General features: G+C 46.8%; 3 protein-coding genes across 12 annotated transcripts; 2 read left to right on the forward strand and 1 right to left on the reverse strand.

Annotated features, from left to right (window-relative positions):
* Window positions 1-8,638: 8,638 nt before the first annotated feature.
* On the forward strand, window positions 8,639-130,418 carry LOC102454880 (mitogen-activated protein kinase kinase kinase 3-like). 8 transcript variants are annotated; one of them, XM_006120565.5, is made up of 17 exons: window positions 8,648-8,998; window positions 38,830-38,909; window positions 66,674-66,783; window positions 84,104-84,144; window positions 85,184-85,283; window positions 93,295-93,408; window positions 95,353-95,461; window positions 108,852-108,985; window positions 111,480-111,553; window positions 112,470-112,537; window positions 114,584-114,676; window positions 115,243-115,437; window positions 116,531-116,679; window positions 117,412-117,543; window positions 119,856-119,985; window positions 120,448-120,625; window positions 123,322-130,418. In XM_006120565.5, the coding sequence occupies exons 2-17, from the start codon at window positions 38,906-38,908 to the stop codon at window positions 123,548-123,550; spliced, it is 1,860 nt and encodes a 619-aa protein (XP_006120627.1). In that variant the 5' UTR covers window positions 8,648-8,998; window positions 38,830-38,905; the 3' UTR covers window positions 123,551-130,418. The 8 variants fall into 8 exon arrangements, with proteins under 8 accessions (XP_089632929.1, XP_075778982.1, XP_075778980.1 ...); XM_006120564.5 differs by having other exon boundaries at window positions 8,651-8,998; window positions 84,101-84,144; XM_089776803.1 differs by lacking the exon at window positions 93,295-93,408 and having other exon boundaries at window positions 8,639-8,998; window positions 84,101-84,144.
* Window positions 130,419-134,757: 4,339 nt separating this feature from the next.
* Window positions 134,758-158,132, forward strand: ACAA1 (acetyl-CoA acyltransferase 1). The gene is made up of 12 exons (XM_075922868.2): window positions 134,758-134,987; window positions 139,629-139,722; window positions 140,027-140,084; window positions 144,591-144,670; window positions 146,320-146,362; window positions 149,565-149,663; window positions 150,299-150,379; window positions 151,516-151,706; window positions 151,862-152,041; window positions 152,467-152,522; window positions 155,098-155,243; window positions 155,999-158,132. Exons 1-12 carry the CDS (start codon window positions 134,817-134,819, stop codon window positions 156,072-156,074), a joined length of 1,275 nt encoding a protein of 424 aa, XP_075778983.2. The 5' UTR covers window positions 134,758-134,816; the 3' UTR covers window positions 156,075-158,132.
* A 2,218-nt stretch (window positions 158,133-160,350) lies between these two features.
* DLEC1 (DLEC1 cilia and flagella associated protein) lies at window positions 160,351-226,104 on the reverse strand. Of its 3 annotated transcripts, XM_075922860.2 has the most exons (38): window positions 225,955-226,104; window positions 223,725-223,865; window positions 221,972-222,128; window positions 218,125-218,235; window positions 215,682-215,878; window positions 215,179-215,399; window positions 214,525-214,606; window positions 211,853-211,940; window positions 208,907-209,080; window positions 207,545-207,681; window positions 207,097-207,189; window positions 203,884-203,974; window positions 202,210-202,372; window positions 200,707-200,899; window positions 199,375-199,433; window positions 198,272-198,443; window positions 196,976-197,069; window positions 195,113-195,243; window positions 193,152-193,310; window positions 191,119-191,258; window positions 189,773-189,926; window positions 188,026-188,136; window positions 185,154-185,284; window positions 184,301-184,489; window positions 182,148-182,215; window positions 180,683-180,834; window positions 180,014-180,129; window positions 178,874-178,944; window positions 176,429-176,646; window positions 173,264-173,416; window positions 172,575-172,697; window positions 170,764-170,858; window positions 170,579-170,663; window positions 169,806-169,988; window positions 167,692-167,853; window positions 162,290-162,443; window positions 161,303-161,423; window positions 160,351-160,698 (listed from the first exon to the last, which is right to left on the reverse strand). In XM_075922860.2, the coding sequence occupies exons 1-38, from the start codon at window positions 226,027-226,029 to the stop codon at window positions 160,575-160,577; spliced, it is 5,088 nt and encodes a 1,695-aa protein (XP_075778975.2). In that variant the 5' UTR covers window positions 226,030-226,104; the 3' UTR covers window positions 160,351-160,574. The 3 variants fall into 3 exon arrangements, 1 of the variants encoding a protein (XP_075778975.2); XR_012902132.2 differs by lacking the exon at window positions 160,351-160,698 and having other exon boundaries at window positions 162,169-162,443; XR_012902133.2 differs by lacking the exons at window positions 160,351-160,698; window positions 161,303-161,423; window positions 162,290-162,443 and having other exon boundaries at window positions 167,716-167,853; window positions 169,806-169,936.
* Between the last annotated feature and the right edge of the window lie 23,031 nt (window positions 226,105-249,135).

Below are 249,135 nucleotides of genomic sequence, written 5' to 3' on the forward strand. Positions count from 1 at the left end.
CAGGGCTTGGACCCAGGTCACAGTGGGACTCTTGGCCAGCAGGATAGGGGAATAATGAAGACTATTTAATTGCAGACAGTATCAGGGGAGCAAACCGCCAGGAGGCACCCAAACAAAAGTGGCCACGCTACAACAGGGTCTTAGCACCTGGGTCCTAAGTGCTTGCTGACCTCCGCCCCCGCCTGCTTGGTATGTGCGGAGAGCGGGGGAGGCCTGGGTCCGAACGCAAGCCGATCCAGATTTAGCTTGCAGTGTAGGCATGGGTGGGAGGGGCTCCACTTTCGCTGCCCCCTCCTGACTCCAGGGACTCGGGGAAAGGCGGAACCAGGCAGCAGCTGCCTGAGCCCTACTGGCTGGGGCCGCCTGGTGTCACCGCTTCTGCCCCCGCCTGCCGTGGGGCAACAACTGGCAGCAAAGTTTCCTTGCCTGTGCGGCTCCTGCAGCAGCCTCCGCCCTCGGGGCTCGCAGCCGGGGCGGCCCTGATGCTGGGACTTGGGTTCTGCCGAGGAGTAGGCGCTGGACCGGGGCAGAGGCATGATCTGACCAGGAGCCGGGGCGCTGCGCTGGGTGCGTTCCGCCTGCCCCGCTTGCTGGTGCAGCAGAAGGTGCCACTATGGAGCGGCAGGTGTGAAGGCAGCGTTGGAAGAGTAAGGCAGGCAGCCCCCTGCTCCCGCCCCTTCAGGTCCTCTGCCCAGGCCTGCAGCTGGGTCTCCTCTCCCCCTGTTCCCAGCGCACAGAGCGCGCCTGCTGCAGCCCCAACGGAGTCCTGTTAGGGTCTGGGATGCAGCCCCAAGTTGGTCTCGGGCAGTAAGTTTGTGTCCTGCCTCCCTGCTCCCTGGCAAAACCCCGTTCTTCCCCAGCCACAGGTTTCCCGTTGTGTGTTAAAAGTTGGAGTGTTATTAACCCCCCCACACACACACTCGCAGAAACAAAAATCAGGCCTACGTAGCACTTTAAAGACTAACAAGATGGTTTATTAGGTGATGAGCTTTCATGGGCCAGACCCACTTCCTCAGATCAAATAGTGAAAGAAAATTGGCACAACCATATATACCAAAGGATACATACTCGCAGAGTGCTTCTTCCTCCCCACCCGTGGAGTTTCTGTTCACGTATCATTATACAAAGTTGTAGTGTTACAACCCCCCAGCACACACACACTTTGATTGCAGGCTTCCTGCATTTACGGGTCCCTGGGGAGCTGGTTGCATGAATAATTTAAGTGCCAGGAAAAGCAGCTGCTGTTGGGAGGCCTGGCATGTGAGAGGAAACCCTGCTGGCGCTTGTTCGGCCCCGATTCACAGCGTTCTTCATGGGAGCGCTGAGAAATCAATACCGGAGTGTCCTGCTCAGCAGCCCACCCGAGTTAAACGGGGAGGGGCAGGATGGTTCCTCTGCTGGGGCTCTGCAGAGCACTTCAGGGGAAGGTCTCCATGTGGCAGGAGTCACAGGTTTGGATGATGAGACATGGCTTTAGCTTTTCCAGGCTTGGTAGCAAGGCCATTGTACATTTTCCCCTAGAAATAACCTGGATCTAACAACAAGTAGAACAAAGTTAGTGCTAACAAAACAATGCATCTGACTGTTTTTTTACTCACAAAACTCAATAAATCGGTTGGTCTGTGATGTACCACAGGACGCCTTGTTGTTTTTGCTGATACGGACGAACACAGCTATCTCGCTGAAACTTAGATCTAACAGATTAAAATACATATTGAGCTGAGAACTCACGTGAACTCTCAAACAGTCCAAAGTCTAGTGGGAGTGGATAAAGATCACAGAAATACTCATGTGAAATTTGCATTCTTTCTGTGTACCAGCCTGGTTGGTCAGGCCGCTACAATGTAGGGACACTGTTTTTGTTTTGTATTTGTGCAGTGCCTAGTACTACTTGTTCCTGATCCATAATTGAGGCTTCTAGATGCTACTGAAATTCCAATAATAATTCATGGACCATTGACCAATTAATCAATTGTATCCAACAATAGGCTTGCCCTAGAGGTACGTACAGAGTGGAGTTACAGGAATATGTAACATTTGTTGGGTCACATGCAATCCCAATTTAACTAAATTATCCTTTGCACTCATTTGGTCCCTGATGATTTGTAATCGTAAGTCTACAAGTCCCTGTGTGGAGCATGTAAACAAGCAGAGCTTCCTGCTCTAAACACCTGTCAATGGAAAGGTCGGATTCCTTTTATCTGTTGTGTGTGTGATGTCTATTAACATCCATGCAGAGATGGACAAGTGTTATGTGACTACAGATGAATCCCAGAAGAAGCTCTGGGGTACAGTCAATGAGAGGGGACGGTGCAGGAGGATTTGTATCAGGCGGAGGTTTGAAGGAGGGATTTGCAGGAAGACAGAGGGTGTTTGGCACAAGGAAGATTGTTCCGAGTGTGGGGGTGTGGCATGAGCAATAGGCCATTACAAGCCAGTGGAGCTGAGAAATATGGCACAGACTTCCCTCTCCACCCAGCTATTTTTGAGCAGATTGCAACATAGAATCACTTGCATCTTGAGCTGTGCAGGTTGATGTTGCAGGGGAGTTGATTTTGCTAGCACCAAACTTCAGACAGACGGGACTGGACTAAGAGCTGACGTGTAAGGGGCTAGAAGTTCATGCCAGTACGTAGGCGTGAGCCCGAGGGAATCTGAAATTGGTGTATCACGTAAATAGAAAAAAGTGTCTCTCTCACCAGCTAGCTATGCTTCTGAATTTGCCTCACTGCCACTGAATTTTCTGATGCCATCCTTTCCCTCTTTATGCGACGGGATGTCGCTTTGCAGATAGACCTGATTTAGTTCATTGCAGGGCAGAGGTTGCCTGCAGGAGGAGTTTTTGCCTGAGTAAGAGCTGAAAATCAAATGCTCCCTTCCCCTTTTGTAAGTGCAGAGCAGAGGATGTGGTTGAGGACTGTGGAGTTCTGTGCAGTCATAGAAGGAAGCAGGGCCCTGGAAGCATTGTAGAGGAAGAAGACTTGGTTTCCAGTGGAGTTTCTAGACTAGTTTGTGCTGATTTGGGATTATCCAAGGGGTTTATCTGGATTAAACCACCTGCCTGTTCCATGGAGGGCACAAGGGGGAACATCCTGGCAGAGAGGGCGGTAACTTGTTGATTTTTCTAGTCCCCCTGGGTACCGGTTGTCAAGCTTTAGGGAAAGAGACGTGTAGAACTGATTCCCGAGAATGCAGAAATGTTTCCAAGTTCTGCAGGAGCTGAACTCTCTAGGGGTGTGTCTAGACTATAGGGTTTTGTTGACAAAAGTGGACTACACTACTGCCGAGTTCTGACAACAGTAAGTCGACAGAACACGGCAGTTTTGTCGACGGCGGTAAACCTCATTCTATGAGGAATAATGCCTTTGTTGACAGAATTCTGTTGACAAAAGGTCAACAGGGACGCAGGGAAGAATTTATGTCAACATTAACGGCCTCCATGAAGAAGCCCTGGTGGACACTCCTGCCACATCTTTCAACTCTATTGTTCTGGCCTGCAGCCATCTTTAAAAGGCACAGGCACCCAGGATTAGCATTCTGGCAGCAAGCCAGCTACTGCCAGGACCCTGAGACCACGCAGCTCTGTCCAGTCAGGCAGCTCGGAGCCATGTCCCAGGGACAAGCCTCCCAAGACCCCCGGCCCTTCCAGGGACACATCCCCGCAGGAAGCCAGGGGCACCAAACGCCAGGCGCCCGCCTGGTCTGGGCCCGAGATAAAAGCCCTCTTGGAGCTCTGGTCTGAGGAGGAGGCTCTTCTGCTCGCACAGTCGAGGCGCAGGAACGTGGCCATCTAAGCCAGAATGGCTGATGGCCTGGCAAGGAAACGCCACTACCCCCGCACCGTACCCCAGCTCAGAGCCAAGGTGAAGGAGCTGCGGCCGGGGTACGTCAGGGCCTGTGAGTGCAGCTCCCACTCTGGGGAAGCAGCACACTACTGTGCCTCCTACAAGGACTTGGACAGGATCCTGGGGACAGGGGAACCCCTGCCTCCTGAGAGGCTTGTGGAGTCTGGCTTAGATATCCCTGTGCAGCAGCAGCCGCAACTCTAGGCAGACGACCAGAAGCCCCAAGAGGAGGAGGAAGACAGCACCAGGAGCACCCAGGAGCCAGACGCCTTCGCTCAGGAGGCCTCCCAGACAGCTTCGGACACCGGGGTGGGAACATCAGGTGAGTGCTGTGAGGGTCCAACACTCACAGGGCAGGGCAGGCGGGAGCAAAGTGGATGGTGCAGTGCTGTGACGTCATGCTGATCATAGCCAGAGGGGGGGCACACCTATGGCCACCTACAGGGAGGGCCGTCCTACCCCTGCACCCGCATGGCTGCGAGGCACCACCTGCTCCTGCAGGCAGTGATACCAGGTGCGAGCATGGGTTGGGGACCCTGGGGTTGCCACACAGTTTCAGCCCTCTCAGCACTCTGCGGGAACCCCAACCGTGACCTAACACTTGTCTGTGCTGGTTGGCCATGGGGTGTGGGGGGGGGGGGGCAGGATGGTGGCCTGCACACCTTCTGGGCTCCAGGGAGGCCGTGGCTGCTGGCCAGGCCACACCATGCCTTACTGAGACGCACAGGAGCATCCTCTGACCCTAGGGCAGGCACTGCCTGCTGAGAAGAAGGAGGGCGAGCCCTCTGAGGGGAAGTGTGAGCATGCATGACTGACGACTTTTCCCTCTTGTCCTCCACAGCTGGACCAGCTGACCAGGAGGGGGCGCCACACCTGCCCCACCACCCAGAGGCTGCAGGGAACCCGTCGTCACTGGCACACGTATTTGGACCTGGTGCACCAGCACATCTCGATCCTGCAAGGGATGCAGAAGACATTTAACCGGACAATGGAGGCAGAGGCAGAGTGGCGCAGGCTCTTGTTGGAGGAATTTGCCCAGCAGCGCACTGAGATCTACACTGCTATCCAGGAGGTCATGGCCTTCTCCGGTTCTGTGCCTGGTCCTGCTCAGCTTGCCCCCCCCCCCCTCAGCCCCTGCTCCCCTCTCAGCCCCTGCCATCCCAGATCCAGGTACAGCCCCACCTGCCCAGCCCCCTCCTGTCCCAGCCCGCATGTGCGGCCGTGTGTGAGAAGGCCTCCGCAGCCATAGTGCCAGGGGCTCTTCATCAAGGCACCACCTTCAGCCCTGAGCCTCCCTCCCCCCTTCCAGGCTGACATTCCCCCTTCCCACCTGTGAGAGTCACTGAGGGAAGCACTTTACTTGGTTTACAAACCCTTTATTTTTCTGAACAAAAGAGTATTTTCATTTTTTAAAAAACCAACAGTGAAATAAGCTGTGAACATTTTTTCACCCACACCCGTCTCTGTTCTCAGTGTGTGATGAATGAGTACAATGTGTGAATGTGGGGCTAGAAGGGGATTTGGGAAGGAAGGCACTGGGGGCATAGGGCCATCCCACATTTGGAAGGGCCCGAGGAAAATCATCGGCCTCCTTGGAAGAATTGCTTCCTCGGGACTTCTCGAATGCGCAAGCCCAGCTGGATGGCAGCTGTCCGGGGCTGCTCAAAGTGCCTCCCCTCCACATCAGCCTGTGTCCCCCATGCTGGGAGGAAGGCCTCCCCTTTCTTCTCCACTAGGTTGTGCAGCGCACAGCATGCTGCAACCACATCGGGGATGTTGTGTTCCGAGTGAGCAGGCATCTAAATCTGCCCTTCAGACGGTCAAAGGCGCACTCCACCTGGAAGCGAGCCCGATTCAGGTGAGAGTTGAACAGTTCCCTGCTCGCGTCCAAGTGGCTGGTGTAGAGCTTCATGAGCCAGGGCATTAGGGGGTACGCTGCATCGGCCACGATGCACGGAGGCATCTGCACATCCCTGACTACATAGTTCCTCTTTGGGAAATATGCCCCAGCTTGCAGACTGAAGTACAGGTTGGAGTTCCGGAATATGCAGGTATCGTGTGCCTGGCCTGACCACCCGACACAAATATCTGTGAATTGTCCCTGATGGTCGACCAGGGCCAGCAGCATCATGGAAAAGTAGCCCTTTCTATTAATATACTGTGCTGCTCGATGGGGTGGTGCGCAGATCGGGATGCGAGTCCCGTCGAGTGCTCCACTGCAGTTTGGAAAGCCCAGCCCTGCAAATCCGGCCAAGATGGTAGGCAGGTCTCCGAGGCAGACATTCCTGTGAAGCAGGTCCAAATTGATGGCTCTCACCACCTGCAGAAAGGGACAAATACAAACACACAGAACAGGACATTAGAGGAGTTGCATGACCTGATGAGAGGTGCTCCCCCACCCTTCCCTCCCAGACCCCGAGAGCCCCCCCTCACGCAACCCCCCTGTGACCCCCGCACCACCGCAGGATGAGGCCAGGCAGGCTTCTATCACTCCCACCCCATCCCCTATTCCCTATGCCCGGTCCTGACCATTCCTCTTATCCGCCCACCCCTGCCTCCATGGACTGTCCCCCGAGAGTGACTTACCTCCATCTAGACGGCTCTGACAGTAGACCTCCCCACACCGAACTGATGTCCCACGGAGCGGTAGCTGTTGGGGGTGGCCAGCTTCCACAGAGCAATAGTGACGCGTTTCCCCAGGGAGGTGGCGGCCTGCAAGCGGGTGTCTTGGCATTGCAGGGCAGGGGCAAACCAGGCACAGAGCTCCTGGAAGATGGACTTCTGCATCCGGAAGTTTCGGAGCCACTGGTCGTTGTCCCACTGCTGCATGACAAGCCGGTCCCACCAGTCGGAACTGGTGGCCAGCCTCCAAACTCGCCTTTCCAGGAATAAGGTAAGGGGAAAGGACAGTAGGGCTGCAGCCTGAGTGAGGGGCTCAAATCTGGGCTGTGAATCCAGCTCTGCTGCAAACGTCATGATGCTCTCATGAAGCTGCAGCAGAACTTCCATCATCACAGTGTGGGGCCATTACCTGCCCATGGGCAGCTGAAGCTCGATGGCCAAAAACACAGTGCAAAGCAAAAAACCAAACCTGAAAATAAACTGCTGTGGTGTCTGAGGAAACAGGGCAACCAAAGCAAGAACTGCAGTAGCTTTGCTTTCCCTCTAGGAGGTAGGCAAGCCAGAAGCAGGATTTGAGCAACAGCTGTCCAGGAGCATCCCTTTACGCACGCTCTGCAAAGAGCATGCAGCAGTGCCTGGACTTTACGGCTGCCCCGTGACCTGCCAGAAGTACTTCCAGGTGCCTTCTTTTGTCGACAGAGGATCTGCCAGTCTGCACGTCTTTGTCAACAAAGTGGATCGATTTATCGATCCACGTAATGCAGTCTAGACGCTCTTTGTCGACAGAGGCTTTGTCGACAGTATCTGTCGACAAAGCCGCTGTTGACAAAAGCCTGTAGTCTAGATGTACCCTAGCTGTGCAGCGGCTGTACTCATGAGGAATTTAGGACCAAGGAGTTTTATATTGGTTTCAGGCCTGCCAGGAGCCGTGTGCAGAGTTCATCTGTACAGAACTGCATCTGCACAGTTCTGCAGTCTGTTGCATTTAGGGGGGTGATAGCGTCTAAGAGAACCTCTGTGGGTGCCAGAATGCACGGCTGAGTGTTTGACAGTCTTTTTAAAGACTCTTTTATATGTTCCTTCTCTAAAATGGTTTCAGTGCCTTACGTTTTTTCCATAGGAGGGTTTGAGGCTTTTTTCCTTTGAGGCAGTGAGAGGAGGTGCAGCCACCAAACGGATACAAATTGGGACCTGGACTGGAGGAATTGCCAATAGGGCGAGAGGGGTACTTGGCTAGTAGCCAGTAGGCTTAGGTTAAAGCCTCTGGAATGTGCCACCTCATTTTGTCTGCTGATGACTGGCATTATTATACTGTTTGACAGGCTTGAAATAACTCCCAAATCTACACTCCATACCAATGAGATAGGGAGGGTTATTCTTCCTTTCTGAGTGTGGCCAAATCTTTGCATGCTGAGGCTGGGGACCAAAGAAGACACACTCACCTCTCCTTCCCTCTCTTGCTCAGGGACCAAGCAGGAAAGGGTTAAGGGCTTTGCTTTCCAGCTGACTTGCCCCTCCACCTCTGACACATGGCAGGCTCTTAACCATTTCCTGCCCAGTGTTTGAAACCTGCTGCAAACCCTGGAGAGGGGAAGGGCTTTAGAGTCACTCTTCTCCAATGACTTCAGCACCCCCTTTTGACATAGACTCCTTGCAGGGGGGTTTCAGTGGATCTAGGACTTGGCTGTAATGTTATCAAGCCTTCTCTTGATTTTTTTTTTTGCCCTACCTCTCAGATATTGATTAAATTACAAACGTAGAACAAAAAAAATTACAGAATGTCTGCTGAGTAGCACACAGATGGAAACATGATTTCTAGACGGATGAAGAGGGGAAATATGGAATTCAGTGTGGTTATTTTTTTATTACTGTGGGACCTCAGACACTCTTCGGGCTTCCCGGAAAGGTCTATCTGGCCCACCAATCCTGAGACTAGCAGTGCATGGACTTGCCGTGAACCCCGCTTGTTTGGTTTTCGTTTAAAGCAACGCAAGATGAAATGGCAGAGCCTGCTGTCTCTGTGAATCCCTTCAGGAAGGCATCAAAGGAATAATCCGGCTTGCAGCTGCAAGGACTGAGTTACCCGTTGTGGCAGAGCAGTGAGCTGGCTGCATAGAGTCATACCTGCTGCGCAGCAGAACTTGCCAGCCGAGCTTGTGTTTCCCTTGTTGCAATCATCTGTCTTGAACAAGTGTCTGTTTTCAGAGCACTCCGCAGCTGCCTGGGCCCCATTGGCCGGGGCCGCCTGGCGTCACCGCTTCCGCCCCCGCCTGCCGCAGGGCAACAACTGGCTGCAAAGTTTCCTCGCTCGCTCGGCTCCTGCAGCAGCCTCTGCCCTCGGGGCTCGCAGCCGGGGCGGCCCCGACGCTGGGACCCGGGTTCTGCCGTGGAGTAGGCGCTGGACCGGGGCAGGGGCATGATCTGACCAGGAGCCGGGGCGCTGCGCTGGGTGCGTTCCGCCTGCCCCGCTCGCTGGTGCAGCAGAAGGTGCCCGCGATGGAGCAGCAGGTGTGAAGGCAGCGTTGGAAGAGGTAAGGCAGGGAACCCCCTACGCCCGCCCCTTCAGGTCCTCTGCCCAAGCCTGCAGCTGGGTCTCCTCTCCCCCTGTTCCCAGCGCACAGAGCGCGCCTCCTGCAGCCCTGTTGAGGTCCGGGATGCAGCCCCAAGTTGGTCCTGGGCGGTAAGTTTGCGTCCTTGCTCCCTAGTAAACACCCCTTCCTCCCCAGCCACAGGTTTCCCCTTCCGTTCCTGGGTTAAAACTTGGAGTGCTCTTAAACCACTCTCCCCCCCCACTGGCAGAGCGCCCCTTCCTCCCCACCCGCGGGGTTTCTGTTCACGTCTCGTTACTCAAAGTTGTAGTGTTACAACCCCCCAGCACACACACGCGTTGATTGCAGGCTTCCTGCATTTCCGGGTCTCCAGGGAGCTGGTTGCATGAATAATTTAAGTGCCAGGAAAAGCAGCTGCTGTTGGGAGGCCTGGCATGGGAGAGGAAACCCTGCTGGCGCTTGTTCGGCCCCGATTCACAGCGTTCTTCATGGGAGCGCTGAGACATCCATACCGGGGTGTCCTGCTCAGCAGCCCACCCCAGTTAAACGGGGAGGGGCAGGATAGTTCCCCTGCTGGGGCTCTGCAGAGCACTTCAGGGGAAGGTCTCCATGTCTGGAGACACAATTCTAAATAGGCAGACGTTCCCCACTCACTTCCTCACCAGAGCAGCTCAGGTTTGGATGATGAGACATGGCTTTAGCTTTTCCAGACTTGGTAGCGAGGCCATTGTACATTTTCCCCTAGAAATAACCTGGATCTAACAACAAAGGAGGACGAAGTTAGTGCTAAGAAAAACAATGCATCTGATAGAGTGTATTTCCCCACAAAGCTTAGGTCCAAATAATCGTGTGGTCTGTGATGTGCCACAGGACGCCTTGTTGTTTTTTGCTGATATGGACTAACACAACTATTTTGCTGAGACTTAGATCTAATAGATTAAAAAATATTTTGAGCTGAGATATGTACGGAGTGGAGTTACAGGAATATGTAACATTTGTTGGGTCACATGCAATCCCAATTTAACTAAATTACCCTTTGCACTCATTTGGTCCCTGATGATTTGTAATCGTAAGTGTACAAGTCCCTGTGTGGAGCATGCAAACAAGCAGAGCTTCCTGCTCTAAACACCTGTCAATGGAAAGCTCTGATTCCTCTTATCTGTTGTGTGTGTTATATCCTGACATCAGAGGGAGCTCCCCATGCAGAGTTGGACAAGTGCTATGTGACTACAGATGAGTCCCAGAAGAAGCTCTGGGGTACAGTCAATGAAAGGGGACGGTGCAGGAGGATTTGCATCAAGCGGAGGTTTGAAGGAGGGATTGGCAGGAAGACAGAGGGTGTTTGGCACAAGGAAGATTGTTCCGAGTGTGGGGGTGTGGCATGAGCAATAGGCCATTACAAGCCAGTGGAGCTGAGAAATATGGCACAGACTTCCCTCTCCGCCCAGTTATTTTTGAGCAGATTGCAACATAGAATCACTTGCATCTTGAGCCGTGCAGGTTGATGTTGCAGGGGAGTTGATTTTGCTAGCACCAAACTTCAGACAGACGGGACTGGACTAAGAGCTGACGTGTAAGAGGTTAGAAGTTCATGCCAATACGTAGGTGTGAGGGAATCTGAAATTGGTGTATCATGTAAATAGAAAAAAGTGTCTCTCTTACCGGCTAGCTATGCTTCTGAATTTGCCTCACTGCCACTGAATTTTCTGATGTCATTCTTTCCTTCTTTATGTGTTACAAGGGATGTCGCTTTGCAGATAGACCTGATTTAGTTCATTGCAGGGCAGAGGTTGCCTGCAGGAGGAGTTTTTGCCTGAGTAAGAGCTGAAAATCAAATGCTCCCTTCCCCTTTTGTAAGTGCAGAGCAGAGGATGTGGTTGAGGACTGTGGAGTTCTGTGCAGTCATAGAAGGAAGCAGGCCCCTGGAAGCATTGTAGAGGAAGAAGACTTGGTTTCCAGTGGAGTTTCTAGACTAGTTTGTGCTGATTTGGGATTATCCAAGGGGTTTATCTGGATTAAACCACCTGCCTGTTCCATGGAGGGCACAAGGGGGAACATCCTGGCAGAGAGGGCGGTAACTTGTTGATTTTTCCAGTCCCCTTAGGTACCGGTTGTGGCTTAGGGACTTTAGAACCAAGGAGTATTATACTGGTTTCAGGCCTGCCAGGAGCCGTGTGCAGAGTTCATCTGTACAGAACTGCATCTGCACAGTTCTGCAGTCTGTTGCATTTAGGGGGTTGATAGCGTCTAAGAGAACCTTTGTGGGTGCCAAAATGCACAGTTGAGTGGGGCTGAGTGTTTGACGGTCTTTTTAAAGACACTTTTATATGTTCTTTGTCTAAAATTGTTTCAGTGCCTTTACGTTTTTTCCATGGGAGGGTTTGAGGTTTTTCCTTTTGAGGCAGTGAGAGGAGGTGCAGCCACCAAACGGATACAAATTAGAACCAGGCAGGACTGGAGGAATTGCCTAGCCAGTAGGTTTAGGTTAAAGCCTCTGGAATATGCTACCTCATGTTGTCTGCTGATGACTGGCATTATTGTACTGTTTGACAGGCTTGAAATAACTCCCAAATCTACACTCCGCACTAATGAGATAGGGAGGGTTATTCTTCCTTTCTGAGTGTGGCCAAAACTTTGCATGCTGAGGCTGGGGACCAAAGAAGACACACTCGCCCCTCCTTCCCTCTCTTGCTTAGGGACCAAGCAGGAAAGGGTTAAGGGCTTTGCTTTCCAGCTGACTTGCTCCTCCACCTCTGACACATGGCAGGTTCTTAACCATTTCTTGCCCAGTGCTTGAAATCTGCTGCAAACCCTGGAGAGGGGAAGGCCTTTAGTCACTCTTCTCCAGTGACTTCAGCACTCCAGTGACTTTTGACCTAGACTCTATGCAGGGGAGTTTCAGTGGAGCTGTAATATTATCAAGTCTCCATATAAGTATCTCAGCTTGATTTCTTCTTTTTTGCCCTGCCTCCCAGATACTGATTAAATTACAAACATAGAACAAAAATTGTACACAATGTCTGCTGGGTAGCACACAGATGGAAACATGATTTCTAGACGGATGAAGAGGGGAAATATGGAATTCAGTGTGGTTATTTTTTTATTACTGTGGGACCTCAGACACTCTTCGGGCTTCCCGGAAAGGTCTATCAGGCCCACCAATCCTGAGACTAGCAGTGCATGGACTTTCCGTGAACCCCGCTTGTTTGGTTTTCGTTTAAAGCAACGCAAGATGAAATGGCAGATCCTGCTGTCTCTGTGAATCCCTTCAGGAAAGCATCAAAGGAATAATCCGGCTTGCAGCTGCAAGGACTGAGTTACCCGTTGTGGCAGAGCAGTGAGTTGGCTGCATAGCTTCACACCTGCTGCGCAGCAGAACTTGCCAGCCGAGCTTGTGTTTCCCTTGTTGCAATCATCTGTCTTGAACAAGTGCCTGTTTTCAGATCTCTCCACGTGAATGAAGCGCGGCCATAAAAAATAAGGTGGTGGAGAGCGCTGTGGTCCTGCTGCCCACCCCCGCTGCACTTTACAGATGTTGGGCTGGCACCTAATATTACTAGTGTTGGTGAGCCAATGGGATTGTTCGATAGGCTGACTTTCACTAGCGGAAGTGTAAGGAGTGGGAGTCCGGAGGACTGGCTTCTATACTTGTGTGCCATTTGGTGGCTGCCTGATTTGGGGCAAGTCTCATTTTTTGTAGTGTTGTTTCCCTCTCTTTAAAAGAGTATTGATGATACTTATCACTGGGGGTACTGTGAAGCTCAGCTCATTAATGTTGCAAAGCGCTTTGAGATCTGCAAAGACTGCATCAGAGTGTGAAATTTTATCTCAGTCCAATAGAGTAAAATCTGTTCTATTTGTCTGTTCATGAGTCTGAATGCTGTATGGAATTCATCACAGTACAGCATCCATACCAAACTGAAGTTTTATCAGAGCTGTGTTTTATCACCACTATTATGTGGATCAGAATGCTGGCGGATGACAGAGTACGACCTCGATAAATAGACGACTTTTCACACCAGAAGTCTTCGGTGGATCCTCTGTATTTTTTGGCCAAGAGTCATTTCAAATCAGGAACTGCTTGTGCGGTGCAAACAAGATGACATGGCTACCATCATTATGAAAAGACACTGGAGATGGATTGGGCATGTGCGCAGGAAAGATGGAAGCTTCATCACAAAGATTACTGTGCACTGGACCCCTGAAGAAGTGGAAACGAGGCCGACCCAAGACAGCATGGCACTGTACTGTTGAAGTAGAAGTGAAGAGCAGCAATCACACTTGGGGCACTATTGAGAGGCTGGCCAGAGACAGACAGAAGTGGAGGACCTTTGTTGCCGCCCGATATGCCAGTGGGTGTGATGGTGGTGATCTATTTGTCATTTGGTGTAGTGCCCATGCATGTGGAATCAGTTTGCCTTTGAGAGATGTCTAAAGCAATGTGACTCACAGATGTTCTGTGTGGTTCAGTCTCCATTCCTTTCCCTAGAAAGGGAAAGAAAAGTCCTCTTCTGTTTGGATGGGACATTGTCTGTGTGTGTTTAGGTTGAATGTTTTTTTTTTTCATCTTTGCCTCTTCCTACGGTTCTCTTGAAGTCTAACATTGCAGCTGATCAAAACCAACGAGGAGTCCTGTGGCACCTTAAAAACTGACCAATTTATTTGGGCATAAGCTTTTGTGGGCAAAATTTTACGCATGCAAGTTATTCCCAAATAAATCAGTTAGTCTTTAAGGTGCCCCAAGACGACTCAGTGTGTTTTTGCAGATACAGACAAACACGGCTACTCCTCTGATTGCTGTTGATGATTATTAAAATCCTGCTGTTTTGTCCAAGCACCAAATAACCGTGATCCAATTCTGATCTTTAATAATAAAAGGACTTTAGCTATTTAAAAAGTTTCAAATAGTTACCTGGTTCCAATAGTTGTGTTGGACTCAGTGACAAATTGCCCATTGCAGAAGTGCGTCCCATGAGATTGGGAGGGGGTCGGCAGGCTTTGTAATAGCAATAGAAGATATCAGCTGGAGAATGAGCAGTTGGTGGGGGACATACAACTTCACCCCCTGTTAGCTGCATCTCTGTCTCACTGATTCCAGTAGGATTGGACCCTAGGAATGCAGCATGCAGAAACCCCCATTTTATAATAAGACTGGCTGAACTGTGTCTTATTTCACAGCCCTCTTGCTCAGGGAGCCCCTTTCCTGGGGGGGATACAGACAATTCTCATGTGTAGCACAGCTTGTGACGCTAAGGGCCAGTTGGGTGAACAGCTCTTGGTGCAAGGAGTCCCACTGAAGTCATTTGGAGTGAGAGTGTGAAGCAGTGTTTTTCAACCAGTGGTACGAGTACCCTCAGGTGTACTTGTGTTGACGTATCCTCCAGACTTCTCTCAACTGAAATGTGAAGAAAACTGAATTTTTGTGTTAAGTTTTACAGCGCTTTATTATTTTTGTACTTTTTACACCCCAAAATTTCATCGCCCACCTGGCTACGATTAAGTTGTTTAAGCAAATGTGTTGCCATGGTAGAAAAAAAATGTGTGTCTGAAACCTGTAGGTACTGGGGAGATATATATTGAAAAAGGGGTTATTTTCTTTAATGAAAAAGGGGTACTTTATATTAAAAAAAGGTTGAGGAAACACTGGTGTGAAAGGATTGCCCCACAGGTCAATTAAGGGCGTCACAATCTGGTCTTAAAACTTGCCACTGCTGCTCCTACTGGCTCACCTCTGCCACGAGCAGCGGTGGCAGGATCACAAACGTAGACAAAGCATTTTAGGCTCCTTCACAGACATGTTCTAAATAGCTGAACGACACGGTTCTGGGAGTCTAGTGTGCAGTAGGGCTTCTGCTGCGATTACCACTGGGGCCACTGTGGCGGTGCGTTGGGGACCCCCTGATCCTGCATCCTGTCTACAGCAAGATGAGACTCCGCCAGCCAGTAAATCAAGAGGATTTATTGCTTCTGCGAGGTACAGCACAGCCCGGGGCCAGGTAGCCTCCAACCCCTTGGGCCCCTGACCTCTCAGTTCTCAGCTTAGTCTCTTCACTTCATCCCAGCCAATAAACTGCTCATCTCTGAGGCCCTGCTCTCCAGCCAGGTGGCCGTCTCCGCCTCCCTTCCTGTGTCTCTCTCCCCCTGCAACTAGCCTTGTTATCTGCTCAGGCTGGGACTAGGTGTCTGGGCCAATATGCATGTGGGGGAGTCAGTGGGAATCGCACATCACAGCGTAGGGGAACCCCAGGATACAGAGCAGACAGCACCCCCACTACGTCACAGCCACAAAAACAGAGACCCAAGAGTGGGAAACTTGGGGCAAAAAAAATCTGATGGCTTCATCCAGTTCTTATGGGGCAGGTCTCTTTGGAGAAGTCCAGATGAGTGAGGATTCTACCCTGGGCCTGCGCTAGTTAGAACGAGGAGAAGTTTGTCCCTGGAATTAGAGCCTCCCTGTTCTACATGCTGTGGACTGGGAGGTAATTTAGTGGTAGCCCAAGGAGGAGAAGCAGCAGCAACAGCAGTTAGGAGGGAGGGTGGAGCTCAGCTGGAGCTGGACTCTTGGACTTCGCCCCGCACAGCTCCCAAGGCTCCAAGTGGTCACGTGTGCAGTGGCTGGGATCCTGGCTAGGGTGGAGCTATGGCACGAAGCAGCAGGCATGACACCCAGGAATAAGCACATGCAGATGAGGCCTTAAGAAGGGATGGACAGATCTACCCAGTCCCGGGAGGGGATGGAAGGCCAAGTGATTCTGGCCGGGGCAAAGAGCCTGGAGTGTTTTCTAGCTAGTGGGACATGGCAGCTGGGTAGGGAGGTGTGTTCATTGACTAGCATGGTAGCTGGTAGGGTGGCATGTTGCCAGTTTTTAGGAAAGGGATGTCCTATGAAGCTGGAGCTACCTGCTCTGGGAAAGGGGTCAGTGCGCTGTTAAATCCTTTTGCAAAACCTCACATCATCCCGGAACTGACAACACGTAGGCCTGACCGCTGCCGAGAGGGAAGCCTGTGGAGTATGCAGAGATGAGTAGGTTCTAGGATGGGTAGTGGCTGTGCAGATCCACACCGGCCCTTAACCCTGCCCTGGAGGGACTGCTGCGTGAAGGAAATAGGGATGTAAAATCCAGATTAATCAGTTAACTGGTTAAACATTAGGTTAATCTAACATTTAATCGACTAAGTGGGCTCTTGGGCAGGGGGCTGCTCCATCCTGTGGGGCTCCCACCCCGAGCTGCATGTGGTGCTGGCTGTTGACTCCTGGCCCCAGGCACCAGCCATGTGGGGTGGGCTGGGGGCTCTTCATGGTGGCCTGACGGGGCTAGAGCAGCCCTCCGCCCGCAGGGACTGCTTGCTCCCAGGAACCAGTTAACGATTATGTGTCACCCAGTAGGGGTGATGCTTACCAGGTAACTGGTTAACTAGTTACCTGTTCACATCCCTAGAAGGTGAGTTGAACTGCCACTCCCCAGTCTTTGCACTTGGACTAACTAGCACTCTTAGCTACTAGTTAGTCCCAGCTGGGGAAGGTCTGCTGAGGTCACTTGTTCATTGGGATATTTTTTGGGCTCTATCAGACTCAGAGTACATGGGTGCCACTAAACAGTGAGTTGTATTGATACTGCTAGGTGTGTTGCTTACATATTGCCAGAGAAGTGCATGGCACTTGGTATGTCCTGGGTCAGCTAGTTGGATGGTGTAAATCTTTTGACTTACCCAGGGACTTAGTGAGGATCTGACTACAGACCGATTCCCTGCCCAGAGCAGTTTACAGTGGAAGTTAAGACTAGAACGTCCATAGGATCTGATAATGCGGAGATGTGACATTGCCTATGCTACAGGGACCTACTTTTTAACATCCAGTGAACTGAGGCCTCGTTACCTTGGAGACCAACTCTCTCCTCCAGTGACCAGAAGAGGTGTTTGAGCAAACAGCTGTGTTCAAAAGAGAAGTGGCTGCTAGAAGAGAGTTCTTGATTCTGGAATTTGCCCTGGTAACCTTGATGGCCTATTACAAAGTTTTATTCCTCATGCACGCACACGCTTCTGTGCTGGAGGTGAGATAAGCGATACCCTGTAGTTTGGCCACATTTAGGAGCTTATTGGCACTATCCCCAATCTGGGAATGTCGTTGTCATTGGAGTGGCTTGTGTGGGCTGCTCAGATGGAGCACAAGCCTTAGATAAGATACAGACTCCTCAGGGAAAGGCCTGTTGAATATAAACCATTGCACAGCTAGATAGAATCTGGGTGACGTATGATGGTGATTGGTCTTGCTGAATGTGCCCAACCCCTGTTCTGTTCTATTCCTGTTTCTGTGAGGGTTCTTACAGCACACACACATTTCAGTATTTTGCAGCTATGCGTTATCTGTCCTGTGTGTGTTCTCTCCTCTGCCACCCTGGGGGAGAAGTATGTGCAGAGGTGCCATGTGGCTTGCGGTTTTTAAATCTGTTTGCCAAGAAGCAGCGGAGTTTCCTATCCAACCAGTGTTGTTAGAAACCATTGCCTGTGCTTTTACGGATGCCCATTTCCCAACACACATGCGTTCAAAGGCAGCGGTTGTGGCCAGATCTGCAGAGAGCTAGCAGAAGCCCACCTTTCTGGACTTGGCTCAGCGGCGTAAGTTGTGTCATTAGACACCCCTCCCATCCTCTCTTGGCTGGTTTCAGATGTCATAGGCAAGCTATGAAGGTGTTCCTCTCTGCAGCTCCTGTCCTTCAGAGATGCGGACTCGGAGGATTCACGCACAGACAGCTTGAGAGCCTGCTGCTCGCTTCCCTGCACATGTGAGGCACCAGCAAAACATCTACGTATCTCTACTGTTTATCTTTAGATGGAGGCTTGAAAGCGTCAGTAGATGAAACTTAATTGTTTCTAGTCCACGGTGTGGGAAGCTTACATCCCTTATGGATGTAATATTGTAGTCAATTAACTGATTAGTATTAACCTATAAGCTTTTGCTTTAGACCAGTGTTTTGCAACTTTTTTTATAAAGTACCCCCTTAAAAAAAAAAAAAAGTACCTCCAGTACCTACAGTTTTCATATACATAATTTTTTTTCCCTACCATTGCAACACGTTTGTTTAAACAACTTAATCGTAGCCGGGCAGGCAATGAAATTTTTGGGTGTAAAAAGTACAAAAATAATAAAGAGCCGTAAAACTTAAATTCAGTTTTCTCCAAATTTCAGTTGTGCTGACGTAACCCCCCCAGACTTCTCACAAGTAACCCTAAGGGTACTCGTACCACTGGTTGAGAAACACTGCTATAGACTCACACATTTCTCTGCCTCCCCTTCCTCCTGCCAGTAAACTTTTTAGCAGGTTTGCTAGCAGCGTGTCTCGTTTTTGACTTGTGACAGATCTGGGACCTACCCCTGCTACAGCTCTGTATTTAAAGTGTTATTAGGAAGTAGGCAGGCAGGCAGCCTGGTTCAGTTCTGGCTCGCGCCGGATCCAGGAGATAAGACACCCACCTGGACAGGCGCTGCTGCCACCCCTGTATCAGAGGCAGCAGCGGGGGGGGGGGGGGGGGGGGAGGGTGACAGGCAGATGGTCTGCAAGGAGAAGCTGTATGGAGTGGCAGGTGACCTCCCCCCCCCCCCCCCGCCCAGGCATGGGGCTGGAGCGTACTCGCTTCCAGCCTCAATTCCAGGGACTATAGAATAGTCGAGTAACCAATAAGAATTCATAAGGCTACTCAACTATTTAACCGATATTTAACATCCATTCGCCACAACACTGCAGGGCTTGACAAACGTAGTAGGCGGTTGCTAGTCAGAAGAAGATATGTGCTCTCCAGAGAATGAGTTAAAAAATAACATGTGAGGGTTGGGGGTGCACCAGTGAAGTTCGTGGGTTTCAACAAGTTAGTTTCAACATCAACTGCTGAGGGGAAGGTGCTGAGAGTCCTACATAGCAGATGCCTCTCTGGTCTTTGAATCTGCCTCAGGCTCGCAGTTGCCTGATAATGTGAAGCAGTCCTCTTTGGTTTGTGGAGTAGGATAGGGCTTGTCTCTCTTCTCCTCCACATCCGTAGTCTCCTGTCTATTGATATTCTGGGTTCCTCTAGCCCCCTGCACTCTTGGCAGCTGTGCAGGGTGATATTTGGATCTAGTTTGGACTTGAGTTTTGTGCTCAGCTTTGAGGGCAAATAGAGGTTAGCGTTTAGGTCTGGCTATTCAAGGGAGGCTTGAATCAGCATCAGGAAATGACACTATTTGCTCTTTGGGGTCTGTCCTGGAGCCAGAACTCATGAGGGCAGGAGTGGCTCCAGGATTCCAGGGTGTTTGGGCCAAAATTCTGATTTGGTTTCTCATCATTGGGCCTAATGTGCTGCTTTAAAATAGAGGAGAGGAGAGCAAGAGAGAGAGACATTGCTTAAATGGCAAAAGTAAGGAGATGCTGTTTTCCATGACTCATGAAATGCACTCTAGGCTTTCCTACGAATGGGTGAGCTCATTATTTTGACTGGGACTTGGCATCTCACTTCCTCAGCAATCTTGGGGGAAGGGAACTTGTAGGAAGGATGGAGTTGCAGGAGGGGGATTTCCAAGCTTGTTTGTTTGAACATATGATGTGAACTCTTGGATTTAGTTAGTGTAAAATAGAAAGTTTTATGCACTGCCAACTTTATGGCAAGTTGTGTAGGTTTCATAATATCCCATTCATTTTCTCGGGAATTTTCTCCCCTAAAATGCTGTACCAGCACCCCTATAGTCCTTCAGTACTGACAACTGGAAGAGATTTTGCTGTTGGCATAGGTAATCCACATCTGTGAGAGGTGGTAGCTAGATTGAGAGGAGATCTCCTCTATCCGTGTAGCGCTATCTGCACAGGGGGTTAGGTGAAAAATCTGTACCCCGAGAGACCTAGCTGTACCAATGTAAATTCCTAGACCAATATATATTATTTATTCATGCTTTGTCTTACGGGGTGGGAGGAGAGGGAAATACTGAATAACATGATGGAACTGGATCCAGTATGTTCCAAGCAGGTGTTGATCTAGTCAATGAAGTGAAGAAAAGTAGAGAAGCAATTTTTATTTATTTATTTGGCAAATCTACTGATGTATTTTTGGCCTGGATTCTGCAGAAACAAGCAATTAGGGAAACTAGGGATGTAAACGACTAGTCGACTACCTGATAAGTCTAGGCTTATTAGGCAGTCGAGACACTACTCAACTAGTCAGAGGCAGCAAGTGAGGGAGCAGGCACCAGTGTTGAGGGCAACTGGCTTAAAAGCCGGTTCCCCCCAGCACCATCTTCACGAGAGGCAGGGGTACAGCGAGGGAAATTGCACAAGCTGGGATTGAGCAGCCGGGTCCCAGACGCTGTGGCTCTGTTTTTTAAATGTAATAAGAGCTACCAGGTTCTTACTACATTAAAAAGCAGAGCTGCAGCGAACCCCTTTATCAACTAATCGAGTAGTCAATAGAAATTCCGGTGACTACTCGATTAGCTTCCCAACCACTATTTAACATCCCTAATCAGAACCACAACCGTATGGATTAATACAGAATGTTTGCTGAAATATGAGATGGCTGGGTTTAGCAGCCTGGAAGAGGAAGCTGCATCAGCACAGATTTATGGGAGACCATCTAAACAAGATTCAGTTTCTCTTCTGGAATGTTGGGCAAGTTTGTTTCTCAGATCCTGTGGGGGCATGAGGCCTGATTCTCTTTAGTGTAAACCAAAAGAAACATCATTGAGATAAGCAAGTTAAACTAGTGTAAGACTAGTGTGGGAGGAGATTCCAGGGTATAATACTCACAGATTATTGTGAAGAGTCCCAAAACTTTTTATGAACTCTTAACCTGTTTCTCTTCAGTGGCCACCGGAATGCAGCTACCTCTGGAATGGAAGGTTGTCTGGTTCACAGAGCCTAGCAACACATCTTAGAGTTGGAAGTGAGGCTAAAATAGGGACAGAACAAGTTAAAATTTTCTTAGACTGGTTAGATGTTTTCCTCAGGCAGTCCTGATGAAATACATCCTAATATTTAAAGGAGCTGATTGAGGAGATAACTGAGCGGTTATCTTTGAAAAGTCGTGAAAGATGGGAGAGATTCCGGAAGACTGGAAAAGGGCAAATGCCCATCTATAAAAGGGGAAATAAGGACAACCCAGGGAATTACAGACCAGTCAGAGGAGCTTCAGTACTTGGAAAGATAATGGAGCAAATAATTAAGCAATCAGTTTGCAAACACCTAGATGATAATGTTGATAAGTAACAGGCAGCATGGATTTGTCAATAACAATTCATGTTAAGCCATCCTAATAGCTTTCTTAGATAGGGTAAGAAGCCATATGGATGAGGCGTTGGAAGTGGTAGATGTGGTATAGCTTGAGTTAAATAAGGTTTTTGATCCTGTCTGCTCATAACCAAACTGGGGAAATACAACCTAGATGGAGCTACTACAAGGTGGGTGCGTAAGTGGTTGAAAACCTGTTCCCAGAGAATCTTTATCTGTGGTTCACAATCAAGCTGGAAGAGCATGATTCACAAGCATAAATGAGTCAACACTGTGAGACTGTTGCAAAAGAAAGAAAAAGCAAACATCATTTTGGGGTGTATTGGCAGGAGTGTTTGTAAGCATAGGTGTTGATTCCGTGGGACCTTCAGCCCTGGAACGCGCATAGAAACAATGGTGGGTGCTTAGAATCCACCGGCAAACCACCCCCCACACACAGTGACGCCTTCTGCCAGGGTCCCTGCCAGTCGGCACCTCTCCCCCAGTGCCTCCACCAGCTGTGGATCAGTTGTTTCATAGTGTGTAGGATGCACGGAGGGAGAAGAGTGGAGAGGTGGAAATGAAGCAGGGACAGGAAGAGGCAAGGTGGGATGATGGCTTGGGGGAAGAGGTACAGTGTTTGGAAGCATTCCCTGTCACATGAGAGAGCTGGCACAGTTGTCAGCAAGACACGTGCGGTAACTCTTCTAGTTCTCACCACACTGATTAGGTCTGAACTGAGGTATCTAGTTCTGGCTGCCACATTTCAGAAAGGATGTGACCAGATTGGAGAAGGTCCATAGAAGAGCTACAAAAATGATGAAAGGTCTGGCAATCATGATCCATGAGGAAAGATTGGGAGGGAAATTGATTTGTTTAGTTTGGAGAAGACTGAGAGGACATAACCACTTTTAAGTACCAAAAAGGCTGTTTCAGGAAGTCCCCGGGTTATGTACAAGATACGGACTGTAGGTTTGTTCTTAAGTTGAATTTGTATGTAAGTCGGAACTGGTACATATTGTAGGGGAAACTCTAGCCAAACATTTCTCCAGAGCTCAGTTTTATTCTCCCACACCTCACTTCCCTCAGTCCTTTATTCTCAAGCTGAGGTGTCTGCTGAGAAAAGCCACTCTGCATCTCCCTGGTCTGCTGGGGGGGGGGGAGAGCAGGGAGACGGGGAGCGGCTTTTCTCGCCGCAGAGGACGCGGGCGGCGGGACTGCGGCGCGTCTTGGCGGTCTGCTGGGGGGGGGATGTGCAGCTAGTGCGGGGTTGCCTCACCCCGTTTGTAAGTAGGGATCCGATGTAAGTCGGATCCATGTAACCCGGGGACTTGGGATTAGGGAGACAAATTGTTGTTGTTGGACTCTGAGGATAGGACAAGAAGCAATGGGCTTAAACTGCAGCAAGGGAGGTTTAGGTTGGACATTAGGAAAAACTTCCTAACAGTCAGGGTGGTTAAGCACTAGAATAAATTGCCCGTGGAGGTTGTGGAATCGCCATCACGGGACATCTTTAAGAGCAGGTTGGACAAGCACCTGTCAGATATGGTTAGGTCAGGGTGGGCAATCATTTTTGATGGAGGATCCCTCCAAGATTTTGATAAGGGCCACACTTTGCTATGGAGGGGTTCAGGGTCTGGGATGGAGGTTGGGTGCAGAAGAGAGCACACGGTAGGGAACTGGGGTGCAGGAGGGGGTGTGGAGTCTGAGAGGGAGTTTGGGTGAAGGAGGGGATTGGATTGCAGGGTCCAGGATGAGTGCAGGAGAGGATTCTGGCCTGGGGAGGTGTGTGGAAGGGGGTGCAGGCTCTTGGACGGTGTGTTGTGTCCTGGGGAAGGGGTTTGGGTGATGATCTGGGAGAGGGGAATAGGGTGTAAGGTTGGGGAGAGGGTATGAATACAAGAGAGGATTCTGGCCTGGGGGAAGAGAGTAGTGGGGGGGTTGGAGGGTGCCCAGGGAAAGGGAAGGGCTGGGCTGGGAGGCGCTTACCTGGGCAGTTCCCAGCTCTGCAGGACTCCAAGGCAGGCTCCATGGCGGCTGCAGTCCCAGGCTGTCAACAGCTAACTATTCCCTGTGGCTCTCTGCTCCTGGGCTTTGTGCCCAGCATGATCCCTTGGTTCCTATTGGCTGCTTTCTGGATTGTGCTGTGGGCAGGGGCGGCACATGAAGCCTCCTCTCCAGCTCCCGGAACAAGCCACAGGGAGCAGCCAGCCACTTAAAGTAGCATGGGGCTGCTTTGTGCCTTAGGGTCCTGGCAGGATGGCCCGTGGGCCAGATCTGGTGACTTGCTGGGCCGGAGCCAGCCTGTAGGTTTTGTCTTGTCCGCCCCTGTTCTAGGTAATATTTAACCATGCCTTGAGTGTGGACTAGTTGACCTTCTAGTCCTATCATCGTGTGATTATCTATGATTATAAAGAGGCCTTCCCATGGCAGTTCTAGGTAGGTAGAAAGCAATTGGGATGTATCCCAAACACTGGCTTTAGTGCTCCTGTCTCTTGCTGGAGATTGAAAAGCAGTGGCAGCATTTAAATCATACCTGATGTAGGGCCCATAAAGATCCGTGTATGTAGCAACACCAGCTGGCATTAACTAATCCGTTCGTGCTGATGGAAATCCTGTTCTGTGTATTTTTTTGTGTATGGCTAAACATCCCCAGTAGGGCTGGTAGAATCACGCTCAATGTGTTGGTGAAAATCTGGTTTTCCGTTGAGTCGAGGAGGTGGAACAGCACAATGCAGAAACTGAACTAACCAGCCAGCAGGCAAGGAGTTAAGTGAGGCAGTATTACAGAACAGGTCTTTATTTACTTCCTTGTGATCCTAAAGATGAGACCATTTCAAAGCCCGACAGCATTTGCCAACAAAGAACGAGGCTTCCTTTTCATGCTTATGTGCATATCCTGCAAGACAGGAACAGCTGACTTGCTCTCTCAGCCTAGGCAGCCAGTGGAAAGCAAAACTTTTATGCTTTAAAAACAGCCAGGGCCAGATTCTTAGCCTGTGTAAATTGGAGTAGTTCATTGAAGACTTATACTATTTTGACTTATGGCAGCTGGATCTGGTTCTGAAGGTCTTGCCTTAAAATAAGTGGTGGTCTTGAGCAGCATAAGAGCATAAAGCTGTCTCTTAAAATCCCCCAAATAGCTTTTTAAGTTGAGATTTTACATGTATTTGGGGGCAGCCATGAATTTGTGGCAAAACATAAGGATCTCGGTGATTTACAGATCCTGCTGAAGGATGCCTCGCAACAACCCAGTGAAACTTTCTTGCTTGTTGTTGGTTTATATTGCAGTAGCAGCCCCGGCCATGACCCAGAGTCCAATGTGCTAGATGCAGCACAAACACAGTATAGAAGGTCCCTGTCCCAAGGAATTACAGTCCAAGCTGTTCTTGTGTTCTTCCAGTCCTGGGAATATTTTCACCAGCTAGAAGCTTTTTCAGTGCTTTATTTGTCCTCTGAGCACTCCAACTGGCTTGTTTTTTTTAAAGCAGTGGAGTCTGATGCCACGTACACTGGTGTAAATATATAGGGTTACCAGGTAGACCCTGCCAAAAAAACAGACACACTTGATCTAAATATCCCCCGCGGTATTTGCATTTACATGGCTGCTGCTTTTTTCCGGCTCGGGGTTATGCCGGAGAAAAGCTCCAGTCTAGATGCGATTTTCCAGAAAATAAACCCTTTTCTGGAAGATCCCTTATTCCTACTTGAAAGCATGTCTAGACTGGCGCTTTTCTCCGGCATAACCCCGAGCCGGAAAAAAGCGGCAACCATGTAAATGCAAATGCCGCGGGGGATATTTAAATCCCCCGCGGATTTGCAATTCCGACGTGTCTCATTAGCATCCCTTTTCCGGAAAGAGGTGCCAATGTAGACGTAGCCCAGTGCTTCCTCATTGGTATTTCCACCTCTCACGTTAGTGAATGTAGTTGTGGGAACCTGAGCTTTGGATCTTCAGACTTACCCATATCTTAACTATACCTGGATGAGATTCATAAACTTCAGATCCAGAGGAATTTGTAAGTTTCGTGTTGATTCTTCTGAAAATGGATTTTGTGGAAAACTTGCAAACTGCAAGAGTATTCATTGGAAAATACATTGGAGCATTTTGGAATGATGCATTTGGCTGGCCTGTAACTTGCTGCCTGGCCAAGGTTGTATTAAAATCAGACTCCCTGTCACTTGGAGCATGAATAAGTGATGGTGAAAATTCACTATAAATGCTTCTTTCTTGGGGAGGAGCCCATATAGCATTGGAAAAAAATTTCAGACTCCTCCGTTTTTTGTCTCGTCACACCCTTCAGCTGCATGGAGCTGAGCTCCTGCATGTCCATCATGGGAAACTCGGGCTGGGTACTTGGTGAGGGGAGTGAGGGTTTTTTTTTTTTCTTCAGTGCCTTAGGTACATGGATAAGGTCTGTGTGCCTTGGATTTTACCAAAGGTGACAGCCTCTTGGCTGTAAGTTGTTCCTTGGACAGCTTAACTCTGTCATGGTTCATCTGTCTTATGAAGCTGTTTGTTTTGATACCGAAGTTTTGTACTGTTAGCATCACCGAGATAACGTCAGTGAAACTAAACCAAGTCAGAGAGTAACACTCTCCCAGAATCAGTGTCGAGGTGAAGCCGACACATTTAATTATAAAATGGGAGGTGTTCATGCACAAAAGTTAGTGAAAAGCGCCTGTTGCCTGCCAGTGTGGGATTGCCCATTAGCACTAAAAAAGATGATAGTATATGTATGATATATGAGGTGATTTGCAAGGAGTTCAGTGTTCTATGTTCCATATGAACATGTAGGAAGGTTTTCAAATGACACAGTGGAAAGCTGCAGGTGGGAAATTCTCTTGTTATGACAAATGACTTAGTGCTGGAATTCCACGCTGCAACGCTGAGACCATCAGCACGACCTCGTTTATTGCCTTCCGGAACCGTTGCAAGGCTTCACGTTTTAATTTCTTCTCCTCACCTTACAAAAAATATAAATTGTGATTCTCAGGGCTGAACTGGATGCCAAAAACCATCACTTCACACTGACTTCAATGGTGGCTGAGTGTGGTCAGTGCCACGCACGATTGAACTCATTAACATTTGTTCAGGAAGGGGCTGATTCTGGAAGGAATGTGTGCGTATGTCTAACTCCCACAATGGAACTTATGTGCATGCCTAAACTTAAGTATTTGCTTATGTGCATTCCTACATCAGGACTATCCTTTGGGTTTTGCACAAGTGTAGCTCCATTAGTTTAACTGGAGATGCACCTGGTTTACACTGGTGTAGGTGAGATCAAACTTGGACTTAAAAATGCCTTGCCTGCATTAACGCTAATAATCAGTGGTAGCAACAAGCAATTGTTTTATTGTGATTTTTCAGCCGCTGATAGCGTGTGCCCAAGTGGGTGATCTTGAACCAATCGAAAGGCCTATTTTGCGTTGCATGCTTTTTGAGGCACAATTTAGTCTTATCTGTGTCTGTTATATAACTTCTTGGAACCTTGAACATAGTATTGAGTAATGAAGATGTACAGTTCTAAGCAACATGCTGTACAAAGAGTAACTGATTAATTCTCACCTTACTCTAATATAAGTGACCTAGTTTTTCCGAGGTGCTAAGTATTTGCTGCTCCCATAGACTTGAATAATAGGACTTCTGGGCTCTGTTCAGCTCCCCTGAAAATCAAGGACTCTTTCTGTTGATTACATGGGGCTTTGGATCAATCTCTTACTGAGGTGTCCAAATATGTCCGACTTTAGGCAGCCTGAAAAAGTGTAGCCTTTGTATCTCATCAGTGTAGAGTGATGGCCCTTGTCGGGTGTGTATCGAAATACAAAACTCAGCATCCTTTGTCCTCAGAAAAAGTCTGTAAAGTGTTTGTGATGGGTTCCCCTCCCTGCCCACCCACCCGATTTTTCTGAGCTCTGTTCAGCTGTGTTGGCATTCCCGTCGCAGAGAAGCAGTCCGCCTGTAGCCAGCACATTGCAAAGCTTCCTGTGTTTGTGTAGGCAGCCTGCCAGAAAGCAAGGGCAGTCTCTTCTGGCACAGGAGCTGTCACTGGTGTTTCAGAAGAAAATGGAAACCTTGGTGCCATTCATCCCTGGGGTTAGTAAGACCCTTTCCGGAGTGTCTTGATTGTTTAATTCCCTTTCTTTGCTGCCAGGGCTGTAAATTGAGCCTTGGACAGAAGCCAGCCTTTGGAAAGCAGTTGCTCCACCATATATCCTAGGTGACTCAGTGCAAGACGCCAGCCCCCAGAGTGAAGCAGAAGGGATCTCCTTGGACCTCTTTTGTCTGCTGAAGGAAACATCTTCTCCCTTGCTGAACCCTATGCGGCCCAAGTACTTAGCCAACAAAGAGGGAGAGGGAGCATTCCGAGTGGTCAAAGCAAAAGACTGGGAGCCAGGCGATTGGTAGAGGATGGTTAGACTTGTAGTTAAGGCCCTTGGGATATTTAGCTGTGGGACATACATGGCTCCCATGCCTGTAGTATCTGAGCACTTCCTCAATATATTCATTCTCACCATACCCTTGTGAGGTAGGGCAGTGCTGTTATTCCCATCATATAGATAGGGACCTGAGGCACAGAATGGTTGTGACTTTCCTAGGTCACACAGGAAGTCTGTAGCAGAACAGGGAGTTGACCCTATGTTTCTTGAATCTGCTAACTACAAGACCATGCTTCCTTTACCGGACATGTAGGTTCTGTTCCCACCTCCAGTACAGATTTCCCCCATGGGTCCTGGAGCAAACCAGTTTTAATCTACCCTCTTCCTAAGTTGCCTGGCCATAGAATGGAGGTGATTGGAAAAAACTTCCATCACGGGGCTTCTCTGAGAATAAACCCCTGGAGCCTGAGGTAGAGCTTAGATATTCCCTCCGTAGATCTGGTTGTCCAGAGATACATGGTGAGTAGATGAGTGGGGCTCAGATTCTATTTGTGGCTGTACTATGGATTCACTGGCTGACATTGGGCAAGTCACATAATTGCTCCCTGCCTCAGTTTCCCCCATGTCCCTCAGCTGCTAGATGCAGGGGCAGCTTTGGGAGCTGTATGCACTCCCCACCCACCTCCCAAATGCTCACTCTGAAGCTCCCATTGGCCTGGAGCCACGGCCAGTGGGAGCTGCGGGGTGGTGCCTGCAGATGGAGGCAGAGCGCAGAGCCAGCTGGCTGCTAAGGATGTTAAGAACTGACTAATTGATTAATCGCATTTTGCATCGACTATTCGAATAGTTGATAGGGTGCCTCCGCCTTTGAAGGCGAAAGTTCCACATGGAGCCCAGGGGTCAGCTGGGGACTTTCTTGCTGATCCCAGGTTCCATGCGGCGCTGCCGCTTTGAAACATCATGAAGAGCCTGTGGCATTTCAAAGTGGCAACGCCGCAGGGAGCCTGGGATCAGTTGGAGAGTCCCCAGCTGATCCCAGGCTCCACGTGGTGCTGCTGCTTTGAAACATTGCATGCAGCCTGAGGACACCCCAGCTGGCCCCGGGCTGCACACAGTGTTTCAAAACTTGCCAGTCTAGACACAGCTGAGAAGTAGGAATGTAAAATTTCACTTAACTGGCCGACCAGTTAAGCATATTGTTTAACTGGTTAACTGATAGAAGGGGGGGTGAATGCCCCCACCTGCCTGTCTGTCACTGGGCTGGAGCTTTTCCTCCCCTCCCGCCACAGGCAAAGGATGCTCTGGCATACTGATCAGAGCAGCCCTGCTAGGGGTAGCCCTCTCCCCTCGGGGCAGGGGCAGCCCTCTCCCCTCGGGGCTGGAGCAGCCCCTCACCTGTGGCAGACAGGGAGCTGCTCCAGCCCCCAGCTGTTTAAGGTTAACCAGTAAGCCTTTCCCGTTAACCCCTGACATCCCTAATGAGAAGGATCATGCCTGTTCAGTAACTATCTGATGATCAGCATCTGTGTCATGAAGCATTTTTTTCCCCATTCTTGTTTTGCAAGGGGAAGGAAAAAAAAAAACCCTGCCCCATGGCAGCGGCGGCCTCTTTTTGAAGTGTGCTGAACAAGCTGCAGTCGCTAATAGTCTGACATGTTTGACCTTACCGATCGATTCGAAAGGTACATCACAATCGGCCCCGTGTGAGCACGCTGGGAGCTGGAGTGCACTAAAAAGCGTGCTGTGGTACGGCACACATGGGAGGGCATCAAGAGGGGCTATTGATCCGGGGGTGGAGGGTGTTGATGAAGGACGGCAGGGTTGAGAAAGGATGATGGCTGGCAAGAGAAACCGCTTGCAATATTTGAGCTTTTCTGCCAAGTGCTGTCAGCAAGATACTGAAGAGGATCAGAGAAAGTGGGTTAGTTTACAGACGGGCATCTTGAGAGAAAGCAAACAACTTGCAGCATCTGGTGCTAACTGAGAACAGCTACTGCTGAGGCCATATTGTTTTTTTTTTTTTTTCATTTGCTAAGTGCCTCTTGTCTTAAGTGAGGATTGTGACTCCCAGCTCTCTACCCTCAGTTCACAAACAGGTTTCAGGGAGTCACCACTACACCTTTTTTTCTACACCTCTAGATGCGGGGCGGGGTGTAAGCCTTGAACTTTTTGGATGAGTCTCAAAACTCTTCTGTGGTAACATAGGGTCACTGTATGGAAAAGGCTGAGACCCACGGACCAAAATTATAAGCTCTCCAGAGCAGAGACGGTGTGTGTACAGCATCTAGTGCAATGGGACCCTGATCCGTGATTGGAATTTCAGCTTGTGGAAATGGTTGCTGTCCACATTTGTAGCCTTTTGGATGTAATAAACTAAAAGACCAGGAACCAAGTTGTACATTAGAGAAGATATAGCACAAGCAAAAAGCCCAACTCGTGCCTAACTATGGCCTGAAACATCACTTATCTTAGTTTATTTGTGCCTTTTTGTTTTTTATTAGCCTTGACTTGATGGGTCTCTGGTGTTTCTCATGCCTAATGGATCTAGAGGAGGGGTTTGCCTCTTGTTACGTGTGGTTTGCATTTCCAGAGACTGCTGATCTTGATGGAACCACAAGACTTGTCTCATACACCAGAGTACTTACTGTGATTTAGTGTAATAGAGTTACACTTGTGTAAGGGGAAATTCAGGCTGAACATAACTCATTGGAACAGTTTCTCCTAGCTCTCTTAAAAATATGCAAGCAGGGGGTGGATTTTAAATCCTTTCCTTTTCCAAATCACTGGAAGGTGATAGAAAGTCCTTTTTTATTATTGTCTGTTAAAGTTCTCACTCTATGCCCGCAGTATGAAGTAGTCAGCAGGATGGTTTATATACGGAGTTTCCCTATCTGAATCACCGAAGCCATAGTTTTGATTCCTGGTAGGGTTGCGTCATTCTTTGGAGGTAGATGAAGTCCCAGGAAGTCGCAATGTGTGTGCCATTTGAAACATGTCATTTTCAAGTATCAGTCCATCCAAAGTAGAACTTTCGAAGTTTTGTCATGTGTACTTCCAGATAGCTAGGAGTTTGCATGGTTAAATACAAACCAGCAGGCTGCCCTAGTACAAGCAGAGGGCAGATATATTTGTAAGCGGCGGAATGGTTCTGGCTTCTATACTACCCCGGAGAAATGGACCAGCGAAAGGGTCTGAGTCCTGGCTCCCACTTCCTTTATCCAACCGCCTCCCTGACCCTGAGGGCTCCCCTTCCACTCTCCTGAGTAGCAGAGTCCTCAAAATCCCAACAAGGCTGGTCCCAGGTTTCCTAGGGCTTAATCCCCGACCTTGTAGTCACTTGGGGCAGGGGCTAGAGTGTCCCCATTCCGGGGTGCTCTCTTCACACTGGATGTTTTCTTGACCCAGTGATCATTACATACAGTTCAAAGCAAATACAATTTATTAAACATCAACTGATTGAAAAGAATAAGAACAAATGAGAGAGGTTAAATGAGAACACACAGTCCTGCTCTGTAGCACAGGGACTTCACAAACAGCAGTTTGCAGAGTGTAAGGACAGTTCGCAGTCTCTTCCTTATGGGTCCCAGGGCGCTCTCTCAGGCCCTGGCTGTGCTGCAAGGGGGCTGCAGGCTGGACACGCTTGCTCTGGCAGTGACCACATGGCCTCAGGCTCTAGGTGGCAGGACCTCTCTCCCAGTCTGGCCTGCAGGGCCTCTTGGCTGGTGATATCTCCCTGCCCAGAGCCTCTCCCCGCACTTTGCGGGTCCCAGCTGCTCACCACACCCAGCTGCAGGCTGTGCTGCTTTGCCAGTCTTCAGCTCCTAGTGTTGCTTCTCTGTCCCCTTTGGCTCTCTGATCACTGCCAGTCTGCTGCTCAACACAGGGTCTGCACTCCTTGGGCCGTGTGTGCCTGGCTCTGTTGCTGCAGGACTGCCTCTTAGCACAGGGTCTGGGCTCCTTGGGCTCTAGCACTGCAGGTTGGTCTCTCCACACAGCTTGCTCTTCTTAGCTCTCTCTGCTTTCTCTCAGAGAGACCCAGAAAATCCCAGTTCGCACGGAGGACAGGGCCTGGCCTCTTAATTTTCTCACTGGCCTGTCCAACCTGTCAATCAGGCTGAGCTGGAGTGTTGGCCTCTTTCCATTGTCTGTCTCAAGGCCCTGATTTCTCATGGACCCTTCCCCTTTTGGTACTGGGAGCGGGCCAATCAAAAACTCCCACTGAGTTTTAGTAAGGGGCTAACAGTCCCCTTACATATTGCTTAGTAGCTTGACCCGTGAACCCAAATAAAGTTTTACCTTCTAACCCTGAGTCATACAAGTAAGAATGATTTGTATGAGACATCCCACAGAGGTTAGAGGGTCTGTTTTGAGAGTTGGGCTTGGAAGACTAGACTTAGTTTGTTTGCAAATTTTCAAAATGTTCATTGCTAAAGAAAACATAGGCCTACAACTCCCCCCCCCCCCCCGCCCCCAATCTCATAACCATAACTCCATGCTTAAAGATACAGGTGTGTCATTTTGGGCTCACCCACCTGAAAACTGCTTTGGAAAACATGACCAGCATGTTCCATGAGTATAGTAACTTGCAGTCACCTCGGGGAGGGGGAAGGGACGGACATCAGCCAGGTACACAGCAGGTTGTGCTACACTGGGGGGAGAGAATACCTTTTGGCAAAGCTCCCTGGTGCATTTCCATTAGGCTGTGTATACTGTCATTTGTAGAACAAAACTAGAATGTTGTAGGTATCCGGCTGGACAGACTATATAAATTATTATTAACAGGGAAGGTAACGAATCACTAATAATTTACAAGGGTTGTGGGAGATTAACCATCGCTGGCAAGTTGAAAATCAAGGTGGGATGTATTTCTAAAAGATCTGCTCTAAGAAACTCTCAGGGAAGTTTTTTGGTCGGTGTTCTACAAGAGGTCAGATTAGATGACAGCCGTGGTCTCTTCAGACCTCTGAGTCTGTGCAACCTGCTGTATTGTTACACTCTTCAATGCTTCTGACTTTATACAACCTGCAAGATTGGCTTGAAAGAAACAAACGTGTTGTAGGATGTTCAAGTTAACACCATTTCTCTGTTCGTTGCTGCTGTTTTGAATGCTGCCCCAGTCCTGCCCCCCAAAGCTTGTGAAAATAACGTTTAGAATAATATTTTTAACAGTTCCGTAGTATACAAAACTCCAGCATCCTGGCAGGCTGCCTGGAAACTTGCTGAAAGTTAATGCTGTTGACTCTTTAGAAGGACAGATATATTTTTTTTTTCCACTTGACTCCCTTTGCTTGTTAAGCTCTGAAGGCCCAACATGCTACTCCCTGCTGCTTGGAAAACAAGGAAAGTTTCCGAATTTAGCTAGGGATGCAAAGGGTTAACTGGTGAAGTGGTTACCCAGTAAGTATGGACCTTACTGGCATGCTTATTAGGGGTAACTGGTTAACTGGGTGGAGGGAAGAGAGGGGGAGTGGAGCGGCCAGAGCAGCCTTCTCTCTTCCACCCCCTCCCTGCCCGCAGGATCACGGTTAACCAGTTAAAATAGTTAACCACTTAAAATGAATTTTATCTGGAATTTTACATCCCTAGTTTTAGCAAAGTGAGCTAGGGTGTCTTTTTAACTAAGACACATCTAAGGTAGATTGTCCAGCACTAGCTTAGAGTCTCTAGCTAAGTTTGAAGACCCTTCCCTCCCCTGCTCTACAATAAGCAATAATCCCGGTCCTGAAGAACAGATCTAAATACACAAGCCAATGGGCAAGTGGGGAAGGGCTGGTGAGAGAGGTGGAAGTGGCATGCTTTTGCAACATGCACCAGTTGGATGTTCAGCAAGGGCTTGATGCTTCATTATATAGAGTTCATTTTTACATGGGTCTGGGAGTTGAATAAGACCCTCATGCGTTGCATCAGAGATTAAAGGATAGTGGTTTATGACTACGATGTCACTGAAAAACTAACCTGAAGGAGACCAGCATTCTCCCAACTGTTGCTTTTATTGCTTGGCAGGAGGTATTCCTCTGAGGCTGGGCTGTGCGCCAGTACTTTGTCAGGTGTGCTATTAAAAAAGCTTGATTGTGCAGGCAGAATTCACGGGTCGTCAGGAGACCTGGGGTCTATTTCAAATTGTAACCTGCCAGCAATTGAAAGCGCTAACAAGGGATTCTGGTGCTAGCGGAATGCTGTTTCATTCCACTGAGATGCATTGGAATAGGAGAAATGTATAAAAGGATGCTGTAAAATAGCAATATTGTGCTTAAAAACAAGGATTGGGCCTTCCTCAGCTAGGAGAGCTAGTATGTATTGCTGGGTATCTGGCAAAACCAGCAGAATTTACAATCCAATTCTAAGGGCATCCGTTTTCCTAGTCACAAATGTTAAAATGGAAACCTGCATATATTTACTTCATTGTACATGGATGCTGGCTTGTTGTTGTAGGGTTGCTTATGGGAACTAAACGGTGGGAGCTCGATGACTTGTAATAGAGGAAAGACAATATGCATGTACTAATTTGAGGTGGAAGGTCATGTAGGATCAGGCTTTCAGGCATGCATCTATATGAGTTCCTTGTGTGAACAGTTATATACATTGCATATTTGCCTGGGCAAATGTAGAGATGTGTCTATTTGCCCATTCAGACAGATAACCTTGTTGTCATTGGTGTACTTGTGTGCACCAATTAGGCAGGGCTGTTCTTAGGATTTATGGGGTCCTACTCAGTACTGTTAAACTGGTGCCCCTATGTCTGAGGGCAGCCAAGAAGGGGACAATTTTGTGGAGATGTGATTTTTATATTCTTCAGCAACACACTAAACAGTTTTAAAGCAGATTTTAAACTAAACCCCTGACGACTAACACAGCACATTCAGAAACTGACAGTGTATATCTGGGGTTGGCACATGCCTGTTACATGGCTTCATTGCAACCTGACTGGCTCTGTCACAGGTTTAGCGTTCTGCAAATAGGTCTGGCAGGCTACTTCACTTTTTAAATTAACTAGATCCTCTCTGGAGGAAGTAGAGTCTCAGAACAGGAGTAGGAAGAGAGCGGTGGGTGAACATTAAGAGGCAGTGATGCCCCAAATTTTTGGATGCCTTACGCAGTTATGTGTTCTGCGTATTGGTAAGGATGGCCTGCGTATTGGTAAGGATGGCCTTGAAACGAGGCATACAACTTTATTTCTGAACGTCTGATGTGGACTTTGCAAACAGGTGGAAAAAAGAAGTAGGTTAGATTCTACCCTTTTCCAGCCAACAAGGAAATTCAAATCTCATTGAAATCAGTTTGAGGGCTAGCCATCTTAATCTGTTTCAGCAAAAACAACAAGGAGCCCGGTGGTACTTTAAAGACTAACACCCGTATTAGGGCATAAGCTTTCATGAGATACAACTCACTTCCTCAGATGTGGAAGGGAAAAGAAAACAGAAAAGGAAGGGATACAGAGATGGGAGTGTGACGTCTGTGCTAATTCAGTCAGAGTGAGAAGGTGAGAGCATCTGATGAAGAAATCAGCTGTTGTAATGGGAGAATCACTCCACCTGTCTATTTAAACCTTGTTTCAGGGTGTCAGATTTGCATAGGAATTCCAGCTCAGCAGTTTCTTCTTGCCAGTCTGGTTTTGAAGTTCTTTGCCTGAGAATGGCAACTTGTAAATCAAACTGTGTGTCCAGTAGGAATGTGAAGGGTTATACTTGCTGGTTAACCTTTAACTGGTGATGCTTACCTGTTCCAGGTAACCATTAGGGGCTGGAGCAGCTCCTTGCCCATCATGGGCAAAGGAGTTTCAGCCCTGCGGAGTCCTCAGCAGATGGGGGCTGCTCCAGGCTTTTGGAACAGTCCCTGTCTGTGGCAGACCCAGCATGTTGTAGATAAGGGCTCCTTCAGCTGGGCATCAGGAGCAGCCCCTGTCTGTGGCAGGCCCAGGGAGGGGAGGTGCAGGCAGGGGCTGCCTTGGACAGGTATCCAGAGCAGCCCCTACTTGCAACCGGGGACTGCTCCAACTCGGCTGTGGTGGTGGTGAGACAGACTGGAGCATTACTGGAGCAACTCCTCTTGACTGGTTAAACTTCATGTTTGACCAGTTAGCTATTTAAATGGGATTTTACATCCCTAGTTTCCAGGGAGGTTAAAGTGCTCCCCCACTAGCTTTGTAGGTTTCCATTCAGACCCATTTTTACTGAAATCCGTAACAGTTTTCCCATGGAATTTATTGGGCTTTGGATCAGGCCCGGAGGCAGGTCCATTTATCTGCGATCAGTGCATTCTTCCCTGGTAGAGATATTAAGCTTTTCCATGTCCCTCACTTTTGCCTTTGTCTTGAAAGGTTATAGAACATACAGTCCTCGGTGGCTTCATACTCTCAAGCTAAACAGTGCTGTTGCTCAGATAGGAAGCAACAACAGCAAAGGAATAACACACTTAGTGGCACATGTAAATTTCAGCGTATTGGCTGGTTTCTTATCTGTCTCCCTTCCTGCTTGTCTCTCTCAAAATAGGTTGGATAAATATGCTAGTGCTTGCCAGGACTAAAGACCAAAGTGTCAGATGTTTTCAAAAAATTAGTTTTAGGTCAGATCATGAAGTCGCTCTTGTATCTTCCCTGAGTCTTTTAGGAGTTGTTTTTATAGTTCTTTTTTAATCAGCTTGACACTCTGGGTGCTTTTGCTGCTTCATTATGTTACTGGTGAAGCATCTGTCCTAATAGATCCAAAGATCTGCACAAAGATCCAAAATAATTGCCTATTGCTTTGCACTCAGACCTCCTCTTGATTTCAGTAAGAGTTGTGTGTGCAAAGACAGACCCCTGGGTAAAAACAATTTGGTGTCTTAGCTACCTCAAGCAATATTCCTTCTAATCTTTTCCATCCATGGGCGGTGTTTTTCCAGCCATGTTCAGAATAAATTTTTATGTGCACCGAGGCACATGCGAATGTGCATGACGGACAAACACAACCTAGCTGTGGACGCTCTGATCAGCTGGGCAGCTTTTGAATTTCTCCTGAATGACCACATAAGCGCACAGCTTACAGGGACCACGGACTTCAAGTTAGGTCCCTAAATCCAACAGCTCCCAGTGAAGTTTGAGTACATATCAGTTGACTTCAGTGTGAGTTACCTGGATGCTCAGTGCATCTAAAAATCAGGTGTGTAAATGGCATCTATGGACTTAGGCTAGGGATGTAATAGCATAAAGGTTTAAACTAGAGATGTAAGCCACTAATCGACACACTAGTCGCTTCTTCTCCCCCCCCCCCCATCCCCAACTTGCCACCTCTATCACAGAGGTAACCGGGGGGGAGGGGGGAGGAAAGAGAGGGACTGCTGGAGGGAGCTGGCTTAAAAGCCGATTCCCCCCAGCTCTAGCTCCGTGGGAGGGGGTAGGGGCGCAGCAGGGGCCAACTTTGAAATGTACAAGAGTCCCCACTAGGGCTCTTGTACATTTCAAAGCTGGCACCCCCTGAGGAGCCTGGGGCCAGCAGGGAGTCCCCTGCTGACCCCAGGCTCCTGCTTTGAAATGCACAAGAGTCCCTACTGCGGCTTTTGTGCATTTCAAAGGCGGAATGCGGAAGTTCTTATCAACTAATCAAATAGTCGATGGATATCCCATTGACTATTCGATTAATTAATTAATCAAAATTTTACATCCCTAGTTTAAACCAGGGGTGTGGAACCTAAGGCCTGGGGGCTGGTTGCAGCCCCCTACTTGCCTGGATCCAACACCTGAGGCTCAGGACCCTTCCCCCCCAGCATCAGGGAGCCCACATTGGCGCTCCAGACTCTCCGCCACCTTACTGCAGGGCCAAAGCACACAAAATCTGCTATCCTGGGCACCCTGAGGTGGGATGAGATTTGGGGGGAGACTTTTTTCTCAGTCAAGGGCCTTGTCAGTGAGGGATTTTTTTTTTTTTTTGCTTCTCAACTGTGTGTGGCCCCTGACTGGTTCCCCCTCCCCCCCCGTAGGTCAGCAGCCCCCAAACCAAAAAAGTTCCCCACCATTAGTTTAACAGATAAACATGAACTTATCAGTTACCGTAACGATTACATGCCAGCTCCTGGCTCCCAGCCCTGCTCCTGGGGAGCAGCTGCCACCCTGCACTGCTGGTTCTCTGTCAGATATCTGCTATATCAGAGGCAATCATGCAGGGCGGCAGCCGGCTCCCAGGGAGCAGGACTGCAGGTGGGAGCTGCTGTGCACCAGCTCCCAGGGAGCGGGCTGTGATTGCGGGCTCTGCAGTATAAGCTTTATATTGCAAAGTCTGCAGTGTGTAACCACTAAGATTTTCAGCGGTTGCACAGTGACCTAGTTAACATCCCTACTTTAGGCACTTATGTACTGATCTGCCTCCACTTGGTCCGTAGGAAGTTTTGTCATTTCCGTAAACAGGAGTAGCATTTTGCCCTCTGGGTTTCAGACTTGTCTTTTGGACAATTTTCAGGGCTTACTTAACAGAGAGAGTCCTATGCATTTGTTCTAGAGTTGACCAAGTGCTACATGCTGGATTTAAAAAAAAATGGAGGTCTGTATCTATTTGAGAGAGAGAAGATTTGGAGACAACTGGAGATGGGTGAAGGGGAGAGGTATTGGGAGAGGGCATCTGGGATTGCTGTGGGAAGACAGCCTGCCTTTAAAAATGTAGTTGTTCTTTGGTACAGTTTCTCTCCATAGCTGCTGCTATCTTGGCTTCTCCTTAGGAGGAGGCAGCTGTACTAGGGGGAGAATGGTCCAATGGTTAAGCAATGAGGCTGGAACCTGAGAGACCTGGTCTGTTAGGCCCTCTGTCCTGCCCAGTCATTGTCTTGCTCAGATACATTGACCTCACAGGGACAGTGTGAGAAGAACTACATTCAATATGGCAAGGTGCTTTTACGCTGCACTAGGTGCAATCGATCGGTAGTCTGCACTTGGCGGAAGAAGGTCTCTGAAGCCTGTGGATGAAAAGTATGTCAAGAAGTGAGTAGGTGTCATTATCTCTGGTTAACAGATGGGAAAATGGAGGCACAGCAAGTGAGTAGCTAAAGGCTCTGTGCCAAGTGGAGACTGGACTTGTGGGGAGGGCAGAGGAGTCGAGACGCCTTGTTTAAATCCTGTCAGAATCTATGGGCTGCATAAAGAGGGCAAAAATGGAAACTGGGTTGATAAGAGTGAGCCAATCAAAGGTCTATGCTTATAGCTGCGTTGGTGTTTACCTGTAAATTCTGTCGTTATTGCAGGGTGGACACCTGTGAGTGGAGGACAAGGTGTGATTGTCCGTAACCCGTGGAATGGAGGCCTGATGTCAATGCAAACATGGGTAAGGAGTGGAATCCATTGGAGCAGTTGCATGTCTCACTGGTGGATACTATGGGTTTGTGGTCCTGACACAGAGCAGTAGATGCTGCAGAAGTAGCTTTGATCAGCATTTAATTGGCTTGCTCTCTTACCTTCCAGTCAAGAAGAGAGTCTCAACTAAAACACTGCCTTCGGGATTTTGTGATCTGATGGGCAAGTTACTTCAGCGGTTTCATGTTTATGCACAGAGGGGAGGCAGCTCTGCAGGAGCTGGCACGCACGCCGGGAGCTGGCTTTTAAGCCAGCTCCCCATGCATACTGGCTCCCATGAAGATGCCTTCCCTCCATGCATAAATGTGAAACCGCTGAAGTAACTTGCCCTCTCCTCCCCTCCTCCATTGGGGGCTTGATAGCAGCCTTCAGCTTCCTGAAGGAAGGTTCCAAAGAGGATGGAGAGAGGCTGTTCTCAGTGGTGGCAGATACAAGGAGCAATGGTCTCAAGTTGCAGTGGGGGAGGTCTAGGTTGGCTATTAGGAAAAACTATTTCACTAGGAGGGTGGTGAAGCACTGGAATGGGTTACCTAGGGAGGTGGTGGAATCTCCATCCCTAGAGGTTTTTATGTCCTGGCTTGACAATGCCCTGGCTGGGATGGTTTAGTTGGGGTTGGTCCTGCTTTGGGCAGGGGTCTGAACTCGATGACCGCCTGAGGTCTCTTTCAGCCCTAGGATTCTATGATATGTGCTGCTGTCCCTGTTTCAGAGGCAGCAGGGCTTGCAGGGAGCCTGCTTAAAAGCTGGCTCCCTGCCCCCGCACTGCTGGCTCTGAATCACATCCCTAGTATAAAGGGGAGGGAAATATCATCCACTGTCCCCTTTTTCTATCTTCCCATCTTAGCCTTTTGTTCCCATAGGAAAAATGGGATTGGGGAGAAGAGATTATTAGGATGGCTTTTTTGCTTTAGTAAAAGATGTTAGAAGAGCAGGATGGAATTGGGGCAAAAAAAATTCAAAGAAAAAATATCCTGGGACGATGGGGAAAGAAAAAATTCAAACAATGAAAATGTTCATTCTTGACTATGTTTAAAATGGAAGACCAAAACTGCTATAGCTGTTGTCTTCTGATGACTGCTGTGCAGTGAGTTGGTGGCTTCAATGCAGTGCTTAATTGGCCACCTATGTGGTGACTTCCCCTTTTATTGTGATCCTGGAGTAAAAGTGCTGAGCTAACTCTGGGATTAGATCCCTCTTTAGTGTGTGAGGTGTGGCTGGGTTCCGTTTGACCGTGCCTCTCAGCACTCAGGTGGATGTCCCATGCCTACAGCTGTTTCAGTCTCTCTGGGACGACGCGCCTCTTACATACGAACTGTATTATTCAACATAGGTGCACAGTCCATGTGCCAGGCTACAGTGGACAAGAACACAATGTGCGCATAACTCTGATCACACTGGCCCAGGTGTTTGGGTGCGGTGGGTACAAGGTGTACAGTATATATTGCTGACTGACCGAGATGTTACTTTCACTGATCCATTTACTTCTCCAGACTGGGAGTTTATCTGAGGGTGCACTGAAACTGCAGAAATATGAAGGGGAGATGAATGTTTAGTCTACAGTGAGTGGGAGTTTCATGGGTTTTTTTACTCTACAGCAGGCGGGGTTTTAAAGAATAACTAGAAAACACATTGCTTATTGTCCAGGTGTGAGCACTGGGATACCCCAGCAGCACTGCTTAACACAGTGTGTCTTCAAAATCCTAACTAGGATTTCCTTTAGATTTTAAAAGAAACAACCACCCCAGATCCTTCATACAGAAGATCATTAGCACAGATTTTCTTTGTGGAGGCATTTCTAAGAAGTAGCATGGCCCTATCCATAGAGCACAGGATGAGAAGTCAGAAGATCTGGTTTCGCTATACTTTGCCACATATGTACTGCGTGCCCTTGGGTGTGTTACTTAATGTTCATGTCCTATTTTGCTCCGTGCTAATGATATTGCTAAAGAATGGATGTTTCTGTAGGTGGCACAATAAAAATACCAAGTATCATTAGTTAGTAACCAATCAGAGGCATTTCCCAGAGGCAGCGTGGTCTAGCCCTTAGAACAGGGTTCAGTGGACTTGTGCTGAAGATACACTTGTGTGACTTGGGGCAGAACTTTCTATTTCTAGCTCTCTCCCTGGATGGGTAACTTAGGACCAGATTTATCATTGCCCTATAACCCCTCTGCACTAGACAGTATAACCCACAGATGTCTACTGTAGGCAGAAGCGGTTGGGAGGCACGTGGATTTTAGTTTGGTGCCTCTGAATAGGGCAGCTTTGGTTGAAGGCTCCAGAGAAGTCACAGAGACGGGGAGTGGTAGCTATTGGGCGTGCCGCATAGCTGTTTTGGAAGTGGAGGATAGGTTTCTGTGGAGGACAAGCAGTCTAGTGGGTTCCACACATGCACCACCCGAGCAGTCTGAGACAGGGAAGTTATAGATATGGGTATAGGAGTCAGCCCTGCGGGCACCGTGGGTGATCAGCAAACTTAGTCTTAGGGGTGGACCAGGGTGCCATGGTCAGAGGAGTGCGGTGGTTGCCGGGGGCGAGGTGTAGTACAGCAGTGCAGAGCTGCATGTTGCTGGCTGGCGGGGGTGTGCTGCAGATTTGTAGAGGTGATGCGGGGGGTTACCCAGATTTCTCCCTGCTTTTTTTTCTAGCAGAGGAATGGGGTGGGTGTGGTGAGCGGTGACACACAGAGTTTGCTCACTCCCCGTGGGCATTCTTCTGAACCCCCAGAAGGTGGGGGGGGGAGGGGAAGAGGAGGACCACCAAATGCTCCATGTATCTTGCTCACTTCCCCACTAGGGCTGTGTTTGTGAAGCGAGCTGCTGCTCTCCTACCTTCCCCTTGTGCAGCCCAACTGGGGAAAATAATTTGGATGCATGGAGACCTGATGTTGCCATTTGCTCCCCCCGGCATAGCATCCTTGAGGGTGCAGTGAAGCAGTGTTAGAGGTGGCAGTACCCTATGTGATCTGCTGCTGGCGGCATTGCTGCCTTCAGAGCTGGGCACTCAGCTAGCAGCCATCCTGCTTGATTTGATTTTAGCAAATATGGAGGAACTGGTTGAAAATTTCCAAGTGGATGGTAGCTTGGGTAAAAGTGATCATGAAACCATAGTGTGCATGAATCTAAGGAATGGTAGAAAGGAGAACAGCAAAAGAAAAATCAGGATTTCAGGAAGGCAGATTTTAGTAAACTCCAGAGAGCTGGTAGGTAAGGTTCCATGAGAAGCAAGACTAGAAGGAAAAACAATGGAAGGCAGTTGACAGTTTTTAAAGGGACGTTATTAAGGACCCAAAAGCAAATTATTCCACTGCATAGGAAAGATAGGAAGTTTGGCAAGAGATGACCGGGAGAACTGTATAGTGACTTGCTTGCCTGCTTGGTGCGTAGGTTGTGGATCTCACGAGACGTCTAAATAGACTTATGTGTAGTGCTTGGGAGGAGCCAGCAGTCATGGTACATGTAGGTATCGGTGACATAGGGAAGGGTAGGAGAGAGGTTCTGGCGGCCAACCTTAGGCTGCTAGGAAAGAGATTAAAATCCAGGACCTCTGTGGTAGCATTCTCTGAAATGCTTCCTGTTCCACGTGCAGGGCTAGGGTGGCAGGCAGAGCTTCAGAGTCTCAATGCATGGATGAGACGATGGTGTAGAGAGGAGGGGTTTCGATTTATTAATGATTGGGTAAACTTTTGGGAAAGGAGGAGCCTATACAGGTAGGATGGGCTCCACCTAAACCAAAATGAAACCAGATTGCTGGCATTTAACATTACAAAGTTTGTAGAACAGTTTTTAAACTAAGGGCTGGGGGGAAAGCCGACAGGCACAGAGGAGAACGTGGATCGGACAGAGACATCTCTTAAGGGAGCGTCTATTAATAGAGATTCTCTGTGTTCTAGTTAGGAGGACAGGATGGAAGATGATGGGTAAAATGAGAAATATGGATAAAATTAGAAGTAATCAAATGGAAAAGAGTCTAACACATCAGGAAATGGCAGACAGATACATAGTGGCAAATTTTTCAAGTGCTAATATGCAAATGCTAGACGACTAAATAAAAAAAATGGATGAACTATAGTGTTTTGTAAAATAATTGAGTCGGTTTAGTTTGGAAAAGAGTAGACTGAGAGGGGACATGATAGCTGTTTTCACGTAGTAAAAAGGTGTAGCAAGCAGGAGGAAGAAAAATGGTTCTCTTTGACCTCTGATGATAGGACAAGAAGCAATGGGCTTAAATTGCAGCAAGGAAGTTTTAGGTTGGATATTAGGAAAAACCTTCTAACTCAGGTTGGTTAAACACTAGAATAAATTGCCTAGGGAGGTTGTGGAATTTCCATCACTGGAGATATTTAAGAGCAGATTAGACAGACACCTGTCTATTAGGGATGATGTAGATCAGGGCTACTCAACTTTGGAAGCCCCGGGGGCCACAATGATACTCACAGCACATGCCAAGGGACGCAACTTAAGTATGGTTGCATAGACGTACAAATATATATGCAAACAGCTTCTTTCACACAATGCCTAGGTGCTCCTGGCACCTCCTCTCTGGGGGCTAGAAATGCTGACACCCTGTACCTGTCTGTTCCAGCCAGCCCGTCTGCTTGCATCTTTCAATGCTCATCCTGCCTTGGAGACACCTCACTGTTGTTCCCAGTGGAAGTCATGTTCAAAGGATCCCATCCGAGGGCTGTGTGCTGAGCCCCACGTAAACCCAAATTGCACCACGGGCCACAAACATGCCGCATGCAGCCCATGCGTTGAGTAGCCCTGATGTAGATGGTGCTTGGTCCTGCTGTGAAGGCAGGAGAATGGACTTGATGACCTCTCAAGGTCCCTTCCAGTTCCAGTATTCTGTGATTCCATGCTCCGGCTGCCCAGCCAATGCTTAATTTGTGTGGAGGCTCGCTGGGGCTGAATAGTGTCACCTCTTTCAATGCAAATTAAGCCCTGGGGGAAGTCACAGGGCTCTGGGTGGTGCTCATGGGAGCCAGCGGCACCAAAATACAAGGTTTTTCCAAAGCGCCATTTTCCCCTAAGGTCGTCCCTGATGATCAGCATAAAACCGAAAGGCATCTGGTGTGAGGGCTGCATCCCAATTCCTGTTTCGGTTTGAATGCAGGCAGCCATTTCCTCACTGGGAACCAAGGAGAGAGCGAGCGGGCCAGGGCGAGACATGTAGGGGAGGGAATGGGCAAGGTGCCGGCCAGTAGCAGGTGGGGAGAGTGGGAGCTGGTGCCCTCGCACTTCCCGGCAGGGGTGAGGGAGGTGGTCGAAGGTGTCCCCGCCACTTTGCTCTCCCAGCCGCATCACTCCAGGGCCCCTGGCAGGACTGCTCGCGCTCTCCAGCCTGAAGTGGAGTGTCGCAATGGCCAGGGGAGCAAAGCAGAGGGGCCGCCTTGCTCTGCTTACCCCACCACTGTCAGTAAGTTGGGGAAGCGTTGAGGGGGGGCAGAACCTTGCTGACCGCACCAGCTCCACTAGTCCCCAGGTCTGCTTCGGTTGAGGAAAGGGGCTAGGGGCCGGGAGAAGCAGAGCCTGGGATGGGGGGGGGGGGGCGGTTGTCCGGGCCTTCCCCTGGGCTGGGGGGGGAGGTCATGTGACTGGTGGGCTTCTGGTTTCCCTCCAGCCAATTGCCTCTGGAGTTGGAGAGAAGCTAGAAGGCCACCAGTCACGTGACCTCTCCAGGGGCTGTAATTGCAGCTGGCCACGAGGTTCTTTGGATTGTGTTCCTGCAGAGATTCTGAGGTTTTTGGGGGGTACTGAAAGGCTGCCATTCTCCTTAGTTTAAGACAATCCAGTGACACCTCCCCCTTTTTGGGAATCCTACCACATGCCTTCACAAAAAGGGGGAGGTGTCACTGGATTGTCTTTATTAATACGTTTCCAACTACAGTTTGCAAGGGTGTTTTTTGTTTACTAAGAAATTGTATTTCTGTGAAGCTGAATGGGACCAGTTAACACCTCCAGTCAGGGTTTTGCATATCCTAGCTCTGTGGCTGAACTCTGTGGGGTTCTGCCGTCTTGAAAAGGTGGAACGCTGGAGGGTAAGCTGAGATGTAGAAAAAGGGGAGTAAAAACCTCAAGGGGGAGCCATCTTAGTCTGTAACTTAAAAACCAAATGGTTTTGTAGCACCTTAGAGACTAACAAAAATATAAATATGTTATGAGCTTTCGTGGACACAGCCCACTTTGGATGAGTGAAGCAGAAAGGAAGCTGGCTGACGGTGTGGCTGATAGGGGTGGCAGTTGGGGCAGCTACTGGTGGATTTCATCCCCTTGCAAAACTCCCTAAGGACTGTATAAGCAGGGTGGAATCTGAGGGTTGCACCAGCACTTGCAGCAATGAATAGAGAAGGTGCTAAATACCTTCCCTTGTCCCTATATTAGAGCCCACAACAGCGCAGTGATGAATCTACCCCTTCATTTTTTCTGTGTTTGTTTCCCCATATTGTAAAATCAAGGCCAGGCCTACCTGTTTGTGGTTTGTTTGGTTTTTGTAAAAAACTTATTCTCTAGCTCCTGCTAGAGGAGTATCAAATGCAGCGGGTTCATAGTATTGTTCCACATTTCCCATAACCTTTCTTTCCCTGGTCACAAATTACGATATTTATTTGTGTTTATACAAGTGTTCATCCCTTCCAGATCCTGTGCTTCTGAGTCATCCCACATTCCTTATGCGCTCCTGACTCCAACGAGGAGTCTGGGGTACCCAAGCAGTGCGAGAGCAGCCCAGTAATGCTGTATTTGGGACACAGCAGCCATTGTCCTGGCAACAGATTATGAACTCTCCGGTCCAGGATTGTGGTTTCACTATAGCACTGAGCATGAGGGGAAGTGGGGCTGGGAGGGAGAAAGAGCCCTTTATGAGAGTGCAAATACCTTCAGTGGTATCAGAGGGAGCACAGGAAAAAAGCTCAGCCAGCTATCGTTCTGTGTAAACATTTTCTTCTTTCAAATTTGCTCCAGCATCACATTCCTTCCTTAAGGGCATGATCCTGCATCCCTTGCTCACAGAAGCCTGAGGGAGGGGGGTCTAACTTGAAGCAACAAAAGATAAAGACTGTTGCAAGCTTGCCTGTTAGGCCCTGATTCTGCAGGTTACATGAGTCGGGGTGTAAATTCTGTAGGATCCCTTAGGTTTTATAGAGTAACCCTGGGGAACCATTTAAAATCTCTTTCTGTGTTTCTACATATGCCTCCAATCTTCATGGCGTGGTCCTCTCTGTATGCGAGCTTTGTATGCCTCTGCATAGCATTAATAACTCGGTGCTGTTAATGTTTAACTGAGTTGAAGCCATGAAGGCTGGGTTCATTTTGATTTCAAGTTCCTTGGAACCTTCCCTCTGCACAGAGGGATTCCAGCTTGGGTTGCCCTGTGGTATAACAATTGCTTTTTCACACCAGGAGTCATTAATCTGTCTCTAAATTATTTTACAGATTTTTGAGGTGGGTGTGGGTGTATTGAAGTGGTGAATAGCTAATTATAAAAGAACTTCTGTAATCCTGGGCATTCATCTCTCTCAATACAAATACCTAGGTCTTTTCATCCATACATTTCAAAGTGCTTTACAAAGGAAGTCCAAGTTGCCAACTTTCTGACTGAACAAAACTGCACACCCTTGTCCTGCCCCTGATCTGGTGCACCATCATTTCTCCCTCCATCCCTCCCTCCATCATTTTCACAGTCTAGGGAGGGCCTCCTTTCGTCCAGGTGTTCAGTTAAAAATTGGACACCTGGCAATCCTTATTACTGATGAGGAAACTGAGGAATGGGGTGTGATGTGACGTGCCCACGGTCATCCAGCAGGCCAGTGGCAGAGCTGAAAATAAACCCGGTCTCAGTCCCTGTCTAGTGCCACTAAGCTATCCCCAGTAATTGTTGCTAATTAATACTAAGGATGTTACATTTTGATTAATCAGCTAATCGAGTAGTCCACCAATAAGTGAGGCTGCACTGCTGCCTTTGAAATGTAGCAAAAGCTGCAGGTTCCGACTGCTGTGCCTCTGCTTTGGAAATGTAGCAAGAACTGCAGGCGGCTCTTGCTACATTTCAAAGTCAGAGGTGCAGCGAGGATCCCAGTGCTAGTGGGGACGGAAGCTGCTGTGCCTCTGTCTCTGAAATGTAACGAGAGCCCCTCTCTCTGCCCCCACCCCCGCATCATAGAGACAGTGCTGAGGGGAACCAGCTTTTAAGCTCCAGCTCCTGCTCCCTCCCTCTTGTTGCCTCTGATGTAAATATATAATGATCGTGTTTTTAAAATGTGTAATAACTTCTCTTACAAGACACAACTTTGGAGGTCTCTGACTTAGGCATTTCTAAGACACCTGTCACCTTGTGCATTAAAGAGTAAATCTTCCCTCTCTTACACTGATGTAAATAGGAGTACTGTAATTCCATTGCCTCCTGTGGAGTTGTACTAGTTTTCTGTTTCTTCATCGGGGAATTCAAATGGGAGTTAAATTCCATACCAACCATCCTGTCTAATCGGACTGTCAAGATGGAAACTTGCAAATTATTCTCTCATACAAACTAATTGGGGACTGACTAACACGGCTACATTTCTATCACTATTCTAATTGGGGACTGACGTTCATAAAATGGAACATTTCACAATTACAGAAAGTCCAGTGCATTATTTGCGGCATGGTATACTGCATCACTTTCTTTTTTGGCCTTCAAACCACTGTAGAAGGATTTCCAATGCATAGGTCAGGCCTGTACTATATCCAGAAGGTCGGCTTAAGGTACACAATTTCCGCTTCTTAAATGACGTAGCTGGAGTTGACATATCTTAAGCCAAGTGTGACACCATCTTCACAGTGGGAGGTCAACAGGAGCTAATGCTCCAGTTGGTTTCTTTTACCCCTTGTGACTGTGAGTACCGGCTCCAACCAGGGGTGTCCTCAACATTCAATTTAGTGGTTTTTTTCCTAGACCTGCTAAATCAAGCACCAGAAGATCAATTTCCAGCATGGCAAGTGGCGATATGGCCATGGAAGGCATTAAAATGTGAACTGAAGTCAGTTTAATTGTGTTTTTTTGTTTTTGTTTTTTTGTTTTGTTTTTTTAAGTTTTGTTTTTGCTATAGTGGAAAAATGGTAAGCATAACCGGTTGCTTGTCAGATGGATCCTAAAATCAGAGCTCTGTCATATTAAGGTCCTCATCAAGCAAATGCTTCAGTGTTTGCATAACTTTATGTGCTAATTCCCTTGCAGCCAATGACTATTCATGGGCATAAGTGTTTATAGAAGTGTCGTCTTGTTCTCCCATACACTTAGATGTGGTGGTCAGAATATATTCTGAGCTACACTGCAGTTATTTAAGATAAAAATCCACTTAAATGAGTTGAAAGACGCTTTCTGTCTGAGGAAACAACTTTTAACCGTGAACATGTCCCTGGAGATGTGGCCTAAATGTCCTCCTGGTTGGTCACATTCCTGGATTAAGGTGAATATGTGTTCAAGAGCTTGTAGTATCTTAGGGTACATCTAGATACAGGCTTTTGTCGACAGAGGCTTTATCTACAAAGAGCTTCTGTTGACAGAGCATCTAGACTGCATCCAGTTCTGTCGACAAAGCGACATGACAGTATAGACGCAAAGGACAGCGTAGATGCAATAACGCCTTCTGTTGACAAAAGGCGTTATTCCTTGTAGAATGAGGTTTACCGCCGTTGACAAAACTGCCGAGTTCTGTCAACATTATGTCGACAAAACTAGGCGGTAGTGTAGACGTAGGTATAGTTTTGTCGACAAAAGTCCACTTTTGTCGACAAAACCCTGTAATCTAGACACACCCTTAGTGTTTTCCTGTACAGCAGGAGTGGGCAATCATTTTTGAAGGGGGGCCACTTCACAAATTTTGGGAGTGGTTGTGGACTGCCCTGGAAGGGGCAGGGCCTCATGAGGCCAGGATACTTCTCATGATCCCCAACCCACAGACCCTGATTAGCCTGGGGGGGAGGGAGTGTTCAAATTCTCTCACCCTCCGCCCTCCTAGGGGTGCATGGTGCCTAGAGGGAACTGGTTTGGCAGGCCAAATCTGTCCCGCGGACACTGTCTTGCCCACCCTTGTTGTACAGTGATCCCAAGTTGCTTAGAGCATCAATGAACAAACTTTCAAAAAGAGTTCACAAATCCTGCATCACAATAAGGTCTCTCATTACCTGATCGCATTCCAGTGGTACATGCGACGTTCTGATCTACGTTCTCCCACAGTTACCCCATTGTAACCCCATTGACCCTTCTGATGAGGTTGCATGAAGGTGAATGGTATCATTGCTTATGACATGAGTCACATTCTGTTTTCAAAGAAGTGTGCTTTGTTGGTAACCATAGTTTCAGCACAATATGCAGCAGTCTCATAATGACTGGGGTTTTTTTAAGCTGAAATTTAATATTGCTTCTCCAGTGTGACTTGGTAAATGATTAATTTTGCACTGCTGGCTTATGTTTAAATTGAGGTGTCTCCTATTCATCTAATACTAGATGGACATTTATAATATTCTCTGTTGCTGAAGGCAAGAGGACCTTTTGCTAGAAAGAATAGGAAGAAGGCCAGAAAATCGCACCACAGGCAGAGGTAGGTCAGCTCCCTACTAAAGAGAATGGACAGTCCTGTCACCAGAGCTGATCCAGAGAACAGAAGTGTGTGCTTTCTGCTGGGAGCCAAGATATAGAATGTGGACCTGAGGCTGAAGCGGATCCTAGTGGGAGAGGGAAATGATACACTGATGGTTTGTAGTGTGGGAATAAATGATGCTGTTAGAGTCTCTCTGGAATGCATTCGGGCAGACTATGCTGGCCTGGGGAACACATTTAAAGAAATGGAGGCTCAGGTGAACTTTAGTGGAATTTATCCCTCCCTAAAGGAGAAAGGTGAAGACAATACAAGAATATGGTGATCAACAAGTGGCCTAAACAATGATGCTATGAAGAGGGCTTTGGGATGTTCGACTATGAGAGGGTGTTTATAGCTAGACAACTGTTCTCATGTGACACACTCCCATTCTGTTGGGAGTTGATTACAAGAGTTCTAATCTAGAAATTTGGGGGAAGCAGTTGGGAGATGCTCATGTAATCTCCATGCCCGATTCTAATACCGAGTGGGAGGAAAATCAAGCAAGGGATAGAGGTTGGGAGAATGAACTTCAAGAGGAAATTGCCTATGTCAGTGATGCTAACAGTCAGGTAGACAACACCGTAAGTAGAATGATTGTGCCTTTTGGGCGAGGAATTTGGGTGAAGCCTAACAGAAACAACTAAGATGTCTGTACATCAGTGGAATAGCCTGGATAAAGCAACAAAATGGAGAAACTAGAATTAGAGGTACAGGAAGTGAAACCAGATATTATAGAGATAACAGACATGGTGGAGTCTTGACAGGAATATGAGTATTGAATGTTGTGTGTGCTGTTCAGGAAAGGTGGAAGTAAAAGTGATGGCATAGCACTGCATATTAATGAGGTAAACTGCAAAAAAAAATGAGAAGCGTTAGAATGGATAAAATAGAATCTGTGTAGGTTAAAATCACTTGAGGAAGAAAGCTAACAGATGCTCTATTGGGATAGTGCTTAGATTGTGCTACAGAGCCCAAGTGTCCATTCTGGATATGGATAGAAACCTACTAGGGGAGATCCATAGACACTGATCTTGAGACCAGTTTCATTTAATATTTTCAGTAAAGACATTGGCACAAAAAGTGGGAGTGTGCTAATAAAATTTGCAGGTGACCCAAAGTTGGGAGGTATTGCCAGTATGGGAGAGGATTGGAATATCCTACAAGATCTTTACAATCCTGAAAAGTGGAGTCCTAGAAATGGATATTTAAAATGGGGATGTATCAGTTGGAAGTGCCCGAGGAGGAGAAACACAGGTTTTAGTTGATCACGTTTAGGAGTGTGAGTGTGATGTGACCATGAAAAAGGCTAATGCAGTCCTAGGATGCATTGGATGGGGTAGTACCAGCAGAGAGAAGGAAGTGTTTGTACTGGTGGGACCTCACCTGGAATACAGTGCACAATTCTGGTGTCTCATGTTTTAGGAAGATGAATTCAGACCAGGACAGGTGCAGAGGAGGACTGCTAGGATGATCAGAGGACTGGAGAACCTATCCTACAAGGAGAGATTTAACTCAAACAGCAGGTGTGAACAGAGTCCTTGTTTAGCCTAACCAAACAAACTGAGAGAGGCATGGCTGCTCTTTTTAAACACAACAGAGAGATAAATACAAGAGAGGGAAGGGGAGTTACTGAAGTGCCTAGGTTGAGACAAGATGGAATGACCATAAACAAGTTTAGGCTTGAAATGCAACATTGTCACCATGAGATGAGTGATGTCCAATGGGAGCGAAACACCCAACTGGCTTGAAGACTGAGCTTGGTAAGCTTATGGGGGATGGGATGGTGAGGTTGCCAACAATGGCATGTGACCCAGATGCGACTGCTAGTAGCAAATATCCCCAACAGCCAGTGATGGGACACTAAATGGGGAGGGCTGGGACTTATTCCAGAGAATTATTTCCCAGATGTCTGACTGGTTGGTCTTACCCACATGCTCTGGATCTAATTGTTCGCCAATTTGGGGTTGAGAAGGAATTTTCCCCAGGTCCGATTGGCAGAGATCCTGAGGGGGTTTTGCCTTCCTCTGTGGCACGGGTCACTTGCAGGTTTAAACTAGTGTAAATCTTGGATCCTCTGTAATCTGAAGTCTTTAAATCAGGGGTGGGGAAACTTTTTTGGTTCTGGGGCCGCTGACCCAAAGATAATTCATTTGGGGGCCATACACAAGTGAGAAGTGCAAAAAAACCAAACAAATCCTCCCTGTTGTGACTCACGGTTGGGAAGCATTAAATAATGATTTGAGGATGTCAGTAACTTAGCCAGAGGTAAGGGTCTATTACAGCAATGGGTGGGTGAGGTTTCTGTGGCGGGTGAGGGACAGGAGGTCGGACTAGATTGTCCATGTTCTTTTCTGGCCTTAGTCTGTGAGGTACCATTAACATATGTATAGTGCTCAACACATAGGAATGTTTATATAGCCTACTGGTGAGCGTGTAGTACATGACCCCTGTCCTCCTGTGCCTTGGCTCTTTAGCTCCAGCTGTAGCAGCTTACGCTTCTACTCCATCCCCTACTGTTGTGGCCAAGATGGCAGCCGTTGTAGTTCTTACCTGGGAACTCCCTTCTGATGTACATTCTTGGCGTCACTGTGGATTTTGCTGGTTTAAATGTTGCACTCCTAAGTGATGTTGCTGGCAAGCTTTCTAGACTTGGCCTCTGCCTTGGTTCCCCTTCTGCAAAATGGGTATAGGTCATTTCCTCCACCCTTTGTCTGTTTAGAGGGTAGGCCCTTGAGACCGTCGCTGAGGACATAAGTTCCCTGGTGCGGCCTCTAAGGCGCTACTGTCAGGTAAATGGTAAGTAGTGAATGAGCTGCAAAATGAACTGAACCCCTTGATCAGAAATGCCACATCTTATAAAGTAGGTCTGACAGAAACAAGGAGGGAAAGATGAAAGGTCACTTAGGGCAGCAGAGCTCAAGTTGTTTGGGTCTTGTAGCTCTGCATTGGCCTGTTTCCATATATTTGGGTTTCTTTTAACTATAATCTGATCTATAAAGCCTAGGCTTCAAATAATAGGTTTTGATAGATGACATGTTCTTTGTCAGGTGTTCTTAAATACTCCTCTGTTACCAATCTGCCCCATCAGCCTTCATGTGGCTTTCTCTGTCAGGGAATATACACAGGAGTTCGATCCCCACCGACGAGGTGGGGTGGAGCCAGTGAGAGGGCGTGTGGAATTTACACCACCACCATGCTCAGGCCAGGCTAACAACGCTACTCTTCGAGAAAGCACCGTGGGATATTTGATGACTGTACTTGGTCAGGTCTGTGGTTTTACGTTTTATCCAGATGTTGGCACCTCTGACAGCAGAGAGCCGCTTTGTGGCATGCTGAGGCATTGGTTGTTCAGGCTGGAGAGCGGTTACTATGGTGATCCCTGAGGAACTTCACTATTTGGGGTTGAGAGAGAAATTTCCCCTTGGTCAGACTGCCATATTTTTTTCACCCTTCCTCTGCAGTGGGCACAGGTCACTGGCAGGTTTAAACTAGTGTGAGTGGTGGATTTTCAGGTTTTTGAATCATGATCTGAAATTTTCAGTAACCAAGTCAAAGGTTTTGGGCCTGTGACAGATGGGAATGGGTGGGGTGCTGTATCCCACAATGCCCAGGGGGCCACACTAGATGAACATGGTTCCTTGTAGGCTTAAAGTTTAAATCTTTGGTTCAGTAATGACTCAGCAGCTGCTATTCTTCCCTTCTGTAGCACCCTGGGTTTTTCCTAGATCTCTGTCCCATCCTGTTTAGCTAGTGAGAGCTGATGAGATCATAGTCGGCATTGCACACAATTCTTCACAAGATCCTACTATTGCTGCCTCCTTGTCCTCACTCAGTGCAGCTGGTGCTTTTGTGCGTTGTTGATGGAAGCACATCCACGGATCTACCGTTAGCTGCCTCTTAGTAATGACTTCTTAGTGACGCCAACAATAACAGGACTGTCTAGACTCTAGGCCATCTGAAAGCTACTAAATTATTTCTTTGTCTCGTCTTCATGTTCTGTCTCTCTTCACAGCTGGATCATTTTGGGTGGTCTCTTATGACCTTTAGACTCTCAATTTCTGCTGTCATTTTTCTCACGCAGAAGCTTACTTTGCCACATCGAGACTAAAACTTAAAATCTCCGAAGCCCTCTGTCTGTTGCACACTGTAGAACAGTGTAGCAGGACTTTGAAGTATGCACCTGATGCAGGGAGATAGCCATCAAATTGCAGAAGCTTTAAATGGATTTCACTTGGTACCTGGTCTTTCAGAGTGCTGAGTCTCCTAAACTTCCCATGGTAATCAACAGCTACTGTGGGTACCCAGCATCTTGCAGGATTTGTTTGAGATCTTGCTGAAATGGATAGGAAGGGTTTCTTTAAGAATACTGCTCTGCCCACCTGCCACACCACAATTTTTGTAGAAAAAAGACCACAATAGATTTGGTAGCAAAAGTTATGAGAGAGGGGACACCACATACTCAGAGATGCTGAACACCTGTAGATTATATAGAGGCTGATCTGAAGTCAGTGGGTGTCTCTTTCCCTCCCCCCCTTCTTCCTCATTGCTTTTATAGGAACTTGGATCAGGCCCCCTGAGTTCATTTAGTGGTGTAGGCACTGAGCACTTCTGAAAGTCAGCCTCATTTCCTTTGAAATGATAGTAGGCCATGGCAGCCTGAAATAAGAAAATAATTGCCCCCTCCCTCTGATATGGTTTTAAATTCTCCAGTGTGTGTTGGTGATTCAGCAATCAAAAGGAAGAGGGCAGAGGGGACAGTACAACGAATTCACCAGAATTGCTTAAAAGCAGTTGATGATGAATATGATGCAAGTGTGGGGTGGAGGAAAAAGAGGGAACTGGAGACAAAGGCAACAGATAATACAAAATGAAATACAGGCAGTCCCCGAGTTACGCGGATCTGACTTATGTCGGATCCGCAGTTACGAACGGGGTTTGCTGCCCGTCTCCCTGGTCTGCTGGAGACCAGCAGACCAGGGAGACGGGAAGCAAAGCCTCTGAGGATGCCGGCAGCAGGACAGCCGCGGCGCGTCTGGGCTGTCCGCTGCCCGCGTGCTCCGCGGCTTTGCTCCACGTCTCCCCAGACCAGGGAGACGGGGAGCAAAGCCGGGGAGCACGCGGGCAGTGGACAGCTCAGACGCGCCACGGCTGTCCCGCTACCGGCGTCCTCAGAGGCTTTGCTTCCCGTCTCCCTGGTCTGCTGGTCTCCAGCAGACCAGGGAGACGGGGAGCAAAGCCGCGGAGCACGCGGGCAAGGGACGGCCCAGATGTGCCGCGGCTGTCCCGCTGCCCCCGTGCTCCGCGGCTTTGCTCCGGACGCCTGTGGTACAGCAGCTGGGGCGCTGCTGGTTGGTCCCGTAGCGCTGCTCTGGGCGCTACTGGACCAAGCCGGCAGCACCCCAGCTGCTCTGCCCCAGGCGTCCTGATTCAGCCGCTGCTGGTCAGTTTCAGCAGCGGCTGAATCAGGACGCCTGGGGCAGAGCAGCTTGGGTGCTGCTGGGTTGGTCCAGTAGCGCCGAGGAGCGGCGCTACTGGAGCAACCCAGCAGCACTCAAGCTGCTCTGCCCCAGGTGTCCCCAAGTCAGCCGCTGCTGAAACTGACCAGTGCTGACTACAGGAAGCCCGAGGCAGAGTTGCTCTGCCCCGGGCTTCCTGGAATCAGCCGCTGATCAGTTTCAGAAGCAGCAGCTGACTTGGGGATGCCTGGGGTTCTTAAGTTGAATCTGTATGTAAGAACTGGCATCCAGATTCAGCCTGTTGAAACTGATCAGCGGCTGATTCCAGGAACCCCGGGGCAGAGCACCTCTGCCTCAGGCTTCCTGTAGTCAGCCGCTGGTCAGTTTCAGCAGCGGCTGAATCTGGATGCCAGTTCCGACTTACATACAGATTCAACTTAAGAACAAACCTACAGTCCCTATCTTGTACGTAACCCGGGGACTGCCTGTATACTTAGGCCCAGATTCACAGTGGTGTTTAGGCTTCTAAATGTGATTAGAAGTTGGGAACCTAAATACCTTTATTCTTTTCCTGAGTTATTGTTGCTGTCACTATCACCTTCTCTGGTGCCTGCTCTAGTGAGAGCAGTGATGCCTACGTTACACATGCTCTGTGGAGAAACAGTGGACTCAGCTCCTCCGGGAATTCATTCTAGAGATTGTACCTCTCTGGGCTGGCACACTTGGTACCTGGCTGCTTCAGGAGGGAGTTTGCCGGACCACAAGAGTTCGGCCCCTCTGCTGATGGATTCCAGGTCTATCAGCAGATTGCAGGGCTCCCCGACTACTGGGCTTCTGGCTCCATAGCCCTCCCTGGTACTGCTGGGGTTTTATGGTCACAGATTATGCTGGACCAGAGAGTCCTGGATCAGAGAGGTTCAACCTGTAATACATTTCACCAGTGCTGAATTAACTGGTGTAGTGAACAAAAGGATTGAGGTGTAAGGGGATTGAGGGGACTAATTCCCCTCACCAACCATGTCGGGAAAGCCGGCTTTGAGGGGATCTGGGTTTTGCATAGTACTTCCTTTGCAATATGTAGCTTTCAGTTGTTTTGCTCTAGATCAGCGACAGAACGAGGAGTTTTTCGTGCTTGTTTATAAGGCTGCAGAGTATTACCAAAGAACTTGATCTTGCAAATCCCTCGTGTGTGGGTTTTCTGGTGTGATTTCTGCCCATGGGGGGCTCACCAGCGTGCACCCCCAATTTTTTTTAATGCAGCTACGTAAAGAACAGCAAAGGCTGATGCATCTTTAGCAGGAGACTCTTAGGAGTGGCATTTGGTTTTGATTAGCCAGCAGCTTCTACTCCTTGTTTGTCTCTTGATTGAACTAGCTGAGCTAGCTGCTCACGTCCATGAAACCAAGTTCCCCACCCTTCAGTCTGCTTGGGGATCCCAGGAGCTGCAATTAGGACAGACCAGAGGGTAAATCTGGGCAATGTCAGCCCTACACAAGAACTTTGTAAACAGGTCCGTGAAAGGACAGTTTTGCAACCGGTGATGTAAATTCTGCCTCTAGGCTAGATGCAGCTGAAATCCTGATGCTTGGAGTGTTTGCTGTTCAGCTGGATGATTGAGAATCTGTATTGATTTGTGTTTCAATCTTTGAAGCTACTCTTGATGCTGAGAATAGACAGGCTTTTCAAGGAGCTTAGAAAGGTGCTCCTGAAATACTTATGTTTCAGTGGAGAGAGAGGATTTTTCATGCTCCTTTATTTGGCTTTACTGGCTCATCTTGTAGCAGTAGTGACAACTGTGTCATGCTTGCATACCCTGTTCAGTGTAGCAAATACTCTGCAATTATTTATGGCTCTTCATCGAAGGATCTCAGCATGCTTCTGAACATGGGGCTTATTTACCCCCTTCAATAGACGGAGACACCAAGGAATAGAGAGTTTAAGGCCTCAGGATGTCATGTGTCCACTAATTTTGGTGTCTCCTTTTACAGGAACCCAACCTGAAACCACTAGGCTCTTACTTGTTCGATTGCTAAACATCTGCATTGCGTGTTGATTTTCAGGCAGAATTTGAGTGGGCATAAAATCAACTGATTCAAGTTAGACATCCCAAATTAGCAGATGTGTCTGGCATAAGTGACTTGACTAGCATCACAGAGCAAAGCATTAGCAGAGTCAGCATCAGAACCAGGATTTCCTGCTCAAGCCACTGAACAGTGCTTCTAGAGGAACTTTCCATTTGAGGAATGTTGTCTTGAAGTGAGCCATGTGCGGGTTAGTCTGGAACACAACTAGTGATGAGTTCTGTGCATGGTTGTGCTGTAGAGTTCTAGCGCTGCTGGAATTTCTGCTATCCATGTTGTGGTGTTGCAAAGGATAAGGTTCCATGCAGAACCTGTCAGGAGATTGGGAAATAGTGCAGAATTGCCTCAGGAGCTGTGTCGGGCAGGATTGTGAAACAGCAGTCACCGCTCACCTCTGTGATCACGGTGGGTCCAACCTATGCAGTGACACTTCAAGCAGGAACAGCAGAGGAAGCAGCCTGCTCTCGTACTGCTTTGAATTAGGTTTTAGGTTTAACGTAAAAGAAAATATTCTGGAGTGCATGACCTTACTGCTGCTCGTTTGGGAAGAGTCTGATCCTGGTGGAATCAAGCTACTGCCGTGATCTGATCTTGCCATCAATGGGCTTAGTGGAAAGGCAGCGTAGTAAAGCCACATTTTTGTGTATTTCTAGAAAGGGGCTCAAGATATGAGCTTTTCATGACTCCATTAGCCTAGGCAAAATCACAGCCTGGGGCAAGGAAACCCTCCCTTTCCCCCAATCGTTATTGTTGTCACTAAGATGTTAGCCAATAAAGTGGAGGAGTTTAGGGCTTCCCTCTTCATTATGGATAACAGTCTTCTCATCTCCTTGTCCCTGGACCTTTATACCACTATCATACATGTCCAATTGATGGTGCTCATTGGCTTGGTAATGCCTATTACCCTCCAGTTAGCAGAGTTGTGTTCTGATGTTGATTAGTTTAACTCATGTCTGGAGTTGCTGGCATGCCAGATTATATGCTATGGCTTGTGTCCAGAAACCTATGTGAGGTCAAGGGGACAGCAGTGCACGAGTTCACAGTTCAAGTGCATGCTAGAGATGTTTGGTTGTTTCTCAGCCTGTTTGCATTTTGCACGGCTGGTCAGCTCCAGTTTCCTTCTAGTGAATTGCCTTGCAAGTGTCTCTTGGTCTACTGTCCCTGGAGACAACTGAGATCAGTGCATGGAGATAGGGAGGATTCAAATTCAACTTAAAAGGTGAGGTGGGTTGCTGAGGGGTGCCCTTTCAGTACTACCTTATCAATGATGTTGACTCAGATTATGCTTTAATCCACATTTTTTTCCAAATCATTTTAATGTTGGATTCTTTATAACTTGAAGACTTTTAACCATGATTTGAGGGCTTGAGTATCTCAGCCGGAAGTTAGGGGTTCATAACAGGAGTGGGTGGGGAATTTCTGTGGCCAGTAATGTACAGGAGGTAAGACTAGATGATAATGGCTTTTTCTGTCTGAGTCTAAACATTACCACTTGGGAACAAAACTGAATCATTGATCCTGAAGACCTTTACAATAATATAGTTTTTGGATGAGGCATAAATCTGACATTCTGTTCCTTTGTGCTCTTTAAAGATCTCATGGTTTATTTTTGTGAGAAGATTGTTAACCTTGGTGTGTCTAGACTACAGGGTTTTGTCGACAAAAGTGCCCAGACCAACCCAGCAGCACTCCAGCTGCTCTGCCCTAGGCGTGTCCGATTCAGCCGCTGCTGGTCAGTTTCAATAGCGGCTGAATCTGGACGCCAGTTCTGACTTACATACAAATTCAACTTAAGAACAAACCTACGGTCCCTATCTTGTACGTAACCCGGGGACTGCCTGTACAGTATTATCCATGATTGACAGGTCAATGTCCATTATTGTTATCCACTTGTGGCTTCTGGTGACATGGAATGAATCAAGGCTGTCTCACAGACACACACACACACACACACACACACTTTTTTCTACCATTGCAACACATTTGTTTAAACAACTTAATTGTAGCTGGGCGGGGTATGTGAAATTTTTGGGTATAAAAAGTTAAAATAATAAAGCGCTGTAAAACTTAACACAAATTCAGTTTTCTCCAAACTTCAGTTTTGTTGACTAACATCTCTTGATTACCCCTAAGGGTACTCGTACCACTGGTTGAGAAACACTGCACTAGCTGTTCCATGGTTCAGATGTCTTCTCCATATTTGCATATTAGGGGGGTAGCCTACATTTTCCATTTGCATAGCAGGAGCTGGAATACCTGCATGAGTACACATGAAAGCTGCTGACATGAGCTCCTCAGAAGGAAGATGCTATAGAAATGCAATTACCGTATTTTCTGGCGTATAAGGCGACTGGGCGTATAAGACGACCCCCTAATTTTCTAGTTAAAAGATAGGTTTTCGTCTTATACTCGCCGTATAAGACTGCCCCCCCTTAAGAGGCCAACCGGCAGCGCCCCAGCGCCCCTCCGCCTCCCCAGCTTTGCTCCCGGTGTCCCTGGTCTGCTGGAGACGGTCCCCAGCAGACCAGGGGCACCGGGAGCAAAGCCGAAGTGGTGGCGGGGTGCCGCGCTTCTGAGGCTTTGCTCTGGCAAAGCCTCAGAGGCACGGGACCCCCACCACGGCTGCGGCTTTGCTCCCGGTGTCCCTGGGTGCTGGAGACGGTCCCCAGCAGACCAGAGGCACCAGGAGCAAAGCCGCAGCAGCGGCGGGGTCCCGCGCCTCTGAGGCTTTGCCAGAGCAAAGCCTCAGAAGCGCGGCACCCCGCCGCCGCTGCGGCTTTGCTCCTGGTGCCCCTGGTCTGCTGGGGACCATCTCCAGCAGACCAGGGACACCGGTAGCAAAGCCTCTGAGGACGCTGGCAGCGGGACAGCCGCGGCGCGCCTGGGCTGCCCCGCTGCCCGAGCCCCTCCGCGGCTTTGCTCCACGTCTTTCTGGTCTGCAGACCAGGGAGACGCAGAGCAGCTTTTCTCGCCCCGGAGTACACGGGCAGCGGGAACGCGAGGTCCCGCAGTCTGTGTCCTCCGGGGCGAGAAAAGCCCCGGCGTATAAGATGACCCCCGATTTTTGGGGGATGTTTTTTAGCATAAAAAGTCGTCTTATACGCCGGAAAATACGGTACTAATTTGAACCTCTGAAATGAAATAGCAATACATTTTCTGCTCAAGACTTTGGGTTTATTGTTTTCAGACTCTGTTTACCCCAGAAAGCAGTTTTCTTTGTGTGTAATCATGTCTTGGGAAAGATTCTTTCTTTGTATCCAACATGGATTTCAGAGCAACTGAACTAGAGATTGTTCTCAAAAGAAATTGTTTGATTTATACCAGGCAGATTCCCATTGGAAGATTATTTCCCCATGGGCACACTGGCACAAAAAGTGGAGGAGGGGCGGCTGTCATTATGCAGTTGTCCATCTAGAGTTGCAAGGCTTGATTCTGATCGGATTTATATTAATTTTACTCATGCTTTATTGATCAGTTACTCCTGACTTGCATCATTCTAAACGAGGTCTTAATTGGACCCAGAGCTAGTAGGAGCACCAAATTCTGATCCATCTAAGACTCTTCTGTGGCCCCCCATTTCTGTAGTATCTGAGTGTCTCATCATTTTCAAAACACTTTATCCTTGCAGCATTCCTCTGAGGTAGAGTGATGCTATTATCCTTATCATAGAATCATAGGGTTGGAAGAGACCTCAGGAAGTCATCAAGGCCAGACCCCTGCCCAAAGCAGGACCAATCCCAACTAAATCAACCCAGCCAGGGTTTTGTGAAGCCGAGATTTTAAAACCTCCAGGGATGGAGATTCCACCACCTCCCTAGGGAGCCCATTCCAGTGCTTCACCACCCTCATAGTGAAATAATTTTTCTTAATATTCAACCTAGACCTCCCCCACTGTAAATTGAGACCATTGCTCCTTGTTCTGCCATCTGCCACTACTGAGAACAGCCTCCCTCCATCCTCTTTGAAACCTCCCTTCAGGTAATTAAAGGCTGCTATCAAATCCCCCCTCACTCTTCTCTTCTGCAGACTAAATAAGCCCAAATCCCTCAGCCTCTCCTCATAAGTCATGCGCTCCAGCCCCCTGATCATTCTGGTTGCCCTCCGCTGGACCCTCTCCAATGCGTCCACATCTTTTCTGTAGTGGGGGGCCCAGAACTGGACGCAATGTTCCAGATGTGGCTTCTTCCATGCCAAATAAAGGGGAATAATCACTTCTCTAGATCTGCTGGAAATGCTCCTCCTAATGCTCTCTGATATGCCATTTGCCTTGACTACCAGGTCACACTGTTGACTTACGTTACCCTCTCTGTGTCTTGGTTCCTGATATGTAAGTGGCTTGGCCAAGATCCCACAGGAAGTCGGAGGTGGAGCAGGGACTTGATTCTAGGTACTAGGCTAACACCCTGGAATAGCCTTTCTCTAATTGGTTTTATGCTGCTTTTATTCCACAAACTTTGATAGAGTTCTGGGTGTACCTTGGTGTAGCTGATAACAGAACCAAGCCTTTTGTTGCAAGACACAAACTTCAGGCTTACTCCAATTTAGGAAACTGTAGTTGGGTTGCAGTGGGAGAGGGCAAAAAAAATGCAAAGTCTCTCTCAGATCCCTGCTGATTGCATTTGTGCACAGTCTCATGAAGAAAAATAGACTGCCTGAGGAGTAAAGGTTTTGGTACATTGCTGCTGTGATAATTGGTAGAGAAGGCTGCATGCAGGCACATGCATACAGTTTTTCTAAAAATATGGTGCCTTTTGGGTGGTCATGTTATTTAATTAGTGCTAAATATGGCTCTGATCTAGCCAAACACTTAAGCAAGTGAATAGTCCCCTGCGGGTAGATCTTCAGATGCTGTAAAATTATTGTAGTTCCATTGGAAGTCATAGATAAAGTTAAGCATGTGTCTAGGAGCTTTACTGGATTGACTTCAAATATTTGGAGTAAGCACTTTCTCCTTAGAGGAGCTGCGGCAGCCTGATGCAAAACCCATTGGACTTGATGGGAGTCTTTCCTTTGACATGTTTTGGTTGTGGCCCATACTCTATGCCGATCCTGGTAGCGCTCTTATTCCAAGTAAACACCACGGTCCAAGGCACATTTGGTCTGCTCCTTACCAGCTCACTGCACTGCTTAGCTCTTCATCTCTATGTTGCAAGAAACATTCTGAATTTTTTTTTGTTCCAAAATCCACTTGTTCCTCACATGAGGAAGAGCAATAAGGAAATGGCTTGCACATGGTAGCAGCGCAGCATTGCTTTTGGATTCTCCAGCTGCTAGCTGAGTCATTTCAGAAATTCTTTCATGTTTGGCTGTTCTTGGTGTATTTTGCACTGGGCCAAGTTTCCCTAAAACAGCCTTGCCAATGCACTTCAACATTGATCTGCAACAATGTCTTCCGGACTTTGTTGGAGCAGACATGGTTGATTGTGCTAGTGCTTCACAGTTGATAGTGGGTGATTTTGTTATGTGAACAAATGTCCTTTTGGAGGTTTGGAGGCGACAGATGTTCTCTTGGAATGACAGATGCATTTAGGGCAATATTTCCGTGGGTAGAAGCTTCATGGTACATTCTGTATTCTCTTAGGGTAACTCAATGGTGAGGGAGTCTCACAGGATTCAACTCTTTAGCCCATCCACAGAGGAGATGTCTTGGTTACAGCCCTCAGCTAGGCTATGTCTACACAGCAGTGTTGTTCTGAAATAACGTAGTGTACATCTACACAGCAAGTCCGTTATTTCAAATTTATTTTGAAATAACAGGCTTCTTACTCAGACTTCCGTAAACCTCATTTCATGAGAAGTAAGTGAAGTCGTGGGGGGGAGAGTCCTCTATTTCGAAATAACTGCTGTGTAGACTGCGTCAAAAGTCGAAATAAGCTATTTTCAAGTCGAAGTAGCTTATTTCAAGTTTAGCCCTGCTGTGTAGATGTACGCTGCTAGAGAGCTGTGACTCAAGTTTAGCTCATGCTTTTAGGTCTAGGGGACCCTAGTTCAGTCCCTGATGTGTCATCCAAGAGGGTAGCCACTATTGCACTAGCAGACATTGGTCTCCATTATTCCACATTGGAGACCCATTTATCTGTTGTGGTGTTTGTATTGGTGCCTGGTACACATTGGCAGAATCTTCCATGTTAATACCGATTGAAATATGTTGGGTTAAACTTCTTATTTTTCTTGAGGGGCAAAAGGCTTTTTATAGATTTTTGTGTGTGAAAAATACTTGGTATTTTTCCTTCATAATTTTCTGTTTATTTTTTCTAAATGAATCTGGAAAACAAGTAATCCTCTTCTTTTCACAAAAAAAAAAAAAAAAAAAAACCATGAAAAATTCAAAATCCTTTTTATTCTAAAAGTTTAGGAGAGAACAGTTTTTTTCCCCCCTAAGTTACTCAATTTTATTTTGGAAAAGTTCAGTATTCAATCCCCTACCACCTTTTTAATTCCTGCTACCACACCCTTCCTTATTTCAGTGGCAACACAGAAAAAGAAAAGGAGGTGCAATGGATTCTGAAACTTATTTTTTATACATTCCGAATAAATAAAATATTTCCCCTCTCAACCTACAGAATGAAAATCATTGAATTTTACTCCTCCGTTTGAGGAGGCATTGCCTACATAGATTATAAGGGTCAATGACTCATACTATGGCACCTCCTGCTAGTCACTCCAGGAATTAGGTGCTCAGAGGCTGGACTGAGCTCTTCTGGTGGTGTCTTGCGCATTGTTACCTGTCTCTTTTTGTCTGTTCTCCACCATTTGTCAGGACCCACATCCATCCCAAACTTCAGTGCCTTTCCCTTCAGGTACTGGCCTGTGACAGTGCCTACACCCTGACATCTTCCCCTCACGGGAATTGCAGTCCCTTCATAACAGTGGTTCCCAACCTTTTTTCATACTGGGGACCAGCAAACCTGTTCGCAAACTTGTGGCAGAGTGGCAACATTTGTGTATTTGCATATTCATTATGCAGATAAACCATTTCCTGGTTGCCAAAATATGTATCCTTGGCCCCTCATACACTCCAACCCTGACTCCTATAGCCCCCCAACTTTATTTTATTCAGTCTTGGTAGCCAGAGCAGCCGCCCATTGGATGGAACAGATCCTGGCCATCCGTCCGCCATGCAGCGGGTTCCACACCCCCCACCCCTGGCTTCCCCTGCCACGCAGCCACAAGCCTCCCTGTCAAGCTGCAGGGTCCAGCCTCCCTCCCCTCTTTCGAGCAGGCCCCACATGGCTCCAGCAGGCTCCTGCCCCTCTTTTGAGCAGGCCCCACATGGCTCCAGCAGGCTCCTGCCCCCCTGCTGGAGCAGGGCCCAGCCACCTACCATGCAGCCGTGGTGCAGGCCCTGGCCCCAGCTGCTCACCACATGGCTACGGTGAGGCTGTCCCAGTAGGAACAGCCTCACTGTGGCTCCAGCGCTGCCTGCCGTCCCACTCACCCTGCAGCTGCATGGTGAAGTGGGCAGAAGGGAATTCCCTTGTAGGTGGGGCTAATCAAAAGCTGAGAGTGTGGCCGGGCAATGTGCCACGGCCCAGCAGGCCGGGGTCTGCGGACCGGCGGCTGGGAACTGCTGCCCTATACCCACCTTGCCTCAGTGACCCACTGGCAGTCATCCTCTAGCTCCTGCCTCTGGGGCAAACTGCAGCCTGAAATACCTTATTGGCAAGGGGGGTTGGACCTGCGGCCTATTTCTGACTTGGCTGCTCCCCTGCAGCCTTAATAGCTCCCTAGGCCCCTGTTGCTGGGGCTCATCCTGGGGTTTATTCAGGCCTGAGATTCCCTGGCTCACCCAGCCTTCCCCCAACATTGTGTCCAAGATACTCTCTACTAGCACAGCCCTCCCTGTCCCTCCCGAGAGAGAGTGAGCGTGCTTCTTCTGGCCAGCCATCTTTTATTACAGCCCTGCTGGGCTCTGGCTCCCAGCCTCGGCCCCCTTCCAAGGCTGTTATAACCCTTTCCATTCCAGTGTGGGGCAACGGCTCCGTCGCACTGACATTAGGATGTACTGCATGTTTAGAGGAATCCCTTTCCCAAACTCTTCCTGTTGCAGGATTGCTCATCATAAAATCCAGCCCCAAACAGTGTTGGGGAGAGGAGCCAATGCTATTTTTGAGCTTAGGCTCCAAAGTCCACTGGATTTGAAAAGATTCCCAGGATCTTAGTAGCATTTGAATCAGCCACTACATGATTTCACACTATTTTCTGTGTGCGCCTGTTTGTTCGCTCTCTCTCTTCTCAAAAGTGCAGATAATGTCTCAGTATCTGTATTTTCTCATAGAATTTGCGTTTTGTGTGCTGGATCCTTCGCACCTACACAGTTGGGTGGGTTTCATAATACAGTTTCTTTCTTGGTTGCCGTGATTGAATCTTGGTGGGGGAGGTTGAGTGTTTGTTGGAGGCACTCGCTTATTTTAAACAGCTTTACAAGAACCAACACTGGACCAGTCTGTCTGGTTTTAATAGCTAGAATTTTTTGCCAGTGAAGGCACCTGAAGCTGGATTTGGAGGATGTACTAGTAAGTATAGGCACCTAAAAAAGAAGCAGGTTGATTTCAGACTGAGATCTGTCAAAATGCCTCTCTCTACCCAGTCATCCAGTTTATTCTCCTTGTGCCTAGTGGATTCTGTGCACTTTCCCTTCCAGCCTACATGGACAGAAGTCTGGTTGCCCCGTCTATAGTCCCCTCCCCTCCCCCAGCAGCCATCGGTCGCAGGATCTAAGGAATGCAGCCTTAAGTATCTTTGGGTATGTCTACACTAGCCGTCTAGTTTGAACTACGGAGGCTAATGTAGGCATTCGAACTTGCAAATGAAGCCTGGGATTTAAATATCCTGGGCTTTATTTGCATCTTCCCGTCCGGTCGCCATTTTTAAATGCCACTAGTCCGGACTAACTGTCCACGGCTACTTGCGGCAGTTAAACGGTAATTCGAACTAAGTCCTTAGTTCGAATTAACTGTTACACCTCATTCCAGGAGGAGTAACAGGTAATTCGAACTAAGGACTTAGTTCGAATTACCCTTTAACTGCCACGTGTAGCCGTGGGCAGTTTGTCCGGACTAGTGGCATTTAAAAATGGCGACCGGATGGGAAGATGCAAATAAAGCCCAGGATATTTAAATCCCAGGCTTCATTTGCAACTTTGAATGCCTACATTAGCCTGCCTAGTTCGAACGAGGGGGCTAGTGTAGACGTACCCTTTGAAAAGAAATGAGGATATAGATACGTGTATGATGGGGGACAATGAGAGCCTGATCCAAAATTCACCGATGCCAGCAGAAAGACTCCCATTTAACTCAGTGAGCTTTGGATCATGCTCGCAATGCTAATATTTTGAAGCAATGTGCCCCTTTCACAGATTTGAGTGGGAATACCCTAGGAAACATTGGGAAAAGGGAATCCTCCTCCTTGCTGGGGAGCTAAGGGAGGAAGCCTGTGCTGTATAACACATAGCTTGAAAATTGCATCTATGCTGCTGCGACCGCTTTGCGTTTTTATCCTCTGCTAGTACTGTGTGTTCAAGACAGTGCTTCCGGGTGGACGCTTCTCGGCACACTACACTCATCCTCTTCTTTTGCAGATGAAGAGGAAGCGCTTAACTCTATTATGAAGGATCTGGCAGCACTGGGCAAATGCAGAGGACTGCTGGATAGCAACAGGAACAAAAACAGCGTCCACTCCAGCAAACAGGTGAGCTACCCACAGAGTCGCATCTGCGACACTCCAGAACTCTTGGAAGTCTGGGCATGGAGACTTCAGTCACTGCATGGAGAAATGTGATAGAAATGTAGCCGTGTTAGTCTGGGGTAGCTGAAGCAAAATGCAGGACAATGTAGCACTTTAAAGACTAACAAGATGGTTTATTAGATGATGAGCTTTCGTGGGCCAGACCCACTTCCTCAGATCAAATAGTGGAAGAAAGTAGTCACAACCATATATACCAAAGGATACAATTAAAAAAAATGAACAAATATGAAAAGGACAAATCACATTGCAGAACAGGAGGGGGATGCGGGGGGGGGGGGGAAGGAAGGAAGGTAAGTGTCTGTGAATTGATGATATTAGAGGTAGGGAGAGTGGGATGTTTGTGAGTTAATGGTATTAGAGGTGATAATTGGGGAAACTATCTTGGTAATGGGTGAGATAGTTCAAGTGTTTGTTGAGTCCTTTTTGGAGGATTCCCTTTCAAGTGCAGAAGGACATCCTCTGAACTGTCATTCATGTTAAAATTCGACACTTTCCAAAAAGGACTCAACAAACATTTGAACTATCTCACCCATTACCAAGATAGTTTCCCCAATTATCACCTCTAATACCATTAACTCACAAACATCCCACTCTCCCTACCTCTAATATCATCAATTCACAGACACTTACCTTCCTTCCTTCCCCCCCCCCCCCGCATCCCCCTCCTGTTCTGCAATGTGATTTGTCCTTTTCATATTTGTTCATTTTTTTTAATTGTATCCTTTGGTATATATGGTTGTGACTACTTTCTTCCACTATTTGATCTGAGGAAGTGGGTCTGGCCCACGAAAGCTCATCATCTAATAAACCATCTTGTTAGTCTTTAAAGTGCTACATTGTCCTGCATTTTGCTTCTGCATGGAGAAATGTGATTGTTCCTTCAGATACCATAGGAGGGCCTGGCTCTCTATGGGCAGCTAAAGAGATAACAGGCTCTCCACTTCAGAATTTGTGTGGTCTAAGATGAGTGCCGGCCAACACCTACCAGAGCAGGAAGTGAAGAGTGGTGGGCCTGTTTCTCAGAGGTGCAGAGGACCTGCAACTCCACATACAGTTAATAGGACCTGTGGATGCTCAGTCGGTACCTCGGAAAATCAGATCACCTGACAGGGGTGCGACCAAGCAGTCGATGTATTAGATGTAAATCCAGTGATGTAGGTGCCTGGTGCCTCATAACACTGTGTGCTGATGAAAACGATAACTTGTCCCTGAGAAGTGGAGCACAGTTGAATTCAGTCTGCAGCTCTTAGGGGCCAAAATACTCCATCTTGTTAAAATCAGGCAGGGTTATTGCAATTCTGTATCAAAAGGAAAGTAAATGAGACCTAATTCTGAAGCTCCCATTGATTTCAAGGGCAGATGAGTTTTCCTTATTCGTAATAATTAATGTAGAGCCAAGGCTCCCTAGTCACAGACCAGGACCCGATAGTGCTAGGCATTGTACAAAGAGCAAAAAGGCAGTCGCTGCCCCACAAGCATCTCTCTTCCTATTTGTATCACAGTAATGTGGAGGGAGCCTGTGCTTTACAGACAGACGGTAGGAGTGAGGTTCCCTGCCCCAAGGAGCTCTCAGTTTAAATAGGTAAGCCCACCTAAGAGCAGGAGGAAGGACGAATTGTTCCCATTTTACAGAAATGGGAACTGAGGCCTAGAGATAGTGATTTTCTACTTTGCAAGACCGCTTTCACGTAACGTATCAAGCTAGAAATTGGGCCTAGATCTCATGTGTCCAAGCACAAGACCATCCTTCCAGCCCTTCATTAATATTGTAATCAAATGAATCTATTGCTTACCAGGCTATGGATGCTGTAATGCTTTAAAAAATGAACCAGTCACATAAACTGAGTTGCCAACTTTCCAGTTGCCAACTTTCCAGTCCGTGGAAACCTAACACCTCTGCGGTGTCCCTCCCCCGGGGGCCCAGTCCTGCCCTGATTTGCCTTGCCTCGCCTCATTCTCTGAGCCGCCAACCCCGTCCCTATTGTCTCTTCCACTCCATTGCTCACTGTCCACCTCTGCTCATGTCACTCACTCCCCCTCCCTTGGGACTCACCTGCCACCTGCAGTGTCAGACTGGGAAGAGCTGATGTGAAGCCTTCAACTGGGGCATAGTGACACATGGTGGGTAATTAGATTTCTTAGCTGTGCTGATTTGGTGCTGCCAGTTTCTCTTTTTGATTGGATGTTTCAGTTGAAAACCAGACACCTGGCAATCCTGTGTAGGATGTGGGCTACTGGTGCCTTTTGTTAGAGCTATGTTCTGCCTCTGATAGCATGGGACCACAGGTACTTGGCACACCTCTGTATGGGTGTCTGAATATGAATTTAGGTATCTAAGTTTAGGCTCCTAATTCTGAGAATTTTGGCCACATGATACACAGAGGATTCTGTCACTAAGAAGAAAAACCCTTACCCACTGGTTGGTAAGAAGTTCCATTGTCATCAATATAATGTCAAAGGTAGATGTGGTGTGCCATTTTATTTTGTATACAGTACAAAGTAGAGATTCCTTAAACAGCAATGTAGACAAAACAAAGAAATTTGCACACAGTTTATGTAATAGTCTCATAACAAGAAATGAAAAAAAATGAAAGAAATAATTCAACAAATCCACGTGGAAGTGTGTTTCTTCTAGTGCTATGGCTAAACAGTAGGTTGTAATTAATATCCCTGAGTGGCTATCAAGTAAGAAAAAAAAATAGTTTATAGTGTTCAGAGTTGTTTTCATGACGCTGGTACCTACACAAACATTTGCAAATGTGTTGGAGAAAAATCCTTTCCAGTAATTCCTCTAGAATTTGAAACAGACATATGCGTGTTCATCTCCCCAAGTGTGGCCTAGGAGTAACAGCTGTTTAAGTGTAATACATGCTGAACAACTGCAGTGATTGAGAGAATCCAAGATGTTTACAGAAGTGACCGGGAAACTCGGAGTTGGCGCTCTACAGCTGCAATAGAATCAGACGATCCAGCACAGATCTGGATGGCTTGCAGTTGAACACTTTATGCATGATGATGGGTGGAGAACATAGCAAACAGTGTTAGGACATTTTGAACTTAGATTCAGAGAACTTTTCTTAAGTATAAACAACAAGGAGTCTGGTAGCACTTTAAAAACTAATAGAATTATTAGATTATTGGATCATAAGCTTTTGTGAGCTCTTCTACAAAGGAATAAAATTCTTATTTGGAGACTGTGGCCATGCCCTGTATATACAATTATATAGTAGTATTTGTCTAGTTGAAGGCAAGGAGGATACCAGTATTCTGTGGGTAAATATTGAAAATGAAAGTTGTAAAACAGTGAGAATTTACAAGTGTGCTTGTATAAATGCATACTCACAACTTACCTTAATTTATAAAACAGTCTGTGTGTCATTCTCTGTGCTCTTGCCTTAAACATTATTATGGCAGGGAGCCATGTTTTCTCTGATTATGGCGTTAGTTCTTGGAAAAAAACTTTCTGGAAGCATTTGGACCAAACCACCATTTGCCTCCCTTGTGATTGTTAGCTGTAACGAGGAAAGGCCAGAGACACATGTTAAGTGGTATGGTCCTTTGGAACCGTGTACGGCGGGGTGGTCATATGGTCAGCACTTTCTGCTTCTTACGCACTGTGACTGTCAACTTGACCTAGCTGAGCTCAGTTCCCCAAGATGAAGGGTGTTGGAGTGCGCTGAATTATTGCTTCATTTATGGGTCTAGTTACAACACGTCAGGCTTCTGGTAAAACATAGTTTGTGAAGCAGGGAGTTGCAACCCTGGTGGGTGAGTTCTCGTTGAGGCTGACGGCCAAACATTTGAAAACAAACATGTTGGCTGAAAACCAAAGTATTTTCATTTGACTGCGCTGCTATAGGGCCTTATGTAGATCTGGTGCCTACTGTCCCTGTTTTCCTCTCTGGGCTAGACCAGGGGTGGACAATTTTTGATGGGATGCCAGTGGTCAGAGGCTGCTCTTTCTATATTAATAGAGAGGGTGCAGGGTCTGGGGTGGGGTTCGGGTGCAGGGAAGGAGCTCTGGGTTAGGGGTTTGAGATGCAGGTGGAGATATAGGTTCTGGGAGGGAGTTTGTGCGTAGGAAGGGGTTGTGATCACTGTTCCCTGTAAGCTGAGTGCTCGGATGGCTGCCTGGGGGAGAGTCAGATGCCACCTAGATGATTAGCAGAGTTCCCAGAGCTGCCCACAGTGAACGAGCAGTCGACTACCTGATAAGCAGGAGCTTAACAGGTAGCACTATCAACTACTCGGTCACGCACACCCCTCCTGATGCTGCTCTGCACTCTCAAAGGGACAGATGCTGACTCCAATCTCTGGTCCCCCACCAGGTTTCAGGACAAACCTCCCCCACATTGCGCCTCTGCATGCTGAAAGGGACAGATCAGTGGCAGCTGGTCCCATGGATCTCTCAGCACAATCCCCCTCCACCATTTTCCCCATTGCTACTCTGCACTCTTAAAGTGAGAGACACCCGCGAAACGGGCTGCCACTTCTCTGTCCCTTTAAGAGTGCAGAGTGGCAGCTGGGGAATTGGGGAGGCCTTGTGCTGAGATCTGGAAGTGAGCCTTTCCCTAATGACTAGTCAATGGAAATTCCGTCGACTACTCGACTAGCAAGTGAATCGCTACTTAACAACCCGTAGCTCACAGCCAGCAGCATGGATTTGTACTGGTGGTGTGCATCTGTGCCTGGCTTGGTGCACGTAACAAAATGTCTTCCATACATGGTTGAAAAAAAATTAAAGGAAACCTTGATTGTGACCTGGGGCAGGGTGCAGCGCGGAGCCATGGTCAGGGAGGGATTTTGGATGCAGGAGGGGTTGTGACCTGGGGCTAGGGGTGGGGATGCAGAAGAAGTTTCCAGGTGCAGGCTTTGGCCGGGAGGCACTTACTGTAAGCAGCTGGTGGCCCAGCAGGAAACTCAAGCAGGACCCTGCCTGCCACAACCCCACAAACCACTCAAAGCGGCTGGCTGCTGGGGCCAGCACGTGCGTCTCTGCGCAACACTCCCCTTGGGAGGCGAGGGGAGAAGTGGATCTCTCTGTCCTTCACCTGATCGCAAACACTGCCCTTGTAGCATCCAGTGGGAGGCTGTGAGGATGCTTCTAAGGGATGCAGTACACAGAGATCCCTTTCCCCTTAAGGGCAGGGCCGTGCAGAGATGCACATGCTGTTCCCAGCAACTGGACACTTTTTGAATGGCTTGTAGAGCCGCAGCAGGTAGCCTGCCTGAAGGTGCCACTGGACTGTCGTGGGCCAGAGCTAAATGTTTGGTGAGCTGCATTTTGCTCGCTCCTGGGCTACAGTCATTGCCAGACTACATCTCCCATAATGCCGTGTCTCTTCTCTCACCACAACTGAGATTGCATTTCCCGTGACACACCGTAATCTAGCCAGGGAGGCTGGATTATAGAGGAGGATGGGAACATGAGGCAACTGAACTACAACACCCCTGAGGCACTGTATAGTAGCACATCCAAAGACAAAGATTTCTGTTTGTGAGTGTTCATTTTTTTTTATTAAAATCAAATTTTCCATAGAAAGTCAACTTTTGGTTTTTTTAAAAATTTTGGTTGTTCAGCAGCACAGTTTCCCTTTGAAAAATGTAGATGAACATTTTTATCTTTCTGTTTTTCACAAGACAGGTGTGCTTTGTGTGGAATAAACATTACAGGAATATTTGAACAACACCTACAGCCCTTCCACAACGTTCACTTGTCACCTATCATCCCACTTTCTCTGGCATCAGCTACACTAATTTGCTGACATTAGCTTACTACAAGAATCAGCCTGATATAGCGACTATTAAGATTGTGCCGACATAGGAAGTTGCATGTGCCCTTTCACAGGGAGAAACTTTCTGAAGATGAAATGTTCATAGACTGATAAGTTTCCCAACTAGTCATGTGAAAATGTGCCTTAGTGCAGCACTACATTTTGAATAGGAAATGCTGTACTGATAGGATAAGCTGTAAAAGGCAATACATAATAAATATTAGTTCTTATCCTTTCCTGCGAGAGAGCTTATCCCCATTTTGAGAGAAGAAAACTAAGGAGGCAAGAGATAGGAAACATAATATTAAAAAAAAAAAATAAAGTCTTTGAAAAGATTATAGGCATTTATTGCTTCAGGGTATAACTTCAAATCTAACACATTGGGGATTTTGAGAGAAATTTCCCTGGGCACTGGTTTCTCTTTAATGCTTGCAGGTATGATACTGGACTGGCTGGACCACTGGTTTGATCCAGTCTGGTGACTCCTGTGTTCATATAACACAGGGAAAGAGACTGAGAGAAGGAAAAGAGTAAACCGTAATTGAAAATGTGGAGGAAGATGCACAGTGATATGTTAAAGGACTGCGGGGCGGGGTGGGGAATGGAGTAAAGCTGGAAGGGGGAAGAAGATTTAAAACAAAGCAAGGGGGAGAGAGAGAGTTATACATTTTTCATAAGCAATTGGTTGTGGATTCCCATTGTTACAGTTCAACAGCTAACACTCATAACAGTAACCTCTACAGTAGTACCTCAGAGTTACACACGTGCATCATTGAGTTCTGTCATTTGGAACAGGAAGTACATAATCAGACAGCAGTAGAGACACCCGCTACCCCAATAAAAGCAAATGTGGCACAATACTGTATTAAACTTAAACTACTGTACTAAAAAATGAGAGAGACACATTTAGTTCCAAAGCTGTGTTCAGTCACTGTTCAGCTGTAAACTTTTGAAAGAACAGCAATAATGTTTTGTTCAGAGTTATGAACAACCGCGGTTCCTGAGGTGTTTGTAACTCTGCAGTTCTACTGTACTACTTTCATCATGTTGTCAACAGTAGATCTCAAAGCATATTGCTCTGTTTGCTCCAATTTGTGTTTGGGGAAACTGAGGCACGTGGCAATGAAGTGAGAAGAACCCACTGCTCCAGTCACTAGTTGTCACTGACCCATGCACTGCACATTGTGCCTTCCTTTAAACTGCAGATCTGTGGGAGAGGTACATGAGAATCTTGCGCCCTGAGCTTGTGGGTGTGTGTAGTCCATGGGATAGGAAGTGTTGGGTATAATTTCTGAAACCCAGACCTTAGTGCTCTGTGCTATGTAAATCTAAAATACTGTGGAGAGGCTAACCTGGACCCAGGCAAAATACCCTCCGCGGGCAGGATCTGGCTGGTGAAGCTGACAGATCTGGTCCACAGATACAGCAGGGAGCATCAGGCAGACTCCCTGCCTGCCTTCCTCCCCACTGCTGAGAAAAGTGGCCATTACAGCATTGTGGGGCTCTGTTTGAATAGCTGTGAGCCCGGGGGAGGGGAAGAGGCTTCAGGCACTATACCTCCCCCCAGCACAATCCCATTGGCTGGAAACCAGCCAATGGGAGCTGCCTGTTATCATTAGGTAGCTTGCAAAGTGCCCTTTCCCTCTTTCCTCTGGCTTGTAGCTGTTCAAAAACCACCTGGCCCCTGCAGCCCGTGCTGGATGGGGGCAGACAGGGTGTCTGCTTGAGAAGGCTGCTGGGTGGGAGTTAAGCAGGTACATCTCCCCGCCAGAGCCTGCCTCTGACACCGAAACCCCCTGCACCCCAATCCCCTGCTCTAGGTCACAATCCAAACCCCTACGCCCCCTCCTGCATTCTAGTCCTCATCCACAGGTCATAGTCCCCTCTTGCCCAAAGTCAAACCCAAACACCTGCACTCTAGTCTCCTAACCTAGGTCATAACTGCCTCCTACGCCCAAACTCCCGGACCCCACACCCTCTCCTGCACCCCAGTCCCCTACCTCGAGCTCCCTTCTGCACCCAACTTCCATTCCAGACCTGCACCACCTCCATTAATATAGAGGAGTGCAACCCTTGACCACTTTCCAAATTCTTGGAATGCCCCTCCCCCCATCAAAAATTATTGCCCACCCCTAGGCTAACCTATTATCTGCCCTTCGCCAAGCAGGCCACTTCCACCTTACCATGGGCTTCTGAGCTAACCGCACATTGTGCCTTCCCCCATGAAGGGAAAGGGCTGAGATGAACAGGGAGAGATAAAAAACTGAATTGTTGAACCAATCTGGCAACTAGAAGTGTGGGGTATCCATGCAGATAATTCCTAATGCTGAGGATTAGTCATGTCCTATTGTGGTTTAGGGACATGGTCCAGATGTCTGGATTGTAATGTTTTGTTGCTAAAAACAGGGGAAAGTGTAGAAAAAATCCAAACAAAGTATAAGTGAATGAGTGAGTCGGGAAGCCCCCTTGTCTGTGTTGGAAGACTGAGTTCAGTTTGTTTGGGCTTCAGAGGTTTAGAAGGGAACCCATTGCTTCCTGGCCTCACAAAGTGTAGCTAGTACTGTACCAGTTGAATGCAGCAGTGCCCAGTGAATTTCAAAACTAGTGCGTGGAGAGAGAGGAAAACAATATGCCCTACACCCTACCAGGCAGTACATGAAGGAGCCACCTGTCAACAAATACAGAAACCACCCACAAGAGGAAAGGGACAGAAATCAGGCGGAAACTTTAGCAGAGCACTAACAGCTTCTAGAGCGGGTTTTTCATCTGGACATTTTAAGAGTTTTATAAACAAGGGTCAGTGCCATATCACCATTTTACAGAAGGGGAAACTGAGGCAGAGTGACCTATCCTAGGTCAAACATCAGGCCAGTGGCAGAACTGGAAATAGAATGTCTCCCAGGCCATTACACTAGTGCACAATAAGGGGAAGAGAATTCCAGAGTCCTGGGGCTTTAACAATGATGGTGACGGCTCTTATCTGAAATTTTTAACACCAGACTGTCAGCAGGTCCATACCCATCAATCTTGTTTGCTACAGAGGAACGTGAAGCAAGCAGCACTTCTACCTGTGGCCTAAATTATTGAAGGCATTAGGCCAAGATTGCCAAGTAACTCGTGATTTTGGGTGCCAACTGTTGATGCCTTTTAAGAGGTTCAGATATTCAGAGGCTGGGACACCCTGTAAGGTGCATTCCAGATCAGTAACTGCTTTTGTGAATAGTGGCTTTAAAAAAAATAACAGGACATGTCAGATCAGACCGAATACCCTGAGCTGTTCCAAATTTTGCAAAAGGCACTGTTAGAACGGGTTGGTCCAACGCCTTTGAATATGCCTTAAATGAGGGAAAAGGGAGGGGACATTCAGAAATCTTGCAAAATGAAGTCTCTATTGGCTGAACCAAACCCTCACATCTGAACATTCTTGAACTTCAGGATGTTTGAATGTCAACCCAGATCTACCTTAGCTCTGTTTCAAGCTTCCATTACTGTAGCATTTGACCACATCTTGACTTTCAGTGTGTTTATCCCATAGCACCCTGGGAGCCAGGAAAGTGCTAGAGCATGGAATTAAATCCAGGTCTCAGGACTCCTGGTCCAGTACCCAAACCACTGGGCCATTCTTCCTCCAAGCTTTGGGTCTTTCACCTGTCTCTGACTAAGGGCGAGACTTCAAATCGCAGTCACTGAACTATTTGAATACTACTTAGTAGAGTTATCTTTGTCTCTCTCCCAGGCTGCTGCAGGGGAATGCATTAGTCTGCAGTCTAATGCCGCCACCAGACTGTTCCACTCTTCATTACACATTGTACCTCCCAGCTTCTGGTCCAGTTTGGACATGCACCCCAACCCGATGTGTCTCCCAGCTCTGAGTGAGACCTCTCTAGCTGGGAGCTGAGAGTGCTCCCAGCAGGATCTGTAGTCTGTTCATTCTAAGCCATTTCCATTTGAGGCTTGACTGTGTGCTGCGGTGTGGGGTTTGTATGTCTTTTATTACAAAAGCAGACTGCTCTTTAGGGAACTCTGCATAAGATCATGACTCATCTCCTTTGGAAGCACTTTTTCCATTTCCCAACATTTCTCCTAATCTAACCCAGTGAGGGTGGCTGCTTTTCACAGGGAAAGACAGAGGAAGGCAACGTAGAGTTTGGCTCATCTCACCAGGGTGTGTGTTCTTTAGCTGGACGAGTTCTAGTTAGGAGAAGTTGATCCATTTACCCCTCGCTGGCCTACAGGAGTTGGTGTGGAAGAGACTTCACAGTCCCTGCCAATCATTCCCATTTGTATCTGACTTGCTGTGGGCTGCAGCTAGATTTGCTTCAACATTTTTTTTCTCAGAAACCAAGAGGTTTCAGCCCTCTCTTTAATTAGCATCTTTAAGGAAGAGGTCAACCAAAAACTGGAAAGTTTGTGACATGCTTGAGGTTGCCACAGTGACTTGTTAAATTTTTCCTTTTAAGGCAACCTAGGTCAGTGAGTGAGCTGCATGAGTGGCCCTCCTTCTCAGTGGGCCACAGGATATAAATTGGTCATGTGCATTAACTGGGGGCCCAAGGATAAGTTTAAATACATTAATTCATGACCTGCTGAATGTTTCAAAACAAGTAGAAATACTTTAATCCTTCATATAGTAATAGAACAGTTACCAGCTTCAAATACTAAAAAAGAAAACATTTACACTTGCATCAAATCCCTGCCCAGCCTCTTCTCCCAAGTGCGTCCTCTCCCTGTTCCTCCCTCTCCCTCACAGCGCTTCCGGAGCGCCATGAATCAGCTGATTCGTGGCACTCAAACTCTGAGAGGGAGGAGGAGGAGGAAGGAAGAGACACAAATCAGTTGATTCATGGAGCTTCGGATGTACTGGGAGGAAAAGGGAGGAGAGTAGGTAAAGGTGGAGCCCTCAGTGCATGAGAGGCGTGGGGCAAATGAGGAGTGCACAGACTGCACATGGAACCCTGATGGGCCACGTGCAGCCGTGTAGGCTACAGGTTGCCCATCACTGTTTTAAGGTGTTTGGAAGGTAGCAATTGAAATATCGGAAACATTTGTTATCTATGCAGGAGTGGCCTGAGGCCGGCTGTGGCAGCTGGCGCCCCAGGCGGAAGGCACGATCGGCGCCCCTGCCTGCATGACCGTCAATGGCTGTGACGTAATCATTGGGCGCCCGGGTGCCCAGTGACATCATCATTGGGTGCCCCAGGCTGGTGGCACCTTAGGCGACTGCCGAATCTGCCTAGGCTCATGGGCCGCCCCTGTATCTGTTACAGGGAAACACTAATAGCAATACCTTGGAGGAGAGTGGTCAGAAATCAAGAGAACTTGATATTTCCTGTCACTTTTATTTACGGATTTATTATTAATTGTATCTTAAAACGGAGGCCAGAGACTCCATCCAAGATCGGGTCCCCATTCTGTTAAGTGCTGTACCAACACTCACGAGGGAAGATCATCGCTGCAAATGGTGGATCTTCTGGCATTCGATTTAGCGGGTCTAGTAAAGATCTGCTAAATCAAATGCTGATGATGCCCCCGTTGGTGCTGGTACCCCTTGCTGTTGCAAGGAGTGGAGGAAGGCAATGAGAGCTTTTTTTCTCATCGATCTCCTGATGTGGGACCAGCGCCAAATTTCGGCTTAAGATGTATCGACACCAGCTACATTATTTATTTAAGCTGGAATTGTGCATTTTGAGCTGGCCTTCCCCCATTGTATAGACCTGGCCTTGGAGCCTGTTTATAGCAGGGTAAAAGGTGTCTTTTTAAAACTCTAGTGTAGATTCAAGTTTTTGCTACCACAGATTTTCCTGCATGACATCAGGCAGCTTATGCCTACATTGCCCTCAAGGGTGTGGTTGCAGTTCTCATAGGCACACCTCAGCTGGCTTTGTTCTAGCTAGCGTGGGTGCCAGCAGCAGCAAAAACTTGTCTCCTGTGCACAGCCCTGCCCAGGATTCTAAAGCAGCTGCCATAACTACGCTGTAAGTGTTCCTTAAGCTAGCTTTGATCTAGTTACCTGCCTCCTGACTGCAGCGTGGGCCTTCCCAATGTCTTTGGGCCTCAGTTCTCTCCTTCTGTAAATGGAAGTAACCGCACTGCCTGCCCTCGCAGGCTAAACACATTGGGAAGTGCTCCGATGCAGTGGTAATGCGGGCCATATAAATATCCTGTGCAAATGGGATTTGGGCAGTATAACCGGAGCTGTATTTTTATATGGGTATGCTTGTACTGATCACTATTATAAATCGTTCTAGTGGCAGTTCTCCTATGGACCATCTCTGACTAATGTCTTAGGTGTCATGCTAGAAGGTAGATTTTTGAGGCAAGGGGAAAGCTCTGTGATGCAGAGGACAACTTGTCCCATATCAGATTATCAGGGTCAGTTGTTTGGTGTATGTGTCCCTCCCGGATGCGTTCCCAGCTCTGTGCAGTCCCTGGCTTAGCAGACCTCGCTAATATGCCATGTGGTTAAGTGCTGGAGGCTAGAATGGAGGCTTCAGTAGCGTTGCAGCAGACTTTGATATTTCACATAAAGAAACTCCGTGACGGAGACACTCGGCCAGGTTGATTGCCACCTAGGCATAGTCTCCGCTCCATGGTTACAGGTAGACTGTTGCGAGTTCCTACTAGCAAGGAATAGGTCAGTCCTCAGTAGGAGTTTCTGTCGCTCTCCAGGCCGTGTCAAGAATTAAGGCAAAATACCCTGAATTTATAGGTATTAGTTTGTCTCCACCTAACTTACACACCAAGTACATATGATGAACTTCATATTTTCTGTCCATTACTTCTCCTTGTTCCTAATATTTTGAACAAAACATCCCTATTCATTATACTGTCAAGCCATCTTACCTTGCACTAGATTGGCATGTAGCTGTACTTGGTGACATCTGTCTAGTTCACTAGCAACAACTTTGCAAAATGTATATACTGGCCAGTGAATTTGTAAGCGTGGACTTGAACATGTGGTCTGACTTTGGTTCACTACATTTGGTTTAGGCCTGAGATCCAGCACCAGTCACTCTGTGTTGGGTGCATGTTTGTGGAACAAAGCCTCTCTAAAAATGTTTGTGCTACAAGAAGATATGAGACATATATGAGTGATCATTACAGGGCTTAGATTAAAGTCAACTGTCTGCTACCACAACAGACAGCTTAGTGTGAAAGAAAAGATAAGGTGATCTGCATTTTGTGCCACTGACCTGCTGTGTGACCTTAGGCCAGTCATTTGCCAGCTCTGTGCCTCAGTTTCCCTATTGTTAACATTTTGAGAACATAATACTAATAATATTGGCTGAAAAAAGGAGTATTGTTGTAAATAGTTGAGGGGTATTTTGGTCAAAGGAATTATTTGATAGGAAAAAAAACGAAATTTTGTTCAACTCTAATACCTGCCTATTAAAGTCCTTTGAACTCTGGGGAGGAAACACTCGAGATCCAAGTATTATTAGTTAGTAAGTCCCAGTATGGTTGCCCCTTGTTTTCCTAAATGTAGCATTTGCTTTTCTGCCACTTCATCTTTTCTTCTGCACTGCCCAATACCTCAGGTTGAATGGAAGAGAGTCAAGTGACATGGAATACCTGACACATGGCGCTCAATTCATTAGGAAATCTCAACTTTCCAAAGGAGGCAGTGTCGCATGGCAGAGGTGAACACGGTAGTGCAGCGTCATAGGAGAGTGCCGGGGTTCTTGTATAGCTTCTCAGCTACATGCAAAAGACTCGTGATCTACCTCTGAATATTTGCAGAGTGCATTGAGATCCTGGTATGAATGGTGCTATAATTGCCAGAGTTGTAAAAAAGTTGTTTAAAATGTAACCGTGTAATGGTTTTGCCCACAAAAGCTCATGGTACTATACGTATATTTCGTTAGTTTCTAAAGTGCCACAGGACTACTTGTTGTTTTTAAGTTAAAGACTAATAGGGCTACCCCCCTGTGGCCCATTATTTTATGTTTTAGTGGGGGTTTTTATAGATGTAGCTTCACATTCAAAGTGTTTTTCTCCAATGTACTCTGCTTGTTTATGTTTCTTTCTTCACAAGTAGAGCACAATTTATGTGGTGTGTTATTGTTGGCTGCTGTCTGCGGAAGATCAGCCTTGTTGTTGTTGTTAATGTGGAAGAAAAAGATGCAGCCAGGGTGTGTGTTTCTCTCTCTCGCCGTGCTTTTACAAGTGTGTGTTTGACATTTTCCAGCAGTGAGCTGTTTTTTAACTTACTGGTCTGAGAAACTCTTTTGGTCTGAGAAACTGTTTTGCTCAGCATAAATCTGTATTAGGCTCCAAATCAACACAGCATTCGAGCATGTGTTTGCTGAAGTGAGGCAGAAATTGCATGGACTTTACTCTCGTGTCTTCCACTGCACAAGTAGGGTGAAGCTTCTGACCCTGATTTGCTTCTCACATAGAGCGTAGCTCAGAGGTGGGCAACTTATGGCCCGAGAGCCACATGCGGCAGATTGGGGTTCTATGTGTGGCTCTTAAGACGTTTTGTTAACTGTTGCCCTTGTGCAACGTTGCCAGACTCTTCTGGTTTTTGTCTGTGTAGTTTTTTTTTCCCCTGCCTGTATTACTGAAGTGACACGCACCTAAAGCAAGGGCACGTGAACTGAGGCGCATGCTGATGATGCACCATATTGACAGCGAGTGCCATGTGATCCCTCTGCATCCAATCAAAGCACTGCTGTGGTTCAGTCAGCAAATTCTAGGTGCACAAGCCCAGTGAGCAAAACTGCCCTATCCCAGGAGGCCATCTTGGTCTTAAGAATCTTGTGGCCCACTGAGATGGAGGGCCCCTCATGCGGCCCACTCACTAGCCTAGGTTGCCCATCACTGGTGTGACTCCACTGATTTCCAGGGAGTGAATCCTGCTGTGAGAGAGAAGTGACTCAGCTAAGCCCTGTACATTGGTGTTTACCTATTGGGATGGGCCCTGGCCCAGCCGGCAGAGGGGTGCATAATCCAAGCTCTGGTCCATATTTTGCAGTTGGCTGCTGCCTCTAGAAAGGCTCTGAACCCAAACTCTTGAACCCGAAACAGTTTTACCTCCATCCTCTGAATGTTGGGATGTTTGAAACCCATTTGTTCCCCACTTAGAGCTGTCTCTCATTTGGGTGCTTTCGATACAGGCCACACTCTTAGTGTTGCAGAAGCTGGCTTGAGAGAGACAGTGATGGGTGAAATGTAAGTATCACACACCTGGAATTCTCATGGGAACTCACTGCTCAATGCATTCTTGGTGCTTTTCCTTCTAGTACTGGCTGTTCACTTACTGGGAGAAGAGGCCTTTCGGGGATATTTTAGCTTTTGAGGTTCCAAACTGGAAATAAACAATCCCCTCTTTTCCTGAAGCTTCACATATTGGTAGCGGGTGTTCTTGATGATTCTAAACTGGCTCACCTCTCCCTGTGCTGTGCGCTAGCTCTGCAAACATGGCTTTTAGGGGTACAGCCTCAGCTCAGCAATATTCCTGGATTTCCGTGTGTGTTGCGTTACTTGCGACCTCTCAGGAACTGGCCTTTTAAAAATAACCCTCCTGAGCAGCTAGCTCTGGGTTGGAGACAAACCCATTTTAGCTCTGCCTTCCTTCTGCAGGGTGAGAGAGTGGAAACTGTGCCTTCATGCTCTGGAAATGCAGAGTGAGCGATAAGAAGCATGCTTAGGAAGTGGTGCCACCCACCCATTCAGGAGTTATCCTTTTCAGGAGCTGGGAGTATGCAACTGATTCTTCATTGGTGCTCCACCCGCTCTCAGCCTGTGCTCGAGTGGAGGTGGGGCGTGCATTTGTTGCTAATTGAAAAAAAAATCATTAGTTGAACGTGTATCAGGGGAGGACAGGCTAGGACTAGAACTCCTCTGATTCATTGGCTCCCCTTTGAATCCCAGTATTTCCAAGTGCAGTGGGGTGAGAGGGGCAGGATGGCTATATGCGTAGTGCTCTGCACCAGAGCTGCAGCCATCTGGGCAGGAGCAGTAGAACATGCCTAAAAGTGTGAGGAGGGTAGGGGCCCACCAGCACTGGAACCGTGGCCCCTCCTCCTTATGCTGCCTTTTCTCCTGAGTCTCATTCGCTTCCTGTTGCTCACACTTATGGCTGATGATAAAGTGATGCGGCCATGCCCTCCCCCCGTTCTGGCACCCCTGATCTGGGGTCAGTTGCCTGTTCTGGTATAGACTCCCTGGGTAGTGTTGGCTAAGTCACTTATTCTCTGTGTGTTGGGGCCAAGTCAGAGATGGCTGGGTGTGGTGATTGCAACAGGAGTTGGAACAGGAGTTGGAGTTGCAACAGGAGTTGGAGTTAAGTCAGGTCAAGGGTCCGAGATGGAGTCAATCAGTTTGAGGGTTGGGATTGGAGCCGGAGTTAGAGAGCCACTGGCTGGAAGTAGGTTCAGAGACTAGAAGCAAGAATCAGGAACAGGTCAGGAAAGCAGGATCCAGGAGTCCAGCAAGAAAATGGAGCCCTGCATTAGAGCCAGGTAGTGTCCAGTTGTGCAGACTTCCCAAGCCCCTCTTTGGGTTTACATAGAGCGCCTGACCAATCGGCATTCACATGTTCCTCCCACCAAGCCTAGGGAATCTGGCCTGATGTAACTTCAGATTTCATGGTTTCTCCTGCTCAGTCAGTCAGCAGTAAACCTCTGGATAGAAGCAGAGCAGCAAATGATGACCAGGAAATCTGTTAGGACAGTTTGCCTGGCTTCCGCAGCAGTGGGGCAAGGGGAATACTCGCTCGGCTCCACCCTTTGTCTGCCTTGCTTATAAACTTATTAGGGTGGGGAGCCTCTCTGACTTCTAGCCTAATGGGTCCTTGATTTTCATCTCGATCCTAGGTGGAAGACAAGGGTGTGCGTGCGTGCGTGCGTGCGCGTACAATGCTCTGAGCATTGGGCCTGAGGTTTGGATTGGATTCTGTAGGTTATGCCATAACTCATCAAAGCTATCACCATCAGCTAGGGCTGGATGGATGTTACAAGCTAGTATCATATTCCTTATTCTTTATTCCTTATGCATTGCTGTGCTTTACCCTGCCGGTGGCTTTATTTCAGTAGATGAAGGGCTCTGAGAACTTTTGTTGAAAAGGACACTATGGGTAAAACTTTCCAAAGCACTTAAAAGCCTGAAGATCTGGCGTCCCCTTTACTTTCTGTCAGGCTTAAGTCACTTCTGAAAATGGGAGTGTATTGCCAAAGTTTTTGAAGGGCTTCTGCAAATGTCACCTTCCATAAATGTACCTTGTTAAACCAAGTTGATGAGTGGAGTAGCTTTGGAGGCGAGTCATGAACTGTTAATGGAGGTTCTGTTTGTTTACGCAGAAGTTTATCACATTGTGGGCCAAGTACAGTTTTCAGAGGTGAGCACAGAGCTCCCATTGATGTACTTGCCTTGTATTGATTTTTACACCCCGAAGGCAATGGTGGCTTGCAGTGGACTTTGATCACCTCTATTTCAATTAGCTCTCAAGATCCCGTGTGTCTAACTGATTTCCTCTCTTTCAGCAGCGGAATGCCAGGATCAAGTTTGAATATGATGGAGAGAAAAGGTGCGTTCCTGACCCATTCCCATGCTTCCCTTGGTGCCAGGGGGCAAAGGGCCTCTTGCTCACCCTCACCTGAAAGTGTGACTCCCTGTGAAAGCCGTGAGAGCTTGGCATGGGAGAGGCCTGTGAATTTAGCCATAAGTGTTTCCTGGGACTTGTCCACAGGCAGATTAGCTCCTAGCTGTGATTCATTAAATGCCACTCATCAGTAGCTTTAATCTCAGGCTCCAGTGAATATAACTGGACTTCAGGCCTCCCTGCATCAGTGTATCCTTCGATTAGCAGCCTGTCACACTCGCTTGGGAGAGCCAGATTCTGGGCACAGGTCCCACAATAACAGAGCAGGGATTTGAAGACTTCCTGCCCTCCCTGCCTGACGACGATGTGGAAGGCTCCCAGCCTGTGGGCGGGCCCGGAGACAACGGCAGAGCAGGAGACTTGGGAGAGTCAGGATCTCTCAGGCTGAGGTGCCAGATAACTAGTGCATTATGAACCAAGAGGATTAGCGAATACACCATAGTGCATCTCCGAGGGTAGGACTATCTGAAGTCAGTGGGCATTTGCATCCGAAGGTGGAATGGCCTAGGACTCACGGTATAACATCCGACCATCTACTGCAGTTCAGTACTGCTCACCCTCGCCACGGAGGTGACAGACCACAAAGAAAACTGGCCGGAGTGGCACCTCTGCTAAATGTAGGCAGTGGTGTGCTGCTGGGCTGGATCCTGCCTTGTGGAGGACCTATACACCATAGAGAGGGACTAGGCTGCAGCTCAGAGCCTCAGAAGGATCTTGGTAGGGTCGGCCTGGCTTCCTTGGGGTAGAAAGTTCCTTGGGTAGCACAGATAGCTACAACCACATTAGCAAAGAGCAGGATCTGTGCTCCCCAGCCATCTATAGCTGTTCGGAGGCAGGGGAGGAGGGGAAGTAGCTAATTAGCATGACAGCATAAGAATACAAGTCCTTGCTTCAGAAAGGTGACCGTTTAATCCAACTACCCACGTGACACTTGTGCTGTTGATTTTTCTGTATGTATGCACAGGATTCTCCAGTTTCCAAGGCCAATCAAATTCAAAGAAGTGCTACAGAAGGTCATGGATGCTTTTGGGCAGATGATGGATTTGCACTATGCGAACAATGAGGTACTAAGCTGTTTGTGTTTACACTCTGGCAGGGTCCCAGGTTCAGACTTCTAGAGAGTGGTTTATTCCTAATCCTCTAATGTGAGGACAGAACATAGCAATGGGAGGGAGGGCAGTCCTTCCTGGTGTTTTCTGGCCTGCTTAGTGCACCATTAGTGTCCTTAGTAGCGGCTCCGTGATAAGATTCTAACTGAACTGTGTCTAGACACCAGAAGAGGGGAGCGGTAGCTAACTTTGCTCTCTCAAAGCAACGTAAGCACAGGCTGGTGGAGGGTGGAGCCCCAAACCAAACAGTCCACCCCCTCAGATGAGGGAGGGTTCACAGAACCCATAACTTAACTGACAGACAGCTTTGGAGAATTAAATGCTCTGGTTACCTACAGGATGGGCAGCACAGTCAGCAGCCTTCTCCACCAATGCGCCTGGTCTGAGGGGGCAGCTGTAGGAGTGATTCACCACACCCCAAGGGTTGCTGCTGAGGGTGTCAGCAAACACTGTTTGTATGTAATGCAGTAGCTGAGGCTGCCAGTTAATACCCCGACGATGCAATGTGAGCACCTCATAGGATCATAGAATACTAGAACGGGAAGGAACCTCAAGAGGTCACTAAGTCCCATCCACTGGCCTCACGCTGCCCTTCTCACTAGGAACTAGGCTGCAGCCTTTAAATTAGTTTCATGTGCCCCATTGAGGAGGTGCCGGATGGGGTGGATTGGAGGTCACTGCTGAATCTGGGCTGACTTGAACCTGTGCCCCGACAGCAGAAGAGGTAAGGAGGCTTGTCCTTCCACCCCTTGTGGTGCGCTAGTTCAGCGAGTAAGTGTGCCCCATGGGCCAGCGCTGAATTCCCTTTCGAGGGAGCTTCCCAGCTCCCAGGCATGTTCAGGTAGCCGTTTTCATACGCTTCCCAGTGTGTGTTTCTGTGGCCGACACTGCAACCCAGTGCAAGCGTCAGCGCTACCATCATCCGCCACCAGTGTGTGGACTCATGCGTTTTAAGGCCCAAAGAATTGGACCCAGAACTTAATTTATAATGCAAGAGGTGCCGGGGATTAAGCGACTTTTTTACTTTCCTAACGGATGCAGCGAGCCACAGAGAGGCCAGGGCTATGAACTGCCAAGCAGGAAGGTGGTTGAGCCCTGGTACAAATTAAGCAGTGAGTGTACCCTAATTAGGGTCTGTGTTTATCACAGAGGTTGCAGTCACAGATTCCAGTGACTTTCCATAGTCTTTGTGACTTCAGTCCCCGGGCTGCCCAAGTAGCTGGCTCCGAGGCCAGCTACACACTGGCCACTTGTGGAGCAGCTCCACTGCCAGCTCGGGTGGCCCAGGGGACAACTACACTGACCACTACTCGAGCAGCAGTGGGTCGCAGGACCCAGAGACCACCCAAACTGGGGCAGCTGCAGCTGGCCCTGGGGACCACCCAAGCAGCAGTCTGTCATGGGGGATGGTCAGAGCAGCCATTGCTTGGAGACACCTGACCGCAGTCCTGGGGTGGTCAGAGCAGCTGGTACTCGGTGGCTCCCAGCAGCTGGAACCGCTGGATCTGCTGACCCCCACAGCAGCAGGTTCTGTGGGGCATGCCCCCCTTAGATTTAGGATTATTTATAGTATAAGTCATAAGCAGATCATGTGCCATGATTTTTTATTACCCGTGACCTGTCCGTGACTTCTAAGCAAAATACCCTTGACTAAATCATACCCTTAACCCTGACCATCTTATCCTCAATTAACGCATACCAGGGCATTACTTACTTAGCATCACATACCATGCTTTGCGAGGTCCCCATCAAAAGCTCAGAAGGGGCAGACTATGAGTTTCCTTCACGTCTGGTCCCCCTGTTAAAGAGAAGGTCAGCCCATGGGGGTTGTTCCTACAGTCACCCGGGCGCTCGTACTCTGTGCTTAAGGCGGGGAGGGCAAAAAGTTTTGAAGAGGGGCCACTTGAAAATTTTTGGAGGTTGTCGTGGGCCACCCTGGAAGAGGCGGGGCCTTGGGCAGAAGGGGTGGGGCATTTAAATAGCAGGAGTTGAAATGGCTCCCCTGTATCACGTTAGCGGAGGAAGGGGCGGAGCTGTGAGCCCTTTCAACTCCTGCTATTTCTAGGGCTCTCTGCTCCCGGCCTCACTGCTAGTCCATTGCCTGGGAGCTGGGACGCGAGAGCCCTTTCAACTGCTTCTATTTGAAGAGCTTGTGCCTTCCTATGGCTGTTGCCTGGCAGCTGCGGGGTCATGCAAGCCCTTTAAATAGAAGCTGTTGAAAGGGCTTGTGCGTCCTGGCTCCCAGGCAACACATTAGGGACGGGGCCAAGAACTGCCATGTGGGCCAGATAAAAGAGCTAGGTGGGCCGAATCTGGTCTGCCGAGAGACTCTTGCCCTCTCCTGGCTTAAGGCAAAATCTGCTTTGCTTGTGAAGCAGAGCTGGTCAAAATGTTTAATTCAGAACTTTATTTTGGTGAAAAATTGTGTGTTTAGTTAAAAAAAAAAATCTGTGGGAAGTAACCAATTTCAATGAAAATTTTCAGGATTCTCTTGGAGAACTTTGGGCATGTCCAGTTGTTTGACAGAACCCCAAAAACTTGTGAAGAAAAAGTTGACAAACCTTTTTTGTTTTCATGGAAACTTTCTGCAAGAAGAAAAACAACCACCAACTCTACTAGACTGTCTGATTCACATCCCATTGGCTTGAAATGGAAAGCAAAGAAACCCGCAGCCTGCCTGCTCATGTATAAAAGAGTCGTTAGGGGGCCCTAATTAAAGTACAAATGAAAAACACATTTCCTTTTTCCTTTGCAGAGTGAGATCAGACCAACAAATAGAAACTCTCACGTTTAGGGTCATGCCATTGAAGGGGTTTCTGCCAGGATTCCATTTGCATAAATACACGTTTACTTGCATAAATGACTTGCATATGTGATTGTGTGTGTGTGTGTGTGTGTGTGTGTGTGTGCTCTGAATCCATTTGAACATGCCTTGTCACCTGGTTTTTGCATGCACAAATTGTGCAAGTGATGCTGCTGCTCATGATAAATGTCTAACACTACAACAGAATTGGCCCTCTAGACTGTAGCTTTTAATATAGCCAGAAATGTAACACATTTTCTAATCTTGGGCATTCTTTGATAGTCCCTGCTGGAAAAAACCTGTATGGAATTCTCCAGCAGTGAGTCATTTCATTCCAGGTTTCTTTCCACTGAAAGACTTGCAACAGGACCAAACAGAAGTTTATGGAATAGACTGTACCCTTTCCTAGGGAATGCCTTCCTGGGTTTTTTGCAAAGCAAAACCAAGGGGCTGCTGCGACCTTTAGAACTAATAAATAATTGCAAGGATAAGAATGGGCTTAGATTTACAGACAGAAAAAGAAATAGTCTCTGTGTGAGAATTAGGGTTGTAAAAATGTGTTTGAAAATGTAACCATGTAACCGCTAAAAATCATAATGGTTACACAGTTACATGCCTTAGAGTTGAAAGGGCTCTCGCAGCAACCCATTAGCAGCGAGGCTCGGAGCTGGGAGCCCTCGAAATAACAGGAGTTGAAAGGGCTTACAGCTCCCCCCTGCTAATGTGCTGCAGGGGAGGCAGGAGGCGTTTCAATGCCTGCTATTTAAATGCCACACCCCTTCTGCCTGAGGTCCCACCTCTTCCGGGTCAGCCTGCAACCACTTCAGAAAATTTTGCATGTCCATGGCACACTGTGTCTGGGCTAAGAGCGTACTCTGGGCCAAATTCTGTTCTTGATTACAACAGCATAAAAAGTGGGTTGTGCCCAGGAGAAAACTCATGATGCTATTTATATATTTTTGTTAGTCTCTAAGGCAGTGGTTCCCAACGCGGCGCCCGCCGGGGCATTCGTGGGCGCCCGCCGACAACCTGGGCTGGTCCCACCCCAGGTGCACGGGAGGCGCCGGCGCTGGGTGCGTGGCGCTCGGGCGGCCTCAGCCCCGGGACACATGCGGGTGCTCGGGCGCGCGGTGCTCGAGCGGTGCCGGCCCCAGGCGCGTGGCTCGGGCGGCAGCACCGGACCCAGGCCCACGGCACAAGGCGCTCGGGCAGCCCCGGCCCTAGGGCACACGCCGGCGCCGGGTACGAGGGCATCCCAGTCCCCTGGCGTGTCCCTGGACGCATGGCCCCGCTCCCGGGCGCCCGGCACATGAGTGGCCCCCACCTCCCGGGCTCCCGGGAGCCTCTAAAGGTTGGGGACCACTGCTCTAAGGTACTGCAGGACCATTGGTTTTTTTTGTTTGTTTGTTTGTTTTGCAAATCTAGAGTAATTCCACTCCCTTGAGAGCAGCCTTTGGCCTTTTTTTCATGAACGCCCTTTATTACATTCTTGAAGATTTACCCAGCATTCCTTCCTTTTTGTTTCTCTTCATTTAAATCATTGTTCTGAAGTGGGACCAGGCTGAGGGTTTCAGTGTGCAGGCTGCCCTGGAAAGGGGACTACCCCAGCCCTCTCTCACTGCAGCAGCACGGGGCCAGGTGAGATGCCCCTGTCCATGACTGCTGCAGTGGGTGCAGCCAGGGGAGGGGTGCATGTGCTCCGGCTGGGACAGGTCCCTTGCACTCCCCTGCCAGAGTGAGGAATGGAGCAAACTGTGTGCTTTCCTCTCACTCCCTGATAAAGAGCAACATCCAGCAATTCCCCCACTCTTTAAATTGGGGCAAGAACTGTCTGTCCCCATATGCTTGTACTGCACCTTTCACAATAGGAGCCCAAAGGGCTACTGCAGTGTAAATAATAAGTGAACAGTCTCACTTCCTCACTTTTTTTTTTTTTTAGCTCTATGTAAAGTGCAGTGGATTGGAAACTTAGCTCCCGTAGTAGCAAATGAGACATGCCATTCATGAGTGTAGAAGGGAGCACCAGCAAGTTCGTAAGCAGCCTTCTGTAACGTTTCTCGCTCTTTCCTACCTGTCTTCGTAGTTACCCAGTTTATAGATAGAAAAAGCAAAGCCGCAGCCTTGCTGCTGAGTTTGTAATCTGCCAGTTAGTGCCTAGGCTGTGTGCATGCGCCCGTCTGTCTATATTTAGTGTCTATTGGAACCCCTGTTCCCAGAATCCATGAATACAGCAGCCTGGATGCTAAATGGAGCAAAATCCATTTGCCAGATGTGGGTGATCAGTAAAGCCAAGCTAAATACTGTATTCCCTCTGCTCCAGAGGAGGGCAATTTTGGCTTGATGCTTTTGGCATGCCTAGGCAGGCCTGTGAATGGATTAATGATGTGGTAGTAGAAGGAGACACCATGACCTACAGAACAGTTTGTTCAAAGCTGCGGCCGAGGGAATGCAGTTTGGAAAATATGAGAGGAGCTGGGTGAAGGGGAATACCTGATGGGTTGAGGGCCACATTCCTCTCTTGGAGGAAATCAGTAGGAGTGTAAGGATGCAGAGTTGCCCTGTGCATTTTGCAGTGAGGCAGCCTGAACCACTATAAAGCAGACATTTAAGTGCGAGGCTGATCCTGCTCCTAACTACACAGCTGCATTGAAGTCAATGAAACCTCCATGCGCACATCTGAAAGCAGGACTTGGCTTGACTCCAATCAGTATTTTGGGTTTACAAGAGACTGTGGGTAGCTTTTCTGCTTGATACACATGCAGCATTCCCATTGACCTCAGTGAGTTTGAGCACTGCCATCCAAGCTAGAATAGTAAGGAATGATGGTCCCGTGTTAGGGCCTGGGTCTGGCTTGTGGAAAGTCTGGGTTCAATTCCTTGCCCTATCATAAACTTCCTGTGTGACCTTGGGCAAGTCACTTAAGCTTAGATTTTGAATAGGAATTAGTTGCTTAAATTCCTCTAAATATCTGATTGTCTCTGTTTCCCATCTGTAAAATGGTTACTATGGTAATGGGGGCCCTATAGGTACCTAAGAGACAGACTTACATAGCAGAGCTGTGGTTCTTGGCCTCTTGTAGCAACTGTAGCAGTTTCCCAGACTGAGACAGCTGTACAAGGTCCCTCCAGTCCATAGCATAGTTGGAGCGGCTGTCCCAGGCCCTGCACTTCTGGAAGCCCTGTGGCAGCTGCCTAAACCGTCCCATGGATGGGAGGCACTCAAAGAAGTTACAAGGGCCTGGCGCAGGGTGGCAGCAGGGAGGTCTCCCCCGTGCACTCACTGTGGTGGCATGATCTGGAGTGGCCTGGCAGCCTTCTCTGCTCTGCCACGCCACCCTCTCCCCATCTCTGTGCCCTGAAACAGAGTGCCCCGGCCCTAAAGCACTCTGCTTCCTTTCACTGTAATCCCCCGACTCGCGTTGATCAGGGGAAAGGACAAGGGGGCATGGGTGAAGCAGGGCAAGGCTTGTGGAAAGGGATTGAGGGGGGTGGAGCAGGGGCAGAGCCTGTAATGGGGGGGCAGCCCCAGACCCTCCCCCTCTCTTCTCCAGGGACAACCCTGCCTACAGCTTCCCATTCACCTGTTTGTTCAGTGTGCGTGCAGTCAGGTAATCAGGGATGTATTGACCTGTGGGCCAGCCCCTGACCCCATGACAGCAGTACGTCCGATGCCACTCCAGTGATGAGACACAAGTGGTTTTTCCTCCCATCTTATTATGTGGGTTTTAATCTGATCTGGTCGCATTGGTTGCTGTGGCCACATGGTGATCTGTGGTTCCATGAACAATGGGCCCGCCTTCTCCAGAGGTGTTGGCTGAGCACCTACAGCTCCCGTTATTGTCAATCAGACGTTACTGGCAGCCATAAGTACTTGAAGGGCTGGAGGGGAGACCCCACTGTGCACCGCATGGCACGCCACAAAGCAATGTGAGGGCAGCATTACTGGTTAAATACTATGGTGTCTTGAGCTTTCTTACAGCCAGGACTTTGTCTTGCCCACTCTGTGGATTTGCTGCAGCTGAAAGGCTAGTGGATCCCGCAGGGAGCTGAACCTGTGGCCCTGGTGGAGAGAGGTATCTTAGTATTTCACATGTAGGAGCTAGGCCTTGTCTACCATTGGGACTAGCCCTGGTGGTTCCGAGTGGTGCCCAGCTGTGAGGGTAGCTGCACCACAGCAAGCTCTTAGTGTGCACAGATGAGGATGATATCAATTGACTTGGCATCTGTGCAGTTTCCACCCGCTTGAGGTCAGGGTAAGCTGAGTTGGTACAAATCACAACTGATATTGGCCGTGCCTGGACACACCTGAGGTTTGCACAGATGCAGCTACTTCAGTGTCACTTGAAATTGCCCAGCATAGACAAAGCCTTAGATCAGTTAGGCTGCTAAAGGGGAAGTTTGACTCAAGATAAGCAGCTCCAGCCAGGTTAATTATGTAGCTGGAGTCAACGTGCTTTGATTCGAGTTTTCCCGCTTTCCCCACAGCGTGGGCCAATGGGGAGCAAATGTTCCTGTCACTTCCCTTACTCCATGCAACAGTGGGTGTAGGAGGGGGTGTGGGGAGTGCCCTCTGAGTTTGATTTAGCAGGTCTTTATTAGACCTGCTGAATCAAACTCCAGAAGATCCATTTTGGCAGCGTCAGTCTTCTATGGAGTAAAGAGATGGCCTAAGACTGAGCCATATCCACCCGTAGCCTTGTCCACATAAGCAGCCCTAGCTCTGTATCTGGTTAGCCAATGCACAGTTGAGCATCAGCAGCATATGGGGATCTAAGGACACTCGGAAGGGGAGCCGGGATGATCACTGCCAACAGTCAGGCATCTGGGGAATGCTGGTAGTTTGGAGGCACTGACTGACTAGTAATGATTCTTCTGAGCCTTCTGGTTTTTCCACTGGCTGGATCACTGATGCGGGCTTTTGTTCTTTGAGAGCATTGTTGTTATAATTGTATCCTGTTCCTCTATTGATGGGGTCTGGGATTTTAATATTTTCTTCTCTGAATGCTCTGGGGTGCTAGACTCTCCTTCCCCTCCCCTGTCCCAGGATTGCAGCCTGAATCCCCGCTGTTCTCCAGCTTTCTGTGTGCGGCATTAAGTTTTTACTTTCCTTGTTTACCCGGTTTGTGACGCTGCCATGCTCCGGTGTGTGTTCCATCCCTTCCAGCTCCTGATCCCGCTGAAATCGCAGGAAGACTTGGACCGCGCAGTGGAGCACTTGGACCTTAGCCCTTCTCTGAAGAGCCTGAGGGTGGTTGTGAAGGCTCCAAGGAAAGCGAACGTGAGCCCTTTAGCTTTGTTCCTTTTTGTGCAGAGCGAGCTGCACTATTGTTGTCGGGGGAGTGGAAAGGAGACGTGCTGTCCTAGGGGTGGCCGCTTGTAGCGGTCTGAGTTGGCATGAGGCTGCCTTCCATTCGTAGGTCTCTGCTCTGAAATCCCTCCTGTCGGCAGTGCAGTATAAATGCTCCGGTGCTGTCTGAGAGGCAGGCTTGGGTGCTGGGGCAATAGATGCCTTATCGATCCTGGAGACAGACAGCAAGTGTATGTCCTGTGACTGGACAGACACACTGTGTATATCTTCCAGGGGGCTCCTGTGCGGCCTGCAGGGGAGTGTTTGTGTGAGCCATTATCCTGCGCTCAGACCCTGGAATATCAGTCTCGTTCTATGGCCACGCAGGGCCAGATTGCATGGGATTTTAGAGAAAGCACAGTAAGTTCTCTCCCCTTTGCCCATCCTGCATGGCAGACAGAGCAAGCGCAGGCTCTGCACCTGGGACAGAACAGGGACTGGTCCCGCTGCGTGAGGCCGGATGACACACCAAAGGAGCAGAACGAAGAACAAACTTTCCATCCAATGGGACACTGCAGACTGCCATGTCCCTGCAAATCCTCTGCACTTGTGCCTAGTAGAGTGAACCGCACCCACACTGGGTGTCCTGCTGAGAGGCACTGTCTGGATCTGTACATGTGCAGATGCATCCTGCCAAAGCATGAGCCGCACTGAGCATGCTCTCTGTGCACTGTCTCATGGGACAGCTGTACAATCCTAAGACACTGGCCATTTCACACGGGTGCTGATTGCTCTCCTCTCCCATGGACTTGATGGGAACCTGAGAGAGCTCTGCACTTCTGCAGGTGTCCAGGACCTTGCAGTATAGAACCAGAAAAGAGAATTGAACTGGGTGTCTCAAGTCCTAGGCTAGCACCCGAGTCATTAGACCTTCCTTCCTTGTATCATTCCAGGGCACCTCCTGCTGGCCAGCCTGTAGACTGCAGAAGGCCCTGCTGCTAGGACAGGGCAGCTGAGTTAGTGAGATACTGAGGCATGCCAGTGTGGAACAGACTGGGCAATGGCTAAGTCTCCCAACATTTTTTCATATGCTCTTCCTTGTACTATAAAATTGTACATGCTGTGACCCAGCTGAATGTCAGGACCACTGCTTTCTGAGGGCAATGTACGAATTTTCCCTAAAAACAGCATGGTTATTAAAGCACCATATTGCCTAGGTGTGGCAGTTACCACCTTACTGGATATGCAGTTCCTGTTTCCTTATTATTTTTGTCCATCTGTCAGTTTTTCTTTCAAGTCCATCAATGGCTATTAGCCAGGATGGGCGGGAATGGTGTCCCTAGCCTCTGTTTGCCAAAATCTGGGAATGGATAAGAGGAGAGGGATCACTTGATGGTTACCTGTTCTGTTCACTGCCTTGGGGGCACCTGCAATTGGAAGACAGGATACTGGGCTAGATGGACCTTTGGTCCGATCCAGTACCGTTCTTACGTTCTTAAGTCCCAGTTCTCCAGATGAATCCGTGCAAATGGAACCTTACACTGCATGGAGTTTCAGTAAAGTCCAGGGTGTTTTGCAAGGGTCTGGATCTGACCGAAGGAATGGGGTCTGATATCGTAAACGTTTTGGGGCAGAGACCTTCCCTTTCCTATCTGGAAATAATACATTGTAGGTGCTACCAGAGAGAAATAATATGACTTGTTTCATAATCTTTTTATTTATCCTTGGTAACCAAGATCTGATGTTTCTGTGTTGAATAAATGAATAGGCAGTGTAATTAATAATAATTAATTTACCCTCTCTGAGTTGGTTCGTGTGGTAACCTCAGTACGTGGCGGTAGTCACCAAATGCTGTCGTTTTTGTGAGACCGTCTGGAAAGGTACAACTCCCGGCATGGGGCAGAGTGTAACCGTTCCTTTTCTCTGATTTTTTAGTTTCTCCAGCCCAACAGTAAGCAGCATGAAATGAGAATATCTAAGTCCATGGGTGACATCATGGGGTCCCTGTGTAAAGACGCTGAGAGGACGCGGAAGTATTCAACAGGTGAGTGAAAGGCGATGGGCGTAGGTTCCCTGCAGACCGCTGCTGGTTCTTTGCAGGCCAGCCATACCCCTCCCCCTATCCCTGTGGTTCGTTTTTGTCTCCTGACACTTTTGTATCTGGGCAGGGCACTGAAGGCTCAGTGTAGTAAGGGTCTAGGACTCGATCTAGGGGAAAAGTTGTGCTGGCTGAACTGGTGTGTGCATAGCTGCCCTGCCTGGACTGGAGAGGAGCCCTCTCAGTCACCTTGTTTCAGAGCCAGAAAAAGTGCAGTGTTCCTGGTTTGGCTGGAAGGGAAAACCCATGTAGCTGTAGAGGAATCCAATGAATTCAGTGCTGCTGAGTTTGATCAAGGCCTGGGACAGGGAGGACTCTGAGGAAGCTCAGTCTTCTCAAGTGTTTGCATTAACTGTTCTCTCCCATTTTCTTGACTTTTGAATTCTGCTTCACTCCCTTCTGTCAGCAAGGAAGAAATAACGAGACTGAGCGAGCTGGGGTTTGGCAGCTCCCGTGTTCGAATCCCAGCTCTGCCCCTGAAGTGAAACCAGTCACATTCCCCCCTCAGTTCTGCTGGCCTCAGTACAGTCACCAGTGAGAGAGGAGACCCTGCCTCCTTTTGTAACTCTAGAGGTGTGTCTGAACCTCTCTTGACCCACATGGTGAAAGGTACTTTCCTCCCTGAAGTGTTGTGAGAATGAATGTGTGTGAAGTGCTATTCAAACGAAACTGAATATCCTTTACTCTTCAGCCAGGGCTGTGGTCCTACCCACTCTGGTCACTAGGCCATGATCCCACGGCCGTCAGTCCACATGGACGGCGTCTGCTGAGTGTGGCTTCTCTCCTGGCTCTGCCACAGACTTGTGTAGGCTTGGGCATGTCTCTTCATCTTTCTCCCTTGGTTTCTGTCTGTGAAATGACTTCTCTCTTTAAGTACTTAGAAATCATTTGATGAAAAGTGTTGTTGTTATACTTCTTTTGATTGTTAAAAAGACCCCTATGGAAAATCCCGTAGGATTTTAATTGAGGATGGTATTCTTAATCTATATCTAGTAAACTAACGTAAAACATTTTATACCCAGAATATAATTCACTGACACTGTGTCGCCTGTCTTGAAAATTCTGTATGCATCTGGCGAAGTGGTTTTTACCCACACAAGCTTATGCCCAAATAAATGCCCAGATAAGTTAGTCTTTAAGGTGCCATGGGACTCCTGGTTATTTTTTAAAATTCTCCACTACATGGGTTACTTTATAATTTAATTTCTAGAGAGCCTTATTGGTTTCATCCAAATTATCATATATATAGTAGCCCAGTGTCTGTGAATCTGTAATGCTGATGTACACGGCCACGCCCCCCCCCTCCCCTCGCTCCCTGGTGGTTCGGGCCCCTGGACACTCCCCACCCGCCAGCGCTGCTTCCCTCTCCCCTTCCTCCGGCCCCCCCCATCTTCCCATCCAGCCCCACAGCCCCCAAACTCTCCCAGCTCTGCTTACCACCCCCCTTCCGGCCAGCCCTACCCCCCCCCCAGCTCTGCTTGTCACCCCCCAAAGGGTCGCTTGCTTCCCCGCCGGTGCCCGGCAGGAGCGCCGCTCAGCTGAGAGCAGCGCAGTGCAGTGTGCCATGGAGGGGGGGAGGAGGGAAGGGAAGAGGGGCGGGACGGGGTGGAGCACCACGCAGGGAGGGGAAGGGGGCGGGGCTGGCCGGAAGGGGTGTGGGAAGCAGAGCTGGGGGGAGATTGGAGGATGGGGGGGCCCGGAGGAAGGGGGAGGGAAGCAGCGCTGGTGACGGGGGCTGTCTGGGGGGCCGTGGGCCTGGCTGGCAGGAAGAGGGGGTGGGAAGCAGAGCTGGGGGAGGATCGGGGGCCGTGGGGCTGGACGGGAAGAGGGGGGCGGGAAACAGACTTGGCGGGTGGAGTGCAGCCACAGGCCGCTTGCCGCCGCTTGCTACCCCACTGGGGCCGAGCTGAGCGCTGCTCAGGTGAGCCCAGTGGGACAGGAAGGAGGGCGGGGTGGTGATGTACACGGCCAGAGGGCGGGGCCGTGTACGTCACGGCCCCCCTTCCTCCTCCCACCGTGGCACTGAGTGATGCGCCCCTCAGCCGGGCCACCGCCCTCTGGCCATGTACGTCACTGTCCTGCCCCTCCTCTCCTCCCCCACGGTGGTCCGGCTGAGCGCACAACACTCAGCCGAGCCACCACGGAGGGAGGGGAAGGGGGCGGGGTGGTGACGTACACGGCCAGGGGGCAGGGCTGTGTACGTCACCGCCCCCCCTTCCCCTCCCACTGTGGCACTCAGCGGAGTGCTGCGCCCCTCAGTCGGGCCGCTGGAGGATCTAGCAGCGCAAGGGGCTGTTTGGGCTACCCCGGGGTGGGAGGGGAAAGGAGGGCGGTGATGTACACGGCCCTGGCCCCAGCCGTGTATGTCACCACCCCGCCCCCCTCCCTCACGGCAGCCCGGCTAAGCAGGGAGCACTCAGCAAAGTGCCATGGCAGGGGGGGAGGGGAGAGAGAGGCAGGAGGAGGAGGATGAGAAGAGAAAGGGAAAGTGAGAGGTAGGAGGGGGAGAAGAGAAAGAGATGGAGAGAGAGAGGCAGGAGGTGGAGGAGAGTTGAGAAAGAGAGACAGACAGCTCAGGAGGGAAGACCTGAAAATCCCGTTTTATGATGGGCTAATTGGCTAGTTATTTAATGTGTAGACTAGTAGTGCCAGAATTTCAGTCTAGATCAGGGCCCCACTGTGCTTATACATTATATAAATAGACACAATTGCTGCTCCAAAGAACTTGCAATATATATATGCTATAGAATTTTACCATTGTGATAAAGGAATATCTCTTCCTGGAGATGTACCGTTTCTTGCTTGGATGGTATCTGCTGTCTGAGGGTATGTCTACACTTGAACTCTCTTTTGAGAGAGGGATGCAAATGCAGCTGAACGAAATTGCAAATGAAGCGCGGATTTGAATTTCCCGTGCTTCATTTGCATATTTGCGTTATGGTGCTATTTCGAAAAAGCCCTATTTCGAAATAACAGACGCTGTTAAGACGCAGTTATTTTGAGAGAAAACCCTTCTCTAGAAATAACTGATAAACCTCAGTGTATGAGGAATAAGGGTTATTTCAAGAGAAGGGTTTTCTCTCAAAATAACCATGTCTTAACAGCGTCTGTTATTTCGAAATAGTGCCATAACACAAATATGCAAATGAAGCAGGGGTATTTAAATCCCGGCTTCATTTGCAATTTCAAATGTCTTAATTTATATCTCTCTCTTGAAAGAGGGTGCAAGTGTAGACATACCCAGATAGTGTAGGCTGCAGTTTGTTGACATATTGCACAGTGATGTGTGTGAGAGATTCTCCTGTATTCAGTCAAATTCCACCCTGGGACAGCCATGCACAACGCCTGTGGAAGTCAAGGGAGCTGAGTGTGCAGATATAAGAACAGTATTTGGCTCCGTTCTGTTTATTTGGGTCTTTTAGCTCATGCTGCTCTTGAGTGTTTGCCTAGAGCCTAGCAGAGTCTCTGGCTGCATCTGAATGAAACATGCATTAATACATGTTATTGCACAAAGCCTCAGTAGGAACTGTTTGTACTTAAACAGAATAACATCTCTGCTTTTTTTCCTTGGGGCATGTTAAACTGTTAACACATACCCATAAACGCCAGTGATGGCATTGGGAGTTAATGTGTGCGTGCAGATGGCAGAATTGATCCCACATGTAGCTACGCTAATGGGAGGATTGAAGTATTTGTTGTTCTAGTAATGTGGGGCACTTGCTCAGATTTACAGCCAAGCCACCTTGGGCTTTCACCATTATTATTTGTATCGCACTAGTGTCTACAGGCCTTAATCAAGATGGGAGTCCCACTATGCTAGGCACTGTGCACATGCATATATATATATATAAAATAAGAGACCACACCGGTCTTTACCCTGAAAAGCTTAGTCTAAAGACTCAACAAGGAAGTGTTGTTAGGTCTGTAGGAATAAGGACATAGAGAGAGTCCATGCATAGCCTACAGTCTATGGCAGAGCTGGCATGTGAACCAAGATCCGCTGTGAGCCAGACCACTGACGTTACCACCAGGACATCCTAACCCAGTTAGGAACGGTCAGTTTCTCGGTCAACACGAGGATGGTGAGACCTCTTGCGGCAGCACCTGGATCTTCCATGGAGGTGTTGGCAACAGAGATGCCGACAGACTTGCTGTTGGCAATGTGGCAAGGGGTCGGCTTCGTGCTCGCGGAAGGGGCGGTTCGGGACAGGCAGCCCGGAGTGCACCATTCTGTGCTCCCCTCCGAAGCTCTGAGAGCCACCCAGAGCACGCCACGCAGGGCTCCAGCATCTATTTAAAGGACCTTGGGTCTCTGGCTATAGCCAGACCTCCAAGCCAGTTGGAATTTCCAAGCCCCAGGGCAGTTGCCTCCTTTATGCACCTCCCCCACTGGCGGGCCCGGCTGGCAATATAGCTATAAAGCAGGCTGCTCTTTTCCTTCTGAGTCCGTATGCTCCAGTGGGGTGGTTGGAGACCCTGAGTGGATGCGGGGGCTGTTTTTTTTTTTTTCCCCAGATGAGGTCTAACACTGGCATTCTGGCCTTTCTGGGTCATTAACAACTCCACGGTATCTTCCACACACACAGGGATTTACTGACCTTGGGGCCCAGGCCAGATTCTAGCTTAGGTAATTGCTATTTCAGCTGGTGGCGGTGGTCAACACATCCAGCCGCAAAACGCTGTATAGTGTTTGCTTCAGCGTTAACCGAAGTCAGTGAGGTTAAGGGGAAATCTCACCTCAGCCTTAACTTTAGAGCTGCAGGTGTCACCTCCATAGTTGAGCCAGGTATATTTTAAGGGAGGTTCTGTTCTGCAAAGAGACTGTAAAAATGGAAACTTAGGGAGGAAGGGGGAGGGGATGTTCCCAATTATTCTGTTTCAAAAAATTGCTCAGTTGGCTGTTTTTTGTTTGTTTGTTTTTTTAAAGCGTGTGGGAGGAGATGGGAGAGTGTTTTCTGTCTGCCTTTCAGAGTCAGCCTGACTTCTGAGAGTCAGGTATGAGCAAATCCCTCCTTGCAGGCCATTATCCGTGACAAAGGAACCCCAGATGTCCTTACCCATATACAGAATATGCAGCTGTGTAGGGCACCACTGGGTCTTAATGCCCACCCACATATTCTGATCTTTGTTCTGTAGTTCTGCTTCCTCTGGAGAGGAGCTAGTTAAATTAAAAGAGAAGAAGCCTGCCAGAGCTATTAGCAGTACATTGAACCTGTGAAAGCACCATTTAGGTGGCAGTAAAGCCGTTTAACTAGCATTTGCCAATCTGATATATACTGTCCGTTTCCGAACTTACTGTGCTAGTCTACAGCAGCTTAGTTTAAAATTTGCTTTAAGACTATTTCTTTAATGTATTGCTGAAGAATATAATATCAAGTCTCTAAAAAATCCTCATCTCCCCCTGACCTGGGCTGTCATCAGGCACAGGGGTAGCAGTTCAATAGTATTGGGTAGGAGCCCATAAATCCCAAGGATAGCCCTGGTCCTCACCTCCATCTGCACAACCCCACTGCTGTTCATAGGGAGATGCGATTGATTAGAGCATAAGAAATTATTCTGTTGGTACGCAAGAAGGAACAAACTCCAGCTCCCTCGCCCATCGCTGTGCAGGTTTTGCTCCATTAATGGGCGTAAAAAAATCATCCGATCTTGGATTTGTCTGGGAGTCTCACTCCAGCCAGCAGGAGATCTGCTGAGGAATAAGGGAATGGTTCTGCCACAGCTAGCCAGAAAATACTCTTCCCCTTTCCTCCCCCCCAAAAAACGTTTTTCAGTGAAAATAGATTTTTGTTTTTCATTTTTCATTTCAACTTTCTGGGGGGGGGGGGAGAGGGGAACTTTGATTCCCCACTCCCACCCCCCGCCCTCAGAAACAGCAAATGTTTAAAAAAAAAGGAACTGCCTCTGAAGAGAGCAGGTGCCCTTTGAAAAAACCATCAGTCCAAACTCTAATTGTCCAAAATAAAGTGAATGGAAAAATTTCTGACCAGCTCTGCTTTTTTACATAGGCCCTTTCCAGAGCTTAGGAGCATTTGTAATCCATAGAGACAGAGAGGAGCTGTAGAGCTTCCCTACGCCAGCAGGAGGCGCTGTACATGCCAGATGCAGACACCGGCAGAATGTCCCGTCCCCCTCGTGCAGTTCTTCCCAGGTGCGGCTTACCCTCTCCATGCTGTCTGCCTTGGATTGCCAGGCAGCCTGCAGGATGGTAGGGGCCAGGCTGTCTCCCAGCCCCTCTTCTGAGTGTGTAGCATCCCAGCCAGCACGTGAACCGCCTTGTAGTGCAGAAAGCAGGCTGCAGATGCCATACAGATGTCCGGCAGCTGCTGTCTTTGCTTACGCACGGGGGATGGAACTGGGAGACTTTCTGAGCTAGGAGGACCACGGCTCTCCACTTGGAGCTACGACACTCAGTCCTCTCTGGTTTGGCTCTGAGAAGGATGCGTAGTACATGCTGACCTATGAGTCGCAGGTGCATGGGGTGGGGGGAAGGGAGGGAGGGAAGTGCTCGCTGTGACTTGCTCTTCACTTGTGGGCCCACCCAGGAGCAGCTGTAATCTGACCTGTGTTGTGTAAGGAATAGCAAGGGTAGGGAACTTTTTTTGGTGTCTGGGGCCACTGACCCAAGGAAAATAATTTGGGGGCTGCACATAAGTCCTTTGGACACCAAAGTCCAGGGGAGCCCAGGCTAGTAGATTTTATGTGGCCCTTCCCCATATTGGGTGATAGTAGTGAAAGGGCTGGAGTGCTAGCATGGGAGCTCCAATGCTGGGGGGCCCTTGAACCTCTGGGACTGGGTCCATGTAAGTCAGGGGCCAGAGATTCCCCACCCTGAGCTAAAGGCTGGTATGCTCTGTCATAAGAATGGTGGCCACACTGGCTAAGACCAATGGTCCATCTAGTGCAGTCTCCTGTGTTCTGACAGCAGCCAATGCCAGGTGCCCCAGAGAGAATAACCAGAACAGATAATCAAGTGATCCATCCCCTGTCAGCCATTCTCAGATTCTGGCAAACAGAAACTAGGGATGCCATCCCTGCCCTTCCTAATAGCCATTGATGGATCTATCCTTCATGAATTTATCTAGCTCATTTTTGAATCCTGTTAGTGTCTTGGCCTTCACGACATCCTCTGGCAAGGAGTTCCATAGGTTGACTGTGTGCAGTGTGAAGAAATACTTCCTTTTGTTAGTTTTAAACCTGCAGCCTATTTATTTCATTTGGTGACTCCTAGTTCTTGTGTTATTGGGAAGGTGTAAATAATGTTGTCTAATTTATTTTCTCCACACCAGTCATGATTTTATAGACCTCTATCATATCCCCCCCTTTGTTTCTTTTCCAAGATGAAAAGTCCCAGTTGTATTAAACTCCACATATGCTCATTCTCCTTAAATCCTGGGCTTCTTTGCTGCTGCATCCCAAGCCCCTGAGTCACAACCCGGAGACTCTAATGAACATCAGATCTTTGCATTACGTCCCTCGTTCTGTTTTGTGGCGACATCGGCCCGCCCTCAGCTTCTGGAGCCTGCAGCTGTGAGCGTAGGCAGTGCTTGGTGACCCCTTTGCAATCCTGACGGGTGCGTTTGTAAACAAACACACACACACACACTCTCTCTTTTCTGGGTCTCTGCTTAGCCAGGGGAGGATGGTTAAGGATAAGCAGTTGGTAAAGATTTGGGACCTACTTAAGCAAAGGGAGAATTAAACCAGAGAACATTTAGGCAGAGGGGAGCCAAGCCTGGCACTGGGGGAATCTAGCTGTACGTGCAACACCACAAACTTTTTCTGCACACGCTGTATGAAAACTTCTTTAAAAATAAAACCTTCATGGAAAAGAACATGGAAGATCACTGCAAATGCCAGGAGTGGTTGTCACAATCTCTGCACTGGCTTGGCTGGCCCTGCTCAGGACATGATGTACTCTAGCTCCGAACAAATGGCTTTATGTTCTGTTGTGTGTGGAACATAGGGGGGAATCCTAGCTCCCTGCCCTCTCAGCTGAGCTGAAAATTCTAGGCCATCTCCTTAGCTGGTGCAAGTTGAAATGACAAGACCCCTGCACGGGTGCAACATTTGGTACCTGCACCTGTATCCACACAAGTGAGGATGTGGATACCGTGGACATAAGGCAAATACCCGCAGATTTGCAAGGCTCTAGACTTGAGTGATGCTGCACTGTTTACTCCCGCTCAGGATCAGGTCCCAGGAGCTCAGCTTTTGTTGTAAGCTAACGTTTCAGAGAACCTGCTCCTTCCTGCTATTTCTGAGCAGGGCAGAGACTGAATTAATGCTTTAAGAGGTGGAGGAAAAGCCCGGTTAGATGGCTTCTAGGGCACCTAGTCTCTGTCCTTGGCGCTGCTGCTGTTTTTTCGGTGCCCAAAATCCAATGCAAAGAGCGCTTGGTAACTCCACCGCTACCTTGTCCTTCGAGCAACCTCTACAAATGAGCTGGGCCAGCCCAAAGCCAGAGTTATTTATCTGCCCCCTCCCTCCCTGTCTCTCTGGATGCAGGTTAGGGTCTCTAATCTGTCAGAGGTGCCTACTGCTGTACTGCCTAAGTGTTCCGTGTGGGTACCATTATTTCGGTCGTTAGCGGTGCACAGCCCAGCTGCCCAATTTCCATCCTCGTCCCATGCTGAACAGAGCTGGGTGCTGCCGAGTTGCATTCTGGCTTTGTTAAAGGAGGAAAAGCTGGGGCTGCATTGTGCTCTGGCGGTGGCTAAATCAGGCTTCCCCGGCTTGTTGGGAGTCGTGAGTTTGGACCTTTCCTCTGTCCAGAATGCCTCACTCCCAAGCCTTGAGCCACTTCTCCAGTTGCGCCAGTGAAGAAAGTGTAGGGGCACCCAGAGCAAGGCTGCAGGAAAGTCCCACGTGCGTTGGAACGCGCACTCCCCTGTAGGTGTCAAACTGTGAGCTGTTCGTGTCAGCTTCTCAGACAGTTGTGCTGTAAGTCACCTCGCCCAATCAGTAACATCCTCCTCCTCTGTCCAAATTACTTCCTGTTCTGCAAAAGAATGTATCGGGTTTCTTTTCCTCCTTGAATCTGGTGGCAGAAGCAAAACCAGACAAAGCTGACCTATGTCAATAGGAGGGTGGTGGCAGGGTTTTGTGGGAGGCCAGCAGGTCTAGGTGGGCAGGCCATGGCTGGACAGCACTTCCACCCTCTAGTGAGTTGCTTTCAGGCCGGCGGGCTGTGGCTTGTCGATTTCCCAGCGCCCAGGCGTTCTCCCAGACAGGTGTGGAAGGAATGAAAAGTAGGGGACCCAGCCATGAGCGAGAGATCTTGGACACCTCTTTCTGGTGCACCTGACCAGCCTGCTTGGGATGCTGTCTTGCTCTCGACATAGTCCCCATCTGCTTTCCTCCAATCAGTCCTACAGCTCTGACACTTACCTGAGCATTCCTGAGCTCTCTTCCCACTGTCCAGTTGTCCTCCCTCAGTGGGGAGGGAAAAGGGGCAGGCCTTAACCCTCCTGGTTGGATCTCACCCCCCACTCCAGACCTGCTCTTGTGGATTGCTTTGTCCCCAGAAGATCCCATTTGCGTTCCTCTTGGTAGCTGCGTCTTCACTTTCCCTCCCTGCTTGACTGGCGTCCTCTTCTTCGCAGATCCTCCATGTGAAGCATGATCTGCAGAGGCTGTGGGGGTCCCTTTGGCTCCATGCTGCTCCCTCACTCCGAGTCTCGGTGAGATCCATCGTAAGGAGTTACTATGCAGATAAGGACTTGATCCTACAAAGATTTCAGTGCAGGCATGCAGAGACTTCCAATTACATGCAGTCCTGTTTAACTCAGTGGGGGCTACTCTCATATTTGAAGTTAAGCTGGGGGCATTGAAATCTTCGCAGGCTCATAGCCTTAGACGCCTTTGGAAAGAACTAGGTAGGGAAGAGAGAAATGGTAGCAACAGCACAACGCCCCATCTTACAGTAATGGTAACAAAAGAAATTCCCAATGTCACTCAGACACAACAGTCTGTGTGAGATCTACATGCATTTCAGGGCGAGGACTGCATCTATTTCTGTGTTTGCTGAGCACTGCTGTAGTAAGTCGTCGACTGATAATATTGTGGACCTGGTTTATTCCAGGATACAGCGACCATACGTGGCTACATTCTTGTTCTGAAGCAGTGGTTCCCAAACTTTTCGAGCATGTGGACTCCTTTTCGATCTATTAAAATGTTACAACCGCCCCCCAAATAATAGAGCTGTTTTCAAACATTCCATTACTTGATAATCATTGGACACGTATAATAGTTCATGTTGTCTAAACAAATGTCCCCACAGAGTACAGCAGAGTCCACAGCACTTCCCAGGGTCACTTCCCAGCTCGGCAGGGCAAACTGCTGTCACGCTGGGACTTTTCATCCATGTGGAGCATCTGCAGGTTTGGAGCCTGTCAGCTCCCTCTCTGCTTTTCACTGTTATGGGCCAAGGGAAGCGGCAGCAAGCATGTCCCTTGGCCCGTGCTGCTTCCTCAGCTCTTGCCTCCTCTCTCCCCTGCCCATCCACGGAGGATAAGGCGAGGGGGCTCTCATGGCCAAAGGCAGTTCCTGCCCCAGTACTCTTGTCCTTGGCCAGGCATGGAGCCCTGAGGGAGGTAAAAAAGACAAGGAAAAGAAAAGTAGGGATCGGGCCTTTTGTCTGGAAATGGGTGACAGGAGTAGGATCATGTGAGGATTACCTGTTGTGTTCCCTCCCTCTGGGTTATCTGGTATTGACCACTGTCGGCAGACAGGATACCGGGCTAGATGGACCTTTGATCTGACCCAGTATGGCCATTCTTTATGGGATCACTGCAGGACTGGGAGGGGAGAGAGGGCTGGAGCGTAAACAGCAGCACAGCTGTTGGAGGATGGATAGTTGTGAACAGCGAGCCCTGGGCAAGAATCGCTTGGCAGAAAATCCCAAGCTTGAGGTGGGCCCGATCCTCACTTTTAAACTTTCTGCGGACCCCCTAAAGTACCGTCGTGGACCGCAGGTTGGGAACCACTGTTGTAAAGAGAGAAAAGAGTCTGCATTGTACTTTGTTTGATTTTGTTATTAGGGCTGGTTTGAAGTCTGTTCAGTAAGAGATCTGTAATAATGGGAGATATTTTCTTTCCTTAGTCTTGGCATTAGTTGGTATCTCAGTTGGTTTTGGGTTTTTCCTATGCTGTGCTTCTCCTGTAGAAAATTTGTAAAGGGAAAAGAAGAGGTGAGGGGTGGGGGAAAGAATGGTCTCAAAACTGTATGGCTATTTTTTTTTTCAGATCCTAGTAGGAGATCTGAACTGGCTTCTCTCTCTTCTGTACCCCACTAGTGGTGCTTTTACAATGAAACAAATGCCATAGAATCCTAGGGCTGGAAGAGACCTCAGGAGGTCATCGTGTCCAGCCCCTACCCCAAAGCAGGGCCTTTGGTAGTGATCCAGGATGTAAATACAGTGAGCCTGATCTGGTGAGCTCTAGCACTTCAAGAGTGACACCTGATTTAGACCAGTTGAAAAGAAAGGAGAAAAGGTGAAAGACCAGTTCCTGAAGTCAGTGGAGTTACACTAGAGATGAAGTTGGCCCGTTACAAAACACTAGGGCTACGTCTACACTGGCATGAATTTCCGAAAATGCTTTTAACGGAAAAGTTTTCCGTTAAAAGCATTTTCGGAAAAGTGCATCTAGACTGACACGGACGCTTTTCCGCAAAAGCACTTTTTGTGGAAAAGCGTCCGTGGCCAATCTAGATGCGGTTTTCCGCAAAAAAGCCCCGATGGCCATTTTCACGATCGGGGCTTTTTTGAGGAAAACAGTACTGTGCTGTCTACACTGGCCCTCTTGCGCAAAAGTCTTTCGGAAAAGACTTTTGCCCGAACAGGAGCAGCATAGTATTTCCAGAAAAGCACTGACGATCTTACATGAGATTGTCAGTGTTTTTCCGGAAATTCAAGCGGCCAGTGTAGACAGCTGGCAAGTTTTTCCGCAAAATCATCTGCTTTTGCGGAAAAACTTGCCAGTCTAGATACAGCCCAGGAGATTATTATAGATCTTGCATCAAACTGGCTTTGGATCAGCCCTAATAACAAAGGTCAGTGCCGTTTCAGAGTGCATTGGTGTTGGCATCACCTCTCAGGAAAGGGAGATGCTAGATCCTCTTCTGGGGCATCCTACATTAAACATTCATTCAGCCCGGGCCTCTGGTTACCAGAAAGATATTGATGGTCTGGAGGAAGTTCTGAGGAGCGTGACAAAGATCGCAAAGGAGCTGGAAAGAGCAAGGATGGATTTGAAGAATTACGTCGGTGCAGCTTGGCCAAGTGATGGCTAAGGCGGGGCACGTGAGACTAGTCTGCAGATATTGCAGTGATGTGTGTAAACATTAATGCTGTGGAGGAATTACTTATCGTGGCTCAAGCAACAGTGGGATAAAATGGAAAACTGGCAGTGAGCTCTGGAGTTGTCTCCCAGGCTGAAAAGGAGAGAGCCCATCTACGAGGATGTTTAAAATTAGACTGGAACAAACACTGCAGCCCTAGTCCTACAATGAGCTGCTGCAGAGATCTGACGGTGCAGAGTCACAGTATTGGGGCCTAATAAAAGAACAGAAGGGGGCAGACCTATATCAGGTAGGAGATGGATTAGATGCCTGTTCATAGAGTCATAAATCCAATCCTAGGAGGGACCACTCTGAACATCTGGGACTTTTCCATCTTCACCTTCTTTTGGTGCTAGGGTCTTTGAGCTTAGGAGAACATTGGGAGGGAGAACTCAGCAGGAGAGGGGCGGGGTATTTTTAGTTGGTTTCTAACCTACGTCTCCTCGGTTCACTTGGCTGCCCAGTGCTGCACAGTGAATGCACACAAGGCGAAGAGCGGGTCAGTTTCCAAGAGCATCACAGCTTCCATGCTGTAGCCACCGTAACTCGATCTGGGACTGAAGTGCCAGAGGCCAGGAGATCAGGAGGGTCTGGGTTCGTGCCCATCACTGGGTATAACAGCTAAGCTTTGGAAACCTGTTTCTCTGGAATTGTGTGAGTATGGCTGTTTGTACATGTGTGGGATTGTGTGAGTGTGGCTGTGTGAGTATGTGCTGCCAGGGAATGTGGCCACACACCGTAAGGCATTGTTCTCCCCCCTCCCCCAGCTAAAAAGACAGTACCTGCTCGAAAAGCCTTTCACCCCATGAGCTCAATGGCAGCATGGATTCTCCAGGCCCTCCAGGCTTTCCCCCCAAGCGATCAGCCAGCTCTGCAGCCTAGCTCAGGCTGGGTCTAGCAAAAAGCGCACACATGCTATGAAACAGCCTCCTGGCGGGGCCTGACAGTGACAATTCTTCTCTTCTTCACAAGCAATTCTGTCTGTGTTTGTAGGTTCCCTGCACACGGGCCGGAGTTCCCCACCCCCGGGGAGCGTGCCTGAAGAACAGCAGCAGATTGCACGGCAGGGCTCCTACACTAGTATTAACAGCGAAGGGGAATTCATCCCTGAGATTATGGAGCAGACTGTAAGTGAAGCTGGCGTGTGAGAGCTGGGGGTCACCAGCATTAGGCTGATCAGATTGTTACAACCCTCAGGGCGTGCAAGCTCCCTTTCTCCAGCAGTGGAGGGTTATTAGGTGTCAGCCTGCGACCTGATCCGGTAGGGGCAAGCACGATTGGTATTTTAGATGCAAGGTTGCTTTTAGAAATGTATGCCGCCAAGAGGCAATTGGAGGATATTTCAACCCTGAAACAGGCTGAGGTCTAACTTAGTTTAGCACAAGTGCTTGACCTGAGATCAAACCCATTAGGAAATATGGGGTGTAAACAGGCTTTGTTAGCCATCCGAACCTTAAATATGATCTCCAAGAATGAGGAACACGGGCAAGGGGCTGAAACAAAGGGAGAGCATCCCCGTCCCTTCCCTGTGATTGCAGAGGGAGAGAAAGTGCTGAGCGGTCTTCCCTGCATCCTACATCTGCGTGAGCTCCAGATAGGGTCCTGGTCTCGCTGCTTACAACTGTAGTGAGATGGAGTTGAAAGCAAATTATGCCCCAGCTGTTCCCGTCTTCATTCGGTAGGCCCTGATCCCGCAAGTGTTCCCATGCAGATGGAGCCTGGTGCCCAAGAGAAGTCAGTGGGACTACGTGTGGGTGCAGGGGTCGGCCCGCAGGGAGTTCCTCACAGGATCGAGCCATAGGGCCCTGCAAATGCTGGCCTGGTGAGCACCGGCCATGTGGGTGGGATGCGGCGCTGCCCGTTCTTATCACACATTCTGGACAGTACGCAAATGTCTGGAGGGGGACGCATGCCTTAAGAAATGGGATGCGCCTGCACTGCTGCCAAAGAGGCCATAGGGGAAGAAGTGTGTCTGCTGCGCTGTAGTGGCCCTCGCTAGCAACACGCGCGGGAAGGCTGGGCCAGGGTTTCCATGACAAAGCTGTGTTTTCAAAGGGTTGTTCTGTGGCCAGTAATACATTGAACAGTCTCCCGGGGGGGAGCCTTGGCAGCGTCCCAGTGCAGCTGCTTTATGTGCCTCGCAGCCAAACGCTGGGCTTGGACTGTTTGTAAATGGTTTCTGAGCTGCGCTCATCAGGGTTAGAACGAGTCAAGGGAGGAGCCGCGGACTAGATCCTCGGCACATGTCGGGCAGCGTGTGGCCCGTGACTTGAATGAGTCGAGTTCTGCCAGCTGAGACCCTGACCCCCTGCTTTTACTGCCTCGCTCAGGAAGACTCTTAGGGTCTAGTGTTGGCTGTCACCAGCAGTGTGCAGTGGGCTGGGCACTGCCTATCTCCCCCTCCCCAGAGGTGGCTGCACTCTGCAGTGAAGTGGCTGCTTGTAGTTGTTACACTAGAGCCAGCTCAGGAGACATGGGAGGAGAGGGGGGTGTAACTCTGGGGGCAGCTGGTCTACTAGTATTGAGAACCTGGGAAGCCAGAGGGTGACAGACTGCAACACTCAGCTGCTATTGGTGTATTTCCCATTGCTTTCCACTGACCCCCTGTGGCCATTGCATGGGGTGGCAGGGTGGAGATCTCCTTGCCTGGATTGCTGCAATGCACCAGCCTTTGGGGTAGAAGGGGGAGGGGAGGAGTCACTGTTTCCATTGGGACTCTCCTTCTAAAACAGATGTGTTGCTATGGCAGCCAGTTAAATAGCTATAGCCATAGAAACATCACATGGCAAGAGAAGCATGCTCTAGTACCCTGAGTTTACCATGGGGGATGAGGAGCTCCTTGGCTTCGAATCCCACCTCCAAGCCTTCCACGGCTCTGGCCAGGTCGTTTCGTCAGCCTGCCTCAGCTTCCCCCTCTGAAAGCTGGGCTTAGCAGCACAGAAGTGCAGGGGGAGGGAGGGGTGTTAGTTAACTGTAAAGTGTCTTGCAGATGGAAAGGGAGTAGGTGAGTTGTTACAATGCGGCTGGGTGGCACGAGGAAAACGCCAGGGTAGGGAAGAGTGCGTAGCCCTGGGTTTCCCTAAGCCATCCAGGAAAACACTTCTGTGGGGAAAATGCCACCTCCAGGAAGCCACCCAGATGCAGTGTTGACGGGCTGAGCTGGGGAGAGCAGAGTAAATTCCTTGATCTGACCCCCATGCCAACAGAGAGGAAGAAGGGGCTTGTGATTAAAGGCAGTGACCAGGGAGTCCAGAGTTCTCTTCTTTGACATGCCCCAGGTTAACGGCTGGCTTTGGGCAAGGCTCCTATGCCGACTTTCAAAAGCGCTGACTCTGCTCATGTTCAGTAATCAGCACGTTAATCTCCGGGCCTCAATTTCCCTCTCGGTAAATAACAGCAAAGACGAATCCATCCCTATGGAGCCAGAGGATTTAATGAATTTGTTTTCAAAATGCTTTGAGATCCGGATGGGATAACAGATGTGCAGGGCCAGATCTTCCACTGCTTGGTTTACCCCTGCTGAGGATATGGAGGATTATGTAAACCAGAGTATTAGGATTTGCTGAATCACAGTTTCCAACATGTTGTGTCAATGTTTTCCCCTTTGCTTGTTGTCCAAAGATGCTTGAACCTTTCATCAGCCCTGGTGAGTCACTCTCTGGGAGCTGCCAGTCCCTGGACCAATCTATAGACAGGTAAGTCGGATACATCACTATGGGCTTCCTGTGTAAATAAAACCACCCCCTTCCTGTGAGTGTCTGAAGGAGGGAAAGGGATTGCTAACATGCCCTGAGGGGGCGGGCAGGAGAGGGGGCGTTACGACTAGGTGGAATGGGCCACACATAAGCAAAGGGAAATGAGAGCGAATCCAAGGAATAAATCCTAACACAAGAGAATTGTTACCCTGTGGCATAGCCTCCCCATGGAGGTGATGGAAGTTGTATGAGATTGGACTGGACAAAGGATGGAAGGAAACAGTCCTGTACTGGTAGGGGAGTAGATAGCCTATCTGGCCTTTTTCCTCTCTGATTTCTCTGGTTCTTGGAAGATATTTTCCCCCTTTTGTCCCTACATTTCTACATCACATGATCAGTATTGTTGTAGCCTCTCCCTGCCTTTTACAGGTTCATGTGTCCAAAGTGTGGCTGACAAGGGGTGCCAGTGTGTAATTCTGTGCTAGTCAAGCAACTTTTAAAGACCAGGAAAGTTGCAAAGTCAAGCACTTGCTCGTCAAAGATTTGAGGACCTGCATTCTGTCCTCTTGTGCATATGCATCAGTGTGGTACAGCCTGTAATTATAGGATCCTGCGCTGTTCTTTCCATGGGATCCCTACCTCATTCAGTGCACACATTGGACAAGGAGGTCACCAGCAAAGCACAGGCTTAACTTTTTAAGCTCCCCTTGAGTACCCCTGGTTAAAGTTGAGCACCTGCTGGATCAGGGCCTGCATGGAAGAAGCTTGCATAGTAGATTGGCCTGGAGTTCCGTGCATGCTGCCTTGGTTCTGTGCAATAGTACTGTGTAATATTATGGGTGGATAATAAATGCAGATGCCATTCTGATTGCTGGATTGGTTTGAAACAATAAGGTGTTTCTGTCTTTTCCCACAGCCCACCCTTTACCCAAAGCCCTGTTCCCAGAAGGAAGAGCCAAGCCAAAGACAGTCTTGATTGCCTGGGTAAGGATACATGAGGTTTAGTGTCAAAGAAACAGCAGTAATGTGGACTTTCAAAATCTGTGTGTGAATCAGACTTAACAGACTTAATAACAGAATATTACTGGGTTCAAATCGTTCAAGACAAACCAACTGGCTTCCTTGCTCATGTTCTAAATAGCCACTGCAGTTGAGGATCTGAAGTGCAGTGGGTCCTGATTCCACCCCTCTAGTGACCCTGATTCTGAAATAAGTTTCCTCCTCCCATCCCCAGTCTCAATCCGGAGTAACTTTGGTGCATCTCCATTGACTTCAACAATGTCAAGCTGACCTGAAATAAGTATCGGGCCCTATGCCTACTAAGTACTTGCAGGATTGGCCCTCCTGCTTGTTCTCTTTGTTTGCTTTCATTTGGAAAGATGAAATAAGTTAATTGACTTAATATTTGTTTCTGGACAGATTCTAATCTGTACTCATGAAAGCTCATGACCTAATCAATGTGTTTATCTCAAAGGTGCTGCAGGACTCCTTGTTGCTTTTACAGTGACAGACTAACATGGCTACCCCTGAGATTAGAATCTGAAAGGGATCTCAATTTGCATTAATAAGAAATACAATTAATAACCTTGAAAATGGCATTAAGGAAAGTGTATTGGTAACTTGCACGGACCTTAGTCTCATGTTCTGCTGAGAGGAAAGCCATGGACAATCTGTAGTATTGTTATAACTTTTGCTACTAAAAATGGCCCAGTGGCTTTCTGCCGATGGCTGATAACAATACACTTTTGGCTTGAGTCAGCATTAGAGACTGAGCCATGGAACCAGTGCTTTGAGTCCGTACTTGCAGTGGAGTGTTAATATGTCTCTGAGGACAACGGATTTGTTTCACTTGAAAACACAACTCAGTATCGCTGCTGGCTCGGGGCTAAAACAAACAACCCTTCAGAATAGGCTATTTATTTAGTCAGGGTTTGATAGGGGAGAAAATAGGAGGTGAAAGATGGGGGAGGGGGGAATTGAATATATTTTAATTGAATGTTGTTCTGTTCTATCTGTGGTGATACCCTGTACTTCTCAATATGAATGTTTCTGCCCTATCTATCCAGTCATCTCCTGTCTCATCATCTCATTTTTAACTCGGATTTCGGCGCTTTTACCCAATATACTCTCTTGTATCTAACCTTATTTTCTCTTTCTAGTTTTGTTCTGACTGTAGTTAAATTCCTTGACTACGAGGTTTAATAATCTCAAACATTTATGGCTCAGTATGCTCCCTCAATGGAAGCAGATTATTTCACATCTGGGGTTCTTGCCCTTTCCTCTGAAGCATCTGGCTCGGTCCACAGTCAGTGATGGGATACTGGGCTAGATACACCTTGGGTCTGATCCAACATAGAAGTTCATTCATTTCCTAAGTGAGAGATTTATAACCCTGAATAGAACCAGGCATAGTTCTGTGTAAATTCCTTGCTCTCTAGCTAATGAGGTGCAGAAACTAGCTGTGGTGTGGATTAGGACAGAGGCCGAGGAGTTAGGAAAGACTGGAAAAATGTGCGCGGTGGAGCAGAGAGAAAAGGGAATGGAGGTAACTCGGGACAATGGGAGGAAGAAGACAGCAAAGAGATGAGGACAAGAGACACAATTGTAAGAACATGTTACCCCAGTGGCTCGTCTTAAGAAGTCAGGCTCCAAGACAGCCCAATCTAGTTTAGAAAGAGGCAGGAGTAATTGTGATGGGGCCCAGCCATCCGAAGAAATAAAAATAAACTGGGTTTTGAGCTTTTCTTTAAACATCGTGGTCTTAGAATCTGCTCTGCTTGAAGTCACTGGCAAAACTTGTATTGGCTTCTTGGGGCCAAGGTTGGTCCTTTTCACTCTAGCCTTCTATCAGCACTGGGCAGATTTCAGAAAGGAGACGAGGAGACTGTCCCATCTTGGGAATGAGCACTCTTCTGCCTGGGGTCTCCATTGCATTGGCATGTAAAGAACAGAATTTCCAGCATGAAAATGCCCCCAAGAGTTCCTCACCGAGTTAAACTAACCAAGACTTTTCTCTTTCTCTCCTGTCAGATTTCGACATCCCGTTTTGTGACCGATTCGGGAAAGGCGGGACCTTCCCCAGACAATATCACCTTTCGCAGAGCCGTAAAGACTATAGCGACGGTGAGACAATGACCAGTTCAGGCAGGCTGGGCAGAAAAGCTTCCTGATGCTTGGAAAGGATGCCCAAGCCAAGAAATATGGCATTGGCTTGGGAATGGAGCAACTTGGCTTCAGTTCTTGGCTCTGCCACAGTCTCCCCATGTGACCATGGGCAAGTCACTTAAACTGTGCTGCGCCTGGGTTCCCCACTGTATAATGGGATACAGTCATTGCCCTGCCTCCTGGGGTGTTGAGAGGATTAAGTTCATAAATGCTTGTGAGGTGCCTACACAGCTGGCCCTCACCACTGTAGTAAGCCCTAGATAGGGATGTGAATGGTCTGGGTGTGGTTTTTCAGTGCTGGGCTGGGGATAGAGATAAGGACTTGTTTATAAAGTGCTTTAGTCTACACCAGAGGAGTGTAAATTCTGGTGCGTGCTAGCATGCTGTGCCCATGTAGGCCCAGGTAGCACACGTTGTAAGTTCCCTGGTGAGTGTTAATGTAGCTACTATTGGAACTGGGCCTCTTGTTAACACAAGCTAGGGAACTGCTAGTGGCTGATGATTCTCCTGCTTTCCTTGTGAAGGTCGAAGGACTTTCCCGAGGAGTTACATCCCTCAGGAGAACCAGTTTCAGCTTGTCCCCTCCAGCAGAACCAAGAGCTTCACCGGGGACAGCAAGCTCCTGACCTTGCAGTACGAGAAGCACAGGACCAAATGGTGGCTGGACTGTGACAAGGGACTGCAGGTCTTCAACAAGTCCCCCAGCAAGTCCAGGAATTGTGAGTGAATTTCATCAGGTTGCTGTGAGATCCCAGGGGTGGTTCAACACATGGCACTTCCCTCTCAGGCCTGAGTCAGCACCAAACTGGTGTCCTAAGCGCTGTGCTCCAGGGATATGGCTCCAAGACAGAGCACAACTTCTCTGCTCGTGAAAAATCACCTGGCACTTTCCATGGAAATACGTGTGTTCTAAGGATGTTAAGTGTCGGGTAATTGACTAATCGACTAGCCCATGCATTTTTGCATCGACTCTTTGCTTAGTCGATAGGGTGCCTCCGTCTTTGAAGTGCAGCAAAAGCACTAGGGCTGTTGCTACACTTCAAGGCGAAAGAGCTGAAGCCCGGGGTCAGCTGGGGACTCCCCAAGCTCCATGCAGCGCTGCCGCTTTGAAATGCCACATGGGGCCCGATCGCAGGCTCCACATGGCGCTGCTGCTTTGAAATGCCGTGAGCAGCTTGACACCGGACTCCCCACAGCATTCAAAGCAGCAGTGCCGCTTGGAGCAGCTGATCCTGGGTTGTCGCTTTGAAGTAGCCTCCTTACTCCCCCTTGCTTCCCCTATCTGACAGAGGCAGCAAGGGGAGGGGGTAGTGATTAGTCAACTAGTCTTTCACATCCCTAGTGTGTTCTGGCCAAATTGCATCCGGGGTGATTACATCTCACCTGCAGCTACAGCAGGGCCAGTGTTTCTCCACTTCCTGCTCTGACCCGCTGCCTAGCAGCGCTGTGCCCGGGTAGCCACTGCATATGTTCCACTCCAGCTGCATGTCAGTGGGGGGCAGTGAAGGGACTTAGCATTATGCAGCAAAGCCCTCGCAGCCCTGCCCAGAGGAAAGGCGCCTGGTCAATATACATCTTGGGGCCTGATCCTGCTCTCCCGGATACTGGTGTAAATCAGGGGAAAGCCAGTGGAGTGACTGGGATGGGAATCAGGCTGTGGGGGTTGCTCTTTGCGGTTGGTGCTAATGCACCCTGCCCATGCCCAGATACCGCACAGCAGAGGGGATCCGCGTTGCACAGGGTCAGGCGACCCCTTAGCGCAGACCCTGTCTATGCCGTGTCCTTACTGTGCCATCGATTCCCCTCCTGTAGCTTTGCAGGCGCCTGTGAACTGGAGGCTGGGGAAGCTGCTTGGCAGAGGGGCCTTCGGGGAGGTTTACCTCTGCTACGATGCGGACACCGGCAGAGAGCTCTCGGTGAAGCAGGTGCCCTTTGACCCAGACAGTCAAGAGACGAGCAAGGTGAGGGGCAGAGTTAGACTGATCCTTCCTGAAGTGCGTATAGGGCTGTTTAAAACTGGGAGCCAGGGGTTTGTCACCAGGTATTTGGGGGGCTGGGGCCCTTCCCATATCTCTGGGGGTCCTGGGATGGGGGCTTCCTGCACCATTGGTCCCCATGTCACTGCGAGGCCATGCCTGAATGCCATGCACAGTGGCGGGCTGGGCTGGTCCTCCTGGCTCAGAGCTCTTTGTGATTCCCACAGAGCCCAAGGATACTTGCCATGGCCTAAGCCTCATCCCCACCAGGATCTGCACGATGCTGCCCCAGCCTGCATCGTCAGCCTCGCCTTCTCCTGTCCTCTCTGCTCTTCTGTGATGCCAGCACCTTCCTCTCCCCTCTCTGGACTGCGCCTTACTCTGCTTTGCCCAGCCTCTGCCTTTCCCTCCTTCCAGCCGCACCTGGTGCTGCCCGTAAGAAACAAGGGACTAAGTCAGTCTCTCTCTGTGTCTAACCGTCCCAAGCAGGGTCCCTGCTCTGCCTTTCCCAGTGCATCTTGCCTGTCTCTTCATCTGTAAGCTCCTTGAGAGAGCACCGATCTTTCTCTGGGGGTCTTGCGCAGTACTGGGGATAGAGCCAGGGCTTCAGAAACCCTCTAGGAGGATACGCATGAATGCGGTTGGATAGCATTTCTGCAGCGATGAGGCGTTCGTAGGGTCTTTCTTTTCATTGTGCACCGTTCTGTATCCTCATAGGAAGTCAACGCCTTAGAATGTGAGATCCAGCTGTTGAAGACGCTCCGCCATGACAGGATAGTCCAGTATTACGGTTGTTTGCGGGACCCGGAGGAGAGGAAGTTGTCTATCTTTGTGGAATACATGCCAGGGGTACGTATGGCGGTAGTCTGTCCATGTGGTTCTTTATAGAGATGGGCTTGAACTAGAGAGCTGAATCCAAATGCCTCCCAACTCAGGTGAAGTTTGGATCTGGAGTCAGATTTTGCAATCTAATGGGCCAAATCTCTGAAGATTGGGACAGTCAGATCCCTATTTGAACAGAAGGGCCCTATCTGCGTGAGGCAGGCTGGAATGTGAACATTGCCGAATTTGGGATCGGATCCAATCTCTGTGGCTTGGGCCCATCCCTAGTTATTTATTACAAAGCACTCTGGGAAAAGTTCTTTGTAGTTCGATCAGTACACAGCTATCGTAGGTCACTTATTTATTCTGATAGGTGCATGTTGAAAACACATCATTCCTAATTATCCTCTTCTTGGAAACCGATAGCATGTGAAGACGTCATCAGCTCATGAATCTGTTTGTGTAGAATGAAATATCTCCAGGGACAATGGAAGATCGAGATGTTTTAATGTTCTGCGCCAACTAGCAGGGGATGTAACTTGTCTCTTTTCTTTCTTCTCCTGAATGTGTGTTAAACCCGTGTAAACTCCCTGGAGCAGAGCTCCAACTGGTGTAAAAAGAGCAGTGCTGGTTTACGCTGGCAGAGGATCTGGCACCCTTGGGCCCACCTGCCCATGTATTACTTACATCCAGAGATGATATGTAAGGAGGTGTGTTCATGAAGGAGCAAACCTGCATTTATTCATATGTTTTTAAGACCAGAAAGGACCATTAGATTATGTAGACACAAATAGTTTTGGTATTTAGTAAACATAATAGAAAATCCCCCATCAGATCCGTTTGAATTCATCTCCTAGTCCCCCCCCCCTCTAACTCCAGCCCAGTTAACCTGTATATTTCTGGAGGCTATCTGTCTGGGTCCCTGACATAAACCCCCACACCTGGGACCAGAAGAATGAGGGCAGTGCAGTGTGATCAGGCTGTTGCCTGCTAGGAAGCCAGCATGTGTGCCAGTAACGTGTCTGGCCTAGCACAGATCGGAATGATTTTGTTTCCCAATCAGCCAGCATTCTGATCAAATAAAGATTGACTTTCACTCCACAGCTCGATTGGCAGCAACGGTCCAGGGCTCTGCTTTTTTTTGTACTGTTTGTGGAAGAGAACCAGCTTCCAAGCTGTAAGGGGCAGCAGTTCTGAAGTGTTTAAAGTCTCCCTAGGAATTGAAGCAAACTGCATTTTTTCCCTCATTCTCTGACAAAGGGGAACAGCCAGCAATGTCCTTGTACAAATTTGTGGGGGAGAGCTTCAGCCCCACCCCCCTAAAGGGTGCCTGGGGGGCAGAAGGCTGGGGGTTGGGGCAGTCCCAGATGGAGGAGAGAGGGTGCCTCCAGCCAGCCCCTTTCACCTACCTGGTGACTGTCTTTTCTCTGTGCGGTTTTCTGAGAAGCAATCCCATTCCAGGCACATGTCTGTTTCCTGGTACACCCAAACCCTGACCTTGCTTTAAGTTATGATAAAAGGAAGCTGTATACTGAATTTGGTTGTCCTAGTTCTTACCGTTTAGGAGAAGTCGTTGAACAGACAGACATACTCTCAAGATAGTAACTTTCCCATAAACCAGCTGACCAATGATGTGGTCCAGCCACTAGAGGGAGGTAAAGAACTATGTGGAGTTAACAAGGTTAAGAATCCTGCCTGTATATAAAATTTGTTTCAGTATCCGTATCCGCTGGGCTTGACAAACGGCTGCGAAATCTACTCGCCAGCCCCGCACTGCGTATGCGCAAGACCCGCATTGCGCATGCACGCGCCGCCAGTGAACGGGGCGAGTAGAAACAGCGATTTGTCGAGCTCTGTGTATCCATATCCATATCCACAAAAATGGGTGGCAGATATTCACGTCCACCTCTGCGGATGTGGATAACCGTGGATATCCGCAAATTTGCAGCACTCTAACAATACTGATCCTTTCTCATCTGTCCCATATAGTTCCTTGCTCTTTTATGTTTATCAGCTTCTCTGATAGAAAAATGGAATATATGCGTTAGATTCAGTAAAGCTTTTTATAAACCAGAAAATTAACTAGAAAACTTTGAAACGGGTAAACCATTTATGCTGCAGGATACGTTCCACCCTGTATTTAGCTGTGGCACTGTGAGGGCATTTCCAGTGCCCTCAAAAGCTTGTTTGTCTCACCCACAGAAGTTAGTCCAATACAAGATATTACCTCACCCAGCTCATCCCTCACAGAAGAAAAAGCCAAAGCCATTGTGACACAATAAATGTGCCTCATTCACTGTACTCCTATGGTTTGTGTATGTGTTTTTCATTTCCAATAGGGTTCCATAAAGGACCAATTAAAAGCATACGGTGCTCTGACTGAGAACGTCACTCGGAAGTACACCAGGCAGATTCTGCAGGGAGTCTTCTACTTACACAGCAATATGATTGTCCACCGGGATATTAAAGGTCAGAGACTTAGTCCCAGGTATTGAGTGTCCAACTGGAAATATTTGAGGCCTCATTTTGAGAGCCCCCATTGTCTCCCCTTGTATCTGTAAAAGCTCAGCACCAAGGCTGAGTTGTTAGGCATCCAAGACATGTTGAGTTGCCATAAATCACAAGCCACTTTTGGAAGATATGGACCTAATGTTTTCTGTGGCTTAGTTTATCTCCCTGTTAAATAGGAATAATAAAGTTGACTTAATGCCTTGAAAATGCTTTGGGAGGGGGGGTTTTCAGGTACCTAAGAGACAGACCTCTTTGAAAATTCCAGTCTAAAACAAGAGGTTCCCTACCATAGTGCCTTCATGTAGCTAGATGTTACCTTTCCCCACTCGGAAGATGCTGGCCCTTTTCCTGAGCTTCCCCGTGCTGGAGCTGCTTTGGATTGCAATTCCATCTCATGGGTTTTTACGTTTGATCCCCTAGGTGCCAATATTTTGCGAGATTCTGCTGGGAATGTGAAACTAGGAGATTTTGGAGCCAGCAAACGGATCCAGACCATCTGCATGTCAGGAACTGGCATTCAATCTGTCACCGGGACACCATACTGGATGAGCCCAGAGGTGATCAGTGGAGAAGGCTATGGAAGGAAAGCTGACGTGTGGTAAGAAACAATGATCCCAGGGTAGAGAGTCAGCACTGCCATTTTGTAATGTAGCCCATATCTGGTCATCTCTTCCAGAATGACAATAGTTGATTTTCCAAGGCCAACCAGTATAACTCGCACTTGAGACAGTATAGGTTAGTGGCTGGAACTGTGTGCCGATAGTTAGAACTGACTTTTCTGTAGTGATTCGTGACTTTTTTTTTGGATGCTCAACTTAAGACACCTTAAAGGGTCTGCTTTCCACTGGGTGGGAGTGCAGCACCTACTGAAATTCAGGTGCCTTTTAAGGTGTACCAGGCTGAAGACCCCAAAATAGAAGCACCCCAAATCCATACTCTCTCTTGGAAATTTCCACCCTGGATACTGAGTTGGAGAGCTCCAGTTTTTACATGTCCAGCTGGAAAATCCCTGAGCAACCTCCTCTCTTTGGGAACTCCAGGAACTCTGAAGAACTGGAGGTTTGCAGATGGGATTGCCAAAAACTGGAGGCATCCAAAATTGGTGGCAACTCTTGAATGTTTTGCATCCTTGAGGCTTGCAGGAGTGGGCCCTGAGTCTGAACAGCTGGCATAACAGTAATTCTCCTAATGAACTACAACAGTACTGTTTGCACAGCATGGAGTCTCTCCATTTGTCTAGGAAGGAGTATGGCAGAAAGGGATCTAGGGGTTATAATGGACCACAAGCTGAATATGAGTCAGCAGTGTGATGCTGTTGCCAAAAAAGCAAACATGATTCTGGGATGCATTAAACAGGTGTGTTGTGAGCAAGACATGAGAAGTCATTCTTCCGCTCTACTCTGCGCTAGTTAGGCCTCAGTTGGAGTATTGTGTCCAGTTCTGGGCACCACATTTCAAGAAAGATGTGGAGAAATTGGAGAAGGTCCAGAGAAGAGCAACAAGAATGATGAAAGGTCTAGAGAACATGCCCAGTGAAGGAAGGCTGAAAGAATTTGGTTTGTTTAGTTTAGAAAAGAGAAGATTGAGGGTGGACATGATAGCAGTTCTCAGGTATCTAAAAGGGTGTCATAAGGAGGAAGGAGAAAACTTGTTCATCTTGGCCTCTGGGGATAGAGCAAGAAGCAATGGGCTTGAACTGCAGCAAGGGAGGTTTAGGTTGGACTTTAGGAAAAAGTTCCTAACTGTCAGGGTAGTTAAACACTGGAATAAATTGCCCAGGGAGGTTGTGGAATCCCCATCTCTGGAGATATTGAAGAGTAGGTTAGATAAATGTCTATCAGGGATGGTCTAGAGAGTATTTGGTCCTGCCACGAGAGCAAGGGACTGGACTCGATGACCTCTCAAGGTCCCTTCCAGTCCTAGTATTCTATGATTCTTCAAACAGCAAGTGTCAGTGGAAAGCTGCCATTGTAGCTGCTTCACGCTGAGAAGCCTGGGGAGAATGCCTGAGGGGTCACTGGCAGACGGCATTGCTGTCACCCGCTCCAGTTGATAGGCAGGAAGTGCAGCTACATTTGGTTAATTGTGATTACAAAGTTGCTGAGCTGGTGTCAGTGAGGCTGGAGGAAACACTGCGCTGCCAGGATTCCACACCAAGGGCTGGCAAACCCTCTTGCTTTTTCCTGCCTCTCCCCCTCCCACCCAGGCCGCTTCTTCTGGACTCCTTCACAGATGCAAATGGGAGATGAAGCCAGAGAGGAAGCAAAGCCTTGTTTGGCTGCAAATGCCTTTGGTAGTAAACGTAATTTGCAAGGTTGACTCCCATTGACTGTCCACACCGGCTGGTCTGTCAGTGTCACTAAGGGAGGTGTTTTTTCACACCCCTGAGCAACATAACATAAGTTACACTGGCAAAAGTGGCAGTGTAGAAAAAAGCCTTAGCCATCTCAGTAACTTAGGCCTGGCAGTGCCTAGCAGAGCAACACCCTGGACCTCAGTGCACCAGCTGTAAAATGAAGAAGTAACACTGCACTACCTCTTGGGGGAGATGAGGCTAACTGAATTAAAGAGCGTGAGGTACTCAGATACTGCACTGTTGAGGACTGCGTAAGTATCGGAGATAAGGAGATGCTGCAGCACTTTGGTGGCAATCCCGTGTCAGTTTTAAAATTGGAGGGTTGAGTGAATTAACTGTGAAGTTGAACAGTGCAATCACTACAACTGCCTTGGATTTATTTTTTACATTCAATTGATTTTACGTTTTGTCCCAGTTCTAGATTTCAGCATAGCACAGATTGTCAACTTTAAATGTTGGAGTTAACAATCGGTTAAAATGCACAAAACAATTCACATTTCTCAAAGCTATTGTTTCAGGCTCTCTGCAAATACATCATTGTGTATCTTTTCCTTGACAGTGTGCTTCCCATCTATCTGTGCAACCTTAAGGGCTAGAAACATAGTTTCAAAATGACAGCTGAAAGTGTGGAGCAAATTCTGCAGCAAGGGGTAAATCTTACAGCAGAATCTGTATCGCAGAACATGTATTGGGTTGTGTTGTTACATCCCACTGGGACTTAGATATGTGGGATTTGTGCTGACTCTCTGGCACCTAATTCACCTAACTAGAGGACTTCCATTTCCAAAGTGGTCTGTTTTATCTGTATAGCCCTGAATATAGTGAATTTGAAATCTAGGGAATAGTTTGGGGTGAAAGGGGTAGGGAATGAGCCAGCAAAATGTCTGGATGAACAGTCTGTCTTCTAATCCTCTTGCTCTCCCTGTTCTCTGCTGCAGGAGCGTGGGCTGTACTGTAGTGGAGATGTTAACAGAAAAGCCACCCTGGGCAGAATTTGAAGCCATGGCGGCCATTTTCAAAATAGCCACTCAGCCGACCAAACCCCAGCTCCCGGACGGCGTCTCGGACTGCTGCCGCAACTTCCTCAAGCAGATCTTTGTGGAGGAGAAGCGGCGGCCTACAGCAGAGGACCTGCTGAGACATCCTTTCATGACCTGCAGTCTCTAGGCCCTTGCAGAGGGTTAGGGGACATGCAGGTGGAACATAAAAGGAAGTGGGGGGGGAGGGTGAAAAAATAGATCCACTGAGCTTTGCACTCTGAGATGTAGACCTCCGTCTAGGTCGGCATCCTTCGCTCCTCACCGTTAGGTGGTGGGCCAGTGGGGGTTTTCCTTTGTAAGCTGCACTTACGACCATCTGACTGTGGAGATGTGGCCGTGGCCATGCTTGGGGCTAGAGGGAGTTCAGAATTGGGGATCCTCCTCAGAACACACTGGCCTTAATGCTAGCGGCAAACTAACCTGCCCTGTTGTTGATTGGATGTCTATAGCGGAGGCACTTGGGGTAGTAACACATTTGCCTCAGAGGATTGATGTGAATGAACCCTGATGCCCCCTGCTGGCCATGAAAGCAGCATGCGTCTCAAGGGAGCCTTGTCCTCAGCAAAGCAGGATGTTGTGTATCCGCGCTGCCGTTTACAGCCTGTCAGACTGAGGAACTGAGGCGAGAAGCCAAGAGCAACAAAACCAGGACCGAGGCATGATCGGGAGAGGGGTACCATTCATTTCTAACGGGGAGAGGAATCCTGGGGTGTACAGGGAAGATGAGAGGAAAACTGAGTCCATAGCGACATCTCCAGCTCTTCAGAGGGGTGGATTAGGATTGTTTTGTGCCTTAGGTGGTTACAGTCAAGGAGCAATAGCCTGATTCAGCACAAGGCATCCAGTCAAGGACGTAATAACAATACAGTCATTCTGAGTTGAAGTTCTTATACCTGTAACGTAGCGTAAGTACATGGTGGCGTTCTTCTCTGGATGCGGGAAGGTCCCTGTAGATTATTCACTGCTGAAGCTGGCCGCAGGACCTCGGCGCGTGTTCTTTCATTGTTCAGCAGATCAGTGTGTCTAGATGATGCCGATGCCAGTGGCCCTCTTAGCTCAACACAAGCTCATTCTTCAGCACCTGATCCTGTTGCCACTAAAGCAGGGCAGGCTTGGTCACTGATTTTCATGGGAACAGAACAGGGGAGGCTGTAGCTAACGCTCTTGTCCTATCCCTAGTTGTGACAGCCTGTGACCATTCCAGCATGCTGCTAACGAAGGGTCCAGCCAGCAGGGCATCGAGTGCTTTCAGCTCACTCCTTTGTAGGATCAGGCCTTAGATGACACTGCAGAGTACTGGGTGTGGAAAAGTCATGTGTGAGGTAGAATTCATCCCACCACACTGGGCTAGCATGAGGGCTGTGCCTCCAAAGGGGACATCTGTGGGACTTCAATGATACACAGATTCTGTGCAAGGGCATATTTCATCCAGAGGCCGGGTCTACGTCACACTACAGTTCCATGGGGGTATGAAAAATCCATGCCCCTGAGCAGTGTAGTTATACCAGTCTAACCCCCCATGTAGACAGCAGTAGATCAATGGGAGAGCTTCTTCACCCACCTAGCTAAAAGGCGGATTACCTACGCCAGTGGGAGAAATCTGTCCGTGTAGTAGTGTCTTCACTCAAGTGCTGCTGTGGTGCAGCTGCTTTGGATTTTATAGAAATGTAATGGGGATCTGTACAAAGCGAGCTTAGTGTACCCAGAACCTGATTCTTATCGGGAACCAACTCCCAAGAAGTCTCTAAAGTTACAGCAGAGTGACTCGGGTGTGAGAGCAGAACCCTGCCTACAGAACTGAACAGAGACTAGCATTCTGGAGGGATCTCCAAGAGGAACGAATAGATTCTGCACTACGAAAATCATGGAAAGTTGTGCTCTTGACTTTAATGGGCCTGGGATCAAACCAGTAATTCTCTATTAAATTATATCAGATAGGTCCAAAAACCTCTATTATTATTATTTATTTATTTGTATTCCCGTAGCACTCAGGAGTTCTCGTCATGGGTCACGGTTAGGACTCTGCTTGTGACTCTGTCCAGAAGCAGTCACAAGTCGGTCCCTCCTTAGGGCACGTCTTCACTCACCACGCCAGAGATTGACATTCTGGCATTTGACTTAGCGGGCCTAGTAAATCAGATGCTGAGGGCAGCTCCAGCTGGCATCTGTTCTCTGTGAAGTCACGAGGAGTAAGGGAAGCCGACGGGAACGTTTACTCCTGTCGGCCTCCCACTGTGGGAACGACGCCAAGCTTGGTTTTAGGTAATTGGAGTTGCATGCCTTAAGCCGACCTTCCGGATCGAGTGCAGACCTGGCCTTAGAGTGACCATATTTCTTAAAAGGAAAAGAGGACATCACATGGGGCTACACCCAAGCACCCTGCCCTCCCCCTATGTGGTCTGGCCTGAGCCACTCACCCAAGACCCTTCCCTGTGTGAAACTAGGACTGGTGTCACTGCTTGCCTGAGCCCTGCCACCCTCCCCTCCCATTGTTCAAGTTGGCAAGAGCAAATAGAACAAATGCCCCCTTTTGCCCAAAAAGTCATTGTGTTGGGTTCTTTTATCACTCTGTTGTACAGGTTGAACCTCTAAAATCTGGGACTTTCTGATCCAGCAACATCCTACTGGACTCTGGATACTGCTGGGCCAGAAAGAATCTTGGCAGCTGGTAGTGGGGGCCAGCCAGGGTGAGGGGCCGAGTGACGGGAACAGGACGGGGCCAGCGGCTGGGAGTGCGGCCCTGGTTGGGGCTAGCACAGTGGGGACTGCAGCCCAGTGGCCAGGGCTGGTACCCAGGAGCAGGGCCAATGGCTGGGAGGGGAGCCTGATCTCTCCTGGTCTGGCAAACTCCCTGGTTCAGGACCGCTCAGGTCACAAGGGCACTTGACCAGGGAGGTCCAATCTGTGTGCCGCAGGACTTTCCATAGAGTTTAAAGGATTATTGGAAAATTGAAAAAAATGTTTTAAATTATTTTGTATTTTGCAGTTTCCCCGTTCACTGCCCTCATTTTAAAAAACTGCCCTCAGTCACTTTTTCATATTAATTGAGAACAGAGTCTGACTCCCAGCCAATCCATCTGGATTTGATTCTCGGAGGACTGGTGGGGTAATGTTGACCGTAGGCGCTGAAATATGAGCAACGTGGTGCTGTGCAAGGGTAGGGCGGAAATGTGACCTACTTTTTAAAGATCTGTTTGCAGGCTTCGTGGAACTCCATCTAGAGGCCATTTCCAAACAAATTCCTCCATGTTTCTTTTCTTCCTGCCAATTACAAGTGCATTCCCGCGCCCAGCACTTTGACTGGCACTTTGCAACCCATCTGAAGTGCCAGGCGTGGCTGAGTTGCTCCGGAAGCAGAGTCACGAGTCTGTCCCTCCTTACGGAAACCATATTTCCTCAAGGGAAAAGGGGACATTGTGTGGGGTAGACACGAGTCTCCCTGGCATGAGCTGCTCACCTGAGACCCCCTCCCTGCGTGAGGCGAGGGCTGGTGTCGCTGCTCCCCCGAGTCCTGCCTTCCTCCCAACTGATCAAGTTGGCAAGAACGAACAGGACAAATGCCTGTACCTGCTTGACCTATAAGGGCAGTGAGCGGAGTCATCCCTTCTCCTGGCACAGTTGTCTCCCCCTACATCTTGGCTCAGCAGTGTTTTGGTTGCTAGAGTCAAATCTCTGCCCACCTGTGCGGGAAGGGGAGTAGCAATCTCTCAGCAGCTCTCCTGCAGGGAGGTGAGGAGGCATCTGACACACCTGGAGGTACCTGCCTGAATCGGCTCATGACAGCCCTATGAAAACAAACTTGAGTGCACATCCAAGGAGGGATGACAGACCCCTGGCTCCGCTGCAGGCTGCTGAGAGGCTCCTTCTAAATAGTGAGGGGGACGGGAAAGCTTTTATAATCCTGATGGTAGCCAAATTGTGACGGTTTGCCCTCGTCCTCCTGAGAGCGAGCCCTGGGCTTGCAGGGCAGTTTTCTCTCCCGCCCTCCTTAAATGACATCCCACTGTGATGCCACAGGTCGTGCCTCGTTGTTTGATTTTTGCACTCACCAGGCTGTGTCATGAGGTCCTGATATCCCGTAGGGCAAAGGCTTAGCGAATGTCCCGGGGCTGGCAGGGGTTCAGCTGTAGGAATGCTGGGGGCAGGGGGGGGGGGTCAATCCTGCAGGCCTTGTGCGAACAGAATCTGCCAGTACCTTCCCTAGGGCCTGATCTGACTTGCTTATGCATTGCTGCCCTTGGGAGTAGTTCTGCAATGGAGAAGTTATCTAACTCTGCACGCAGCTAGGTTGTCTAGGGCAACGCCCACCAGCAGAGAACTCCACCCCTGTGCAGAGGGACAGCATAAAGCACTCTCACAGCCTGCTCCATTGTAAGGCTTATGGTGGGCATGGCCCTGCACAGGTGTGAATTTCGCCAGACCAGGGCGCTCCTAAAGCATGCTCAGCTCTGGTCAATTGAGGCATTCCTTCACCCTCCCTTCCCCTGTCGTGTGTGTGGAAAACCGCTCCTCAGGTGCCTATGCCTTTTTAAAACGCCCTTGCAGTGTTTTGCTGTATAAAAATATAACAAGGGACAGAGAATGTAATAGGATTCCATATACATTTTTTTTACATGTTGTGTATTGGAAAGTACATTGATCTTATGTATAGTAGAAGCATTTCGCTCGTATCAACTCTTGCTCTTTTTTGCAATATTATCAATACTGTGTCATGTCTATGTATTGTAATTTTTTCCTTATCTAGGGAAAAGGCTCAAGTGTGATATTGTATATCATCAAACTTTATATTGTAGCCTATACATCTGTATAATTCCTTCACACCAGGCCAAATATCATTAGCCAGCAAGTTGTACATAAGAAAACAGAGTGGGATGTAGAAAGCTGTCTCGTGGAGGGTAAGATTGAGGCCATAATTGGAACCAGAGGCCTTGTATGATTCAACCTGCGGCGACAGCTCTATTTTTTTTTTTATTCTTGGAAAAAAAAACCTAATGAAAGACTATTTAAGCCAGAGATTACTGGGTTTTGCTAGAAATAATGTATTTAAGGTCTGAGACTTGAAATTTGTTTGCATCACTCTGTCTAATGCTTGGCCATTCCTGCAGTATGGTATGTCCCACCTTGCTCTATATGCACTGGTCCAGTTAGGGTTATTGGATGAGCTGGGAAACTAGGCTTTACTAGACAAGGAAGCACCACACAGGGTGGTGTTTGGGAATAGAGGATTGCACAGCCCATATGAGGACCAGAATTGAGACATTGTACCTACAGTTGTGTTTAAATGTGTTGGGAGCAAATTCTGTTCTGTTATGCTTTTGCTGCGAATCTGAAGGTGGTCCAATTACTTCAGCCTCTTCGTTCAATATCTGCCTGCCTCCTTCCATGCATGTATTTTCCAAACCAGCCCTTCTTCAAAGGCTAGACTCTGACTTGAGAAACAGCTGTGAGCAAAGACTGGTATATCATGTGCATGTTCCCAGCAGAAGATCTGGAAGGCTTAGGCTTAGGCTTAGGCTACGTCTAGACTGCAGTCTTCTTTCAGAGAAGGAGCTTTTCTGGAAGAGATCTTCCGAAAAAACTTATTCTAAAAGAACATGTCGACACAGCAAAAGCACATCGAAAAAGCGATCTGCTTTTTCGAAAGAGCGTCCACACCAAATGTACGCTAGCTCGCATTTAAGGTGTGATTACTATGGATGGAGTGGCCACTGGGGCACCTGTGCTTTTTCCTCTTTTCCTCTTCTTTCGAAAGAACTCCCTCTTCCCCGTCCACACATGCCTTTTTTAAAAAGAGCTCTTTTGGAAAAAGGCTTCTTTGTAGAAAGATGTTTATCAATGTCGGAAAAAAAACCCTCTGTTCTTTAGAATTTTTTTTTGTCGAAAAAATGCGATTGTAGTGTGGACGTGAGTGAAGTTTTTTTTGGAAAAAAGCTCTGTAGTGTAGACATATCCTTAGTAACCCAATGCTGAGACACAGTTGCTCCTTGCCTCTCCCTGGCTCCTGACTGACAGTGATTTCTGTAGACCCACACCTACAGTAAATGACTGTACACAGCCTTCTACCTGTGCTGGTGCAGCTGCTCTGGCTAGAGAGTAATGGAAGGAGGGAGTCAAAACTTAGCCATTCCCTTCCCCCCTGCTCCAGGGAGGGAGTAAGGAGGTGAAGCAGGCTACTAAATGTTAATGCTGACAACTACGATCAAACAGCGGTGGTTTATTCACTGGGGGGAAAAAAATCATCGATTTTTGTAACCCCGGATAATGCAACAGAATTCTTCTTCCTTATCCGATGAGCTAGGCCCTGATCCTACAAATATATTGACCCCCTCCACATGGGCTATTAACAAAATTTGAACTCGTGTTAACATCGCTAGTAAATGCATGAGCTGAAGTGGTAACTCTAGTTGGCAGTCCGTTGTAGTAGACTTTCATCCTCTTTTGTGTACCTGCCACTAAAGGGAGACAAAGACCCCCATTCTCCAGCTGTGGGGTGGGTGGCTATTCATGCCCCATAATTCTCAAATCAGCCAAACTACTCTCATACTTTACATTAAGCACATGCTTAAGTGTTGTGTTGAATTGGCACCTTGAGTAATTTTACACATGTAAGTAATTCCATTAAATGAGGCCTCTCGTGAGCCTAATGCTACATGTTTTAAGTGTGTGCAGGATTGGGGCCAGTGTTAGAAAGGAAATGCTTCAGGAGGCCCACGGGCTATGATGAAATGCATTTGCAACTTTCTGCCTCTTCATTAATCTGATCCAAGATGTAGTCACTAGTGGTACCCTTGCCTGGAAACACACAGATACTCACTGTAGTATCTGTTCATCAGGAATCTCAAAATCACTTCTACTTTAGAAAAGACAGCCCATATGAAACAGAAGCTAATACTGCAGGTTTGGAAAGCAGGATACGTTCTCGAGTGTACTTTGTAAAATTCTGTAAATGCTTTCCCCCACCCTCTGTGCATGAAATTAAATATTTTTTAACTTTGTGGTATTGTGTAATCAATGTTTTGGTGTTATTGGTGGGGGCAGCTAAGAGAAGTGTTTCATTTTATAAATACAGCACTATGGTACACATACAATGTTACTGGAGGTGCATGCTCTGTCATATATATTCTGTCCTTCAAGGGCTTGCTCATATCAATTCCAAACAGGTATTTGTGTGCACTGTGCTTGCAGCTGTTGGAAGTTTGCCCTAACAGACATCTATTGGGTCAGCTGTGAAATCCCCTGATATGGCACCAGTATGGTGCTCTATAGATGACTCTGCTGATCCAACCCCCCATCCCCCACTTCAGTTCCATCTTAATGCCAGTGACAGTTGTTGGAACAGCGGGTTCTCTTGCTTAGCAAGCGCTCCACTCATCCTTAGTGTTCCTTTTCCCCTACTTAGTGTTAATAAACCTTAATTAGTTATAGTTTTGTTAGCAGAGTGCATGAAGGGTCTCTGCCTTTCCTGCCTGTGTCCCCTCTGGGACTTAGGGTATCCCCAAGTCTCAGAGATTCGAGCCCTGTGGTTCCTGCTCAAAGCCTATGCCCACAAGCAACCCCCGCAATGTCTTCAGTATCTGGTGGAGGATCACCAGTCTGCGAAGTGTATGATCTGCACGAGTTTTAATAATCGGTCCAGAAGGGAGTGAGACTTTGGCTTCAATCAGCTACTTATGGAGTCGGCAGTCCATCCCCGGCCGAAGCAGGACCTGACACTGGGTGTCTCAGTGTGAAAGGCCCCTTGGGCAGATTCCAATATGGTGCAGAGAAAGGACTCAGTACTGCACCCTCGGCACCATTGTTCGGCACCCAAGCAGCCAGTTTTCCAGCACTGCTCCCGATCCCTCATTAGGCCTTTTTAAGACCGTGATCGGCTTCCTGTGTCCTGGAAGGCAGTAGGTTCTGTGTGCATGTGACTGCAAGCCATACTACTAGGAGAAATTACCATTCGTCGAGTGATTACTCGTTTTCATGTCCATTGCATGAAGGTGTGTGCACACGTAGTCAGACGTTTTTCCCTAATGGTACCCATTGGGCCAACGGGAGCCCCCTGGAGTGGTGCTGCTAATTTTAGCTAATATATACCTATGCTGGCCTTCCACCCTGTCAGTTCCTTCTTACCGTTTGTGATGTTGGATGCGCTTTGCTCTTGCTCTGCAGGCGCCTTTCTCATTCTCTTGTTAGTTTCACAGTTCATTGTTCTTATCTAAGTTTTTATTAGTTAAGTGTTGTGCTTAGTGTTAAGTACGCAGGCTCGGGGCTCGCTTTGCATCCCCTGCCCATCTGGCTTCAAGCCCTGTGAAAAGTGCCAGAAACCTATGCCCTGCAGAAACCCTCATGCAGCCTGCCTTAAGTGCCCCAGAGAGGCCCACTTGTCCAAGGCCTGTAAAATCTGCAAGGCCCTCAAGCTGTGCCTCAAGCGAGAAAGGGAGTCCCACTTGAAGATTATCCTTATGAAGGTGGCTTTATGTCCGGCACCGGCATCCGATTTGACACCAGCAACCTAGAGTGCACTAGCTATGGGGGCACCCAGCCACTTGCGTACCTCCCCAGTGCCACGTAGGCCTCGGCACCAGATGCCAATCCCCGGTGCCCTAGAAGAAGAGACCTAGCAAGGGCAGGTCTCCTTCAAGGCACGTGCCCTCCATGCACCCTCAAATGGGGCACACGGCACCAGTGAGTGCTGCACCTGGAACATTGTGGTCAGGTCGGCACTGCTCTAGTCTGTGCTGAGACTCCAGCCCAGCGGGGGACTTCCCAGAGCCCTCCACTCTGGATACCTTTGAGGCAGCACTCACTGAGACATTTGATTAAGCTCTTCCTTGACTTCGGTACCAGCCAGGGGGAAGAAGCCTGAGTCCAGACGACTCCGTCCGTGCCCGAACCCCAGAAGTGAGAGCAACTTGGACCCCGGTCCCGGGTGCAACACTGTCTCCAGCCTAATACTAACATGTTCTGACATCTGTCAAGTCACTTAAGCAAGGGACACAGGTTAAGTTTAAAAGCCTGTTAGGACTTTTGGGTTCTAGCTCAGCTCTGAGAAGGAAATGGAGTCCAGTGGGCTACAGCAGGGAGCAGATAAGTTAGACTTATATATAAGAACATCAGCATGGCCAAGACGAATGGTCCATCTATCCCAGTATCCTATCTTTGAACAGTGGCCAATACCAGATACTTCAGGGCGAATGAACAGCACAGGCACTCATCATGATTCATCCCTTGTTGTCCATGCCCCACTTCTGGCAGACTAGTGACATGAAGAACATGGTGTTGCATCCCTATCCACCCTGGCTAATAGCCCTTGATGGCTCTAATCTCCAGGAACTTACATTGTTCTTTTGTAAACCTATTAGAGTTTTGGCTTTCACAACAGCTCCTGGCACAGAATTCCACAGATGGACTGTGGAAAAAATACTTTATTTCAAATCTGCTACCCATTAATTGCATTGTGTGACCTCTATAAATAACGTTTCCTTATTCACTATTTCCACACCATTCACAATTTAATAATCTCTTATGAATTCTTCCTTAATCATGTCTTTTCCAGCCTGAAAATTCCCTGATTTTTTAATCTCTCCTTATATAGTAGTCCATTCCCAGTTTCTGGAAAACAGGTTGGGAACACTATCCCTTCCCATCTTTGTGAATAACCATTGGTAGACCTACCCTCAAGGAAGTTTAGTTCTTTTTTTTAACCCTGTTAGCGCCTTGGCCTTCACAACATCTTGCAGCGAAGAGGTCCACAGGCTGATTGTGCATTGTGTGAAGAAATACTTCCTTTTGTTTATTTTAAACCTGCTATTTATTTCATTAGCAACCCCTAGTTGTTGTGTTATGAGAATTTACATTCCTTATTCACATTATCCACAACTGTCATGATATTATATACCTATCCCATATCCCACCTTAGTTGTCTCTTTTGTCAAGCAAAAGTCTCCTCCACCCAAATAGTACCCCCTGCCTTTTACACTAATTTGCTGTGAGTGCAACCACTCCTGGTCCTGCTCTCACACAGCCTCCAACATGTAAATAACTCTCAGCTGAATTATGTGAATGCTTTGGCCAGCCACTCATGAATTTCATCCAGGGAGCCACCAACAATTTCCCAGCTTCAGATCCTCCTCCAGAAATGTGCCTCTTGTACTGAATAGTGCCATCCGTCAAGGAATATCACAACTCAAACAGCAGAATAAGAGAATAAATAATATTAGTAAGAATAATAATACCTTCTTAGTGAGCACAATGTCGGCAGGCACGATACTGGGCTAGATGGATCTTTGGTCTGACCCAGTATGGCTGGTCTCATATTCTTATATTCATTGGGCAATAATGCCAGTGGTTCAGTTGTGAGGTTGCTTATCTGAAGGCACTGTACAGTTCTCCTCCAGCAAAAAGGTGCTACTGGACTCAACATCTAAAATACTTAGCACCATTCTTTGTGTTCTAACAGAGCATTTCCCTGCGGTGTAGGATGAGCTTTCTTCGGTGTCAAGGAAATACCTGTGAATATATACACAAGCTGGTTATTCTCTTTAGTCTTCCCTTGTGGAAAACTCTTAGGCTGAATCTATACTGGCAGCTTTTTACGCAAAAACTGTTTTGCGTAAGACTTCTTCCGCAAAAAGTCTTCCACAAGAGCGCGTCTACACTAGCATGTGCTTTTAGGCAAGAGTGTCTATGGCAGTGTGGACGCTTTCTTGCACAAGAAAGCTCATTTTAGCCAAAGGGGTTTCTTGCGCAAGAAATTCATGTTGCCTCTCTACACTGCCCTCTTGTGCAAGAGGGCTTATTCCTTGTGGGGAGAGGAATAACTCTTCCAGAAAAAGCCCCGTTTTCCAACGCTAGCCTGTAACTTTACTTGTGCAAGAATGCGCGTGCAGTGTAGACACCCGGCAAGTTTTTGCACAAGAAGCCGCCAGTGTAGACGTAGCCTTATTTAATAGAAAATGGAAACGTATATTTTATAACTATCATACAGACTTTAAACGAGAGTTGAGCCCCTCCTAGACACTATTATGGGATGTTAAAGCAAACCACCCCACTCCAAAAACAAACTCGAGCAGGCCCTTGGCTGTGACACCCTGCTCCGGGTTGTGCCTGGCGGGAGGGGGGGGGGGCTCTGACTCCCTGGGCTTGCGGCTCCCTTTGCTGCAGCCTCCGATGCACGTAGACTAGGGTTACGTGGGAACTGAACCGACTGGCCAGAGCAGCCCCAGAATGCAACGCGCCGCCAGTCTGGCCACTCGCTGTGGCGCGCTGCAGCCTGGGGCTTGTAGTCTCCTGCGTGCGCAGCCCCTGACCGTAGCACGTTTTCCGGGCGCCGTGTTATGCAAATCAGGGGGCGGAGCCACTGGCGGTTCCGGGGTCGGCGCGCGGGGCAGTTGTCGGGGCGCGCGATGCAGCGGGTAACGGTGGTGTTGGGGCACCTGGCGGCGAGGCCGGCGCCGCGGGCGGCTCCGTGCGCGGGGTCAGCGACGGCGCCCGGCCGTGACGGGGAGCTGGACGATGTGGTGGTGGTGCACGGGCTGCGGACCCCCATCGCCAGAGCCAAGCGGGGCGGCTTCAAGGTAACCCCGGCCCGGGCTGTCCCGAGGGGCTGCGGCGGGGCAGAGGCCTGAGGGGAGGGGGGGTTGGGGTAGGAGGCTGAGGGCAGGAGGAGGAGGGGGTTGGGGTAGGAGGCTGAGGGGGGAGGGGGCTGGGAGGAGGAGGGGGTTGGGGTACGAGGAGGAGGAGGGAGGGGCTTGGGGTAGGGGGCTGGGAGGAGGAGGCTGAGGGCAGGAGGAGGAGGGGTAGGGGGCTGGGAGGAGGGGGTTGGGGTAGGAGGCTGAGGGGGGAGGGGGCTGGGAGGAGGAGGGGGTTGGGGTAGGAGGAGGAGGAGGGAGGGGCTTGGGGTAGGGGGCTGGGAGGAGGAGGAGGGGGTTGGGGTAAGGGGCTGGGAGAAGGAGGAGGAGGGGGTTGAGGTAGGGGGCTGGGAGGAGGAGGAGGAGGAGGGGGTTGGGGTAAGGGGCTGGGAGGAGGAGGCTGAGGGCAGGAGGAGGAGAGGGTAGGGGGCTGGGAGGAGGGGGTTGGGGTAGGAGGCTGAGGGGGGAGGGGGCTGGGAGGAGGAGGGGGTTGGGGTAGGAGGAGGAGGAGGGAGGGGCTTGGGGTAAGGGGCTGGGAGGAGGAGGCTGAGGGCAGGAGGAGGAGAGGGTAGGGGGCTGGGAGGAGGGGGTTGGGGTAGGAGGCTGAGGGGGGAGGGGGCTGGGAGGAGGAGGGGGTTGGGGTAGGAGGAGGAGGAGGGAGGGGCTTGGGGTAGGGGGCTGGGAGAAGGAGGAGGAGGGGGTTGAGGTAGGGGGCTGAGGGCAGGAGGAGGAGGGGGTTGGGGTAGGAGGCTGAGGAGGGAGGGGGTTGGGGTAAGGGGCTGGGAGAAGGAGGAGGAGGGGGTTGAGGTAGGGGGCTGAGGGCAGGAGGAGGAGGGGGTTGGGGTAGGAGGCTGAGGAGGGAGGGGGTTGGGGTAAGGGGCTGGGAGAAGGAGGAGGAGGGGTTGAGGTAGGGGGCTGGGAGGAGGAGGAGGGGGTTGGGGTAGGAGGCTGAGAGGGAGGAGGAGGGGTAGGGGGCTGGGAGGAGGAGGAGGAGGAGGAGGGGGTTGGGGTAGGAGGCTGAGGGCAGGAGGAGGAGGAGGGGGTTGGGGTAGGAGGCTGGGGGCAGGAGGAGGGGGTAGGGGGCTGGGAGGAGGAGGAGGGGGTTGGGGTAGAAGGCTGAGGGGGGAGGGGGTTGGGGTAGGGGCTGAGAGAAGGAGGAGGAGGGGGTTGGGGTAGAAGGCTGAGGGGGGGAGGGGGTTGGGGTAAGGGGCTGAGAGAAGGAGGAGGAGGGGGTTGAGGTGGGGGCTGGGAGGAGGAGGAGGAGGAGGGAGGTTGGGGTAGGGAGCTGGGAGGAGGAGGAGGAGAAGGAGGGAGGTTGGGATTGGGGGCTGGGAGGAGGAGGAGGTTGGGGTAGAGGGCTGAGGGGAGCGCTGAGGGGGGAGGGTTGGGTAGAGTATGGTTGGGGTTGGGGCTGAGGGGGTTGAGGTAGGGGGCTGAGAGGAGGAGCAGGAGGAGGGAGGTTGGGGTAGGAGGCTGGAAGGAGGTGGGGAGTTGGGATGAGGGCTGAGGGTAGGAGGAGTTTGGGGTAGGGGGCTGAGGGCAGGAGGAGGAGAGAAGTTAAGGTAGGGGGCAGAGGGCAGGAGGTGGAGGGAGGTTGGGGTAGGGGGCTGAGGGGAGCACTGAGGGGGGAGGGTTGGGTAGAGTGTTGGGGGAACAGAAGGTAGTGGCTGAGGAGAGGGTGCTAAGGAAATTCAGGGCAGCAGAGGTTGGGGCTGAGGCACAGGGCCCCTGTCAAAAGGTGTTTTCCTTTGTCTGGTCTGGTCTTGTATTGTGTCCCCTCATTTCCCCCACTTTAAAGGAGGCTCTGCGCTTCATGCTGTGCATTATTATTCGTGGCAAGGTTGTGACCCCGTACACTGTGTTTTCAGGCTCTTCCCTCTGCTCCAGGCTGGCTACATGGGGGCAGACGCCTATTGTAGAGGTGCTGTGTGGATGTTAAAAGTGTGCAAGTGATTATATTGGTGTAAGTGGCTTTCTGTGCAAGTGCAGTGCCTGGTTGAGGACATGTCTGCGTATACAACGCTGCAGCTGTACTCATGCATCTGTGGTGAAGACATGCTATGCCAATGGGGGAAGTTTTCCTCTCCACATAATAAAATAATCTCCATGAACAAGAGAGCTGTGTTGGTGGGAGAATTTTTCCTGCTGGCATAGGGCTCTGCACTTGAACACTTATATTGAAGTAACTTGTATCTTTTTTTGGGGGGGGGGCGGGGGGGGGGGTTATTCACACCAGTGGTGGATTAGGGGCCTTGACCAATTTGTGGGCTTCCCAGCACTGTAATCTGGGTACAAGTTGTGTGTGCATGTGGTGGGAGGGGTCATCAGCACCAAAACTGTGGCCTTACCTCCTGCTCCTCTTCCTTTCCCCCTGGGCTTTGCTCCCTGATCCTCCTTTTCTGCCCATTCTCCTCAGGCCCTGGCCATGTCAGAAGCTGGAATTGGGCATTTTTGACAGCTGTCCAGAGTCCAAGTTGCTGTGGGGGAGCCCTGGAGTCTCTATCTGCCTTGAATGGAGACTGGGAGCTGAGAACACCTCTCGGACCATGTCCCAGGATACCCAGCTGCAGATGGGACTCAGGGATGCAGGCTCTGGTCTAGCCTCCTGACCCTTCCTGAGGGTCTGCAAATGCACTCTTCTGGAAGATGCAGCCCTGTCTCTGCCCAAGAGGCAGCAGGAGGCTCTTGGAAGGTCATATGCAGCAAGGAGCTGGGCAAGGAGGACTCTTCTGGCATAGCTCTTGTTACTGACCTGGTCTCAGCAACCACCTACTTCGTCCAGGCTCTCGCTATCAAGTTGCCTCAGCTAGATCCCTCCACTCCCATGCTACACCCACTGGGTCCCTCCTGATCCCAATGACAGTCTCCCCTGCTGTCACTTGGACTTTGTGCCTGAGGCAGCAACCCCTTACAGTACTGCTCCAAATTTTGGCCCAAAGCTTGCAGTTTGGATGCCAGTGTCCACCCTTTCATCCACCTCCAAATTATGTCCATGCTGCTGCTGCTCTGCATTTGCCCTAGGCTACTATGCCCATGTTAAAAGGGAAGGGGGAGACCTGGCTCCCTCTAACCTTTTCTATCCATGTGTAGATTTTTTCCACACCTGTTCAGAATATTTTATGTGCACCAAGGCATTTGTGAATGTGGACCACCAGTAGAAACAAAACCTCTCTGTGCTCTGCTAATTAGCTGGGTGGCATCTGAATTTCTTCTGAGCGGTTGCGTAAGCATACAGCTTACAGGGAACACTGGCGAGTGTGAAATAAAATGTCTTAATGAGCAAAGTTTTAAAGTGTGTATACACATATAAAACTTTTCAGTCAGCCTTTGGAATACAGATAGTCCCTGACTTACGAATGAGTTACGTACCAAACACTTGGTCGTAACGCGATCTGTTCATAAGTTGGACCCCATTCATTTAAATGGGACCGAGCTGTTTGTAAGTGCGGATCGCGTTCGTAACTCGGGGACCGGCTTAATGGGAGGTTGGTCGTAAGGACAAATGGTCATTAGTCAATGCATTTGTAACTCGGGGATCACCTGTAGTTGTGAATAACTTAAAGAAAATTGTTATGGGGTAATTATGTTGCAGTTTTTCCACACAGATTTCCTTGCTTAATTGCTGTTATATAATTTTTAGTACAAGGTATATCTTGGTGCACATACATATATACTCATCTCCAATCTTCTCTCTGAGATGACTTCTCAATCCTGAAATGTGATTCAAAATAGATCAAATATAGAGTGATTGCTTTGTGAAAAGTGGTCATTTACAGGTGAAGTGGTGTTTTTGTGTTTTATCATTTTCCTGTAAGGTCATTTGAGAGCATAGGATTGTCTGCTTTAACCTACACAGTTGTTATTGGGGCATTCATTGTGTTGGATGAAATATACTACATGTTGTGATCCATCGATCTTGAAAGATGTGGTGTGCGGGGTGTTGATTTTTGTAGCAGTGGAGATATGTCTTCAGGTTTGCATCAGTTTTGGGAAAGGTCTGGTGCCACTTTGAGTTTGTGTGCCTATGGAGAGTTTGCTTCTGATAATGAGCTTTGGAGAGGTTGGTAGGTTGTTTGAAGATCAGAGGGTGGGGTTCAGGAAAGATTTTTTTTTTCAGGATGGAGTCCCCATTGAGTGTGGGTTGTAATTGTCTGATGATACCTTCTGTGGGTTCCAGTGTGGGGTGATAGCTGACAACTAGGGGTGTGCAATTGGAGGGGTTTTTATTTCTGTACTGAAGCAGGTTCTCTCTGGATATAAATGACATAGTTTTAATCATTTAACTGGTTATCTGAGGGCTGGTGCAGAGTGGTTGGAGTCCCGTTAACTGGTTACCCTGGTAAGCGTGCTGGTCAGGCTAACTGGTTAACCTTTAGTAGCGGGTGCCAGCTACTAAAGTACATACCTTGATACAGAAATAAAACCCCCTCTGACTGCACACTTCTTTGCTTGAAAGATTGTTTCTCTCACTATCAGAATTTTGTCCAATAAAATATATTCCCTCAGACACGTCTGCCTAGTATCCTGAGATCAATGCAACTACAACAGCACTGCATAATTCATAGAATGTACTGTTTTTCCCTTCAGGATACTACTCCTGATGAGCTGCTCTCTGCTGTTATGACAGCTGTCCTTAAGGATGTCAATCTGAGTCCTGAGAAAGTGGGAGATATCTGTGTTGGTAAGTGAGCCTTCCATCCAGAACTGAAGCTTCTGGTCTTGGGCAACTCTGAAAACAAGATTGCTCTTTGTGACCAATGGATGCCATTTGTGCAGAGGTCTGAAATCAGTAGGTTGTTAATGCTACACTAGAATAGTATTAAATTCCAGTGCATCCTCTGCTGGGGGGTTGTTTCCTCATCTGTAAGTGGGGTAGGCTCTGATTTAAGAGTTTTTCTGAAAAACTGATTGTGTCTACACAATGTTAAATAGCCAGGGTAAAGGAAATACAGCTAATCAGTTGGAATTAATGTATTTTCACACAGGGAATGTGCTGCAGCCTGGAGCTGGGGCTTTCACTGCAAGAGTTGCTCAATTTCTAAGGTAAATTTTCTTCCTCTTTGGGTGAGTCTCCTTTCATTGTGCTCTCTGGCACTGAGTTCTCTTGGATACTGAGAGAAAAGTAGAGATGGGAATTTCAAACCCTTCCAAAGTTAATACCCCTAATCTTTAAACTAGAAGTCAAACCTTGACTCCTAGTTCAAAGTCCCCATTTATTTTGTCACACATTTCAGACAGCAAAGAGCAAGATCTGTTACACAACATAGTTAGCTTTTAATATATTCTCTTACATGTAATTACCAACTTCTAAACTAGCAAAACTGAAGTAGAAAAATAATTCTGGAAGGCAAGAAGGAAATTAGTAATGATGAAAAGCCTTTCACCTCTAGAGGTGAATTCAGGTTGGGTTGATAGTAATTAAGTCATTACCATACAAATGAAGTTTAGTGGCTCTTGTGAAATGATTTGTTGACTTTTCCCAGTACCGTGTGGATCATTATCTCAATATTTTACCCCAGCACAACTGATAGTGATAACAGAGAGGTTAAGACTGAATTCTCTTTTCCCTACTGGGGTTCACTAGATGGCAGGTGAGGTTAGACCTCAGGGGTTGGGTGCCAAATTGGCTGTCAAAATTACGTAAAAGAGCAAATTCTTCTCTCTCTCAGCAAAATGACTGACCAAGTACAGTAATTACTTGTTTAACACATGACCGCTTAAAACGTTTTTGCAATAGCACAATTTTTTTAGGGAACTTTTTCGAATAACTTGACCGTCCCCGAAATAACACAAAAATAATCAAATGGCAGACTACTTCGGGAGGCGGTATAAGTTGGTGAAAACAGTGGTAATATGCATGAGCGGATGAATACATGTGGTCACAGCATTCCTCCACTCACTCACATGTTTATCTTTGTGTTTTAACATACCGCTGCGACTTGTGTTGCTAGTTATCTTGTGTTGCTAGATATCGAATGTTGACGTTGACCCAGCACCAACAAAAAATTGACTTTTCCACCACCACGTGAAACGCAACCCCCACCTTTTCCATTATTTTTAATGGGAAAATTGACTCTGCATAGCATGTTTTCACTTAGCACGAACATTTTCAGAAACGCATCTATAGTGTTAAATGAGGAATTACTGTATTGTTGTTTTATCAACTACAATTGGTTCATAGCAGCATATACACACATTCTGATTGGTTAATAACTTAAGACTGGTAAATGAATAAATCATGCCATGTGTTAATATTATGTGCTTCTTCGTCGAGTAGTGTCCTCGAGGGTGCTCCACTCGAGGTGCTGGGCTCGTCCTTGCGCCGCAAACCGGAGGATTTTCAGTAGCAGTAGCCCCTCCACCGGACCGTGCATGCGCGACTGCTGCTTCCCGCCTCTCAGCTGAACATGGTCCAGCTAGTCCAGTTTCCTTCCAACCATCCACGGCCACAGACGGAGTTAGCTTATGTTCCCCCCTCCTGTCTGAGGAATGAGGGAGATTAGTTAGTTGAGCTTATTCTTGTGTTTCTTTCAATAGTTATTAGTGTTAGTGTAGTTGTTATTGTAGTAACTCTCTCTTCAGAGAGCCATGGGAGACACATTAAAGAACCACTTGTGACATGAGAGCCTCAGTCTCGGTATCATTGGATTAGATTATAATAATATGCATATGCACATATGTTCACACCTTAAACTTTAGCAGTTGGGATCACCAGTGTGGTTCGATTTTGATAGATATTTGGCTGTATGTATCCATTTCCTCCATGTGCTTGCCCTAGGTCTGTACAGACAGCTGGCATGGCAGACCTTGAGTGATTTGCCCAATGACCACTACGTTCATTAAGGAACAATGTAAGGATGTTAAATTGTGGTTAATTGACTAGTTGATAGGCACTTCCGCATTCCTCCTTTGAAATGTACCAGAGCCCCAGTTGAGGCTCTGGTACATTTCAAAGGAGGAATGCGGAACTCCACATGCTGCCCGGGACCAGTGGGAAGTCCTGCTAACTCGGGGCTGCACGTGAGTGTGCTTGCTTTGAAAAGTACAAGAGTCCCCAGCAGGGGCTCTTGTGCATTTCAAAGCCATGGAGCCCGGGATAATCGGGGGACTCAGAGTCCCTCGCTGACCCCAGGCTCCATACTGCGCTGCATGCCGCACAGAGCCTGGGCTGACCCCGGGTTCCGTGTGGCATTTCAGCAGAATACAGAATTCAGCGGAATACAGCGGAAATGCCGCTTCGGTGTTTCCAAGGGGCAGCCGCACAGCTGATCCCAGGCTCAGCTGTATGGTGCTGCCCCTTTGAAACGGTGAGCCAGGGATCAGCTGTGCAGTAGCTGCCCCTTTTGAAATGCCGAGGCGGCATTTCCAATGGGCAGCGCCAGGGAACCTGAGGTCAGTTGGGGGACTCCCCAGCTGATCCTGGGCTCCACATGGTATTTCAGTGGAACCTGGGATCAGCTGGGGACTTCCCAGCTGACCCTGGGTTCCACTGAAATACCATGTGGAGCCCAGGGTCAGCTGGGGTTCTGTGGAAGTGCCATGTGGAACTGGGGTCAGCTGGCCAGTCTCTAGCTGATCCCGGGCTGCACTGCGCTTCGGCATTTTAAAGGGGCAGTGCCACACATCTGAGCCACGGTTCAGCTGTGTGGCAGCTGCCCCTTTGAAATGTCACCTTGGGGTTTCAAAGCAGCAGCACTGCACAGCTGATCCCCAGCTTACCTGTACAGGCTGCCGCTTTGAAATACCCCTTCCCCCCACCCCCTTGCTGCCTCTACCTGATAGAGGCAGCAAGGAGAGGTGGAAATCAACTCGTCAGCTGACTAGCTGATAAGCATTTGCTTTTTGGATAGTCGACTAGTCCTTAACATCGTTAGAACAAAGGCACCCACCCAGGTTTATTGTTGACGAAGCATGGTGCTAGTATATTGTTGATGAAGCATGGTTCTAGACTTTACTAGGCCACTAATATATGTATGCCCGTAACAATGGACTAGCTCAGTAGACCACAGGACTTACCATTCATCCCTAGACCGAACAAAAATTCTCCCTCTGAAATACATTTTTATACCCAAATATAAAAAGTTAATGCTGCCCTTCTCATATAATTAGTTATTAGCCCTAACTTAGAATAATAGAATCATAGAACCATAGAACTGGAAGAGACCTCAGAAGGTCATCAAGTCCAGCCCCCTGCTCTAGGCAGGACCAATTCCAACTAAATCAACCCCGCCAGAGCTTTGTCAAGCCGAGACTTAAACACCTCTAGGGATGAAGACTCCACTACTTCCCTAGGTAACCCATTCCATGATTCACCACCCTCCTAGTGAAATAGTTTTTCCTAATAGCCAACCTGGACCTCTCCCACCACAACTTGAGACCATTGCTCCTTGTTCTGCCATCTGTCACTACTGAGAACAGCCTTTCTCCATCCTCTTTGGAACCTCCCTTCAGGAAGTTGAAGGCTGCTATCAAATCCCCCCTCACTCTTCGCTTCTGCAGACTAAACAGACCCAAGTCCCTCAGCCTCTCCTCATAAGTCATATGCTCCAGCCCCCTAATCATTTGGTTGCCCTCTGCTGGACCCTCTCCAATACATCCACATCCTTTTTGTATTGGGGGGCCCAGAACTGGACACAATACTCCAGATGTGGCCTCACCAAAGCCAAATAACGGGGAAAAATGACATCTCTGGATCTGCTGGCAATGCTCCTCTTAATGCAACCTAATATGCGATTAGCCTTCTTGGCTACAAGGGCACACTATTGAGTCATATCCAGCTTCTCATCCACTGTAACCCCCAGGTCCTTTTCTGCAGAACTACTACTTAACTGGTTGGTCCCCAGCTTGTAACTATGCTTGGGATTCTTCCGTCCCAAGTGCAGGACTCTACACTTGTCCTTGTTGAACCTCATCAGATTACTTGTGGCCCAGTCCTCCAATTTGTCTAAGTCACTCTGGACCCTATCTCTGCTCTCCAGCGTATCTACCTCTCCCCCTAGCTTAGTGTCATCCGCAAACTTGCTGAGGGTGCAATCCATCCCCTCATCCAGGTCATTAATAAAGATATTGAACAAATCTGGTCCTAGAACCGAACCTTGGGGCACTCCGCTAGAAACCGACCGCCATCCTGACTTCGAGCCGTTGATCACTACCTGCTAGGCCCGGCCTTCTAGCCATCTTTCTATCCATCTTACCATCCATTTATCCAATCCACATTCCCTTAACCTCTGCTACAGCCCTGAGCCTGCATCCCCAGACTGGAGCAGCACCTATTGTGGATGTTCTCCACTGAAATGGGGAAAATTGTGTGAACATGTGTGAGTGATGTAATTACACTGGTATATGATCATTAACATAATTTAAGTCAACTTAACTATGTAGCATAGGCATGGCCTTAATCAGAGCAGTCTGACAATAGAAATTTCTGTCATTGTTAGAAGTCATTGAAATAAAGGTAGTTTAAGAAATTAGCTTTCTTTTTAAATTTGTTGTATTTTTGTGTGTAATGTCTTTCATTCCATGTCTTATATATCATGTCTTTTGTTCTAGTGGTTTTCCAGAGACTGTACCCATATCTTGTGTTAACAGACAGTGTTCCTCTGGGTTGCAAGCTGTGATCAATATAGCTGGTAAGCACATAATTATCTTTCTTATGAGCAGAGAATCAGAATTTTCCCTTTTTTGATGGTGATTAATTATTTGATCCTTAATTCTCTTTTCCTTATTAATTTAGGGTTACCATATTTGAACTACAAAACAGAGGACACCCCTGAGAGGGAGTGTATCTGTATCAGTATCTACCAACTCATGTATTAATGTGTCACGTTAATACAATGTGAGTGGGTAGATACTGATACAGATACACTCCCTCTCAGGGGTGTCTTCTTTTTTGAAATTCAAATATGGTAACCCTAATTAATTCCGATACTTATTTTGTATCTAAATGAAGTTTATATAGCTTTTACATCTGGAAGAAGCTTTTTGTGAAGAGCTAATAATTCTACTCTGTGCTAGCAAAAGAAATTCAATATACAGGCAGTCCCCGGGTTACGTACAAGATAGGGACTGTAGGTTTGTTCTTAAGTTGAATCTGTATGTAAGTCGGAACTGGCGTCCAGATTCAGACACTGCTGAAACTGACCGCCAGTTCTGACTTACATACAGAATCAACTTAAGAACCCCAGGCGTCCCCAAGTCAGCTGCTGCTGAAACTGATCAGCAGCTGATTCCAGGAAGCCCGGGGCAGAGCAACTCTGCCTGGGGCTTCCTGTAGTCAGCGCTGGTCAGTTTCAGCAGAAGCTGACTTGGGGACGCCTGGGGCAGAGCAGCTGGGGTGCTGCTGGGTTGCTCCAGTAGCGCCACTCCTCGGTGCTACTGGACCAACCCAGCAGCACCCCATCTGCTCTGCCCCAGGCGTCCTGATTCAGCCGCTGCTGAAACTGACCAGCAGCGGCTGAATCAGGACCTGGGGCAGAGCAGCTGGGGTGCTGCCGGGTTGGTCCAGTAGTGCCCAGAGCGGGCGCTGCAGGACCAATCGGCAGCGCCCCAGCTGCTCTGCCCCAGAGTCCAAAACAAAAGCCTGGTCTACTGGGGGGGGGCGGGGGAGCACACTAGCTGCGGCCCCCCCCCCCCCCCAGCAGACCAGGGACACGGGGAGCAGAGCTGCAACGGCAGCGGGATCCCGCGCCTCTGAGGCTTTGCCAGAGCAAAGCTTCAGAGGCGCGGGGAACCGCCGCTGCTGCCGCTTCAGTCTGGGTGCCTGTGGTCTGCTGGGGACGGTCCCCAGCAGACCACAGGCACCCAGACTGAAGCGGCAGAGGCGCGGGACCCTCTCGTTGCTGCGGCTTCAGTCCGGGTGCCTGTGGTCTGCTGGGGACCGTCCCCAGCAGACCACAGGCACCCAGACTGAAGCGGCAGCAGCGGCGGTTCCCCGCGCCTCTGAGGCTTTGCTCTGGCAAAGCCTCAGAAGCACGGGAACCCGCCCGGTGCCCCTGGTCTGCTGGAGACGGTCTCCAGCAGACCAGGTGCACCGGAGCAGCTTACGAACGGGGCTTTCTTGCCCCGACCTCCGGGGCGAGAAAGCCCCGTTCGTAAGTGCGGATCCGACATAAGTCGGATCCGCGTAAGTCGGGGACTGCCTGTACTCAAAAAAAATATTCTCTGAAAATTATCATCTATTTTAGAAAAAGAGTGAGCTAGTTTATTCCAAGAACAAGGCGCTGAACAAATATTGATTCCAAATGGTGGTAAAAATGTTTACACACTACTTTTGTTCCAGGTGGCATCAGAAATGGGTCTTATGACATTGGTTTGGCCTGTGGGTAAGAATATTTCTACTCCTGTAGACTTCTTGATAGTACTTTTTCTTCGGTAACATTTCTAATATGATAATCTCAAAGTGCTCTCCATACAAACTTTAGAACTCACTTGAGTTAGGCATTTTCCCCCTATTACAGAATGGACGAGCAGAGTGTGAGATTCTCTTGACTTAAAAAGTGACTGGTGATTTTGAGTACCTCATAGAAGATGCTTTAAGGAGGCCAGACTCAGAAGTTATGAGAATCCATCTCCTGAAAACCAGGTGTCTCAAGCAGGGCACTTGGTTTCTTGTTTCTCAAGAAAACGTATGCCACAGTCTGAATTATACAAAAGCAAAATCTTTTAGATTAAAGTAGTGAGTGTACATTTTTCTGCAAAATTTCAAATCTGGTGTAGGTTACTAACTGAAATCAATAGGGAGATTGCTTTGTAGCCCACAGTGACAATCTGTTATACTAATTGTTACTTTTGTAATTCAACATCTTTGAAAATCTCAGTTTAATTAAAGATTTATGAGTGTTAGGGTATGTTTGCACTGTAGCTAGGTAGCGTAATTCTCAACTAGGATAGATATATATGTACTAACTTTGTTGTGCTAGTCTGCTAAAAAAAACTCTGTGGCAAGGGCAACTTGGCTTGCCACCTGACACACACAATCCCATTGGACCTTCATGCACAGATGGCCAAGGCAGCACAGGCTGTGGCTCACTTGCTGCTAACTTGAGCCAAGCTAGCATGTGGATGTTTGCTTGAGCTGGGAATTGCACCCCTTAGCTGTTGTGTAGATGTACTCTCAGATAAGAGAAGTAGTCACTATTCTTCTTAGGACTGCTGTGAAGTAAATAGTATAGCAAGGTAACAAGTTAGTCTCATAGATGTGTGCAGAGCAAATGGTATGTACCAGGAACTGCTCTGTGTACTGGCCAGACATGGCACACTCTCTTCATTCAAATTAAGGATGTTAAGTAGCAAGTAAATGACTTATTATGTACCAAATATAATCTGTATCAAGTACACGATTAGTTGATAAGGGGCCTCTGTGGCTCTGCAATTTAAATGTATAGGTTGAAGCTCTCTCTTCCAGAACTCTCTTATCCAGAAACATCCATCATCCAGAATGATTTTAGTTAGCTGGATGACCACTTTTCATGGATGTGGCCAAGTTTCCTGCAGCCCCATAAAGTGTGTTTACAGCCATCAGTCCTAGTTCTCAATGTTCTGTGCTGTTATTTAGCTCTAATTTAACCCTAAATGTCCTCTAAAAGCACAGTGAGCAGTGGAAGTGTAGGTAATATTCCTGACTTCCCGTGGTCCTGAAAATTCATTTAGAACCAGTCTGGTCCCAAAGGTGCTGGATGAGAGAGGCTCAACCTATAGTAGGAGCCGGGCGTGCAGGCAGCCTGGCTCCTACTACATTTAAATTGCAGACTGCAGCGAGGCTAGATCCGGGACCCAGCACAAACCTGGTTTGAAGTAGCCCTGGCTCATGCTAGGTCGCACCCTGCGCCTGTGCCTTTTAAATGCAGTAAGAGCCAGGTGGACCTGGCATGAGCCGGGACTGATTCAGTCGGGGCTCACACCAGGTCCTGCACTGCTGCTTTTAAGCCAGCTCCCCGCAGCACCGGTTACTGCTTCTCCAATGCAGGTTGTTAACTCGACTACCCGATAAGCCTAGGCTAATTAAAATGTAATCCATGTTTGTTCCAGGAAGTGTCTCAACAAACATGTAATCCATGTTTGTTCCAAGAAGTGTCTCAATTTCCTGGATAATCTCAAAGTGCTCACTGTGCTAATGCAATTTAAAGGGATAGTTCATGGCACTGGATCCAGCCCTTTCACCTTCTGCTCCACAAGTTATTGGGCTCAGTGTAGGAATCACTGAGTGAAATTCTTTGGTCTGTTACACAGGTCAGGCTGGTTGATCATGATGGTCCCTTCTCATCTTGTGTTTAGGGATTTTAATGAACAAATGGTACAAAAAACAGCTTTTATGTGCTGATCTCTTTATGTGCAGTATTCCCTTCCCTCTTGTCACCCTTTACTTAAATCCTGCTCATTTGTATTTCTTTTTAATTTAGAGCCTGAGTTTTTCCATCCTTACTTTGAGTAGTTTCAGTGAATTCCATTTAAGGAATAAGATACTACTCAGAGTGAAGGTTCAGAAACAGACCTGTAAATTGTAGGCTTTTTGGTGTGGGGGACTTGTCTTCCTGCTTGCCTTATGTTGGTATGTAAATAATATGTCTGGAAAATAGGTATGTGAATGGAATGGGGTATAAAAGCAAATCTTTATCCCAGTTCAGGACTCATGGCTTTGTTTAATTTTATGTTAACTCATTAGTGTAATAAATGGCTTCATAATCATGCTGTAGATATTTTCAGTTCTTAATCTATTAATTCACTTATTAGACAGCCTCTGATTTTTCTGTTGGACAGTAATTCTTTCTTGTTTAAACTGTGCAACATAAGACAAATGACACCACTCACATGAAACCTGTAGTGTTCTGCTTAGCACTTACCCTGTTAGGCTTCTAGCCAGCTTTTTTTAAGCAGTAACTCTTGCATTTTTATTGCTTGTTTATATTTTACCAGTGGAAACTCCTTCCCAGAAAATTTTGCTTTCCCATTATGTTTACTGCAGAGAAGTGCTCCTAGAACAACAGTAAACTTTAATTCCAGGCTGTGAAAACACTAGATTAAATTAATTGACTGTGATAATCTGCCCTAGAAAAATAACAAACAGCTTAATCTAGTGGTGGGCAGCCTATGGCCTGAGGGCTGCATGTGGCCCATTGCTCCAAGTGGCCTGGAAGACACTACTACAGTTCAGTTAGCACACCCCACAAATTCCAGGTATGCAAACACAGTTAACAAAATTACCCTATCCTGGGACATCATCTTAGTTATGACAATCTTGCGACCCACTGAAATGAAAGCCCACTCATGTGGCCCACTCACTAGCCTTGGTTGCTCATCACCTGCTTAATCTGTATGGAGGTGGTTTTATTGTTTCACATTTATGTTGCTGATTGAAACCAGAGTGGTGTACAGGTCAAATACATGCTGCTTGTTGCTTCTGCAGTATGATATACAAAGTTTTTATTAGGATTCTGAGCTTTTGACTGTACTAATGGTACTAAATTTGCATGAGTTCTTCTAAGGCAAACAATGGTAGTGAATTCTAACTTTTTTCTTCCTCTTCAGAGTGGAAACAATGTCTCTCAGAAATGTAGGCTCCCCTGGTGATGTTAGTTCACGTATGATAGACAATAGTAAAGCCAGAGATTGCCTTATTCCTATGGGGTATGTATCATTTTTCTTCCTAGAACTTATATGATTTTCTAGACTCTATTTCATAAGACAATGTTTTGTTATATTTAAAAAGGTACTGAACTTCTCTCAAACTCACTTTCTTCAATGGTTAACTTCTAAATCCACTGCTGAAGTCTATGCACTTTAGCTGTTTCCAGTGGTTATGGTAGAAGATTAATTGTGTGAGGACTGATAGGAATCCAGACCTTTGAAAGCTGTCTTCATTGCTTAATAAGCAGGAACGAGAGAACATTTTGAGGGGCTCGGATCTGCAGATTTTATGTTTTTAGTGTTTCTAGACATTTTTCTATATTTCAACAACCTGCAGTTTCCATTATTTTCTATTGCAAAGATGCAGCCAAAATCATATTAGGGGCTACCTCAGCACTCCCCTTCCTACTAAAGGATGAATTAGAAGCTTTTGCTTCATTAGGAGAGCAAGTAAGTGGATTTGAAAGGTGGTGTTGTTCTGTCATATGGTACTGCAAAACATTAAGTCCAAAGAGGGATGGTTCAGGCAGATTGAGAGTAGAGTTTGTACTCTTTCCTCTCTGCTGGTCTTGGATTGCAAATTGAATTTTAATAGACTTCTGTTTTATTGAATACCGGTGGTATATTTTCCCCAGAATAACCTCAGAAAATGTGGCAGAAAGATTTGGCATTTCCCGAAAGAAGCAAGATGACTTTGCCATGGCTTCTCAGCAAAAGTAAATATATGGGTTTTATTTATGTGGGGTTGAAATAAAATTACATGGAAATTATAAAATGCTTAATTTCTACAGAGAAAACTTTCCTATTCACAGTTTTTTGTTGTTGTGGTAAAGGCTTAAAACTTAACATTTCAAATGACAGCAATATAGTGAGCTATAAATAGGTGACAGCTAAAAGAAGAAGGTTCCTGGAGGTGGGGGTTTCTGTAACTTCTGATCTGTAATGGGAGTCACATCACTAAACCTTCTTCTACTTAGTATATGTACAACATACCTCAGTTGGCATGTGACAAGGATTCATCACTAAATTTGATCAATTGGTTGGATCATTAGCTTTCCCAACTCAAGCAAGACAGAGTGGAACATGAATGCTAATCCATGTCCCCATTAAGCCTCCTGTGCTAGAAAACTTAATCTAGAATGATAAGAGTATCTGTAGTTGAGATCAGGCTTTCTATATTCCTCGCCATCCAGATGGGTCACAGCTTTTCATGGTTTCTGTGAAAACCAAAATGCAGTTAAATGTGCTTATGCTGGCTTTAGCTAGATAGTTTGAGATCTTCTTGGACTGAAGTCAAATGCTGTGGTAGGAGAAGATATTTCTGGAAGGGAAATAATAGGTGCAGACACTTACTTCTAGAGATGCCATAAACTTGTGAGTGTAACTGGCCGTCACTGCTTTGGTATTTTGCTTCATATGAGCTCTGTCCAGTCTCTAGTAACTTATCCTTTCTTTAGCTTAAATCAGGGGTAGCCAACCTGAGCCTGAGAGGGAGCCAGAATTTACCAATGTACATTGTCAAAGACCCACAGTAATATGTCTGCGGCCTCCCTCAGCTTTTACCCTTCCACTCCCCAGCATCTCCTGCCTGCCAGCAGGCCCACTGGTCGGCACCTCTCCATCCACCCATGCATCTCCCTCCCACTGTAATCAGATGTTTCTAGGCATGCAGGAGGTTTGGGGAGAAGGGGTGGGAGAAGGAGCGAGGATTTGACAGGCTTGGGGGAGAAGACGGAAAGGAGTGAGGGCCTTAAGGGAAGAGATTGAGTGGTGGCAGGGCCTGGGGCAGAGCCTAGGGTTGGTACAATCCTGTTCCAGGTTTTTAACCCCTCATGCATTCTATACTTAATAGAGCTGCAAGAGCTCAGCAGATGGGATTGTTTAAAAATGAAATTGTTCCAGTGAGGACCACTGTTAAGGATGACCAAGGCAATCAGAAAACCATCATTGTAATCCAAGATGAAGGAATCAGACCTAGTACAACTCTGGAAGGCTTGGCTAAACTGAAGCCTGCCTTCAAGGAAGATGGCTCCACTACAGCTGGTAAGCACACTCAGTATATGAATAGTTAATTTTGAATCCATGTTCTTTTGGCATGTGATGTTAGTCATTTTGTTATCCTCTCAGATTCGCCTGCATTACTGGTAACTAAACATGCCCAAGCAAAATGATACTGTAAGCAAAATATCTCCCAACAGGTAACTCTAGTCAGGTCAGTGATGGAGCTGCTGCAGTTCTACTGGCAAAACGCTCTAAAGCAGTACAATTGGGGCTTCCAGTCCTAGGAGTGTTAAAATCTTATGCTGTGGTTGGAGTCCCACCTGATGTCATGGGTATAGGGCCAGCCTATGCCATTCCAGTAGCTTTGGAGAAAGCTGGTAAGGTATCATGTTTCTTGTTCTGTTACACTTTGAGCTGTTTCTACAATTCTTTTCATACTCCAGGAGTCTCGCAGCACTTTACAGAATGAGTTTGAAAATGGCTATTGCAGAAATTAGGCAAATTTTAACAGCAGTTCCTTTGCTCTTACATTCTCTCTGAAAATATCCTAAGGTCTTTAATTTCTATCATAAGGATGGAAGGGAATTTTGTTTATATCTGATCCAAAGGACTAGTAGTGATAAATAATTAGGCATAATTTTAAGTTTTATGACCTTTTGATATGCTGCAATTGCATGTATGTCCTTTATAAGGGGGAAGTGCAAATGTTTCACTGAAAGCCTTTTGAGGCATATTTTCTTTCAGACACTATTTTTGAGTTATCAAATCTTCCTTTAACTTCTGGTCTCTCTCTAACACGCAGGTTTGACTATGAATGATATTGATATATATGAAATTAATGAAGCCTTTGCTAGTCAGGTGAGACTGCCCATTTTATTTAATATTGCGTTCTAGGTTACTTAGTGGCTGAGCAGAATTTCATATTGGTTGCATTAGTAAATGTAACAATCTGGGTTTGTTTCAAATATTACAGACCCAATACAGTTTAACCTGTTAACCAGGAATCTCTGGTCTGGCAACATCCGTGGTTCGACATGGATTTGCAGGACTAGAGTGTCCCAGTAGAGGGTTGGTGGAGTCCTGCGGGGCCCCCCCCAGTGAGTCCAGGGAGCCCAGCAGCAGCATCCATTGGCACGTAGCAGTGGGGCTGCCTGGCGAGGCCAGGAAACTCAGCATGCAGCAGTGAGGCCAGCCCCCCGGGGAGTTCTCACATTACTAAGATTTTTCTATTAAAAATATATGACTGTATATTTGCTAGCATAGTTTGAAATACTGCTAATTAAAACCAAACTAAATTTGTGCAGTAAAGATTGCACAGCTTGATACTTTTTTTTTGCCTTTTTAGAATTTTGTATACATGCTGGCATGTAAAATTCAGTATCACTATGGATATTATCAACATTGGTGTGCTTCCCATGTAAATGTATCCTGTTCATGAAATATCTAATAAGAGGGATGTTTGATAAAAATGGAATCTCCACTGTAGTATCTTCTACTTCAGAAACCAAACTTAAGTGTGTCTCCCTAATTTTATTTATGGCTTATTTTATAAAGGTGAATTTATAAATGTATTAGCCCAGCTCAGTTCCCCGCGTGTCTTGGTCCACAATGTAGTTCCAGCGTATTCCATGGAGATGCATGTAAGACAGGCTGTCATGGCTCCTTCCCCACTCTGGCATGATAAATGCAGGAGTGGGGGTCAGAAAAAGTACCCCAAAACCTTATCTACCAGGCTTTGGTATAAAACTTCCCCCCCGAAATCTTAATAACTTAGATTTTGGGGATAAAATCTCTGCTGCCACCAGCCAGGTATTAATGTGAAAAATCAGGGGAGAGATCACTTGGGAAATGTCAACCCTAAAGTACAGACCAGGACACATCCATTAATCAATACCAGGTTAATAAAAAGAAGAGAGAAAACTTTTATCACCATAATATTCCTGTTGCAAGCATAATAACTAGATGGAAAAGTAACAAAATAATATATTCATGGAGAAACTCCATGGGCCTAGAACTTAGTTACAAAGGAGAGCCAAAACATCAGATCCCATTTCTCAAACCATAAAACAATAAAACCTAACGATTTATCTAAACTTTATCCTACTTACAGATTGTGAAGAGTATTTTCTTAGAGGGAGACATCCTGTCCCCTTCAATAGCTGGAGAGAAACTACCCGAGACACAAAAAGAGGGAAACCCAAAAATTCCTTTTGTCCTAGTTTGAAATTCCTACCTACATTCCTATTGGCCAACTCTACCTGAGTTAGGTACAGTTAACCCCTTAGTCCCCAGGCTGCTGGCTAACCCTCATGATCATGACACAGGCCTACTATCTTCACTCTTAAGTATTTAACACAAATCATGGGCTCAGCGACTAACATGGGCTCAGCGACTAAATTTATTGAAGTACTTATCTGGAGTGGCAAAATCTGAATGTCATGTTTTCCCTTGTATACAGAAATGCTCCAGTGAGGGTCAATTAAAAAGGCTGGGACAACTTGGCTTAGAAAAGAGACGACTAACGGGGGAGTACGATAGAGGTCTATAAAACCATTAATGATGGAGCAAGTGAATAATTAAATGTTGTTTATCCCCTCACATAACGCAAGAACCAGCGGATCTAATATGCAGCAGGTTTAAAATAGGGATATGAATAGTTAGTGGATAATGCTTACTGGTTAACCAGCAGGGGCTGTGTCAGTCCCCTGCCTGCCACGAGAAGAGGGCTGCTGCAGCCCTGCAGTGCTCACTGTGGGCAGGGGCACTCCAGTCTGCTGGAGCAGCCCATGCCTGCAGTGGGCCCAGCCTAGTGCGCCACAGGCAGTGTGCCTGAGTCCAGCCCATGCAGTCCCCACCTGGCCCAGGCTAGGTGCACTGCTGGCAGGGACACTTCAGCCCAACTGGAGCAGCTCCCGCCAGAAGCAGGGCGGGCTGCTTCAGCCTTGCTGTGGCTGGAATGGCTCTGCTGTTTATCCCCATTTAATCAGTTTACCAGTTAAACTAATGAAATGGGATGTAGTTTAGAACAAACAAAAGGAAATAATTCTTCATGCAAGATATAGTCAACCTGTTGAACTCATTGCCAGAAGATGTTGTAAAGGCCAAAAGTGTGACTTGGTTTAAGAAAGAGGGAATTTTAAAGAGGATAGGTCCATCAATGGCTATTGGCTAAGATGGTCAGGGATGCAACCCCATGATCTAGGTGTCCCTAAATCTCTGATTCCCAGAAGCTGGGACTGGACAACAGGATGAACCACTCGATAAATTGCCCTGTTCTGTTTGTTCCCTCTGAAGCAGCTGACGTTGGACACTGATCTGACTTGGTATGGCCATTCGTATTTTAATTCAGGTTGCTCCTCAGTATGGGATACATACTGAAAACTGACACACAGGTGACTAATTTCATACGGTCATTCTTGTTATGTCTTTCTAGGCTGTTTATTGTGTTGAGAAACTGGGGATCCCAGTGGAGAAGGTCAATCCCCTTGGAGGAGCTATTGCATTGGGGCACCCACTAGGCTGTACTGGGGCTCGTCAAGTTGTCACTTTACTCAATGAACTGAAGCGAAGAGGGAAAAGGTGAGCATTAAAAATGATGTGGTAAATAGCTCTTTCTGTAAAGGGTTAAGAATCCAAGCTTGTGATGTTCTGTCCTTAAAATGGAGGGTTCATGTTTCTGTCATTGCCTACTGGAGGATAGTAGGAGATGGCAGGCTATTAATTGCTTAATGAGTTGAGTAAGCAACTCAGGTGCTTTCAAAGAGTAGAGTAACTTAATTTAGGGTTTCCTGGTGGATTTACAGATAGTTTATTACCCCCACAAGTTCTGATGAACATCACAACAGATTCACAGTACACCTGGAGTAGATTATAGCTGAGCTTCCTGAAGAGTCATGGAGGAAGAGGGGTATGGTTTTCTTGTCAGTCATTTTTAACTGATCCCACTCCTTCATATTGCAGGGTGAGTTTCTCTCTCAACATAATGTCAGTCAAAGCAGAGTCTGAAGTCTTATCCACTCAAACCCACATTCCTCCTATTACTTTATCTGCTTTGATGGCTGAGTGGCACAGTTCTTTGGAGTGTGCTACTGCCAGGAGAGCAGATGTAGCTGTAATGTTGTGGGATATGTGAGAGTTGTCTGAGGAAAATCTTGAATGCCTCTTTCCCACTTCAGGGAAATAAGGACCAGAGACTGTTTCTGAATTAGAATCTTTGTGTATCAAAGCCAACCTTCAGGTTGTGAGCAGTATAAGTTAACTTTATTGGCTACTTTTTTCAGGCAATGTAGAACTAGTTACTGTTTCTAACCACACACTAACTTGTTTTGTTCCAGAGCCTATGGTGTTGTATCCATGTGCATTGGAACTGGTATGGGAGCTGCAGCAGTATTTGAATACCCAGGGAAGTGAAGTACAATATCTGACTCTGCATTCTCCAATGATAGTGAATAATTTACAGTGTACAAATGCATATGGTTTCAGCAGTGTATTTAATGGAATTTATTTAGTAATTTTAGACACAGTTGACTTGGAGTATAAACTTATGTGCACTGTTTACTGAAATACTTTGGGGTAGAAGGAAAAGAGATTGGTGCCTGCTTCAAAGCTAAGGTGCATGAATGCCAGAGGAAAAAAGACTGTGCAATTTAGCCAGTCTTGCCCTTAAAAATACAAGCCCCTATTCATATGCATGTATGCATATTAATAATCTCCCTGGATTCCATGGGACACATGTGTAAAATTACTCATGTGGAACCAAAGGACCAGGGCTGTAATTCAGAAAGACGAAGTTCATGTGGGTCTTGCTTTTTTAAAAGAGAGCTATACAGTTGCCTAGACAACTAAATGTTGATGCACATGGAACAATTTTTTCAACACATGTACACGCACTTTCTCTGTGTGCATGTGTATACACACACACACATCTAATTTTAAAATTCTTAAGGAATCATCCTGAGATTGATTAATTCTATTACTGATTAAATCAACAATAGCAACAATGCAAATAATTTTTTTAAATGGTTAAACTACTATTTCATCAATAGCTTGACCTATTATATTCAGGTTATAATTTTCCTTTAGGGCTTATTTAATGTGCCCATATGTACCTTGGTATGTATGTACCTTGCATACATACCATATGTATGTGTGTTTAATTTTAAAAATCCTGTGTTTTCTCAAGTAAACACATTTGGGCAGAGTAGATAGAATTGTATACAAGTTGATCCACTAATGAATAAGATTTCTCTTTATAAATGAGAATGATGAAATTAAAGGTACAGAAGAGCTGAACTGGCTGCCAAAACTAATAATTTTTAAATAAAATCTGACCATTCCATCCTTAACTCTACAGCATTTTTATTTAATCTTGGCTTATTTTGTGACTTTTAAAAATCAGCATTTTTCTGAATTACAAAATAAGCTTATTAAATATTATCTTACTACTGTAATATAGGACTGATTTTTGGCACATGTATTTTTTATTGTTAACTCTACGTGAATATCAGTAACATTCTTCATTAGTCCGTAGTTCTTTTAACTGTGCAAAGACATATTTTTTGTATTGTACAATCATTTCCCTTCTATACTAGCTTCAGTTGCAAACTAATGTATTTTGGTCACATTAGGCATAGAGAGAACCTTGAAACAGTTATTATGGAAGAAATGGTGGAGGGTTGTCATAATAGGCCCCGATGATGACCAGAAATGAGAGGGATGGTGTTTACAGATCGCTTGAAGGGTAGCTGCTGGAAGTTAGTGATCAATTATGAAGTCTTCCAAAAATTCTGCTCTGTTATCACCAATATTCAGACATGATTACATTGATTTACTTCCTCCCTTCACAAGATGATTTAAACTCCTAGGTTGTGTCAAGACTGGCCAGTTTTTCCGGAAAATCAGCCGCTTTTCCAGAAAAACTTGCCAGCTGTCTACACTGGCCACTTGAATTTCCGCAAAAGCACTGACTTCCTACTGTAAGAAATCAGTGCTTCTTGCGGAAATACTATGCTGCTCCCATTCAGGCAAAAGTCCCTTTTGCGCAAAGCTTTTGCGCAAAAGGGCCAGTGTAGACAGCACAGATTTGTTTTCCTCAAAAAAGCCCTGATCGCGAAAATGGCGATCGGGGCTTTTTTTGCGGAAAAGCGCGTCTAGATTAGCACGGATGTTTTTCCGCAAAAAGTGCTTTTGTGGAAAAGCATCCGTGCCAATCTAGATGCTCTGTTCTGAAAATGCTTTTAACGGAAAACTTTTCCGTTAAAAGCATTTCCAGAAAATCATGCCAATCTAGATGCAGCCCTAGTGCTGTTTTTAAAAGAAAAGTGCTTATTGTCATCTGACATTACATTTGAAATGTTTAAATCAGCAATGCAAGCTGAAAAGTGTTTCTTGGTTATGCACTTTACATAATTGGGTACTTGAATGTAATTGCTAACTTCTAAAAATAAAGATCAGTAATTAAAAGCCACAGTTAAAGATGTGCTGAATTTTTTATATTCTTTTGCTACTAAATGGGGGGAAAACCTCACTAAACTAATCACAGTTCTTCTAATGGTATTGTGAGGAGGGAGATAGTTCCAGGGCAGAAGTCTAAGATGAGCTTGCAAAGTGCAACATTGAAATCATATGGAGTGGGAGGTACTAGTTCTTATCAATGAGAAAGGAGACTGCTTTGATTTGCATGAATTATTAGAGAGAATTCTTTCCCGGGTCTCTGGCTGGTTGTTTTGCTGATATACCCCTGGTTCAACTGATCAGGAAGGAATTTTTTTCCAGTTCAGATTGGCAGACGCTTCGGGAGGGAAGGGTGTGGAGGGGAAGGGTTCGCCACCTTCTGCAGCATGGGGCATTGGCCACTTTCTGATTTAAATTAGGGTTGCCACAGCAATTAAAAAACAAATCATGATTAATCATGCAATTAAAAAAATCACAATTGTGCTGTTGATAGAATACCATGTAGTTAAGTATTTTGGATGTTTCCACATTTTCAAATGTATTGATTTCAGTTAGAACACAGCATACAAAGTGTACAGTGCTCATTTGATGTTTATTTTGGACTAGAAGATTTACCTGGCATTGCTCAAGTCCTTAACTCAATTTTTCTTCATTTAAATCATTGCTCTGGGGTGGGACTGGAGATGAGGGGTTCAGTGTGCAGGCTTTCACGGGGAGAGAAGACTACCTCAGCACCCTCTCAATGCCACAGCTTGGGGTCAGGTAAGAAGCACCTCTCCATGGCTCCTGCAGCTCAAGTGGGCACAGTCAGGGGAGGGTTGCATTGTCCCGTGTTCCCCAGACAGAGTGAGGAATGCAGCAAACTGTGCACTTTCCCCTCATTCCCTAACAAAGGGGAACAGCCAGCAATGTTCCCATGTGCATGGGGGGAGAGTGACAGCACCCCACCACCCTCCCTAAAGGACACCTGGGGGGGTGAGGCTCGGAGCTGGGGCAGTTCCAGACAGGGGGAAGGGTGCCCCCCAACTAGCCCTTCACCTGCTTGGTGATTGTTTCTCTTCTATATGGTTTTATCCATTGGATTTCTCTTCTCCTCCCCCCCGTGCACAACCAAACCCTGACTTTGCTTTAAGTTATGATGAAGCTGTACACCAAATTTGGTGGTCCTAGCTCTTAGTGTTTAGGAGTTTTTTGTATGCATCCCTGTAAGAACTGGGGGAAGGGAAGAAAGCTTCAGGAGTAGGGGTGCAGAAAGTTTGGGTTACATGGTGTAGGGATGCTGGATGGAAGGGTAGAGCTGGGGTGCCAGAGGTAGGCTCTGACTGGTAGGTGCTTTCCCTCTGCAACAACTCTCTCAGCCTTCCATGCCCTCCCCATGCTATTCAGAGCAGCTGACTGTGGGGCCATGTGCTTCTCTAAATGCTGTGAGCCCAGGGAAAGGGGTACTTCGTATGCTGCCTGTCCTGCAGCAGGCAGGTCCCATTGGCCGGAAACCTCTTCTTCTCCCCTTCCCCCCCTTGCAGTATTCAGAGAATCTCATGGGTCCTGTAGCCTGCTTCTCTGACCAGCCCGCAGGCACAAGGCAGCAGGGAGCCTACCAGAGGCTCCCACAGGCTGCAGGCTGGATCTGTTGGCTTAGCAGGGTGAATTTATGGCCTTTGAGCTGGATTTTGTCCCCTTCCCCCGTCTGAGATGCCTCACTTTGTAATCCCACATTTGAAAATTCTGGCCTGGCTTTTTATGGATAAATAGGGTTCTCATTATGCTCTCAGAAATGGGAATGTCAGACTGACCTTCGATTGTTTTGGTACTACTGTCGACTAGAAAGTATGAGTAGGTAGGAATCAAGGGAGTGTAAGAAAATTAAGTGGGATGGAATCCATCTTCTATAGTTGCACAAGCAGGGGGCCATGCTCAACTCCCAGACGCTACTTAAACATTTAGGTTGGTGTTTCTTCAAAGGTGCCTATGCAATGTGGACATCAAGCTCCTATTGACTTTTGTATTAAAGAAACTGAGTCAGTGAGAATGTTGGTCTTGTTCAGTGTTTCTCACTCTAGTTGCACTTAAATAGTACAGTGTGGAATTAACTGATGACTTTAAAGAAGCAAACTAAAGTGTATCAGGAATCTCCTTCACAATTTTTAGAATTCCCTTCTTTATCTGCAAAGCATCTGTTTCTATAGTGATGGGAGTATGCCAATAAGAGAACTATAAAACTCAACACATACTATTTTGAGTCAACATCTGTTGAATTATATTTGTTCAGTAGACACTTATCCTAGTTCAGTAAAATTCTTTTTTATATATTACTTGGAATGTATTTTAAATCTCAAGTACATGAAAATGTAGGCAATGTAGTTTCAATAGTATCATTCAATATACATATGTATCTTGCAGTGACTTCAGTAGCCAAGAATGACTCATTACATTGACACCTAATCTGTACCATCTCTCTTATATTAAATGGAGATCTTCATATTTCTCATCATAGGATCCTCTGCCTCTGATCTGTAATTTGCAGGGCTTTTCTCCCAGCATTCCAGAAACAGTGACTGTAGTTTCATATTCCACGTTACTCCTAAAATACAAAGGAAGAAGACAATTCAGTTAGCTGGCCGTTCTACTACATGCAAAAACACAGCACGGTTCTTTAAAGGAGCTGGGATGAGAAGAAGTATGGGGTGCTGGAGGGGGATGCTCTGGCAGTCCTCACAAGCAGCTCCCCATCCCTGTTGCTCTTGGCAAAGGTGCGGCCAGGTGGCTGTATTGCAGTAGGGATGCTGCCTCATGTGCATCCCATGTGCTGGAAGGCGTTGGGTCCATGCTCTGGGAGAGGGAACAAACGGTGTGCATTCAGAGCCACCTGGCCATGCCTGAGAGCAACAGGAGGGTCGGGGAGCCACTTGCATGGAAGTGAGCACCTTCTGCCTGTGCCCCAAGCCCCTCCCACAGCCCAGCCAGCCCTGTACCAACCATACTGTAGACAGGACTTTCTGTGCAAATCAGAAATGCCAGTTTATTGAGCTTGCTAGTTGGTGAAGTGCCAGATAAAAGGGCTAGTACTGTAATTCAAAGAACTGGGCAGCAGTATGGGAGAGGCAATTACTCCTTGCAGAGCAACAGTCTGCAAGGCCTTTCTTCGTCAACTCCAAAGACAGCAAAATGCTGTTCTCTTACTGTACCTTGCAGTAAAACTGATCTTTAAAGCTACTTTGGTGGGTGAGCTGGCTTCATGGGCCTCGAGAATTCCATGAGCGGGAGAGATGGAAAATACTTCAATGTTGTTATGCCGTTCTCGTTGGTCTGCAGCAAAGAATGAAAATATCAATTGAAGAGTCTTCCCTGTTGTGTATAATGCAGTATTCATGTAAGCAAAGAGTATATCTCCTCACTTGTCAATTAAAATTGGGATTGTCACATGCCTTTGACTAGTCTAAATCTCATTTGCAGGGCCAGCTGAGATGGTGGTAGTGGTAAATGGCAAAATAAAATGGTCTGGTCTGGTCCTGCTCTCACTGAAGTCAATGGACATTTTACCATTAACCTCATTAACTTCAGTGTAAGCTTGTTTCTAGTGGGAGTTGGTGGTGCTCACCTCCTACCATCAGGCCTTAAGGGCCATCTACACAGCAGGGCAAAACTTGAATTAAACTACGCAACTTGAGCTACATCAATTGTGTAGCTTAAGTCAAAATAGCTTAATTTGGCTTTTGGAGCTGTCTACACAGCAGGAAGTTAAAGGAAGAACACACTTCCTTCAACTTCCCTTACTCCTTGTGAAATGAGGGTTAATAGGAGTCGGAGTAAGAAGTCCTCCAGCTCAACTTTATTTCGAAATAAAGGCTTGTAGTGTAGACGCGCACTGTGTTATTTCAGAATAACATTAGTTATTCTGAAATACTGCTGCTGTGTAGACATACCCTAATTTGGAAAAATAAATATGGTGGATCTGACTCTGTTCTCTGGTGTACATCTGAAGTCATTACTGTAGTCAGTGAAAAGATACTGGAGTAAAGACAGTGTGAACAGACCCTGACTTGGTTCTTACCGGATGGTTGTTACCATGTTGTACGTACTGACTAGGATGCATTCCCATCTTACTATAGAAGAAGACTAAAACAAGCATTATACTCTTCTAACAAAAGGAATCTATTGCACAGGCTTAGTACCCAGTAAAGCAGTCCAGTAACTTCTGCATCTGCTCCTGTTTAACAAAAAAACATCTTCTGTCCTAGTTTGGTCTACAAAGCAGGTCTCAAAATCAACTGTCTCACAAGAGAGTTCCAGTAGCGGGACAGTAAGGTATGCTGTCACTGGCACGAGCTGGAAAGATACAAAAGAGGAAAAGAGTTAAAAAAAAATTCCATAACTTTGTCCAAAAAGAAATGAGCATTATTTAGGGCAAGCTTACACTTAAACAATGCATCGGCACAGGTGTGCTACTGTAGCACTTTAATGAAGATGCTTCAAGCTAATGGGAGAGAGCTCTCAGTCAGCAGAGTTAATCCACCTCCTGGAAAGGTGATAGCTCAGTTAGCAACAGAGGCTCTTCTGCCAGTGTATCATAGATTCATAGAGCTGGAAGAGACCTCAGGAGGTCATCAAGTCCAGCCCCTTGCCCAAGGCAGGCCCAATCCCAATTAAATCAACTCAGCCAGGGCTCCGTCAAGCCGAGACTTAAACACCTCTAGGGATGGAGATTCCACCACCTCCCTAGGGACCCCATCCCAGGGCTTCACCACCCTCCTAGTGAAATAGTTTTTCCTAATATACAACCTAGACCTCTCCCACTGTAACTTGAGACCATTGCTCCTTGTTCTGCCATCTGTCACTACTGTTCCTCTTTGGAACCTCCCTTCAGGAAGTTGAAGGCTGCTGTCAAATCCCCCCTCACTCTTCTGCAGACTAAACAAACCCAAATCCTTCAGTTTCTCCTCATAGGTCTTGCGCTCCAGCCCCCTAATAATTTTGGTCGCCCTCCGCTGGACCCTCTCCAATGCATCCACATCCTTTCTATAGTGGGGGGCCCAGAACTGGTCACAATATTCTAGATGTGGCCTCACCAAAGCTGAATAAAGGGGAATAATCACTTCTCTGGATTGGCTGGCAATGCTCCTCCCAATGCACCCCAATATGCCATTAGCCTTCTTGGCTACAAGGGCACACTGTTGACTCATATCCAGCTTCTCATCTACTGTAATCCCCAGGTCCTTTTCTGCTGAATTGCTACTTAGCCATTCAGTCCCCAGCCTGTATCAATGCTTGGGATTCTTCCATCCCAAGTTCAGGACTCTACACTTGTCCTTGTTGAACCTCATCAGATTTCTTTTGGCCCAATCCTCTAATCTGTCCAGGTCACTCGGGATCCTATCCCTGCCCTCCAGCATATCTACCTCTCCCCCTAGCTTAGTGTCATCTGTGAACTTGCTGAGGATGCAATCCATCCCCTCATCCAGGTCATTAATAAAGATGTTGAACAAAACCGGTTCAAGAACTGATCCTTGGGGCACTCCGCTAGAAACTGACCGCCAACCTGACATCGAGCTGTTGATCACTACCCATTGTGCCCGACAGTCTAGCCAGCTTTCTATCCATCTAGGGGTGTGTCTAGACTACAGGGTTTTGTCGACAAAAGTGGACTTTTGTCGACAAAACTATACATGCGTCCACACTGTCTTTGAGTTATGTCGACATAACGTCGACAAAACTCAGCAGTTTTGTCGACGTATGTAAACCTCATTCTACGAGGAATAACGCCTTTTATCGACAGAGTTCTGTTGATAGAAGGTATTATTGCATCTACGCTGTCCTTTGCGTCCACACTGTTATGTCAACAAAGCGGCTTGCTTTGTTGACAGAACTGGATGTAGTCTAGACACTCTGTCGACAGAAGCTTTGTCGACAGTATCTGTAGACAAAACTTCTGTCGACAAAACCCTGTAGTCTAGACATACCCTTACAGTCCACTTATCCAATCCATACTCCCTTAACTTGCTGACAAGGATATTGTGGGAGACCGTATCAAAAGCTTTGCTAAAGTCAAGTTATATCACATCCACTGACTTTCCCATATCTACAGAGCCAGTAACCTCACCATAGAAGCTAATCAGATTGGTCAGGCATGACTTGCCCTTCATGAATCCATGTTGAATATTCCTGATCACTTTCCCCTCTTCCAAGTGCTTCAAAATGGATTCCTTGAGGATTCCCTCCGTGATTTTCCAGGGCTGACTGGTCTGTAGTTCCCTGGATTGTCCTCCTTCCCTTTTTTGAAGATGGGCACATTTGCCTTTTTCCAATCACCCGGGATCTCTCCCGATCTCCACGAGTTTTCAAAGATAATGGCCAAAGGCTACGCAATGACACTTGCCAACTCCCTCAGTACCCTCACATGTATTAAATCCAGGCCCATCGATATGTGTATGTTTAGCTTTTCTAAATAGTTCCTAACTTGTTCTTTCCCCACCAAGGGCTGTCCACCTCCTTCCCATACTGCATTGCCTAGTGCATTTGTCTGGGAGCTGACCCTGTTTGTGAAGACAGAGGCAAAGAAAGCATTAAGTACTTCAGCTTTTCCCACATCATCTGTCACTAGGTTACCTCCCTCATCCAGTAAGGGCCCCACACCCTCTCTGAGCACCCTCTTATTGCTAACATGCCTGTAGAAACCTTTCTTGTTACCCTTCATATTCCTTGCTAGCTGCAACTCCAATTGCGCTTTCGCCTTCCTGATAACTCCCCTGCATTCTTGAGCAATATATTTATACTCCTCCCTAGTCATCCATCCAAGTTTCCACTTCTTGTAAGCTTCCTTTTTGTGTTTAAGCTCACAAGGATGTTCCAGACAAGCCAATCTGGTCGCCTACCATATTTGCTTTTCTTGCTGCACATCGGGATGGTTTCTTCCTGTGTCTTTAATAAGGCCTCTTTAAAATATTGCTAGCTGTCCTGGACTCCCTTCCCCTTCAGGTAAGCATACCAGGAAATCCTGCCCATTAGTTCTCTGAGGGAGTCAAAGTCTGCTCTTCTGAAGTCCAGGGTGAATATTTTGCTTCTCTCTTTTCTTCCTTTGGTCAGGATCCTGAAATCTACCATCTCATGAGGTTGTTACCCACCTCTGCTTCCCCTACTAGTTCCTCTCTGTTTGTGAGCAGAAGATCAAACTGCGCCTGGTCCCTGGTCAGTTCCTCCAGCACTGTAGCAGTGTCTATAAAGTTCCTGTTGCAGTGTCTATAACCACATCACTTAGTGAGGTGGATTTTTCACTCCTCTGAATGAGGTCTGGGCTACACGACAGTCAATTTCTCAGATGCTGACTTAGGTAAGAGAAGAGAGAGAGAATCCACTCTACAATTTCGATTTAGTTTAAGCCTATGGCCTATTATGAAAGTAAATAGTGTTGCTTTTTCAGGGAGGTTTTCAGAATAGCCATTGTATGTTCTCAAGGACATACATTCATTGTGCATTCTGGTTAACTTTTGAGTGCTGTATGAAGACACAGACATTACATTTCACTCTAGCTTCTCTTCATTCTTCAGAGCTGTATCTAGCACATTGGGCTTTGCTCACTCTGGTATCTAAAGATATGGACAACATGGTAATCATCAGGGCTCAACAAATACACTCGCCCGCTCGCCCACGGCAAGTAGATTTTACCAGCTGGTGGTGTGACGGGCTGGCCGAAGCCCGCATTACGGGCGGCACGGCCCCATCCGATCCGCCGGCCGGTGGAGGAGCAGAGCGCCGCTGGGAAGGGGGAAGTGTGGTGATTCTCAGCAAGTGGTGATTCTCAGTGCCGGGCTGCCTGCGTGCAGCTCTGGCACAAGGAGGTGGGGCGTGAGCAGAGGGCAGGATGCCGGCAGATGCCAGGACGCTGGCATGACGTGGCATCCTGACGTCACGGCCAGCGACTGCCGGATTCAAAAAGGCTCCGGCAACCCCGCAAAGTGGAAGGCAGAAGCCAGGTAGGGGAGGGGAAGGGGCTTGTGCTGTGCTGTGCTGTGCGGTGCTGTGTGGAGGCGAGAGGAGGGGAAAGGAAGGGGGAAAATATGGGGAAGGGGCTTGTGCTGAGGGGAGGGGAAGGGAAAATATGGGGAAGAGGCTTGTGCGGAGGGACGGGAGGGGAAAATATGGGGAAGGGGCTTGTGCTGAGGGGAGGGGAAGGGAAAATATGGTGAAGGGGCTTGTGCTGAGGGAGGGAGGAGGTCAGGAGAAGAAGGGGGAAGGCACCAAGGGACAGGGGTGCAGGAGAGACAAATCCCAGGGGGCCAACTGCAGACAGTGAGGAAAAGGGCAGAAGGGGAGGTGTCAGTGGGAGGGGAGACAGTGATGCTGGGAGAGGAGAGGGTATAGGCATTGGCGGCTAGAGGGGGGAAGTGGAGGTGCTGGAAGAAGGCTTGAAAGAAGGGGTGGGTATGAGGAAGGCGGGGATGGAGCAAGGCATTTGTGAGGGCACAGGGGCATGAGGGGAACGGGGGCAGAGGGTGGTGAGGGGGTGGGCATCAGGGAAAAGGAGGGCAAAGGGGGCAGGGGCAGTGAGGGAAGGGGGAGGCACCAGGAGGGTGCAGGTGCCTGGGGATTCTGGGGGTGAAGCAGAAGGGCAGACACCTGCAGGGGAGGGACCAGCACCAGAGGAGAGAGGCAGGGCAGGTGTGTAGAGGGAAGTGTTAGAAGAAGGGATGAGGAGGGGTAGCTCACATGATCAGAGTGGGGCTACTGGAGGAGTGGGCATATGGGGGAGAGAAGGGCTGGTAGAGGGGGGCAGGCCGTAGGAGGGTTGAGGGCAGTGAGAAGGGCAGGAGTCAGGACAGCAGAGGAGGGTGAAGGGTTGGGGGGCAGCAGGCACCAGGGGAGCTGATGGAGCAAGGGGAGGAGACATGGCAGCAGAGGGGAAAGGTAGAGGTTTATAAGATATTTATTAATAACTTATTAGTAATTACTGTTCTTATTCTTCTTAGGAATTTATGCCATTAAGAAAGACTTTTTTGGGCGGGGGGTGGGGGGGGTGGCGAGTCCCTTTTTTGTCTGGCGAGTAGGGTTTTCCATAATTTGTCAAGCCTTGGTAATCACAGTCAACTAGTGTGAAATATAAAGTCTCACTGGAGAGTGCCATCATTTGGTTGAAATGTAAAATCTAGGTCTTCCTGCTATACAAAGAAACTACAGAACTCTTTGGAACTGGCCTGGCACTAATGTTCTCTGTAAGCAGAGGGCTTGTGCAGCCACTCAGGAAAGACTCAAAAGCTGTCCAGCCGATTTACTTCATGCTAGGTTTTTGTTTCTGCTAGTGCACATAATTTATTCCACAAATTGGATGGAAAAGTTTAGATGGAACATTGGCTGGCACACTGAGATTAAAGCTGTTATCTTGAGAGTCTCCTGCAGTTAAAAAGTTATTACTTTTGTGCATTGCTGCTGCTCATTATTGATTATCTGGCATGCTTTACCCTAAAAGCAGCTGCATTTCAGTAATGGGTAAGTTATGAAAAATATCTGAACATCATTCTTTATTAAAGGTGCATCATGGATATAAAAGCTTTTGCTGTTACTTTTGTTCTGGAGTACTTGTTACCTGGGTTGTTCTGTTACTATATTCAATGACCAGATTTTGACTGAATTTCATTTTCCTATCTCCATTCTCAAAGCGGAGCACTTGGATTCCTGAGACCAGCTGGACTGCTGGCAGATCCTGATATGTAAGTAACTCCAGACTTGTGTGAAATGATACTTTCACCTGAGGGGAATTCAGATGAAAATGTGTGAAGTCACTAGGAAATTCACAGTAAAAACATCCCAACAGCTCCTCCCCCATATGCCCATTCCCATCATGACCCAACAGCATTATACCACTGCCCAAAATCCTATGGGAACTTGTACAACAAAGCAAAGCTAAAAAAATAATCTTGATATTTTTCAAACTGCAGAACTATTTCCTAAAGGCAAGTTCTATGAAAGAGAGGAGAGGGTGAACTGCACTGCTTTAAAATATGAGGAGAAACCCCCTCAAGTTTGAGTCTGAATTCCCCTGATTCTCTTCTCCCTGACACCAATTTTTACAAAAGTAATTCCATTGCTTTCATGGAGTTAGTCATTAAACTAACCTGTGGAGAACCTGTGGAACTCCTTGCCAGAGGAGGCTGTGAAGACTAGGACTATAATAGAGTTTAAAGAGAAGCTAGATAATTTCATGGAGGTTAGGTCCATAAAAGGCTATTAGCCAGGGGATAAAATGGTGTCCTTGGCCTCTGTCTGTCAGAGGCTGGAGAGGGATGGCAGGAGACAAATCGCTCGATCGTTGTCTTCGGTCCACCCTCTCTGGGACACCTGGTGCTGGCCACTGTCGGTAGACAGGATACTGGGCTAGATGGACCTTTGGTCTGACCCAGTACGGCCGTTCTTATGTTCTTATATTACTTTTATGTATGGGTACGCAGTCAGAATCAAGCCCTGTGTGCCCATGTTGATGTGTACATTTAAAAATGATACATACATTTTAAAAGTGCATTTGAGTTATTTCATTCTTTGCTTAGTGACTTTCCTGACACCAGCACATAAAGCCCTGGAAATCTGCAGCTATCTGCTTTCTATCCATGGGTGGTTCATTTTTATGGATGTAGATGCGGATACAGATTTTATATCGGGATCTCTGCAAATTGTGGCTATCCGCATCTGTGGATGTGGAGATCTGTGGATCATTTTTGCAAATGTAGATATAAATTTTATATCTACACATACATCTAAAACCAATTTTATATCTACACATACATCTAAAACCATACGTCTTCCCCTGTCACTTAATATATGGTTTGCAGATGGGAAGATCAGGATTTGAAAGGAAGAGTGAGAAGCCAGAGATTTTCTTTTACATTGTAAATACATTTATCATTTTGATATTAATACTCATTTAGTGCTTCCTGCAAAGTGACTTCAACGGGACATAGCTGATAAAGCATAACAAGCACCATTGTACAACTGTATTTTTCCTCCCTCCCCAAAGCTTTTGCAGTTCACCTAGATCAGGGCTACTCAACTTTGGAAGCCCTGGGGGCCATAATGATACTCGCAGCACAAGCCGAGGGCCGCAACTTAAGTGTGGTTGTATGTACATGCAAATATATATGCAAATAGCTTATTTCACACTAGTGGGAATAAATAAAAAAATTAAAGCAAGACTACAGAACACACAGGCCCCATTTAAATCAGTTCTGCTGATATTAATAAAATGCAATATTTACTTGATTTCCACTCATATGACAGCACTTTTAATGAGCAATGACAGTCCAGGAATTTAACTACTAAAACACGTATCAACAGAAGACCATTATATTGACTACTTTTTTATTTTGGCTTCCACCCGTGGGCCGTGAGTTGAGCCCCGCGTAAACCCAAACCGCACTGCGGGCCATAAACAAACAGGCTGCGGGCCGCATGTGGCCCATGGGCCGCATGTTGAATAGCTGTGACCTAGATCATTATCGTACATCAATTGTTAAGGGCTTATCTACATGGTGCATTAAACTTTACAAGAGGAGTGGGTGTAAATTGTAGAGATTATCACAGTGGACACCAATGGCTGTTGAAACAGTACTACATTCACATATATAAGGAATGAGTGAGCATACACTGGAATTTACATCCTTATAGTGTGGAATAATGTACTGGCCTGAGGGACTTTTTTGAACCTACCAGCATGTTTTGCTGTGGATGAAGTAGAAGCTCCTCCCTGTTGGTGTGGGATGTTTTCAGGTTCTTGTTGGGATCAATACTAGACACAGTGAAGGGCACAGATAGGAGGATCTTGAAGTGCAGAGGAGCCTCTGTGGAATTGGTCAGTTTCAGGTTGTAAGTAATGACTGACTCTGTCAAAACCTGAAGAAGAATGTGTTAAACTATTTTCTATCTGAATTCACTCCAGAGGTTTCAAAGCTTTCTAGTCTCTTGAGACATTGTATAGCATCTGAGATTGGAGGATTCTGTCCCAAATAACTTTTTTCTTAGTGTGGGTGCTTCAGAATCCTGTTATATTTTTTTTCATGTTTAATAAAGTTTTAAAACAAAATTTTGATAGGACTTTGTGAGTCACCAAAATTCACAAACTATATTGGAAACTAAATCACCTTCATTCTGCTTCCAGATTCTTTTTTAATCTCCTGAAAATGAATAATTATTTTGATACTTAAAAGCCCTCTAGAGTAAATTAACAAAAGACAGAATAACCGTCTTCCTGAATTAACATTTCCTTTCTTGGTTTACAGTTAATTATACTCCGTGTTCTCTGGCCCAGTTTGTACTCTTATAAAAAAAGTTATCCTATTGGATGTTAACTTTTAACACTGCATTATGAGGACATGTCATTAAAACCATTGTTTTACAGATAATATGAATGTTGCCATGAATTTTCTTAATAGCCGAGCAATAGATTAAATAAACTTTAATGAAACAATGTGTACGATACTCACTCCAGAAGACAGTTGATCTGGTATGAGATCACTTGCCATTGAATGAAACACGATTCCGCTATCATGATCCATTTCTACAGTTAACCTGAATGTAGAGAATCAAAGCCTGTTAAAAACCTTTCCTTAGGTTCTAATTTCATTTAATTTATTATAAGTTTGTGAACTGTCAGAGCTGTTATACTTACAGAGCAGGCTTTACAAAAGCTTGCAAGTCCATTCTCAAAGGTTCAACTCCATGGCCTTGTGAACGAGTCACCTTGCCAGGTATCTCTTGTGCAAGCTGATGGGAGCAGGAAGAATACATGAAGATCAAATTAGTGTTTCAAGGATGAAGCACTAACTTTAATTTGAGAGGGTATTTCTCAAAGGCATCAGCCACAGATCAACTTTGACACTGTTTGGCCTATTTGGAACAAATTATGCTACCTCTATAAAAATTCTGCTCAGCTATCAGAATCTGAACTACATTGCATTTTGAATACAAACAACATTTCTCATTAGATTACATGAAAATTTCTCATTAATATGAAGACTACTCTTGTTTCCTAAAATATTATAAAATTGCATTGCTAAATATTTTATTATAATTAATAACACATTGTGTTTAACAGTTGAGAGTCTCAAAGTGCTTTACAAACATTATTTAAGCTTTGCAGCAGCCTGGAGATTACATTTTCCATTTTACCAGGGAAAAGTCTCATCAAAGATAAATGACTTGTCCAAATTCACCCAGGGTATGTCTACACAGCAAAGTTATTTCGAAATGATAGCCCTTATTTTGAAATAACTTCCCTGGCGTCTACATAGCCAAACTGCTATTTTGAAATTAATTTGAAATAGTGGAGGGCTTATTTCGAATTTGGTAAACACCATTCCATGAGGAATAACACCAAATTCGAAATAACTATTTCAAAATAACTGCTGTGTAGACACTTATATCGAAATAGGGGGCCTCCAGGTTTCCCAGGGTGCCCTGGTGCCCACTCCGCAGCAGCCACACACAGTAACTCCTGACCTGATACCCTGCTGGACCTGGTTCTGGCCGGCCTTAAATGTGATTCAGGGTGTACTCAGTGTGGACGCGCTATTTTGAAATAGCAAAACGCTATTTCGAAATGCATTTTGTGTGTAAAAGTGTTATTTCGAAATAACGCTGTAGTGTAGACATACCCCCAGTGAGTGAGAGGCAGACCTGGGAATAGAATCGCAAGTAAGTTCTGATTCCTTATTCACTAATTAAGTATTAAAAATTGTTATAGTACGGCCAAGATTCCTGGAACAAGTGGGACTCTATTGTTCTAAGGTACTGTACAAACATAACACATGACAAGTCCTACCCCAGGGTGCTTACAGTCTAAAGGATGACATAACAGGTGGATGAAACAAATGCGCTATGGCAGGGGTAGGGAACTTCAGGCCCCAGGAACTGGATGCAGCCCCTGGTTTGCCTGGATCCAGCCCACGAGGCTCAGGGCTCCCCACAACACTGGGGCGCCTGCACTGGTACACCATCACCCCCCCCCCCACTGCTGCACACCATGGGGTTGGAGCACATACGATCTACTAGCCTGGGCCCCCATAGACTCTGGTGTGCAAGGGGAATGTGGGACGTTCCTTTCTCCTTCTCAGCTGGGGGCCATGCCTCTGAGGGTTGGTTTGGGGGTTTTTTTTGCTTCTCTCTTGTCTGCATCCCCTAACTTATTTTTCTGTGGGTCAGCAGCCCCTGACCCAAAAATGTTTCTCCACCTCTTGGCTATGGAAATGAGGGCAGGAAGTACTGGGTAACAAAAACAACAGGGGTTTTAGTATCAATTAGCTGTGCATGAAGTTATTAGCCAGTCAAGACCAGAAGTCAAAATTTACCACTTGCCTCCCATGTTGTAAGGAATAATTATTAAAATGTTTCACTGTTACAGAATAACATTCAGAGCAGAAAGAAGCAAACTGAAGTGACAATACTACGTAGGTAAACACTTAGCTGTGTTAGTATATTTACCTTGCTGTCTAGGCTCATGAAACCTAATGCATACCCCTGACATTCAATTTTGTTAATGAGCTCCGGTAACATGAGTGGAGTGAAGGAAATATGGATGGAGGCACTGCCACCTGCAGGAACAATCTGGAGCCAAAAGATTATACAGGCATTTAGCTAAAGCAAATGAGCAGTTTTGTATTAAGGAAGCATCTTAACAGATTTACAGCTAAAATCCCATTGAGATTTGCAGTAAAAGCATAAATAGAATCTCTTTGGGCTGCTCTATGCCCAGACTTGTCAAAAGAGACAAAATATGAGTTAAAACGAATGTAACAATTTCCATGTAAATCCACACCTCTAATTAGTCTTTGCTAGGCAGTTTAAGCACAAGGTTAGCCTTAACAAAATACATTTTTAAAGGTGTCCTTTGTAAATTCTTGGAACTTAAGTTTATTTAGAAACTTGACTTAATTTTCTGAAAATTAAGCCCTCCACATCTCCAAGGCCCTGCCCTGATTCCTGCACCCGCCGCACTGCCAGACCCCTGCCCTGAAGGAGCTGCACAATGCTGGGTAAGTCTTCTAGTTTCCAAATAAAAGCAGCTAAAGTTGAATGCCAGTTAAAAGCCTTCCCTTGCTGCCCCTTCTCCCCAGTCTCATACATACAGCTGGATATTTACAAACTACAAAGAGGTAAGAGCCACAGCTTACAATCTGTCTAGGAGTTATACAGTAGGGATAGTCGGAGAGAACCCCTTCGTGAGCTCGTATAATTGCAGAGATGATTTTCTGTTGATTATTTACTGGTCTCCAGATTTCAGAGTCACTCTTTCCTTCCCATTCCTTGCTGTCTACATCTGACTCCTACAGGTAGGAAAGGGATAAGGAATGTTACACATCCAGCACACGGCTACATCATTCTCAGAACAAAACAAGAGCAAAATTAGCTAATACCATTTTGTCTCACTTTCCAGCATAAACCCATGTTTCTCCTACTAAACAGTGTGACTAATGGGGGGCCAAAATCAATGGGAGATCAGGGTACCATCTTTGGACTATCTTGCTCATCGCGCAAAACAGCATTCCAGGTCTATGGTATTCTTGGATTAATGTTTTCCAAACAAATTTATAAATTATTTCAATAGTTAATTACTCTTACCATTAAAAAGGTATTCATTCCAATCAGACTGTCTAGCTTCAACTTCCTGCCTTTAGAACATGTTATTTATTTCTCTGTCAGATTAAAGAGCCCCTTATTTAATATTTGTTCCCCGTATAGGTACTTACAGAGTAATTAAAGTCACCCCTTAACCTCATTATTAAGCTAAAGAGACTCATGGAGCTCAATCACTAGAGCGCATGATTTCTAATCCTTTTACCATTCTTGTAGCTCTTTGAATCCTTTCCAATTTATCAACATCCTTCTTGGGGGCACCAGGAGAAGAGGTTACTCACATGTGCAGTGAAGTAAAAAATCTTAAATGAGTCAAAATGTTCCATAGAATCTCTATGGATAGTAATCCCATGCTCCAATAATAAGAATATAGCTGTAGGGATATACTATCGACTACCTGATCAGGACAGTGATAGTGACTATCAAATGCCTGCACCCTAACCCCCTCATCCTTAGCCCAAACCCAGAGCCCGCACCATCAGCCAAAGGCCTTGCACCCAAACCCTCTATCCTAGCCCTGAGCCCCTTATCCCCTGCCCCACTCCAGAGCTTGCACTCCAAGTGAGAGCCTTTACACCCACAGTCCAATCCTCTGCTCCAAGCCTGAGCCTCCTCCCACACTCAGCACCCCTTGGTCTCACACTCCCACATGAATTTTGTTATGTGCACCAATAAAACAGTGATGAGCGACACATATCACCTTTGTATTGATGGGCATAACAAAATTCATTCTGCTCGGGTGGGAAAAAAATTAGAGGGAACACTGCTGGGCACACCATACATTACATTACTGGAACAGATTCCTCCGTATATTAATCCAATGTGGATTCTGTAGGTAAGATTTTACCCACTGTAAGGATAAAGGGCAGAACTGGCACTGTAAGGCCCTGAGGAGTAAAGCTGGTCAAACCTGAAAACTTTTGTTCTCTGAAAATTTTCTTTTAAAAATTTGCCATCGATATTTTTGTGACAAGTTTCAATTATGCTGCTGGAAACTGCCCCAAAGTTTGCCTTAAATGACGGTTAACAAGGGCTTCAAACAGCAGAATGCATGGACGCAAATTGTATGGTAATATGTAAACCAGCTTGCAAGAGAAATTAAAGTCTAACATTGACAGGGCTTGAGAGCTTAAATGTGCAGTCCAAGTACATGCTACTTCTTGGCAAAGTTTTTCTCCAGCAACCCATTGCTCTGCAATAGCAGTGGTAAGAATGGCCATACTGGTCAGATCAGTGGTCCATCTAGTCCAGCATCCTGTCTTCCAACAGTGGCCAAAGCGAGGTGCTCCAGAGAGAATAAACAGAATGGGTAATCATCAAGTGATCCATCCTGTCACCCTTCCAGCTATTGACAAACACAAGCTAGAGATGCCATCCCTGCTCATCCTTGTAAACAGCCATTGATGGACCTGTCTGTGAATTTATCTATTTCAGCCCTGTTGTAGTCTTGGCCTTTCTCATCCTCTGGGAAAGAGTTCTACAGTTTGACTGTGTTGTGTGAAAAAATACATCCATTTGCTGCCTATTGATTTCATCTGGTGACTCTTCGTTGTTGTTATGTTATAAGGAGTAAGCAACATGTTTACTTTCTCCAAACTTGTCATGATTTTATAGACCTCTACATATCTACCCTTAATTGTCTCTTTTCCAAGCTGAAAAGTCCCCATCTTATTACTCTCTCTTCATATGGAAGCTGTTCTATATGCCTAATCATTTTGTTGCTCTTTCCTGTAACTTCTCTAATTCCAGTTTTTTTTTTAAATGGGGCAACCATCTCTGCACATAGAATTCAAAATATGTATATCATATGGATTTATATAAAGGCCATATATTTTCCATCTTACAGGCAGTCCCCGGGTAACGTACAAGATAGGGACTGTAGGTTTGTTCTTAAGTTGAATCTGTATGTAAGTCGGAACTGGCGTCCAGATTCAGACACTGCTGAAACTGACCGCCAGTTCTGACTTACATACAGAATCAACTTAAGAACCCCAGGCGTCCCCAAGTCAGCTGCTGCTGAAACTGATCAGCAGCTGATTCCAGGAAGCCCGGGGCAGAGCAACTCTGCCTGGGGCTTCCTGAAGTCAGCGCTGGTCAGTTTCAGCAGAAGCTGACTTGGGGACGCCTGGGGCAGAGCAGCTGGGGTGCTGCTGGGTTGCTCCAGTAGCTCCGCTCCTCGGTGCTACTGGACCAACCCAGCAGCACCCCATCTGCTCTGCCCCAGGTGTCCTGATTCAGCCGCTGCTGAAACTGACCAGCAGCGGCTGAATCAGGACCTGGGGCACAGCAGCTGGGGTGCTGCCGGGTTGGTCCAGTAGTGCCCAGAGCGGGCACTGCAGGACCAATCGGCAGCGCCCCAGCTGCTCTGCCCCAGAGTCCAAAACAAAAGCCTGGTCTGCTGGGGGGGGGGGGAGCACACTACTTTGCTCTGGCAAAGCCTCAGAAGCGCGGGAACCCGCCCGGTGCCCCTGGTCTGCTGGAGAAGGTCTCCAGCAGACCAGGGGCACCGGAGCAGCTTACGAACGGGGCTTTCTCGCCCCGATCTTCGGGGCGAGAAAGCCCCGTTCGTAAGTGCGGATCCGACGTAAGTCGGATCCGCGTAAGTCGGGGACTGCCTGTATTATCGATTCCTTTCCTAATAATTCTGAACATTATTCATTGTTTGATTAAGTGGTTTAAAAAACAGACTGCCTTTATCTTACATCATCTGTCAGCAGGGAACATGGCGAAATGGTGTCTGGGCTGCTAGGGATTTTATCCCAGTTTAACACGATTTCAGGCTCTGAGCTGCTAATACTTGATGCAATCTCATTCTCATCTATGTCTTTAATAGGAAAATGAGGCCCATAAAACAACAAGAGATCCACCAGCTTCTCTTCATCTTTTTCTTGATTATAAGTTTCCCAGTCCATGCGAATGTCTGAATGAAAAAGAAAAAAAACTATTAATGTTAATCAGGCCAATGATATGTAGCTTTTTTGCTCCATGAGAAAAAGTGGAGTAGGTAGCTAATGGTACCTGGATACACTGATGCCAGACACATCCTAAAACTGATCTTTTTATTCTAGGACCAGTCAGGTAATCCATCAAAGGATCAGGAGAGTATAAATGTGACTTAAACCCATTTTTGCCTATCATCGATCTTGCACTAACATAAGAACGGCCATACTGGGTCAGACCACAGGTTCATCTAGCCCAGTATCCTGTCTGCCGACAATAGCCAATACCAAATGCCTCAGAGAGAAGGATCACAACAGGTAATCCTCATGTGATCTCTCCCCGTCACCCACCTCCAGAGAAGCAGAGGTTAGGGGTACCATTCCTATCCATCCCGGCTAATAGCCATTGATGGACCTAACTTCCATGAATCTATCTAGCTCTTTTTTGAACCCTGTTAAAGTTCTAGCCTTCACCGCATCCTCTGGCAAGGAGTTCCACAGGTTGACTGTGCGCTGAGTGAAGAAAAACTTCCTCTTGTTTGTTTTAAACCTGCTGCCTATTAATTTTATTTGGTGACTCCTAGTTCTTTTATTGTGGGAATAAGTAAATAACTTTTCCTTATTCACTTTTTCCAGACCAGTCATGATTTTATAGACCTCTATCATATTCCCCATTAGTCTCCTCTTTTCTAAGATGAAAAGTCCAAGTCTTTTTCATCTCTCATCATATGGGACCTGTTCCAAACCCCTAATAATTTTTGTTGCCCTTTTCTGAACCTTTTCCAATGCCAATATATCTTTTTTGAGATGAGGCAACCATATCTGTATGCCGTATTCAAGATGTGAACATACCATAGTTTTATAGAGGCAATAAGGTATTTTCTGTCTTATTCTCTATCCCTTTTTTAATGACTCCTAACATTCAATTTGCTTTATTGACTGCTGCTCTACACTGAGTATGCATACTAGACACAGTCTAGCCAGCTCCAAGATCCCATCCCGCCTACATCTTTATTAGCATTAGCCATGATGAATGTTTTATTTAAGTAAATAAGTCAGAATATCCATATTGGGCCTAACCCAGTGTCATGTCTTCTGACAGTGGCAGATGTCAGATGCTTCAGAGGGAATGAATAGAATAGGACAATTATTAAGTGATCCATCCCCCTGTTGTTCAGTTCTGTCTTCTGGCAATCAGAAGATTAAAGATACAAACAGACCTGCATCTTTGGTCATCTTGGCTAATAGCCATCCATGGATCTATCCTACATGAACTTATCTCATTATTTTAAGAATCTATAATTTTGGCTTCTGCAACATCCCCTTGCAATGAGTTCCACAGGGTGACTGTGTGCTATGTGAAGCAATTCCTTAGTTTTAGTTAAGCCTGCTGCTTGTAAATTTCATCAGGTGATCGATGGAGTAAATAACATTTTCCTATTCACTTTCTCTGCACCATTCATGATTTTATAGACTATTATATCCTCCCTTAGTCATCTCTTTTCCTAACTGAACAGTCCTAGTCTTTTTAATCTCTCCTCACGAGAACTATTCCCTGTCCTTAGTCATTTTTGTGTATGTTTGGTGATGTTCAAGCCACAGAGAAAGATGTGGCCCATGCACTGAAAAGTTTATATTGCGAAGAGGACGACAAAGATTAGATACAAGTGGGAGTTAGGCAAGCCAGATGGTGCTTAAACTTAGTGTGGGATTAATTCCCCTCCCCTCCCACTCCCATAGTAGCATGATGGTAGCATTTTATTGATATGTGTTAGCTCTAGGAGGGTTTCACAGAAAAAGTGACTTTCAGAGAAGGATCCAGATGAAGACTATTCAGTCAACCACACAATGCACTGGAATAAGATGTTCTTCCATTCACACTACATACTAAAGTTATAATAAAGCTAATTATATTCCTTCACTAGCCTCAGGCTCAAATCCTCCTGCTCTGCTACTATACCAGTGGACTAGTCTGATGTGTAACACCACAATGATAAATGTTTTCATACAGCTAGAGACCTAACAGCATTGACTATTGCTCTATATTAGCTATATTACTGAATTAACTGTTATTCTCTCCTCCTATTCCTTTATTGCCCTAAAAATATCCTAATTAAGAAAGCTGAAGGTTCGTTAATTTCTTTGCTTTCTACTGTAGGGATTGCAATGCTAGGTAGTAGATCTTTTAGAATATGAAATCAGCCTTACCACAAGGAGTGGGGTTGTTGAGCCTGATACATCGGGAGATGGTATCCCCACCAGAGACGTGAGCACCAAACCTAGGAAGAGGAATAACTCTTCATGTTACAATGTGCAATTGCTAAGTCAGCTCCTCAGAATTTTTCTTTTAAATGAGTCATTAACAAAGTAGAAACAGATCAGTTTAAAGAGTCAGTTGTTAGCAGTTTGTTATATTGGAATCAGATAATCTATGGTTAGTTTAGGAAACAGGTATTTTGTATATTCAGCTGATATTCCATTTTCCATTCCCTTCATATTCTGGCCACATAGCTGCCTCAGACTCTTGTGTATGCAAGCAAACGTAATGCTCATGAAACAAGGAGGATCAACAAGTCAATTAAGTGTTGCATTGAAGTGACAGTCCTCAGTGAGCAGTGCACTATGGGTACGTCTAAACTACATGCCTCCGTCAACGGAGGCATGTAGATTAGCCAGATCGGCAGAGGGAAATGAAGCCGCGATTAAAATAATCGCGGCTTCATTTAAATTTAAATGGCTGCCCCGCTCTGCCGATCAGCTGTTTGTCGGCAGATCGGGGCAGTCTGGACGCGACGCGCTGACAAAGAAGCCTTTCTTGATCGGCACAGGTATGCCTCGTGAAACCAGGTTTACCTGTGCCGATCAAGAAAGGCTTCTTTGTCGGCGCGTCGCGTCCAGACTGCCCCAATCTGCCGACAAACAGCTGATCGGCAGAGCGGGGCACCCATTTAAATTTAAATGAAGCCGCGATTATTTTAATCGCGGCTTCATTTCCCTCTGCCGATCTGGCTAATCTACATGCCTCCGTCGACGGAGGCATGTAGTCTAGACACACCCTATGAGAGAAGAGGGCAGTGATCTCTATCCAGGCTGGCCCTGAATCATTTGAGCCTTCCTATATATGGAAATAGCATTATACAGTCATATTAAAAAAAACAAACATAACTGCATGCTAAACTTAGCTACAGCAAATAAGACCTTAGTGTAAAGTTTGACTGTCTAAACAAAATAAAGCACAGAGTATGTTGACAAATATACCATTGAACACTGTTCAGTAAGGAGGCAGGCAAAGGCAAATAGCATTTACAACTTCTGGCATCCCTACAAACAGTATTTTGGGAGTTATACCTGATTATCGGTATCATTGTTTGATATTCAGTCTGTGGTCCTGTCATCTGTAAGAAGATTGGGCAACCTTTCACAGTCATTTGCATAGGGATTAATGTAGATCGTAAGTCTCCCACCTAAGAAAAACAATGCATCTTGGCTATTAGAATTAAACATGGTTTACTTAACTAAATTATATTGTAGCCTTTGAGCCAAATGGATTTAAATTTTTTTACTCTCTTTTAAAGAAAATCAGTGAAATAACTGATCTAATAAGGACTCTTGTTAGCAGGAAGGTCTCAATACCTAGTTTTATTCATTCTGTCTGATGCCTTTCTTAGACCCCTTCCACCAGGCACAGACAACATACTGGGTTGGCAGAGCACAGAAGTGATGGTTACAACTCTATTTTGTAGATGGAACACATTTATTTTGTGAAACTCTGTTACAGCCCTGTAAAAAACAAAGCCTTCAGCTTGTGACCAAAACTAGGTCCACATGATTTAACAGGAGAGGACAAATGTCCACTAAACCTTGTTAGAAGAAATGATCTAGAAAAAGCTACTCTGAATCTTTACTGAAATCCTAGCAAGCAAAAGAATGCATTTTAGCAAAGAGGAATTTGGGGAAAGATAATTGGCCAAAACCTACCATGCAAATCTGGTGATCAGAACAAAAAGCCTCACCTACCCTACAGATGAGGTCATCATGGTATTCTCCCCACATGTTGTTATAAGCCGTTATTTCTATAATTAGCTCCTGGAAGGCTTGCAGAGTTCCTGTGGAAGGTTGGACATGGAAAGCCACTCCTTTCCCCTGAGACAGTAATGCCTGTGCAAATGCTGAAAGAATAGAGCAAAAGAGCACTTGATAAGATTTCTAGGAAATGGAATAAGGCTTATCTTTCAAACAAATTACAAAGTCAGATCATCAGCTGGTATTAATCAGGGTAGTTCCTCTGGCTTCATGGAGCTATACCTGTTTATACAAGATGAGGATTCAGCCTCCAGAATAGAGGTTCACAAACTTTCCTTATCATGTACCCCCTTTTAGATCTACCAGCTGTCTGTGTACCCCTATCCTTCTAATCACTGATACGTTGTATGTTCTTCTTAACACTAGTCTTTAGTCATCTGTCCATATTTTGTTGCTATATACAGATACAGTGCTACATATACAGCCTTAAAACTTCCTTAAATTCTGAGCTCCGTTAGCTGAGACAGTTCCTGGGTAACTGAATCTGTTCTGCAAGGTAATTGGATGTAAGGGCTCTATATATTAGTGTATCTGTGTTCTCTTTGGTACATCTTGAAGTAAATTAACTACCGTATTTTATATAACAAATTCACATAAATCTTTAAAGCTTCGTCTGAGAAGCCTATTATGAAAATGCAATAAATAAAATCCACCATTGCACAATTTCCCTTATTGCAGATTGGGGGGGGGGGCTATCGCGATTACTCTGTTCTAGTGCCACAGTGAACCCTAGTGGGCAAAGGGCACAACTGCAGCAACTTTCCAGCTGAAGTTATTTTCTGTAAAAAACATAAACCGAACATGAATTAGGCGCATGCACAGCGGCAGATTTTCCCCAAGATTAGACACTCTACTGCATATTTTAAATTATGTTTTATTTGCCATGGGCTAGAGTCTAATATCACTACCTATTCACAGTACCTTGCTTTATAAGTAGTCGTAAGGGCAACGGTGCTCTTCTAGATTAATACGAATATCATAGTCTGATCCTTTGTAGTGGAATAACACCTTGCACAACAGAGCCATGAATCTTCCTCATTAGGACCTACTCCAATATAAATAATAAACCTCAAAGGATTCCTCAGTCCACCCAACTCTACTGACATTGAAGGGATGGAAGTCAGCTCAGAATGTAGTCTAATTTTTAAAATGTTAAAGCTCGTAGAAAGGACCACATTGAAAGCCCTGGGCCTGGACTTCTCTAGTCACAGAATAAATACTGAATCCTATGGATAAGCCCCGCAAAGTCTACCAGTAACTTTCAGTTCTGCCCTGGAGGTCGAAAATCTAATATAAAGCGATTTCCATTTCCATTCAGCCCTCTTCCCATGGACACTTGCTGAGTGTATCAGTTGTGAGAACATATCTTTCTGGACAACAAAAACAGCTATTCTCATACCTGATTGTGCTCTCTTGGCTGCATGTCTTCTGATTTGTGCTGTCCTTTTTGCTAAGCTGGCTGTAGTGCTTGTGAAAGGAAAGGACTCAATGATCATTTTGTGAGCAGCACAAGTCTTTGTTAACTTTACAGGCTAGTTCATGCAAACTCTTATGCTGTTGGTAGTAACTATTGCTCAAGGAGGGTATGTCTACACTACAGCGCTATTTCAAATTAACTTAATTTGAAATAGTTAATTCGAATTAAGCTAATTCTAAATAACACATCTATACACAAAACCTATTTTGAAATAGTGTTTTGCTATTTCAAAATAGCATATCCACACTGAGTGGACCCTGAACCGAAGTTAAGGCTGGCCGGAACCAGTGCCGGCAGGGCATCAGGTTAGGACTTAGTGTGTGGGGCTGCTGCCTGAGGCTAACTGAGCTCCGTGCTTAAAGGGACCCTAACCCCACCCCAGACAGACAGTTCTCAGGGTTCCCCGCTTGCTTGTCTACCTCAATGAGGGACAGCAAAGCAGTCCTGTCTTGGAGTGCCCTGAGTGCCCGAACTCGGGACACCACAGCACTTGGCCACATGGAGCCAGAGCTGCCCGTGGGCACGCTGGTGCGTCTTGTGGAGTTGTTGCTATCAGCCCATCTGCACTTGCTGCAGGCTGCCATCCGGGGGGTCCATCGGGTGGCTGTCAGGATCCAGGAGGCCCTGAGGGAGAGCGTCCACCCCAAGGAGCCCTCAGAGCCTCCCCAGTCCTCTCCACCAGGGGCTCGTGCCCCATTCCTCCCTCACGTCCTTCCACTTACCCCTCCCTAGCCCCCCTTCCTGATGTCAAATAAAAGACACGTATGTTCAAAAATAGAAACTGGGTTTATTGAACAAAACTGGGATGGGGGAGATGAACCTCTAGGAAGACTGGGAAAAGGAGATGGGAGAGGGGAAGAGAGAGGCTGGGAGAGGGGAGGGGGAAACCTGGGAGGAGGGAGCTGGAAGTGGGAAGCAAGGGGAAGAAGAGGGAGGGGAAGCTCAGGGTTGGGGGTCTCACCAGACCAACTTGACTTTCATGCAGACCTGCTTCTGGGTTTGCATGTGGCCTTTGGTGGCCAGGCTGGCAGCTATCCTGCCATGTTCCTCCGTCTAGCGGAGATCATGGACGTTGGGGCCATCCCCACCCCAAACCTGAATAAGGTCCATGATCTCTACGCTGGACCAGGAAGGCGCCCACCTTCTCCAGCCCCTGTCAGGCTCCTGGGAGCTGGCAGACTGCTCCTAGGGAGCGGTGGAGGGGTGGCTGCCAGTGGCTTGTTGGCTCATGTTTTGGGGCCACTGGGTCAGGGACCCGGTGGCCACTGCTGGCTCTGGGCTGGCAGGCTTGGAGCTGGCACAGGCACTGTGGCCAGGGTCTACCCCTTTAATGACTCCCTAGGGGCTGGCGGAGAGGAGAGTACGTTTTCCTGGTTGTGCCCAAAGTGGCTGCCAGGGCTCCCTAGAAAGGGCTGGAGGGCCCCTATTTTGAATTAAGTGTCTACACAGCACTTAATTCAAAATAGCTATTTCGAATTTGGCGTTACTCTTCGTAGAATGAGGTTTCCAAATTCAAATTAAGGGCTCCGCTATTTCAAATTAAATTTGAAATAGTGGTTTGCATGTATAAACGCTATTAAAGTTAATTCGAAATAACAATTGTTATTTCGAATTAACTTTGCAGTGTAGACATACCCAGACAGACTACTTAGAATCACATGCTAAATGAATTTTTAAAATAGCTTCTTTAGATGTGAAGCCATTTAAATGCCAAGACACAAGTTCAGGATTATTCAACGCAAATCCTCAGTTGGTGTAAATCAGCAATGCCATTAACATCAATTGATAATCTGGCTCTTTATGTTTCCTGCAAAAGCTGATGGCCTGCACCCCTCACACTTCAGCCAGAGGGTTCATCATTTCTCATAAGCAAAGTCAACTTAAGAAACAACCAGTATTGCAAGAAGTGGTACTGGCCGTTCAGTCCATACTGAATGCTACAGCATGGCAACAGGGGATTGTCCCCTCACACTAGTATACCACCATTTCAAAGGTATTATTCCAGATTTACACAGCAGTGTGAGAGGAAAATCAGCCCCAGTATCTGATTGATTAGCAAGAAAAGGACAACTTACAGTCCGTTTCCGTGTTCCTCTGAGATAACTGGACAGCTACTGAAATATTCAGCCTCTAGTATGAATGGAGCTTCAATTCCAGTATGATTGGTAAGTATTAGCTGACGTGTTACTGTGCTCTTCAATGCAACTTCAGATCCAAAGTCCAACAGAAGATCTTGAGGACTTTGTAGTATTTGCCTCTCATCACTAAAGATAAAAATGATCTCCGATATTAAGCTAGCACTCCTCTTTCTTCATAGCATAGAAACAGTTTTGGCAGACTTGAGATGTCTAGCATAAGGCAGTTTTGATATCTTTTTTTAAAAACACCAACTAGCCTAAGATTTATACTATCAGCATTTGCCAATATTGATTTTCCTTAATTATCTGCCAAATTTTTGCTAATCTGCCAAATTAATGTTATTTCTTGCTTATCTGAAAAAAACAAACAAATCCAAGACGAATGGCTTGAAATACCTTACATGACTACTCTTGTTCAGAGTGTATCACCAGGATAACATTAAAAACACCAGGCAGGTGTAGTCTTTGAAATTATCAAGGAGAGTTGCATTGTCTATATATCAGATTTGGCAATGTGGCAGGAAAACATCTGAACAGCCCAGGATATTTTATCTTAAATTGTATGGTATAGAACTCAACACTTTAATATCCATATCTGAGCATTATATTTACACATTTTAAACATTGCAGAGTTACTTTGGCTTGTGAGGATATAGGACTCCCATCCCTCAGCTGGCAGCAAGAGAAAGCACAGATACTGGATCAGATAATAGATGGATAATTACAGTGTACTGGATGTTAAAAACCAACAAACAAGTTTGGGTAATGATTTTATATCACCTTCATTTACCTGGTAGCTTCACTGTCACAAGGTATCGAATATGTGACATGCAGTCCCTTCACTTGGCCAGAAATGCTCAGTAAAAGAGGTTCAAGCATGTCTTCTATGCTACCGCAGAGGGTAAGGTTGTTCAGCTCACCCTAACAGGAGAAAAGTCACATCTTCTTTGGAAATGGAGTCAAAGGGTGCGTCTACACTGTGGTGCTAGCTCGAAATAAGCTATGCAATTTGAGCTACACCGACAGCACCAAATTTCAAAATAGACTGCTATTCCGACAAGTCTCTTATCCTCGTGGAATGAGGTTTACTGGGATGTCAGAATAACACACCCACTATTTTGATTGCATTTTGAAATAATGGGTAGCTATAAAGATGTGGAAAACGCTATTTCGGGATACCGGACGTATCCCAAAATAGCACCACAGTCTAGACATCTCAAAGATATGGAAGAAAGATGTCATCATCAAAAGTTTTAGTAAAACATACACCTCTTACTGGATTAAAAAAAAACCAGAATCACATGGAAAGACTGAGAAGTCTTAAAGGTTGCTTAACATGGATTTCCTACCAAAATACTGCATCAGATTTATTTGGTAATAGTACCAAATTGAAAATTTGCTAATGTTACTGTATGTTTTCCATCAGCTCAAATTATGTAACCTAAAAATGCACCAGACTTTTCTGACTTCTACCAGAAAATGCGGCAGATGTCTGTCTCTTCACTGGTAGGCTGCTTGTGGAAGTGGATCTCATTGCCTGGACACACTGATACTGACCTCCCTCCTTTAACTTTTTCCAGGTAAGGAAGAGTTAGACTATGTCTATACTATAGATGCTATAGTGCAGCGCTTCTCAAACTTTAGCAACCCAAAGACCCCCATTTAGATTCAGAGTTTTTTGGGGACCTGCTGCCTCATCCCTTCTCTAAAACCCCACACCCTGCTTGCTCCATCCCCACTCCCTCTATTGCTCACTCTCTCCCCCCTTCAATCCCTTTCACCAACCTGGGGTAGCAGGTTGGGATGTGGGAAAGGGGTGAGGGCTCTGGCTGTGAGTGCAGGCTCTGGGGCTTGGGTGAAGGAGGAAGCTCAGGCTTGGGGTTGGAGTAGGAGAGGGGGTTCAGGGTGCAGAGTCCTTGCAGTGCTTACTGTGGCTCTCAGGAATGGCTGCCAGGTCACTGCACCCCCGAGGCGAAGGCACTGCCCTAATGCACGCATGCACCGCCCTTGCAGTTTGTACTGGTCACAGTTCTCGGCTAATGGGAGCTGTAGAACTGGCACTTGGGCAGGGGACAGAAGGGACCTAGTGGCCACTTCCTGAAGCTGTGAGAAACCAGGGCAGATAGGAAGCCTGCTTAAGAGGGTGGGGGTGGAGTAGACTTGCCAACCCCAGTTTGAGAAATGCTGCTATAGTGCCATAATAGTGGTCCTGCAGTTGTAGCACCATTGGGTAGACACTTGGTACAATTTCAGAAGGGGCTTTTCCAATGCTGTAGTTCAGCGGTTCCCAACCACCGGTCTGCAGACCGGCAGCAGGCTGCAAATTGCTGGCTGCTGGGCCATGGCAGCTCTGCATGGCTCTCCCGCTGCACAAGGAAGTGCTTTTCTGTGGCCAGGAGGAGACCCTGCCCCTGACTGACACTGGTAGGCTGAGAGGCAGGGCAGGATACGCCTCTCCCAATAGCCACGGCGGGAAGGGAGGTGCTGGGCAGTGTTCCCCAGCAGCTCTCAGCTGGGGACTAGGAGGCAGCACAGGCCTAGGTATGAGGAATGGGGCAGACACTGGAGGTTCTGGAGGTGGGGCTAGTGCTGGGGGCTCTGGAGGTGGGAGACTCTGGGAGAGGAGGGGTTCTCAGAGGCAGGGGACTGAGCGAGTAGTGGGAGGGCTCTGGGAGCAGGGCTAGTGTAGGGGGTCTAGGGACAGGGCTAGTAGTAGGGGGCCTCTGGGAGCAGGGCTGGCACTGGGGGGCTCTGGGGATGGGGCTAATATTGGGGGCTGGCACCAGGGGAAGCTCTGGCAGGGGTTGGGTGAAGTGGGGGTCTGGAAACAGGAGGCTGGCATTGGGGAGTCTGGTGTTGCAGGGCTTTATGGGGCATGGAGCTGGCACTGAGGCATTTGGGATGAAGGGCTGGCACTGGGGGGGTTGGATGCAGGGGACTCTGGGGTCAGTGACTGGTGCTGGGGGGTAGTGGAGGGCTCTAGGGGTTAGGGCTGGCACTGGGGAGCTCTGGGGGCCAGGGCTTTTGGTGGAACAGCAACATTTGCATATTCATTATTTCCATAATGAATATGCAAATACAATGTTGCTGGTCCACCAAAACTTTGTGAATGGGTTTGCTGGTCCCCGGCATCCAAAAGGTTAGGAACAACTGCTGTAGTTCATCCATCCTCTTGAGAGGCAGTATGTAAGGAGACACAAAAACCTTTTTGAGTTGTTCACACCCCTGAGCAATGTAGCTAGGTTGACCTAATTTTTATGTGTAGCCCGACCTTAAAATGAGAGAGAAGAATGGTGAGAATTCATGTAGATGTTTTCAGGACCATAAAGTAAGATTAATCAATTTAACATGTGCATTAAGATTAAAGGTTAAAATAGGCTTGTCAGTCTTGTGCATTACAAAAGCAGAATTAAAAAGTAGTAGAAATAAAAACAACCAAAGCTGCAAGCAAACAGACTGCAAAGTAAGATGCATATAATTTAGAATTTTAGATCATATGAACTTCCATCTTCAATCGTGTTAGTTTACAAAGTATATCTGAAAGGCAGTTTGAGAATTTTTATGCAAAATTGCATTATACTCTATTTGCAAATGCTGCTTTTGCCATATGGGCTTGCTATAAGAAGCCCAGTGTTCTTTGTCCTATTAAAATTAGACCTTACCATAACATTAGCTGTTAGCTCTATACACAATTCTTTTTCTTCATGTGGGCCCAAAGTACCTCTTGCTGGAGAGACAGTGGCAGAGCAGAAAACTGACTGACTTCCGATAAGCTGTTAAATAGGATAAACACTTGATGATTCAGTTAATTGTAACTGAAAAAAATCTACTCTAAACTCCATCTTCAGATTGGAAATGATTTGTGAGGATGAAGCAACACACAGAATCTCTGTTTCAGGATAACAACAGATATGTAAAGACCAGGCTCACTTTACACACCCATTAATTCCACTACTGTCAATAATTACTTAGATGCTTTTGTCCATTACTTTTTTCTTAATACTAATGATTATATGCACGCTTTCGCCTCCAAGGCCAAATATGGCATAAAGACCTGTGACGGGGTGTATTAGGCCCACACTGGGGCAGAGGGGGTTAACCTAGCTCACTTGGCTGAGGAGGCTCTGCCCCTACAGCTCTACTGGGCATGCGCCAGATGAAGGCCAGCTATCAAAGCCTGGGGAGCTGCTCAGTCTGGGCTGACTGCTGCCGGGGAAGGAAGATGTCGCTGCAGCTCCTGAAGAGGAACCACCAGCAGACCAATCCACAGAGGCCAGCCAGCAGGAGGCTGTAGATGAGGCATCCAGTTCGGAAGGGAGAGACGGAACGACTACCCTGAGGACACTGGTAGGAAGTAGCTCAGGGCAGGAAATTGTTCCCTGGGAGCTTGGCATGTTGCAGTAGGATTCCCTACTCAGCTAGCGGTCAACTCCACCACTGACAGGGCCCTGGACTGAGAACCAGTGGAGTGGGTGGGACTGGGTCCCGCTACCCCCTCTTCACCAATCCCACGAGGAGACCCACACTTGTGATTATAGACTCTGGCTATTGGGTCGCACTGCCCTGAGACAGAGGTGTTATTATAGACTCCAAATATTAGGCCACACAGCCCTGCTAGAGAGGGGCATTACTATGAACTCTAGCTTCTAGGCCACAATGCCCTATAGGAAAGGGACACTAGTACAGATTTTGGCTGCTAGGCCATACTGTTATTTTGGCTCTGTGGCTGCTAGACCATGCAACCCTGAACACAAGGGGAAGTATATAGACTCTGTGGCCACTAGGCCCTACTGTCCTGAACACAGGGAGAAGTATATAGACTCTGAATAAGTCATGCTACCCTGACCACAGGAGAACTGAGTTGATTCTTTGGCTGGTGGGCCTTGTCACCTTGAAAGAGGAGTGGGTGTTACTGTACAGTGACTCTGGCTGTTAGGCTGCACTACCCCAAGAGGAAGTTTGAGGGGCCGCACAGGGCCCGTTGCCGCCTTCAAAGGTGGACAGACAAGGTGCCCCACTACAGGCCCAAAATGAGGGATTGCTCAGTTACCTCATAATATAATCACAGAATCATCAGTTAATTCCAATATATCAATGGAATTCTTGACACAGCAAAATACTTTGGCTAAGTGTGCATGTCCCTTCTCTAGTGGCTGGTCAATATAGGGAATAAGATACATCTACTGATCCCAGTTAACAGAGTCACTCCTTTAACTGAAGGGGAAAAGACTGTGCCTTAGAGCAAAAGGTCCCAGGATTAATTCCTGTGGATGACCCAATCAAGAGGTCACATAGGACACATCACAGAAGCTATCTTCTTATTTTTTATTATTTGTATTGTGATAGGGGCTGGGCTCTGCAGTTGCTATCTTGAGTCTTCACTAATTGTCACACTTGAAAGTCACTTACCTCTTCCCAAAAGTATTTTGCTGGCAGCAGTGTCTGGTTAAAGAGTTTGACAGTTGCTTGTGCTGGAACTCCAATATAAATGTCATTGAAAACCAGCTGACTAGACATCAGACATGCATGGGGGGTCTGGACTTCAACAAAAACAGGAAGATGACTGAAAATAGGCACAGAGGTGGCCCATTTTACTGTGTGTAAATTCACTTACTGCACAAGACATTCTAAGAAGCATGGGGGTTGTGTTAGTTTAGTAATATGTGTAACTGACTAGCTTCTCTCTCTCTATAAAAAACCTTTTCCAATGTTGCCCTACCCCCCAGTCTGAGCAGAGTCCCCAAAAGGTGGCCATGGGTCGGGGTTCCCCCTCCTTGGGGGGTGCTGTCTGCTGTCCTGATGTTCCAGGACCCAGCAGGGAACCGCCACCTCGGTCTGGCCTGCACCCTAGCCTTGAATCCTTCTCCCCCCTATAAGATTACAGCGCCAGTGCCAGCTTCCTGCGGGAGGGAGGAGGAGAAAGCCCTGAGACTCTGCTCTGGAGCCAGCTTGCAGGGAAGCATGCACGCTGTTCCTCCCCTCCCCACAGCAGAATGTGTGCGTGCTTCCCTGCAAGCTGACTCCGGTGCAGAGCCTCTCCCACCTCCCCCTGCAGGAAGCCGGTATGATGTAGAGAGCTGCTACAGTGTAATGTTGCGGGGTGGGAGACATTTGAGACTGGAGCGCCAGGTAGGCAGCGGCTCGAACATGGGCCAGGTGGAGATGGCGGTTCCCTACAGGGTCCCAGAGCACCAGGTCCCCAGAGTGCAGCGGAGCCACTAACACCACCCCCTGGTCATCCCCAGCCCTCCTCCGGCAGCTGGAGGGGGCCAAGAGGCTGGGGCTGCGACCGGGGATGGGAGATGGGGAGGGCTGGGGCAGGGAGAAGCCAAGGCTGCGACTGGGGAACAGAATGGGGGTGGGGAGCAGAGACCAGGTCTAGCTGAGGTCGGTGGATGGGGAACGGCCAGAGCTGGCATGCTCCTGGCATCCAGGGTGTGGTGAGGCCCTGAGAGGCTGGGGTGCCATGGCCCCAGTTCCAGCCCTCCCCTCCCTGGTGGCTGGGTAGGGGCAGAGGCTGGCGCTTGTGTGGCCTCGGCCCTCCCCTCCCTGGTGGCCGGGGGCAGAGCCAGGGCTGCCTAACCCCAAAGACAGGGAGGTTGGCGAAAGTAGCAAGCAGGGGACACTGCCCCCTAGTTGGTATATTATAAACCATGCTCTGAGTGCTGGAGATCTGGGTCATTGTGGGGCTTCAGGAGATACAAATATCAAAACTAAAACATGGCTTAGAGGAAAACTTCCATTTTTTTCCTCACCTTCCTGTTCCATTTTCAACATCTAGCTCTAATACCGTCTGGAGACGTTGACATAGCAAGGAACTGAATAGGACTGACACGCTGCATTTGCCCAAAGGAGGTAATTCACCATCAGATGGCTGAATCGTGAATGGTGATGCCTAGGTGACAAAGAAACATAGGTGACTGTCACTCAAAAGCTGGGTAGGTTGTGTTACATGCTGAACCCAGGCTGTCAGTTTTGTAAGCTCTTTGCAGGTCATGCAGATAAAGTCCCAAACTGAAGAACTCAGGATAAAAAGAATACAGCACATGACATGGTGTATCTTCCACTGTTTAAATTAAGACATAACTTTTTATTCATTTCTAGGTCTTTTAATTCTCTTAGACTGATCCATTCTGTCCAAGAAAACAGGGCTTTTATCTTCACACCAATTTTTGGCCCCCAACAATCCTGTCCAACTTTTGCTGACTACAATAGGAAATACATGAACAACACTAAGGGCAGAATTTTGCCTTCTATGTTTTGGAGATATGAATCTAGAATGATTCCTCTTATAAAAATAAAAATAAAAAGCATCTATTCCAGATTCTAGGTGCCCTAGACATTTCTTTTAAAACACAAAGCATGACAAATCCAGCCACAAACCCCACCATATGCTAGCAATAATCAGCTAACTTATACAACATCTTATTAAAAACACCCTATTTTCCTCAGATTCAACCTTCAGCCACAGGGCTGCCAAACACCAGATTTGTAGCTTGCTCTAAACGTCAACATATTCTGGCTATCACAAACTAAGGGGGGAGTGTTTTCACAAGCCAACAGACCCTCCTGGGAAAAACCCTGCCAATCGCCTTTTCTCTTTTAAATCAAGGGACCTCCATCTTGACTGTACCTGCAGCTAGTAATAGAAACTAACAAGATGGTTTATTAGGTGATGAGCTTTTGTTGGCCAGACCCACTTCCTCAGATCAAATTCTGAGAGAGAATTGGCATGACCATATATACCAAAGGAATACAATGAAAAAAAGTGAACACATTATAAAACTGACAGCTGTATAGCATGAAGAGAGACATGATCTTTCAAGCAGTTAGGTTCCAGGCTTTCACGGGTCAAAGAAAATCTTAATAATTCAGAAACTCTTGGGTAGCCTGCTCAGATTACAAAATACCAGTGTAATATGTTTGCTTAACTAATTTCCAGCATCAACTTCTGAAGAGATTTAATATGTACCCAAAGCAGAGCATGACAATGGAATGAATGATTATGTTCACCAAGTCTTTCTCTTGAAAGAACATGGAACCAAATCTGGTTTTCAATGAGGGTGGCAAAGACTCACCTCCCTGTTCATAATAGCGTTCTGTTTATAACTAAGATTAATAGTGCCAAAATATTCTAGGGAGCAGATAAATCTGGCACTTGGGACAATGTATACAAGAACATTAGTGTGAACACCACCATTTAAAACCGCGTCTAAGCCAGTTCTTGTCCAGCCTATACCATCTAAGACAAACAATGGGGTTAAGAATGTGGATGGAATATATTTGACACATAACATTGTAGGAGAGCATAAACAGTAGTTTTGGTATTTTATTGGGCATAAAATTTTCTAGATTTTTTGAGACAAATTTGCACTTTTTCAAATGTATTTTTAATAACCATAAGGCCCAATTAGCAAGATGCTGATAGTCATCCGGGAGTTTCCTATCAACATCAGTGGGAGTTAAGGTCACTCATTAGCTCAGAGGACATGCTCAGCATATCACAGAACTAGGCCAGCAGAGAATTTGTGCTAGGCACATTATAAATAAAAAGAAAGTGGCAAAGCATTATTGCAGGTATTAAAACTTGTATTGTACTCTGCTTATGTGCAAAAATTGGTTTGTTCATTATCATAAGAAAACCCAAAATTATCTTCCTGATTTGGAGGATGATTTTTAGTGCCCCTGAAACTGAGAAACAAATGACCAAGAAGATAGTGTAGCTGGCTCTGGATGGGGTCCTATTAGACCTATAATATCAGCCTTATAAAGTCTTGGAATGACTTACGTTTTCGTTCCTTTCAGCTAAGCAAGCTTGACTTTCTTGCATATTCCACCGTGCTGGCAATTGACTTAAGTTTTGAATCTCAAAGGTATTTAACACATTTTCTCCCAATTTAATCAAACCTAAATGGAGTGATGGAACATCGATAATGAGAGCTGGACCCTAGGACCAAGAAATATACATTAAAATGGATGTCAACACTGAAAACTGCCTGATTCAAAAGCATACATTACCTAAGATTTGTGTCTAAATTTACTTACAACAGAAAGCAAAAATTCAGCGTCTAACAAACAAGAGATATAAAATCATCAAGAAAATATCCATCTTCTGATTGTCTCACTACCCCAGGGAGTCTCTTAATGCTAACTGGCAAAGGGCACCCCAAACCATAACTCACCTGAAGCCTGACCCGGACATTCCCCCAAAACACAATTGTTATAATCTGTATCTAAAAGGTGTCTTGTAAGACGTCATATGCAACCTGGTAACAGGATGGTCATTATTACTGAATGACTGCACAAGTGGTGTATGAAGCATTATAAATGTGTGCTGGGAATAAGATCGTAAAAGGTGTTCTTTATTCGATATTTAACATCCTTACAATGGGTCCCATTCCTGGGTCTTGTCTCTGTTCCCTCAGAACAAGGTTGAAAAGAGTTTGACTGTTTGCATAAACAGTGCTACACAAATTTGGGTTACACTTAACTTGATGACATCTATTGTTAGCTTGAAACACAGTAACACCTAATCAATTCCAAAATTTCCAGGAATGCGTTAGGCAGCAATGGACAGAAAACTATTGACTTTGGTGAAAAGTGGAAGAGGGAAAAGGAGGATACATGGAGCTTCTGGCATATGGTTAGCAGTTTTAAACCACCTTTGTAATTGTCTCAAAGACAGATGGAAGAATTGGTTAGTGGCAACCACTGATACCTTCCAATATAACAATACAAAGGACATAAATATAAGTTTAAAAAGCTAACTGGTTAGACAATTAAAATTATATCATTTAACCAGTTAACTGTTAAATGATGCTGCTCTGGCTGGCTCATCTGGGGCTGGGACTCCTCTTGCAGGCTGGTATGGGGCAGCCCGGGCTGGGGCTGCTGTGGCTGGCTTGGCCCGGCTGCTGTGTCCCGGTTCTTGCCAGCCCAACCACCGCAGCTGTGGCCAAGATCCTACCGGTCCTGCACAATCACTACAACTAGCCAGTTAATAGTGTTAATGGACAAGGTTTGGTTAAGCCCAATACTTACCAGATAAATGATTAACCATTTAACCTTTTATATCCCTAATTTCAGTTCCGCTTCTTGTCCCGATATAGTGTAAAATGCAGAATGACTTAGCTTCCAGACAGGAAAAAAAAGCGAAATAAAAATAGTTGAAAGGACTAGGGACTTAGCACCTTGAATGGGGAGGTGGAGAAGAATCCAGGAATCTCAACATGGAATAGTAAAAGAAGGCTGCAGAGGAACTGGCACAGGAAGAATGGGGTAGGTACTCAAAGCCAATGACACGGGAGCCTAATATGGAAGGCGGAAAAAGGAATGAGCACAAGAGCCCCTGGCATGAGGAGGGGAAAATGGGGGACAGTGGTAATAGGGGGGAGGAATAGAGGACATATAGCCACTAGAATGTGACAGAGCAGGGAATGAAGGGATATACAGAGCCCCTTGAAAGGAGGAGGTAGAATGTGATAGGGAGCAAAGAGAATCCGTGGTAGATGGTAGTGGGTTGCAGGGAGTCCCTGAAATAGAGGCGGAAGTTAAGGTAGCACACAGGGTCCGTGAGGAATGGAGGAATGTGAGGAGCCCTGTCTCTGAAATGAGCTCAGCCCATAGACACAACAAAGTGTGCTGCCCTCTAGTTTATGTAGACCTACTACGTAGAAGAAGTGATGAAACAAAGGATTGCTTCTAAGTATCAGTTCCCTTAACCGACCCGTCCTCCTGAAATACTGTTACCTTGAAAGCTGCTTCCACATGCAGCACAACTGGCTCCAGAGAATGTTCGATTTTACAGTGCAGGTTATGACTGGCAAAGCCAGGTTTGCCTCCAGTAATATTCAATTCAAACTGACAGAAATCATTAGCTTCTAGAAAAGAGAAAATCAATTTTTTCATAATCATTGTCTTTCCCCTCCACCTCTTTTCTCTCACATGCACACATACTCAAAATCCCCAAAGCCTATGGAAGTCAATGGAAGACTTTGGATCAGGCTCTTATTTCACAAACATACATTGACAACATCATACTCTGCCACTTCTTTCTTAATGTAAAATTCAGCAGTTTAAAAAAGGGAAGAAGGACAATCCAGGGAACTACAGACCGGTCACCCTCACCTCAGTACCCAGAAAAATCATGGAGGAGAGTCTCAAGGAATCCATTTTGAAGCACTTGGGAGAGAGGAAAGTGCTCAGGAATAGTCAACATGGATTCACCAAGGGCAATTCAAGCTTAACCAATGTGACTGCCTTCTATGATGAGGTAATTGGCTCTGTGGACATGAGGAAATTGGTGGATGTGATATAACTTGACTTTAGCAAAGCTTTTGATACGGTCTCCCGGAGTATTCTTGCCAGCAAGTTAAGGAAGAAGTATGGATTGGATAAATGGACTGCAAGGTAGATAGAAAACTGGCTAGATTGTTGGGCTCAACAGGTAGTGATCAACGGCTCAATGTCAGGTTGGCAGTCGGTTACAAGCAGAGTGCCCCATAGATCAGTTCTAAGGCCGTTTTTATTTAACATCTTTATTAATGACCTGTATAAGGGGATGGATTGCATGCACCCTTAGCAAGTTTGCAGATGACACTAAACTAGGAGGAGAGGTAGATGCATTGGAGGGTAGGAATAGGGTCCAGAGTGAAGATGACAAATTGGAGGATTGAGATAGAAGAAACGCAAGCACTGTTACAGGCTGGCGATCGACTGGCTAAGCGGCAGTTTGGTAGAGAAGGACCTGGGGATTTATAGTGGGTGAGAAGCTGATATGAGTCAACAGTGCCCTTGTAGCCAAGAAGGCTAATGGCATATTAGGGTACATTAGGAGAAGCATTTTCAGCAGATCTAGAGAAGTGATTATTTCTGTTTATTTGGCACTGGTGAGTCCGTATCTAGAGTACTGCATCTAGTTCTGGGCCCCACACTTCAGAAAGGATGTGGATGCATTGGAAAGGGTCCAGCAGAGGGCATAAGAGCCAGGCCTGCCTATCCCTAACCCCCTCTTCCCCACTGAGAGACCGGGAGGTTGGCGAACATAGCCAATCCTCTTTGGGGGTCTGATCTAAAGCCCACTAAAGTCAATGGGAGCCATTCAATGTACTTCAGTGGGTTTTGGAATAAACCTTTCCATAGAGGACATGATTAGGGGGCTGGAGCACATGACCTACAAGGAGAGGCTGAGGGATCTGGGCTTGTTTAGTCTGCAGAAGAGAAGACTGAGGGGGATTTGATAGCACTCTTTAACTACCTGAAGGGAGGTTCCAAAAAGATAGTGAGGGGCTGGGCTGTTCTCAGTAGTGACAGATGGCATAATGAGGAGCAATTGATTCAAGTTGCAGAGGTCTAGGTTGGATATTAGGAAAAACTATTTCCCTTGGAGGGTGAGGAAGCACTGGAATGGGTTACCTAGGGAGGTGGTAGAATCTCCATTCCTAGAGGTTTATAAGTCCCAGCTTGACAAAGCCCTGGCTGGGATGATTTAGTTGGGGTTGGTCCTGCTTTGGGTAGGGGGCTGGACTTGATGACCTACTGAGGTCTCTTCCAGCCCTAGGATTCTATGAAATGTTTCTACTAATAAATATTTACAGAGCACAGAAACTTTACCTAAGACTCCAGTGTGAGGTTCAACTTCAACTATATCACATGCACTGATTTTTCCCCATGAATATTTGATGGATGATTTGCTGTTATTCCACATCTAAAATAATTGAAAAAATCAATGAGCTAAATAATTCATTCTAAGCTCCTATAGCAGTCTGTAAAATGCCAATATGTTGTCAATAGTGCTACCTTAGAAATAAGATACTTCAGTGTGTGCACTGTTTCAGTCCTCAACAGTGGATTCATGTTAAAACCTGTCTACTATAAACATGCTACGTTCAGTTTTAGGATCCCAAAGCTCAGTCAAATTAAATGTGTGGCATGTCTCACCATGGTTCCCAAGCACCTTCCTTGAAATAAATCAAGACCAAACAAAAACCATAAAACTTGAGAGTTTAAAACAGGGGTCTCAAACTCCCATCCTGCAAGCCATCCCCATCTGGAGTGATTGCACAATCACTTGGGGACTCCCCCCATCCCCCGGGGACTCCCCATGTGCAGACGGGTGGGGGGAGTCCCAAGCTTCATCCCTTCCCACAGTCACCCTGTCACCTTGCCCTCTCCCCCCATGGCACCCTATCCCAGAGGACATAGCTTCAGGGATCACTGGGGGGGGGGGAGAGGGGGAGGGCAGCGCCACTCAGTGACAGTGATTGTGCCCCCCCCCCCCCCGGAACTCCTTGCAGTGGCAGGAGCTGTGGCCGGGGGGGGAGGGAGAGCAGAGTGCACTGGACAAATAAACTCACTCCACTGCATTCTGCTTCCCTGTGGCTCCAGCTGACATAGGGAGTGCAGGGGCGTGACCGCTGCTGCTGCATGGCACCAGCTCCCCGCAGCGATCCCCGAAGCCACGTCCTCAGGGGATGGGATGGCGGGGGGGGGGAGAGGGCGGAGTGATGGTGGGAAGGGGGGGGGTTTGGGGACTGGTAATGGACCATCTCCTTTTCCCCAGCCCACCATGAGTCCCAGGCTGAATTGCACAATCGCTCTGGCTGGGGACAGTCTTCGGGCAGGAGTTTGAGAGCCCTAGTTTAAAGCACCATGGAGGGTAGAAGTTAAACCCAGAAAACGATGGCTGATCAAAACTGATGTTAGAATATAGCCCGTAGTGTTCAACCAGTTCTGAAGCAGTAGCCACTACAATGGCTACTGCTATAGTAAACTAGCCACACTCAACTGGCCAAATAGCCACATGTCTAGCATGTTGGACACCACAGATATGGCAATATATGTGCTCCAGTAATACTCTTACCTAGTTGCATGCACAGAACAACATCATAAAGTTAAAAGCAAACAAACCTTAAATGTTTTTTTCACATTTACGCCAATAAAGTTTTCTCCGGGGATGATGATGGCATATGGTTCCAAAAGGAGTTGAAATGGTTCTGTTGAACCTTTAACTTCTATTTCTAGTGCAATCACATCCTCTGTTCGGGATTCTGAATTCCCAAGCACCTCCTGCTTTTCTGCACTGTGTGACGAAATCATTAGAAATACTGAGCAGATTTTGCACTTATATATAATCTAATCTAGTGTATATAGGGGGTCTGATTTACCTGTAATATACACTGGTGTGAATCAGATCTAACTCTATTGAAGCCACAAAGTAAAACTGGAATGAGAAGAGAATCAGGCTCTGGGTATCTAATGGTTAGGATAGGATACTGGGAGTCAAGACTCCAGGGACCTATTACCTGGTTTGCTACCACATTGCCTTGTGATAATGGGAAAATGCTTAGATTCAATTTTTTTAAATTCTGGATGTCTCTATATTGATGTGTTTTAGACACCGAGAATCAGATTCTCCTCTCAGTACACTGCTGTATATCCAGAAGTCAACAGATTTACTCTGCACTCACCCAGACCCTCCACCCGCACCTTCAGCCTGCTCCTGCGCCCAACCTCCTGGCCAGACCTAGCACTCCCACCCTCTTCTGCACCCATTTTGTTATCATGGGTGGCTGGCTGAGTTGAGTGGGGTGAGCTGCGGGCCAAAAAGTTTGAAAACCACCGGTCCATATGAAACAGGTTTAGTAATTCCAGTTCAATTTCTAGTGAGCAGGTGTTCATATCACAAAGACCAATATGACAACTGACAATAATTACTAAAGTTGTTGATAGTGTCAGCAGAAAGGCCCTGGAATGAATAGGAATGGACACTGAATTACCTCTTACCCACAGAGGTGGTCCCTCTGGGGCATGTTAAAGCATGTGGGGAGGCTTTCAGTGTTACTATGTGCTACTATCTGTTTTGTGGATAAATTATTTAGCAGCGTCAATCCAGGACCTTTCATAAGCACTACGATCACAAGAGAAATAAACAACCACAAATAAAGTTAAGGCTAATAATGTAATTATACTATTATATGTCTGTTGCATGTCACTACAGCTTCTAAGCTTACCTAGGCGGCTCTGGGATGTCCTTCAGTACAATTTGAATCACACTGTGATAATCTTTCAGCTATGTGAAAAAGGATAAAACATAAATTAGTTATGCCAAGGTATCTACCTCATCTCACCCACAAGATCAAGAACATTTCAAATGCAGAAAAAAGGAATGCAAAATATTCTATAATTAAAAGGTAAAAGATTATAACTGTATTGCATGGTTATAATAAAAATACTCAGTACGGTAGGTAGAACCTCAGAGTTAAGAATGTGTCAGAATGAATGTTTATAACTCTGACATGTTCATAACACTAAAGAAAATGTTATGGTTTTTCTTTCAAATTTGCAATTGAACACTGCCTTAATACAGTGTAAAAATTTTACTATGCAGAAACAGTTTCTTTACCTTGTCAAATCTGTTAACTTTCCTTTTAGTTTTCTAGTAGTTTACGTTTAAGACAGTGCAGCACTGTAGTTGCCTTTTTTTTTTTTTTTTGCATCCTTACGGTTCCAGATGAGGTGTGTGTAGAAGAGCAGTCAGTTTGTAACTTTGGTGTTCATAGCATTGAGGTTCTAATGTAATATATTTTATAATCTGCCCTGGTATTTTACATACTGGTGACAAATAATTTGCAAGATTTCCCTAAATCGAGAATAAAATTACTTTAATGCCTTAATAGCTGAAGTATTCATCTATCTGTCCCACTAATATCAAAATTCAGAGGTCATCAACCCCAAAACTGGACTTGAAAAAGCATTGTTGTACCTACTGACAGTACTAAACTTGAAGATGGCTTTTCTTTTATGTTAATATTGCGAAGGAATGGCCAAAGTTGAACCTTAATAATGTAATGTGTTACAAAGAGCTTACTTATTTATAAATATTCAGTAATCTGAATAATGTAATATGAGTCATTTTATGTTATTAATTCTGTTTTCTATTAATTTGTATTAAGATATTAAACAACAATAAATTTCACTCCTTTTGAAGCATTTATATGATTCTAATCAGTTCATTATAGTACTGGAGTACCCCCTCACTCTGAACCTAATCTGTTTGGATCAAGTACTTTTAAATACACTTTTGCTCTTATACGACTGTAGATCAGGAGTACCTCAGATAAAATTAATGGACCTGAATCAGTATAAAATTGAGATCAGAATCAGGCTCACTTTTATGCACCAAAATTTATTTTTCATTAACACTGTAGATTTTTAATATTGTTTGTCACAGCATCACAACAGCTGGCTAATCTTCAGTCAGAAAATTCTACAGGAAGGATTTTATGACTTGCATAAAAATACACATCTAGAATTTATAGAAAATAAGAAACTTTGATCCATACCTCCTTTGGCGTATAAGTGAGAATAAACTCATGATCAGTATGAGGCTGCAGAATTCCCAGGTTAGGCTTTAGAGAGAAAGCTGACTCTATATCTAGGTGGTACTTGACCTTTGCTAGGTCCTGAGTTTCTTCAGGTGTTAATGGATATAGGTTAGGCTTCATTATCTGCAAGTGAAAAGGAAGTTCCACATGGCTGGAAATAGATTAATAGGCAGAAAAAGACTATAATACCAAATATTTAGATAACTTTTATCTATAAACTCCTAGTATAAAATTGTACCATGGTCTACAATATCCTTTTCCTTAAAGATCATAAGGAAATCTCTACTAGTCACTAAACTGATAAAGTTGTGTAGGAAGATTGTTACATTATAAAAATACAAGGAAGCCATGACAATCTAGATAAATATAAAAATGAGTAGTCCTATGGCACCTTAAAGACTAACAAAAATATATATAGTATCATGAGCTTTCTTGGGCAAAATGCACTTCTTCAGATAATCTTGAATGGAGAAAAAAGGGGGATTCTCAGAATTTATAACAGAAAAAGGAGAGAGAAGGAAAAAAATGGACCTGTCAGTTGTAATGCTGGTGCTAATGAGGGTAACCGAGTGAGCTGCAAGTGTCCCATACTAAGCTTTTGATGGCAATGAGTTGTTAAATGTAAGAAAGGCTGTTTTTATAATAGGCCATCTAGTTAATGTCTTTGTTCACGTCTAGGGAAACAGTATCAAATTTGCATATGAAGGTCAATTCCACATACTCTCTCTTTGTAATTGGCTGGTGACATTCCTTTGTAGATGAATGGGTACTTTTAAATCCATGATTGAGTGCCCAGTCAGGTTAAAAGGTACCCCTACAGGTTTATGTGTGTTACCATTTCTGATATCTGACTTGTGTCCAGATATCAGAAACGGTAATTCTGAGACTACGTAAATATAGAAGTGCTGTTATCACAAGATGTGGACAAACTGGAGAGACCAGAGGAGAGCAACAAAAATGACTAAGGGTTTAGAAAATCTGACCTATGGAGAAAATGTTAAAAAAAAAAAAAAAAAAAAAAAAAAAAAACCTTGCCATGCTGAGTCTTGAGAAAAGAAAACTCAGAAAAAACCTGGTAACAGTCTTCAAGGCCTGGTCTACACTAGACCAGGCAGATCGATTTAAGGTACACCATCCAGCTATGCAAAATGCATAGCTGGTTTCAGCTTACTGTAAGCCAAGCCGCCACAGCATCTACACTGCAGGAGGCCGATGGGAGCATACCCTCCCCTTGGCTTCCCTTACTTCTCACAGAATGAGGAGTACAGGACGCCAGTGAGATCTACCCTAAGCGTTCAATTTGAGGGTCTGCTCTAGACCTGCCACATTGAACAGTAGAAGATCAACATCTGGAGGGTTCTTGCTGTCACAATCTAACAGAACAATGTAATACATATGAGGTCATAAAACAACACTGTGCAGTCTTTAAGTGCTACCATACTATTATTAGCAACTACATACGTAGAATTTCTTATAAGAAGTTTCTTCTCTGTTGTGGCATGTGGATTCTGGGAGTCAAAACGTATGAAATGCTGTGCTGCTATATCCGTAGGCTCACCAGGAGCCAGTTGGCTTTCTCCACCAGTGACAGATAAAAGCTCTAAAGCTATCAGCTGTCCACTTCCTGCAATAAAATAAATATGAATCACTCTTTATCATATCACAGTTAACTTTATTCATACTATTTGCTTATGGACGCACCCTCAACGTTCCATTTAGTGGGTCCTTATTAGACCTGCTAAATCGAATGCCAGGTCAACCTCCGGAGCATCAACCCAGCAGTAAGTATAGATGTGGCCTGAGCTTCAACATACTAAGACAACACAACCTTCATGACATCATTTCACTGCCAATGTACACCAGTATATACAATAATTTTCCTTATGAATTTAACACATTTTGGGGATTCAGAACCAGCTCATCAGCTAGTATAAACTACGGAAGTGAACGTGTATCAGTGTACACAATTAACTGATGAGCTCGTCGGTTAACCCTCACAGTTACACACATCCTCCCAAATTCCCCCACCCCCATTTCTTCTGTAATAAAGGCAGTGGGGGGAGAAGGGAAGGAGACGGGAGAGGGGAAACAGCTGCTAAGCTGGCTCCCACCACGTGCTGGCTCCTGCCTGCCCCTGCACCTCCACGCTGTCATTTCCATGGGGTGTAGCAGCGCAGTGGGGAGGGGCAGGCGATTCTCCGGGAGCAGGTATGCACAGGAGGATACAGAGGCAGTAGAGTAGGGGGTGGGAGCTGGTGCTCACGGGGAGCCAGTTTAAAAGCTGGCTCCTTGCAAAGCACTGGTTCCCACCTACACCCCCCCGCCCCCCACCATGTGTAACCACTAAAAATTCTAGGGGTAATATGTTTACAAAGATAATCGCATCTTAACAGCTCTAGTATAAACAGGTAGGATTTAGTCAGCTGAGGTATGAGTGTTCATTTGAGAATTTGACCCCCCAATCTTTATCACAGAAAATAAGCAATTACAAAAGAGTGGCATATTAACAAAAACAGCATATAGTAAAAACCTTTGCACTGCTGCAAATGTTTCAATACAATCAATAAGCAGACTGGAAATTATGTATAATTTCTAAAGTATTTACCAGCCCTTTGTCAGAAACTATTTAGATTAAAAATCAAAAGATTGAATTAGCTTAGCAAACTTAACAACTGCCTGCATATTTTAAAATTGGGTATGCCACAACACATGTTTCAAACTCAAATGCACATCTCTCCTATAAAAGCTAGAATTTGACAGTTTGTCACTGCACATTACTGATATTATAAATATGGAATCTTGAATCAATGCCAAATGGCGTAATATCCATAGAATGAATCACACATTAGTTTGTTTTTTCCCTTGCTAATTCCCCTCATTATAGGACTTTCTCACATAGTTTAAAGACCAGCATCACACATTTGACCTCATCGAGTTAAGAAGCAGGTCTCTAATGCTGCTGGGATTCCAAATGTTTCATTTAGTAGGATAATGTAATAATAATAAACTGCATAGAGGTTAACATCTTTAAAATGCTTTATAAACACTGATTAATCCATTGATTTAAAAATGTTTAAATCACTCATCATGTATTTTCAGCTTTATATAATATTTCAAAACACATTAGAAACAAACCTGTAACTATGATGTCATTAATCTGGCAATTATCACAAACAATGATGTATGTTTCCTTAAAGTTTTCAGGAGAAGAGGGGGAAAACACTACCTAAAAGAGATTACACACAACGAAATAGCAGTGACCATAACCAATTCCACACAATTCTTAGACTTCTATACAGAGATGTTCATTACAAGAAAATTCTAGTGATTAATCAATCAATTATAAAATATTACATATTTCATAAAAGATCTGGTCAGATTTTGCACTCAGTTACTTTGAGGTAAATCAAAAGTAGGCATTGTCAATTCATTGGTGATACACCAATATAAATGAGGGAAGAATCAAGTCTTCAATATGGTATCAATATATTTCAAAAGAGCGATCTATGAACTAAGTGGCTACGTCTACACTGGCCCCTTTTCCGGAAGGGGCATGTAAATTTCAGCAGTCGTCGTAGGGAAATCCGCGGGGGATTTAAATATCCCCCGCGGCATTTAAATAAAAATGTCCGCCGCTTTTTTCCGGCTTTTAAAAAAGCCGGAAAAGAGCGTCTAGACTGGCCCCGATCCTCCGGAAAAAGTGCCCTTTTCCGGAGGCTCTTATTCTTACTTTGAAGTAAGAATAAGAGCCTCCGGAAAAGGGCACTTTTTCCGGAGGATCGGGGCCAGTCTAGACGCTCTTTTCCGGCTTTTTTAAAAGCCGGAAAAAAGCGGCGGACATTTTTATTTAAATGCCGCGGGGGATATTTAAATCCCGCGCGGATTTCCCTACGACGACTGCTGAAATTTACATGCCCCTTCCGGAAAAGGGGCCAGTGTAGACGTAGCCAGTGTGGATAGCATGCAGAGATATCTGTCAATGTTATTCATCCATCTTTGTTCCTCCTTCAACTAATCATCACTCTGTGGCAGATCTCTGTCTAATCTGGATCTGAGAAAACAGGAAAGAACAGCAAGGAAAGTGGTGGCATCAGCAAGAGCTATACACCAACAGGAGTGTCTCTCTTAGAAAAGAGTACAACTGTCATTCAAAATGGAGCAAAATGTCTGCAGGCATGCAACAAAGGAATTTATACTCCAGAAGGAGAGAGAGATTGCCCTTCCTCCCCAAGGAAATCTGTCAAGAAGAGCAGTTTCTTGGATTTGACTCCCTCCATTACAATAAGGGATGTACTCCTATGATCTCAAACTGTTGTCTTTGGCTTCATACAGAATCTTTTGATTAGGGTCAAATTTGGCTTGTCCTCTGAATAGGTGATCAAATCTGGAAGGACACAGGAGCCTTCTCCCTTTACAAGCACCCATAATTGCAGTCCCTGTGCACTCAAATGCTACTCACAAGCACCCTCTGGACTGGAGCACAGGCCTTCCCAAAGGGCACAGAGAGGAGATAAGACCATGCCTTCATGCCCCTCACCACTGTCCACATGCTTGAAGGAAAGGAGCGTGCATTGCAGCCTCCTAATGGATGACTTAGTGAAAGCATTCTTCCTATACACAGGAGCCCTCCAAGAAGCATGGTGTATATATGGGTCATATATGGAAAAGTATAAATATATGGGTTTAAATCATTTCACCCTAGACAAAGGAATATGGTTGTACCTACTTGAATGAGTCTTCGATGTAAATTGAGCAGAGAGAAACCACAGAAGTATATTTACACAAAAAGCAAACAAAGCCAGCAAATTAATGAGTGGGGAGATAACCCTTAACTATCATGATGGGGGCAGAGACTATAAAATCTAACATGGCCTCACTTCCATGGTGGACACAAGGAGGACTTCAACAAAGATAAACTTTGAGGCTATAAGAAGAGAGAGAAAACCATTTTGGCACACTTCTCCCAGGGAGACAAAGAAATTAAGAACTTGGGCTCTATTGAATCCTGACTAAAGACTGGCCTGCCACACTGAAAGAACAACTGTGGTGAGAAATCTGTTTTGAACAAAAGACTCTAGTTTTTTAAATGAGGTTTTAGCTTTAGAAGCATATTTTTATTTTTGTTCATTTCTAACCATTTCAGTTTCTTACTTGGTATCACTTAAGTATCTGTTCTTTGTTAATCATCTTTTATTATACAATCATGACAGGGCAGTGTTTCAAACTGAAAAGTAAAATCCACAGCCAAACAGGCTGTTGCTGTGAACTGCCTCTTTAAAGGAACAGACTACATAAGGTTTTGTTAGTGCCAAAGTGAGAAGGTCTAAGCACTACAGAGGAGATGGCTTTAGGTAGACTTGGAATTGGAAGGGCTGCTGGTGTTATCCTGAAAGGAGTGAGCTGCCTAGTGTAAGCCAGGGTGAGGTAACCAAACTTGTGTAAGCCACTTCTGCTATAAGCAAGTTGTTGGTGTTTGAGCTAAAGCCGCATGGAACAGAAGCAGTCAGGGTTACAGGACAGGCTGAAACACAATCCATTACTGTTCTCGGGGGAGGGATAGCTCAGTGGTTTGAGCATCGGCCTGCTAAACCCCGGGTTATGAATTCAATCCTTGAGGGGGACGTTTAGGGATCTGGGGCAAATCTGTCAGGGACAGTACTTGGTCCTGTCATGAAGGCAAGGGACTGGACTTGATCTCTCGAGATCCCTTCCAGCTCTATGAGATAGGTATATCTCCATATAGTAAGCCCAATGTCTGTGAGTCTGTAATGCTGATGCTGAAATGCTGGCTGTTCCCTCTGGGCAGCCATGCTGCATGGGGAGTGCAGAGCCCAAACGGCCGCTTGCTCCCCTACGGAGGCCTGGCTGAGCGGCACAGAAGTCAGCCGAGCGCCACGGTGGGAGGGGAAGGGTATTAGGGTGGTGACGTGCAGCGTGACAGTGACTCCAGGCCCTCCGCCCTGTCCCCTCTTTGCCTCCCACCTTGGCGCTTGGCTGACTTCTGCACCGCTCAGCCGGGCCGCCACATGGGAGCAAGTGGCGCAAGTGGCCGTTTGGGCTCTGCGGTCCCCTGAGTGAGAGGCAGAAGGGGGAGGAGAAGAGAGAGAGGCAGGAGACGGAAGAGAGCTGAGAGAGGAGAAGGCAGGAGGAGGAGGAGAGAGAGAGAGACGGAACGAGAGACCAGAGGCTCAGGAGAGAAGACTGATGTGGAGGAGAAACCTGAAAATCCAGTCTTACGATGGGCTAATTGGCTAGTATCTCCATATTAACCCCATAAGCATCACACTCAGGGTTTCTAAAATGGCCTATATTGCTCATATATTTGGTAAAGTACAAAATATTACTGACCTCTATTAACATAGCTTGACTTGGATCTAGCTCAAACACAGCAGGTTGGATCCCAAATGGACCTTGCTCCACAAAACCAATAGCTGCAACAGCCTTGAAGTTAAAAGAATAAAAGAAAATAAATTGATCATGTCAGGTTTTTGTAGCCAGCTATTTAGAATAGGTGACATCCTGTGACAGTTTAAACTGTTTTCTTTCCCCACAATTCTTTTTTTTTTTTTCAATAAATCTCAAAGGTGTAAATACCATTGCTTAATCGGAAGAAAATTCTAATGGTTTTCTGAACTACCGGGGGGAAGGGGGAATCAAAACGCTGGAAAGGTGCTGTTATCACAATCAAGTGACAGATACGAGGAGCATGATATGACCTCAAGCCAGCACTGCTGATTGTCACCAGCCCACAAATTCTTTATACTTTGAGATATATAAATTGTCTCCAAACACTTACCCTGAAATTAGGAGGTGGCCATACTTTCTTTGGCATTATACAGAACTTTCCATTACTGAACCCTTCATTTCTGCACACAAATTCTATTATTTTTATTCCCCCCACAAGGCAGGAACCACAATCGATGATGCGAGGTACTGTAACAAATAATGCAGCAAAGCAAAATACACATGCAGTGAAGGCCACCACAGGAAAAATTATTATTTAATCAAGTACTCCTTAAACATGGACTTATTGAATATGACTTAAGACAACTCTAAAGATGCTAAACACTTTAAATGCTTACACTAAAGGGCTATGTCTAGACTGGCATGATTTTCCGGAAATGCTTTTAACTGAAAAGTTTTCCATTAAAAGCATTTTCGGAAAAGAGCATCTAGATTGGCACGGACGCTTTTCCGCAAAAGCACGTGCCAATCTAGACACGCTTTTGCGCAAAAAAGCCCCGCTCGCCATTTTATCCATCGGGGCTTTTTTGCGCAAAACAGTACTGTGCTGTCTACACTGGCCCTCTTGCGCAAATGATTTGCGCAAGAGGGCTTTTGCCCGAACTGGAGCAGCACAGTATTTCCGCAAGAACACTGACGATCTTACATAAGATCGTCAATGTTCTTGCGGAAATTCAAGCAGCCAGTGTAGACAGCTGGCAATTTTTTCCGCAAAAGCAGATGATTTTGCAGAAAAACTTGCCAGTCTAGACACAGCCAAGGTGTAGCAGTTAGAGCTGTAACATACTACAACTCTCCCATATTAAATGATGCTTCCAGCTCCAAGTACTTAAGGATTCTATCAAACTTTGATAACAATAAAGAAAATATTGTAAAAGAGTTTTGTGCTGGGGGAAAGGTAAATCACTGGTGGCTAACAAAACCAGCACAACTTCAGCTGGAATAAAACAGGCATAACTCCACTGAGCTATGCATATTTATACCAGCTGAGATTGAGATTTGAAATGTTATGGGGGGAGAGGTTAGATATTTTTAGAGGAAAGTTTTGCTGTAAACAGCACCAAGAGATTTAATGTTTAACAATCAAGAAAGGGATGGACACAGAAAATATATAGACTGCGTTTGAAAAGAGGCTTCTGGTTGTTAGACCTCTGCATCCTCAAAATAACTGTTGGAACAATTTGGCAAATACAAATAATTAAGGGAGCGTTTTACAGATGTAAGTCTATTAATCAGATTATACATGTAAATGAGATAGTTAGACACTTAAGTGTTATAAAATGCACCTGCAACATTGCTCTACAATCTTTTAGGTCATAAAATTGGAGTTAGTCAAGGTTCTTAAAAAATCGGGGCCCTAAAGCGTAACAGAAACTATCCGAGTGCTTGTAGCATATGACATAACACTACCTACATGTCAATACAGGAGGTGGTCTCTTAGCTTCTATAGGAATTATGAGAGGGTATGGTGTTTGCGTCTCCACTGCTATATAATCTTCATAATCTGCTAAATATTCAGGAATAAACTGAATTGTGTACTGGCAGCTCATCCCAGGAGCAACAATTCCACCCTCACCTGGAAATTTTCCTAGGAAAGAAAAATGCAGGTGATTTACAATTGCAAATATAAATTGTTCTATTAATTCATAAGAACATAAGAACATAAGTCCATCCAGCCCAGTATCCTGTCTGCTGACAGTGGCCAATACCAGATGGCCCAGAGGGAGGAAACACAACAGGTAATCCTCATGTGATCCCTCCCATCACCCACCTCCAGAGAAACAGAGGCCAGGGACGCCATTCCTACCCATCCTGGCTAATAGCCATTGACAGACTTAACCTCCATGAATCTATCTCGCTCTTTTTTGAACCCTGTTAAAGTCGTAGCCTTCACCACATCCTCTGGCAAGGATTTCCACAGGCTGACTGTGTGCTAAGTGAACAAAAACTTTCTTTGTTTGTTTTAAATCTGCTGCCTATTAATTTCATTTGGTGACCCCTAGTTCTTATATTGTGGGAATAAGTAAATAACTTTTCCTTAATCACTTTTTCCACACCAGTCGTGATTTTATAGATCTCTATCATCTCCCCCTTAGGCTGTGTCTAGACTAAATCCATCTGTCGACAGAGGGATGTAAATGAGGCACTTCGAAAGTGTAAATGAAGCGGGGATTTAAATATCCTGTGCCTCATTTGCATAATCGTGTCATGGCGCTTTTTGAAAAAGTGCCATTTCGAAAGCAAAACCGCGGTAGACGCGGTTCTTGTGCAAACAGCAGGCTTTTTCAAAAGATCCTGTACTCCTCAAAAAAATGAGGTTTACAGGATCTTTCAAAAAAGCCTGACGTTTTCAAAAGAACCGCGTCTAGACTGTGTTTTTACTTTCAAAATGGCGCTTTTTTGAAAAAGCGCCATGATGCGATTATGCAAATGAAGCACAGGATATTTAAATCCCCGCTTCATTTGCACTTTCAAAGTGTCTCATTTACATCCCTCTGTCGACAGAGGGATGTGGTCTAGACACCACGTTAGTGTCCTCTTTTCGAAGCTGAAAAGTCCAAGTCTTTTTAATCTCTCTTCATATGGGACCGGTTCCAAGCCCCTAATCATTTTTGTTGCCCTTTTCTGAATCTTTTCCAATGCCAATATATCTTTTTTGAGATGAGGTGACCACATCTATATACAGTATTTAAGAAATGGGAGTACCATGATTTTATATAGCGGCATTAAGATATTCTCTATCCCTTTTTTAATAATTCCTAACATTCTATTTGCTTTATTCACTGCCGCTGCTTTTCAGAGAACTATCCACAATGACTCCAAGTTCTCTCTCTTGAGCAGTTGTAGCTAAATTAGTCCTCATCATATTGTATGGACAGTTGGGATTATTTTGTCCAATGTGCATTACTTTACATTTATCAACATTAAATTTCATTTGCCATTTTGTTGCCCAATCACTTAGTTTGTTGAGATCTTTTTGAGACTCTTTACAGTCTGCTTTGGTCTTAACTATCTTGAGCAGTTTGGTATTGTGACGTGGAGGGTGGGGGTGCTGTCTCCTTTTGTAGCCCTGTGTTCACTCTGGTGTTGTATTCACTGTTTGTCTTGTGAGGTTATATATGATCCCACTGCCCTATGTTTGCCTCAGTTTCCCCAAGCCCTGAAGCACTATCTGCATGAGGAGGGGGAGGCTGGGCATGACTCACTGGGAAAGTGTGTTCAATCTCTCACGTCCTGAGGCCCAGGTGACAGCGGATAACACCGTGGGCCTGGAAGTAGGGCAACATAGGAGGTGGGGCTGCCTGGGGTCGGGTAAGCAGTGGCGGTGAGTGTGAGTCAGTCTTGGCTGGGCTAGGAGGAGTGAGGAGGTTGAGAGCAGGAAAAGGAGTTGAGGGACCTAGCAGCCCCTTCCCCCAGAGAGGGATAATACTGTCTGCTCTGTGTACCTGCACTAACATCGATCCTGTGCTACGCTGTGTCCCTGTGAACCAATAAACTTTCTGATCTACCTGTTGGCTGAGAGTCACATCTGGCTGCGGATGGGGGTGCAGGGTCGGGGCCTCCGACACGCTGTCACTGGTATCATCTGCAAATTTTGCCACTTCACTGTTTATCCCTTTCTCTAGATCATTTATAAATAAGTTGAATAGAATGGATCCCAGGACAGATCCTTGGGGGATCCCACTAGTTACCTCTGTCCATTTGGAAAACTGACCATTTATTCCTACCCTTTGTTTCCTGTCTTTTAACCAGTTATCAATCCATGAAAGGACCTTCCCTCTTATCCCATGACAACTTACTTTGCTTAAGAGCCTTTGGTGAGGGACTTTGTCAAAGGCTTTCTGGAATTCATGACCATATTCTGCCCTTTAAAAGCCTCTCATCGTGAGCTCTTAATATGTACTGTCTTAGATAATTTGCCATAAATGGTGTAACCATAAAACAGCCTGATCCTGCAGTCCGTATACACCTATGGCTCCCTCTGAAGTCAGTAGGCAGTAAGGGACTCTTTATATTGATTTCAATTGGCACTGGATCAGGCCCTAGAAGAGATTTTGCAGTCTCAGTCTAGATGTGTTACACATTCCATTTCTTTTGTTTCAGTCCAATCTCGCTACATTTCATTTTTAATTAGGCACTAGACTCCAGCAACTAGAGTCTCTGACTGCTGTTTGGGAATTTCATGTAGATTGTTCTAGATAGGTGAGACAATCTCCAATGTCTAAGATGTGATAGGAGACTGTCTGTGGGATTAAGGTTCTGCCCACCAAGATCCCATTGTAGATGGGAGACACAGAAAAAGAATGTACTATTTTTAAGTCAACAATTTTGCATCTTCAGAGCTAATACAGCAACTTACCTGGCCCAATGGCAAAGGCTGAAGTAGAGGGAGGAATGACTCTTACATGACGACACACTGAAGTCATGTTCTGCAGCTCTATAGTCATCTTCATTTAAAAAAGAAAATATACCAAATAGAATCACAGAATCATAGAATACTAGGACTGGAAGGAACCTCGAGAGGTCATCGAGTCCAGTCCCCTGCCCTCATGGCAGGACCAAATACTGTCAAGTTCATTCCTGATAGACATTTATCTAACCTACTCCTAAATATATCCACAGATGGAGATACCACAACCTCCCTGGGCAATTTATTCCAGTATTTGTCTACCCTGACAGTTAGGAACTTTTTCCTTTTCTAAACTAAACAAATCTAATTCCTTCAGCCTTCCCTCATAGGTCATGTTCTTTAGATCTTTAATCATTCTCGTTGCTCTTCTCTGGACCCTCTCCAATTTCTCCACATATTTCTTGAAATGCGGTGCCCAGAACTGAACACAATACTCCAACTGAGGCCTAACCAGCGCAGAGTAAAGCGGAAAAATGACTTCTCGAGTCTTGCTCACAACATACTTGTTAATACATCCCAGAATCATGTTTGCTTTCTTTGCAACGGCATCATACTGCTGACTCATATTCAACTTGTGGTCCACTATACCCCCTAGATCCCTTTCTACCATACTCCTTCCCAGACCGTCGCTTCCCATTCTGTATGTATGAAACTGTTTGTTCCTTCCTAAGTGGAGCACTTTGCATTTGTTTTTATTAAACTTCATCCTATTTACCTCAGACCATTTCTCCATTTTGTCCTGGTCATTTTGAATTATGACCCTATCCTACAGATTAGTCGTAACCCCTCCCAGCTTGGTATCACTTGCAAACTTAATAAGCATACTTTCTATACCAATATATAAATCGTTGATGAAGATATTGAACAGAGCCAGTCCCAAAACAGACCCTTGCGGAACCCCACTTGTTACGCCTTTCCAGCAAGATTGTGAACCATTAATAACTACTCTCTGAGTACGGTTATCCAGCCAGTTATACACCCACCTTATAGTAGCCTCATCTAAGTTGTATTTACCTAGTTTATTGATAAGAATATCATGCAAGACCGTATCAAACACCTTACTAAAGTCTAGGTATACCACATCCATTGCTTCTCCCTTATCCACAAGACTCGTTATCCTATTAAAGAAAGCTATCAGATTGATTTGACATGATTTGTTCTTTAAAAATCCATGCTGGCTGTTCCCTATCACCTTGCCACTTCCCAAGTGTTTACAGATGATTTCCTTAATTACTTGCTCCATTATCTTCCCTGGCACAGAAGTTAAACTAACTGGTCTGTAGTTTCCTGGGTTGTTCTTATTTCCCTTTTTATAGATGGGCACTATATTTGCCCTTTTCCAGTCCTCTGGAATCTCTCCTGTCTCCCATGATTTTCCAAAGATGATAGCTAGAGGCTCAGATACCTCCTCTATCGGCTCCTTGAGTATTCTAGGATGCATTTCATCAGGCCCTGGTGACTTGCAGGCATCTAACTTTTCTAGGTGATTTTTAACTTGTTCTTTTTTTATTTTACCTTTTAAAACTACCCCCTTCCCACTAGCATTCACTATATTAGGCGTTCCTTCAGACTTCTTGGTGAAGACCGAAACAAAGAAGTCATTGAGCATCTCTGCCATTTCCAAGTTTCCTGTTACTGTTTCTCCCTCCTCACTGACCAGTGGGCCTACCCTGTCCTTGGTCTTCCTCTTGCTTCTAATGTATTTATAAAAAGTCTTCTTGTTTCTCTTTATTCCCGTAGCTAGTTTGAGCTCATTTTGTGCCTTTGCCTTTCTAATCTTGCCCCTGCATTCCTGTGTTGTTTGCCTGTATTAATCCTTTGTAATTTGTCCTACTTTCCATTTTTTATATGACTCCTTTTTTATTTTTAGATCATGCAAGATCTCGTGGTTAAGCCAAGGCGGTCTTTTGCCATATTTTCTATCTTTCCGACACATCAGAATAGCTTGCTTTTGGGCCCTTAACAATGTCCCTTTGAAAAACTGCCAACTCTCCTCAGTCTCGATTCCCATGGGACCTTACCTATCAACTCCCTGAGCTTACCAAAATCCGCCTTCCTGAACTCTATTGTCTCTATTTTGCTGTTCTCCCTTCTACCCTTCCTTAGAATTGTGAACTCTATGATTTCATGATCACTTTCACCCAAGCTGCCTTCCACTTTCAAATTCCCAACTAGTTCCTCCCTATTTGTTAGGATCAAATCTAGAACTGCTTCCCCCTGGTAGCTTTTTCAACTTTCTGAAATAAAAAGTTGTCTCCAATGCAGTCCAAGAACTTATTGTACCATTGTTCATCTTCATAGTACTGGGTAAACAGCAATTAATTACTTCTCAAACATGCCTAGGAGGTAGGTATTTTATAGATGGGAAAACTGAACATTTCTGTCAGCATTTGCAGTAAAAGATATGTCACAAAAGCAACCTGAGGTTGAAAAAGATCCAATGTGATACTCGTTGGGGAAGTTCTGGTGGTGATTGAAAGAGAAAGGAAAACGAGGCTCATGATAGTTTTGTTAACTATGTGGAAGTCTGCATAGGGATAGGGGAAACTATGAAGGTCATGGAGAGATATCAAGTTTCTCAGAGGTAAGAGTAAATTTTTTGTGGATGAAAAAGCTCTTACCTCATAAACCTGACCAATTTCATACTCAGAAAACAATACAGTGGATGGGGTAGGTAGAAACACAGGAACAGGTCGAGGATCACTGAAATAAAATAATGGGGGAAACTTTGAAAAACATGCAATAAGCTCTTAGGTATGTCTATATAGCAGTGTTATTTTGGAATAACTGATGGTATTCTGAAATAACAAAATGTGCATCTATACTATAAGCCTTTATTCTCTGAAATAATGTTGAGCTGAAGGACTTCTTACTCCAACTTGTGATAACCCTCATTTCATGAGGAGTAAGGGAAGAATGTTCTTCCTTCGACTTCCTGCTGTGTAGACAGTGCCAAAAGCTGAGTTAATCTATTTCGACTTAAGTTATTCAACTGATGTAGCTGAAGTTGTGTAGCTTATTTTGACTTTAGCCCTGCTGTGTAGATGTACCTTAAAAGTGTCAGTAATTTATCTATGCCTAGGAATATCTTGCTTGCATTCATTAGCAAGAGCAACAAAAATCATAAAAACTTTACAACATATTATTTCTGAAAGATCATAATAAAGATACACAGGAGAAAATACTATTCTGGTTAAACTGCTGCAAATCCAGAATAATTCCAAAGCAAATCTCTCTTCAGAATCAAAGTCTGAAACAAGAGTCAAGATATGTACCTTTTGTCAAATGTCACTTTTCTTCCTGCTATCATTCGTTCTACCTTCTTCTGATGAATAAGAAGACATTTTCCTCCGTTAAGAGTATTTGGTGGGAAAAAGCGTGGATTCTTCAGGTAATTGTGTCTGTTCTCAAGTCTGGCAAGGTAAGCACGGTCTTGTTCTCTATCTGCTTTGTACATGTCATCTTTCCGGAGTGATTTGTGAGAGAAGCTTGATTTCTTTGAAACAAACAGAGAATGTGATGTAAAAATCAATTTCAAATACAGCAGCTTTGGTGGTTGGGGATGGATTATACAAATTCCTATTCCTGATTATTTAAGCTTTATGCAGCAGTAAAGAATTTCACCCTTAGCAAACTACTGTATTTCTCTCTTCTCCAACAAAGAAAGCAACTAGTAATACTAAAATAGCAATGTGCTAGGATTTGCCTCTTTCTGAAGGGATAGTATAAGTCCTAAACTATTTTGACAAGCTAAAAAGAGTCCATCTCTGAAATATACCTTACTTGATGGTTTCTTAGTTTGATATGTAGGCTCAGGAGTTGAAGACAGTGTTACGGTGGACAAAGATACTTCTGGCAGACTATCTAATGTTTTCCTCAAGTGTGGGATTTCTATATGTTTCTGCTCCCTTGGACTTTTAGAAATGCGTTGCTTAAAACTAAACGTCTCCTTGATATAGTCAGGCTCTTGTTTTCCTGAAGTTGAAAGAAAAGTATTGACATTTTCTAAGCAACAGGGAGAAAAGTATTAATTATAGAAACTTACTGTAAGCAGAGAAACATTAATAATACATGATTGGTCTTGGAGTTAGCAAAAAAACCCAACAACCCTGTATATTTAAGTGCTCTAATGTTTCATCCATATTTACAGTTTATTTTGTACAAGTACATTAATTTATTGCAATCACAAATCATACAGATAATGTTTAGGACAAACTTACAATAACAATAATACAGTAAACTTCCGATAATCCGGCACCTTTAGGACCCAGGGGGTGCCGGATTATCAAATATGCCGGACTATCAGAAGTGTTAAATGGTTAATTAAGCCTTATAACTCCCCCTCTAAAATAGATAAATTATCTCCACTTTACAAATGGATAAACAGAATAGTGTTGATCAAAAATGAATCTCTCACACTGAAGAAATTCCAAGATTTGAAATTTCATATCAAGTCTAATTTGGACAAAAAGCAGAAACTATCTTTTTTTGCAAAATGAATATTCTGATCTTATTGCATTTTTTTGTTTTGACTAATATACTTGTATTTCTGCAATATCAGCCCTGTTCTTGCCAGGTTCTGTGAGCAGATCATGCCTCTTGCTCAAACATGTCTTTGCTTTATATCAGTAATGCTCTAAGTGCTACTTTAACATTTAAACACAATAATATAAATATAAGTCAAAATGATAAAGTCAAAGTGTAACATTTCACCTTATTGAAAAAAAGTTTTCATAAAGTAAAAACTAAATATTTTCATATTATCAAAGTCAAATACTGCTGCATTTGCTAGTATCTAAAGTGAATGAGCTGAAAAAAATAAATGAACAACACTGATAATGAAAAGTATATTTGATATTTAAAACTTTTCAGTTTTAGTAATTTATTAGTTACACAGAAACAAGAACATCTATAATATATTGAAAATGTAGTATCTTGACCTTCAAGCTAATTCTTAATACTTTAAATATTGGTTTTTATGTATATGAACATTTAGTTCACAGCAAGCTGGGTATCAATCTACCTCACACTAGCCTGAAGCATGCTAAATGTCTGTGTGGACCCTGTTGTCATACACTAAAAGTTCCATCATCCTCTTTAAACTACTCCCATTTCAAAGCAGGGCACATCAAAGTGCACTATAGAATTGTTAGCACACAGCAACATGGTCTACGTGGACACCTAGGGTGTGTCTAGACTACATGGCTCCGTCAACGGAGCCATTTTGATTAGGGTTGTAGACATAGGAAAATGAAGCGGCAATTTAAATAATTGTCGCTTCATTTAAATTTAAATGGCTGCCGTGTTGTGCCGATCAGCTGTTTGTCGGCACAGTGCTGTAGTCTGGACGCTCCGCAGTAGACATCAAAGCCCTTTGTCAACCACCCTGTTATTCCTCGTGGGATGAGGTTTACTGGGGCGGTCGACAAAGGGCTTTGATGTCGACCACGGAGCGTCCAGACTACAGTGCTGCCGACAAACAGCTGATCAGCACAGCGCAGCAGCCATTTAAATTTAAACGAAGCAGCAATTATTTAAATCGCAGATTCATTTCACTATGTCCAGTAAATAAATCTCCGTCGACGTAGCCATGTAGTCTAGATGTGCCCGTAATGCACAGCAGGTTAAAGCCAGTAGTTTTATATCCCAGCTTGCCATGAACTAAGTGTTCATATGGAAAATCCCTTCATGTTTCTGTTTATTTGGCCATTATACGCAGGCAGAGCCAGCCTGAGCCCTTTTGGTGCCCTGGGCTCGGGCACACGGCGCATGCGCGGGCCCACCCCCCCAGGATGTGCGGGCTTGCCCCCAGGGCACACGGCACATGCGCGGGCCGGCCACGGCCACTGGCGTGCAGCCCGAGACCCGCACCTGGGGCGTATGGCGCATGCGCTGCCCAGCCCGGCCTGGCCAGCACTGCTGGCGCACGCACCGGGCCATGCAGGGCCCCGCGGCCAAGGGGGGAAGGGCACTGCTGGCCGGTACCACAGGGCCGGTGCTGCGGGAGCTGGGCGTACAGAGCCTGATGGCAGCTGTAAGGGACGCTGCACGCCCCTTACAGCTGCCATCAGGCGCCCCCCATCGGTTGGTGCCCCGGGCAGCTGTCCAGCTTACCCATGCCTCAGTCCGGCCCTGTACGCAGGCTATTCATATCTAATTCTTCATGTCCTAGAGAAATCAGAGATTATCAAAAATCCATGTTAGACGGCATTAAAAATTACCTTTAGGTGCTTTGGTAATGGGTACTCTATCAGTGATGTAATCTTCAGGACAGATTAAATTATGCTTTTTGAGAAGGTCACTATCTACACTCCATCTGAAGGAGGACTCCACTACAATATTAAAAAACAAACAAACAAATGATCGGTGTTTTAAGAAGCACTACAATGATCAGTCCGCATTTCTGTTCTCACCTTATCATCACTATGAAGAAATATTTTGGAGTGAAATATGAATTGAGGGTTTGTTCACACTGCAAGCTTCTTTCAGAATAAGCTTTTCCAGAAGATATCTTCCAGAAAAGCATATTTTTAAATAGAGCATCTACATGCAAAAAGCACAACTAAATAGTGATGTGCTATTTTGAAAGATAGCATACAGTGTGGCCACCCGGAACCAGTTCAGGAAGGGCATCAGGTCAGCAGTTAGCCTCAGGCAGCAGCTCCAGGAAATATCTGAGACACATGCTTAAAGAGACTCCCCCCAGACAGCTGTTTCTCAGGTTCTTCTGCTTGCTTGCCTACCTCTCCAAGGGACAGCAAAGCATTTCCACTGCATGCTTTGGTTGCCCTGCTTCAGGACACCAGAGCACTCCCTGTTATGGATGGAGTCAGAGCTACCTCTGGACACGCAACAGCCCCACACTGCCGGGCTGCAGTTTCTGTAGCAGTTTCTACAGGCTGCCGTCCTGGCCCTGCATGAGCTCGACCCCAAGCTCATCATTGAGAACCTCTGCATGTGTTCAGGAGTGCTGCTCTTGCAATCGCACCCCACTGTAGAGCGACACTTCTGGCGGGTGGACGAAAAAGCTTTTTTGGAAGAGGTCTTATTCCCCATGGAATGAGGTTTACCAGCATTGGAAAAGCCGTCCGTTATCTCGATTTTCTTTTGAAATAACACAACTGCAGTGTGGACGCTAGTATTGTTTTTCCGGTATAACGGCCATTATTCCAGAAAAAAGAGCAGTGTAGATGCATCCTGAGGCACAGACCTAGAATCAAACTACTCCAGAGTTCTAAATTCAATTCTGACTCCTGGCTTTGGGGTCTTCTACCAAACACTTAATCTCTGTATCAGTTTCCCTGCCTGTAATAACACTTATCAACTTCACAGGACAATTCTGAAGACATTTCCATTTTTGCACAGCTGTATTTCCATATGCTTACAATAATATTAAGGCATAGAATCATTAATGGCAGATTTCAGGCCTTGAAAGTGGCCTGCCCAATTAGTTTATTATGTAAGGTAATTTTTTTTCTATTCAATTTTCTGCTTACATTTTCTCAAAGCTGCTCTTTTATCACTAGCCAATTAGCCCATCATAAAACGGGATTTTCAGGTCTCTCCTCCACGTCGGTGTTCTCTCCCGAGCCTCCAGTTTCTGGCTCTGTCTCTCTCTCTCTCTCTCTCACCTCCTACTACTGCCTCCCTATCTCTCTCTCAGCTCTCCTCCACTTTCTGCCTCTCTCTCCGTCTCTCTCTTTCTCTTCTCCCCCTCCTCCTGCCTCTCACTCTCTCTCCACTCTCTTCTGTTGCCATTGGGGATGCACGCTTGACAGGCCCCACCCCCGGGGCGTGTACATCACCACCCTGCCTCCCTTTGCCTCCCACCATGGAGCTTGTCTGACTTCTCTGCTGCTCAGTCGGGCCGCCGCGCGGGAGCAAGCAGCGCAAACGGCCTCTCTCTCTCTTCTCCTCCTACTGCCTCACCCTCTCTCTCTCTCAGCTCTCGTCTGCCTCCTGCCTCTCTCTCCCTTTCTCTTCTCCCCCTACCACCTCTTACTCTGTGTTTCTCTTCTCCTCCTGCTGCGTCTCTCTCACTCTCTCTCTTACTGTCCTCCGCCTCCTCTCTGCCTCCTCCGTTCTCCTCTCTGTCTCTTCCACATCCGCTCCACTTTCCTCCTTTAGAATCTGGCGCCCCTTTCCTAACGTCAGAGACGCATGCTCATCCAGGCCCCTCCCCCTGGCTTTTCCCTCTGGGCGGCGCTGTTGCATCCCACTGTGGCACTCGGCTGTCTTCTGCGCTGCTCTGCCGGGCCATCACATGGGAGCAAGAGGTGCAAGCAGCCATTTGGGCCTCACGCTCCACATGCAGCACCCCTCCCGCTTGCTCCCGTGCAGCAGCCCGGCACAGAAGTCAGCTGAGCGCTACAGTGGGAGGCAACAGCGCCGCCCAGAGGTAACAGCCAGCATTTCAGCATTACAGAGTCACAGACATTGGGCTACTATATATATGATAAGTAAGTGATATTAAACCCTGGCAGTTTTCAAGTATCTAAAAGGGTGTTACAAGGAGGAAGGAGAAAAATTGTTCTTTGGCCTCTTGATGATAGAACAAGAAGCAATGGGCTTAAATTGCAGCAAGGGAGATTTAGGTTGGACATTAGGAAAAACTTTCTGACCATCAGGGTGGTTAAACACTGAAATAAATTGCCTAGGGAGGTTGTAGAATCTCCATCACTGGAGTTATTTAAGAGCAGGTCTGATAGGCATCAATCAGGGATGATCTAGACAGTGCTTGGTCCTGCCCCGAGGGCAGAGGACTGGATTTGATGACCTTTCAAGGCCCCTTCCAGTTCTAGTATTCTGTGATTCATAAACTGCATAATCAAAATGCAGAACACCCATGTTTCACCTGGGGTCCCAGTAGCTGGCCCCACATGTCCAGAATTCCAGCTGCCAGGACCCTGGACATAGGACCAGCAGCTGGGACCCCAAGCATGGGACAGCAGCAGAGTTTAGTCATTAACTGAAATGTGTTACCGATAAGTTTCTAATTATCAGTTAATCCAGGGCTGGGGAGCCTTTTTCCTATCGGGTGCCACTGACCCACCAAATCATGGAACACACACACACATATCAATCATGGAATACACACAGCCCTGCAGCGAGAGGGGCTGAGGGAGGGCGGAGTCTTGGGTCTTCTCCTAGGCTCTGGGGTGGGGCCAGAAATGAGGGGTTCCAGGTGCAATAGGGGCTTCAGACTGGGGTGAAGGCATTTAAAGTGCAGGAGCGGGCTCAGGGCTAGAGCAGGGGGTTGGGGTGCAGGTGTGGAAGGGGTTCCAGCCTGGGCATGGGGTTCGGGTACAAGTGAAGATATGGGGTCTGAAAGGGAATTAGGGTGCTGGAGGGGGTTCCAACATGGGGTAGGGCATTCAGGATGATGGTGTGAGGTCTTGGAGTTTGGCTGTGGGATTGGGCTCAGGACTGGAGCAAGGAGTTAGGGTGCAGGAAAGGCTCATGTGGTTCTGGGTGGAGACACAGGCTCTGGAAGGACATTGGGGAACAGGAGGGTACTCAGGGGTGGGAACTGAGGTACAGGAAGGGCTGAGGGGTGCAGGCTCCAGCAGAGCACTGCTTACCTCAGGCAACAGCCTATTGATCATACATGGGACTTAAGGCAAAATCTTCCCTGCCCTGGCCCCATGCTGTTCCTGGACGCTGCTACAATGCGTCCAGGCCACTCTGCGGGGTGCACACATTGGCTGACATTTCTGGCCAGTGGGAATTGTAAGGAAAAGCATATGTAGACTAGGAGTTTCCCGATTGTTCATCCCTGAACTTAGGGACCATGGAGTCAGCTCATCAGCAAGGCCAGCTGGTGCTCACAGTTCCAGTCTGGTGTGGTGGGGGAGGGGGCAACAATGCTTAGTGCTTGCCGCAGGTCTAATGAAATTAAGCAAGAGGCCAGATCTAGCCCATGGGATAGAGGTTTCCCACCCATGAGTTAACCAGTTACCATTTTACATCCCTAAATGGAAGTATTTCCATTGACTTGATTGAGCATTGAATTTAGCTCCAGATCCCACAAATGCGTACTGTGATAGGTAACATTCCCAGAAACCTTACCTGGTGGCAATCCAGTGTTGTAGATGTCCTCCCCAGCATCTGCCTTCAACATGTTCAGAGCCCTTTCTTCTTCAGCTGTTGCTCGAGCTCGTGCCTGAATGATGTGCTTTTCTATCATGTCAGCTTCTGTCAATCGATGGTTATATTCAGTATGAATCTGCCATGTAAAGTGGAGAATGTAAATAAACAAATACACTTTTAGCTATCGCAAATTATTAATAATGTCAGTACATGTGATAGAAAAATAAATGTTTTCTGTTTCTTTCTGAAGGTTTGCTAGAATGTTTTTACTTGTAAGAATAAACTCCCAGAATAGAATGCATTATTTTCTAACACTTAACTTGGGTGTGTGGGGGGCAAGAGGGAGGGTTGAAACATTTACCAGATGCCTACCAGTTTACTAAACTTTATAACTAGAAGCAGGTATAATGAAAAGAACCCCTTTACCAAGGATTTCCAGGGACATCACCCTGCAGAGAAGCCTGTCCTTCAGCCCCTGCTAGTGGAAAGAGAGACGTGCTATTCTTGGACCCTGTTTGTATTTCAGCAACTGTATCAGGTACATGATTAAATTTCAAGTGTTCCGTAGGAAGCTTTTTAATTCACTTCTTCAGAGCAGGGACGTGAACCAAAGCTCCCACATCCCAGGTAAAATAACCAGACCAATGGCTATTGTTGTTTCTCTCTGTCCTTCTTCCCTAATCTCACAATTCCATTCCGCATCTGAGAAAATGTCAGTTTAAAAAAAAAATAGCATTTATCATTTTTTTCTACTGGTTTTGAATATCAGCTGTGAAAATGAGCAAAGTCTTGTTGATTTCATTCCACTGCTGCTCCAGCAAGAGAGGTTCTAAGATTACTTGTCTGCACACTCAGGTATGTCTAGACTACATACCTCTGTCATCAGAGGCATGTAGATTAGGCTACCCGGCATAGGGAAATGAAGCCGCAATTTATATTATTGCGGCTTCACTTAAATTTAAATGGCTGCCGCGCTCTGCGGACCAGCTGATGATCAGCTGTTTGTTGGCAGCTCAGGGCAGCCTAGACACGCCACAGTCGACAAGGAAGCCTTTGTCGACCGGCACAGGTATGCCTCGTGAAACCAGGTTTACCTGCGCCGGTCGACAAAGGCTTCCTGCGGCACGTCTAGACTGCCCCGATCTGCTGACAAACAGCTGATCATGAGCTGGTCGGCAGAGCGTGGCAGCCATTTAAATTTAAATGAAGCCGCGATTATTTAAATCACGGCTTCATTTCCCTATGCCGAGTAGCTTAATCTACATGCCTCTGACAACAGAGGCATGTAGTCTAGACATACCCTGCATATCTATCCAAATGTAGGACTAAAGATACCTTTTAAAAACCCTTCAGAACCTGAAGCTTAAAGTCTGCATGAGTTGATGGCTCAGTTTCCCCCACCTCTAACTTTAAGCCCATTGCTTCTTGTCCGATCATCAGAGGTTATGGAGAATAATTTTCCCTCCTCCTCCTTGTAACACCCCTTTTAGGTACTTGAAAGCTGTTGTTATAACAGCTAACAGATGGCTAACACACAATGAGACGAGAGGCTCTATGAGAAAATTTGGTCCCAAGAAGAGTATTTCAAACTGCTCATGAAAATATCTTTGTGATTCTAGGAAACCATTTTGAAAAATAATCCTGGAAGGTTTAATTAAAATTGACAAACATTTTACTAGTTGTCAGAATAGCTCTGAAAACTACCTCTAATCTGTTTGTTTATTTGCTTTACCTTTTGCAATTCCTCCACAAACTTCTCATGATAGATATTGTCTCCTCCACGGGATTTGATCAGATTTGTTCCAGTATCCATCCCTATGACATCTGCAGTATACATGCTCTTAAATATACTAGTCAACAAATGGGAAATGTCCTGTGGGGGGAAAAATTAGAGTGAGATATTGTTAATCTTTAGAAACAGAGACAGGATTGAGAGTGGAGGATCTGGTTATTAAATCATACATGCAGCAATGATTAAATCAGTTTGATTCCACAGGAATAGCTTCAGATTACCAGTGTTTCGGTAAGAAAGAGGTCCGTATGCATAATGTTCTGAATATAGGAGCTAGGTGCAGACCCGTCAATGTGGGGGAAAATGAGGGAATTGTCCAAGGGCCCAGAGATTGAAAGGGGCCTGAAGCTCCCAGCCGACACCGACACCACTACTTCAGCAGTGGCAGTGGCCAGAGCCCCCGGCTCCTTTGAATTGCCGGCAGAGTGTTGCTGAGGGTTGTGGGGTGTCACACAGTGGTCTGGGTGGGGAGCCCCAAGCCTTCCATGGGCAGGGAGCCACCCACCTCACCTTGTCCCAGAGCTCACGGTGGCTGTCAGCCCTGCTGGCTCTGCGTATCTATTTCTTCCATAAAAGTCTGGATTATAAGAAGATACAGGCTGCAAAAGCGAATGCCATTCAGCTCCTCCAGAAAATGGCTGGTTGTGGAATCCACTGCACTGTCTAGGGTTGGAAGGCTTTGTCTCTGGGAAGGACTGTCTGGAGGGGATTTAGGATGTAGAAAGAATATCAAGTGGTGGTAGAAAGGAGTATCTTCTCTGCAGTGGATACTACAGGAACATAAAAGGAAGTTCATGGGATGGTCCAAGAGTGGCCTGTTTGGGAATAAAGGTGTGTACAGTAGTGTCTTCCTGGATAGGAGGGGGAACATCTTTTCAAGTGGGGTAAAGAGGCTCCCTGTGGGAATTCTGAATGGTGTGGGGTGTACAGGCACAGTGAATAGGCTGCTGGGGTGTGTCTCTCTTTTTCTTTATGATTGATAGATCCCTAGGCTACAAGAGATCATTGACTTCAGGTATAACACAGGCCATAAACTTCTCCGAAAAAAATCCCAAGAGCAGATACTTTAGAAAAAAAACCAATCTTAATTTTAAAATGGTCAACGGGGGAGACTCCACTGTGATGCTTGGTAAATTGTTCTAATGGTTATTACTCTCACTGTTAAAAATCTACATCTTGTTTCCGATCTGTTTTGTCTCACTTCAACATCTAGACATTGGCTCAAAGGTGGAAGGGTATCTCTGAGGGGGAAGGTGGCACAGGGGTGTGTTTGAGGGAGGTGTCTCTGGGGGAGGGGTGACCTGCAGGAGGGGGAAATCTAAGGGTGGAGGGGCCTCTGGGAAGTGCTGGTCTCTTGGGGGAGGGTGTCTGAGGAGAGAGGGGAGGCCTTCAGGGGAGTTTATCTCTGAAGGCAAACTGGCATGGGGTGTGTGTGTCTGTTTCTGAGAGTGCATAAGAGGTGTGGGGGTGTCATTCTCCGGAGGGGAGGGCTTTCTGAGAGGAACATTGGAAAATAAGAGGGGGGGATTCTGTGTTGGGAGGGCCCTGCAGAGGGGCAAATCAGTTTCTGAGGGGGAGGGGTCGGTCTCTGAAAGTTAGATAGGCGGGTTGATCTCTGAAGGCAGGGACGGTGCTGTGGGGGGGGGGTTGTTAGTGATGAGGGTGGGGGAGGCCCTGCGGCGGGGGGGGGGTCAGTGATGAGGGCAGGGGAGGCCCTGCGGGGGGGGGGGGGTCAGTGATGAAGGCGGGGGAGGCCCTGCGGGCGGAGGGGGTCAGTGATGAAGGCGGGGGAGGCCCTGCGGGGGGGGCAGTGATGAAGGCGGGGGAGGCCCTGCGGGCGGGGGGGGGGGTCAGTGATGAAGGCGGGGGAGGCCCTGCGGGGGGGGGGGGTCAGTGATGAGGGCGGGGGAGGCCCTGCGGGCGGGGGGGGGGGTCAGTGATGAAGGCGGGGGAGGCCCTGCGGGCGGGGGGGGTCAGTGATGAAGACGGGGGAGGCCCTGCGGGCGGGGGGGGGGGGGTCAGTGATGAGGGCGGGGGAGGCCCTGCGGGGGGGGGGGGTCAGTGATGAGGGCGGGGGAGGCCCTGCGGGCGGGGGGGGGGGTCAGTGATGAAGGCGGGGGAGGCCCTGCGGGCGGGCGGGGGGGGGGGGGGGCGGTCTCCGGGCCGTTACCTGGGTCCGCTCGGAGGCGGGTCGGTGTCTGTACATGGAGGGCTCAGGGCTGCTGGGGGCCCCCCCCGCCGCCATCCCTGCAGCCAGGGCGGCGCGGCCAGGCCCGTTGCTAGGGCCGTTGCTAGGGCCGCTCAGTTCACAGCTCGCGGCCCTAGCGACGGCGCCGCCCCCCGGCCAGCAGCGAGTCCCCGCCCCGCGGGGGGGGGGGTCAGTGTGTGGGCAGGCTGGGGCCAGTGGGAAGGGGGGTCTCGCGCCAAGGGGCCTGTGTCTGTGCATGGAGGGCTCTGCGCTGCTAGCCCCCCCCCGCCCTAAGGGTTTATAGCTCCCCCTCCTGTGATGTTCATTGCTTGGAGGGGTTCCCCCTCATCCCCGTGAAATCTCCCCTCACACACACCCCGGCTCCCACTGATCGGTGTTCCTCTACTTTTTTTTTTAATAAAGTGCCCTGTTTAAAAAATAGATGTAAGTACCCCCCAGTACCGACAGCTTTCAGACACACAAACTTGTTTTCTACCATCGCAACACATTTGGTTCAACAACTCAAGTCAGCCGGGTGTAAAAAGTACAAAAAAATGTGGGGTGTAAAAAGCACAAAAATAATAAAGCGCTGTAAAACGTAACACAAAAATTCAGTTTTCTTCAAATTTCAGTTGTGTTGACGTACCCCCAGACTTCTGTCAAGTAGCCCTATGGCAGTGGTCCCCAACCATTTGGGGTTGCCGGGCGCCAGGGGGCGTGGCCGTTCGCCCACCGCGCGCCCGGGGGCCGGCGCTCTCCAAGTGCCGCGCACCCGGTGCACCCTGCAAGTGCCGTGCGCCCGGGGCTGGCGCTCCCCCCACCAAGCACCGCGCGCCCCGGGCCTGCGCTCCCCCCATGTGCCACGTGCCCAGAGCGCAGGCGGTCAATCCGCAGCGCCCCCGGGGCCGGCGCTCACCGTGCGCCATGCGCCCAGGGCCGGCACCGCGCATGCGCCATGTGCCTGGGGCCAGGCCAGCCCTGAGCACTTGGCGGGCACAGACAAATGTCCCCGTGGGCGCCATGGCGCCCGCAGGCACCGTGTTGGGGACCACTGCCCTATGGGTACTTGTACCACTGGTTGAGAAACACTGGTCTAGACTGCATTGATTTTGACTGATTGATTGAAAAGCAATGTTGCGTCCAAGGACATTTTTTTCGAAAAAGCGGACATGCTCTTTCACCATATCTGTAAACCTTGTTCTATGAGGCATAAAGGATGTGTCGAAAGAGCACTTTTTTCTGAAATTTGGCACTGTGTAGACGTGCCAAATTTCAGAAAAGCCTCTTTTGACAATAAAGTGGGAAAATATACACAATTTGTGTACCACAGATTGCATATCTTTTTCCAGTTTAACACTGCAGTCTAGACGTAGCCACTGTGCCCTCAGCCTGAGACCTGCCCCATGGCTTGTGAGCCTGGATTTCTCTCAGCCCAAGGTCCCACTTCCATCTAGGTGCATTACAGCTGGATTAGCCCCTCGTTTCATTCCCCCCCCCCACCCTTTTACTCCATGAATAATGGAGAAACAAGGAGGCTTCCTGACACTTTCCCACTTACATAACTGTCACAGTAATAATCAAAGTAGTGGGAACTGGTCAACAGTGCACTAAAAATTTCTGAAAGAATGTGAAATTTCAAAGTTGTTTTTTATTTGTAGTTTTTTATTTCCACACTTTTCCACAGGTTGGGGGGAGGTGCTGTCTGGCTCTGCAGTCCAGGAAGGAGTGGGGCTTTAGGTGGAAGGGGAGGGGCTGGAGACAGTCAGCCCTCCTCACTGTCCTGAGAGTACCACACTGCCCCAGCCCTAGCCCTCAGAGCTGCCTGGCGGGCACTATCTGGTGCTCCAGTCGTTATTTAAAGGACCCAGAGTTCTGGATGCTGCTGCTCCTGCAGTAGTGACATCCAGAAACTTGGGCCTTTTTGAATCACTGGACCCCGGAGCAAGTACCCCCATTGCCCTTGCCCCCCATCGGCAGGCCTGGGTGTCACACTGGCAGACTTCTCTCTGCAAGGAGTAAGCAAGGAAGCCAGGGCACAACTTCTTCAGGCTTGTGGGTTTTTCCTTTCTCTATATGCAGCCTACCTATATTCCACTTAGGTTACTGCATAAGTCAATGTTTTCCAATTTTATTTGGCCATGGAACCCTTTTAAACTCGAAAGAATTTTGCAGCACCCCTAATAACAGCCATATATATGGAGCTGAAAAAGTAGACCACAAATAAGTAAGGATAATAATAAACAAGTGCTAAACAAGGTAATGAGATCAACATTTAGTTTAATAGCACATATTTAAAAACAAAAATCATATTTAATGTGTACAAAAAATAAAGCTAAAAAACTAATATGCATTATATTGGCAGTTTTCAATACGAAGAGTGGTGTTTCTTCTTTTCTTGGCAAATTCTTCTTCTATTTGGTTTAATACTGGAAAGTTGGATTCGCATATCTGGCATGGCATTCAGTCAATTTCAATATTCGACTTTATCTGACGCGGAGCTAGTATATTCATATTCAGTCACCCATGTGATCCACACTCCCTGAGAGTGAGTACGGGAATTTACGGTGAGTATATAACAGGCCAGCACAGTCCCATACAAGCAACTGGTTTGACAGCTGAAACTTCAACTTTGTCCGACCTGGATCTAGTATATTTGTATTCAGTCACCCACATGATCCACACTCCCTGAGAGTGAGTATGGGGATTTACAGTGGTATATAACAGGCGATCGCACCAGTGATTGACTGTGCGCACAGCGCTGAGTAGTGACATCATTGTCCCCACACTCTGGCTAAGCTGGCATTACAAAGGGACACTTGTCGTGGCAAACACAAATTAAAATTGTTTTCAATAAAATTCATAGATGCTTAAATATTATTTTTTTTAAATAATAAAATGTCATTGTAATGGAATTTTTCTCACAGAACCCTTATTTTCACTTTGTGGAACCCCAGGGTTCCGCGGTACACCATGTAGGAAACACTGATTTACAGAGATATGAATACATTTAGTTTCATAGGGAGATATGTTAATCTTATTAGATTCCTTTTACAGACAGGTTATGTGACTTGCCCAACGTCATGCTGCCAGTTAATGGTAGAGAAGCATAGTACCATTTGCTTGAGAAGAATTTTCATTCTGTTTTACTAAAAATTTACAAATTTTGTTTTTATGACAAAATTGGCAGAATAAGATAGTGGAAATAAAATTTTGCTCTTAAATCAAGTTTATGCATGCTCATAATAATGTTTCCCAGATGCACTCCTATCTTATTTTTCTCTGTGACTCTGGTGCCCTGTAATGATGAGACAGACTCTATTCTCCATGTGCCCACAGAGGAGAAATTATGATCAGACAAATAACTATGTAAAATACCTTCTGTTTAGTTCACCCTTCTCTTCTTCTCTGTGTGCGCTTTCAAAGGGTATCCATTTCCTTTACTGAGAAAACCATGTGTTTCCTCCTGTTAGCATTGCACAACCAATACAGCTGTGAAAGAGTCATCTGCATTCTGATTTTCCTCATGCATTACCAGCAGAATTATCACCCTTATTATTGATGATGATGATGTCTAATAAGAATAGAGATAACATAGCACAATTTTCAAATCTCAAGCTGAGGTTGCATATCTGACAGTTTTAAATAAAAATTCTTTTGTCTGATGCACTAAGCAGTCTTCACACTAATTGGTGAACAATCCCAAACAGATCAGTTTTTGAAAATTACTCCTCCGTTTTTTTTAAACCCCTTCATTATCCTATCCCTGTAATAATCAGTCCCTCTCCTGAGCTCTGACTCCTGCCCGAGGCATCTGCCAATTCCTCCCCTACGTGGCTGGGAACTTGTCTGATTTTCTTGGAGTTCTTTGGAAATCACCTATCCTTCCTAAAACAAAAAAACAGGACTGTGTAGCACTTTAAAGATTAACAAGATGGTTTAATAGGTGATGAGCTTTTGTGGGCCAGACCCACTTCCTCAGATCAAATAGTGGAAGAAAATTGTCACAACCATATACAGGCAGTCCCCAGGTTACGTACAAGATAGGGACTGTAGATTTGTTCTTAAGTTGAATTTTTATGTAAGTTGGAACTTGTACATATTGTAGGGGAAACTCTAGCCAAACATTTCTCCAGAGCTCAGTTTTATTCTCCCACACCTCACTTCCCTCAGTCCTTTATTCTCAAGCTGAGGTGTCTGCTGAGAAAAGCCGCTCCACGTCTCCCTGGTCTGCTGGGGGGGAGGGGCGCTAGCTTCGCATCTCCCTGGTCTGCTGGGGGGAAGCAGCTAGTGCGGGGTTGCCTCACCCCGTTTGTAAGTAGGGATCCGATGTAAGTCGGATCCATGTAACCCGGGGACTGCCTGTATACCAAAGGATACAATTTAAAAAAATGAACACGTATGAAAAGGACAAATCAAATTTCAGAACAGAAGGGGGATGGAGGGGGGGAAGGGAGGAAGGGAAGGGAGGGAGGTAAATGTCTGTGAGCTAATGATATTAGAGGTGATAATTGGGGAAGCTATCTTTGTAATGGGTAAGATAATTAGCATCTTTATTCAAATTTGAGTGTAAAGTGTCGAATTTAAGCATGAATGACAGTTCAGAGGATTCTCTTTCAAGTGAAGTCTTAAAAGATCTTTGAAGCAGGATGCAGGTCATCAAGTCATTGAGACAATATCCTTTCTGGTTGAAATGGCAAGAAACTGTTTTTTCTTTGTGATCCTGTCTGATATCTGTTTTGTGGGCATTGATCCTTTGGCGAAGTGTCTGAGACGTTTGTCCAATGTACACAGCAAACAGACACTTTCAGAACATGATTGCATAAATTATATTTCTGGATGTGCAGGAATATGTGTTCTTGATCTTATAACTCACTTGGTTGTTAGTCTTTAAAGTGCTACACAGTCCTGTTTTTTGTTTCAGCTACACCAGACTAACATGGCTACATCTCTATCACTATCCTTCCTGCTTTCATCTGGAGGGATGAAGATTGTTTCCTTAGCATATGGATTGCTATACAGAATCTTTCTCTCTCTGATTTGGACACAGCCCCTTATAAAGACAGGTTTTACCTAAACTTTCTAAAAAATCTTTAGTCTGCCCCCAAAATGGAGAGATTTTCTTAATTACATAAAGTTGTATAAAGTACTTTATGGTGGTGCCAGGAATTTCCAGCTTCTCCCTAACTCCCACTTAATTGTGTGCCCCCTGGTTCACATCAATTAATTCTGAACCCCAAGACCCCATATCAACTGTGAGCCTCCAGCCCTACATGAAGTAATTCTGTGCCTCCCCATCTTTCCTTTAGTTCTCAACATCTGCTACAGGCAGCTCTGGGGGCTCTGCCCCAGACCGCCGCACCTGGCAAGGCACGTGGAAGGGCCCATCTCCTTTATCTCAGTCTGGTTGATGCTGGAGGGGTGTAGAGGGGAGCAGCTGGGAACAGGCCATAGGGATTGCTCAGTCCCACTGAAGACAAAGAGTAATAGATGCCTTTCTAAGAATGGTCACATGCAGACAGTGTATGGCCTCAGGCCCACTGAAAACAATGGGAAAGAGCAGCCATTTTGGAGGAGGGCAGTTCTGAACGGGACTCTCTTGAGTAGATCCTTTGTCAGTCCCTGTAGAAAGAGAACTTTTCAGTTCTGACCAAGGGGGTGATGGGAGAAATGAGCATTAATCCGAGAGAGAGAGAGAGAGAGAGAGAGAGAGAGAGAGAGAGAGAGAGAGATTCAAATGTTGCCCATGCACTAGGTTTCAGGGAATATTAAGGATCGGAGAAGAGCACTGATTTTTAAGGTCAGAAAGGACCATCACCAGTATTGCCAATTTCATGATATCACAAATGAAGAGTCAGGTCCCAAAAGTAATGAACTTGGCGTAAAAACGAGATGTTTAACACAAAGTCAATCCTGTCCTCCTAATAATTCTGGCCCTTCCAGTGCCCCTACCATTTTGAGCTGGATCCTTTGTGAAATTGGTTCTTGTAAAGAACTAAGTATATAAATCACTGGTTAGGACTTTATTCTCTTTGTAATTGTACATAATTTACTATGGATTTTTAGTTCTGTGATCAGTTGCGTTTTATCTGTCAAGAAGGGGTCAAATACAGAATACTCCCATGTTAGAGTCAACACTTTTTGAGTTAGGAAATTGTCACCTATGATATTTAGAAATTTCAAGGTGTTTTAGTACTGGCAGCATTACTTCAACATATTTATTCAAATTGATTTCCCCCATGATCATGAATCCTTTATCCTGCACTTAATAAATAGGTGTGTAGAGAAGAAGTCATCCTGATTCCTAATGTAATTTGGTGGTCTGTAGCAGACACCAGTGAATATACTATCTTATGCTTTCTCTGTTAGCTGAATGTTAGCCGAATAAGCGTTCAAGATATTCTTCCAAGATTATAAGTGACTTGGAAACATGTAATGCCAATTTTTATATAAAATGCCATTTCCTCTTTCCTTTTGTCCACACACTCTTTCCTAAATAGACTATAGTAAATCACCATGGTTCAATGATAGCAACTAGATCAATGCTCATAAATGAGCTCTTCCAAGTCCTTTTATTTGTTACTCCATTCCTGGCATTGGTGTACAGATAATTAAATAATTTCTTCTCTTCACGTCCTTTGGTTTCTTGATTAGTTTTGTTCTTAACATCTCAGTTTTATGCTGTGCAGACTAGATGGGATAAATCAGTCAAGAACAGAGATACTGCACAGATGCAGTACAGAAAAGTTTGAAGTCTTGTCCAAAGTCTCAACAAATTAATGGCACAGCTGGAAATACAATGCAGGAATTCAGACTCCCTCTTCTTCCCAATAGACCACATTTACTTAACTGGTATTGTAGTTACTTTACATTATATTAATAGCAGTCTCATGGTTTCTTGTTTTATTTTCCGAGTATTGTTTCTATAGACACAGTTTGCCCCAAACTACTTGTCTCCACTCCTCTTTCATTAACATCTGTGAGAAATGTGTGTGTGTATCTGAGGGCTTTTATTACTTGAGAATCCTACAAACAGGAGAGAAAAGGAAATGAATCATTTCAACAAGAAGCTTTGACAGTATTGAGGCAGCAGATCTGATAAGGATGTGCCAAAATATACAAACCCATTATAAAACTAATGAAACCACTTCCTCTATAGGCAACCTGCAGTTTTTTTCTACACCCGTTACCATCATAAGTTTCACTTCTACAAGTCTGTAGATGGAATACCAGATATGGCTCTACTTGATCTTGCCATGATTACAGAAAATGTAATTGAACAATTATGGAGGTGTTGCGTATGCCTCTACTGCTAAGTTTCATTTTGCACTAAAAAGCAAAGCATTTTGCTTTGCTGTGTATGAAAAATACAGCATATGCTCCCCGAACTTACAGCACTTGCTTTTTAAGTATAGCACAGTGCAGCTGAGACAGCAGCATGTCAATGCCCTTGGTTATGCCAGCAATGAATTTGGCTCTATACCTGTAACGCCAGCTTTGCACTCCTATTGACAGAATTTGCTCTTCATTACAGAGACATAAATGTGGAATGACTGTGCTGGAGCCAGTGGATTAACTTCAGATTTATGGCTGGAAGCTTCCAATGACTTTTAAGCCTGTTTCTTTCATATGGCCCAATACTGTAACTAAGGACTTGGCCTTGTCTACACTGGCACATTTTGTTGCCAAAAACTGCCTTTTGGTGACAAACCAGCAAGAGCGTTTACATTACAATGTGACTTTTGTCGGGAAAAACACCCAGTTCTGGCAACAAAAAATGTCCAGCCCTGTGAGAGATTTCGTCTTTCCCCTCCCTTTATTGTCAGCTGGCCTTCATCTATGTGAAGATTTCTGGCAGCGGAGCTTATGGATGTTAAAATGCGTTTAATTATGTAAATGGTTACACTTTTACATCCCTAACGGAGATCCAGTGACAGCATTAGTTCTTAGATTCGAAAGTTTTATGGGCCACGAATGCCTCTTATTTGCTCTTTGATATGCTGTGTCCATCTAAAGGAGATAGAATCATATGAAAAATAAGACCAAGATTTTCACATTTGTGTACCTGAAGTTAGGTTTCTAAATCCACATTAATACACCAAAGTGATCTGATTTGTAAAATGTGAGCCTTCAACAGCTCCTAAAATGAGAAAAGCTATTGACATGTTAATGTTTTGCTATTTATTATCATATTTATATAACAATAGCATATCATATTTATATCATATCGTATTCATTTAACAATAGCAATAACAATGTTAATGTTTTGCTATTTATTATCATATTTATATAACAATAGCTCCTAGCGAGCTTAGCTAAAATGGGCTGCTGAGAGTTCCTGCCCTAAAGAACTTCAAAGCAAAGTTGACGCAGACCGGGAGAAAAAGATTCAGCATACCAGCTGGGATGGTTGGCAAACTAAGGTCCATGTTCTGACCTTTGCTTTGATACAAATTTCCTCTGACATTCTTATGAAAAATGGCACAGGCTACACCTTGGGACTCAAACCTCCCTGTAGAATACTCCCTGAGCCGTTCACACAGGTGTAAAGAGGATGGTTAGCTCCTTACCATGGGTAGTGGGGGAACTGGACAATGGGGGAGGCTAGCCCCTGGCCCCTCCCCTTCCAACTGAGACTCTGCCCCTCCCTCTTTCCTGTTGTTCCCCCTCCCCTGCCCAGAGCACACCCACCATGGCCACCGGCCCTCTCCTGTGCCTCCAACCGCAGCCCCCTCACAACCCCAGTCCCAGAGTGTGGGGTGGGCAGCATAACCACAGCACCCCCAATCCCAGTCTATGGGGCATTCTGCTGCAGCCCCCTCCCCAACCCTAGCCTCAGAAGGGGGGGGGGCAGGCGGCACTCCACAGCTCCCTTGACCCCAGCCCCAGAGCATGTCCCAGCTGCACACCTGAAGCAGGTGCCATGACTGGAACAATCCCAATCCCAGCCCTGGACAACATGGAGGGCAGCACTGTCACAGCACCCCCAACTCCAGCTGTGGAGTGTGCCTCTGCAGTGCCCCCAACCCTAGCCCTGAAGTGCAGGGTGGGCACCAACCAGCCTCAGTTTACCCGAGTCCCAGGCAGCTGTTTTCCAGCTCCAGCCGGGCCCTTGATGGAAACTCACATCGGGGGCAGAGAATGGGTGGGGCCATATTAGGTTATATGGGGATGGGTGGGGCTATACCAGACCATTTGGAAAATACATAACCTCATTATGTGGGTACACTGTCCATCTCCCCTACTGAAACTTAGTATTTTTTGCTGACTGTCTCCCAGTACCAAAAGAAAGGAGAAAGGACCATGAGAAATCAGGACCCTGAGATTGACAATTCCCAGGAGCAATAGGGTGAGTCCAACGCTCCAGGTCACCCAGCTTGATAGGGCAGGTAGGTCAATGGGGGAGTCAAGAGGCCAGGGGTCCTGTCCTCCAGATGAACTGGAGCTGCCTGGGGCAGAGCATGGCTGAGCTAAGGAGAGAGCCAGCGTTGGGGCTGAGCTATGGAGCAGAGCAGTGCCAGCTAGAACCAGAGGGGCCAGAGTAGCAGCCTCGGGAGCTGCGCTGGAAGTGGATTGGGTCTGGAACAGTCCAGAGCTAGGTGTGATGGGCAGCTAGGAAGAGTGAGGGAGATCCTGAGCATCGTGTGGCCGGGTGCCAGGTTTTCAACCAGAAAGGCCAGTCAAAAAGGGGGCCTGACGGTGTTTGGTCCGATCTACCAACCGGATACCCAGTGTCCAGTTGCTGTGGGTGCGGGAGGCAGAGATGCGCTCGCTCATCAATACTCCAGCCCCTGTTCTGCTGCCTCCTGCCAGTGTTGGGTGGCTGAAGCTCCCAGGCTTGGCTCCACAAGTGAGTCCCTCTTGACCTTGGCGGCAGCAAGGGCTGGGAGGGGAAAAGCAGTGAGTGATGCGGGGAGAAGGGAAGAGGAGTAGATGGGGGAAGAGGTGGGGCTGGCCTTTAGGAGGGAATGGGCATGACCGGGGCAGGGTCTTGGCAGGAAGAGGTGGGGCTGGAAAGGTTCCAGCAGCCTGCTGGGATGTCTGGTTTTTAAATGTTACCAAGTTTGCAACTCTACATGGGTAGCAGGCCTAGTGCAGGGAGACGCCACCAGCCAGGAGGTCTTCAGGCCAGACTTGGAGGGAGACCATAACCCTGACTGAAAGGCAGACACAGGGAAGAAGAGTCCTGCCTCCTAGAGCCAGAGAGCATGTGGCCACACCAGAACAAGTGCCCGACCCACACGGCATCCCACGGCTAGGAGGGAGGCCTGGCACATGAGAGGAACAGACAGTGAATTTCCCTTGTATTCCAGAGACAACAGTGTGTGATGTTCCTGGGGCCACAGAATGGGGTGACATGGTTTCCTTTAACCTTTCCATTTTTTCCTTATTTTTCAATAGTTTGCTGTTTAATTAAACTGCATTTGCGTGAACTGTATGCAATGATCAGTGGATCAAGGAAGAGACCCGTGCTGAGAGAGCACACCAGAGTGGTGACACCCTAACCCCTCGTCCTAAGTGACCACACAGGATCAAGACCCTCCTGGAATTCTGGGCCCAGTCTTGTTGGGGTTCCAAGGACTCTGCTACATAGGAGAGGAGAATGGACGTCTTCGAGGTCAGGCAGACCTCTGAATAAAAGGCCTGGGAGCAAGGACTTGTATCCTTTCACCAACCAATTTCACCCAGGGAGCGTGCAAGCCAGGAAAGTTCCCCACAGTCGCTGGTCCATGCTCCTGCTTGCATAGAGAAAAAAAAGTAGTCACCACAGACTTTGGAAGAGGCAGCTTTTTCTCCAGGGGTGAGGGTGTGGGCAAATGTGAGCTTGGGTGGAAGCAGGCAGGAGGAACCTTCTCCTTAGGAAATACCCAGTAATCCTGAAATGTCACATTCCTTTGAGAAATTCTTCCTGTAAGTGTCATTCAACAAACACATTCATCAGACCTCTATCAGAACATCAGTACATAAATCTCTGCTTAATTTGAGTTTCCTTGTAGCTTAGAGTTCACCTTGAAATAGAAGCACAGCAACCTTTCTTCCCTTTACATTTCACAAGCAGCCGGCTTTCCATGGGCTGGATTTTCTCTGACTTAACTTGTCCACATGGAATCTGCCAAGGGGTGGGGACAGTTATCCTTTACCCTCCACGTTTCCTGTTTGTTGCGGAAGTGTAATGTTATATGGGAAGTAGGGCAGAGAAGAGCAGGGACACATTTACACAGATCCCCTCTCCCTGCAGAGAGGCTACTCTGATTCCTTTCCACACAACATGTCAGGCTAATCAAGTTGTGTACTGATTTAGGAGTCAGATTTTGCCACACCAGAACAAGAATCCAACCCTCACGGCAACCCTGCAGTGCAGCCAGAGGCTGGGAGGGAGGCCTGGTGCATGTGCGGAACAGACTGTGAATTTCCTTGATATTCTAGAGACCGCAGTTTGTGATGTTCCTGTGGCCACAGAGTGGGGTGACATGTTTTCCTTTAACCTTTTCCATTTTCTCCTTATTTTTAACTGCTTGCTGTTTAATAAAATTGTATAGGCTTGAACCATATGCAACAATCAGGGTCAGGAAAGAGTCCAGTACCAAGAAAGCACCCCGGAATGGTGACACCCTACTCCCCAGGCTTTCGAGTTCCTAGTCACATTGAAAAAAAGTCAATTTCTACACTCATAACTAGGAAGTTAAGAGACAGTTTCTACACTGATAACTGGGAAGTTAAGCAGATTAGAATTCTGGGCTAGAGTCCGAGTGCCTCATGGGAATTCTGGGCTAGAGTTCCAATGCTATGTGGGAATTCTGGGCTAGGGTCCCAGTGTCTCACAATTTCCATGCATTAATACTTTGGATTCATGCTATTATAAAAGAGATCAGAATCTGGCCCACTCACTTTGATGTCATGAGCTGTGTAACCAGAAGGAGATGGTGTCATTCTGTTTCCTATGTATAGTGTCTTTCAGTGCAGAGGAATTCCCACCCTGCTTCCATTGTGTGCTTCAGTCCAGTTAGAGATTATTGTTGAGAAAGTCACTATTTTCTCTTTCTGCATCATGGACTCTTTGGCCCTAACTCTGGGCTGTGCGGAGCCATGGGAGATATGGGGAGCAGAATCACTGGGTGCCACCTTATCATCGCTTTGATTCTGAAGACAGCTGGGGGAATGGGGCTGTCCCCACCAAAAGTCTGAAGGGCTGGATGCAGAAGTAGCCTCTTGGGGTATGTCTACACTACAGCGCTAATTCGAACTAACTTAGTTCAAATTAGTTAATTTGAACTAAGCTAATTCGAACTAACGCGTCTAGAACTAAAAACTAGTTCGAATTAGCGTTTTGCTAATTCGAACTAGCGCGTCCACATTAAGTGGACCCTGAAGCGGGGTTAAGGATGGCCGGAAGCAGTGCCGGCAGGGCATCAGAGGAGGACTTAGAGCGTGGAGATGCTGTCTCAGGCTAGCCGAGGGCTGCGCTTAAAGGGTCCCGACCCCCACCCCGGACAGACAGTTCTCAGGGGTGCTACGCTTGCAAAGCAGTCCTGGCTTGGAGTGCCCTGAGTGCCCACACTGGGCACATCACAGCACTCGGCCATCAGCCCGGCTGCACTTGCCGCAGGCTGCCATCTGGGGAGAGGGGGCAACTGGGGGGCTGCAGGAGAGCTTTCACCCCCAGAAGCCCGCAGAGCCAGCCCAGTCCTCCCCATCGGGGGCTCGTGCCCCATTCCTCCCTCACCTCCTTCCACTTACCCTTCCCTAGCCCCTCTTCTTGATGTACAAAATAAAGATAATGTGTCTTCCAAAATGGAATCTGTCTTTATTGAACAAAACTGGGAGAGACTGGGAAAATGAGGTGGGAGAGGGGAGGACAACTAAAATGATCAGGGGTTGGGAACAGGTCCCATATGAAGAGAGGCTAAAGAGACTGGGACTTTTCAGCTTAGAAAAGAGGAGACGGAGGGGGGACAGGATAGAGGTCTCTAAAAGCAGGAGTTGGGTGGAGAGGGTGCATACAGAAAAGTTCTTCATTAGTTCCCATAAAGAAGGACTAGAGGACACCAAAGGAAAGGAATGGGTAGCAGGCTTCAAAGTAGTAACAGAAAGTTGTTCTTCACAAAGCAAACAGTCAACCTGTGGAACTCCTTGCTGCAGGAGGCTGTGAAGGCTAGAACTGGAACAGAGTTTAAAGGGAAGTGAGATCAAGTCATAGAGGTTGGGTCCATGGAGTGGTATTAGCCAGGGGGTAGGAGTGGTGTCCCTGCCCGAAGTTTGTGGAAGGCTGGAGAGGGATGGCACAAGACAAATGGCTTGGTCACTGTCTTCAGTCCATCCCCTGCAGGGTCCCTAGGGTTGGCCGCTGTCAGCAGACAGGCTACTGGGCTAGATGGACCTTTGGTCTGACCCAGGATGGCCATTGTAAGCTTAGGGCTCAGGGTCGGGGGGCTCAGTGGACCCCCTTGATTCTCTTGCACACCTGCTCCTGGGTGGCCAGGCTGGCAGCTATCCTGCCCAAGCCGGCCACTTTCCTGTGCCTAGTGCCGAGATCGTGGACGAGGTCCACGATGTCCGCACTAGACCAGGCGGGTGCCCGCCTCTTGCGGTCCTGGGCAAGCTCCTGGGAGCAGCCAGCCTGGTCCCGGGTAGAGGGGGAGGGCTGGGGAGCATCGGGTGGGTGGCTCGATCCGTGCCAGGTGCAGGGTCTGCTGGCTGGGTGCTGGCAGGCTTGCACCTGGCACGGGCACCGTAGCCAGCCCGTGCCCCTTTAAGGGGTCCAGGGCCAGGAGGGGGGAAGTAGAGATTCCCTAGTGTTGGCCAGAGTGGCCACCAGGGAAACTTGGGGAGGGCCAGCCTCCCACTAGTTCGAATTAAGGGACTACACACCCCTTAATTCGAACTAGCTAGTTGGAACTAGGCTTAATCCTCGTGGAATGAGGATTACCTAGTTCGAACTAAGCGCTCTGTTAGTTCGAATTAAATTCGAACTAACGGAGCGCTAGTGTAGCGCCTATGAAAGTTAGTTCGAACTAACATCTTTCATTCCTGGCGAAATCTTGAACTGCAGTGGTATTCTTTCCTGTACTGTAAACAACTCCTTCTCTTTCCTCAGTTTCCTGATTCTTTAGTTCTGAGGTAAATTATTTTCAACAAACATCTGTTTGTTCGAACTAACTTTGTAGTGTAGACATACCCTTGGTGAGAATCATGGGAAGCACTGCATTTGAAGAAGAGTGTGGGTTGCAGAATTTATTATGAATGTTGAAGACCTCAACTTTCAGAACTGTTCCCTAAGGAGCACAGCTCCTTAGCACTCAGCATGGAGTGAGCACATTTTGGGGTTTGTGTGGGGACCATGTGTGCACAGGATTCAGAACCAGCTCTGGGTGATGGTGCAGCTGAGGTTGTAAGGGCATAAATAGCAGATAAATCAAGGGGATGGTTTCCACAGCAGCTGTAACTCCTACTCGATCAGCCAGTAGGCCAAATTTTGGCTGGCAGCCAATGTTCCCTCTAATTTTTTTCCATCCATGTGTAGAATAAATTTTGTTATGTGCACCTAGGCATATGCAGATCTGCTCCACTAGTAGAAATACATGCTGCCAGCGGAGGGTGCTCTGCTAAGCAGCTGGGTAGCATCTTAATCTCTCCCAAGTGGCTGCCCAAGTGCTCAGATTACAGGGAACACTGGTGGAAGCTGCACAAGGAAACTCTCCTCCCCTCTGATGACCCTGTGTCCAATGCGGGGCAAAGGGGTGCAGGCCCTGCTCTACCCTAGAAATCTCATGCTCTTATCTATTTGAAAGTGATGGGAAAAGGTGGTGTGAGAGTAGAGCCATGACCACTTCCCATCTCCGCTTTGGTCAGCAGGGCTAGACAGACAGAGATAGGAGGGCATGCAGCACTGTTTCTAAAGTTGGTGTAGCTATCATGCAGGGGTGTGTTGGCTGGGCACACTGGCTGTATATGCCCTACTGTATGTACTGTATGTCTTAGTATACGGGGTGTGTTCACTGTGTCAGTGAGCTCTCAGACTAAAGGGTAGTCTCTCAAGCGAGGGATGGAAGGTCAATTGCCTGAGTCATTTAAAAGTGGACTGGAGTACTGGAAGGAATTATCCTGCACTGGCAGAGGCTGGATACATAGCCTACTGCTATGGGGATGTCTGCACTACAAAATTACATTGATTTTATTTAATTTGACTGAGAGCATCTGATTGAACCGATGCAATTTTTCATGTCCCCACAAGGTGGCTATGGTTGATGGAGCTCATCCGCACAGCCCGAGATTGCTTGGACTCTAAGGCTGCGTCTAGACTGGCAAGAACTTGCTGCCTGGCTACACTGGCCGCGAGTTTTTGCGCAAGAACACTGACGTTCTAATGTAAGAAATCAGTGCTTCTTGCACGAGAACTATGATGCTCCCGCTCAGGAATAAGCCTTCTTGCGCAAGTGTTCTTGCGCAAGAGGCCAGTGTAGTAGACAGGCAACATGAATTTCTTGCGCAAGAAAGCCCGATGGTTAAAATGGCCATCGGAGCTTTCTTGCGCAAGAGAGTGTCTACACTGGAATGGATGCTTTTGCCCAAAAGCACATCTCTTGCGCAAAAGCACATGCGAGTGTAGACACTCTCTTGCGCAAATACTCTAACGCAAAAACTCTTGCATTAAAGAGTATTTGCGCAAGATCATGCCAATGTAGACGTAGCCTAAGCCTCATTTTTTCAGGAAGAACGGCTTTGTGCAAGAGGGGGTGTTTGCACAAAAAGGAGCTGTGTAGATGGCTCCTTTTCATGCAAAAGCCTCTTGTGCAAAAACAGCCCCTAATTAATTATGCAAATGAAGTGTGGCAATATGCTAATCCACGCTTCATTTTCATAGGCTTTTGCGCAACAGAGATGCAGTGTAGACATAGCCAAGGAGCGATGCCCTGTGAGTATCTATCCCACAGTCCCTATATCAGACTGGATTCTGGGCGAGGGTCCCGATGCCTCATGGGATAAGACGTTGTTGTGGATAGTTATGGGTGCATATTGTCAGTCGCCCATGGCTCAGGACCAGCCTTGTCCTGTGGTAGGCTTGTCTAAGCTCCTTTATTTTCAGGCGGCAGTGCTGTGTGTTCCTGGAGTAGCCCGTATCCATTATGCACTGTGCGATTTTGGCAGAGATGTCAGCATTTCTTTGGCAGGCTTAGCGCACTGCCTATAAAAGACCCTCTCCTCTGCCCCCAGCATTCAGAGCTGCTGTCTCCTGAATGCTCCATGCTGGAGGTGTTTGTGATGCTGGGCATACATGTTCAGTTAGGCTGGGGCGCTCTCTATGCTGCTCCAATGGAAAATGAACATTCAAAAGTTCCCAGAGCTTTTCCTGCTCACTTTGCTGAAGTGCACTGGAGTTCCTTTGTCCTTGCACAAGGGAACACTCTGATCCATCACCTGGAGGCCAGTAACTCTGAATTACAATACAGTGTTTACACTGCCCTTAATGTGAAGCATGAATGTTGCTTCAGGCCACATCTTCACTTCCCGGAAGACTGGACAAAGTGTGTATGTTGTGGCGGGGGCAAAAGGGGGGAGAAGGGCAGTGGCTTCACACTCACAGAAGGTGTGGGGCCTTGTCTGGAAGGAGCAGGGCCAGAGCAGCCAGCCCTCTGCACTGCCTGGAGTGCACCACACAAGCCATCAGGCAGCCCCCAACACCACCTGGAGCATGGCATGCTCCCTCCCCCAGTTCTGAGCACTGCCTGGAGCATGCGGTGCAACACTCCGGCGGTGGTTTAAAGGGCCTGTGATTCCAACCGCTGACACTGCCATAGTAGCAGTGGTGACGGCCGGGAGCCCCGAGCCCCTTCAAATCGCCAGGTCCTGGGGCTACTGTTCTCTTTGTCCACCCCCGCTAGCGGGCTTGTGGTTGCCATTGTGCTGATGGGTCACAGTGACATTAAATTGGTTCCCATCCTGTTAGAATCATAGAACCATAGAACTGGAAGAGACCTCAGGAGGTCATCAAGTCCAGCCCCCTGCTCTAGGCAGGACCAGTTCCAACTAAATCAACCTGGCCAGGGCTTTGTCAAGCCGAGACTTAAACACCTCTAGGGATGAAGACTCCACTACTTCCCTAAGTAACCCATCCCAGTGCTTCACCACCCTCCTAGTGAAATAGTTTTTCCTAATATCCAACCTGGACCTCTCCCACCACAACTTGAGACCATTGCTCCTTGTTCTGCCATCTGTCACTACTGAGAACAGCCTTTCTCCATCCTCTTTGGAACCTCCCTTCAGGAAGTTGAAGGCTGCTATCAAATCCCCCCTCACTCTTCGCTTCTGCAGACTAAACAGACCCAAGTCCCTCAGCTTCTCCTCATAAGTCATGTGCTCCAGCCCCCTAATCATTTTGGTTGCCCTCCGCTGGACCCTCTCCAATGCGTCCACGTCCTTTTTGTAGTGGGGGGCCCAGAACTGGACACAATACTCCAGATGTGGCCTCACCAAAGCCGAATAAAGGGGAATAATGACATCTTTGGATCTGCTGGCAATGCTCCTCTTAATGCAACCTAATATGCCATTAGCCTAAGGGCACACTATTGAGTCATATCCAGCTTCTCATCCACTGTAACCCCCAGGTCCTTTTCTGCAGAACTACTACTTAACTGGTTGTTCCCCAGCTTGTAACTATGCTTGGGATTCTTCCGTCCCAAGTGCAGGACTCTACACTTGTCCTTGTTGAACCTCATCAGATTTCTTGTGGCCCAATCCTCCAATTTGTCTAAGTCACAGAGACCCTATCTCTGCCCTTAAGCGTATCTAGCTCTCCCCCCAGCTTAGTGTCATCCGCAAACTTGCTGAGGGTGCAATCCATCCCCTCATCCAGGTCATTAATAAAGATATTGAACAAAACCGGTCAAAACCAGCAATATGAAGAGCGGTGTTCTCAGAGTTTCATTGTGTTTCTTATTTTCACACCTTTCACTAGCCAAAGCCCAAATATAGGACACAATGTGTGACTAAGACCCAAAACGAGGGTAACACAGACTTCATTCCTGGCGAAATCTTGAACTGCAGTGGTATTCTTTCCTGTACTGTAAACGACTCCTTCTCTTTCCTCAGTTTCCTGATTCTTTAGTTCTGAGGTAAATTATTTTCAACAAACAAAGGAGGGGAGCCCCCTATGTGCATGGAATGTAAGTAATGGTGGAACTCAAAGGAATGTTCTCTCTTGTAATGAGGGTCAGTGGAGAGGTATGCAGCTTTTCATAGGCTTGCAATCAGCTGAAAGTCCCGATTGTGTAAGTGTATTGTCTTAGCTTCTGAGTGGTCACAAGAGTCTGGTCAGCACAGGTTTATCCTCAGGGGTGGGGAACCTTTTCTGGGTTGAGAGTCGCTGACCAACAGAAAAATCAGTCGGTGGCTGCACTCAAGCGAGAAACAAAAAACAAAAACAACCCTGACTGACGTGGCCCCCCGACTGAGAAGGAGAAGATACTCCCCACGTTCCCCTCACACACCAAAGCCTAGGAAGGCCCTGCCTAGTTGATTTTGTGGGCTCCAGCACCACAGTGAGGCAGTGAGGGGGCTGGAGTAACAGTGTGGACTCCCTAATGCTGGGTGGGGAAGGCTGAACCTTGGGGGCAAGATCCAGGCACACTGGGGGTCACATCCAGCCCCCAGAACTGAGGTTCCCCACCCCTGCTATAGAAGATATACAGATAAACTCCCATTGCTTGCCCTCCAATGATTTTCAGTTCCCCCACCTGCTGGCTTTTTACTGATCGATTTTTGTTAAGGAAACTGTTGTTCTTCCTTTTATTTTAGAGCCTGTTCATAACAGCATTTTGAGGAATCATGTTGGTGAGAAAAAGCAACTCATTTTGCATACAGAGTTGCACCTTTTCTGTCAGCTTGTGTGCTTCTGTGAGGCATGATGGTGAGCAGAGCTGCAAGGATTGCAACAGGATAAACAAGGGAGAGGAAAGGGGGACTGCATTACTAAGCTCTCAGGCTATTGCTGGTCTGTTCCTCACTGTGGTTTGTTTTGCTTTCCCTCCTCTTTCAATGATTTGAATGGGCATTTTCCATGGAGTATATGTTTCTTGGGAAAATGGGCACTCAGAGAGACTGTGTGTGTGAAGAGTGGGAGAGGGTTAGGACACTAAACACATGGGCTACGTCTACACTGGCATGATTTTCCGGAAATGCTTTTAATGGAAAAGTTTTCCGTTAAAAGCATTTTTGGAAAAGAGCATCTAGATTGGCACGGAAGCTTTTCCGCAAAAGCACTTTTTGCGGAAAAGCGTCCATGCCAATCGAGATGCGTTTTTGCGCAAAAAAGGCCCGATCGCCATTTTAGCCATCGGGGCTTTTTTGCGCAAAACAGTACTGTGCTGTCTACACTGGCCCTCTTGCACATGATTTGCACAAGAGGGCTTTTGCCCGAATGGGAGCAGCACAGTGTTTCCGCAAGAACACTGATGATCTTACATGAGATCGTCAGTGTTCTTGCGGAAATTCAAGCAGCCAGTGTGTAGACAGCTGGCAAGTTTTTCCACAAAAGCAGATGATTTTGCAGAAAAACTTGCCGGTCTAGACACAGCCATGATGTAAGAAGAAATAATAGATGTATGCAAAATGGACTTGTGACCACTTATTGTTGCTTAATACTGTTTGCTAACATGTTGCATTGTCAACTACCTCGGTATAAGACAATAAACTTTAATGAGAAAGGTGGTTCACTTTGCCCCACTTATTCACCTATGGCATTTGCATGCCTCTGCTCTTTGGGTAAATGTTTGGCTGTCTTCTATACCTGGCCCAGCCATGGGACTTTTGATGCTGTGCTGATGCTAGAGCAACTCCATGAAGGGGTGCCAGAATGGGGTGGGGGTGGGAAAGGCCCCATCGGTTTTAAAAGCAGTTCTGGTTTTCACTGGCTGGCCCTGTGTCCTTGTAGAGAGACAAGTGATCCGGAACTTTTCAGACATCATTCCAGGGTGTGAACTCAAACAAGGAACCACATAGTTGTTGGATGATTCCTCTGTGAACTCTATTGTACCACCTATACAACTATCCTACATGCACAGCCTGGTCAGCCATCACTTAAGAGTCATTCAAAGAGACTTATTTGTTTTACAGATAAGGGAAATGGAAAGAGAAGCAGCATGGCTTGGAGTTGAAAGGAGAACTCAGCATGTGAAGCTGTGGGGGGTGTTATTAAAGGCCTCTCTGTCCCAGACATCCAGACTTAATTCTTGTAATTAAATGCTTTTTGCTTTAATTAATTTAATTAAGCAAACACAATTTGCTTTATGAAGGAGGTTTCCTCCCCATTTGTGCACGTCCAGTTGTCTCAAACACCCTCTGGCAAGCAGTCGAAAATATGCTCCATTTTCATTAGAAAGAAATTGCAGAAAAGTGAATTCTCCTCCTGCTCCCCCTCAAATATCATTTGCTTGGGTTCAGGGATATGGCTGGAAGAGAGGCACACCTGGTGAGTCTGGGGAGAAGGGGGGAGCAGGGAAAAGAGGAGAGAGACAGTGGAGATGGGCAGGGCATGGGTGGAGCAGGAGGTGGGGTTCTGGGCAAGCAGGTGTGGAGTATGGGCGTGACCACAAGCAGAAGAGGTGGGCTGAGGAGCTACTACCTCTTCAAGACCCACTGCCTAGGCCCTTATCTGACCCTGCAGGTATGTCTAGACTACATGGCTCCATCGACGGAGCCATGTAGATGAATATACTAGACATAGGAAAATGAAGCGGCAATTTAAATAATCGCCTCTTCATTTTAATCAAAATGGCCGCTGCGCTGTGCCGATCAGCTGTTTGGCGGCACAGCGGGGCCGTCTGGATACTCTGCAGTCGACAACAGAAGCCTTTGTCGACTGCTCCATTATGTCTCGTGGAATGAGGTTTACCGGAGCAGTTGACAAAGGCTTCCGTTGTCAAGCGTGGAGCGCCCAGACAGCCCCCTTGTGCCGCCAAACAGCTGATTGGCACAGCGCGGCGGCCATTTTGTTGTAAATGAAGCATCGATTATTTAAATCGCCACTTCATTTTCCTATGTCTAGTAAACTCATCTACATGGCTCCGTCGACGGAGCCATGTAGCCTAGACATACCCTAAGAGGGTTATTTCCTTGTTGGCCTATTTTGCCCCAAGTCTGCGTGTATAACTCCTGCTAACAATACAGTGTTATGTCTGCGCTCCCCCAGGAGACAGAACATACTCATTCCCTGCGAGTCAATGAATGGGTTGATTCAGGCACCCGGTTTAATCTTCTACTTTCGGTTTCTGGTATCACTGGTTCCTGACGCCCTTCCAAGTGCCTGGGCATCCTCCCGTCATCTCAAGGGAGGACAGCACTGAAACTCAGACAGTTTCATTCATGTACATGAGTTCTTTTGAGCATGAGAGGGCCAGGAGCGTGTGGGCTGGATCTGAGGGAGCCCTGCCCCAAGCATAATAATTCTCTGCACAACTGGTGTGCGACTCCTTCTGGAATACTGGGGTCTGGGCACTACTTTACTGAAAAGCCGGGCCATTGACAGGGTGGGGAGAGGGGAAGGGGGCTGTTGTCCCAGGGCTGGGGATTTAAAAGGACCAGAGGCTCCAGGCTACTGCCACTGCTACCACAGCAGCAGTGGGCGGTGCTGAGGGTTGGGTGGGGAAGGTGCAGCACACTCCAGGTGGAACTAAGGGTTGGCTGACCCTAACCCCGCCTCTTCCTCTCAAGACCCCGCCTCTTCCAGGGGGCCTGAAGCCAAGCCCCCCACACCTCCAGATTGCCTAGGGTCTGGCAAAGTCTGTTGCCAGCCCTGCCAGAGAGCTAGTGGTAACTGGAAAGGAACAGAGCAGCAAAATGACGTTTTGTGTCACCACTTTGAAGGAACTCTGCCCCTCCTCATTTATTCCCCCTTGAGAAGACTGTGTTACCTCCACCACTTCAGCTACACTAATGTTCTCAAGCTTGTTTGCCCTTTTGTCAGCTGCTTCTGCATTCACCTCTGGGTCCACTCTGTGTGACAGAACTTCCCTGAGTACCTCTGTAAAGCTGCCACCCTGTCCACGCAAAAACCCAAGTCTCTTTACTCTCAGACAAGCCCATAGCAGACTTGTATATAAATGGCCAATTTCCCTTCCCCAGCCAATGTCTCCATGTCTATCCTGAAACTGTGAGGTCCTCACAGCAGACTTTGATGGATGTCTGGCAAATGGTGGGTGTACAGATGATAATAGATAATAGGAATAATTGCAAGAAGATGGGGGATTGTTTTGTAGAGAGACAATGAAAGAGCTAAAATTCTACAGCTTGGTTAAGGTCATATCTTCACTAAATGGAAGATTGTCGCTGCTGCGATCAAACTTTTGGAGTTCAATTTAGGGAAGTTAGTTAAAACTCACTAAATCGAACTGAAAGGACACCCCCGTCGGTGGCCGGTACTCCTCCTTGTGCGAGGAGTAAGGGAAGCTGATGGGAGCGTTTGCTCCCATTAGTCTCAGCTATGGGTATGGCAGGGAAACTTGAAACAAAGTACTTGGCTCCAGCTGTGTAATTAACATAACTGGAGCTGCATATCATGATTTGACCTTCTCTTTCAGTGCAGACCTGGCCTATTCTTTAGACTGTATATTTTGTTGGACAGACTTTCTTTGTATTCTGTGTCTGTGCAGCATCTAGTACAGTGGGATCCTAGCTGCTACTGCAATACAAAGACAAATAATGATGATAGTGATCCATGGAGCTAGCAGAAAATGTTTCCTCTGAATTTTTTTTGACAAAAAAGGACTTTTTGACCAAAATGAAAATTTTGTTTGTTTGTTGGCAAGAAAATGAAAAATGTTAAACAAGCAAACAAACAAGCAAACAAAACCATTGGAAATGAGAACACTCATTTTATTTTGAAAAATTTCTCTTTTTCTGTTGATTCATTTCGGGGCTGTGCTTTGCCCTTTCACTTCAATCCTCTTTTCCAGTAGAATAAAACAAAAATGGGAGGGGAGCTAATATAATTTGCTTTCAATATCTGGGTCCCAGATCTTCTGCTTTGGCAGATTGGTCAACCTCCATTACCAGCTATAAATCATTGCTGATATATATCAGCCGAGAATCTTGCACTGTATCTTGCATTGTATCTCTTCTAGTTTCGTAACCAAATGCTCCTGATTAAAAAACAATTTGCTTTACAGAGGAGGT

The sequence above is a fragment of the Pelodiscus sinensis genome, chromosome 2, assembly GCF_052426305.1.
Source record: "Pelodiscus sinensis isolate ZL-2025 chromosome 2, ASM5242630v1, whole genome shotgun sequence".
NCBI classification, from domain to species: Eukaryota; Metazoa; Chordata; order Testudines; family Trionychidae; genus Pelodiscus; species Pelodiscus sinensis.

What these genes read in the sequence shown, in the direction of transcription:
- DLEC1 (XM_075922860.2), bottom strand. Translation starts at nt 226,029, where the DNA reads ATGGCGGCGGGGGGGGCCCCCAGCAGCCCTGAGCCCTCCATGTACAGA. An exon ending in GTCAAGCTATGTTAATAGAG is followed by an intron (nt 203,975 to 207,096) that starts GTCAGTAATATT and finishes AATCTCTTTTAG; the next exon opens with GTAGTGTTTTCCCCCTCTTC. An exon ending in TAGCTGAAAGGAACGAAAAC is followed by an intron (nt 191,259 to 193,151) that starts GTAAGTCATTCC and finishes TTTGTCACCTAG; the next exon opens with GCATCACCATTCACGATTCA.
- ACAA1 (XM_075922868.2), top strand. Translation starts at nt 134,817, where the DNA reads ATGCAGCGGGTAACGGTGGTGTTGGGGCACCTGGCGGCGAGGCCGGCG. An exon ending in AGCTGTGATCAATATAGCTG is followed by an intron (nt 144,671 to 146,319) that starts GTAAGCACATAA and finishes CTTTTGTTCCAG; the next exon opens with GTGGCATCAGAAATGGGTCT. An exon ending in CTGAAGCGAAGAGGGAAAAG is followed by an intron (nt 155,244 to 155,998) that starts GTGAGCATTAAA and finishes GTTTTGTTCCAG; the next exon opens with AGCCTATGGTGTTGTATCCA.
- LOC102454880 (XM_006120564.5), top strand. An exon ending in AGGCTCCAAGGAAAGCGAAC is followed by an intron (nt 93,409 to 95,352) that starts GTGAGCCCTTTA and finishes CTGATTTTTTAG; the next exon opens with TTTCTCCAGCCCAACAGTAA. An exon ending in CCCCAGCAAGTCCAGGAATT is followed by an intron (nt 115,438 to 116,530) that starts GTGAGTGAATTT and finishes CCCCTCCTGTAG; the next exon opens with CTTTGCAGGCGCCTGTGAAC.